The 288,358-nt window shown below is 41.6% G+C and overlaps 9 protein-coding genes across 19 annotated transcripts; 4 read left to right on the forward strand and 5 right to left on the reverse strand.

Moving 5' to 3' along the window:
- Positions 1-1,264: 1,264 nt before the first annotated feature.
- Positions 1,265-37,245, reverse strand: LOC140648061 (uncharacterized). Its single transcript, XM_072853462.1, has 9 exons — positions 37,091-37,245; positions 35,357-35,630; positions 31,102-31,218; positions 30,670-30,699; positions 29,842-29,977; positions 5,595-5,721; positions 3,824-4,051; positions 2,167-2,263; positions 1,265-1,763 (listed from the first exon to the last, which is right to left on the reverse strand). Exons 1-5 carry the CDS (start codon positions 37,243-37,245, stop codon positions 29,948-29,950), a joined length of 606 nt encoding a protein of 201 aa, XP_072709563.1. The 3' UTR covers positions 1,265-1,763; positions 2,167-2,263; positions 3,824-4,051; positions 5,595-5,721; positions 29,842-29,947.
- An 11,718-nt stretch (positions 37,246-48,963) lies between these two features.
- Positions 48,964-56,677, reverse strand: PSMG1 (proteasome assembly chaperone 1). Of its 2 annotated transcripts, XM_072846756.1 has the most exons (7): positions 56,286-56,674; positions 55,966-56,075; positions 54,419-54,570; positions 53,973-54,035; positions 51,263-51,461; positions 50,224-50,360; positions 48,964-49,152 (listed from the first exon to the last, which is right to left on the reverse strand). In XM_072846756.1, exons 1-7 carry the CDS (start codon positions 56,414-56,416, stop codon positions 49,078-49,080), a joined length of 867 nt encoding a protein of 288 aa, XP_072702857.1. In that variant the 5' UTR covers positions 56,417-56,674; the 3' UTR covers positions 48,964-49,077. The 2 variants fall into 2 exon arrangements, with proteins under 2 accessions (XP_072702857.1, XP_072702864.1); XM_072846763.1 differs by lacking the exon at positions 55,966-56,075 and having other exon boundaries at positions 56,286-56,677.
- Positions 56,678-57,828: 1,151 nt separating this feature from the next.
- BRWD1 (bromodomain and WD repeat domain containing 1) lies at positions 57,829-120,392 on the reverse strand. 2 transcript variants are annotated; one of them, XM_072846719.1, is made up of 41 exons: positions 120,183-120,392; positions 119,945-120,003; positions 119,707-119,736; positions 119,458-119,517; positions 116,104-116,254; positions 114,719-114,817; positions 113,995-114,155; positions 113,158-113,379; positions 111,078-111,178; positions 109,423-109,493; positions 108,154-108,254; positions 106,738-106,778; positions 105,039-105,137; positions 103,556-103,706; positions 102,831-102,965; positions 101,250-101,378; positions 99,716-99,941; positions 99,092-99,277; positions 98,172-98,355; positions 97,255-97,345; positions 96,189-96,329; positions 93,964-94,049; positions 92,857-93,052; positions 91,733-91,849; positions 91,527-91,634; positions 91,022-91,146; positions 90,832-90,914; positions 90,344-90,455; positions 84,808-84,869; positions 80,711-80,866; positions 80,302-80,422; positions 78,549-78,674; positions 77,806-77,881; positions 76,511-76,555; positions 75,750-75,896; positions 74,420-74,572; positions 73,969-74,138; positions 72,035-72,270; positions 70,665-70,856; positions 69,196-70,176; positions 57,829-61,002 (listed from the first exon to the last, which is right to left on the reverse strand). In XM_072846719.1, the coding sequence occupies exons 1-41, from the start codon at positions 120,244-120,246 to the stop codon at positions 59,858-59,860; spliced, it is 6,939 nt and encodes a 2,312-aa protein (XP_072702820.1). In that variant the 5' UTR covers positions 120,247-120,392; the 3' UTR covers positions 57,829-59,857. The 2 variants fall into 2 exon arrangements, with proteins under 2 accessions (XP_072702820.1, XP_072702824.1); XM_072846723.1 differs by lacking the exons at positions 113,158-113,379; positions 113,995-114,155; positions 114,719-114,817; ... (3 more) ...; positions 119,945-120,003; positions 120,183-120,392 and adding an exon at positions 112,289-113,098 and having other exon boundaries at positions 57,834-61,002.
- On the forward strand, positions 119,899-140,953 carry GET1 (guided entry of tail-anchored proteins factor 1). 5 transcript variants are annotated; one of them, XM_072846790.1, is made up of 6 exons: positions 132,438-132,715; positions 133,456-133,646; positions 134,985-135,150; positions 136,545-136,612; positions 137,475-137,589; positions 139,262-140,953. In XM_072846790.1, exons 2-6 carry the CDS (start codon positions 133,554-133,556, stop codon positions 139,333-139,335), a joined length of 516 nt encoding a protein of 171 aa, XP_072702891.1. In that variant the 5' UTR covers positions 132,438-132,715; positions 133,456-133,553; the 3' UTR covers positions 139,336-140,953. The 5 variants fall into 5 exon arrangements, with proteins under 5 accessions (XP_072702916.1, XP_072702891.1, XP_072702907.1 ...); XM_072846798.1 differs by lacking the exon at positions 132,438-132,715 and adding an exon at positions 132,832-133,117; XM_072846782.1 differs by lacking the exon at positions 132,438-132,715 and adding an exon at positions 133,124-133,329.
- On the reverse strand, positions 124,903-132,206 carry HMGN1 (high mobility group nucleosome binding domain 1). 2 transcript variants are annotated; one of them, XM_072846828.1, is made up of 6 exons: positions 132,049-132,206; positions 131,526-131,558; positions 131,414-131,443; positions 131,209-131,259; positions 127,944-128,075; positions 124,903-125,412 (listed from the first exon to the last, which is right to left on the reverse strand). In XM_072846828.1, exons 1-6 carry the CDS (start codon positions 132,061-132,063, stop codon positions 125,365-125,367), a joined length of 309 nt encoding a protein of 102 aa, XP_072702929.1. In that variant the 5' UTR covers positions 132,064-132,206; the 3' UTR covers positions 124,903-125,364. The 2 variants fall into 2 exon arrangements, with proteins under 2 accessions (XP_072702929.1, XP_072702938.1); XM_072846837.1 differs by lacking the exon at positions 131,526-131,558.
- Positions 140,954-141,093: 140 nt separating the features above from the next.
- LCA5L (lebercilin LCA5 like) lies at positions 141,094-190,365 on the reverse strand. 2 transcript variants are annotated; one of them, XM_072846745.1, is made up of 7 exons: positions 190,160-190,365; positions 189,521-189,641; positions 150,991-151,128; positions 148,937-149,030; positions 145,276-145,385; positions 144,843-144,975; positions 141,094-143,172 (listed from the first exon to the last, which is right to left on the reverse strand). In XM_072846745.1, exons 1-7 carry the CDS (start codon positions 190,270-190,272, stop codon positions 142,595-142,597), a joined length of 1,287 nt encoding a protein of 428 aa, XP_072702846.1. In that variant the 5' UTR covers positions 190,273-190,365; the 3' UTR covers positions 141,094-142,594. The 2 variants fall into 2 exon arrangements, with proteins under 2 accessions (XP_072702846.1, XP_072702837.1); XM_072846736.1 differs by lacking the exons at positions 189,521-189,641; positions 190,160-190,365 and adding an exon at positions 152,626-153,072.
- Positions 161,841-190,512, forward strand: SH3BGR (SH3 domain binding glutamate rich protein). Its single transcript, XM_072846771.1, has 7 exons — positions 161,841-162,153; positions 167,927-168,112; positions 174,623-174,703; positions 181,925-182,038; positions 186,623-186,652; positions 188,664-188,770; positions 190,030-190,512. Exons 1-6 carry the CDS (start codon positions 162,109-162,111, stop codon positions 188,727-188,729), a joined length of 522 nt encoding a protein of 173 aa, XP_072702872.1. The 5' UTR covers positions 161,841-162,108; the 3' UTR covers positions 188,730-188,770; positions 190,030-190,512.
- Positions 190,513-192,508: 1,996 nt separating this feature from the next.
- Positions 192,509-226,294, forward strand: B3GALT5 (beta-1,3-galactosyltransferase 5). 3 transcript variants are annotated; one of them, XM_072846848.1, is made up of 3 exons: positions 192,511-192,648; positions 220,446-220,635; positions 221,067-226,294. In XM_072846848.1, exons 2-3 carry the CDS (start codon positions 220,633-220,635, stop codon positions 222,018-222,020), a joined length of 957 nt encoding a protein of 318 aa, XP_072702949.1. In that variant the 5' UTR covers positions 192,511-192,648; positions 220,446-220,632; the 3' UTR covers positions 222,021-226,294. The 3 variants fall into 3 exon arrangements, with proteins under 3 accessions (XP_072702968.1, XP_072702949.1, XP_072702958.1); XM_072846867.1 differs by lacking the exon at positions 220,446-220,635 and having other exon boundaries at positions 192,509-192,648; XM_072846857.1 differs by lacking the exons at positions 192,511-192,648; positions 220,446-220,635 and adding an exon at positions 210,682-210,889.
- A 12,039-nt stretch (positions 226,295-238,333) lies between these two features.
- IGSF5 (immunoglobulin superfamily member 5) lies at positions 238,334-268,363 on the forward strand. Its single transcript, XM_072852137.1, has 8 exons — positions 238,334-238,456; positions 246,599-246,919; positions 247,951-248,259; positions 253,422-253,553; positions 254,080-254,104; positions 257,118-257,230; positions 259,251-259,327; positions 268,295-268,363. Exons 1-8 carry the CDS (start codon positions 238,399-238,401, stop codon positions 268,361-268,363), a joined length of 1,104 nt encoding a protein of 367 aa, XP_072708238.1. The 5' UTR covers positions 238,334-238,398.
- The last annotated feature ends 19,995 nt before the right edge of the window (positions 268,364-288,358 follow it).

The raw sequence follows: 288,358 nt of genomic DNA on the forward strand, positions 1-288,358 counted from the left end.
AAGTATCGCCAGCCGCTTCGCAGAGCTGTGCTGATAAGGAAGGTAGCCATCAAAGGGAAGCACAGCTTGAACAGCTGTAAAAGGGGTGCCTCTGACTTTCCCTAATGGCTCGCAGGTGGGGGAAAAAGCACAACTTTATTCTTTTTCTGTCGGGGTCAGCATTTCTACAAGCTGGCAAAAGACTAAGGCTTCTATTTCTGGCAAACCCCCTTGCCGTTGGTCTGGCAGAGGTGAGCAGAGCCCGGCTGGCGCAAGGTGTGCCATCCAGCAGCACCGTGGCTCCGATGGCAGCACCGCCAATGTTTTCGAGTCCTGTCAGGCTCTGAACTCCAGGCAGTTTACACGTGGAAAGTTTGAATAGGCCACACTTCCATGACTTGCTAGGGTTTTTTTTCTTTTCACGTGAATTTTGACTTAACATACTAACTTACACCACGTTCATTTTCAATTCAAAAGCTTGTTCTGGATCTATGTTCGAGGGACCTTTTTTTTTTTTAAGTGCTTAATGAGCAACAATCACACCCTTCCTCACATCACACCCCTGCAGCACCCACCCTTGGGTCAGACACAAGTTTTAGACGCGTTGCTGCAGCATTGCCACAGCCCTGTCCATTAAAGCAAAACAGAAGAAAGAGGGGGATGGACCCAAGTGCATTAGAAAGATTTCAGGAGCATTTCAGGCATTTTGGTGGTTCAGCAGAAATTTGGTAGCATATCCACACCAGCTACAAATTTACCTGCACTGGAGTTTAGTGTTTTAGATTCCAGGGCATATTACCTAGGCTAAGGCACTGTTTCAAGTTATTAGTTTTATAGCCTGGTTGTAACTACAGAGAGCAATTTAAATAATTACATCCTTGCCACAGAGAGCTTGAAAACCTAGCCGGCTGGGCAAAAGGCGAATGGGAAGGTGTGACAACACTGCTGGAAAAGAGATCAGCCAGGGAAGTGGGCCAGAAGCAGCTGGGAGACACCCTTGGTGGAGAGCTGCTCGGCGATCTTTGCTGAACGGGCACCTTGCTTCAGCTGCACTCCTAGCAGCCCCCCATGCAGAAACCCTTTTTGCACCTGGTTCCTCTCTAGGAAGTGTGCTCGGGGCTTGAAAAGGGGTGGTGAGTGCTTGGGCAGGGCTCTGCCCATCCTGGGGAGGCTGAAGAGAGGGGCTTCCCCCACCAAGGATGTGAATCCACAAGCATTAAGCTTGCTATGGAAAACCAGACAAAAAAGCAAAAGACAAAGATCTGGATGCGACAAAAATGGAAACTACGAGGTGGATGTTGAAAAAAACTGGGATAAATACCAAGGTGGCACAGGGGAGGGCATCAGCCTCCCTCAGCAGCGTGAGCTGTGCAGCGGCTGCTGCCCACAGGCTGTGCACCGCACGTCGGGGGAGCCCCAGCGAGCCCCCCCACCCCTTCACCTCCCTCTCGCCAGCCTCTCCGGCAGGGAGTCACTCTTGCTCCGCACCATTTGGTACCCAAAAAATGCATGGGGGCAGAGGGAGGAAGCCAGGCTGTACCCAACTCACACAAGCACTGTCCACCTGGAGAGCCCCTGAGCGGGGAGGGTACCAGTAAATAACCCATGGAGAAGAGTAGTTGGTGTTGTGGCTGCTCTCCTGCCTGCCTGGCCTGCCGTGCTGTCCCAGGACAGGAGAGCTTTCCTCCTCTGGCCATTTCTCCTGCAGTGGTAGGGATGGGTGTGAGCCACCTGCCCAGCCAAGGTCACCTGCATTACGCCTCCCGGTACCACCGGCACCACATCTGCCAAGAGAAAAGCACCAGATCCATTCAGTGGAAATGATGAGGGTTTATACTACAAATCTCTGTTTAGGGCAGTGTTAGTCATCTGCTGTGGGTGTGATTCAAGACCAAAGTTAGCTGACCAAATTCCCTATATAGTCAAGAAAGAGACCAAGAAAGACACGGGTGTGATCCAAAATGCCTACGTTACATGCCTGAAGTAAAACAGCGTCAATACTGCCATTGTATACAGAGCGGTATTTTAGTTTCTGGCTGTACAGAATTTTCTGTGGAATCTGTAAAACAATCTTTTAATACTTCATCAAAGTGGTTTCCTTTTTTCTGCCACCAGCAGGAGGTATCACACGTGTTTTGCTGGTATGCACTCACCGCCAATAAACAGCACCATTTTGGCTACACTTACCAGGTGTTCCTGAAGGTTTCGTGCAGAACCAATCCAAAAAACACCCCAGGAGCGGCATTTCTCTCCACCGCCTCCAAAGTAGGGCTGGCAAAGACTGCTGAAAGACAGATCACAAAGAGGAGTTTTTAAGAGGCCTCAGAAATCCAATGCAAATACATAGAAGTGAAAGAAATGAAGTGAGGACAGAGAAAAAAGCACAAGACCCCTGTAAGGGTTCAGGTCATGGTAAATTATGGGCATGAGGGAAACTCTGGGCGGTTACAGTCACTGCAGAGGTGAAGGGAGCAGGAGCCTGGGAGACAAATGCACCTCGGAGATAATAAGAGTTAGGATTAGTGAAACACAAATGACAGAATAACTGAACCAAAAATATATCTGCAGGGACATGGGTCATTTACTGCCAGCTGTCAAGGAACTGCGTAAGAGTTGCTATCTTTAGTTACCCATCGTCTGAGGAGGCAGAGAAAATGATGCAGTGATGCAGCAGAGCTGGAAAAGAGTAAACATCATAAAAAGTTCATCCATCAGGTTGGAAGGGGCAGGCCAGCTAGCCTAACACTAATATTGGTGAAATAACAAGCTATTTAATTTCTGAGCACTTCTAAGGTTATAAAGAGCACAGCCAAAACTCTGCTGCCAGTTTTCCTATCAGATTTCCGAATTCCCTTGTTTCCTCCCTCATCAATCATTTTGCCTTCACACCATGCTTCAGATGCTGGTTCTTCTTCCCTCCACATCATCATTAAGCCCACTTCCCCCTAACTGAAGATGCTTGCATGTTTATATCAAACAGCTTATCCAGAGGCACCATGATTTTCTATCTATCTTTGGAATAACCAACATGTCTATTTCCATACACGCTGTCGTGATCCAAAGTGATGCAATCTCCCAGTTAGCATCCATCAGTTGTTCTTAAACAGTTCCCTGGGACTATTTGTTATTGGCAATTAAGTTTTGTTGGTCACATAAAGTTGTGTGCCATTGTTTTCATTTCCTGACTGGAGGACAAGGCAAGTCATTTCAGTGCTAATATTAACACAGCGTGATTTTCCGTTTGCTTTTGCAAATACTTGTACCTGCAGCTTTGAAATAATCATTCTTTGAACCACCATGATATAGTATGGTTCAGTTGACCTAACAGTCATAACAGGCACATGCAAATGGATGGCAAGAACAGTTAAGCAAATTTCCTTAATTATATGCACAAATATGAGTTGATTTTTGTTCTAATACTGTTTACCCAGTTCTCCATTACAATTGTTGGCCTGTTTTCCTGTATTTGTGTTCTCTTTCTTCGGCTTCATTTCTTCATGGCCATCTCCTTTTCTTCCCATATTCATAAGATCTCTTTCTCTGTCCATTCCGCTACCTGGTGAGCTTTCTCCTTCCTGAAATGACTTACCCTTGGCAACCCTTTAATCAAATCTTCTCTATTATATACTCTGTTATTACTTGAAATCTAATCTCCTCTTTCGCAAAGTTTGTTTAGGATGGGTCTTGCTTTTCCCTTGGGATTCATTTTGCACACTTTTTAGCAAAACATTTTAACTAGTTGTGAAAGACCTCAGCCGAAAATTCTAAAACAGGACAGCTGCCACATTAATAAAACCAGAGATTGGTAAGGAAGAAAACTGTTATTAAAAGTAACACAGCAAACCTGTGACACTCTCCATTCTGCTTGTGCACGGTTTGGAAGCCGGGCAGAAGGGACGTCTGGTGTGTAACCAAATGATGTGTGCTGCCACCGGGTTAACCTCTGCACAGGCTGGCTGGCTCTTTTCAGTGGACTCGGCACCTGCCCTCAGTGTAGCAGCAGCAGTCATGCTGCTCTTTTGATGCCTAGTAGCTGCTCCTCTGATGTGTCCACGCTTATGATCATTCTGACCTTTTCACAGGGGACAATTGTAAAGCTAAGATGGTCAAATTTTCCTGGGTATTTTCAAGAAAAAATGCAGAGGGGAATATTAAGAGTTAAACATTACAATAGAGGAAAACTCTCTTTTTCTTAAGGGAAGAGGCATGACTTGCAGAATGAATGCCCTTCAGATAAACACCACTGTGATGAGCTATCAACATGCACTGCCATTTTTTCCGAGCATGCCCCACCCCAGCAGAATTACATTTTCTGCCCATACAACAAGTGAGAGCTTGTGGCATACCCTTCTTCATTAAAATGAGACACTCTTAAAATAAACTTTATGAGGCAAGCAAACCTCTGGTGTGGTGCTATCAAAAGAGAAAGATCTGCACACACACCAGTAAAAAATTGCATTGTGAAATACTCGCTGTTGACGTGCAGCTAAAGGAACACACATCCACCAAATGGAAGGAAATAAAAATTAAATTACCCAGCAGTATTTATCTCCCTGTTCATTCAGCCATGCTCCTAGCCAATTTTCTACCAATTCATTTACAGTGAAACTCAATGCATATATACACTGTAACCAGCTCTAGTTATAGCTCCTTTCTGGACTTTAGAACTTGGCAAGGTAGATGTATTAAAATAATAGTCCTGTTTAAGCATAGTTTTCATACCCTTACTGTCACAGTCACATTGAAATAGTGTCTGGGGAATACAACATTATCTCTTTATATCTTTTATTATCTTTTATTACGGCAAACTCAACACAGAGAAATATATAAGAGACCTAATAATAGAAATCAGGAACTTGAGAGAGCAATGCAAATCCCTGATCTCAGTAATACAACAGGCACTTAGAAGATGCAAATTTGCCTTTTACTCCTTCAGGCAGGCAGTTGGCCGATGACTAGGGAGCCAGGCCAGGGTTCACAGGCCTGCACCAAAATTTCCAGTTCACCCACAGCTTCCTGCCTGACCTTACTCTAGTCACTTAATGAATTCAGTAGATCTGTTTACAGTTGGTAGAAGGAGAATGCATGCTTTCACTATCAGAGGGTGCTTATGAAGGTAAAATCCCTTTACTGCTGGAAGGAATGAGAAGTTTTGAGGGCTCTGGCAACGTCTCACTGGATTTTAAACACTGATTTCGCTACTGCATCTGCAGGCACAGGTTAGACCAACAGGCTTGTGGTCAGGCAGAGCCTCCTGTTTCAGGGCACAGTCGGACACGCTGTTTCGGTTGGAGCTGCTGTGGATTTGGAGGTGACCTTGCTCCCCAGCCGCTTGCCACCATTTTCAAACCGGGGTGGTTGTGCCTCTGCAGACACTGAGTTTAAGGAGAGCAGCCTGTAGCGCTTCAAAGCCACAGCTTTAAAATTAACAGTTTAATGATTAGTTAAACTGTTGCGCCATCTATGTTTAGACATGTCCTGTGTTAATAGCGTGCTCAATCATCCCTGAAACGGCACAGCGGGATACCTCCCACCGAAGCTCAAGTTCTTGACCACAGGCATGCCTGGGCTGACCACATCCGTGCAGCAAGGGGGGTGACGCCCCTGTGTAGCACCTTCCTTGCACTCCAGTTGTGCCCACGGTGGGGTCGGCAAACTTGCAAGTCTCATCGACGCTGTGATTTCCATTCAGTTGCCAGGACCAACACCAGGAAAGGTCCATGAGGCTCCGTGTCTGGCCACCTGCAAGAGATAACCAACACAGCTCAGTCAGTGAAGGGAAAGCTCTTAATAAAAGACCAAGGGAGCTCTGGCTGTAGCTGGCAGGAGAATGAGTTCGTCATTCCTCAAAAACAAGAGACACCCAAATGCGTTTTTTTTCTCAAACCACTACCCTTCTCGCCACTTGCTTTTTAAAGTAGTGTGGTTTCATGTTCCCTTTTCTAAAGTGCTAGGCGTTGCATGGTCAGGTGTCCCTATTTTAGAAGTGCAGTTCTTTTCCTTACTGCCCCGTCTGCACTGTCCTCTTCACAGCTGAACTAATATCACCGCGATAAAGCCGTGCCGAAGATAAAGGAATCACTGCCGCAGCACTGCTGTCGGCAGAGGTACATGCTGTCCTTCCAACCAGACAACTGGGGAGGGGGGAAAGGGTTTCAGTAGAAGCATTCTGGATACTTCCTTCTTAGGAAAGCTTTCCACTGGGTTTTCACTCTAAAAAAGAGGTGATTCAGGCCATGCTACCTGTCAATGCCTCATTTTAAATGTGCGCAGTCTCTTACAGGCATATACCGCCCAAATGCCCATGTAACCACTTGCAAATACAGTTGCTGCATTTGCACTTGGCAGAGTAGCTCCTTGTCTGAGGCAAGCAAAGGGTTCTGCAAACACCCAGAAGTGCTTGCAAACACCGTGCACACAACTAGCTACCATTTTGCCTTCAAATTAGCAGGCTGAGTGTGAACCTGGCTCTGAATTCAGCGATTGTTTTGCTTTGCCTCTGAGGCTGTGACTTCAGCACTCCACCCTTTGCCTTGCACACAGACACACACACACACAGGCACACACAGACACACACACAGACACACACAGACACACACACACGTCCCTGCCCCGTGCAGTGACAGCACCTCTTGGGAGTGCACGCGGAGCTCTTGCTTATGACCATGGAAGTCCTGTCCCCCGATCACCCCACAGTGACACCAGAGCATTTTCAAGAGTAGTTACAAAAAGCAGAATAAAATGTAAAACAAATCAGCTTCAGCAGGCTTACTGTTACAATGCAGCCTATTCACCAGCTGGTGTCCAACATAGGCACCTCTTAGGAGAGCAGATAAGGGCCAGCTGAACCAGTCACCCTTCGCTCCCCTGCTCCAAGAAGAGCTCTCCAGTGCCCTGTCTCACTCTCCTGGCAAATCCTTGTCTTGCTTCCCAGCCACTTTTGGAACCAGCTTGATCCCACTGCTTCTGCTTCTTTCTCCATTAACCAATGGTTAGGACAGTCACATAGACAAAGGAAGAACTACTCCCAGATCTCAGCAGTGTCTCTGTTTTACATGCAACAGCCTCTGGATAAAATCCAGAGGAAACATTGGGGTCAGCACAGAGATCCCTGGACCACGTGTGAGCAGAAGCCACAGTGGCTCCCACGCAGGGCACTGCCCCACTCCTCGAGCCCCACGAATGGTGCACACCAGGTGCCTCCAGGCTGAGGCAGAAGCTGAACCGACGTTTTCAAGACCACAGCTTCAAACTTAGTCCTTACTTGGGTCTGGGCTTGTCCTCGTACTTACCTCTCAGCTTTACAGGCTGCTGCAGAAACAATGCCCCTGCATTTGAGAGCTCGAGTCGTAAACAAGGCAGATTTTCCAAGGGAGTTTCCCAGAGGTCCAAAAAGCCGTGAGATATCCAACCCTCGTGGCTTTCAGCTCTGCCCATTGTTCAAACATGGTGCATTTCAAAGCATATTTCAAAGAAGGCTATCATCCTGGAAAGGTACTAAGTTGTTAATTATTTGCCGTTGGTTGCAGGGGAGTTTGCAATCCATTAATGACTGCAGAATCACTCAGCAGCAACACATCGGAGGGAGCCTGGGAGATAAATGAGCTGTTTATGAAAACTATTTTATTGTGAAAAGTGTTAAAGGCATCCTTTAAACTGCTCCTCCTTGGCAGGTTTTATTAGCAATTCATTTGTGTCACACCTCAGGTCAAGCTACTGTAGATCTTGCAATGATTTTTTTTTTAAACATGTTTTTATTTAATTGGTGTCTCTAAGATTGTTTTAATCCTGTGCATGCCCTGTGAGTGGCTGTCTGGGTCCTCTTCCAAGCTGGCCTCCAGAGTGAAGCATGCAACTTAACTGTGTTTCGCTTTGTGTGACTGCCTTTACTAAAGGACCACTGCCACACACTGGCAAACTTTGAAATATATATTTTCCTGAAGTCCCACTGACCTTTTTTTCCATTAATCATCTCTGCTTCCCAAAGGATTTGTGTGGAAACAAAATTTCTCTCTTTTCTTACCCGGATTTAGCCCTCTGCCCGATTATATCAGAGATGCTGCACAATCTGCTCCGCAGGTGACATCAATTTTCATCATCACAAAAGCTGCTGGTAGGAGGAGAGGGCTGGCAATAGCACGACAAACTGAGCATTTACACACAAATACTCCAGTAATAAATCAGTAATGACCAGGAAGTCATAAGGGGAACACTGTGACTGTGGTGGGGCTCGGCTCTGACTTCCTGAAGGTCTCTGGGTGAGCAGGTGAGGGTCTTCCACGTCCTCTCAGCTTCTGAGAAAGTCCTGGTGCCGTACTACAAGGATGGTCCCAGTTCAAGGGTAGCTTGCTACAGAAATCTCCCCCAGGCTTTCAGTGCTGTCTCTGCACAACTGTTCCTGGGAACATGATTAAACTTGTCTTAAAGAAGGAGATGCTAACACAGGTTGGCAAGAAAAACATCACTCAGGCTTCAGGTTCAGCTTGTGCTGCCACTTCTCAGGCATTAGAAAAAGCCAAATCCTGCAGAGATTACTGGGCCAGATGGATGGGGCCATGGTTTCTCTTCGGCATCCCAGCTCCATCACTTTTTTCTTCCTCCAGCTGGGCATTATCAGGGACACTGTGGTCTAAAACACAGACCTAAAGGATAATTTGGTTCTCTCTTTTACTAGCTTTGGCAAATGGCTTACAGTCATGATTACAGAAGTTTTTAATCGCTTTTGATACCCTGGGGTGTCCTATTTACATGCGACTATTTTGCTTTATCAGTTTTCTAGCTGGACTTTTTTCTTCCCTGAAACCTGAAAGGTTCATGACCATGCTTGTAAGAGTTCCTCAAAGCTGCCTGCTGGGTGCCGTGGTCTGCAGTAAAAGCTTGGCCCATACCTAGTGGAAGTTAACAGGACTGAAATGGACTTCAGATCCATCTTGAAATATTGTCATTTTGACATCTACTTTAAAACATTTTCAGGTGTATTCTGTAGTAGCCCTGGAATTATTTTTCTTCTCCTCAGGTGACCTCTCTGAGGCTGGAGCCACTTCTTCACCCTGCTTGGGAGACACTTAACCTGATTTTTAAAATAATTTACAAGCTACAGTGCTTCTCCCCTTCTCTGCAAACACTGATCGAATAGTACTGCTTAGACCAGTGCCCCACGTCTGATTAAACTGCCTCTCAGGTAGAAAACATTTCTTCTTCTGTAGCAGTATGTCAACAACCGTTCGAGGCTGTTACTGATGAAGAGGAAAGCTGATGGGAAGAGCAGTTTCAGAAGTTGTTATTACGTCCCAACAGTTCCAGCCCAGCTGAGTCAGATGCGGAGAGACACCCCTCATGCCTGTGTGTCCTCCTGATTCAGTACAAGACATACCGAATTGCAAATGGAATGAGCTCCTAAAAAAAGCTAGGAGGTAAGGTTTCTATTAATCGCTCCTAAAGCCTTGCAATGGTGAAAATTTATTTCATTTGACTACAAAGCTGGTGCTACCAGCATTGTTCCAGCCTTTCTTCTTTTTCATATTTCTCATCTCAAACCCTTGAGATCTGCCGACTTGCAACTCACCTGCCACAACTCTTTCATAAACACATCCCAAAAACTGATGCTGAGGCTGAGAGACATGTTTTTTTAAGCTAAACGGTCACATAAAACTTTTGCCTAATAATTGTGGTCAGTTATAGCTGCTGTGATTTTGTTGTTGTTGTTGCTACAACATTTTTATGACAGCAAAAGCCTTAATATAGAATCAACCCTTCAAGCATACAGAAGATTTGCTTTTGTGTATCTTGTATTGCTATATATTTGCTCAATATATATTGGCAAAGCATTTTTGCCTGTCTGCACTGCCTGCAACCAGAGGGCTGGCCAGTGTAGTTACTCTGGCAGAACTTTTACATCTAAATGATGCCCAAACCCCTCAGCTCCCATAATCGCTTGGTGGCATCAACAGAGCTCATGTGCCTGAACTCTCTGGGTGGGTGCTTTGGAAAACAGGAGCAGATCGGAGGCTTCTTTTCCCCACTGAATTTAGTAATTTCAAGTGGATGATCAATATTTTTCTGCAGCATGTATAAGAGACAAACAGCACTCCTCTGCTGAAGACTGTAATTTTTTCTGCTTGGTTTTTTCCTTTTTTTTTGCAAAGGTGGAGGTGGAAAGTAGCAGGCTCATCTTTTCTGAAGTGTCTAGCCTTCAGGGTTTGTTGTACCAAGTGTCAGACACTCACTATAGCCCTTTCAATAGAGATGCTCCTGTGCACTTTTTTGCTACATCTTCTTTGTGCCATGATTTCTAGGAGTTCACTCTCCTTTTGTACTGAGGGGCTGTATTCCTTATTTGTTTTTAGAAGAATTTTAGCAGAAAGATTTTCTTTCATTTTTCACCAGTTTGTGAGAATAGGTGTTTGTGTAATAGATCGCTTAATAACTAGAGCTGCATAGTAATTTAAGTAGACAGTATAGGGAAAGTCCATTTATCTTGGAAATCCCTTTAACTTCAAAAGCCAACAGATCGGTGAGCAGTTTGTCATGGAGCATCAGCGTGATGGGACCCGCTTTTCTTCAGTAGCACAGACTGCATTCAGAGCAGTCAGGATGCCAGTGAAAGATGCGCACAAAGACCCAAAAGGCTGTGGGTGCCGAAACGCTCTTAGGCCAAGCCCAAGCAGCCTGACCCGTCGCACAGGTCCTGGTCACAGAAATGCCTTTTTTCACATGGCATCAGTACAGTTTTCTTGGCAGCATCACTTTTATGCTCAGCTTGATGAACTCCACCTGCCATGGCAATGTATAGCTGAACATCCTTTTCCCAGCTCTTCTTGCACAGTACCCTTGACGCATGGCAGGAGAGCGTGGGCACAGCTCTCTGAACAGACGTGGGTGTCAGCTTCCCTCAATAACCATGCCATGTGTCAGGAATAATCTCCCGTTTGTCTTCACATGTGAAGAGCCTATCTCCTTAGGTCCTTTGCAGTATGCACGTTACTGATACAGCCCAGCTTTCACTGGCTTGGGTTAACTGTGCAACCCTTGGTGCAAGAGCCCTCTGCCCCCGATGTCACCTACCCACCCAGCTGCACAGGGTGAGATGGGAGACAGTTGCATCCTACCCAGCACATGCAGTTTTCCCATGTCCTGTGTAGCAACCTGAAGCTGCTTACCCTGTTCCAGCTCTTCCTTAACACCCTCACCTCTCTCCCCAGTTCATTCCACTTTACTACGGGATTTCTCGCTCTGTCCTTGAAAGCATCTGAAATCACTTATCAGAGGAAGGTGCTGGAATAAGTGCTCTGACCTGGCACGTCCTATTGCAACATCATTATTGAAGTTAGCGGTCAGTAAATCCTGCCTCAGTTCTGCGCTCTGCCTCTGCTGTCCGCTTGCCTGCTGTGATAATGTGTAGTCCTTTTTGTAGTTTCATCCTTCTTACAGCATCCACTTTTCCTGCAAAGCTCAGAAATCCTCCTGTCTGTCTGTGCAGAAGACACTAAAATGCCACATAACAAATTGTTGTTGTTATGTGCTATGCTAGGACCATCCTTGGCATTTCCTGAGGCATTTTTATGTCTGACTTTTACTTTCTATACTGAAAGCTGCTTGAAGCAGAGAGCATGTTTGCCCTCATTTCTCACCCTGACACCCAATGCAGCACGAGCCCTCGTGTAACCATGAGGCGCCATGCGTGGTGGGAGCAGGATTTCTCACCTCGTTTTGCAGCGTGTGGCTCCCTGTACCCCGCTCTCCCCACAGGTACTACCCAGCAGGCAGATTGCGAGCCTCAAACTTCATTCAGAGAGACCCCCCCTTTCTACCCGAGGGAGATGGTATTTCCATAAAACTCTTCTTTGGAAGGGGCTTATTTCTGTAGTACCTTTTAAATTTTGATGTTTTGCAATGAGATGCAGTTTCCTGGAGGGCAACGTGACGGTGGGCCCACCTTTTATCTCAACATGCCATTGTGCAATGTTTGGAGGAGACTCCTGCTTTTCATAACTCATCTGCAAAAGAGAGCTCTGCACAGCCAAACTCAATAAAAAATATTCTCCTGGGGAAACAGAAGTATTCTCCAGGCTTTGTGTATATGTACAGCAGGATGAAATGCATAAATTAAAAGGATAGGTAGTGGCTCTGAAGAGTTTAAGCCAGCCAGGGTACTCACGCACTACATACATTTATTAAGGACAGGTTTTATTTCACAGGGAGTATTACTGTTTCACATCTGACTTTTGCAGTTGTGGTAAAATACACGGTGGCTTTTGAACGTGGTGGGACCACTGTGAAACCCCTTGCTTTAAGCGGTTCCCTGGTAGGAGACCTTGGCACTGGGAGATGGCAGAGAAGAAATTCTGGAACAGACCGAGAGCTGAAAGAAAGCACAACTACACGTCACAAGATTTAAGTGCTGTGAATAGGGAGTTTGTCTCCAAAAGAGTCACACAGGCCTTTAACCGAAGGAGATAGGGTTGGAGGTGGTGGGGTTGTTTGGGGTTTTCATCCTCGTTTGCCAGCACAAACCTACTTTCTGCCTGAAGGTGCCCCCGATGAGCACCCTGGGCTGCAGGCTGGTGGCCTATCAATAAATAAGTAATGCCTGCCAATACCGTCGCTTGCCCCTTGGTCGCTTGCCCCAAGCAGCTGAGGTCCCAGCGCCAGGAGCCAGCCATGCTTCCACACACGGCCTGCGGGCGAAATGGAAACCAGACGGGAACCTCTCCAGCCCCACCAGGCTCGCCTTCCACCCGGTCTGCAATTAATTAAGACTGAAGGGGAGGTTTTGAATAACCCCTTTGTGGAACAAAATACACGCAGTCAAAACCCAGCTGACAAACACAACAAAACTGACTTCATGGTTTCTTATGAGAAAACCATTAATAGCTAGAGAAATGAAGAAACACTTTGTTCAAGTCACTGGTGTAAATGCAGCATATTCAGATTACAAAGCAGTCCTGCCCTGCTATAATAAATATCATATAGCTTTATCCATGGGTAACCAGGTATGTAAAAGCCAGGAATAACACATTAGGTTTTAAGTTAGCGTACAGTACCCACTATTACATTTTCACGGAGTTCACTCACAAAGAGTCAGCGCTTCCACAGCAGCCGATGCCTCCAACACAGCAAGCACCAACAGGGCGGTCACCCGATACCCGCTGCCGTGGCTCTGGCTTGCTTTCAGCTCTTTGTCCATGCCCTCCTCTCATGTCAGCACCCAAGGGAGAGGGAGCTGCATGCTAAAACATTTAATAAAGAAAGATCTCCTTTACCTTGGCGGCATGTTGCCTTCTTTTCTACAGTGGCGTACATTAGAGCCTGCTGACAAACAGCGGCAGGTTGCTCAAACAGCTCGGCAGGAAGAAGTAGGGAAAAAAGATCGTATTTAGGGAAAACATTTACAGTCTCCAGACCTTAGTCAGGGTGAAGTTTAATGGCACATGTTATGTGGCAGGTCAGAGCAAAGGCTGTAACAGCCTCCTCTCCCAGTACAGGCTGTGAAAGCAGTACTCACGCCCTGTTTTACCACCAGTGCCCAAAAGCATCTCAGCAGTGTCCAAGCCTGGCTGTTTCCTACTTGTGGATATCTCTTGCAAAGGCTTTGTGGGAAGGCTGGTTAGCCACTCTCCGTGATGCTTGTGAACCCACCACCCAGGGCCAACCATGAGATGGGGAGTGTCAGTCCATGAAACACAGACCCAGCAGGTCCTGATCCGGTCTCATGTCATGTTCTCCCTTTGGGCATTAGCACCTGAAGCCCCCAAAGTCTGCAAGCATGTTCCTGTCTGCACCAACCCCTCAGCTCTGTCTGGAGGCTCCTATCCTAACCTGCAGGTGAGAGACCTGGAGACGAGACTGCAAAACTCATTGATCTTTGAGGCCTAATCCAACCTGGGAACCCAAGCCCCTTGCTGGAAAAGGCGGCCACCATGCCAAATCAGCATTTCAGGCAGAAATCTGGATAATTTTTGCTAATACCATTGTTAACAACCAGAAACACGGTAATTTTTAAGCTTATGTCATCTAAAATGAAATAAATTCAGATCGACAAACCGTATTTTCATTAGGTTCTCAGAAAATCAGGACAGCACCTTATTGTCTCCCTAGTTTGACAGCAGTTATAATTGACTGTCCACATTTGTATCCATCATTCTGAAGGCTTTCATGCATCAAGCATGCCAGGTGGGATAACAAATAATTGTTTTACTTCCAGAACACAAAAAGAATCCACTGCAAGACAAATGAGAAAATCCTGTTTCTACACCTTTGCCAGCCCTCAGAAACCTGAAAGATTCAACTTGCTGAGGTGGTAAGTAAGTGTGCAAATTCAACAACAGTTGCTATGGGCTGTATTCCAAAGTACTTAGCCACTCTGTAACAAGCTGTCTTTACAGACTTATGATCTGGAGTGATGGCTAACCTTTTACAGTTGTTACCCAATAATTTCAAACATGAAGTTGGTCCTGCCTCTTTACCTTGTCCTGTCATGTTACAAGACTAACTGTTCTCTTCAGGCCCATGAACAATGATATGATTGTACCATCCTCTGGGTAAGCAAGATGTGCTGAAAGCAACCACGACCATATCCCGTAAGGCTTCCAGTCACAAGAAATGGGCTCAACATCTCACACTTGACCCACTGAGATCAGGAGACCATGTCACAACTATCACTGGCCCTGCAGTTTGGTACTCACCTGCCCACAGGGCTTTGCTGCCTTTTCTAATGCATGCACAGAGCTCTTCCCTCCACACCTGGTAAGAGGTGTCTCCTTCCTCTCTCTCCCTCATTTCAAATGTGTGATCCTAAAGGTTATGGTTTATAAGCAGGCTCAGAGCAGGTCCTCTATCAGGTGTTGTAGGGACAAGGATCTTTGGGTGGACTCCCTGCTCTCAAACCGGCTGGGACTACTAATATCAGCCTTGCTTGATCAACCACCTTTGGATTTTCAATGCTAATCTCTCCTGGTCTCTCTGACTCTTCTCCTGAAAGACCATGTCAATTTGATCTAAAAAGGTGGCCTGGACAGAACAGATTGGGATCACTGTGAAGAACTGAAAGACCTGACTTTTCCCTCCCCAAAATCACTGCAAAATTAGCTGGTGCACAGGTGGCCTTAGAGAGATTTCTCACTACAAGCCCTTCATGACTTTAGATATACAGAAATGTTAGAGATGAAGTCAAGCTTTTTCTGAAGATGAGATCTTAACTTGAAAGGGACTGCTGAAAAGCTGGATGGGGTAATTACCCACACAGAAAAGCATATTTCCTAAAGAACACAGACACCCATGGGTTTCCACTTGTCTCTCCCTAACGCAGGCTTGGTCTTTAGGTCATTGAACGTGGATGGTTACAGCTGCCATTGTGGGCTAGGTGGGACTGTGGCAGGGCCATTACTCCTCCTCTACATATACAAAGATACTTTATTTCAGTGACTTGCCTCTTCAAGCACTTGCTCATAAGGCAATTAACTTAATGCACAAATTTCCTTCTACTAAGTTTTCTCTCATTTCTTCATAACTTGCCACACCTCCAGTCAGAGCTCTACTTCCTCCTGGTAGCTTTGGGTCTGAGTTTCATGCTGTGACTTTCTGCTTTCATCCATAGGATGAGCAATCCCTTCTTCCAGTTCAGCTACTTCTTTAGGCTCTTCAGGAAATACTAAGGAACAGGTTGTTTCTTTGCACCCCACTTTGACCAAACCACAAGCTTTTTCTTAAATATCCGCTCTGGCAACCACAACACCACAGGAGCTGCCTCCTCCCTGGCTCTGACCCCAGCTCCTTTGGGCAGATCATTGCATCATCCTCTATTATAACCCACCGAATGCAAGGACCTACTCAGCATTTTACCTCGTGCTGTAATTTCTTCTGTATAGTGTGAGTCAACAGGACACACGCAGCCCCGAGAAACAGCAAAGAACTTGCCACATTTACACACTCAAAACTTTTAAGTTTCTGAATAGATCTTCTTCCAGCTGGACCACACGTTTGATGATCTCCACAAGATAACCTGAGAGTGACATTTCTGCCTAAGGTTTCTAAGTGATACCCGCACATAAAATTTCTCATCAAGCCCTCTTCAACACAACAGAAAGGATAAGCTGTGTCTGCTCTGCTCAAACTTCGCAGAGCAGAATTTCCCTTTTGCCAAGAGAGACCAGCACTAAGCATTTTTCTCAAGAAAATAGATGGGCAGAGCTAGGAACAGATGGGGAAAGGGGGCTACAACTGGAAATTAAACCTCAAGCTTAATTATGTCCTCCAGTAACTATACTCACAATCATTTGGACTTTCCTCTATCATAGATTTGTTAAGAGATCAACCACTTCATTAAGATGACAATGAAAATGTGTGTCCAAAAAGTAAACCTCTGATTTTCCACTGAAGGGAGCATTTCTTTCTACAGCTCACTGTCCCCACAAACCAGGAGAATGAAACCAGGAAGGAAACAGAAGAATCGAATAAAAATGTGACAGGTAGAAAAAGAGGGGAGAAAAATAAAGAGCTCTTTAACTGATAAATCTATCATAAGACACGGTAAACTTTGCAAAAAATTAACAGTTTTATTCTGATCAACTATTAGGCATAGGCAGCTGTCGGACACTGACCCAGGATAAAAACAGGCTGTAACTTAATCACTTCATGGAGAAAAGTGGTGGATAAGGACTATTTTTTAAAGTCACTGGTTTTGAGGTGATCAGCATAAGATAGTTTAACAAAATCACTCTCAGAACGTAAAAAGGTGATTAGAAATTGCCAAAAATCAGGAGCTCTTCTGGAGTCTCAAACACACGTTCATTTAAAATTAGTATTAGTACATGGGTTTATTGAGGCCATTGCGACAGGCAAAGTTTTAGTCAACAGCTTGTTCTTTCTCTGTGTCATGTTCTTCATCCACTGTTACTTTTTTTTAAACACAAGCCCACACATTGATTTTGTCCAAAGTACAACCAATAGCACATAAATATTGTTTACATTTCTATAAATGGAACAGTTTATTACAGCAATTTCTGCGTGATTGTTGCTCTGCGCAAGAATGTTTTCAATGTCAAAGCAAGAAGGCTGCTGAAATCCTGCTTGAAAGCATTTTCTATTGTCCATGGAGTATAAAAAGAAAAAGCCCATGTTTCTTAGCATTTTAATGATTTGATAGAGTACTGAAGCTTAGGTCTGAATGCACAGCAAAGTACGATGACTCTGCCCATTTGAAGCCACAGGAAAGTGCTGGGTTGTTAAAGAAAGAGCTCCTGAAACCTCCACATTAAAAGAGATTAACAAGGTCATGAAAGGGCCCAGCTGCCCGTGCCAGGCCACTCCTTGGGCCTGGAGGCTCTGCATCGTACAAAGCACCCATCCAGGGACAGCATTCACTCACCTGACATTTCGTCTTGGATTCATTTTGGATGGCTGTAACAAACTCCTCTGCAACCTCCAGCAGTCTCCAAACTGCAGTGTCAAAACTCAACTGGACAAGCGCTCGAGCAATCTGGCTTTGCAGTTACCCATGCTGGGATGCGGGGACAGGGCTAGGGGCCTCCAGAGGTCCCTTCCAAGCCAAATTTTTCCACGATTCCATGAAAACATTGCATTTTTTCTATTGAATCAATTAACATTTGACCCCTATTCAAAGCGAGCTTCCGTTATGCTCAGATCTTCCCCCTCCCCACCCCCCCAAATCAACTCTAGAAAATTTTACAGGTAGGGCCCTCTCGGCCCTGCCTGTAAAAAAGAGGAATACAACATTTGACAATTATTTAGTTTAACTGAACACCTGCTGCCTTATTATAATGGAGAGAGAAGTACTGTGAATGCAACTCTAAAAATAGGAAGGGACTGAAGAACACCCGTAAGAAATCCTCTGTGTGCAATTTCTGAGAAATACACTCATTACCTGGCTAGAAACGTTAGCTGTCAACTAAACGCGACTCGGGTACATACAGGAAAAAACAACTCAGAACATATTCCTCCGAGTATCTAAAGATGAAATTTCCACACCTTTGAGAGCTGAATCATATTGTGCTTCCATTTACAAAGCTCCTATTCACTTCAGTAGTCAAGTATGCATGGGAAGTGCATATTTAAAAAGAAAGGAGCTTTTGCTTAGACCGGTAAACAGCAGGATAAAATGCTATCATTTTGCAACTTGCCAGCAGAGCAGAGTGAGGTGGACTAGAGACCATAATGAACATAGAATCAGAGAACTTGAATATTCTGCCACCATCTTCTGCTTTGGTGTTTTGGTTTGGGGTTTTTTTTAAGAGCCCCTGCAACAGAAATACATTCAGACATATGTTACTTTGACCATCCTTGGTAAATTAGCACACTATACTCATATTTCCACTTGGACATTACAGTAGACTATGGGCTGGTTTCCACCTGTCCATAATCTGCTCAATATTAAATCAAATTAATGTCATACATACAAAAGTAAAGAATTACATCTCTCCCACAAAGTGTTAAATGTGGGTAAGTTGTTTTTGTTTTTAGCACAACTAATCTCACTGCTTCCTCACTGTTAGCATTCAGATTCCCTCTGAAGTGCTGCTAAAAGCACCTCTTTCCAGCAGACACTGCCTCCCGCTTTGCCCTGGCCTGGGTGGGTGGCAGAACAGGAATCCTATTTCTGGGGTTTGTTTCATAACTACAGATATTGTAGCAACAGGCTTGCAAAAGGCTTCAGGCATAAATGCCACGGGACAGGTTAGGCACATGGTAGCATATAAGCAACGGGAAAGGATGTCATGCCTGGAAAGCCTCTGGGCTTTTCTCCTATTATCCCTCTTCCTAATGAAAGGTATTACTTCTCCTTACCAGGGTCCCTGTGCCATGCCTATGGCGCTGTTAGGATGACAAGTTTATTTGTCACGTTGATATTAAAGCAGGGGGTGCTGGCGCCAAGCAACTCACAGTGCAGGGCTCAGCACTGTGCCTGCTCTGAGGCTATGCCCTGAGGACACCCGGCCATACCCCTGCTTCCTCGCTGGAAAGAGGGAGCAGGGCATGGGTTTTGTCTGCAAAATGCTTGCAGGTCTCCAGACAGAGAATGCTTTCAGTCGCCCTGAGCAGCAGTTGCTTAGCAGTCAAGTTTGAAATACAGTATTTTCAAGATTCAAGCAAACCTGGTTTTATAACATGCTCAGGGAGCAGGAATGACATATACTGTGTCGCCTGCTGTAAAGACCTTCCTCAGCAGATTAAACCAACAGACCAGATAAATTTATATATTATTCAATGCAGTTATTCATCTACAACACCAGATGAGAAAATTAATTAATTTACTAAACAGCAGTTTACGTCCCTTACAGTTTTTTAAAGGGGGGGGGAGGGGGAGAAAATCTGCCTCTACTTATGAGACTCTCTTGTCACTGTGTTACTGCCATCTAGCATTAAAACAGAAAGAAAAATTCCTTTTTACTGAATGGCAGTATAGCAAACAGGAATCCCACAGCTTGCCATGGGTTCAAATGCAGTCAGCAAACTCTGCCAGCTCAAGGCTAGGAACCAAGTCGGATGACGGCCTGCATTTGCCTCCATCCGACCACCCACACCAGGAGCGGGCTCAGCAGAGAAGCAGCAGAGCAGGACACGGTGCCATGCCGCTGCGGGACAGCCGACCTTGTGCGACTGCCCTCTGCTGCTACTGTCACCCTGTGAGCAATGGGAGGACTGATGTCCCCAGGGCTGTCACCATGGCCAGACCGAAAGAGGATGGCCAAGGCTCCCTGATTTCCAGGCCAAGCCTGCTGCTCCATCACCCCTTAAATACCTGTCACATCTCAACTTTCGCTCACCCCACCATGAAGCAGCCAACCCTCTGACAGGATCCACACTGCGTTTCTGAAAGAAGACACAAAGACATCAGGGTTCTGCCATCTTTTACAGACAAATACTGTCTGGGTGCTGCGTGTTGCACTTACATGTGCTCTGTGCAAACCGAAACACTGAATTAAAGCAGGCTGTTTAAATCAGCCGGCCCGTACATAGAAAAGAGGAAGATCAGAGGGCACTGCAAGAAGACGACCTGGCTTACACAGTCCAGCTCTTCCCACTTTCTCCGAAAGAAATGCTGGGATCCCAGAGAACTGTGACATCTCAGGTATTTAAACTCTCAAACAACACTTATCAAGCACTTGGATCAATTTTCTTCCATGTTACAAAAGGAAGGAAAAGTGGAGATTTGCCTTTTTTTCTCTCAAATCACAAAGTAACCTTTTAAAAACAGGTAGAATTACTTTCATATTTCGCTTAATTTTTCAGCACTCTTTACCTCCCTAAAAAAAAGATCTACGTGAATTCTGCTAATTTGCAGAAAAAAGGAACCCATCCTTCCCAGGTTCTTGTAATGGACTCGTTGCCCATTTTAAACCCAAATGCACCCTTCTGGAGGTACCCGCTGTCTCTATTTTTAGGAATAATGATGAACAAAGCCAGTTATTAACATTTTGTTACTTATTCCACAAACACGGGACCAGATTCCCTCGAGGAGACAATAATCTTTCCATTGTATGTCCCACTGAGCAAATTACAGTCTTGACATAAAACAGGAAGACCTAAAACCGCCTCATAGAGGGAATGAGATCTTTCTGGTCCCACGTTTGTGGGATAAAGCAACCAATCTATCTCATCTCATCTCATGGAAGCTGGAGATCTTGACAGCAGAGCCTTCAATGGAGGGAGATTAAAAAATCGTAGCGGATGAACCACCCCATCCTGAAGTCAGTGTCTAAAATAGCTGGGATTAATCACTCTCTGGAAGTTCCTGGCTCTCTCCACTGACTAGAGAGGAGGTTTCATGTGAGGCATCATAGTAAACAACAGCCATTTGTTGCAACAGCACAGTCCCATTCAAGACACTACGAAAACACCCGTTTACTGCAGCAACTAGAGGGTTTCACCCAGTGTTGCCAGGGAAACCGTGGGTTTTTGTCACAGCCAGTCCTGAAGGAGGGCTGGATGGCCGCACTTATGCAGGAACTCCTGCAGGGCTCCAGCTGAGTCAAAGAGTTGCTCATCAAGTGGTTCCCCCGCAACTCGATGGCCAAAGAGGCACCTTCCTCATCCTTTTATGGGTATAATCTGCACTTCCCATCCCACTCTCCCCAGGTCTTCCTTTCTAGGCAGGCTGCGTGGTGCTTGCACCACCCACAAGCTCGGCAGTAGTGCTGGCTTTCAGTATGCAGGGAAGAGAGAGAAACGCCAACCAGAAGAGTTCCTCCACTGTTGGGTAGAGATGCTGATGGAAGAAAAGCAAGAGGACTACAAGCATAGCTTACTCCATTCACACAGCCTGCACTTGCTGCCTTTTTCAGGCACACAGGGATAGGGTTGCAGTTAATCAGAAGATCTGTGCAGGAATCCCTATTTCTTCTGGAGAGCAGACACCTCTCTCCAGTAAGGCAGTGGGAAAATTCCAGCAGTAGGGTCACAGGTGGGATATTCCAGGTGCCTGAGCTCAGATGGCTCTGTCAGCTGCTTTGCAGAAGCTTATGCTTTGTATTCAAGGAAAAAATGCAAAAAAAAAGGCATATTCAAACAGAAACACCTGTTTCCCGCAGGACCACAAAATCCCCAGGGCCGTTCTCCTCACAGAAGCGGTAGCTCATTAGCAGGGACAGCCAGCCTTGCAAAGAGCATTTGAAAACACATTAGCAGATGTAATAGCAGGCTGTTAAGATATTTAAAAAACACATCCAGAAAGGTGCTGGTTATTTGAGATTGTTCATAGAGAAAAAAACAACTCCACTCCTGAAGCCCGTGAGCTGCACCAAACATGCCAAACACCATCTTCTGCCTCCTCCAGGTGCACCACACCACACTCTGCAGGGAAACCAAAACATGCAGCACTCCGCAGTGTGCAGGGAAGCCCAGACCAGTGCCTTCAGTGGCAGAGTATGTATGCAGAGACAGGTAAAGAGGAGAGACAGAAAAAATATCTCCCAGTTCAACCAGAAAGCAACTGACAGCAGCACCTGTCCTGAACCTTCTCTTTTTTGTTTGTTTGTTTGCTTTGCTTTTTAATGGAAGGTGTCATGGGCATGTCAGCAGAGCTTGAACTGCACCACAACCAAAGCAGTGGCATCTTGGAGGGATTTCACCATGGCAGTCGTCAAACCTGGTGGGGAAGAGCCCCTCCCCAGCGCCAGCACTGGGGGACCCATTTCCCCAGCTTGCCTCTGGCAGTTTAGTCCCTCATGCCCTGCAATGTCCATGGGGCTTCTGCCAGGCTGGTGGGGAAGGTGACCCACCTGTCTCCTCTGGAAATCCTGCCCACGCTGACCTCTCCCCAGCCCATGGCACGCACCCCCAGTGCAGGGTCCCCATAGGCAGCCCTTATCCCTCCTCAGCCTAAACTCCCAAAGCTCCTCAACCCACATCATGGTGGGGTTTCCCACTGCCTTGCCCCCAAGATAACAGGGTTTCCCCCGGCACACCTCCAGCTGGCTCTGCTGCCCTCTCTCCACCACCCAGGTCCGCTCCCCGGTGACCCCGCACAGCCCATCCAGCCCCCTCGCTGTAACCCCTGGGGCTTCTGCAAAGCCTCGTTAAGGAAATCACAAAGTAGCACAGACCCTTTCCTGGGGTGCCTCAGCATCAGTCCCCCCTTGCTGGGACACAGTGCCTGCCTTGGACGCTGAAAACTCTTGTGGTTCAGTGGCCCGTGGAGGCACTGACCTGCAAACAAGCAGTGCCAGTCGCTCACCTTGTAGAGGAAAACCCTGAAAATGCCACCTCTTAGGGGGTAAACCTAGGCCAGTGAATGAAATATTCAGGGAAATTTTTTTTTAAAATACTATGATTTTTGAGGAATGACACTACTGTATAATCCTGATCCCACTTCCCTGCCAGGTATATTTTCATCTTGAAATCATATTATCCTTTGGGGGATCACTCACTCCCAGGGAGATTGTCCCTAAAGGAGAGAAACATGCAGTGAGAGAGACTAGACCCAGACCCACCCTTAGAGGAACAGCATACGCAGCACTTTATCAGCCTTTAAAAGCAACACATGTCTGAGAGAAACAAAAAATAAGATACTTTTTTTTTGTTTTTTAAGAGCTAGAAGAATTGAGCAACAATTAAATCAGCCTGGGTAATGCTTATGCAGAAAGTATCTGAAAACCAGAAACAGAAATAGACTCCTCTACCTCTAAACCTGCAAACACTTGCACATCAGTAACTTGATTTGGTACAAGTCTCACTCAAAGTTTCCAGCAAATGCAAAATATTATGTGTGTAAATTACCCAGTGTAAAACACGTATACTATTAGATATCAGACTCTGAAACACAACACTTGTAATGTGAAACACTACATCAGAGAGCATCCCAGCACCGTACCCACTGACAGATGAGCTTTCATGATGGCTGTATTCTCTGAGGCACACGGGAATTGTTTTCTGCTGCTCATTATTATGACAAATACCTTCTCTGTAGGGGAAAATTTATTACAGAAAGTTGCTAAGGCAAAGACAGGACATGGCAAACCAAATGGAGAAGCAGAAGAACGGAATAAATCCTCAGCTACACAATGAGCGACAGACACCAAAAGCAACACTGGCTTCAGGACATCCATGCAAACCCCGCTCCCATCACACCAGTAATTGATAGTGTCCGGGACAGACCCTCAAAGTGCTGGGCCACCAGATGAGCCACACACAGGGAGGTCTGCAGCCAGCATGGGACACGCTTGCACTCCCTTTGGCATATATACGGTACAGCACACGCAGGGCATCTCAGTCCCAGGCCATACGGTGAGCCCAGACCCAAGGAGAGCACGGGATTTGCCTAGTAAGAAGTTGAAAGAAGAAGAAGAAAAAAAAGACAACGAAAAATCAAACATGCATACAAGATAATGTGGGCTTTAAATAAAAAGGGATATAATTGAATAATAATTCTATTCTATTCTAATTCCCATTCAAATTATGGGAACGACATTAAATTTTTCTATTTGTGTAAACAGAGTGCTAGAAGAAATAGCTTCTCAAGAAAGGGAAGCATGGACTGATTTTGCAGAAGAAGATAAGAGTTTATCTTTCAGCTGCAGCTTGTTGATGAAGAAAGTAGATGTAGTGGAAAGAATAAGAGCCGAGTATCACACTGATCTGCGCCTCTCTCTTCGTACCTACTCGCTGGCAAATAAGGAAAATATTACAATTTAGCTCAACACAGGCACTTCAATTTAGACATACAGTGGTAATCTATTAAAAAAAGGGCAAGTGACGTGTGTGCTCATGAACTCCAGATGAAGGAGCCGTTCAGCAAGGAATGGGAGAAGCAGCCACGTTACACACCAGCATTGGATGCCGATTTGGTCACCAGACTGGGGAGCGAGGAGCAAGAAATTGCACCTGAGCCTTTACACTTCCACCAACAGCCAGAGGCTGTGCTCCTCCAGTTAGTGTTGTGTCCTGCACAATGCTCCATGCAAAAAAAAAAAAAAAAAGTTTTTTTTTCCCTAAAGTTTGTCCAGCTGTGTACAGCATAAAACTTTCCAGGAAGACATTTGGTACAGAGGAATACTGTAGCCTCATTCACTTCATTTAAGGCCTCTGTTGCTTTCCTGTCCAAATAATACGTGTACAACTTTTAAATTGGTTAAAAGGAGTTAAATGGAAAAAAATAAAGGAAGGAAAAAAACTCACCCCCAAAACCCTGGGTGAAACTTTAGCAACCCAGCTAAGACGAAGACGTGCACGTCTTTGTTTCAAGCCATTTAAACCCAGGCCCATTGGGTTCTCTGGATTACTGTAGCACCCAAATTTTTCCAAAAATGTCAGACAAGTTTACCACAGCAATTAAGCTGTCTGCCATCTGTAAAAGATTTGCCCAAGAGTTTTCCTAATGTTTTTTTCCCCCTGAAATACATTTAACTTAATTCTTTCAACATTTTGCCTATCATTCAAGTCCATATACATTAAGTATTGCAGAGCTGGCTAGATTTTTGAGGGCAACTTTTCCTTCTAAGGATTAGTTGTGCACTGGTGCACTGAAATTTTATATACAGAGTAACACTCTGAATATGAATTATTTCTTGAGGAACACTGCGCCTATTCTTGGAAATGAAGAAGTAAAAACTTTACTAGGAATTTCAGCCAAGGAGCTGAGATTAACACCCTTTATTCTCCTCCCAAATGGTGAGTTATTTTCAGAATACTAGACCAGGCTCAAGCTTAATGTCTCCATCACACTGCATTAAAAGTGCCCTACAAGTAAATATGTGCACTCAGCCAGTGACAATGAAAGACGTGGATCTGAATTCTTGAGCACGTTGGAGAAAGTTTTAAGTTTTCTCAGCAACATTTAGCGTACCTTGCGGTCCAAGTAAAACAGTGGTTAGGAAAGCTGAAGGGTATTCTTTATGTTTCTCCTCCTAGCTTGCATATAAACTGGTTGTTCCCAACTGCCTAACACTGGTGAGTGTTCTCACTTTTCGCTACGGAAACTGTATTTTTATGTAACTCCCTAAATACAGATTGCTTATGTGACAAATAATCAACCAGTCTACAACATGTTATTTTCGCTCCCTGAGCATTTATGCTTTTATTGAGACTTCTGTTCTTCCATCATATACCCAAATACTGAGTCTCCTAAAATAATCTCTGAAAAAGTAATCCATTAATGATTAAAAGGCAGAGGGTTGGGGGCACAACCTCGTTCTTGTCACATAGATGTGGTGTCCCCTTTGGAGCCTGATTTTGATAGAGTTGGGAACAATTTTATGCTGCTTCTGTGACTCTGCAGAAGTGTAAGATAAGGTCAGGCCTTAGAAAAATAGAGAATAAGGATCGGAGTTTTAACAATGCCCAATAAATGACTACATAAGTGAGAAGAGTGGCAATTATGAAAAGAAATAGCTCAATCCCTCACCTGGGTTCAGCCTAGGGCCTTTGAAATCCTTGAGTGACACGATCTATCTGTAAACTATAAAACGCTCCTTTGCTGTCAAAAGCACGTACTGAATTTTGGGACGGTGATTGTGTGCAGTTAAAAACCATCCATCAGCCTCAGTGATTTTATAGCTGATGCTTTATATTCATAAAACAATGTAACAACATAACGCCCCTGGTTTCTTCTTTCAGTTTCTTATCACATGTTTTTTCTGTTTCTGAATTTCATCTGAACACCAAAGCCCTTTGGACATGTCATCCATTTCCTAGGAAAGTACCTAAAAGCACAGAAAGGGCTGATCACAGATGAGTAGTGGTCCGCGTGACCGGTCCCACCACACTCGCTGGGAACACCAAGGCAGCAAAACACCACGCACAGTCCTCGAGCCAGGGCTAAAACCCCAAGCGCCATGCAGCAGCACTTGCAAACCTCCCAGCTGCAGGGTTTCTCACCGCTCCTTCCCTGTGTCCTCCCAGCCGGCCGCATGGCATCAGTCCACACCTCCTTGCAAAGCACATCCCGTCCTGCTCCTACCCCGGGGCTGCCACCTCCGCTGTTCTCTGTAGCTGCAAAGTGGAGACCCCCGCTATCCTCCTGTGCCAGCCTGAGGGACTTGGCTCCAGGCTGGCCGTGCTTGGCTGCCGCGGGCTGGCCCGGCCATGGCCCTGCTAGTCAAGCCCACTGGCTGCCAGGGTTGGGACAGCCAGATTGCTCTCCCCTCGGAGCCATCACTCATCAAGTCTCTGGCAGATTTACTGTCACTGACCCCTGTACCATGAGGTAGTGTCTCTGACTCACAGGTCGTGTGCCACAGCTGTACAGGATGGAAAGCATGAGGGCTGGGTTTTTGTTTTTGTTTTTTTTACAGGATGCTTTTAAACGCAGTGAAGAGAGAAGCACGACCGGTGTTTATTTTTGGTTGGGGTGTTGAAAGCCACCCAAACAATACATCGAGCGCTATTTGGCTAAGCTTCAGTATTTGCTGTGTCGAATACACATGCTTCATGCTATGCCTGTCCTCTGCCGCTGTATTTACTCCTAGTGTTGCAGTACAAATTCTGGTGGAAGAAGAGCTGACACAGATGCCAAAAAGCTGCACTGATTTAAACTGGTGAAGGGTTTTGCTGTTTGTTCTTCTCTCTATACAGAAATGCAAATTTACAGCACTAAAATGAGATGTCTCTCTGCCCCACTTTACACACACTTTCAAAAATATTACTCCTATACAAAATAGCATATGTTAGGCACTAAAAAATAATAATAAACAACAGTGTGGAACACATTCTTTCCATTAACATTTTTTTACAGCCCATGGGCCCAGTGCTGCTCACATCAACTAGGACACACACAAAAATATAGCAAAACCATCAGAGAAGCCATAAGCCCCCAGCAGCCCTGCAGGGGAGCCCAGGCTCAGGAGATGAGACAGGATAAGCACCCCCATTCCCCAGGCTGAGCAGCAGGGCTGAAAAAGACAAGACAGAAACGGAAGCTGTAAGGATCACGAATAGCACAGGGAACCAAGGAAGGGAATGGGGAAAAAGGTGGCCAGGACTGTCACCGAGAGGAGGCCTGTACCCCAGGGCAGGCAGGGCCACGCACCCTCCCGCCCACAGAGCCACCTCATTCCCACTGCCAGGTGTCTCTCTATCCTAGAAAGGTGCAAGGGGCACAAGTCGACTCCTGCACTGCTGGCCTCCCCCTTTCTGAGGTGAGGGTAGAGGGCTGACAATGCTGGCATAACCTTTTCTGGGGCTGGGAGTCCACACCCTCACTTGGATGCCTACCCCTCGCCCTGGCAGCATCCTCAAAGCTGCCGGCTGCTCACAAAGCTGCGGGGACAAAAGCACCCCTCTGCTGTGTGCGTCCTCTTGGCTCTGCCCTCTCCTCTCTAAACCACATGGGTGCAGACTACAAAAGCCCAAGCAATTCCTTAGCAAGCCTCTCTAACACCCAAAAACTTCAGGGATAGTATTTCTGAGATAGTTTGGCCATAGCCTTCCACCAGGTCACTGCTGAAGTATTCAGTCCAGGCAGCAAGAACTGGCTCAATTTTCACAGATCAGGCTCAGACTCCTGTGGCTGCAGCCCCTATGCACCTTCTTCTTTCATTCACTCATTTATTTGTTCATTCATTTGTTCGTTCAGTGAACATGGGGCTTCCTTTTCTTAGTCACTTTTCACAAGTTACTTCTTAAAATTATCCCACAGCTCCCCAGGGGCCCATCGACATCAGATGGCAACCACCAGCACACCACTGGCAGCCTCCCCAGCAAGCCCAGCCACACACCACCAGAGGTGGCCAGCTCTGCCGGTTACCAGAGCCGCATCCACAAGCCCCCAGCTGCCTCGTTCAGGGCCCCACGGTCACCCACTGCTCCCAGCATCCATCCTACCACAGCCCTGCACAGGCTTGGGAAAGCAGCCAGTCATCCCCCACTCGTTTTCAGTGGCGCCAGGGACACCCAGCCTCTGCTGCTCACTTGGCAGTGGCGTAAATGGCTGCACGGGAGACAGCACATAACGATATTTGGTGTGATACGAGTCTACTAGGACTCGTTGGTGCTGTTTGTCTGTCTATCCTAACAGCTGAAAATCCTTCAGAAAAAAAAAAAAGATCCTTAACAGCACTTTTATTAAAGCATCTCTGGCTCATACATCACTTTAACTTGTGTAAGGAGGTGCTGTGACCAGAAGCCACAGAAACACAACCAAGAACAAAACAAAAGTTGGAAAAAATAGGTTCAGAACCATTTTCTCCTTATGATTTCTCCTGTCCCTGTCTCACAGAGGCAAGGACAAGGAAGGTGCTGAACACTGAGCGCCGCCGAGTGAGTTCAGCTCTTCTTCCCCATCACTCCTGGTTTCTGAAAACAGTTTGTGTTCTTAAGGATCCCCTTCAAATGCTTCCACCAAGGAGGCACGATGAGTACACTTCTCCCAGGGGTGCCAATCCCCTTAGACGCTTTCTGCAGATGCCCAAAAGACAAGAGTGAGCCCTCCCCAGTTTTCCAAAACTTTTCACTCACTTGCAAATGTTAGAAGGAACAATACAACAACTGTGCGACTGACTCACCCATTTCTTACAGTTTGGGTTCACTAACAGTAAGTGCAACTGCTACATCCTTATATCCAAGGACAGATGACCCCTGAGTCACTTTCCTTCCCTTGCCCTTGATCATGCTCACATTATTTGTTGTTGGCTAGGCCCTCATCGGAAGGAGAGACACGACTTGTGCTTTACTCCAGTCTGCAGAATAAGGAAGGGCTACACAAATGCAGAGTGCCACCTGCCATACCTCAGATCAGACCCTTCCTTGCAAGAGTCACTCCTTCAGTTCTGTAGAGCCACCCCTCATCTCCACCACGGCAAAGTCCCAGCTCAGCAAAGCATTCGGACTGCACTTGTATGAAACAGCAGCCAGGGGAGACGGGGAGATGGAGAGACCCCAGGGGAGCAAGGAACCATGGGATTACCATGAAGACTGTGCTCTTAAAAACAGAGGGACACAATCAGGGGAAAATTAAGATAAGCCATCTTGTCTGAGGGTCTGTAAAGGAAAGGCGGTGCGTACAGCACAAGTGCCCGGTCAAAAAAGGCTGAAGCTCAGCTACTGATCCTGCCTGTCCCATTAGACCTTCATCTGGCTTGAAATGTCCCAGGCAGAAAATCTAACTGCTATGGCTGGCTCTCCCGCTCTCCTCCGCTCTGTCTGCACCCCATCATTTTAATGGACTTCTGATCTTTCTCTCTGTATCCTGTGTATAAATTTCCCGATTCCCCAGACAGCCACATTCTGCCACAGCCTTCAGTGGTCTCTGCTGACAGCCACTGGCTGCCAGGCTAGTCACTCCAAAGTCCTCACCACACCTGGAAAAGCAACAACCAGAAGTCGTGAAATCAGGCAACCTCTGGAGGTGCCAACACCCCCACCAAGCCCAGAAGGACAGTACCCGCGGGGGGAAAAGCTGGTGCTGAAAATTACCTTTTGCCACTTCAACTCAGAGTTCATTCTTCATGCTCACCACAAAATTCGCTCACCAGGTGCAGGACTGGTGTGCCTGTGTGGTGTGAGGGCAGCGGTTACATCCTCAAGCATCAAGACGCATCCTATCACAGGGCTGGACCCCAAGAAGGTTTACTTGTTAGTTTTCTGTTTCTACTCAGCATGCACCTTACAGACTTGGAGGCACTAAATAAGCTGTAAGCCTTTCCCAGGCTTTACTGTTATCCCATTTGCATGTGTATTTAGCTCTGCATCTAAATTTGTGGGACATTCGGGTTAAATATCAAATATACCACGGACCCATTTGAAAAAGGAAAATATAGCTAGAGTCAATGCGACCCTGAGTGCCCAACCCGAGCTCATTTGGTCAAACACAAAGTTCTTACTGATTTCACTGATACTGAAGGGAACTCAAGCAGGAAGACAGCAACAATAATTTCAAATATTGGTTTTCTCTTTCTCTACGATGTGAGTCATTGTAAAACTGACACTTTGCAGCAAGCAAAAAACAACAAAATAATTCTATAAATCAGCCTAATATGCCTTATCATAATAGGTATGCACAAGCGTGCTTAGGTATATGCTTGCGCACAGGCTGGAGGCCAGCTATTTGAATTAATTTATCATTTTTAGCGTGAGTTAAAATGCTGTCACTGAACAGCATTTTATCTTTTCCCCCCAAATGAAACCTCTGGCAAACACATATAAACGAAGTAGGTCCTATTTAATTTTTTTTCTGTTTTAAATGTATTTTCCGCAGGAACTCACACAATTAATTTTGGGCACAATTAGAAATAGTGCACTTACACTAACAGCAGTGTTGCTCAAAAACATTGTCTGTAAAACAAAAAATCCAATGTGAACAAAATTGTTGGTAAAAACATAATTCTGTACTATAGACAAAAACAAAATATGGCTCCATTTTCAAATGCTGCCAGAAAGAAAAACTTTGACTTGTGGATGTGCGTCATAAACCACGATTTCATTTCACAAAGAAAATGTCCCAGCAGGGACCCAAAGCTGAACTTACAGCAGAGGAACAGGGAGCAAATGCCAGGGCTTTGCTCGGCAGCCTGGTTTCCCTGACACGGGGCTCCATCGCATTAAATATCGCCACTTAGAGACATGTAGGCATTTAAAGTAAAGCAGCAAGTACCAGAGCACTTAAACTCGTACGATGTAGCAACACTGCCCTCCTGCTTCCTAGTGATTCCTACCCTTTTCTCATATTCAACATACCTTGGGCCAAGAGATGTCCTGGGCAGTTGCTCCCACCACAAAAGTGTTGAGGGACTTCTCCTGCTTTTCCTTCAGTCTATTCAAATCTCCTTGTGCAGGCAGCAAAGACACATCTCGCTAGGGAAAAGAGGATAATAAAAGCCCAAAACTTTAATTTCTTGGTTTTCTCAGGGGAAATACATGCAGCTATAAAAATAATCTCAAAATTCGCTGTTTGATTTCTGGGTTCAGCTTAAGGCTTTATAACTCGGCTTAATGCTTTATAACTGAATTAACAACAAATGATAAAATTATAATTAATTAATCTTAGAATTGAAAATTGTTTATACCTGTTCTTTTCACTAGGTTAAACACAATGGAAAAGGTTAAAAAAATGGGGAAAATAGATTGTTGGATTGTATTAGGCTAATCCTGCTCTTTCTGCATTCAGTGTTTGGGTGATGGCAGGGAGGGAAAGACGCAATCCTCTAACCCTGGCCAGATTAAAATAAAAAAAAATTAAATTAAAATGCAATTAAAAATATTAATCCCTATGACCTGTTCCTATCTGGTCCTATTGAAACAGCCATCCTCTATAGGCCAACAGAGCAAACATCCTACTGAGGAAAGCAAGAAAAAGAAGAGAGGACACATCCTGTTCCCCGCACGGCTCGAGGACAGGCCCTGCAGCCAGATGCAGCCACTAACGCTGCTCCAGGAAATGGGTGAAGCCTGAGCACACCTACAGGATGACTTGGAGGGTTCATTTAAGCGTATGGTGAAGAAGCTAACTACTGTAAAGGAAAACAATGATGGAAACCATACCTTTTATTTTGTGTAATACTTCATGTAAGCCTCTGCATTTTTTCCTTCCAGAAACAAAAACAAGCCGGGATGTGCAAATAAACCAAGAAAACTGGAGGGAAGGAAGGAACAGCTTGCAAGGCAATTGTGAAAAACAAATAACAGCGGTAATGAGGAAGGAAAAGAAAATGCTTCACAAAGAGAGGACGTGGGTCGGGATTTAGAAAAGACTGGAAAGACTCAAAAGGTGCAGGAAAAAAAAGCTTGAAAAGGCTTATTGAACCCAGGAGGTGAACAAGACTGTGTAACAAAATGAGAAAAAGGAGATTTGCAAAGAAAAAAACCCCCCTGTTTTATTTCTGAGTTCTTATAGAACTGGATATTGCTGCTGACAAATCTGAGCCCCTGGTGTTCATGTGTCCCAAACTCTCCTGGACTTCCATCCTCCTCAGAGAGTGCAAAGCCAGCTTTGCACTCCCCTCAGTTGTCACACAAACGTTCACACTTAAAAGGTAAATATTTACCTGGTAAAAATTGTCTGTGTGTCTATGCCTTAGGAAGGACGTTTCTGCTTCCAAAGGAAAAAAAAATTAGAAAAAGCAGATGTAGGCACTAGTCATGCCTACTTTGTCACCCCAAAGCCCTTATGGTTTTCTGATTTGAACCCAAAACATTAACAATCTATAGATACCCAAACCATCCGCTCGAGCACTCTTTCCCATGTCTCCTTTACCCTCCTTCGTCATTGACCTGAACAAAGCTTTTTTTGGTTGGGAGCACACTCAGGAATCAACACGGCCATGCTCTCCACTGGCGCAGCCTGCAGCCCCTGCCAAGCGCACGCCCTCCAGGAGCACCATACAGGCATCACTGACACCTCTCACCCCCACGTCGGTCTCCCTTCTCTTGATGGGAGAGCTGCATGCGCAGCACCGTGTTTTCCTTCCAGAGAGCCTGGGGAAGAGGAGGGGGTCTGGGACTTTCGCTTATGTGTTGCTTCCCCAATGTTCACTGGCATTTTGCATCGTCAAACACCACAGCCGAACGGACCGACAGCTATTTCACTCAAACGTTACTACTCACTTAATTAGCATTGATCTGCACATTTGCCTCATGCTGGCTATCACCTTCTAGGCTTTCCATCCGTGTCGGGTTTTCCTGACATGTGGCATTACTTTGATGCCTGGGAGCTTGACTTTGTTCTGCACTCGAAGGTCATGCAGAGTGCTTTTTCAATGCATCCTTCAAGCCAGCTCCCTGACAATGACAAATCTTGGTTTATTGCCTTTCCTAAGGCCTCACAGTGTTTCCTAACAGACATCCTAGTGGTATTCTCAAATCCATCACTCTTGAAGCCAGATGTAAAGTAACCACGGAAAGCTGTATACAGCCATCAAACCATATGAACGGTTTTATAACTACTGGCAACCCACTGAACATTAAATATTGGATTAACATTCAACAGCTCTGCTGGTGCTTCCTGCACTTCGGCAGCAAGCTCTCCCCACTCTGTTGTATGCTCACAGAACAGGCTACAACTTTCTTTCAGGAAAAATCTCAAAATGGAGGGCTTCACTTGCGCTACGACAGACTCGCAACACGCAGCCAGAGGGAAATGGAGCAATGCAACAGGACCACAGACTGGGAGATGAGAGTGCTGCTGCTTTTCAGCCTCCGTGGAATCAGTCTGCAACTCTTTACTCACATGGCTGGCCCAGGGAAAAACACGTGCTTGAGTTGCTACCAACCTGAACCTACCCTCTTGCTCTCCTCCTCGCATGCCCCTAAGTGAGAACTGTGATCCCTTTGCGATTGGGACTGGTTTTCCTGTGTGCAAGGTGAGTCTTCCTCATGTTTGCTTGACTTTTTCCCCCTATGCACCGTAACAGGAGCACTTCTCCGAGCAGGAACAATTTGTTCTGAGAGCTGGCTCCTGGTGTCTGCGCTCCAGAGGTGCAAGCCCAAGTCCCAACACCGCCTCATACCTCCTGCCTGCTTTTAAGCAAGATCCTTCCTCAGCTCCATGTCCCTCTGCTGCCTGCCACTGTGCCTGGCACCTTACATAGGTCCAAACCCGCCTCTGATGCAGGATGCTGCAAGACCGCAGGCACTAACCTGACTCTGTAACACCCAGCTTCCACCTCAATAAAGCACAGGCAGGTCAGCTGCCACAAACATGGGCGATCCTGCCAACACAGGTCAGGCACTGCAGTCGTCACCTGACAACTATTTTAGTACACATCAGGGCAAAATAAACAGACACTGCTCAAACTTGCGGTGAGAAGCCCGATCCCGGAGGGATGCCAGGCAACTACTGTTGCCTGTGCACAGGCATTCCTCCCGACATGCTATTCTACATCCAGACACAGGCTACACCGTTTTTAGAGGCAGAAGGAGACTGACTGAGGGACTCCAGCACACAACCCAATAGAACATGCCAACAGACCCCTGACAGGAGTAATCACTGCGTTTAAAACACCATTTAAAGAAAGGTAACCCGTCAAGTTTGCTTATGTTGTAAGGCTCAGCCCCAGAGGACTCCGGCATATTTCCAACACATCGAACTAATTGTAGTTTACATTCGTTTCACTCTCTATTAGAGGTGCTCCACTTTCCAGGAAAACTAATTTGATCTGCAGTACTTGGCCAGCCACAGCTTTCTGCATGAAACCTGAGCACCTCTCTTCACTGAATGGGGCTTTGGGTAATAGCGGAAAACGTGCAGCGCGATCTGTGGCATGTCACCCTAAACATTGCTACACGCCGAAAATAGTTTCAGCTTCCTCCGCCTCGCGTAGTCTGGAAATAAAACATATGGAGTTAGCACGGCCGCTGATTGGATTTTGATTGTTCTGAAACGCTGCCAAGTTTAAAGTGGAGAGTGCGGCCTGAAAGGAAATACAGTAGACACTAGACAATTTATTTGTTTCTGAGCGGGGACCTGGCTGACGGGCTGCTTCGAAGGTGGCTAACAAGAGCAGCATGTTCCCATATGGAAACCATATGGGGAAATCGGCCAGGATCTAAAAACATGGCACAATATATGTTATCACGGCAACAGAAAAAGCAGAGCGCTGTAAAATCGGTGCCAATCACAACAGCAAATTGCTGATGGATGGTGCTGATAAATAACTAAAATAGTTAACATACCAGCAGGTTTTACATAAAATACTGCCGGGGCTGGAGAGGGAAAACGCACACGAGGTGCACTTGGGAAAGCGGCAGGGTAACGGCCGGCGTTACTAGTCAGATGTATGTGCAGAGCTCTCCTGGTTCAGCGTTGCATTGGTCCTACAAAACCGAGGGCCCCTAAAACCCTGAAAAAGGGGAAAAAAGCCCACGCGGCTGCCACCTTACTAAAGAAACCTGCGATCGTTTCGTCTCCTGAGAGCAGCCACATAAAACCAACCGAAAGCGCCAATATTTACATGTGGGAAAAACAATTTCGAGCGCCGGAGCGCCCAGGCCTTACCCGGGGCTGAACCGCCGCCCCAGCGGCAGGGCCCGCTGAGGCGCAGCCACTGAGGCGCCGCGGCCGGGCACACCGTCCCGCGGGGAAACGGGGCGACCCGTTGCTGCGGGAGCACGCCCCGCGTTCGGCCGGGGCCTCAGGTGGTGCCGGCGAAGCCTCGCCGCCACCTCCCGCGGCGGTTTCCGCGCTCAGGCCCGGGGTCTGGGCCGGGGCCGGGGCCGGGGCCGGGGCCGGGGCCGGGGCCGCAGCCACCACAGGGCCGCTGCCCTCCCGGCTGCCCGGCAACAGCCTGCCGCTGGCACACAGCGCCCCCGCGCGGCCGCACCGCGCCCCGCCCGCCCCGCCCCCCCGCGCTCCGCCCCGCCCCCCAGCTCCGCCCCGCCCCCCGCGCTCCGCCCCGCCCCCCGCGCTCCGCCCCGCCCCCCGCGCTCCGCCCCGCCCCCGCGCTCCGCCCCGCCCCTCCGGAGCTCCGCCCCCTGGCGCCGCGGCGGGAGCTGCCCCCCGCCACCGGCGCCGGGGTCCCGCCCGGGAGCGAAACAGCCCGGGCGGGGACCAAATAATACCGGAATGAAATCAAAAGGATTCCCTGAATTTGGCATGAATTTAATCGTCATTTTGACAGAAGAACGAGGAGAAATTAACCCTCTCCCCCACATTTGGGATGTTTTAACCCGGACTGCTTTCATACCTTTACTTTTTCCTTTTTTTAAAAGAAAAAATAAGGCCAAATTCACCTGGATTTAAAGAACAAAACTAAAAAACCACTGAAATAAATACTTAATCGCTAAACAAATTAAACTTTTCAATCAAAAAAACCCCCAACTTCAAATTCCTTTTCTCTTTTCATTTTTTTTGAGAAAGCAGAATTTTTTCCTGCTTTTTACAGACCCCAAAACATTGCTTTTCCACGGTTATTTTGCTTGAGTCAGTAAAGCAGAAAAGAAGAAATATTCACAGTTTCAACTCTGAGGGCAAAAGGAGGAGGAAATCATTGAACACGCCAAAGCACGGCCCATCCGGCAACCTGACAGCCACCAAGGCCACGTTTCGTACTGCTAATGAGCTGCTGAAATGTTTCCAGGACAGAAGCATTTTGTGCAAAAGCAGGATCCAGAGAGCTAAAGCACAGGACTGTATATAGGTTACACTACCATGGTCTTTTAGGAATAAGATCCCTTGTTTTCTCATCTCACGAGCTACTAACTGATTTCTCATGTCTTAAATGTTATGATTTTAAAGATATAGGGAACCGATTTTTTTAAACCTTTGTCAGTGGAAGAGGCATTAGCTTTTCCACATTAACTCTACAAGATTTATAGCTTTCCTTTTTGCCGCCGACAGGTCAGGAACTGTTTCACTGCTTCTGCGTATTTCTACATATTCAGTTCATGTCTTCAGTAATATTAAGACCAAAGCAGTGATTTTGTGTTTATTAAATTTATATATGATTTACGCACAAGGAAGACTGTTCCAAAGCCCACAGAAATCAACGGTATTTACGCTGACTCTGAGAAAAACCCTCTTGGGAAAATAATATATTTCATTACAGCTTTGACTAGCCCCAAACACTCAGTTCACTCTTCCTGGAAGACCCTTGTAGGAAGACTCCTGTGTGCTCCTACCCTGCGTCCCTTCCTACTGCTAATAGCGGTGCTGGCGCTACTCGAAACACGAAGACCCTAACAACACCGTCTTAACCCACAGACGTGCTGTTGGTGAACTTCAGGCCCTGACCTTTTGGGTCCATGATTGTCTGGATACAGGTGCCTTTGCGTGTCCTGCTGGGAGGGTTTGAGCATGAGCACCAAATCCAAAAACGTTCCAGAAACATCAAAGGTAGAGAGGATGAGAGAGATGTCCAGAGAAACCCGGACACACCACGCATCCATCAGAGATCCAAGACTACGTTAGGGTAACTCCTGAATCCTGACTGAACCGGGCAGAAGCCAGGCAGTTCTTGGTCAGGACAGGAATTGATGCTTGCATCACCCAGCTTCCCTTTTTTGTCCTTTCATTTTAAATTAGTAACAGTCCCATGCATTTACTGGCCTTGTCTGTGTGCTATTTCCTTGGACCTTTGCTTTTTTTCTCTATAATTGCTATTTGGGTTGGTTAGCTGGTGCTCTGGAGCTGAGGGAAGTGGGTTATGCACGGTAGTGACCTGAAGCTCATCAGTTGCCATTACAGCTCCCATTTATCAAGCCCTAACAGGCATCTTTAATGCTAAACTATATAGCCAAAAAATCAAAACAGAGATCTTGGTCATCAGTTGCTTGTGATGTTCTACCTTGTGGCTTGTGATGTTGCTTGTGATGTGGTTAAACAACCCAGACTTCAAAAGAAAAATAACACTTATTTAAGTCAAAAGATCAGAAGCTATAAGTGTCCAAAGGCATCTCAATACAATCTCAGCAACTGTAAATTAACATTTACATGTCAAAAGTCCGTAAGTGAATGTGTAAGTCCATATATACATATGTATGTTCACATTCACTATACTTTAGAACCAAAAAAAGCCTTTGGGATGAGTTTTAGCTTATGTCAAGATAAAGCAGAGGTTAGCACATATTTCAACATCACCTCAGGCACCACAAAGCTACAGCACGATGCATTTTTATTCTAATAATGAAAAAAGTTTTGCACTGGTTTATGATAAAAGAGGAGGTTTGCCCTGTCCCTGTCTCCAGCTGCAAACATTTTTTGCGTGCATAACACCCATGCTCCCGTCTCCTCCAGAAACAGAAAAGTCACATCCAGGTTGACACAACACCCGCTGCAGGAAAAGCCAACCAGACGTATCTTTATGAGCCCCAGCAGCAGTGGCACTCATACTTTTCACTCCCTAAGCCAGATTTTCAATGGCAACCCCTAAAGCACACCAGTCAGCATAGTTCACTGACTGATGCTCCCATTTTCTTCATGAACTCAGAAAATGTAACAAAACTTGTAGTTTTAATTAGTCAACAGCCTCTAGAGTATTCCACTCTGCTCTTTAAGCAAAACACATCAACTCTGGCCCAAGACTGAGCACCTGCCTTTTCATTCCTCACCTTGGATTAGTTCCTTGAGGTTGAAGCAGGTAAGACAACCCAGTTAGACCTGTGCAGGCTCTGCTCTTCCAAAAGTTATGGCCAAATTGTCTTTGGACAAATATATGCAAAACCAGTGGTCTCTCTCTAAAATTTGGTTCTTTTTCCTAACCCTGTTAGGATCTCGAGCTGACAGCCACAACATCATTTCTGTGACTGTACCATGCTTTCCTACTGTGGGAAATACCAGTAACAGGCTGCAATAGGGCAGGGTCGGCACTGCTCGGCTCCCACCTCAGAGGTGGTGCCCACCACTTGCTCCTCTGGCTCCGCATCACTGGGAACATCAAAGGAGCTGAAGCTGGTCAAAGCAACGTCCCAGTCAGCACCTCATCTCACAGCAGCTGGTGGCAGATGATGAGGGAAAGAAAGAGCAGATGCTCAGAGAAAGCCTGCAGCAACACCTCCTGGGTCTGCCCTACCAGTTGCTGGTGATCTAGCATTTAATCTGTGCATTTAACAGCCCTCCATCAACTTTTTCTTTCCAGAATTTGCCCTTATTGCCATTGCTGCCAGCACAAACAAACTCGGCAGCACCAGGGGGAAGGCTGGGAGTCTTCCCACAGTACAACATAGTCTAGAGGTTGCCCCTACACCTCAGGCTGGAAAACATCTGAAATGCAAGGATGGGAGGGGAGGGAGGAGGATGCCAGCAAAGAGTGGGCAGGCTGGGAGGTGGACAAGAGACACAATTGGAGAAGGGAAAGTGGAAGAGTGGGGCAAGTGTATAAAGTGATATTTATCCCAAACTGAAGAAGCCAGAGGTGGTGTTTCCTACAGAGAAGGAGGCAGTAGTTGAGGGAGTGGGTAGGGGCTGGCCATCCTTTTATTGCTGGGTTAGACAAGTTTACTGATTTTCCAAAAGTCGTATCTCCTGGAAACACGCGACTTTGTGATGAAAGTTAAGGTTCTGGCAAAGGAAGAAAGGAAAAGAAAAAGTCTAGCCCTCATAGTTACAGGGTAAACTCAAAACCTCAGGAGGAAAATAAAAACAACCCAAAACGTACTCAGATTTTAAAAGCGGCATGGTTTCTGAAGCCGATTCAGAGTTTGCACACTTGGAGCTAGCTACGCCAACAGAGACTCTATATATGTGTTCACTTGTCAACAACATCTTTATCTTTAAAAGCAGCACTTCATTTTGCTACTAAAGAGACTTGTTACCCAGTCATGTCGGACTATAATGTTTGTGTCGTGGTTTAACCCCAGCTAACAACTAAGCCCCACACAGCCACCCGCTCACTCCCCCCTGGTGGGACGGAGGAAAGAATCGGAAGAGTAAAAGTGAGAAAACTCGTGGGTTGAGATAAAGACAGTTTAATAGGGAAAGCAAAAGCCCCATGTGCAAGCAAAGCAAAACAAGGGATTCATTCACTCCTTCCCACGGGCAGGCAGGTGTTCAGCCATCTCCAGGACAGCAGGGCTCCATCACGCCTAATGGTTACTTGGGAAGACAAACGCCATCACTCTGAATATCTCCCCCTTCCTTCTTCTTCCCCAGCTTTATAAGCTGAGCATGACACCATATGGTATGGAATAGCCCTTTGGTCAGCTGGGGTCAGCTGTCCCAGCTGTGTCCCCTCCCAGGTTCTTGTGCACCCCCAGCCTCCTCGCTGGTGGGGTGGGGTGAGAAGCAGAAAAGGCCTTGACTCTGTGTAAGCACTGCTCAGCAATAACTAAAACATCCCTGTGTTATCAACACTGTTTTCAGCACAAATCCAAAACACAGCCCCATGCTAGCTACTGTGAAGAAAATTAACTCTATCCCAGCTAAAACCAGCACAGTTTGCCTCTTGCCAGCAAGGTTTTCATTTCTGGCTCTCAAGTTCTAATCAAAAGGGTAATTTTTCAATCATCAGAGAATGGGTTTGACATGTAGGATTTAGTGCCCCATAATTATGTCTTTAAGGTCAGAGAGTTGAAGTGTACTAAAAAAAAAAATAAAAAAGAAAGCTGGGCTAGAAAAATAACAGCTGAGGAAGTTGCTGGAACAAAATATAAAAGGCTTTTTATCTTTTAAACACTCAAATAATTTTGTCCAACTGCAGTAACGACCGAAACTTTTTTTCATCTCATTTTGAGCACACCTTTAAAACAAACCACAACAATGGACGAAGCTTCCTGCATCCACTTCCTGGTATGAACCATTCTAATTCTTTGAAATAAATATGTTTTGGGTTATTTTTGTAAGGGTAATGTTTAATATCTGTCCTCCAGCGTGTAAATGTGTAGAATACATAGAAGATTTAACATCTGCTACAAATAATTTTACAGAGGATCTCAAGTTCTCTATTTTAAGATTATTAGGTTATTGTACAGGTGGCCAAATTATTAAAATATGGTTTAAATTCAACACATGCATTTTCATAACATGTATTGGATTTCAAAGTCTGGAAGCCACATGTCAACACTAGAAAACACAAGGCTGGCTTGCTGGAAGTTCAAACTTTAAAGGCCACTTTCAAAACATTACAGACTTGCTATGCAGCATCCCAGCTGTGGCAGCAGGCTGCTCTGCAGAAACACTTAGCAGCACCCTCTAGGTAGAGGTGATGTAAAAAGTTAAGGCAAGCTACTTTCCTTTCAGACAAGTGACAGTTTCTATGAGCATTACAGCATTACTTTCTCTACCCCATACTGATTTAAGTCCAGACCTTTACCAACTGGTCTTAATTTGAACGTCTAACTTGAAGTGCACGCTGCAAGTGTAATGCAGAGTGAAAACGGAGACGTACAAAGTCAAACAACTGCTTTTGATCCTGTGTCTTTGTTCGTAAAGTACTGTCAAAGCTAAATGAGGAAAAGCTAAATAAATGTGATATTAAAGAGCCCTACTTACTCTTACGGAGTAAGAATCAGTATTTATTCCTATTTTGAGCAAGTTGCTTCTTAATGAATGAACACGAATGTCTTGCCTGATGCACTGACATGGTGCAGAGCTCTGGAGACGTAGCTGGGGAATTTGAGTCCTGGCTGGAAGGAAGTACATGGTTCACACCAGCATGTGCAACATGGAAACCCACTTCTGCAGCCTGTGGTTTTACTGGGCTGCTCTGAAGACCACAGAAAGTGGTTTTTAGCACAGGAACTTTTGCACCTTCTTTGGGGGAAGCACTAGCTATACTGCTGCAACAGAAAAGAGTTGCCTTACTCAAGTACCTCTGTCCCATGGTGTAGAAGTGGATGCCGTTACCTCAAGAAGGACCCTACAGCACCACCTGAGCTCCTTGGGTGCGAGATCTCAGCTAGCGCATCTGCTGTTTTACTTCCTAGGAGCCGCGTGTGTCTTCGTGCTTTCAGGCCATCCCTGCGAAGGCACGATCCACAATCAGGAAAGGGAATAGCACATCTGCGAAGGGGAGCTGGGATGATACTTGGTGAAGGGGGAGCCTCATGCTGTGGGCCCACCTGCTGTGAGCCATCCCGTTCATAAATGTTTTATTTTCCAGCACACATAATTCTGAGCGCATTCAGGGTAACCACATCAAGTACAGGACTCTTACTGCTTTAAGTAGAATAATGTCAGACAAAGCTGAGCCTGAATCAGAACAGAGTCAAAAACCATGTCAGAACTGAGCCGATATGAAATTTGATCTCCAGCATTGAATTGTAGAAATATTTCCGTCCAGATTTTTTTTAAAGACAATTATTAAATTAATTTAAAAAGTTAGTTAAAACCTAAAATTTATACAAGCCTTAGAAAGCAGGATCGCCACAACTGAGCACCACAGAACAAACCAGCCTTTTGATTATCTGACCTCTCAGTTACCTCCATATTGGGATGCTCAGAAAAGCAAATAATAGGATCATTGTCCAGTAGGACACAAAGCAGAGCATTCGCAGTTAGAGACAACAAAATCTTCAATGAAAATTATGCCAGACAAACCTGCACCATCCAGAATTTCTTTACTTGCCAGACAGGGTGTCAGCTGGGAACTGTGGGGATTCATACTTGGTTTTTACTTATAAGCTCTCTGCAACAAGCCTTGTAGGAGATGAAGTAAGGATAGAAAACATGCTTACCACAACACCTGGGTGTAAGTCTATTCCTAAAAACCCCACGGATTGAATTATTTGTTAAAAAACCCTACTAAATTTCAATAGTTGTTAAAAGTAAATATTCCTTGCATACACTCTCATACAGCTCATAGAGAAGTTGAAGAACATAAAAAGTAAAAACTATAAGGGCAGGTGCTGAACTGCCTTTTCTGCTGAATCCACTATTGCAGAGCATCTCCTCACACATGGCACTACAAGGTTATCTCAAATGTGCTTGCTTCCTGCCACTTGGAAAAAAACCCCAACAACCTGATGGAGCTATGTTGGGGACTCTTAATTCTGGTTTCAGGTTGAAGAGTTTTGCATCAGCACTTTCTAAGTAATGAACAAAAGAACTGCTTGTTTCTGACAGCATCCACAGGGTTTCTTGCAAGTTTCCTCCAGGGTTTAAGGGTGGAAATAGCCAGGCACAGTATTTTGTACTTGCTTGCTGTGCTTATTCTGCACAAAAAATATCTTTTTCAATCCAATTTGGAAGCAAGTTAAGCGGAGCAGCACAAAGGCATTCTTTGTGACCTGAGAGAATGTTACTCAGGCCAGCAGGGAATAGCTAACCCACCTTACGACCTACTTTTATTTCACAACAACCATCTCAAAACCTAATTTTATAGGATGGTCAGTGCTCAGGTTTTCTCTACTGTGCTCTCACCTTTCCATACTGGCTGCCTCTGTTCCCATACAACCTTCCACCTACAACCTTTCTACCCACAGGTTGTTTTTTTGTTGTTTTTTTTTTTAAGCAAGGCTGTACGTTCACCATTCATCTGTTCAGTAATCAAATTGCTGCTTTTAGTGATCATGACTCTATTTTGTTCATTCCCCCTTTTATTAATTCCCTATGAAGCAGCAGATTGGCTTTAAAGTCTATAGAGCTGACGGAAAAAAGACGGCTTTCATTTCAGTAGACCATGAAAAGGGATCCAAGTCCAAATCAGACCTAACAGAAGAATTCAAATATCAATCCTGAACATAAGAAATACAGTGGTTTTACAGAATCACAGAATCGTATAGGTTGGAAAACACCTTTAAGATCATCGAGTCCAACCGTAAACCTAACACTACCAAGACCACCACTATACCATGTCCCTAAGCACCTCATCCAAACGTCTTTTAAATACTTCCAGGGATGGCGACTCAACCACTTCCCTGGGCAGCCTGTTCCAATGCTTGATAACCCTTTCAGTGAAGTAAAATTTCCTAATATCCAGTCTAAACCTCCCCTGGCGCAATTTGAGGCCATTTCCTCTCATCCTATTGAGAGGTTAGCCTATGCCTATGAAAGCCTATACTTTAGCCTATGAAAGCACACTGTAATCCTCTTATTAAAACACAGGGGAAGAACCCATGGTCTTTCCAGTAAACGCTTATGTTAAAAAACTGCCCTTTGAAGGTACCTCACCATTCTTACAAAACATTTTCTACTTTAAAGCAATTACCCAGGCAAGTACATAATTTCCAATACAAAGAACATTTAAACATTTGGTTATAAGGTTATTTGAAAGTAGAAAAATGAGACTATAGCCTGCCATTCAACCTTTAACTTTCTTCCACATACATACTGTTCGGGGTCTGTGGTGTTCTCCCCTCACTAAAGACATCTCAGGATACCTTGCTATCAAAGAGAAACAAGTGCTTTGCATTTTTATTCCCGCAAGTTAATGGTTTCCCACAGTATTTATTGTATGGAATTCTCAAGTACTTACCCTCCAATAGCTGATGAGCAAATCTATGAACAGCATCTCAGTGTGTTTCCTATAAAGAAAGTCTTACCTCAAAGGTCTGATCTCACTCGGCTAGACAGATGTGCCCATTAATGTTGGTTGCTGTTATGTGCAGCAGCTGTCAAAACTTTTAGTCTAAAATATTTAAAGGGAAAAAAATGGAGATCTGACTGCACTGAAAAAAATCATTAATCTCTCCTACTTTCATTTCATTCTTAGCTCATTTAGATTTTTCAATGTTTTAGACACAAACCAGAACATTTTAAAAAAATCAAAAAGAACATCTGAGGTTGAACAAAATGCTTGCCTTTTTTAAGAATCTTTTTCATTACATGCAACATTTCAAACATTTTCAAGTTTCACTATAATAATTCTATTTCTACTTTCAGCATCCTGATCCAGCTTTGTTCTTTCAACTCATCTTGCAAGCGCTCAGCAAGTAAGGTTCCAGGTACCTCAGCTTGTTCACCCACAAAATATACAGATACCAGCTGTATGTCAAATTGTCATTTACAGGGCTTGCCTAGCATTACTAAGGAAACTCTTGCCTGAAGTTGAGGCAGAAACAAATTCCTTCTTTATGGGCCATTAGAGCACTCACTTGCCTCAGTTATCACACTCTCCAACTCAGAGGAGAAATGAAACCAGCAATCTCATCCTGAGCTTCCTCCCCTCCACGTTGTCATAATTGCGCACTGCCCTTTAGCAGGGTAGCTTTATCTGGGAAAAAGCACCTAACATTGTAATTAAGGATGCAAATGTCTACAGGCATTGGGTGGGGACTGAATTAAAATTTGCAGGGCAAACTTCCAGGATTTTCCTAAATTTTGCCTACTTGACTGCCCAAATGTTTTAATACATTTTTTGGCATAGAAATTGTAAAATTACATGTCATAAGTGAGGCTCTTCCTCTGAGGCTTTGGCAACAAAGCAGCTTGCAGGGTGGAGCCTAAGATATTTGCTGCCTGTATAAGAAAGCTGAAGTCTAGGAAGACTTAAATTATTTGCTAGAGCCATGCAGTAAGATGAGGAGACCTTCAGATAGGGGGAAGAGACATGCATCGTGGGCTGGCCTCAATGATGGACTGACGAAAGAATAAAGCTCTTTTCTACCTTATCTCTGTTGTGCAGTGGGAACACAGAGGTACATGAACAAGGTTCAGGGAGCACATTACTGGCTAGGAGGCAGGCAGTCACTGAAAGCAACCTTTGGGACATGAGCTCCAACATCCCCTGCTTTACTGCCACAAAAGGCTTGGGCTGCAACAGGTACACTGGGACTCATGCTTTTGTGCGCAGTACCAGTGTTTCTGCTGATGGCACACAGGAAGGAGAAATTGTACAGGAATAACTGGTACATCATGTCAAATTCAGAAGGAACATAATGGGACAGAGAAGTGCTCAGGAAGCAGAGCAGGGAATAATGTCGTCATGCTGGATTTTCAAAAGACTGCAAGAATTTTATTACTGGAGAGTCATTGTTCTGTATGTGACCACAACAACCACAGGGAAAATGAAAGCAGAATAGCAGCAATATTGCTGGTTTGGGCATTCAAACGTGGAGGTTTTGTAACAAATTAAAATAAACCCCAGATTTCCTGGCTTGGACATTACCTTCTAACTTGTCTGCACAGTCCTGTACTCATACACCTGTGACCTGAACTGCACAGACACCAACATGTTACAAGCCAAAAGCTAAGGAGCCTCATTAAAGAGCATTGTGATTCCAGGACTTAAGAATTAGGTCAGGCACATCACCTTTGAGTCAGAGCCTTTGAGGACAGAAAGAACACATCTGCCTACCAAATATATTCTGCAGCATGATAAAGCAGATTAGACTTAAGAAGAGGCTGTGTCCTTGGTTTGGAAGACAACATTCTTTAGCGGAAGACAGCTTGGTGTTATCTGAGAAAAAAAAATGCATAGCAAGTAGCTTAGATGATTTGAAAACTGGAAGAAAACTCTTCCAGTCTAATAGTTTACTCTATCGGGTTTCATTATTTGCATTTAGCCCAATACCATAAGGAAACAAGTCTTATACAATCACATTTCAGACATGCAGGCAAGAATGCACTTCTTCCCCCAAAGCTTTTGAAGCCATCTGCCACATTTGACAAAAGTGTTTTAAGTTTACACGGTCCTACAAGTATTACAAAAACTAGCAGCTGTTAGAAACAAAGAAAACCTTATTGCAGGCTCTTACTAGATACTGGAGAGTACAGAAAAAAAACCCACGAACAACTTAGCAATGTTCAAATATGAAAAAATCTTCAGCCAATGCTCACATCCTATGAGATACTCGGGCATCATTAGTTCTGATGCTTCCAGAACTATTTGTTTTCAGGGGAGAATATGAGCTACTTTGTACATCAAATTATGGAAAAAGATAGAAGGAATTTTAAATTAAAGTATCTTCTTTCACTGCCCTATAGTACTCACTGCGTACTGGAAAAGGTTGACATTTCGAATTTATACAGCACCATCCAACTGACACTGATGAGGGAGAGCCTTATATATATGGTGTGCACATGCGCTGGCCTATATAGTTTCACACCAGAGAGAACTACTACTGCACAAGGCTTGACCTCATCTGTAATGTGGATCACAGAAATATACCTGGATACACAGGGTGAAACCACTAGCTCAATAGTATCCAACAGAAAAAGCACTGTATCCTACATAAACATTTCCAGCTATGGAGAGCTATCACACCCTTTGAGGCAAGAATAATTAGCCCTTGGAGCATTCTGCCAAGACACCCGTTTTCAGTCTTTCTAATTTCATCTTCCAAGTTGCTGGAGTGTTTTGTTTGCTGCTTTCATTCAAGGTGTTTAAGAGTATTCTCACACCTCAGGTAGTAAAAACTGAATTATACTTCAATGGAGAACTGTTTTGAAACACTGCAAACTGCATGGGTGATAAAACCAACACTAGAAGTATATTTGCAGTTCCTATAAGAGCCTGCATATTTATTATTAAAGATATTTCTTGTCATGTACTTTATTTATTATGAATCAAACATGTTCAGTACACAAGTAAGTACATGGTGCAGCCAACGTGCAACTCTTTCAGAGCAACAGAATGAATTCTCAGGTCAGATCTCGCATACAAACAGGTTTTAATTAAAATGCTGCACAGAAATGGAAAAAAAACCCAGAAGGAACCACGTCCTGCACTTCATGCTTCAGAGTTTGTTCTAAAATACAGCACCACTTAAAGCAACAGTTGCTTGCTTATCTGTAATTACATTAACAGAAATTTAAATCAATGTCTTAACTAATATGCAACTTGATATCCACATCAAGAATATTCTACTGCTGTTAAAACTGCGATACAGCATGCAGTTAAAAATTTCCAAAACCAGAAGTTGTAGTGGGCCTGCTGAAGACAGGGGTTACTTGCTTCAGTGGTTGTTGACTAAGCCGACCACTTTCAAACCTGAATGGATGATAGTTCTGTTAAAGGAATACATTGTTCAAAAACGTCCACTGGGCATCCAGTGTAAGACAAAGTTAAACTTAAACTTTAAAGTAACTTTTTGTAAAGTTACTTTACAAAAGTAAAACTTTTGTTCCAAAAGGATAAGCTACATGCAATTTAAACATCTCTGTGCAGTGACAAACCAGCGAATTACCTGGTAGCAACAGAAATACTATCTTTAACACCATTTTCTTAAACAAAATGTTAAATTAAACAGAGGATATATACAAGTCAGAACTGCATGCCAAACGCAATAAATATTTTAAATACACTGCTGAAATTGTTACCAACTTTCAGAGAATTTTTTGACACTTTAAAGCCTAAACTTTTACTTTCCTCTAAAAATCACATACTCTGCATAAGAGATCTTGTACTATTCCTACTGTTGCCAGCAATTTCGAGTTTAAAAGTGGATAGATTAAATCAGTTTGCCCTGTCAAATCCAGCTGAAGTAACTTGCGAGCCTACCACCCTGTTTCACTGGGAGAGGTTCTCACCATTCTGAGAGATCTGACAGCAGGGAACGCTCCTGTGCCTCTATGGCTCCTGGTCAAGGTCTGAAGCTGAAACTGCCAACAAAGGCGAGCTCTCAGCAAGGCACTGCAAATGGGAGCTGCAGTATCTGAATGTGGGCACATCTCTCTTCCTGCCAGATCTGCAGGCAGCAGCATCCTAAACACCTGGGACGATCTACTCGGTGAATCCAACTCACAGCCCTTCCATGTAGTTCAAACCAGCTCCACATTCCTGCCTCCTACTAATTTTTAAAGCAAGCTTAAGATTATTTTCCACTAGTAAGTCTTTTAAAGGTATTTACCATACTTTTCTTACTATATTTTCTATCAACACATATATAAAAAAATGTATGTGCACACATACATATATATGTATCATTCATACATACACACACACAAAATTATATATATTTATGTATGTAAAAAGATGCAGAGCATACTTCCTCCATCACGGACAAATCTTTAAAGAGTATTGAATATTAGGAAAACTTTTGTGTCTCAAAATAAAGTAAAAAATAGGTGTTCTCATTACATATAGACAGAATTCCTTAACTGCATTTCCTCTTTTACATATAAAAGGTATACATTTAGATAAGACAATCCCTTCAGGAGGAGAAAAAGAAGTTGCTTTTCATACTCGAGGTATCTTTCCTAAAATCGCTCCAGAAGAAAGTCTCCCAAGCCATGCAGAAGAAATGTGTTTGTAGTGATGAATTTGAAAGTAACAAAAATGAGTGCATAAGTAAAAATCTACTGGAATTTATTCCACTTTTAAGGAAACAACTACAATTCCAAAATGTCCTCTACAGAAGAAACTGGAGTTTACGAAAGTGCAGTCTGTGTCATAAATGTCCTCTTTAGATATAGATATTATTATGAGTTTCATTGGTTGTCAGTAACTTCTTCAAAATCTTTGTGCTTTCAGATACATCCTAGGAAAAGGAAGAGATGATCAGCATTAGCTACACTGCTGGTAACAAAACAACAAAAAAGCCTCACTGTCCTCTATTTCAATTTTTATTACTCTGAATATCAGTTTGATTAAAATGTTAACTGTGAGCAAAACTCAGGTCTTCCAAATGAAGGTATCCAGAGACCTGGTAAAGGCTCCAAATGAATGTGCAGCTCAACCATAGAACAGGATTTGTTAATTTGCATTCCTCCTTGCTTATATATGAGAGCAATATGCATATTTGCTGTTGCTTTCCTTCAGAGTTTAAACATTTACGTACTAGTCTGTTAGGCTAGCAGACCAGTATAAGCTGTAATGAAAACTAACTCGCAATTCCCACATTTAAAGCTGAAATAAATACTTCAGTACACACAACCCTCTTCTGTCATTTAAATGTAAGTTCAATTGGCAAAACTGAGGGAAGTGTTTTGAATCAACTATACTTCAAGTAAAACCATTTCAGAAGGAAGCAAAACATTCACTTTAGCAGCTATAATGCCATGATTTCAGAGCTGCTTGATCAGTGCAAAACTGTTAAGAATCATCTTTAGAAATTGTCTTTTAATTCCAGAAAGAAGTTATAGGTCAAAATAAATTTCTTAAGAAGCTTTCATGTATTGCACAAGACAGGTAGATTCAGAGCTAGAACAGAGCCATCTTGCATATGAATGTAGAATGTTAAAAAAATAAACATATTTAAAGGTTTTAACATAAGACACCTCCAAAGAAAAGCGCAGCTTAAACAATCACAAGAAATTACTCCCTGATATACTAATACCACTACAAAAGTTTGAAAAGTCAAAATGAATTGAGGGAAGCTGTAGATTCATTATTTCTAAGCAACTTATAAAGAGATGTAAATAGTTCCAGCAGGTACTATACCAGAAATCATTGTCCTCTGTCAATAAAGTCTGTACATGTCTATACATGACATACATCAGCCTTTTCAGGTGGAATCCTCATAGGGGCACATCAACAGCAGAATGCAAGAGATGAAAGACAGACCAAAATAGACCAAACCTCCCATTAATTTTTAAATATGAAATCTTACCTTGACTAAACTCTTTAGGATTTTAGAAGAAAGCAGAGGCTTGAACGCTTCAATTGTAACTGTGTCCAGTTTGATGACATCAGTGTAGCACTGATACAGCACTGCAGGAATCTGCCATACTTGACAATAACTCAAAACTAAATACAAGTCAAAAGAAAATGTGTGTTACATTCAGCAGAGAAGGAATCTCAGTTCTGTGTATAAAACCACATGTGTACTGGCCAGAACTTCAAAAGCATGAAAGTTTACAAATTAACTACTCAGGATCCTGACTGCTAGACCAGCCATCCCTCACTCCTCAGGTACACAAGAAAATAAACCACCAAAAATTAGTAAAATGCAGTTGGTATTTCTTCCTGGCAAATACCTTAACTGGAAACTGTATATTATTGGTAAACAAAAATACTATGAGCTTCTGTAAAACAAAACAAAACAAAAGCCCAAAAAACAACCAAACATAAAAACTCAAAACAAAGTGCAAAGAAGATAAACTTACTCTAGAAAAATCATCCACTTTTAGCTCCTGCCAGATAAGTTTTTCCTCATGATGCTACCACTAATTTGGTACTCTATAATGAAAAGCCTTGGGTTTTTATTAAATTACATAATAAAACTGAATCTAACTTTTACATGAGGTCGATCAGTAGCACTGTGAAACCTACTTTACCTGTAATATGCAGAAAGGACTTTATAAGCCTCAGTTTGGATGCTCAGATGAAAATAAAACACATTTAGTTCACAAGTAAAATGCCCAGAAACCCCAATATACAATACACTTTGTGAGGCTATACTGAAGAATTTGCTAGTACTTATGTTCCGCACATAAGGGGTAAAAGGATTTGTGGGTGGTTTTGAAATTTGTCCCTATTTTACAAGGCAACATGCAAGATGTCAAACTGTTAGGAATTAATTTTCAAAAAACTAACTTGTTAGCCAGTTTACACACTTAAGTAAAAATTCTAATTGCAATGGGATGCTCTTCAAAGTGAATTTTGTGTTGCCACCAGCAGTCTTGCAAATAACTGGAATTGCAAAATACCAGCAGCAGGAAGATCTCGCACAATGTTAGGTTGTTCCAGCAGTGGGCAGCAGACCTGCTCTTTGAATTCTTTTGTCTTCAAGGCTTTCAGAAATGGAGATGGAAGTGTTAAAGTGGATTCCTGAGTTTTATAATCAGCTACAGGACACGTCGAAAGAATGGTTACTTGCAAGCCCTCCTTTTGCATACAGCCAAAAACCTGAAATAAAAATGTTAATACATAAGCAAAATTTACCTTCTCACAATAATAGCGTAAAAACACAAAGATTCATTTCAATTTCAGTGCAGATGGCAAACGGCAGTTTTATTCAGGTTTGCAGGACTAACTAAAATCTGAATCACAACCTTCAGGTAGAAATTTCACATGCATTGTTCTTGGAATGGAGATAAAAAACCAAAAGAACAGCTAACGTATTTACCAAGTCTATTGATTTTCTTGAGAGGCTTTAGGTTTTCAGCACTTTCTATTCACCTGCAAATATATTAAGACTTACTATTTTTACTAATGGTGACTGTAGAAAGAAAAAGGACTCCAAATAAAACCACGCTGCTTATGACAGGAAGGCAGCTTGCTAAGCTGCAAGACCTTCGAAATTGAAATCATGCTCCCCAGATGTTCTGCAGTATTTAAAACGAGTCTTCATTTCAAATACTCAGATTTTATTTAATTACATTCAATTTGACTTGAGAATTGAGAAAGAGAACCTTAATTTTTCCACAGTTTCCCTCAAATTCAAAGAAACAAATTTCAAAAACATTGTACAAAACAAACTTTTGGATCCATTGCATGCTGTCACAAAACACCAACATGCTGCACAGCCTTCCATTGTTTTTAAAGAACGTACGTCAAAATGAGGAGAAGCATGATAAACCTTGCACCCTCCCTTTACACTGTCCTGTTAAGATTTATGATCAATAAGGAAATAGGGAATTTGGTAAACACTACAGAAACTCCACTGTTTCTGTACATGGTACCAATCACAGAAGGGAAGCTGACTGTTCCCTTGCATCAATGTGTTACCGCTGTAATATAAAACTGACATAACTTTTCAGAAGCACACATATTTTCAATTTACAGTATATTTACTTTGTTGGAAACACTGGCTGGTGTGCATTACTGTGAAACTTTAGTCTGTATGTTCTCATTTTGTCAGAGCTCACTTACTGAGAAAACATACAGAAGTAAAAATCTGACTGGTAGTGACTGTGAAGATGCCCAGTGAATCAGAATTTATGAAGCATACAGAACAGGTTCTGTAACTCACACTAAAAGCAGAAGATTACTAGCACAACGTTTCTGCTGTACATTTAAAAATACCAATAATCATGAAGTCTAAAAATATTCAAGAACATTGACGTGATAAAACTGCACACTCCTACTGTTCATGAACACCCACATTTGAATTAACACATATGCGCAAACAGCTGGAAAAACACAAATGGGGAAGACAACAAAACCACAGTCATCTTTCTTTTGTAATCCCAGTTTAAATGAAGTGCAAGAATGCGTGGAATACAGCAAAACCATCATGTTTTAGGTCTTGGGGTTTCTAAACTTCGAAGTGAACCATTACCCCCCAAGCAAAGCAAATTAAACTCTTCAACAAGCCAAGCAACCACAAAAGGCTAGTTTTCCACAAACTTGGGTCTGAAAACCCTGTAACATTCAGTGAAGTTGTCCTGGTTTTCCATCCTCTTTGCCTTCTCATAATCTCTCTGGCTCCCTCACACCGAGATGCTCGTATGGTTCTCCCTCACAACCAATTAATCCTTCTCACTCGCTGGGGCTAGGCCACCTGGCAGGCTAGACTGAGCAGGTATCACTCAGCTCAGGTTGAGGACTTGCTCTCAGCGGACACACCGCTTTTTATCTCACTCTTTGTATCTCTAGCCACAGCCTTACACAACTTCAGCGTAACGTAATAGCTTTAGAATCTCTGCTTGTTCATCAGATCAGCAGAGATTTAAAGGAAGGTAGGTTAGAAGACAGACAGCAAGACAAAATAAGCCATACTTCCTTGGGGCTAAGCAGTGACCCAAATCCATAAAGAAAATCAACAGCCAGAACATTCCCCCCTGGCTTTATCTTACTAAAATCAACACGGTATTTGGAGGGACCTGAATGACCCAGCAGCGTTCGTGTACCTGAATGATGCTGGGGTAAGGCACTTAGCATACTAAGGCTATGAACAAATAGGACACATACTGCTCTGGAGGCACCTTCCTTCAGTGTTCCTCCTTGTGAAAGGAACACAACACACCCATTAGTAAAGATACTATCCATCATAAGTTTCACAACAGGTTTGTCTGGTGATCATTTGATAGCTGTACAAATGCAGTAATGTTATTATTTTTTAAGGAAGGATCCTCCCAGAGCTGAAATAAGCCATAGAAAATTTAAGCCAAACAGGAAAAAGGCTTGGAAAGTAGTTAAGGGCAACAAAATTGAAACTGTCCAAAAGAAGTAATTGCTCAAAGTTGGTAAGTCACAGCAGATAAAACTGGAAGCATCTAGAAAGGAATTTCACAGAATCTGCAGATGGTAAATTTGTTCATTTGCTGAATATTTAAGAAAAGAAAGCCACAGGGAAAACAGTTATTCTAAACATGACAGCATTGTAAATATCAGAGAGAAAGAGGCACTTATACTAAGTTGAAGATCCCTACCCCTAAGATTTCATTGCTCAATTTGTTGTCTTGCCAGTTTTACCTTTTCAAGCCACTGGAACTGTTGATCCTCAGCAACGTAGCAACTACACTGGCACAACAAAACCTTAAAAAAAAAAAAGTTGCGTAAGCAAGCGGTTTAAAGAGCACAACAACAGCTCATAATCACATGTAAAGATGATGTGAATGCAGCCAACAACTTGTTCAGTTTTTCTTGGATTTCTTCAACCCTATTTCAACAAGAATTTTTCATTCACAACTGATGTGAATCAATCAGGCTGTAACACATCTTATTTGTACTGAACTTCACATGCCAGAACTTCAAAGAGTTTTAGTGAGCATAATGACCCTTCAGATTTTGGATGAGATTAATCCAGAATACTGCAGCCTTAATGCTTTGTTTGCCCTAGGCAGGGTAGGGGGTGGATGAAGGTTGCTCTCTTTTTCAGAAAGCTAAAATATAGAGGAATTCATGCATAAGTCACTTACTGTCGGATCTGATATCAATCGGTAGAACAAACAGAAAGAATCTGTCGGGAGGACCTTTGTTGTGTTGGATGTTCGACACCACTCATTCCACAGCTTCACAACTCCAACTACTTCCCAACATACAGAATCCAGAATAAAAGACGACAGGAAAGCTGCAAAAAACCAATAAATACTGTTAATTTATAAAGAATAAAGTCTCTGTTCCACAAATAAATACATGAACTGAATTACATTATTTCTTTACAATCTCAATTTAAAAAAAAAAGTAGTTAACTTATTTTTATCGACATACATTTATTGACCAAATCCAGCAAAGATCAAGAATGTGAGTAACCTCACCGTATCAAGACTTAAAAGATAAAGAGCAGTTCGACATATAGAGATCCCTAACATCAAAAACATGTATTCTTAGGAATTGTATCACTACAGTCAACTTTCATTCCTTTAGTATACACTAAGGATGTAAATATTAAGTCTCTAATACTTCTTGACATACCAGATATAACAGATTTCTCAAAAAAAAAAAAAAAAAAATCACTGAACCAGCAAGGCAGAACTATTACACTGGCTCTAGGAAGCAGACACATGCATGACTCTGCAAGAGTATGCATGACTTAGTGGCAAAAAGAGATGCCAAATCAAATGTTCATAAATCAAATTCCTGTCAAAAGTTATGTTCAACAGAAGACAGATCTAAAATATCTATAACTATTTTTCAAGGAAAAACCTGAACAAAGAAAAAACAAGTTAGTAAAGTTAACTTAGATATCTAAATGTGACCTAAATGTAAAGAAGACTTAAAACTTCTTTATATCCACAGGGAAGCAGCTATTAAAAAACTCAAGACCTTAGTAAGTGTGTGTGGGAAGGGGAGAGGGTGTTTCAAGACTCTAGGCCTGAGTAAATAACCACCCTAAAAGAGGGCATTTTGAACAAGTGAGGAATTAGAATGTGAAAAAGGGACTGACTAATCAAGAAAAAAAGAACACCTCACTGTTCATTAAAAATTTTAAAAATTACAGCTTATTGACCCATAATTTTACATCTCTGACAGATCCCTATTTCAAAACACTATAGACTGCACTGAGCAACTTGCTACTATCAGAAGGAAACTTTTGCCAATTAACAAACAGTCCAGGAGAGTCTACCAAAGTCAGATAAAGGAAAAGGGGGGTTGTCCCAACTAAAATCCAAAACCAAAACATACTCTGCTTCTGCCCTTTAACTGAAAATGTATCATTTTACCATGCTGTGACAGGAAGAATAAGCAGCTGTTACAAAAGCTGTGTTTTACATGTACAGACTAACCTTGGCGTCCTCTGGACAGCTCAGCTGCCTCAGTGTTAAAACTCCGCTCCCTAAATGAAGAGCTGGACACCCTTAAGGACCATTCTTACAGCAGAGACCAACGTTAAAATAGACTACGGCAAAGGGATTGTCCTGGCACACTTTCTTCCAACCTCCTGCCTTCTCAAATTTAGCCAACAGCAAAGGAACAGCAGCATTTTAGTCTCAGAGGGTTTGTTGTTGCGGCTTGCACCACCTACCTGCAGCGTTGTGTCCTATCGCCACTATAAATTTAGAGCACACAAACGGCTCGGCGGCAGAGCTTTCCGTAGACGCGCCCGACTTCAAGGTCCAGAGGACGTCGATCTCCCTGGCAAAAGAGGCCGAGGGAAGTGGTGCTGCGCTCCCCTTACCTTACCCTACCCTACCCTACCCTACCCTACCCTACCCGGCCCAGGCCCAGGCCCAGGCCCAGGCCGCCCCTGGCGGTCCGTCGCGGGAGAGGCCGCACCACAGCGGCGAGGAGAGCGGCCGGGGTGCCCCGTGGGGCTGTGCCCGCCGCCCCCCCCCGGACCGCTACCTTTTCTTCTCCAGCTCCCTGCGGATCTCCCGGTCCTCGGGCGTCTCCTCGCGGGCCTCCTCCGCCCACTCCTCATCGTCCACGCCGGCGCGGGACGGCGCCACCACCACCTCCCCAAAGAAGGTCGCCATCGCTGCCGCCCCGCCACGCAGCGCGCCTGCGCGCCGAGACACTCTGGTTCGTCGGCACCACCGAGTTCCGCTCCGCCTGGTGACGCTCTGGCCCCGCACACCAACGGAGCGGGCCCCGGAGGCTTTCCCGGCGGCTGCAACCGCGGCCGGGCCGCCCGAAACGGCCGCTTCTACCGCCGGGCCCCCAGAGAAGGCCCGCCCGGCGGCGGGGGGGCCTGCTAAGGCCTCCCTCCCTGCTGCAGCCCCCGTCCCGCTGCACGGCCTCTCCCGGCCTTGTACTGCCTACCCGCACCGGCCTCCGGCGCAGCCTGCGATGCCGCCGTGCCAGCCACCGGCGGCTCCGCTTTACGGGGCAGCGGCGCCGGCGAAGTCTCGGAAGAGGAGCGGGACGAAGGCGGGGGAGCCGCAGCAGGGAGGGCGCAGGCCCCGCCGGTTCGGCACAGCCTACCTCGGCTTGCCTCCCTTACTCAGAACGGAGCAGCCCAGAGCGGAACCCGGCCCGGCCCCCGCCTGCGGTGCGGGGCGGAGGGCTGGCGGGGCGGCCAGGGCGTTCCACACGGCCGGTACGGCATACCTAGGCAGAAACCCAAATACAGCGAGGCCGACCGTACCAGGCGTGTGCAAATAAAAGTACAGTGACGTTACCGTTTTACGTATAGCTTTACTGTTATCCACTTCCACACGTACATCATAGGAGTCTTTAATACTAAAGAATTTGATTCTCCTACACTTCTGTCTTGCACTTTTAGTATTTTCCTGTGTTCACAGTGCCTGCTCGCCTGCCTGCTATCCCAGACTCACGTCCTGCTTTTAAAAAAACAAACACACCTCCCCCCCCCGCCACCCCCAAATCCCACATCTTACAACTGCATCGCATTAAGCAGGTTTAAATAAAGATACAACTGTTACAGGTCTACTAGATCACTTCACTTCCCTGAGTACAGCTAGACCAAACAAAGAATGCTGAAGGATTAAAGTTACCAGGAAGATGAAAAAACTGCTTTCTGTAAGTCTTAGAAGAGCCAGTTCTGGTAAGAGTAAGCATGTTCATTTAAATAAATTTAAAAAAAATCAAACTGTTAGAGGGTGAAAGTCCCTTTCCAGTTTAATCCTTACTCCTCATACTGGCTCTTTGGAACCCCTCTGTATGTATAAAATTAGGAAATACAAAACAGCATTTGCTTTGCTCATAAAGTGTTATGGTCCCTAAGCCAGTAATTCCCTCTCGGATATATAAATATAGGGGCCAGAACCTTCTCCCAGCTTTCAGGGATCAGCATGAACATGCAGTGCATGAGTGCGGTATGACAGAGAATACAGCATCTGAAAAAGGGCGAGAAAGAAAAGCATCTTTTTAAAATCTAAGCCCGAATTAGAAATACAAACTACCAGTCCAATTTTAGCTGTTTAAACTTAAGATTAATAAAAAGTCTGACGTTCACTTAAGAGCTATTATACCAGTATTTATTCCTATACTGGAGGTTATACTCCATAGAACATTGATCAGCAGCAGCTGCTGAACAACGCATTCAGTTTATGGGTAATATAAAAATACCAGTTGACTTACTCTCTTTTAACAAAGCTGCCCCTAAAAGATAAACAAAGCCACCTCAAAGTTTCATCACTAAACACAACTGTGTTCATATTTCAGACACCAACTTAAAGAATTCAGATAAACATGTATCTTGAATTTACAAAATTCTACCGTATCATATTAAGGACTATGCTCTAAATAAAGAAAATTCCTGGGGCAAGAATGATATAAACTAGGTTATTTTTGGACTTCATCTAGAAGTTTTAAGAAAAAAAAAAAAGTATTTCTCTATACTGAGATAGCATTCTAGATACCAAAATGATGTCATGGTAAATATACCTTTTGGCACATAACATCAGTGACATTGTTGGAGAAATGGTTCTCACTGGCTGGTGGTAGGCAGCATGTCAGACTCCCTTCTCCATTACTTCACTTCCATTTCTACAAGCAGTTCTGGCATTAATGACTGTGATTATGCAGATGCACTAACTTCCTTTTTTCCCCAAAAAAAACCCCTTCCATATGCTACTACCAGACCAATCTGCTGGAAAACTAATTCACAAACTTGCTATTTCAGTTAAAATGAGCCAGGTTAGGATAAATCTAATATTCTAATGTTATCTACTATTGAACAACAAGATCAGGAATCACTAAGTCTTACTAAGTGTGAGAAAGGGAACCAGCAGAGCAGAGGGAGGAAACCTGTAGTGGAGAGTTAGGAAGGGGTGGAGATCACCAAGTGCCTGGTGTTGGACCGAAGGCAGCAACGGTGGGGCTGCCGCCAGCACACCTCTAGGGAAAAGCAAGGTAAGAGCTGAGAGGTGGTATGCGTTCTCGTAGTTGATACGCAGCCAACCAAGAATTTACACATTTTCGCTGGAGACATTTTCTCCTATCTTCTATGCAAGAATTATTTCTTGTCAACAACAGCCAAACATTTCAAAAACAGGAGATGTACTGCAATAATCAGAAACCGATAAGGTTTAATCAATGAGAAGTCTAACATTAAAGCACTTAAAAGTTTAAATATGGAAGAACAACAGAAATGTAGCAAAAAGGTCTGGAATGTAAGAATCCTGCACCTCAAGCTTTTTTACGCATAAAGAAAACAGAACAAGTGTTTTGTTTGTTTTTCTATTTTATAAAGAAAACACACAAAAACCCTTAGGCCCAAGAGTTCACCTGCATTTCATATTCTTAAGTTTACAGTATAGAAGTCACATTAATGATGATAGTACTACCTGTCAGCATAAAACCCTCTCTTCACCAGCACCAACATGCCTTTTTAATTGGCAAATATGCTTTTTCACTGGTAACTGGTTCCAGTTGCATGTTATCAATAATGGAAGTACAGAACACTTAACATCTGTACTAATACAAGTTGTAAAGTTATTAGCCTAGTGACCGTTCATTACTTTTTTGATGCAATGCTAGCCTCTGCCAGATTTTTATAGTGTACAGTATTATTTATAAGCCTGTTACTATTGTATATGATTTCATACAGCATTAGAGATGTTTGAAATCTGTTCTTGAATGTTGTATGACCTAGGTAGTATTCCATTGCAGCACCCATAACAATAATACTCAACATACTGCTATTAACCTGTTGCGCAGTGTTTTAACATTTTTTTACTCGTTATATGTAATAAAATACCAGTAAAGACAAAAAATTGCCCCTATAATGAGGCACATTTTGGCATCTGTGCTAAATGCTGCTACATGGGCAGGCAAGTGCAAGTCAAAATATGAAAAGGAGAAAGTCATCATCTAATCACATTCATAACTTTTTCATAGAAAAATATAAATATATTCCCTGAAATGTAGGACAAAGAAGAGCCAGCATCCATCATGAGTTCTAGTGCTATTACCATAAAAAAAAAAAAGTGGGCTGGCTTTTCCTTTTAAGGTTACGTTTCGCAATCTACATCATCTAAACCTCTGTCATCATCGTCGTCGTCACAATCGTCGTATCTCACAGTCCGCCTACCACCGTTCCGAGTTCTTATCTTAGAACGCCGATTAGCTCTTCTGTATTTGGTGTAATCCAAATCTTCAGAGTCATTTTCTTGGTTAGGTTTCCAACGTTTCCTTCGCTGGGGTCTTCTGGAAGGCTTAGGTGAGCAGGAATTAGTAATTTCTTTTCTAACAATTTCTGATTTCCTTTTCCTCTTTCTTGTTTCTGTGGCATCACTATAGATACTGTTATCAGTTCCAGAGTCTGAGTCAGAAGAACAATTGAAACTGGCTTTTGAACTTCCTGCAGTCCCAAGTGCTTCCACATTCTCTGATACTGAGCTTTTTTCATCTTTCTTCCCCCCTGTTTCAGATTCTGCTGTTTCTTTGAAGTCATCCAATTTTGATCTTTTGAAATAAGCTCTTCTCTCTTTATTGGATACTTCTCTGATATTTTTAGTTTTGTGTTTAGCTAAGTCAGAATCTACCTCCTCTTCAGAGTTGCTCGTATGATGGTTGTGAGCTGAAGTTGACTGACTACAACTTCCCCAGTTTCTCCCATTTTCCATCTTGTGGTTTGTGGAATTCTCCTCTGAAGAGTCGTACTTGAGATTTTTAAGAGCTGCAGCACAGACTGTTTTGTGTGTCTGCTTGTGGTTATCATTCTGCTTTTGAGTCACTTTTATCTCTGCTTCAGATTGTGTTTTTTCATTCTCAGACTCACTAATGTATTTTCTTTTAGGAGCAGATGATTCGGGGCAGGAAAGTTTTTTTCTGCTAGAAAGCTGTTCTTTCTCATTCTCAGACTTTAAGCAAGCATCTGTCTCCAAGTTGCCGATCAGTTTCTTCCTGGATGCTGCAGACACATTGCCATGAAGCTGCCTTCTGTTCTTTTTTACTGTGTAAACACTTTCTGAGCTTGATAATTCTTCTTTTGTATCGCTCATTATCTTAATCTTATTAGCTGCCAAAGTGGCACATCTGCGTGGATTTTTCTTCTCAGTCACATTAGACAGCTTTATGTGTTTCTTGTAGTTAATGATACATGTCCTGCTCCTGAGCACTTTTGCACTTTGTCCAGTCTCCTCAGATGCTGATTCTACAAAATAAAGATTTAAAAGTTTTTTAATAAAACTTAACATTCCTGAAATAATTAGTTTATTAAGCACAAACACTACCACCTTTAATAAAATACACAAAAGCATTCTCTTGTTTAATTTCAACTGTTACGTGGAATTTACCTTAAGCTTTTACTAAAAATACAGTCAGCCAGTCCCAGGCATACTTTTAACTCTCGGGATTACTCTTTTGCTTTGAGATAATGAAAGGGTTTGAAAGTAACATTCTTTAGCATCACTCTAGTAATTATCTTAGAAATTACAAATTACCTAAAACTTAGCAAACAAATGCTTTCATATTACTAATGCTTCTATCATTAGAAGCTATCATTTTCTTACTAGAATAACCTTTCAAAATTAATTATTACACATTTTAGATATTTTTTCCTAAAAAAGAGATGATAATACTTTGTGTAGACACAAGCCCCGGATGGATTTCACAATTTTAGAATTGTTTCACATACACAGGAAACATTTAAACAGTTCAGTTCCTTAGTGACTTAAACAGTAAGATTGCTTCTAACAGTGAATCTTCCATTCAGTATTTTTATTTTTAATATAGCACTTGCTTCTTACGTTGGGTTTTAAAACAAATATTCAGCCTGTAAATAATGTGAATGATGCTACGAAGCTCAATGGTTTAAACTTTTACCTTCTAAATAAAACACAATTACTCATAGGTATCAATAAAAATTAAGAGCAGAAGTTCTTGAAGTAAATTAATTTGCACAGACTTGATTAAGAAAATCCCAAATTTTGCTATTTTAGCAGAAATGTGTTTTGCAAAGTTAGTTTTCCCAAGATTTAGTTTTCCCAAGATTGTTATCCATCTCCATATTTCTTTGTAGCTGTTTCTGATTTTATGAGCAAAATGGATAAAAATGTGCTCCATTAAAGCCCCTACATTATATTAGCCTATTATTCCCTGATAACAGTCAATTTTATTCTATCTTAAACTCATTACTTTTGATGATTCTGTACTTGTACTCAGCAAACAGAGGGAAAAATCACGGCAGCTGATGTATATTTGCAGAACGCTAGGCAACTAAATATTTTTTCAAGTAGAAGTTTAGGAAAATGAGTTTATAGAGGGCATGCTCTCTCATCTTCCTTTACAGAGGGATGAAACAAGCTTGTCTTGCTAACTTTGTTCCAACTGTCTGAATGCTAATGGCCAAATACCTTCTGAGAATGACAGCCACACAGACATGGGAACACTAGCCTGAGACTTAAAACCAAGTAAGGGTTCAGTTCCTTGCTCCTTCTGTCTGGCTTAACCAGAAGTGTTAACACTGCAAGTCATTTGTAGTCTCTTGTTCCCCAATTCCTCACCTGTGAGGTAAGGACAGGGCAACATTTTCCCTAAATTCTGACAAGAATAAATGCAATGAAGATGTATTATAGAATGTAAAAAAAAGAAGTTATGGGACACAAATTCAAATGTCCAGCTTGAGTACCAATATTAAAAATCTCTTCAGATACCAAATCTGAAGATTCCCCTACATCTGCTTTGAGCTACACTCGCATTCTTGAAGGGCAGTTTGGAAATGTGGAAAAGACTGCCCAGCCTTAATGCTGAGTGCTAACTTAATCCCCTTTGGTCATCTGAAGAAATAAATGTTTAAAACTTAAAGACAGTTTTAAAGTTTCCAACTTTCCTGGAACTATTCCAAGAAAGGCAGCTAAAAAGAAGAAAAATAAATGCACACAGTGATTTTAGCCAATTTTTCACAGAGGTAGGTGCTTAGGTGTTTATAGATGCATGTTTTGAGAAAAATAGCCTTTATCATAATAAACAGATTCTATTTTCAAAGTTTCAGCAGCTAATTCATAAGATGGCATGCAAGACTAAAGGATAAAGGAGTCCAGCCAGATAAAGGAGTCTGCAACACACTGCCAGAATATTAAATCTATACTTTGCATACAAAATCTTAAATTGGGAGCAAATTTGTAAAAACCTCATCTTATTTTTTTAATTAAAGCTTTAATTAAAGCTTCATGAAACTACACAATGAACATCCTGAATTAAATGCTGCAAAGGGACAAACAGATTGCACAGGTGGGAAGAGAGAGGATTAAACAAACTCCACTACCCACAAAAACTGGGAGAGCATTTAAAAGAAAGGCACCAGGATATGAAGGCCTTTTCCACCAAGTTTACCATTGTGACGAGCTGTCCTGGAATTCATGCCATCAAACTCTAAACTTGGAAGTCCAGGCTGCAAGACTGGGTAGGAATATCCAGCCATACCTCCAGTCAGCTAATCTGCAGGGTGTACTACAGTCCGCAAAGTATTTCCCACCCCACTAGCTACACAATTTATGTGAAACCTTTGCTTTAGGGTTTGGGGTTTTTTTAATATAGACAAAAACATTCTATATACCTATAATACATATTACATAAAATATAATATACATTACACTACTATATATACTATGTTTCATATATTAAAATATACTATATTTTACATGTAGTATGTATACATATTATAAATATATTTTAAAAATAACCAAAGCAAAGTTTCCACATAAATTGCTTAGCTGGTTAATTGTGTAGTGTATATATAGTTTTTTATATATATATATATAAAAATATATATATTTATTTGAAAATAGATATTGTATGAATACATATGTGCCTATATGTATGTATTTATATAAAAGCATGCATATACTCCAGCAGTACCTAATGATAACTTTTAGAAGTACAAACAAGTTGAGCTTCTTATTTACAGTTAACTATCAGCCTCTTCAGAAAAGAGCAATACATGCATCACTTTGGCAAACCACAGTGAACTAGGCTGTACTAATAGCACATCTGTTGTTGCATCCATTGACTGTTGAGGAGAAAAAATGAGCTAGAAAGGGCATCTACTAATTTAAAAATAATTCTGTGACTACCTGCAGTAATATCCCAAATCAGATTAAAGATTAGATAAACTGAAATGGAAAATAAATATTGTGTTTTACAGTAACCATTGTCCAAAGCTAGCTATCGGTTCATATATAGGACAACTAATGTTTCAACAAAACAGGGGGAATAACTCACAACATAAAGAAAACTAAATGTCTGAAAGTTACCTGCCTACAAGGAACACTGTATAGGACAATGATATATTCCCCTTTTCATGTGAAAGAAGTCTCAGACTTGGCCCTATGTCTTTAACCATCCTGGTTCTGGACATACTGGAAACATAACATCAAGGTTTTTACTAAGTTAACAGTATACTGAGCCCTCTTGGCAGATGACTGTGCAATAAGACCCAAACAATGCAAGTATCCATTACTGTATTTTATCCTTACTGACTTTTAAAGAGTGTATTTCATGGCCTTGTAGAAATTTAGTGATACTCGCTCTTGCCCCTTACTTACCTTAAGAATTTCCTTTAGACGAGGTCTATTAATTTGATTTAAGAGTTTTAAGAGAGCATCAGCTTAAAAGTTTTGGTAACACAAAAAACTGACATTCTGCTCTGTGTGTGCCTCAACATTTGGGTAGTTATATAGGGCAGGGGATTTTAAACATTTGGTACAAAGTAAGACTGTTCCATAATAAATCAGCCCCCTTAAAGCAAAAAGGTGGATATCCAAGTAAAAAATACACTGGTTTTTTTCTTCCTGATTCTCATTAAAACTTTTGGTAATGTTACGATCATTAAGCAAATGCAGCCCTTGGCAACTAACTGATAATACATATTGCTACTTGCCAACGTCTAGCACCAACTGCACATGGAAAACAATGCTGAATTTGCTTTTATGATTGGCAGTTTTACCTAGCGGATGAACATTGATTACTAAAGAAGCTATGGCCAAAGTAAAAGGATGAGAATTAACAAAAAAAAAGAAAGCATCCAAGAAGTTTAAGAGACAACATGTGACTAAGGAGTTTTGTGCCAAGTTAAAGCTGGAAGACAAATTAACATTTCACACCCATGGGCATAAAAGGTACAATACAGCAGAAGCTACAGAGGAGAGAAACCAGATTTTCATCAAGCTTTAAATCACTACAATATAAACAGTTAAAACATCCACGTTACATTCAAAGGACAAGCTAAAGAGACCAAAAGCTCAATGTCGGCTACCCAGTGGGACAGCTTCTACATATTTCACAGGAAATGTTTACATGAGAACTGTAAGGAAAGTTTTAAGAATTAACCAGTCTTGTCTTCCCCCTTAAAAATGAGATGTTAGACAAGCTTGATAAGGGAAAGGTTACCAATTGTCTACTCCAAAAGCTACAAATTCCCACTAGATGAAGTATTTGTACAAATACCTTCCCTTTTTGCTATATTAAAAGTTTCTTCAAATCTTCTCAAAGTAATGGTACAAATCTCCAAAAAAAACCCCAGAAAGTTTTATATTTGACTCAGGAGTTTTGACATATGAAGCACATTCAAGTAAGATTTTCAATTCTATAAAGCTATTACAAGATTTTTTCCCCCCAATTTTCTTAAGTTTTAGAAAGCAACTATGGCAACATAGTTCTGACAAGTCTAGAGTTCAAGAGCCAATTACAGAACTCAGCAGCTCTTTATTGCTGCTCCTCAGGTCCATCTGGCATCCTTTCACATTGCTAATGTTAAAACATTAAGAAATGTTTTCAGTATGTTTAGCAGCTATAAATACTAAGATCTTTTTAGTACAAAAGTAAGTAAGTATTCCTTGTGGAAAACCATTTTAAGAGAATCATTTTCTTCTCAATATTCTTAAACCGCTGCATTACAAAGTGTGTATCAAAGCCACTACCTGAGAGCACAAAAATGTGAATCAAACTCACAAGGCTGTTAAAAATTTACTCAGTCTGGAAGAAAAAAAAAAAAACATGCTGTCAAAAATAATCCTTTCCCCCACCTTATTTTTTTGCAAGGCAGCACTGAATGCTGGAAAGGAAGCAGCCTGGATACAGAAAGATTTTACTCTTTTATAATGCAGTACTGATGATGGCTTTTTCTTCTCTCAATTGCCAAATTAAGTGATGTAGGAAGTAACTGAAAACACCGATAGGAATTTTTGCTCCAAAACATGACAGTCTTCAACTCTGACTGAATATTATGTGAACCAGAAAAGTTTAATTCTGTTTTGTATGCTTGATATGGAAAACAACCAGCCAGCCCCCTTGACCTTGAGTACCTTTTTTTCTTTAATTCCCCTAAAGCCTTTTGATAACTATTTGCAGGGCACTAAATTCCTGTAAACTCAGGTGTTGAGGCTAAACAATGCAGATGGCTTTGTTTGAGGCTGATGGGTGAAGAAGTGTGACGGATGTACTCGACCCCTTAACCAAACTAGCGGTAGTTGGTACAGGCTCCAAAGGAGGTAAAGGCCTGAGCTGTAGCCAGGCCAAGAACTCCTCTAGTTTCAACCTGTTCTCCGAAAACCCACAAAGGAACAGAGTGACAAAGTAAACATCAATACATATGAGTTTGGAACACCGATCATGCGATTAATGCATAAATAACAGGTGGCTTTTCCAAAACTCATTTATCAAAAACCAAAGAAAGTTGTGGGTATGAGGAGCCTCATGCCTACCTTTCCATCGTGTGTGATTTGACTATGAGCCAACCGCTTCATTCCATAGCTATGACAGCCTGTGTGAACCTTCTTTGAGCTCTCCCTGCTAGGCAGTGTGGCTGCATGGCGGTGATCTCCCCTTGAGCTGGGACACCTCTCAAGGTTGATCCTCAAGGCAGAGAGACCTTTTACCAACAGCAGATCGCTGGACGAGCCAGATTTGAGCTCCCCCTGAATTGCAGCTGGACTGCACACCAGGTGACTCTCCCCTTGAGCAGGGATGCCTCTCACAGTTTGAGACTCCTCACCTGAGACTCAGAGATCCTTCCTTGCCCAAGGCAGAGAGATCCCTTACTCCTCAACACTGAGGAATTCCTTGCCGCAACAGATCCTCGGTAAGTGACTAATAGCTTGTTAAACTTCGTAAGTTTTGCTAACTCAATTTTCCTTTGTATGTTTCTTCCATGCAGTAAATAATGAAGTGAACCTTGCCATCAAACTTATTGAACCTTAGTAAACCACTGTCAAACTTTGTTAAATTCCATCGAATCTATTGAACTCTTGTCAAATTTTTACCTCAATAAAACATACTGCCCCTTCTCTCTTTTGAGTGAGGTACATTCCACTCATCCATAACAAACTGGCGTAGTTGGCAGGATTCTACATCAGGATCCGCGACAAAGACAGCTGGGAAAGATTAGTCTTTGCACCATGATAATAAAACAAAAGCTATACAATGAAGTCTTGAAAATAAAAATAAATGCTACGTAAAAGTGTGTGCAACAGTTCACACAATACAATCCTGTACATTGAAGATACTAATTTTCCTTTTTAGGAAAACTGCAAGTCACGAGAGCTCTCAAAGCCTGAAAAAATTGCTTTAGTCACTGCGAAGCATACTGACAACTTGCACTTGAAGAAAGACATAGAAAAAGCTAATGATCCAACTGCATCTATTGCCACTTATGGGTATTCTCTCAAGTCAAGAGCACTTTTAAGAGCGCTTAAGATCTTTCACAATTTATTTTTTTTTTTTTTTGGGGGGGGGTGGGGGTGGTAAAAACCAAACAAACCCAAACCCCCCAACCACAGTTAAAATTCCTAAGGAGTTTTTAGAGGTTCATAATCTGGTGTCTGTGATTCAGTGACAGGTTTGGAAGGATTAGGCCAAACACCAACCTCTGAACAGTCTTTCAAATTGTAGAGTGACGACCGATCCCCTAGCAATTTGAAGACATATAATGTACAGACCCTGTTTTAATAAATCTTAGCATCATTCTGATAAGCTTAAAAAAACTCCAAAAAACCAATCTCCAAATCATGTGTCAGCCAGCACACAAAAGCATTTAAGTGACAGACAAAATTACAGAAAAAACAAAAAGCAAAGAACTAAACTTTTCGAAACAAGTGGAATGGTAAATCTTGCTTCTGCAACTATCTGGAATTTCTGCCCTTCATGGCTGTTGTTAACTGCTTTACAGAGATCTTCTCATGTAATGTCTTATCAGTATGATAATGTAGTTAGATCACTGACATGACGCTCAATTAGATACAACACTGCTTAGACATCCATGAACCTATGAAACTAAAGCAAGCAAGGAATAGAAGGGTCACCACTGTATCAGTAACAGCACCCCTCCCACACACAACCTACCACCCAAAACCACCCAAACCCCTGTATGTTAAATCTGGGAAAAGCCAGACATGCATCGGAACACTACTAATGCAGCATCAAAGTGCCTGTCTGTCTTAAGGACACTACACATCACTGATAGAATAAAATCCAAAAGTCAAATCAAGTTACAGGTTCCAGTGCACACCATGGAAGTAAGAATAATTATAACACCTTTCAATCAAATTCATTTTGAAAGACTATAAATGAAAATAAAGTTACTTCAACTGAAAATAACGGTTTAAGTCTGCTTTAGCACAGAAAATTTCAGCAGAAAATTAAGATAATCTGAAGTAAGAACTGTTACTTTACCCACAAACTCAAGGTAACAGGACTACAAACCAGAGGGTTTTCATTACTGAAATTCTCAAAACAAGAGGCCAAAGAAAGAGAATGTACTGCTTCTTTTGAGATTTTCTGCTACCTTAAGCTGCATACCATCGAACTTGTTCACAGCACCCTTTAGAACATCGCTTAGTTTTGTGCAAACAACCTGAAAGCCAGTGCTTCTCAAATTTAACTGTCACAACACGCACGCCCAGCAATATTACTTCAGAATAAGTATTTTAGTATTAGTTAGTGTACTGCTACATAAAGAAGCAAGTGAAAGTTAAATATGGAAAGAACAATCATGATTTAATGACAAGCTTTTCATAGAGAAAAGTATCACCTGAATTGCATAAGAACGGCCAGCGTTCAGTCTGAATTCTAAATACCACAGAACTACACCAAACTAATAGTTTTCTCTCAGTGCTGTGTTTGGTAACCTCCCAGTTCCAAAACTGTCTAGACTTCTAGACACTGTCGTCATCATCATCATATCTTACAGTTCTCCTTCCCCCATTTATAGTTATTTTAGAACAACAAGGAACACTATTACACTTTGTATAGTCCTCCAGATCCTCCCGGTCATTATCCGGTCATTAATCTTATGTTGTCTCCTTCATCTAGTCAGTATCAAGAGTTAATGCATTAACTTTAAAAATTTTACCTTTTCTAATGGTTTTTGTTTTTCCTTTTCTCTTCCTCTTTTTTGTTTTTGAAGAAGTTTCACAATAATTACTGTTATTGGAATCTGTCTCAGATTCTGTATCAGAAGAGTGATTGAAGCTGGCACCAGGTCCAGATTTTGAACTCCCTGCAATTCTAGTTGGCACCAAGCTCTCCAAGACAAAACTTCTCCCATCCTCTCTGTCTTCTGTTTCAGATTCTGCTGTGTCCTCTAAATCACTCAAGACTTTTGCTTTTTTTACAGGAGCGGCAAGCTGCAGACCAGTTGCTTTTCTGCCATTCCATCTATCCGATTCAGAATCCACCTCATCCTCAGAGTTGCTCACTACAGGCTTATTATGTGCAGATGTTGACTGGTCAGAAACTTTTTGACTGCTCCCATCCTCTGAGTTATGGCTTTTGGAGTCCTCCTCTGAAAAGCCTAGGGTGGGACTTTTCCTTTTGGGAGATACAGAATGGACTGTCCCACGTAACTGTTTATGACCATTGCTTTGCCAGTTTTTCTGCTTCATCTCTGTGTCTGTCTCAGAATCCGAAGTTCCATTCTCAGATTCACTAACAAATTTTCTTCGTGCAGCAGATGAACCAGGTTGAGAAAGAATTTTCCTCTTCGTAAGCTGCTCTTCTATTTCTTTTTCACTTTCAGACTTTAAGCCTACATCATCCTCAGACCCCTCCAGTAACATTCGCCTGGCTGCAGCTGAGGCATTTCGGTGAGGCAGTTTTCTATTCTTGCATCCAATGCCAATACTTTCTGAGCTTGAAACCTCTTCCTCCACATCACTCATTAGCCTTAACTTATTAGCAGCTACAGCAGCACTTCTGCGTGGAGTTTTTCTATGTCTACCAGTACTATTACTGAGCGACTCAGATGTCACCACCGAAGTATTTTCAGAGTCACTTCCATATAACTTTTTCCTGACAGTTTTTCTTGTATTCCCATTCTCCTGAAGAAGTGTTCCTGTAAAGGAAAGGAGAGATTAATATCTTAAATATAAAAATAGCAGCTTCTTAAGTCTTGTCAAATCTGAAACAGGTTCAACCCACAGACATGACAAATGAAATATACGCCTAGTAACAGTTATGTGCTTTTGTTGTCTGCCAAGAGAAATTATTTAGTTATGTCATAATTTCACATTCATTCTAGTTTTGTGAAAATTAGAACTTCTTTACGAATTATTGCTTTTACTTGCATTAAGATATAAAATGTTGCAAGACATTCCCTCTCATTAGGCTCTTGGTTTCTGCCCTCCTCCCCTACGTACTGAAAAAAAACCATCTTTTTAAAAGTTGAGTGTAGTATTTTGAGAGCTTCAGAACTACCACTAATCAAGAAGAATATGTTATCTTACATATACAACAGTTTAAAAAAATACCAATTACATTTAGTTATATACATACACACACTTGGGTTATTTGCCGTTCACAAGAAAACTACTCAAATCTTACCTATTTGTTTTCTCTGAGCAGCTCGATTTCTAGTTATCCTACAATTGCTGTTCTTTCTTCTACATACACCATTGTGTAGTGGAGGTGACACAAGAGCCACAGAGCTTTCTTTGCTGTCTTCTGAGCTACTTGTAGAGGATGAAGATGAAGAAGAAGTAGATGAAGAAACCAAAGAACCTTCTATTTCACTTTCTGTTAAAAAAAAAAAATTGTCAATTAGAATTCTAAACATACAGTTAGCTTCCAGTTAAGAGCTACATTCTGCTGATCCAGGAAATCTTCAAAATTTCTTCACAATATTATCTTACAATGCACTATCATGCCTTAATGTCTTAGAAGTATGAAACTGATAGCTCTACAAAAGATACCACTCCTTTTTTATACAGTGTTCAGTGAACACTGTATAAAAAAGTGAAGCTTCTTTAACCTGTATTTAAGTTTCAGGTAAAATAACACAGCTGTTTCCAAATAACGGAATTGGGAGAAAAGCATGTTAAAAACCAACACAAAACATATTCTGACAGATCTCCTTTAGCAGGACTTGCATTCTTATTCTTTGAAAGAAGCTGAATTTTTGTCAAGGTGAGGTGTAGGGGAAGAAGGAAAAGACAGAAAGGCTTTTATGTCTCGGGGAACTTCTGACATTTGCTAATTTTGGATGACAATTTTTATGTAACATATATGGGTGCATAACGGTATTTTATTTAGTACCACTTCTCAAATACACTACGTTTTCCTCTTAAATAAGAGACATCCATTCACTACAACCACTTTCCTAGAACAGCTGCTTCAAATGAAGAAATTCTATTTTTCTATTTGGTAAGACTTAAGAGCATCAAGTAACCATCAAGTAACCATGGAGTTAGGAGGTCAACTTTTTGTTATCATCAATCTTACTCAGTTCAGCTTTGTTGTGAATCCCCATATAAAAGCTAAAAAAAACCCCATCCACTTGACTGCAAAACAGATATACAACCAAGATAACTCTGCCTCTAAGAAGCTAACTATCCTATTGATAGATTTTTGCTTGGGTGCAAGCTTTTTCATTAATAAAAGTTAAGTAAACTTACTGCATTCTGTGAGATTTTAAAGCAGAAATTTCTACGTTTAGTACACAGATCTTTTTATAACATTCAATAATGTATTAAGTGTCCAAAATTCATTAAAAACCACAAAATTCTTTATTACACAAAAACCAAACTGCATAGAAATCTTGTCTAAAAAAATTCCACATGAAAAATGCAAACCTCGTTTAACAATTTAGAATGTAATTGCAAATTACAGCAATTATAAAGGAAAGGAAACATTAGTGGACAATTCAGTTAAGACCAAGATGAAAATCCTAATCTGAAACAGATTCAATTTCTGACCTGATGATAATGCAGAACAATTTGTTAGTGTTGTGGATCTAGCTTTTCCATTCCTTTCAAAGGATGCCAGGCATGCAGAATCAGAGGATTCACCAGAGGAACTATGGTTGTAATTGCTAGCATTCGTTTTATGGCTTGCAACACAGGCGGCTCTGCTTGAGGTAGGTTGAGTAAAAGAATCTTCCTGCTCAGATTCAATTTTTGCCTGAGACTTCAATGGTTTCTGCTTCAAATTTCTAGTGAAAGGGGAAAGAAGTAAAAGCAACACAGGTTGTAAAACTATGAGAAATAATGGCAATTATGTATTTTAACAATACTTCTCTCTGAAAGCTTAACTAACTGTGCGCCATATGATTTTAGATTTATGAAAGAGTATTTAGATTTGTGAGCTAACATGGTGTGGGACAATTTTAAACTTTCACAAGGATAAGCACTAAATACTTTCATTAAAATTATAGTCTACACTCCTAGTGAAGTTATACAAGAGGAGACATTCTTTCTCTGCTCTGAGAAACAAAGAATACTGAATGCCTTCTAGACAGCAATGTCCTCTTACTGTTTACCAGGAAATTGCAACAGCAGCCTCAATTTCTGTTGAATTCCCAGTCTCTCATTAATGGCGTATAAGACTCAAACTAAGTGCTATGCATACTAACATTATTCCACAATAAACTGAGTTCCAAAGACGCAAATAAAGTGTATCTTTAGAGAACATTTACTGTCTAAAATAAAATGCTTGTTTGTAGAGAAACTCACTGATTCAATTCTTTCTTAATATACATGCTAGAGTGCTACACATGGTCCTGATAAGTCACTTATTTTCACATTTAGAACTACTATTTTGTCAGTTGCTTCCTTACAGTCACAGGTTTTCAGATATTCATCTAGGCACAAAAGATGTATATGCTCTTTTTGCTATCCAAACACCCTCCCAAATAGTCCCAAACCTCAGTCCTGCTGAGCACCACTGACTTGTAAACAAGTCACATACAATTTTTCAGATACGAGCAGAAGCGTTGCTTCATAGGAAAATTTCTACCTATCCTGATGTGTGTGTGTTTATTTCTCTGGGAAGAAATGAGAACCCAAGTAATACTCCCAGTAAAGCTTAAAGCTCATTGCCAGGTATGCCTTTAGCGCAATCCAACACGTATGCATAATAGAATTTAAAAACGTAGAAGCAATCCACTGATATTTTAAGAGAAGAAAGCCAACCATGGCAAAGAAATGTAGTCTTAGGTTTTTTTTTTCCTTCTTAAAACTCTTATTCCTATCCTTTCACTGCCAGAGAAGAAAGGCTGGACAGTAGCAGGAAGATATAAGCTCAGTTTCAACGATTTACCATGTTTAGTCTCCCTTCATTTTGTCTCACTTCATTCCATACGCAAATTAAGAATACATGAGTTAATCATATCAACCAGCAGTTGCGTCAAAAGTTTGCTTTCCTTCAAAAGAGAAAAGCCGTATCTAGCTACCAACAGAATGCTACAGTAAGTGAAAATTTCTATAAATTCCATAGGACTGACTTTCTTCCGTATGTGATAAAACACATAATATATGCAGCTTTGTAATCTTTGTAATATATACAGCAAGTAAATATTTGTTTCATTTCTCATTATTTCAGTCAGGTTAAATATTGATTTCCTGACTGAAATATTGAAAAAAAACCAAAAACCAACACACAGGCAAAAACCCCAACCTTTTCTATTCTTCAGTCCCTTTGCTGTTTTCACAGCCAGCTTTATACTACCAAAAACCCGCTTTTTTTTTTTGCGTGTCTTTCCTACTGCAAGAGAAGTAATTATAAAAAGTCTCACTGGAGTTAGCTAACCATTTAATAAACCAATTGTTCTCCTCTTCATAGACTAAACATGACAGTCAGTATGAATATAAGTCAGCTGTGATATATCGCTACATATTCATAATTTGGTTACCTGAGCATTTTGGTAGGATGCTGCACTGAGCTTTGATTATGAAATCTTCTAGTATACCTCTGGTTTCTTCGTAGTTTTTCATTCTGTTTCTGACCATTTTTGAAATCTGAAACAATTCTTCTTATTTTCTCCTCAAACAGTGCTGACAATCTCAAGGTCATACTATAAATCTAGGTAAGGAAGTGGCTTATATTAAAAACAGAACCTTTCATCCAAGAACAACATTCCTAAAATTAAAAACTGTACAGAAAAGAAATAGAAAAAGCACAGCACACAATTCTATATAGCACTAGATAAACAAGAAATTAACATAGTAAGTATTTTTGTCATACTTCTTCCCACTATCTATCCAACCAGCAGCTTTAGCAAAAGTACTGATAAACAAACTAATTCCAAAATAATACCTCATTTAATTAAGACAAGCATAAACCCCCCCAATATTAACAGCTACCTTTGACTTTTTGTTTGGAGTGTAAGATTTTGCATTACTAAATATTAGTCTTATATCTTTGCACAGTTCCATCGGAGTGTCATAATTTCCAGCTTCCAGAGTTTCTTTCACTGTACCAAAGTCCATTGGAGTGTCTATAATGTGTCTGTAATCCTAGATAAAACATATGAAAAAAAGAATCAAGAAGGTACAAAGGAAAAACAACACTTTTAAAATTTATTTCTATGATTTAAGGGTAGCTAAGATGGCCACAGATTATCTTAACCATCAGCTGAAAGCAGAAGCACCTACCACAGCAGACAGCAACACTTTTGCTGAGACTAGTTGATTTAACGTCTCCGCTACATTACCCCATACAAACTCTTGCTCATTTTCAAGGCTGTCTTCAGAATTTCTGAAGGATCATGAGTTGATACAATGTCACATGCTTGCATGTGCAGATTGCCAGTTTTCAATTCTGAGTTTCCTCAATAAAAACTACCCAGTAACAATAACATGCAAGTCAACATTTTTATTGTTAATCAAAATGAGACTGCTATAAATCATCATGTAATCCTTTCCCTGATGCATTTTACTATGAGAAACAAACTTATCTGGTTTGAAAAAACAAACAAACAAAAAAAAACCCCACAAACCAACAACAACAAAAAAAATCCCCCAAAACGCCAAATCAAAATACCTCTATCTTTCTCTCCTGTTAATGAGTTTTAGAGAACCTCAAGATATTTTTAAAACCTGAAGTGAAACCCAAACTCAAGATGTGAAGTCCACAGGAAAATAGTTGCATGCTTGTTAAGAAGTTTTGCCCTTAAAAGTTTGTTGGGTTTTTAGACAAAAAGAGACCAAAAAGTTAGCAAGAATACCACTAACAGATAAGAGAAAGAGAAGGAACAAATAAAGTTCATAGCTCAGGCTCACTAAACAGGTTTTGTAGATTATCCCTCAAGAAACTAGTTTTAATTAAGAACATACAGATTTATCTAAAATTATTTCCCTATAAGGGACAGTAAGAAAGCAAGCAAAAAAGATTGCGAGTGGTTTCAAATCATATTTAAGGTATCAGGATATTTGTAGACACCACCACTGCTCTACAATTGTTTTGTGTTCCATGCCAGTATTTTGATGGATGTTATCTTGATGCCATAGAGCATACAGCTCATAGTTCTAAGCACAGGGCAAAGCAAATTTCTTTTAATGGTTTGGGACTAAAGCCATAAAGAGAACAAATAGCTCCAAGAGCAATGTGGAGATCTTATTATGGTACCAAATGCTAAGAGGAAAAAAAACAAATACTATTTACAACTTAACTAGGTTAATAAGAACAACTTACAGGATATTGATCCAAATCAACTGGCTGCCTGAAAGGTTCAGAATCTTCACACTGGAAAATTAAATTCACCAGTTCCATACACTGCTTCTTCCAACAGTTTTCATCATAGCCAGTTTTCACGCTTTTTCCTTTTTTTAAGCCCCATCCCTTGGAAAAAAAGTTAGAAAAAAGCATTACTGAAATATAACAAGAAAAACTAAACCTGATAATCTGTCTGGAATTATTTCTGTAGCAGAAAAATGCACTTCCAAACATATTGTTTTATAACAAAAAGGGTACTATACTAGCAGTAATTTTTTCCTAATCTGACAAATTATACAATCTTCTTATACTATCTTCCAAGGATTTTTTTATATTAAATAACTAAGGCACACAAAAATATACCTTCTGATACCAAATTATTCTCAAAAGATTTGAATAATATCCATCACTCAAAATATTTTTTTCCAAGCATCTCAGCTGAATAATGCTTTTATTTCAGTATCATTCAGATAACTGAAAACTGTTACACTGAACAGCACTGGTATCAAACTTTTAAGTAAGATTTTCCTAGACAGCTACACAGAACAAGTACAGAAGCATTAAAACAGCAAAGATCTATTTAAGCAAAGCTTTTACTTCCTTAATACCATCAGAAAAATTCTGTTCTATGATTGTTATAAAACCAAACATCACTCCCACAGAATTTCAACACAGTCTGTTAACCAATTTTTCCTGCCAGGCCTGATTTGGGTATATATGCTAAAGATTAGCCAACTCACTTTTCTTCTTCTATACGATGTTCTCGGAAGACATTTTTCATCATCCTGCACAAAATAAAAATCAATCATCTTAAAAATTATGATTGAAAAAAATACGTAATGAGTGCTCAAAGTGTCATTAGATTTGATACTGTGGTAAAAATAGATTTTTATTCTAAATTTCTCTCAATAAGACAGAAGATGAGCATATCAAAAAGTACAACACAGCATTTGAGAGACTTGGAAAGCAAGATCCTAGATACCACCACTAAAGATTCCTGACTCCAAATCTTGTCCGTAATACAAAGGAAAAACCACCACCAGAAATTGCAATGAGAAGATACCCATCAGCTTTGAACCTCAATGACCGACGATTATCAGTAATTCAATTCACCAATTATATATGCCATAAAACTTTCTGATTTTTTCTTGTCCTGACTTTAGGAAAACACATCTTGTGATCAAGTTACTTTTAGTAAAAAGAAAAACCTTACAACGTGGAAGTACTAAGATGATGCTGAAGTAGCGAAATAAAGAACTAAAATGACTCACTGTGATTTCTTCCCTACATATTAACCCACAAGGGGTAGCACCTACTCTGCAACTTTATGAAGTCTTGTTAGTAAATGCCAAATTAGAAATCAAAATGCGAAAAAGACATCAGTTTGGGGTACACCTTTAATAAATATACAGCCCTGCAGATAGCATTCACTGAATAACAAAAGTGCATATTTACCTCTATCAGATTTAAGATAAATGCACTTTATTAAATTCTCAATGAGGCATGCAAATCTGATGCATAATTCATATTGTGGTATAGAGAGAAATTGAGAGCCAAAGCATCATTGCAACAGTTACACAACTTGTCAGCTTTTAGAATTTATGACTATATGAATGACTATTTTGACCTCAGAAATAACCAGATGCATATAATTAAAAATACAATGAAATATAGCTATTCATGTACTCTTTAAATATTTATATTACATTACTGCACATTAACGTGCTTCAGAAATACAGTGCCACTCACAAAATGGGAGAATTGTTCTAGTTGATGGCACACAGACATAGGACAAAATGCATATTTGTTACACTTCTTGATGACTACTGACAGCTCAAAATTATTTTAATGAAGCATCTCCTCGCATCATTCCCCACATTCATAATATATTCCATGTTTATATTAGCTACGTAAATATATAAATACACACAAACATCTCTAAAAATAATTGAGCAATTTTACCAAAAATATTTCAAGACTGGTGGTAAGACAATACCACCACACATTATTGGAATTATCCACAAAAAAAGCTTACCAGATCAGCATCAAGACAATCTTGTTCATCATCTGTTGTGCTACATAGTTCAAAAATGTTTGTACAGTCCTGATCACTGTAATGCAATTAAATCTCTGTTACTGGAATAGTAAAAACATAGCTACCATTTCCTATATTAAACCCAGCCACAACCAAAAGCTACACATAAACTGGAAGACAGTAACTAAGAATTAAACGAAATACAAAAATCACAATATGTTGTGATGTTCAGATGTAACAAAAGTAATGTTACATCTGAAAAACTGCTATACTGTGCATTTCAGAAAAGTGAGGGGAGGAGGGTGAAATTAGAATTAGGGATTTGAAAGGGGCCTTCACACCTGATCTACCTGCAGGAAGACTGCCTACACTAACTTCTTTCAAAAATAAACCTCTCAACTGAACTAAGTCAGACAAGCTGCAACAGGAACTCCTACACATGTGTTAGATAGCACAGAACTTACTTTGAGCTACTTTACCATCAAGTGACATTTTGATACTATAAGTACCAGTGAATGCTACTAAGGGAAAAAGTTAAAATGTCTCTATGCTGAACATTTAAGTATCTCCCCAGTTAAGATAATACTCAAAAAGAATTATACAACTGTCCTGCAGTGTATTGAAAAACAGTAAGAAATCAAAAGAAGCAGGATTCACAACAAAGGTATATTAAGATGCTTATAGTCTCCCACTATTTAAAAGCACGAGTATTCAAGCGCTATTTAGATTCAAATGCCACTTACTTGATAAACTTTAAGAGCTGGGTAGTTATCTTTTTTGCAGCTCTAGCAATATGACTCCCAGGTTCATTGAAGGTCCTAGCATTGCTTTCAATATATCTTACTTCCCAAACCAATGCAGAGATTCTCCTTAAAAATTAAAAAACATTGCACCTTTAACGCTAAGCCAAAAAGCTTAAAAACTGCAAAAATTATATCTTAGTAATTTTCTGTCCATATTAGGTTCAGATAGATGTCCTTCGTTTTAAGTCTCATTAGACCAGTCTCAAACTTTTCATTCACATGGAAAACTGCAATATGTGTGTATGTATATGTATACACACACAGACGCACGCTCACTCAAGGAAGCAAAACCAACAATGCACATCTTTGCTCACTCATTTTCCAACTCATTATTGATAATTCATCTTCAGAAAGTCTGTGAAATTCTAGCACGCTTTGGTTTCATTCTTAGAATTCAGTTAATACAACTAGCCAAGTAAGCACCAGCATTTGTTACCACACACTGAAATAATACTGTGGGATTGTGGATTCCCTGGATTCTTTAAAAACGCATGCATTTTTAAAAAAGCTTACATTTTACCATATTCAAAAAGGAGGCAAAAAAAGTACTATTTAACCACCACCATGTAAATTATAACATTTATTCTGGAAACATCAGAAGTTGTTTGTCACAAAGCCCTGTGAAATGGAACACAAGTTGTGCCTTATGTTTATTAGTTAAGAATTACTAAGATACTGCACAAGCAATTAAAAAAAGAGTGACAAGAAACTTAGTCTAATTACATCATAGCTGAGAAGTCTTTAAAAATGTACTTTTCTGTCTTCCCTTAAATACCTTGCTTTGAGGCCAACTGACCAGTCAAATCAGTGCCCTCTATAAGATGACAGATTTGTAGAAACTGCTACAAATTAAAACTGTAACTTGATAGAAATGAGCTAGCACAACTATGTAATTTCATTTTTATAGTTCATTTTTCCAATTCCTTACAATTGTGAAGCAGAGATACCCCAAGTTTGCAGCTCTTCACCTAAAGAATTTCAAACTATTTCCCAAGACATTATTTCAGTCTTATGCATGAGGAAAACAACTATTAATGTCTCTTCACTGTATTTACAGATACACTGAATGCAAGTCCAGATGAAGAATACCCTTAAACTTATTTTAGAGCTGTGGATACCCAGCACATCCAGCTAATCAGAACTTTATCATCACTACACTTCAGCTTCTTCCCTCCTTCTCTACCATAAGTTCTCATAATTTAAAACACCGGTGGTAATATTTAACATTTCACCTCTGTGTTTAAGCCCATTTCTGAAAGTAGCAGGCGCTTAAGAGCTTAACCCTCTTTAAGCTCAAAGTAACTGAAGTACAGCACTTCAAAACCTGAATTACGTCTTCAGCACTGAAGTAACTTCAGGGGTTTTTTTAATATTTACTAATTTCAAATAGCAAATTTCTCAAAGAATGTCAGAAAGTGTGTTTATTGTAACTCTGAAAACACTACCAATATAGGCTGAAATCAATTTCCTTAAGAACTAGGAAACTTACTAAAAATGAAAATAATGTTGCAGTTATCAAGCATCAGAGCCCTGCTACAAAACACTAGTAATGCTGAATTCAGGTACTGGACTATTGGTTTTCAGAATGTTTGTATGAAGAGCAATTATTATTTTTACTAAAAAAAGTTTAGATCTTCTCACAATGGACAAACTCAAGGCCACATTCTCCCTTGTTTCTACTGCTAGTACTAACCTGTAAAATCGGTTAGCCAGTCTTGTCCTAATAGTGTTCAGGTCCGTTGGATAAGCAATCACGGTACAATACTTGGGATACGTACACAGGTCAACTGGACCAGCAAAAGCTGCTGAAATGTCTGTTAAGAAACAGCAAGATTAATTAAACTATTTCAAGGCTTGTATGCTTATGACCATTGAGCCAGGTGTTCAATTGCTATATATAATTATTCTTGATAAAACCAATGATGTCTAAAAATATAAAAATCTCAGTACAGACAAACAGAAAGAACTGCACATAAAAGTGTATGAACACTGACAGTACTTTATCATAGGGAATTTTTGAAGGATGTCATGGATATTCCAGGGACCTCTTTATAAATGTAATGTTAGGAGAAGACTACCTAGAGCTTAGATTACATGCTCACCAAGAGTCAGAAGCTGATCAATACCATTGATAATCCGTTCACATGCTTCATCACGAGATCTCATCCCCCACTCCCCTTCTTGGGGTTTGTACAGTAGCTTCTCCACCTCTTCAAAAGTCACGGAAACACTAGCTCCTAATTCTTCAGGCTGATCAACTGAAGAGTGATAGCAAATAGGAAAGCGTAAGAAGTGAGAACATAAAACAACAAGATAAATTGTTAAGTACTCACGCTTATTAAATACTCATATGCTCATAACTGACAAAAAGTTCTTGCCTTAAAGTGCATTTTTATGCTAAGACTATGGGAAAAAGTAGTACATAAAATGCATGCAACAGCAAAGATATCCTTTATTCGCCTTTTCTGCAGTTCTGATTTTCCAGAAGACTCTTTCCTCTCTTCATCTAAGCACTAGACTTAAAAGAGGACTTTTAAAAGAGGACTTAAACTCAGATGATTTGTTTATATCCTTTTGTTCTAAATGCATGCCCTAAACTTCACAGGATTGTAACTTAGCTTAATGAGTCAATTTGTGCCCCCAACCTTTAAACATGTGCAAGATAGGCAATATACTTTGTGACAACCTTCCTGGTATTAGCAACTGTGATCTTTTGGACGTTTTTAAAAATATTTGTTTTGAACATGGCAGAATGATCGTTTCAAAGCAATAAGAACTATTAGAAATGTAAAGCTGTGGAAAGAGTCATGCTTCCAAAGACTAATGCAATCTGACCAATGCAGAATGACTGAGTAAATGTATTATCCCTTGATATCTTTCCCCCTCAACTCCACAGATTGTTTTTAGTACACCTGCAGTTTCTGCACTTCCATTGTTTTTGAAAAGCTAAGTTCCTCATTTCATTTGAGCACTTGGAAAGGAACAAGCATGTGAAGGTTCCTGATCTGACACTGTGGGTAGGCAAGATCACTTCTTTGTACTGATTAGGACAACTGGAATTAGCAGATAAATTATTTTTTATTAGCAGATAAATTCAACACTATAAAGTGTGTAGGCTTATAGCTAGAAACTGACAGTAAGAACTTCCACTAGCATCCGAGAGTCTGTCCATTAAAAATGAAGGCAAGAAAGAGGATAGGGTCTTTGTCAGTGTTATGATGACTGTAATCCATGAATATGTTGCATACAAATTTTAAAATACATTTCAGCTACAACTACTGTAGAGAAAAAAAACCAAGCTTTAGTGGGGGATCTTCTAAGTTTACGAAAAGGACTGTTTTCCTTCAGCCAAACAGGGTTAGTCTTAATAACCCAAAGTAATTTCTAGTTCTCTGTTCACTATTGCATTGACGAAGCCCTAACAGTATTTGTTATCCACTGAAATAGTACTAAAGATGAAGCAGTTCTTCAAGAAACAAATGAATAAAATACAAAAAGGTGCTAGGAAAAGCTGAAGGGGCAGAGGTGACTCACTTAGATGAGCCTTTTGATTCATCTTCAAGCTGAAACAAATTCTGCAACCAACTTCCTGAAGACAACACTAAGAGAAAGCAGCAAGTAATGCTTCTACACTTGCATAGGGTTGTGTCAAGATGACCTCAACGTGGTATCTCATACTCCATTGCATAAGCACTCAAGAGGGATTTTCTCCTGCAGGAGTAACAACTAAAGTAGAATGACAGACTAAAACAAACAAAACTCTGTCCTTCTCAACAAGCATGCAAAGATCTCTGTTTTGTGATCTTTGCAGCACCCTGGTACATGTGACACAGAAGACTTGTCATAACTGCTGGCAAGTTTTTATATTTTTTTATATATACGTGTATACACACACACACACACACACACATTATGACCATATGGTCTAATCTTCAGGAGTTAATGGGTCACAGAAAGCTGAACCTCTGGAAGCAGGGTTGCAGTGCTTACAGTACAGGTACAGACAGTTAATATATACAACAGCCAGTCCACACCAATAGTGCTTTAGTAAGCAGGCTGCTGAAAACTGAACTTTCAGGTCCATATGCACCAGCTTTTCCTGGTGCTGACAGCATTGTCCCTGACAAGACAAGTTTGACATCTGATACTGTATCTTGATAATCATGAGACAAAACTTATGCTTGCAGGATATAAAAGGCAACAAATTAAAGTTGTGACCTGCTAGTTAGTCCAACTGCAGTGCTGTTCTTCTCCCATAAATCTTAGTAAACTGAATGAAGAAGAAATATTTTGAGAGAAGAGTGGCAAATGCAAGGTACAATTTCAACTTGATCTGCAAGTCATGCAATTGAAGAAAGGAAGAGAAAGCAGAAGAGAAGGGGTTTAACCCCTGTTTTGTACTATATTGTTAACATAATAACACTTTCTATAAATGCACAAAACCGTTCTGTAAGAGCTTTACTTCCCTACAGAATGCCATTTTCTGCCTGGAAAGAAAGGTAGAAAATAAGGAGTTATTGAGACAATTTTTGTTCTTCCTCTAGCCTAGTGGCTGCTGTGGTACTTATCCTTGACCTGTTCAGAGGACGTTCTTCTCAATTCTCTGACCTTGTCCACAAAAGACACACTAGCTTTTAGCTTTTTTTGTGCGTGTCCCTTCCCAGTTTTCCTGTGGTAAACTAGCTCCTCAGATCAATCAAAACTTAAGCTCTTAACATGGCAAAGTAACAACTTATTAGATCAAAGAAAGAAGTTACAATTTGTCTCTGATACAGCCAGCAAATGATGACTTACACATGTAATACTATCCAGATTTAAATTAGCATCTGTAAGATGTCTCTGTGATTACACTGCCAGTGTAGCAATTTCAAGAATTCTAGTTCCTTTATGCTATCAAACTTAAGCAGTTGGTAACACTACTCTTTATATTTCAGTTCATAGGAGGAAGAAGTGATAACTAATACACTGATATAAACAGCAACTTAAACCATAGCATACAGCATTCAGAAGAAATTGATACAATTTGTCCTGCTAACAAAATAAATCCTGACTTAAGTTCACATGTAAGGCTTGTGAGCCTCTAACAATAATATGACTGTCTGTCAGTGACATATATGGGAAGCATTAACCAGTTCACAATGAGTAAAAGCTTCTGTATGTTAGGAGACAGAGGTTGGTGATGAGAAAACGGAATGTTTCAATTAAATCTCTCTGTGTGTGTGTGTGTGTGTCTGTATAAAACCAAAATCCTGCTGATTACTTGTTTTCTATAAACTAAAATGTATAAGGATTTCAAATTCACATTTTAATTTCAGACTGTTTTGCAGAATTTGTCATTACAAGATACAACTGAAGCAGCCAGCTAACACTTTGAAGATTAGACAGTCAGGTGGCTACTGAGAACACCCACATGTGTACAATATACTGGTATTTCAGAAAAAAATACAGCGTAAGCCTTTCTGGTGTCTAGGAAACAAGCTAACTCCTAGCAAAGGTTATTAAGAAAATTAGTAAAGCTTATTCAGTAACTACTCTCTCAGCATTTCACAAACTTTCCTCCTTCCACCCAGCTGGTACTAACAAGCACTGGAAAACTGATCTGAGTAAGACAAACCAGGAATCCAACTGTTTCATTTACAGTTAATTTGGATTTGACCAGCAAACTTTATAAATTGCTGGTTTTAAAACTATACACAGTAAGGATTTGCTGACTGGAAATTATTTTATACATATTCTTCCCCTACCCCCTTATACTATATGTATTACAACAAACTAGTTTTTTGAAACTTGAGACAGTTTTGAAACTTGACATTTGGAAGTAGCAGGTTTTATTGCATAAGCCAGAGCTACACATTTAAAGTATTTCCTTCAAAATTGCTCTGGAAGATGCAAAGGGAAAAAATATAGGTATTTAAAGGTATTTCACAAAATCTGAAGCAGGACTGTCTTTAAGAACTTTCTTGCCTAAATGCACAAAGACACCCTGCTGACATTCTCTATCATTTAAAGGATAACTATTATCATATCAGTTCCCCCTGTTAAGCAGATATGCACAATGGATACTGTACTCGGATGACTTAGTGGCAGGAGTTGCAAGAAAGATAGGAATCATCTAAGGTCCAATACCTGCAAGAAATAAAGGAACTGGAAAGAGGAAGAAGCACATTAAACTGTTTTTTTTAAATGAGTTTCTACCTACCATTATCAGGAACTGGTTCCATGTCCCATGGGCTAAGTTTTTCAATTTCACCGTTGTCCCATCTGATTCACCAAGTTAAAAAAAAACAAAAACAAAAACAAAAACCAGTAATAATTTAAAGTTATCTTGACTCAGAAGTACTCCCTCCAGGCATATTTAAATCACAGCTGGTTTTAGGTATTAAGAAAATATACTGTATAAACATGCATATAAACAAACCATTAGCTAGCAATCAGCTGTCACAGTGCAAAAAAGAAACATTCTTCATAATTAATTTCAAATTAAAATTGTGCTCCTGATTTTGACTATATGCAACTTACCCAATATAAAAATCAATTTTATAAAGCCTGTATCAAGAAGTTGCAGAAGAAAAATAAGCCATGCGCTTGGAAAAATGAGATAACAACTTCAAGGGGAAGATACAAGAAAAAACACATAGGAGAGAGGATTTTTTTGCTAATCACAACAGTAGTCGTGCAAGTCCATGCAATGTTTCAGAGAAAGGAAGAACAAGAAGTGAGGTATTTTGTATATTAACATTTAATTTTATAAGGCATACCACATTAAGACAAAGAAAAGAACAAGTATAAAATGAAGAAACTAAAGTTAAGTAAGGACCAAGAGGAAGCAAAGGCAAACACAGTTGATATTGATAGTGTGTCCATATGTTCACTCTGATACTTAACTATTAGGTATGAATATAATTTTGAGATCTCTCCAAATCCTACCACATTTGGGCAGATTTTTTACATGTTTTAACAACACAAAAATACCAACAAATTTTGGTATTTCAAAGATAAGAAATGCCCGACTGGATCGGCTTAACACCCTTAACGGTCCAGCTAGACCAGTAATTTGTGTCTTTGAAACTTATTATTGGGAAATGCTGTTTACAGAGACTGTATAATCCTGGTACAAGTCCATTCTGCTTGTACTTCCAGCATTCATGATCATTGTATTCCTCTAGGCATGTTTGTGAATGCACTCCAACCTATTTGCTTTAGTATCTGTTTATTTTTGTCCAATACCTTTTTGAACCTGCTAATACTGTTTCCACAGCCTCCTGTGTAAATGTATTTCCGAAGTTCACTACGCCCAACATTAAAAAAACCCAAACCCAAACTCTTAAACAAATCCCCTACAGATTTCACCACACACCTCTAGTTCTGTCATTACAGAATTTGGTGAATAATAATTCTCTATTCACCTTGCTTATCACCTTTATGATTTTGTAAACTATGAATGCACCCCTTTCACCCTTCTCTTCCATCTGAAGTGTCACATTTTTTTATTCTTAACCCACAAAGCATCTGGTACATACTCTTAATCATTTTAGTTGCCCTTCTCTGTACCTTTCCCAAAGTCATTACATCTTCCTTTGGATGCTGAGACTCAAAATGCATCAAGACATCAGCATGCCACAGTGCTAGAAAGCAGTGAGCAATACTGTTTTGTCCTTGATATCCTTTCTGATGGTGGCCAACACTTTGTTGGTTTTTGTAGCTGCCACTGCACACACAGCTGACATTTTGAGAACTGTCAGTGACTACCTCAACATTTCTGTCTTCAGCTGAATCTCCTAATGAGCTCAATGACATATAAGCATAAATAAGACCGTTGTTCCCACAGATGTCCTACCTAACATACTTCTGCGCTGAAAATTATCTGGCATTTTTTTACCCAGTCAGTTTTCTGAGGTCTTTCTGGAAGTCCTCACCTTTAGGGTGATATGTGACTACTACCTGAAATGACTTGCGGTATTTACAGACCTTGGATATTCACTCTGTGTGCCCTCCAAGAGGCTTAGAAGGACACTGACTAAAGCTGGTCCCAGCACCAATTCCTGGGGGAGCCCACTATGCCAGCCTGAAATATGATTGTTAAGAACCACTCTTTTGGACCCTATCCTTTAACCAATTTTCAACACATACAAGTATTTGCTCCAATCCTATGTCATCTTAGTTTCTTTAACGTCTCTTGAAGAGAAATCCTGTCAAGGGCTTCTTAAAAAAATCCAAATACACGCTGTCCACTGTCCACTTTATTCATACGCTTACTAACAAAGTCACAGAACTTCAAAAGGGGTAGAGAGGCAAAACTTCCCTGTACAGATTCAGTGCTGGCTCTTTCCTACAGCTAGGTTTATCCTTATGCTCAATAGTATTATTCTTTATTATAGGCACGTACCAGAAACTGCAGTCAAACATATCAGTCTACAGTTCACCAATTTCCCTCTGGAGCCTTTTCTGTTGGCAGGAGTTACAATAGTAATCTGCCAGTCCTCTAGTACAGGGTCCAACTGTAGGACGGTTTGCAACCTTGCCAGGAGTTTCATATCAGAGTTCTTCAAATGCCTGGGTGAATGCCATCTACTTCTTACGACTTAATAAACTTAGATATTTGGTGTAATAACTCCTGTGTATTTATTTCAAACAAAATGAAAATTGAGATGATAATATTTTAGAACTAAAACTCTGCTCAGGCAAGAGCACCTCCCTATTATTTTTCCTAAGCTGATGGGTAATCCAAACTTTGATCCATCCACATTCAGCCTGTTTGATGTTTATGAACTAACAGAGTTCTGAAGGTTCATCTATCAAGTTTTCCTCCCCAGTTAATACTTCAGAAGTTGTTCGTATTCATAAATGTATATACTACTTCATAATATTGCATGAAAGACTTCATCAATACAGTTTAATACAGCTTAAGTCCCATTTCATTCTGCTTAAGCTCCATTCATCCAGGTAACACAATAATATATAAAGCTGCTTCTACACAAATATCTATTTTTGTCTGGCCAATAAATAAATAGAAGATGTATAAATTGAATGTTTTCTTATTTTATTATCTATACAACAGTGTTGGTGATAATTTGAGATGATTCCTAAGTGTGTGACAAGCTGGTTACCAATAAGACTTTTAACTAAGTTACGTGGCAATTACTTCCCTTCATCTCATTCAAATATGGTTTCCCGCATTCTCCATCACTGAGTGTTTTGAAGCCAATTTTCAAAGGTTGTTTCTGGTATAAAATAAAAAGCACTTCTATTCCAATAAAGCTCTTTGTCTCAGAAGTGGCGAAGAACAACTGCAGATGCTCAAACTCAGCTGGATTAGCAAAATTTTACCTTCTAAAAAAGCACCATAACCCAAATCCTGAGTGAAGGAGGGAGACAACATATTGCAGTTTTTCCAAGACAGAGTCACAACCATTTGTTTTTAGGTTGTTTTTTCCCATTTAAACAGATGCAAAATGAAATGTATTTAAAAATCTTTAAATCCTTCAGCGTTCACAGAAGAAAGGAATCTAGGAAATTGGCTATAGGCTCTTTTTCATAACTGGAAACATGATTTTGAACTGGCCAAGAAAACAGCCAAAAACCCCATCTAAATTTACTCTTAAGGAAAAACTGTGGTAACATAACAAAACATATGAAAGGTATAACATATGGAAGGTAACATATATTCCCCATGGTAACAAATCAAAAGGTTGAGCTATCTAACGATAAAGTTCAGTACTTTGAAATAAGATTTAGTTGTATTTTCATACTGGTATCTGCACTCAGTGGATTTTTACTCTGTACATCATTTTATAAAACAAGGGAAAATATACCAGCCAGTAACTTAAATATTTTTACCCCTACATCACCTGCAGGAGATATGCTCCAAGTGTAATGTCCCAGGCATGAGGGATAGGAGTAAGATGTCAGTAAGCATCCAGCACCATTTTAGTTTATCAAGATCCTCTCTTTAAGTAAGAGAAGAGTCCGAAGGAGAATGAAATGAGGGCAAGAAATCAATGTACAGAGAGTCTGGATTTCAGTTTTTTGTCTGTATGTACCTTCTCATTGTGAGTGATTAGCAACTATCAGAAAGAAAAAACAAGCATTCGCACATACTGACAGATCCTTTATATGTGGAACAGTCTTAGCTTTATCACTGTCAGAAACATGAAGAACTCCTTTATGGTCAGATGATCTGTGGTAGAGACTTATGTTGATGTCACTTATTTATGGCACATCAAGAGTGCCAATTTGCTAATTGTAGCTGTAGAAGAAAAAGTGAAAATTCACTTGCCAAAAGCATACAGGCAAGAACTTAAGGCTGGAAGTTACACCTTCCCACTAAGGAAAATCAACGGGATAGATGACAAGTGAAGTAGATGAGACAAGGAACCAAAATACATAACACAATCTTGGCAGTCTCACAGAACTGTCTATTAGCTACTAGTACTTCCTTTCTTTGGGATGAGTGACAGGTTCAAAAGCCTCTGAGTGAAAAAAAAAAAAAAAGCCCTCTAACAATGAAACTCTGAATATCAAATATAGTATAAAAGACATAGGAAGAATCTCTGGTCATAATAGAAATAGGAATAGTATGCATTCACTGATTATTCTCCTTACAGTCCTCCCTTGCTGGGGGAATCCAAAGCAAGCAAGATCCCAGAATCATTCCAGACAACTTGGACAGGGCAGGACGAGGACAATATCCTGATTCTGAACACTGAGGTCCAGAGTTATCTTTGTTCACCTTTCTTCTCCTTTGTGTGAAGGATCTCTTCATCGATATGAAAGAAAGTGCACAGGAACACCACTAACGTCAAACTGTCATGGGGGGGATAGTAGGGAGTCATTTTTCAGAACACGCCTTGGTAAAGAAGGTATGGGTCCAACTATCTTGTTACCAGTTTGACTCAGGTGTTCCTGGCCTTTCCTGTTTAAGCAGTTATTTTTTTCTCCTCTAACACCCTTGATTTGCTCAATTTGCCATGTTTTGAACAATGCGTTTGATATTATATGCCTTCATCTAGCACTATTATCTCCTGACAAGTAGACTGGTCAAAGGGATTTGTCTGTTACAGGTAACACAGGGTTACATTATCTGGTAGTTATATAGCTAAATATCACCCACAGAGGAAATCAAAAGATGAAATTGCAAGTGGGATCTACACAATAGGGAATATGTCAGAATACCACTAGGCAGTGAAGAGACTCAAGTTCTGTCTTCACACTCATGTGTCAAGCATGAAGAGAGCAACGTTTGGAAACATCCTCTATAGGAGTCTCAAGTGATAGCATGAGATCATCTTATACATATACTTGCTCCTGTAGACTATAACGTGAAAGACAGAAGTGTAAGAACTTGAAGCATAAGGATTATGTCAGCAACAACAGAAGAGATTCAGCATGCCCCATCCAAAACCAGTTATCAATGAAGAATAATAATAATTAACGTACACTGGAAATGGCATTGCTTGCCTTGTGGAAGAGATTCAGCACTAGTCATTACAGAAAATGATTCGCAAATGTGAAAGAGGTCAATAACTTCTTTTACCATATTACTATTCACTAAAAAGTTGCCACAAGTTATTACATATTCATGTTGTGCTAGATTAGCAACGTGAAACCATTAAGAAGTGATAATACAACCAGTAAAATCATTTGAACAATTAATACATTCTCATACCAATAAGCCAGCTATGTAAGAGGCAATCCACACTACTAACATTAGAAGTGTAAAATCCTTTTATACTTACTTAACACTGTAACACTGAAAGTGACTATCTGGATATTGAGGCTGATATGGTTCTTGACCCAACACTGTTCCAAACCACCATGCATCATCAATAATGGATCGGAATCTATCAGCTAGAACAAAAAAAGTCTGCTCAGATATTCTACTAAGAAATCCACTGACATTCAATAAAACATGAGACAACTTATTATGCCAAAAAAATACAAGTGCTAAAATCTAAGTTTGCTACTTAGCTATAAAATAAGAAAAAAGGGAACACTAGAGTCTCAATATATGTTTTGAAGACTGTATCTTAGATCTACAGTAATCCCTCCAAAATGCTTAGTAGAGCAGTTAGTAAGGTCAAATTTCTAATGGGCAAAGGGACCTTACCCACCAGAGAGCCCTCTGAAGTTACAAGCAAGTAGCACCTAGCATATTCAGCTGTTAGCCAAGGACAAATTTTTTATTTCAAAATCGTTTAGTCAAATACTTAGAAAACTCACTTACAAGCTTGCCAGTTCCTTTGCCGTGCTTCATCATAGAACTGACGTAATATAAGGAAGTCGATAACATCTGGCATATCATGGTATCTAGAGAAAAAAAAATCCCTTTCATGTGTGCACCTTAGGGCTTTAGGAAGAAGCTTAAAAAGAAACCTATTTTTAAATACTTTTCAGAAAAATAAAGACACACATACCTGATGGAAAATGATTTGTCTGTATGTTTTCCGGTGGCATGATCTATAAAGGCAAGCTTGAGGCAACACAACGTGGGAGGACCAACTTCATACCTAATTCCAACAATTTTTACCAATTCCTGATCCTACAGGTAAGAACAAACAGTTTCAGCAAGTATTACCTTCTGGACTATGCACAGAACTATTAATTTAACATTAGTTAACCAAGCACATGAATTGTACCCACATCCAAAAAGCCAAACATATTGAAGCTGTATGTGAGATTTCAGCGGAAGACAGTCTGTCAGACTTGGCAATTTTAACACAGCTATTTATATTTGGGCTTCCCATAGGTAACTCTGAGGATACTCTGGTAATTGAAGACGCTTTCCCCCATTGTTTCCACCGGGAAACATTATGGGAAATGGCATAACCTCACAAATCAATGTTTTGCAAACAGTGTAATACAACGCTTCATTCACAGACTACTAGTATTGAACGCACAGTATCTTCAATGCGGACCTACCCTAAGGGCTACTTTTCTCCATGGCTCCTTATGAGGATTCAGTTCATAAATGTTATTTCTTCTAACTGCTTCAATGTAAGCTTCATGTCCTTGTCGGAAATATATGACCTAAAAAAAACCCCAAACAGTAAATGTTATCCTGTATTTAGTAACTATAATAATGTTAGTTAACACAAGCATTTAAAGATTTTAATCAATATTCCTACCTCATCGCCCATCTGAGGAACAAAAGGGGATCTTCGAAGAGCTGTGTCAGTTATCCAAATGGGAGGATGCCAATCATAGGAGAATTCCAAGTTTACTGGTTGTGTTGGAGCATTAGCCTTAATGTTTAATAGAGAGCAAAGGTAGACATAATGGATATATTGCTGACATGACATCAAAACAACTCATTCCATTTTAATTTTGCAGACAAAAGCTTAACTTACAAAAGGCTAATGTACATTTCCAAAACCTATTAGCAAAACTCCTCCAAGGCTTTGCTCGAGTTGTAACTGTATTTGTAGTACTAATACTAAGAATTCCTTTTCTATATGAAGATATGAGTGAGCAAGATTACTATTCTGCAGGTCTTAAGAGAAACAAAGTTTTATCATTTAGACGGCAGTCTCAGTGCCCAGTTAAAACACTATCAAGCTGCAAGAAACTATTTGAAGATGAAAAATTATGAGAGATATCGAACAGTAAATATCCATACTAAAACAGTTCCAAAAATATCATTTTGAGAATACTTGGAAGAAAGTGAAAGGATGGAGAGAAAAACATACCAAAATCACCCCAAGCATTTAAAAAAAAAAAAAGTGTTTGCCCCTTTATGGTAGAAAACAGCAAATAATAGCTATCATGACATAAAAAAAGATAATTATTTAAATTAACTTTAAAATTTCGGTAACTTAAAGAAGAGTAATTATTGTAACTTGCAAAAAATTAAAAATTCAACCCAAGTATAAATGGCCACCATAAATACAGTGACTATATCCCCTAAGTTTTCAAAAAGATATGTTACTTAAAATCAGACAGTTTAACAGGGTTTTAGTTTAATATTCTGTACAGTTGTTTAATAATCACATTTCCCCTTTGATACCAGCAACCTTGAGAACCCTTTTTATTTGAGAAGTGAAAATTACTTCACTTGGAATGCAGATTCTTCCATACAAATCAGCAGATACCTTGCATTTGGAATGGTCTCAAATCAATTAAGGGTACACTGTACGTAGTGATACCAATATCCTTGTCCAATGGCAATAACAATTACTTTAACAGTTTCCAGTGTCCAAAAACCTAAGAGAGAAATTTACTAAAGTGTGAGTAGAAGAAGTTAACTGTATACCTCCTCCTGCTTTTTTGGTTTGGGCTTTTTTCTCCTTTTTCTTCTTCTTCTCTTTGGAGGAGATGATTTCTCTGCTGATACTTCATCTTCTGAAGTACTGCAATATCTGATAGCTTTCCGTCGAGAAGTCCGTACAGGAGGTTGTAGGTTAATCCCTGCATCAGCAATCCAGTCAGAGTATCTACTTGAAGAATCGCTGTCCATAGTGGATGGGGTCAGGCAAAATACAAACACAGAACCAAGTTGTCAATATTTCAGAATGCTAAATTCTCTTACACAAATATCTGCAGAAATAGATTGCTGTTGAAAGCACTATCAAAAGAACTAAAATTACTTTGACCTGTTGTAACAATTACTTCACTTGATGTTTAACATAATTTTTTGGGAACACAGTAATTCAAAGCACATTTTTTAAAAAAACTCAAGTCTGGCAAATTCTAGAATCAGTAATTTTATTCAAGAAAGTTGTGCAATGAAATCCTGGACTAGTTAAGAGCCCTCCCTAAACAACACACTAGCCAAACACTACTTAAATTCTTCAAAGACAGTTACACAAATCTCACAGGTACACATTTGCTTTTTTTATATCTATCTCTCTCAGTATTTTTTTAGTTCTACTACTATAGAGTTCTAGAAAGAACATCTAAAAAAGCCACAGTAGAGTGATTAAAAAGTTATAGATAACTTCCTTTCTAAATAAAATTATAACTTTATCAAAATTAAGATTTTTTTTCAACGAAACATTTTTGTAAGAGCAAGCAATTGACTGTTGCTGCATTATTAAAAAAACAAAACAACCCCAAAACCAAACAAACCCCCCCACCCCTCAAAAATGGAACAGAACAAAACACACTATAAAAAACGTTCCAGACTATCTTCTTTCTCCTTGCCATCTAGCAAAAAACCTAAAAGGATTTGAAACTACATTAAAAGACAGAAATGTTTTGGTGAAATGGAACACTAAGTAACAATGCAACTGTCACTACAGTACTCTACAAAATATTATTACATACAAAGCACAGCAGAACTTCCACACAACTTTTAACTTGCCAAAATTCAAGTAAAACTTATCCCAACTTTTACTGTAATTTGTTTGTTCGCTTTTACCTAGAACTATTACTGTTGCTTTTCTTGTCACTTCTCCACTCTTCCTCTTCATCAGACGAGCCAGAGCCCTCACTTTCTTCAGCTTCCTGAATTTAAAAATATGCAGAGTCAAGCCAAAACTTTCTCACAGCACATGTTTTAAGGGTTTGAAACATAAAATGCATTCTCCATCCATGTCTGCATATTATCAAGTTCGGAAGAAATTTGGTAGAGTTTTTAAAATGGAAATGAGTAGTTCTTTTTTGTAGCTGATTTCAAGAAGAATGTAAAGATTGCAAAAGGAACAAATCAAGGAAAACTATCACATTTCCCATCTGCACACAACATGGGTATATTCTGTTACAGGAGCACCACTTCTATGATTTTTTTTCCATTAGTTATGCAAGTTAGAATCAGGTGATTTTTGATTTTAGTATCAACTAATTGACCAAGTACTAATTGGGTGTATTCATGCATATATTTAAATGCAAAACTAAATAGTCAAGATACATCAAAATATATTACAACTTAAGTAATTTTCTGATTGTTGTTCAAGAATTTATTTGCATTAACTTCATGTTTTACATGTGTTTTCCATGACTGAAATGACTAAGTACAATGCATTGCTCATGTCTCAAGGTATATGTTGTCAAGAAAAAAAAAAAGACAGTAAGAAAACAAGATTTAACTTGCAACTTCAAGTTTGATACTGTTTGAATTAGTCCAACTGACTATTTGTTTGTCATTTTCAGAGTAACAAAGTTAACAGTCTTCCTCCTAAGACCTGTTCATACAGTGTACAGGATGGACAATACTCACTAAGTCAGTTCTTTATCCTACCATTTGTAGGAATAAAACAAAAAACCCACCATTTACATAAAAGCTCAGATTCTGATAGTATTATTAGTTTCAGTATTATTAGATCTAACATCACTTCTTCAGAAATATTTAAGTATATGTAGTATTTACAGGACAGTGTCTGTAACTCTCCTATTTGCACTTCATATGCTTTGAATTTGTCAGGTGCCAGAAGTCTCCTGTCAACTCCCTTTCCACCCTATTCTCAAAGTAAGGAAAACCTGAACTTTTCATTAAATTTAAGTTATTTACTGTTTTTTAAACACATAGGAATTCTTTATTAAGAGGCTAGGAGAAGAGAGTCCATTTCCAAATAATATAATTCTTCATCTTACTTACAGAATTATCTTATCTCCTGAACATCCCCCATTTTGTTCACCATTCTTCCTTAACAAAGGAAGTGACTAGCCCAACAAGTCTGACTGTCTCTACTTCTTCCACTTCTTCCCCCTTTCCCAGTTTGAGACTATTTCCTTGTGTGCAAGGCAAGACCACTTGTAGTCCAAGCAGTCCTGCCACTGATTTACAGCATCTGATAACACAACAGTCAAAAAGCTCCTGCTACCCACAGCAAAGTCCTGCTTCACCCCAAGTCAGGACTCAAGTCACGATAAACAAACTCTGTGGAAGAATCACGTTACCAGGTCGTAACAAAAGCTTTATCAAGAACCTTCAAAATTTCCAGTTTTAAGTGTGTGCACAAATTTGGAAGGTTTTCACAGAGAAACAGCAAATCACATCTAAAATGCAAACTTCACTTTAAGCCAACCTCAGCACTGTACATCAGTTTTTTGCCTTGGACTGTGGATTTGATTTAGAAGATTCTCAGCAAAAACAGTTCAGCCACTTATAAAATGCCAGGAAAGACTGCCATTATTAAAGCAAGAGATCACAGAATCGTATAGGTTTGAAAAGACCTTTAAGATCATCGAGTCCAACTGTAAACCTAACACTACTAAGACCACCACTACACCATGTCCCTAAGCACCTCATCCAAACGTCTTTTAAATACTTCCAGGGATGGCGACTCAACCACTTCCCTGGGCAGCCTGTTCCAATGCTTGACAACCCTTTCAGTGAAGTAAAATTTCCTAATATCCAGTCTAAACCTCCCCTGGTACAACTTGAGGCCATTTCCCCTCGTCCTACCATTTGTTAGAGGGGAGAAGAGACCAACCCCCACCTCTCTACAACCTCCTTTCAGGTAGTTTTGATAGCTAGGTTTGAGAAGTGCTAACAATAATGATGCTTACAGAAATACTTTCCATGGTAAAAGAGGGGGTTTTTTTGTTTGCTTGTTTGTTTTAAGAGAGAAAAGGCACATTTACATGAAACTTCACTTATTGAGGAACTCAAGTTCAAAATACAGAACTTGGAAGAGAACTTACCTGCTCTATCAAGCCAAAGCAGTTATCTCTTTCCTCATCAGAAGACTCCAGTTGTTCAATGTTATTCCGTGTTCGGTAATTGGGATATTTCCGTCTATGCAGTCTACGCTTAGATTGTATTAATGAAGACTCAGAGTCACTCTAATTTATATAGGAAGTGAAAAAAAGAAGTTACTAAAAGTATATATGTGGCAAACTTTTATGGTGGCTAAAAGCACTGCTGAATGTAAGAACTGAAACGGCCTCATCACATCACATCAAAACTCCTTTTCACAAGAAATAATTTTCCTGTAAGCCAATAGTTTTAAGGTTGCCGTTCCCAATTTAAGATTTAGTAGTTGTTCTAAGAAATTGCTCTTTATAAAATACCGTAAGTGGCAGGTCCATTCACATTACCCGATAAATATATTTACAGAATCAAGACATTAACTGCCTACAACGGGCAATTCTGAGAAATCCTCGACTCCTCCCAGTTAAGGGGATCACGCAGTAGAATTCTTGCGTCAAATTGTTTTGTACTGCAAGACACAGCGAATCAGGCCACTATCTTATAGAAACAGTACAATAACCAATTCTTCCTTCTTACCGATCTCTTCCACAAAATAGATAATGAGAAAGTCATTCAAAATGGTGCAAGTCTGAAAAAGTTGCCCCAAACACAAAACACCGTCATCTAAAGTAAAATGACAAGGGAATAGCAATATAGCCTATAAATCTTCAAATATAGGACTCTGAACATTCTCACTTGCACCTCAATGCTTTAGCATGGACCTGCAACAACTGTCTTTGAAACTTTAACTGCAGTAAGACCAGAATGGCCGGAAATCAAGCCTGCCTTTAAAAATTACTACCGAATACCTTAGGTGGAAGGAGGCAAGACTGAAAAAAAAAAAAAAAGAAATCTAGGTATTCATAAAAATAAATCAAACCTTGTCCTGCAATAACTGGAAGCTGAATCAGCTGGGATCTTTGAAGACCATACCTTCAGAAGTGTCCGTTTTCATTTTTTAAACCATGATTTGTCCCTGGGCACAGAATGCTCATTTTCCTAGAAGCTGCTGCATACCTTTTCCAATGACTCGAATGACTTTTTCTTCTCTGTTGCATAAAGATCTCTCTCTTCCTCCCCTTTTGCAATTCGATATTCTTCCTGCTTCCTACAAGAAAGTAATGAAAATCTAATTCTAAATCTGTTTTGACAATGCTAAAAAGTTAAATGATCCGTTCTCTTTAAAGGATCTAAAAAACCCTAACACTTAATTCCATTACATTATTAATTTCAGACGTTATCATTGCTCAAACACCTATAACATATGTCCTCTCATTTCCAGATAGAGTAAAGAAGATGGAGATTAAGAAAGTCTTCCTTGCAAATGTAATAAACTTCTTCAACCCCATTTTTAATCCACACTTTTCCCTTGGCAATCATTCTACCTCCGAACACTGGGAAAGCTTTTTAAAAATTTCAGAGATGTGGCAGCACATATGGCTGTACCATTAAAAAGAAATATTTAGCTATCGATATTAATTCTTCTTTTCACGGATGCATACTGATAGTATTTTTGAAAGCAGCTAACTGTTCTGGCATTTCAAGTACTCAGTGCTGCTTCCAGTCATAACACATCACCCTCACAAAGTCTCACAAAAGCACAATCTCTCCGAACTCTTTCATGTAAATGAATTTAACCTATATCCCTTTATTTTGGAAAAAGCAAGAATCTAGGTAATATAGCTGTCCTTTAAGATGACTTAAAATATTGATATATGGGAGAATCATTCTCTATTAAACTAGAGAAACTTCTATTTATTTTTGTTGAATGGACTTTACAATTAGAAGTTTTTAAGTACAGCTGATTATAACACTGAACTACTTCAATTTGTACCACGTATCTATTTTAGCTTAGGTCTAATAGCACTAGATTTAGAAAAAATATCATGTGTTCTCTCTAGTCCTATCTGCAGTCCAGTAAGCCATCTACAGACCTGAGTAAGCTTGGTGGTATTTCTGGTACAACAACTCTTCGTCTCCAAGCCTGAAGGTCTCGCTCAGTAGCCATCTGACTTCGTGGAGCATTCTGATGCATCTGACGCACACCTTCAACTTGCCCACTACGTCGCAGACCAATATTGGGAGGAGATTGGATGTCAAAACTTGGTCTTCTAAAAGCTAAAATATAAAAACAAAAACATTTTTTCCAGACTACACAAACTGGAACCTTGTTTCTTCTTACTACAAGAAAAAAAAAAAAACAAGTAACATTTTACATATTTTTATCTCCACAATCATAAGTATATGACTAGTTATCACCTTCAGGAAATTATCTGTCTTGTAGAAAATACAGTGAGATTGCACACATACTTTTAAAATAGTTATTTCTACTACTATTTTAATACAGTGAAAGGAAGTATAATGTGACAGAGGTGTTTTCGTGAACTATTTCAGGCAGCTCTGAGGCTAGTGAGGTTCTAAAAAGCACTTTTCCTGGAGCTGAGCTTACATAATTAGAACTACAAGGATACAGATCAGAAAAGTGCCTGGTTTAAATCTGTAAAGAAGGGAGAGGGGAACCCAGTTTGAAAAGTGGTAAAATACTTATTTTGCAAACTTTAGAGGAGAATAAATATGGCTCCTATAAATGTATTTGAGTAGTCTACAAATATATTAAATATGTAGCACTCTACAAGAAATACAATTAATGCTCTTTAGAAGGAAAAGCAAAAGGCTTTGTTTCGTAATTTAATCACAGGAGTAGCAGTGTTTTAATGAATAAAGAGATATCACTGTTAAGGGAATCTTAGTCCCCAAAACAACACTGAAGTTAAAACCTGTTTGAAATATTTCACACAGCGTAATAAAAATGGAGATAGAACAATGACCTAAGAATTTATCAGCAAGTACTAACCTCTTCTAGGTGTTCCTTCCCCATTTTGTGGACCACTTGAAGCAGATTCTTGATCAGCTCCAGTTCTTTGATCTTGTTGTAGCTGTAATTGTCTAATCATGCCGTCAAGAATGCTGGGCTCCAAGCCTTGTTCATCCTGATCAACTGTCTGTTGGCCTATAACTTGTTCAACTACTTCTCCATCACCTTGCAAGTGTAATACAAATAAAAGGGTTCAGTTAACTAACTGACTATAGCAAATGATTTAATCTCATTGTTCACATCACAGTGAGATATGTTCTACAACTAAACACAATGAAAACCATTCCTGAAATGATTCCAATTGCTTATTCCAGATGAGACATTTACAGAGTCTACAACTCACAGTTCGTGCATGTCAGTGCCCACAGAAAAGAATTAAGACATCCATTTGAACAATCAATTTTTTTTTTTTTTGCTTGTTTAAAATCGTATTCACTGTGGGACCTTTCAGCATCTTTAGTGAACATAAATACACAATAGTTAGCATGTGAGAAAACGAAGGTATTTTTAAATCACCTATGTCATTGTCTACTCTGTTCCCATTCAGAATTACTAGAGTAACTCTAACTTCTGGATGTAGGTCTTTAGCGATACTGTTCTTACTTGTTGCTACATATCCAAGTTGAGGAATCAAATGTTCATCTGCACAATTCTCTCTTCCTGGCACCAATCTTTGATATTTTGTTGGATGAGGGTTTCCATCCACATCTACTAAGAAGGGAGGGGGCATGAGATGAGGAGCTTGTTGAGTCTGCTCATCTAGGACGTAATTGTTAGAGTCTCGAATAAGTGGCCGATAGTCAGTGTGGAAGAACATCTGATCAGGAATCTAGAAAGAAATAAAGTTTTTATGTTATCAAGTTTAAAAAAATAATATGCTAAAGAACATAGAAGAACAAGTGACACTAAAATATCTAAAATCTCCTTAAAGGGAAAAGAAAGGGCAAGTTCCCAATAAGAAGAGTTATGCATAGTTACAATTATCCTGTACGGGTGTTGCAGTACTCTCCTTTTTGATAGTGCTTTTGGAGGCAACAAAATGCTTTTAGAAAACAATAAACTGAGGTAACTTAAAGCAGAAGCACTGCTTTACAGTTGAAATTAAAAACATTTTACATCTCATTCTGGTTTTTTTCCACAGAATTAGGAAAAGTTTCCTTGGTTTCCATGCAAGGAAATCATTGCCTAAAGTTCAACATAAGGTCTCAAAGTTCTTTCTTAATCATTTAATATCCACCAGAATTTTTTTCTGCAACTGAAACAGTCTGTTAAATCCATGCAGCTGAAGGAAAATGGTTACACATGTATTAGGTCACAGTCAGAATCTTTGCTCCTAGCAATGATGAGCAAGATGAAGTTTCAATTTCAGCTAAGAACGTAGAGCAAGAAAAAAATAATCCTTTAAAATTACAAACATGGAATTACCATTGCAACTTTAAAACAATTGTGGGGGAAGTGAAGATAAGCATAGGCCAGAACTGCACTTTTGAGAGCTATTTCAAAAAAACAGAAACACATATAATTGTCAAAACAAAAAGGAAACAGGCTGATAAGATTCAAAAAGGTAAAGCATTTATCCCATACATATTTTTCTAACATTTCAAAATCCACAGTGTTGGATGAATATTTACTTTTGCTTATTTTAGTCAAACTACTACAGTGAGTTTGGGTTTGAATAAGGAAAGGCCTAAAGAACTGCAAGTTCTAATAACTGAAATAAACCAGCAAGTTATTCTTAAGGTACGAACAGTCTGCTTTTTTCTTAATTAGGTAGTAGTGCAATGAACTTTGTGATACATTCCAGCCTTTAAACATTAAGCTACCTTCAGAAATTAGAAATAAAAGTAATTTCGAGGTTGAACAATTAACATGCAAATTAGCTGACTGGAAGATGAAAATGTATTCCAGAAAAGTTCTTGGGAGCCACTCCTAAGGGAATGTTAAGACACTGGTTGTTTCTGCTGTGCCAGGACCATACGTACAAGAGAACTCACAGACATCAAGGAACCCGTTATATTTAGATCCCGTACCCATACAAAACTCTTTTTTACATATGATATTTTAGAGGAACGAACGTAACTAATCTAATTTCAGTCAGAAGCTTGAATAAACAGTCCTAATAAAGAGCTGAACTTACCTTTTCATAAGGCCGGCTACAGCCAAAACCAAATATCAATAGATGCCCATGAGAATCTGTACATGCAAAATGCTGCCCATCTGGTGAAAATTTACAGTCAAAAACAGCACCGTGTCCTTGGCCTTCAATCTAGATTGAAGGAAAGAAACTCAAGACTATTTGACCAAACAATAATGCAGCATCAAAAATTAATTACTCTATCAAAAGCAGTCATGCACCTCATATATCTCCATTAAAGCACAAATAATCTCATTACTTCAGTTTCTTTTTTCCCCTTGACATGTGAATTTAAGTCCTGAATCATACAGTTTTAACAGATGCACTCAATTTTAAAATATGGATTTTAAAAGGGTATGGAAACTTACTTTAAGAAACTTGTTAAGAAAAAAAAGCTTTTTGACACTTTTTAGCTGTTAGTATACTGCTTAATAGTAAACTGCAGCTAACATATACTGATTTTGTTAAACCACTTTCAAGAAAAGCACACTTAAAGCTATAGAAAAACATTTTAAAAATCACTTGGCTATTGACTGTAACCAGAAAAAAAGATTAAAAAATTAATAGGAACGTTGGATCATAACTTAAGTCTCAGAGAAAATAACCTGTTTTAAAGTGTTAATCCTGAGCTGTCAAAAGGAGCAAATGTCATGGGAGCTCTTGAAAAGAACTGTGCCAATCTACTAATGCTTATGGTAATAATATTAGCATTTTTAAGACAGTTGAGAATACAAATATTTGTCCATAAGACTCTTGAAGTGATGCTCTAAAAACAGGATCTTTCAGTCTTTTAGATGGCACCTCATCTCAGAAGGAAAACTGTTACTATGAATGAGACGCAAGAAGATCTTTAGTAACAAAGATTGGAAAAGCCCTGGTGTCAACTACTCACAACACCTCACAGACTGAGAAGTCCTGATCAACAGGTGAAGTCCGATGAGCTCAGACACTGACTATGATGAAAGTAAAGTCCTGGTCTGCTCCCCCATACCTCACATTCCTCACACCCAACTGCAAATTCTCACAATTCATCTTCCTCACCTCAGAAGCTTATCAAGACCTCCCTTGACCGAATTCAACTCAAAAGCCCTATGGGAAAGTAGCAGTGGAAGGAAGTGGGGAATACTTCCAGAGAAGATCAGTGAACTGACTCAGCTTAGTAAAAGGTCCACTGAGAGGCACCTGATTCAAGGTAGAGAATGGAAGTGAGCAGCTGGGAGCAGACAAGGGAGGCAATCCCAGCCCCCCTTTTCTGCCACATTAAACTGTTAAAACCAGCTCCTGGTCACTTTGCACCTACAGTTACAATAACCAAGAAATTCAAAGGTAAAAGCTCTAGAGAAAAAACGAACTCATGAATTTTGCCAGTTTGGGGTTTTTGGTGGGCTTTGGTTGTTTGGGGGTTTTTTTGGTGGTTTTTTTTTGTTTTGGGGGGTTTTTTTGGTTTTTTTTTTGGTGTTCCCCCCCCCCCCCCCCCCCCCCCCAAAGGTGCAGGGGGTGTGTGTGTCGGTGACAATTCCTTAAACCAGTATGTGAACACATTGCTGTGTGTTGAGAAAAAACAGAGTTTAAAAAAGGTCTTACCATGTTAAAATAATGCTTTGTTTTTGTGCCTTTGGTAATGTCCCATATAAAGATGTTGCCATCATGACCCGCAGACAGCATTATCCTGGAATCAAAAGGATGGGTCTCCAAGACAAATACTTCATCCGCATGCCCCTAGAATTTAAAATTGCACATCATGTGCAAACAACAGGACATAAATCCACATCAACAGGATACTTCCAGTAGAGCCTAAAGCACTATACTACCCTCTCCTCACACTCAGACTTCTGGAAAATTATACCCCCATAAGCTGCCTCCAAAAATATATGGACTTTTACAAATTCCACAGCATATCTATCTGGACTGCTACCTGTGGCACATACATAGGGCAAAACACCAGGCAGCCAGAAAGACTTTATCATTCTAAATTTAATAGTTTTCTAGATTTAAGAAAGACCTCTAGAAATACGGAGCTCTTGCCAAAAGGACAGTGAACTATTCAATAGGCAAGTATGTTGCTGCACAAAAACTTTTATTTATTCCACAGGACAGGCAAGTTCAACACAGCAGCTAGGGAAAGGATTGTTCAAATGGAGGAGGAAGCAGCTAGTTTTGGTTAAAAAAAATCCAAGAAACACTACGTTTGCTTTATTATTCATATAGAGCTTTCAAGACAAATCAGATACAATTAGGAACTCAGCATGCACATGTCATTGCAATTCTAGGAAAACCATTTACTTAAAAAAGCAAGTAAAATTACATACCACCAAGTCATGAAGCAATTGCCCTGTACAGGAATTCCAAACTTTGAGCAGATGATTATTCACAGCCGTAACGACATAGTTATCATTTTGGTTCCAAGCTATCATGGTTACTTTAGGCTTCATAAATTTGTCTTCTTCTGAGCATGTGTCACTTTTAAAGAGTTGAACAGGCATGAGATATTTCTAATTAGCCCATTTCAATCTCAAAATACAGAAAAATAACCTGTTTTCCCATGTTAATAATCAGACAAGGGAAGGGAAGTTAAGAATTAAATTTGTTTTGAAACTTTTGTCCATAAACTTCATTCTTTTTGGAGCAATCAACTACAAAGCAAATCTGGATTTCTAGCATAGTTATTTCATTGGACACGATAACCTCTTTCCCATTTGAGATGCAAGGCAAAAGGGCTTTCCTTTTTCATGGAGTCTTTTCTCTTCTACAATTAGAGTCCTAACGTAATTCCTTTAAAAGTTTGGACTTTTTACAATCAGGAGCTTTCCAACTAACTCTGCTTCAGAAGCTAACCTCCACCTTAACTAAGCAATTTTTTCTGATTCCCAACATAAATGTATTCAAGATAGTATCTTGTATTAACCTCAATCTGTTTCATAGTTTCTCTCCGCAAAATACATCTATAGGATATTGCAACACTCCCTCTCAGCATCTTAGTCAACTGAAGGAACAAGGTTTCTTTGAAACATACCTTCACACAGTATTATCTATATTCCACGTCAACTAGTAGCCTCTCTTACAAAGACTCTCTCTCAGTTATACACAACTAGAATTGTACATATTAACCCAGAAAGATGTCACAGTCAAACCTCAAATATTAATACCTCCTTTCTCAGTAAAACCACTTTTTTTATGGCTGCATCACAAGAAGAACTTGCAATCACCCTCCAATCAACTTGTATACCCAATGTTTGTGTTTTATCCAGTGCCATGTAATATTCTGATCTTCAGCTGTAATGACACTATTCAAACTGTGTGCCATCAGCATATTTCATTAATACACTTTTAAAAAGTACAAAAGAATCAATGAAAACAGTCAGCAAGATCAGTCTTTGATGAAACCCACCTATTACTTGTCATGACCCCTCCTGGAAAGAGGTTATCATCTACTTTATTTTTACTAATCTAAAAATGTTTCTCCTGTGACATGTCAGGTGTCTGACTGAAATCCAGATAGAGAAGATCTATTGCACTTTCTGTTAACTTTTTTCCTTAACAAAGGAAATGTAATTAATTTGGCACAGTGTACATTTAAAAGCTATATAAATATTTATGCATTTATTCAAGCACAGACTAAAATTTAGCAAGTTATTACATCACCAGAACACTCATTTCACCCCCCCAAAGACCACACCGCTTGATCATAATATTGTTAAGGCTTGCTCTAGTTCGACCATAAGCGTGCTTGATGAGTTTTGCAAACTTTGACTTCACACAACAGATTAAAAAAAAAGACAACACTTCACCTACCCTGGTAATCGATCAGACATATCCAACAAAATACTCCTCCATTCTGCTTGCTCAAAACGCCAGATTCTAGCTGTTCCATCTCTACTGCCACTTATGAACCTTGAAGAAGTTTTAAAAGATAGTTAGTTCATCTTCAAAAGAATTTGCTTTAAAGTATATTCAGAGTCACAAACCACCACAATTTAAAACATTACAATGAAAGACTAACAGAAGTGAAATCTTCAATTTGCATGCAAAAGAATTCTTTACAGATACCTGTCCATTAACTTTCTTTCCAGAAGCCCAGGAAAGAGAGTTTTTCTGAACTGAAAAACTTAATAAAGTTGTCAAAACACACAGAACAGAGAAGCAAGTTCCAAAGTTAAATTCAGTTCACGTCATCCTCAAGTCCTTCTCCATTACAATACTTTAATGAAGTATTTTAAGTAATCCACTCTGAAATTGCAGAGTATCATATACTGAAGTAGAGGGAAGAACAGATCAGCACAGCAAAACCTAAGATGTTCCCACCCACAACTGTGCATAAAAGAGACCACCAGTGGTTTACTTTTAAGATACCAAGGTGTAAACCATGGCAGTTCAGGCTTCCATTTCATGAACTGCTGAACTATAAATGCAGCAGAAAGGAAGTTCCTGAACAGAGGAACCAAAACATTGTTAAGACATCCAAAGATAATCTCCATAGACCATGAATCACAACCCTGAGAAACACAGCTGACACACTTCCCACAGAAAAAGTTTGCATGCTAGGTATATCATGACTGTGCTCTAATTTGCTATGATTCATTTTAATAATAATTATAAATCTTAAACATCTTCCATAGAAAGTGTCACCAAGCAAAAGAGCAGAAGTTTTGCCTTTTTGGGTTTTTTTGGTACTGCCTTGAAAAGTAATCTATCCAGGCAACATGGATGGACCAGTGCAACACGATGGCCCCAAAGACAAGTATAATTGCAGAAAAACACATTTAAAAGGAAGATAACTACAACTTCCAAACTGAATGTAGATTATTAGCGTTCTTAGTCACAGTTATCTGGCTTTTCAGAAGAGGAAAAAACTCAATAAAAATAAAGCCACAACTTATGGTTGCAGATGTAAGTCTACCTTGAAGGCTAAAATCTGCATCTTCATTAGTGATAGGCCAATCAGAGATCAATTTTGACTCCATTATGTACTGGAAGTATGGGTGAAGTTTTACAAATGGAATTTACACAACACTTCCCCCACCCACTCCTCTCCCCCCCAAATCAGCTGTAAAATTCTATTAAATCCATTTCCTTAAAAAAAGAATAGTAGGCTTGGAAAAAAAAAAAAAAGAAAAGGATTAAAACTTAGTTTAGACCATTTGCATTGCATTTTCCCATTTCCTACTTTGATCCAATACTTCCTGAAACTTAAAGGAGGGGGAAGAGGAGGTTTATGAAGCCACTAATACATCAGGTATGTTAAAAAGTGGTAACATCCCTCCAGGTAAGTAAAAACCCAGACAGTCCACAGACATTGTCTAACAAAGATTAATAGAAAGCTGAGATAGACAGCTGAAACTTAACTATGCTATCCTGGATTAGTCCAGATTTCCCCTTTCAGTTCTAAATAAGTAGAATTTTCTTACTGGACACCTCCAGGTGAGAACAATAATACATTCTTAATTCCAAAATAATGTATTGTTTGTTCACATTTGAGCATCTTTCAACATACCTGTCACCACTGTTAGAAAACTGAATGCTGTCAACTTTGTCCTGTAAAAAAAGTACAGTTTGTTAGAAATTATATTTTTAAACAGGAAATACAATTTTGAGAAATCTGAGCTTAGTAAAATCTGAAATAATGAAAAAACTACATATTGTATGATTTCTAACAGTTTCAACTGCAAGGTGACAGTCCAACAAATACTTACCAGAATTCACTAGCCATTAATGCATTTAAAATGCAAGTTTTAAAAAAAAAGTCCTAATTAAATATGAAGGATTGACAGATGAAATAACTGTCCATTAATAACTTGTCAGCCAATTAACTAATATCTGAATATGATTTCCAATATCCTAAGCCAACAATTGAAAGGAATCTTTTGTTCCCACTCCTACTTACACATTCCTTAAAGAAATATACAATTAGTTACTCATTTTTATGACAATAAAAACTACAGGAAAAATAGATAGCACACTCAGATCAGTTTATCTTCAGAGCTGAAAGTCTTCTCTACATACAAAATACGTATTGATCAAGTGTTATCACTGTAACATAAATGGTTTAAGTCAGATTCAGTATTAGAGAAAACATATTAAGGCCAACAAAATGAAGAAGATTAGTATTTTAAGAGCTGCCCTTCAAAGAGCCTTAAGGTTCAGCTAAATCTAAATTCTCTACAGTAAAACTACAGATTCTTTGTGCATCAAGTGCTGAAAAAGAAGACTCAACCTTCAGCACATGAACGTAAGCCAAGTTTCTCTTAGATACCTTAGAAGACTGAGTCCACTAGACTAGGCTACACAAATAAAAAATGAGTGTATTTTATCTAAGAAGTTCTTTTCCTAACAGGTATCAGTTATATCAAGAAAGCAAGTAAAGACAGACGGCACACATTTACATAAAGCACATGAGGAAACAACGTTACACAAGCAAGCTGACTTATTACTTAGGAAGTATAAAGTAGCTTGCACAGACACTGAAGACATGAATAAATGTCAAGATGAACAGAAGCAAAATTCTGGAAACTCAATCCCATTTAAAGATTTAACACAAAAGGTGTCAAATGGTAAATAACTTGAGTAATGAAATCCACATTCTCAGCCTATCTACTTCCTGTATACAGCATATAATATGTGGGTGGCTAGGCACACTTGCATCAGAGGGAAGCAACTGAGCAAACCACACGCTTTAAAATTAGAGAAAAGTATGACATCCAGTTGAAAAGATAAAATTCTAAATATCATCTTCATACATGCCAGCCTTTAAAATGGTCAAGTCACATTGAGATGACTGGCTGAAATTCTGCATAGTTCTAAAAATATTCAGTAAAAGAACATTGCTACAAACCCACCAACAACATTAACTTGCAACTTCAATACTGCTTGAAGTGACTAATTATTAGACTTAACTAACAATCTTACTTACAGCATGACTTTCCAATTCAGCTATTTTCTCAGGTGTTTCAGAGCCAAAATAATACATCCTGATGACATGATCAGTGCTGCCAGTTGCTAAAAACATACCACCTGTAAAACCCAAGCAATAATTAAGCTACTATATAAGAAGTTAAAACAGATAACCAACATTTCTCAGATGCCTAGTTTAAAATAAATAACCTGAAGTGTCACATTTTTTATGCTCTTCCACTGTCATAAAGATGTGAAAGGAAATCCCCCTCTTGCCTCAGAAGGCTCTCTCAGCCATAGTAAAAATAAAGTCATACTCAGCATTACAAAGATTTTAAAATATATAACTAGGGGAATGCTGAAACATCTAACACTACTATTTGTGCACAGAAGCCTTCGATTATGGGGAATATGGCTAGTCATCATCAGAATTATCTAGATGACTCTTTCACTGTAGCATGCGTCTCATTTGTGGCATGTGCATTACTTCAAAACTGGGTAGAAGCATAAGTAAACCAGTATAGGCACACCAGTATTTAGCTGTGGTGGCCACAATACTAAGATCTGCCTCTTGGCACCTGTAAGTGCTGCCAAAAAAAACCCCCAAACAAACAAAACCTCAAAAAAACCCCAAACCCAAACCCAACCCAGGGCTATATCCTGACAACGTTAACAAGCTACACTTTGATTTGTATTTTATTTCTGAAACTCCCAAGTTTCTTCTAATGTTCACACTGTCTGGTACCAGTAAGCTTTCCCACAAGTCACCCACATCATTAGAATGAAAGAAGACTAGAAGCCAGGAGTGAAGCACATTTATAGATACATTTGTGGATTTTTAATAAAGAAGGGATCTTTATGACTATCCCTGCACACAACTGGCACAGAATCAGGAGCTCCTACTATTGGCAGTAACCACTTCCACTGCTGTTGACTGTGGGATCTTAGAGAACTAATTTTGCAAATCCCTGACATTATACTGAGGGATTAAACAAAAATCCAGTAAAGATGGATAAAAAGTAAACAAGCATCAGGTGACTTTTACTTCCGTAAAAATCACCAATGGCAAAAGGAAAATAGTATCGCTTAGTTCAACAGTCTTTCACCGTTAGCTACGGCAAGTCACATTATTTAATTATGTCATAGGCTAACAATACACATACATACAATTACTTACTACACAGCTGCTGGTTTTGCTTATTTTAAAGCTGTCACAGAGTATAACAACAACTACTTATGAGGGAAGAAGAGAAATCACAATGCTAAACTCAATCTGTACATGACTTACCTACACTGAATGAAGAGCAAAGCATCTGAACCCCTGGTCTAGGTTTCTCTGTGAATTTCACTGGACGATTGCTTAAAAAGAAAAGATGCTTGAAACAGGACATGCCACACAAAACTTGGCTTTTATCAACATTTCAAAACATAAAGGTATGTTTCTTCAAACATATACATAACAGTGACTTGTTAAAATACATACAGTAACGTCTGTAAGTCTTGTGCAGGAGGATGAGCAATAAGGTTTACTTTTCAAAATTACTGTACACATACACAAATGATATTTGAAGCCCACACAGCTTATAACTTTCTCTGCAAGATGCTATTACCTAGCAAGGATAACATGACATGCCAAAGAACGTTTATTCTCGCTCATCCTTCAGTAAGTATGATTTACGCCCTCCATAACATATGCACGAAGTACTGAATTCTTGCCCTCACATTACAAACCACCAACAGTACATGAAATAAGGCCTACCAAATACCATTACTGCAGAATGCTGTGCAAAATCATAACATTTTACAGAAGTAAATAAAAGTTTTGCAACACTGTGCACATGGTGATTTAAAAGACTGGTTTCCTGTTCTGCAAGTCATGTACACACTCTTCCAGTTGACACGGCCATAATCTCACAGTACGTAGTTCTTAGCTACTTTCTAAGAGCTATGTTAAGGAGAAATGCAGCAAACTGTGCCACTTTGAAGCACTATAGGTTTCTACTCATTATTCTATGGCTTTTCTGTTCAAGTGCTTTCTGTTTATCGAAGGAAATGTTGAGACCTTCAGTACAAGAATATTTCTCATGTTTGTATGATACACAGTACAGAGATTCAAATCCTAAGAATGCTGCTTTGAGACCTACCAACGCTTAAACCAATTTAAGTCCATGCTTAAACTAATTTAAACAATGTTTACATCTCATACAGTCCTCTAAAGTAATTTTAGGAGAATAATTAAGGATTCAGTTTAAACACCCTCCTCCTATAACTTACAGCCCTAAAAGATTATTCAGATGAAACTATGCCTTCGATAGATTTGCTGCTATCCTACTACCTTAAGATCACAAGTTTGAATTAAAAAGCAAAATAATCTTCTGCTTTCTGAAGTACTCTTTTTTTTTTTAAAAAAAAAGCTGCTCTAATGTAAAATGGATCATTTTATACCAACTACCATTATATGGCACAATACTAGATACAGACTGATCATCCCACATCTATTCTTTCCAGTAATAATCTCCCCCCCCCCCCCCCCAAATAAACAGCAATCACATATAAAACATTTAAAAACTATCCTGAACACACTCTGCATGCAAGTTCTGTAAGAGACATCCTAAAACTACAGGACTGTTGAAAACAGCACAAACAAAAAGCTTTATTATACTGTTCCAACATATTTATGTTTGCAGCAATTCTACTTGTCCTACACTTCTATTTTTAGCGTAGTAAGAAGTTAATATATTTCCCAACTAATCTCCCAGGACAACGGAATAACATAAACTTGTAAAGGATATAGTTAGTGATGGTGCTTTAAAACAATTATGTAATAGATTATTTCCACAACATTATCATCACAAAAAATGAAAAATTTTTAGCTAGTTAAAAGCACTCTACTTATTTTAATCAAAGTATGGCACAGAGTTAATCAGCAACCCTTTTACATACTTGAATTTCATGGAATCTGTATCCCATTGCCAAAAGCAAACAGTTCCATCTGCACCAGTAGAGACCATGTATCGCATGGAGCCTTTCACCATTGGACTAAACTAAAGAGAAGTAAAATCAGACACATACAAAGAGAGATATTTAAAAACTGTTTATGAACTTCTAAAAACATTAATGTAAAACCTTGATTTACTTTGGATTTTTCAACTAAAACTGCTAAAGCAGTTCTTGATAACTGTCATTTTTAGTGTTTACAAAATAACATCTATACTTTAAAATAAGTTTGTGGTCTATGTTTCAATTATTGCACTATATAAAACCAATTCATTCACTGCTTTGAAGTCTTAACTAACCACAATCATTCACTAAAAATTTTGTCAATGAATGAAGTAATGAGCAGTTTAAAAAAAACCTGAAAAAAACTGAAAAAAAATATGGAAGGAAGTTTCACTAGACAGGCTTACTTTTGAAATTCTATAATTAAGCAGAGCATCAGTTATGAGATAGCCTGAGTATGTGTAACCAAGCATCGCATATGAATTTATAGGAAGTCCTCACACATACTTCTTTAAGACATGGATTTACTGCTATGCACAGAGCTACCCTTCAGAAAACTTTACAGAACACAAGTTACAGAAGTTGACTAAATTGTTCATCAGTTACTACTACGATTGTTGGAAATGGCCACATAAATTGTACATATTGCAATTATAGTATTATTAAGAACGCTTAAACAAAAAAATCCACCATATTACAATAAAAGACAGACCACAAATAAGTGCTTTGCCATTAAAAAACAAAGAAAAAAAATGCAATGAATGCCACAGAAACTCTGCAAATATGAAGACTACTCTTGGAGGCAGCATTTTTGAGAAAACTACAGAATTATTTTTGTACTGAACTTCACAAGCTGGTAGGTAGCCACTCTTCACCGCTCAACATAAGCCTGTTTGTCTCACTGGAAAACACAGCAAATCTGGATAAGGAGCTACTAGTTTATCTGTTAAATAAGGAACTACAAAGGCCAAAACGAGACTGAATCCAAAGGACTACCAACAGCACATGAAGTATCACAACGCTTTCAAATTTAAATACACAACATATTACACTGAACATCTTTGCACTTTTGAAATAACTTATATTTTTGAGATTAAGACAAATACCCATATCACAGAAGTTGCAAGAATCACATACTGGATCAGAACACTCACCCACACAAACCAGCATATCACGTCTCCAGTAACAGACAATAGGAGGACACGATATTTCCCAGAAATTCTCTTTGGTTCCAACAGCTCAAATATTACAGGTAGTGATCTTTTTTAAGTGAAGAAGGATTCCTGTCATTATCTTCAGTTAAATACTCAGGAATTTCAGGGAGGCAAGGAACTTCCCCCTCCCCCCCCCCTTTTTTTGTTAAGTAGGTTTCTCCTGTGGTTTTGACATCAATATTTAAATGTTCAGATTTTAATATTCCCACAGGCAGTCACAGAGAAATAATTTCAGTCATGTGAAAACCAGTGACAGGCACAGTGAAAGTTATTTGCCATTTACATGCCAGCCTTCATGGGAAACAGAACATCAGTTCCTTGCACTTGGACATGAAAAAGTAAGATGTACGCTTGGCAAGTTACTTCTTAACCTAGTAACAGCAACCAAAGTACTTTTCTCCACAAACAGAAAATGAGGTACTACTCTTCCTTTTCAAGAACTTACAACACAAAGATAGAAGGCTCTACTGGTCTAGAGCATTCATGTAACTATACTTCTCAATTTCAATAAGCAACCAAGGAAACTGGTTATTTCCTACCAATATGATAGCTAGCTAATCTTAGGGTATCCCATCAATCCAAATCCTACTATTAAAGAAGACTCTTAACTTTTCAAATCAGGTGCAAAAGCATCTTTTTTTGCCCAAATTATTTCTAGTTTCCTACTATTTGATTAAAATAGAGTCAAACTTTCCATACTAAGCTGTCAAGTGAAACTTATCTTTGAGTTTCGTGGACTGGCTGCTGCTTACAATCTATCTACATTATTTGTGCTTCAATATGTAAACACTTAAAAAAAACCCCCATACCTGTAATGAGGTAATGGACCCTGTGTGTCCATGGAGGACTGCAACTGGTGCACAAGTTCTCAGACACCACACTCTGATCATTTTATCACAGCTTCCAGCTGCAATCATAGTGTTTTCATAATTGACAGCCATATCAGAAATCTCTGCTGAATGTCCTCGTAATGTTGCAAATAACCTGCCATTATGAGTTGACCAAATCTTTACCAAACAGTCATCTGAGCCCTAGAAAGAAATATTTATTACACTCAGCAAGGATTTTCAAAGACATTCAGGATAAAAGTTTCAGGTTTCCTTTAAAGAACCTATGTTTTTCCACAGCTTGGTAAATTATACTTATATTTAAAACTATGCATGCTACTTAAGAAATACAGTTCATATGACCAACAGTAAAAAAACCAAAACGTTCACTCATGGTTCAGGATTACACTGCAATCATCACAGATCTATATGATATAATGCAAAAAGTCTGGAATAAGTTTGAGGGGATTCCTTACAGTAATAGCAAAGACCAATGAAAGTAATAAAATAAATTTAAAAAAATAAAATATATGAATAAAAAATATGAAACTTGCTTAACATCTAACTACATCACTGAATAAAGCTCCTACATCAATGTCAACACCTGACCAGATATTAAGTACAACAATTTCTTACATGCTTCTGACCTTTAATTACATCAAATTGTTCTACTTAAGCACAGTGATGGAGCTAATCAGCTATATTTTAACACTACTGATATCCACCTCCAGAAGTGTTAGCATAACATGCATTTCAAAGTTCTTTTCCTTGAATCCATCTAGAACAATATTCAGATTCAGATCTATTTCATCAACTCACAGTAAATATTCTATGTCCAGTCCTATCGAATGCAACACAATATACAGAAGAAAGATGGCCAAGAATCCGTCTGTGCATCTTGACATGCTGATACATACTTCCTGGAAATGAAGTACTGAACTTTGCATATCCAGTTAATTGTTTTGCTCGATGTACTTCCACTAGAACACAAAGAAATCAAAGAATGAACATATTGATGTCCAGACCAGGTATATTCTAAAACATGACTTTATTTAACTCCCATTAATATATTACTTAATGACTTACAAGAAGCGGCTATCAGATTTCATGAAGTCAGGTTTTTTTGTATTTGCAATTTTTTGTATGTATAAAACCAGGACAGTATTTTAAAGCTGCTCCAACCAAAACTTCAGTGTCTACATAAGAAATGCTAAATGTTATCTTTATTTTCCTACAGCTTTCTATACCTTAAATCATACAAGAGTCCTTCTATCCAAAGGAGAAGGATTTGTATTTTCTGTATGTTTATCTACTTAATACAGGGGCTTTACAAAATAAGATGTCATCTAGAGGCTACTGTCTCACTAGTACTGTGAGCAGACCTTTGTACCCAATACATAACTCCAGTGAAGTCATATGAAGTTCTCCAGATAAGCCTCCAGATCCAGTTCTGAGGTGCAATTTTCAGTGTCGTAGCAAGGCCACTATCAAGATACACATCGTACGCTCACAGCAACAGTGATGAGTGTTGAAAAGAGCTTACCAAGATTTGGTGGTGTGCCATAGTTCACAGGAATTTCAGGAGGTCTTCCTCTATGAAGAGCAGCAAACGCAGAGCCCTTCCAAACAGTGTTCCTGCAATCTTTAAAAACAATTGGTTTAAGTTCGTCATAAGTACATGTGAAAAATGCTCAGAGAGCTGTAGTTCCAAAACATGGTAAAGAACCTATCTATAGGTGGTCTCAAAAACAGTATTGAAACAACTAAAAAAACAGGAACACCAAATGCCCCAAAACTTGTCATGAACAGTGTAGCGTCAGAGGAGAGAAAAATCCATTTAATATAGTAACAGAAGGAGGGAAAAAACCCAATCCAACCAACCACCAAACTTTGAAATTATTCCTAAATGGTGATGCCTTGCAGTTCATGTAACACAAAACTAACTTTTAAACTGAATTTTTCCTACTTGTTCTCAGTGCAAAGCATTTAAGATTTTTAACATTTTCATAAATATTTTCTCATGAATATTATAAATATTTATTGAATATTTATTACTATGAAATTATTAACTAGATGATCTCAAGAGGTCCCTTCCAACCTGACAATTCTGCGATTCTTAAAAAAATTCCCACACTGACAGTTGTTTTGACACACTCATGCTTAAATAATTGCAATCCTGATTTTCAGGATAGAACAGTCACTGCCATTCAGTGTGCATCCTTTAAAGCAGTTAGGACAGATAACTGAAAACACAATAGTATCCCATAAACCAGTCCCACACCATAGCATCTAGCTACCCAACAGAACTTCATACAAACACGTGAACATCCCCCTCCCAGAAACATTCAAAGAGATAAGTCTAAAGCTAAAACCGACCCTATCAAATAAAGAATGTGCTTATGCACTGCCAACCATTCCCTTTAAGTTACGGGCAAGGACTTTCTTCCTGCGTATGTATACAAGTCACAAGTGCTAATTTTGATGCCATTTGCATTAACCAAGAAAACGTTCAGAAAACTGGTGTTACTGTCTCACATTTGCACTGCACAGAGTACAACAGCTACAGCATTCAAAACCAACATGGGCCAATATACTACTGGGAGTGTCGGGAGACATTAGAGAAGTAGCACTTGTGTCCGGATGATTCATTATATTGCAGTAACACAGAAAACTGCCATGTTCAGCTGCCTCAGCACTCAGAGTAACAGTAATTCTTGTGATGCAACTTAAAACCTTCTCTTCACAACAATCAATATATATTTATACCATTAATACACAGATCACTGGTGTTTTGGTTGATTAAACACAGTACAGAAGAAGTGGGGGCCAATTTTGGTGAAAGCTCACCACTTTTAAGGATTCCAAAAGCCTTCAGCATGTAGTTATGAAAATGTATCATACCCATTTCAAATCATAAACAAACCATACCTTTTGCTGTACGTAACAACGACTGTCTCCCTGCACCAAGTAAGGAATTCACTCTCGAAATGCTGGGTGGAATCTCCTTATCCAGTATAGGGCCAATACGCTTGCAAATTTGTAATAAATGGTCTGGAGCCACATGTTTGTTGGACAGCACCTGACAGAAATGTAACTTTTAAAAAAATATATGGTACATCCAGAACAGATGAATCTAAAAGCATCGATATTCACAGGTATATTAAACATTTTTTAAATATTTTTAAGTTCAATTTACAAAACAAAATCATTCTGTTAAGCTCTTACCTAGTAAATTCAGTGAGTACTCTCCAAGAATGGAGAACTGTAGTAAAAATAACTGCAGTAAAATTACTTACTGCACATCAGTATTTTACTACTGAAAACCTGCAATATTCACACATATGGCACTCATTTGTGCAGCACCCTACAATGAGTGTCTTTGCCCAATTCACCCAATTATTTTTATTAAAAATAAAAAATAAAATTCAAACCCTCATAACTCAACATCATGGAGAATTTTGCAGTCACCAAGCACAAGAATTTATGCAACTAGTACTTCAGTCACACAGTACTTGTTCAGTAAACTGCAAACTAGTGGGTTTGAGTACAATCTCTCTGGAAATAGTTTCCTTGAAGAACCAGTACTACATCGCATAAGACTGCCCTACTTCCTTAAACCAAAAGGATCAAAACAGTCATCCATCCATGCAGGAAGGATCCCATACTGTCTACATCTAACAATCTAAAAAAATACACCCCCACACACACTCAGATGTCTCAGTCAAGAACAAATGTGTGTGGTTTTTGATTATTCCCCCCCCTCTTCTTTCTGGGGGTTCATTGAAAAAAATCCTTATCTAACTATAAAGTCAATCACAATAATGCAGAAGTTAAATAGGCAAACTAGAGTTTACACAAACTGGAGTAAACCAAACCATCAGAATCATAAATTTAAACTATTGGGAGGTCTGAATCAGCAGGCACAAACAGCCCCATGCTTACTCCACTCTCTGATCTGGTCATGTAAAAACCAGTTCAACCCAGAAGCCACACTGCTACTTCAGCAGCCAGACTATACCCAGCCAATACACCCAGGAGCAGCAAAGGGCCACACCAACACAGGTATGCAGCCTCTTGCCCACGTAGCTCAGAACGCAGGCAGAACTAGCTCATGCTTATGATGCTATATTCCCTTAGCCTACTGACTGAACTTAGATGAGGAAAGTCCTGACAAGGCTGATCTCATCATCAGAACAGTGGGAATAAAAATATCACATGCTGCCATATAAGATCTGTTCAACAAAAAGTTGCCCAAATGCACACTGGGTATTGAGAGCATACAATTTAAGCCATAACATAACACTTGCTTTAATAATAAAAATCCAATTAATGTATAAAGCCTGCAGGGGTACAGGTTGTATTCCTGGGGGGATGGGGAGGTGGTAATATCATTAAAATAGTTAACATTACCACACAGCCAAATATGTCCAAGTAAGTCAGCTCATCATATGCTTAAGGTTGATTATGAGAAATATATTTGGTAGTCCAAAGATTACAAAACACACTTTTTCATAATTTCTTTATAAATTTTGGTTCTTGAATTGGTATAGAGCAGTATCAGCCACAACATTCAGGACAGAAAGCTCAGCATACTTTATGCCAAGCATTATACACCATTTTGTTTGCATGCCATCATCAGGAAGTATATATTCCAAACACAATCCCTGAGAGAAGCATGCATACAAAACCTTGCAATTCATTTCCTTTTTAAGTAGTTTTACTCAGATTTTGGAAGGAACAGTTACTTTAAAGTCTTGCTCCACTTCCACAATGAACAAAGAGGAAAAGAAATAATTGCACCACATGATTGCATTTGTCTGTGGTCTCTGCAAATTCAGAGTGAGACCAGTGGGACAACAAGAGGTTCCCAAAGCCCCTCAAAAGCAGAAACTAAAACCTCCAGAAGATTAATTTGGATATTCTGAAATACTATTACCCTGTGTAGAGATTTCTTTTAAATTGTGTAGGAAAAAGAGGTAGAAGCAGCACATATTAAAGAATTAATCTGACAACTGTATATGCATAATAAACACAGTTAAAAAAAAAAAACCTGAAGTCAGAAGAATCCACACATGACATCTCCCAACACCATCACTTTTTGCCAGAAGAACTGGGGTCAAAAAAACAAGCACCATCAAAAAAAACCACCCAAACAATCCTTTTTAAACTTAATACTACTTTCACGTTTGCTAAATTCAAGTCAGAGCTTGAAAGTATTCCTGTTCAGCAAGACTAGGCTTTTTAGTGACTTAAAGCATTAATTTAAAACCTCATTTGCTCAACTGACCACACTGACAAGTAGAAGAAATGGAATCCAGTTTATCATTTTAAGCAGTATTTAAATAATTAAGAAAATGTTTTAAACAAAATTTCATTCCTTCTCTATGCAAATATGATGCTGAGACCTCCAAGTGTTACACAAGAGGGACAAGGGGATTTAACAACACACAAACTGATGGGTAAGGGAGAAGTCAGTCAGTTAACCTGGAATGTCTGAATCTTAGGGGGGAAAAAGGTGAGAATTAACATCTGTTTAAAGAAAACAAGATCGGCTACAATAAGGCAGGATAAAAACACACCGGGCAGGCACCACCAGGCCATCACTTCACAAGATTCAACTGCCAAATATACTTTGCCATTTAAGAAGCACTAAAATAAAACACCAAGAGAAAGACAGCTTTCCATTCTGAAATGGATGTAAGTTAAAACATTTAAAGCAAACAACATCAGCCATCAGCAGAAGGCATGAAGTACATGCTGTGGAGAGATCGCTCATATCTTTCTAATATTTAGAAACAAAGCTGTGACGAGTGAGTAGCCAGAGATAAAGAGCATACTCATAGGCACCAGAACTGTCAACCCTTGATTTCTGAACAGCGATTTCATTTCCTAATCTGTTGAAGGGGACTGATGAAGGAAGCCAACCAGAAAATAAATACCGTCAAATCAAAATGCGCTTAACAAACTTGCTCATGAAACTCTGAAATGAAACCTCGCTTCAGATTGGTTCTTCCTTATACGCAGGCAGTGGCATGTACCAATGCACAACGCCAAGCTCCACCTCTGCTATGTAAACAATATCCTCAATTTAAACCACCACTTGTGTTTTTGTTAGTCTAATGTAAAGAAATTAAAGGCCCTTTCCAAAATAACTCCAGTGTCTTAACAGAGCCGGAATGAAACTGGAAGGTAAAGCTTTGGGCCTACTTTTAAAGGTAAAGGGTCTAACATCAATATTATCATCCTAATTAAAAGTTTTTTTTAAAAAAAAAAAAGTCTCACCAATTCTTCGTAACTTCTATAATGCTCATTTCCTTGCCAATCCAACCTTTTAGGAAGCAACTAAATGGAGGGGAAAAAAAAAAAAAAGAAAACTGAGTGGTTAAAAGGGAAGGAGGGATAGATCACATCCAAAACAATGTGTGTTGAGGGGAAAAAGTTGAGACAGTAGAGTAGAAGAAACTTGAATGACTTGTAAAGTAAACTTTTGACTACAGCAAGAGAGACGATTTCATCAGAGCCCACACAGACCTGGTGCTGCTCCAGCTCCTGCACCAGCACCTGCAGAGAAAAGGGGAAAAATACAGACTTAGGGACGAGCAAGCCCCTGGCTTCTCAAGCGGCTGCTGCCGCAAAAGGGCTCGGGAGGGGGAGGGGGAACGGGGGGACCGGCTGTTCACACCTCCCCTTCAATCCTCTGTGCGGCAGCGAATGGCCAAGGGGTCTGAGCCTGTGCGCCCAGGTGAGTGTGCGGCGCCCCGGTACTCACCTTCAGCGCTCTCCTGCAGGGCCCGGTGGTCAGGAACCGAGCTATGAGGAAGTAGAGCTCTGCAAGAGACACGGGGAGAGACGGGGGATGAGTCCGGGGCTGGCTGGGGCTGGGGGGGGGGGGCCCGGGGTGACTGTAATTCATAATCACGGTCAGGAAGATGGCGGCAGGGAGCGGCGGCGGCACCGGCAGTAGCTCTCGCCCTGGCCCGCGGCCGCTCGCGCCCCGGCGATTTTACCTGATTCAATGAGCGGCAGGGACACGCCGCCGCCGGAGCTGGAAGAGGCCGGGGGCTCAGCCATGGCGGCCCCGGCCCGGCGGCTGCCGCTCGCTCGCTCGGCACAATCGCTGCTGGCGGCGGCCGTTGCTGCCCGGGCAGGGATTAGGGCTCAGGCAGCGCCTGGCGCGGGCAGGGCCCGGCTCGGCATAGCCCTGTCAGCGCCGCCCCTCCCCCACCGCCAACCGCCAGCCAACCGCCCCCCCTCCCTCCCCTCCTCTCTCCTCCCCTCCCCTCCGCGCGCGGGAGCGAGCCGCCCCCGCCCCCCGCCGGACGCCTCGCTCGCGCTCGCGCTCCGGCTCCCCTCCCCCTGCGCTGGCGCTAGCGCGGCCTCGACGCCGCCGCCATCGCCGCCGCGCGACCGGCCACGGTGCCGCCGCTGCCACCTGCGCCGGGCACGCCCGGGGGCGGGCGGAGGGAAAAAGTAGTCCCCGTCCCGGGCGCCCGGCGGCGGCGTGCGGCGGGGGGAGAGGGTGCGCGTGTGGCCGCGGAAAGTGTAGGGGGGGGGCGGCGGGACGGGGGGCGGCGGGCGGGGAGGCGAGAAGGCGCCCGGTGGGGGAACGAGAGGCCCGGGCGCGGAAGGATTGCGCGAGGAGGGCGGTTGGTGACGGAGCGTTGGTGGGCGGGGCCGCTCTGTGAGGTGGGGGAGGTGTCACGGGGCGCGTTCGGGAGCGCGCGGCGCGGCCGTTCGTTTGCCGTTGGGGGCCCGGGGCGCGCGGCCCCGTCGGGAAGGAGGCGCGAGCCCCGCAGCTGCCGCCGGCCGCCCCGGGGCCCGGCGGCGCGGTCCCCGGCCCGGCCGGGGCCCGGCGGGGCCAAGCTGCAGCCCACAGCAAGGCGCCGAGAGCAGGCGGCGGGGCCGGCGTTCCCCGGGGCGATGCGGGGCCGGGGGGGCGAAGCGGGCGCCGCGTGGTGCGGAGCCCAGACCTTCGCCTTAGAGCACGCTGCCTTGCACGTCCCCTGGCGTGCCCCGGGCCGGCGGAGGGCTGGGTACGGCGGTGCTCCTCCCGAGTTGGTGGAGCTCGGGCAGCAGCACAAGCGTGTTTGCAACCACCGCGTCACCAAATACAGTGGTTTTACCCGCGACCGATTGTCTTTGGCTCCCGTTTGCCACTTGGGGCGGATCTCCTAACTCCTCAGGCCGACAGGTCTCCTATGCCACCGAGGCTACGTGGGGTGTGATGCTCAGGGGCACCTCGGCTACCCTAAACCTCACTTCAGGGAGCCGTGTTTCCCCACCCCTCTCCAGGAAGGCATCACTTCACTGGCATCACCTTTCCAAAACCAGCAGCTTTGCCCCAGTGCCCCGCACTGCTGCGCTGCAAACAAGTGCCAGCACCGCCTCCACCCCACCCCGGCTTCCGGAGCCCCTTTATGGGGGATTTTTTTTCCTTCTTGCAGTTGTTTCTCACCTCTGCCCAGCATGAATCGTAATGTAAATGTAGCAATGGGCATACTTGTGCTGTACTTCAAATCTGAGCTGTTCCTTTCCCCACCTGTGATGGTTTGGTATGCACTTCTAGAACCTTTGAAGTAAAATATTTTTACATAGCAATGTAGAACTACGCATGTATTTTACTAATCTCACTACCTCAGACATGCTTTCAGCTTTTGACAAAGAGCTTCTGTACACCTGAGGTGCAGGCCCAGCAGCAGGCAGTTTCCTGGACACATCCTGGAAGGCAGACTGCTGCCTCTGCTTCCTGCTCTTCACCACCTCCTGCCTGGTTAGCGCTCCTGCATCACAGTTCAGGTACAAGAAAAAAAAAAAACCAACAGGTATCCTATCCATCAAAAATCTCTCTTTTTTAAAGAGCTGTGACCTAGCTGACACTAGAAAATGAATTCCAGAATGGTGCAGCATGAACATGTATGAAAGAGCACTCTCTTCACCAGAACAACTAGTAGCAGCATACAAATACAACCAAGAGACATGTTCAAAGAAACATGTTTTCTTCTCTTCATATTATATTTTGAAATGGATGGTTCCCCATTATGTATGTATTCTGTAGTGCCGTATGCAAATCTGCATTAGCTGTTCACTCCATTCCTTCATTGCACAGAGCGAATTGTGTCTGGTATTGTACAGGAAAGAATGCTTTTTCTGAAGCGTGCCCATGGAAATTCTTGTCAGACAAATTTAAATGCCTTCCACTCCAATTCTCCACAGGCAGAATTGACAGCTAGTGCCAATATATACAATTCCTCATTTTCCGGGTAGCCAAACTGGTGGGTTTTTATGGTTACATGTTGGTATTTCATGCTATGTGGAGAAGGGCAATATTATCTGTCTACTGCAGAATCAATCAAAATCCAGTTGATTCACCGATGTATTTACTAGGCATATTTTATGTAATTAGGAAAGCCTACTTCATTCTTTACCACATCAAGTGGGCTGTGCTGCTCACAACAGATCTAGGGCTCCTGTGCTCCTGATGCAACTACCTCTGTCCTTTCCTTCTTCCAGCATGGAAATTCCTCTATCCTGCGAGAGAGAATCTGTCACTGATTTACCCCTGCTGAGTCCTTTCACTTCCATAATAAAGTATGAAATAACTTTTTGTCCCCAAGAGTAAATATTAGAGAACAGTTACAATAAATTAAACAGTAGGTAATAGATGTTAGAGAGAAGATGTTGAAAGTCAACAGGATCTCAACATCAGAGACTCAAAACACATGAAAAGTATGCATTCAGTAAAAGGAGGTGAGAGAGGTTATTTCAGGGTATTTACCTGCATGTTTAATTATTAGTCATTTAACTGGTGGTTTTCACTTGCTAAAAACAGAAAGTAAAGAATGTCATGTAGCTATGTCATGCTACTACTAAACAAAACCAACAAATAAGGGAACTGGAGGGGGGCATTGGGGGGGAAAAGGGGGGGTTAGAAAAAGTGCCATAAATTCACAGTTTTGGAATATCCAAGAACTTGAAGCCAAAGCCACTGCCAAAGCCAGGTGCGCTCTGCTAGGAACACGGCTGTGGCGGAATTGGACCAGCAGCATATTGTGGTCCAGTGTTGGAAGACATCCTATATATAAGCTAAAGAACAGGTAAACATTGCTTAAATATTGAAGAGGTAAAAATGCTAAAATGCTTTCTCAAATGAAAGCATTGTTTAGAAAATAATGCTAGAGGTGAAACTGCAGTGGTTTTTAGGAGGTAACTATATCACCATTTGAAAAAGGCACCCAGAATGTACAGGAAGCAGATACTGTTTGCAGGTGTTACTTAAGAGCATAAACAAGTTCTCGGTCAAGGCGGGGGGGGGGGGGACGGACGGGGACGACAAAGAATGAACGTTACTTTTTGATCTTGACTCCTCCCAAGACAGGGTTGACAGTTGTCTGACTGGCATCAAATAGACTGGTAAGATAAAACCATGCTACTACCTGCTGCAATTCAGCAAAACAATGTGAAATGGGGAAAAAAAATAATCCCAAAACAGAACAACCCTGCACTCTGTGGGAGAACTGAAGTAATGCTGTGATCAAGTCTAGTGATTTGATTTTTTGTTTTATGGTTAAGTAATATATACTTAATATGCCCTCTTCTGATGAAAGGCTGTTAAATCTTCAACCAAGATTGATTTAATTTTCTCAAACCCAGCAAGGAAGAATCAGGACAGTTTTGTGCTACATGAATTAGCTCTCAGCACGGGTATGCTTTATTTGAAGTGACGCTCTGTCAACCTGCAACCTTGTATAGTGGGTACACTTGCTCAGAGCATGGTAAGCTCACCTAACAGCTCATCAGCACCAAAAGGGAAGTTTTCTTGTGCTTCCCTCCCTGCTCCTGCCTAGGCTGTTCCACAGCTCATCCTCTACAGGTTCCATTACATACACTCAGCTACCTGGGAAAGTTCACAGCCTAGGTTCATTTTTCCCCAGACATGTGAAGCTTTATTGATTTTCAGGTAGGATTTGGGGAAATTTCAATATGGTTCCAACACAACAGCAACACCATCTGATCAGTTAATATTCAAGAGGATTGCTCTGTGTATCTTCCTTAAAGCAGTTATTTACACAAGAGTGCATATGCAAACTCTTAGATGCTGAACAGATGAAAACATCTGATACTCATTAAGTACTGACTTTTTTTTTTTTAAGGTAACAGAAGCAGCACTAGCCTATCCGCTTTCAAACTGGTAGGCCAGATTAAGACTGCAATATGGTTTTCTACGTGCTCCTCGCTGCCTGCATTACCACCAATCTCTTGAAAAGTACATTTTTAACAATATCAGGAACAGTTAATCAAAACCTACACCACTTAGATTGTGAGTCGTTGTAGTCAATGGAGGAGCTACAGAAACATCCTTTCATAATCAAGATTTATTTGGCTTTTGTTTGGTGATCACAGACACTATGAACAATTGTTTTTATTCACATAGTTTTTAAAATCTAAAAACTATAATTCTGGGTTTTTTTCTAAGAGTATTTCAAATATTTTTCATTTGACCTTTGTAGACAAGCTGTCCTTTAAAACTGGATGTGACATTCCAGTATCTCAAATACTGACATAACAAGTTACGTCTGCCATGCAGGAACTTACTTAGTCAGTATTTAAAGATACAATAAAAGTTTCAAATATTTCGCATCACAGCTCCAAAGTTATTGGAAAAAATAAAGCTGCAACTACCAAAAATAACTTTGTCACAGATATACATCACTCAGCAAGAAACCCAACACTAGGGAGCAGTTTTATTAGATAAGCAATTATACTGATGGTACAACCATAGATAAAGATAAATAACTAAAATGTTAAGACATTCTCAACATATCATTAGGAATTCCAAAGTCTGATCTGTGTTATGCTTCATTTAATAGGATAGAAAAAACTGTCCCTCACAGTCTATGGAACGTGAAGCCTCATCAAGGCTTCAAAGCCCTCTCCTTAATGTAACATGCCATTAATTTCTGGTTTCATAGAAAACAGACAACCAGTACATGATTTTACCACTTAAAAAAAGCATTTACACTTATCTAAATATGTAAAAAAAAGGGTTGAGTTGGGATTCTCTCCTTTTTAAAAATGTTTTCTAGAACTACTAAAAAACTTGCATTTACAAAATAGTTGATAAAAATATTCCTCTGAATTGTACAAGAAGAAAGGTGTAAGGACCACCAGTTAAAGACTTAGTACCAGATGTTACTCAGATTTAGCTTCTTTCTCTACTGCTGCATCAGATGCTGGGGTCTGAAAAGAAGACAAAAAACAGAACACTTCAGTACAGAAAGTTTCTAAGTGACTCAGCCTCTTAGTTTGTCGTATTTTTAATGCGCAGGTTAGCTAACTTGACATACAGAACAACCATGACTTGTTTCTACATACCGTGCTTTACAGTTAATAAATTGGTGTCATGATCTGCTTATTTCTCTTGGAAAATGACCTACTAAAACCAAGCTGTCTTGAAAAGGCTTCTGTCTCCTCAGACGCATCAGTATGAATTTCAGAATGTTGCTATTGTTACTACTCAATACACACTGCAAAGGATTATTTTTTTTTAAAGAACAAAGCCCATTTCAATAATTACTGCCTTTATGACAGGAAGAAGGGGCTTTTTAATCTACTGAGCTAAAATCCCTGCGTATAGGGTGTTTAGAAAAGATACACTTCATGCATTTAAATTTCAGTGCAGCACTTAACATATTCTCAAATCTTACCGTGTTTTAAAGTAACTAAGACTTAGAAACACAGTAGTGCATTAAATTAAACATGATTTTGTAAAAATACATTCAGTGAAACTGAACTGTAGCAGCAGAGCTATACTGCTTTCAAATCAAGTCTCTATATGCCGTCCCTCAACTTCACAACAAGTTCATACAAACGCAATTGATTAAAATTACAACTCCATTTAGATTGGAAAACTCGCTGCATTTGCAATGTAGGTTAAAAAAAGGAATGTAACGTATGCATTAACATAAAAATTATACTGAATTATTCTAAAGCTTTGCAGCACCACAGCAGAATAGATTGTTCAATCACAGTAGTACCCGAACAGGAACCCTGACACCCGTTCAGTCTTTACTGCCACCTGGGGGAAGCTTTTGAAGGATGAAGTACGGAAGCCATTTCCACTCGCAGGGGTTGGCCTCTGCGAGCGTCGCCAGAAGTCGTCACTGGCCCTTCACCAGATAGTGGATTAACAATAGCATCACTGACACTATTGTCCTGGCTGAAAACAGTAACGTCCAACAGGACAGACTATACCTCTGCCTCTTCTAGACTTAGGTATTACATTAAACCTGCAATTTTGGCTGGTGTGACCAACATGAGACCAGCATGGAGACATGCCCCAGAAGTCATCACCTATTCCGTGTAAATTTACATCATCTCTGCACAAGTGTACTAAATAGACCCCAGTTGAGAAACATTTCCAAATTTAACTTTCGCTGGTATTGCTGAAATACTACATGCACAAATTAAAAGACCAAATTATGTGATAGTAATACAGAGCCAGAGCTATACAGAAAGTTAAGCCAACTAAAGAATTCCTAGTTATAGCACAACTTTTTCACCAAGATCACACTGTAAGCTTGCAAATGAAAACCTGTTACCCCAAAGTAAGTTGTCTTGTACACTCAAGTACCATCCTGTACCTTTCTCAACCACCAAAACACATCATCTACCTAAAAACCAAATACTCTTTTCCTCTACTTCAAGATTGATCTGCACACTGATAGATCAGTGTGATAGAATTCAGATAAACTTTTTTTCCTATCTGAAAAAAATTACTTTTCAATGCAACAACCAGACAAGAAGCATGAATCACACATTTAAATTAAAAAATCATCTGACTAGCTGGTCAGCAAACAGCAAATCAGAACTAATTAAAATGAGTGAGGCATTCACTATTGCAGAAACCTGAGACCAATTCTAGGTCTGTTACCACATGAAAACTTGTGTTCCATCCAGTTGTTAACAGCTGCCCTACTAAGAGGCACTGCTTCTCCCTACAGATCTTGTCCTAAATTGAAAAATAAATTATGTCCACATCCCAGAAAAAGAATACAGTATGGAGGATGTTTTAAGTTAGATGATCAGTGACTCGAAAAACTTTGGCAATACGGCCATTTTACCACAGTATTACAGCCAAGACTGATTTGGCATGTTCATTTCTTCGGCGACAACTATCAGTAGTTCTTGCACTTTCTGTTCCACCTCTGCACCAACTTGTCCCTTCTACCAGCACTGTCTGTATCTATGACTCCTATAAATGTTACCTCAACTTTGGTTAAGTAATTTCAACTTTGGGTTTTCAGTGAAAACTGTTTCCAGTCCCAAGGAAATGAATATTGCCTTTGTCAAAAAACTTTGTAGCAAGAAGGAACCTCTCTTCCAGTAACAGCAAAGGCAGACTAAAACCCAAACGAAACCCTCCAAAGACAGACCCCCCCCACCCCTGTACACCCTGCATATATTATTTTCGCAAGACCTACCCACAGGGAAGACAGCCCCTCTCTAAAGGACGTTATCCTGTATCGGAACTTTGGTAAAATTCTCACCTTCTTCCTTAATTTCAGGGACTGTTATCACATCACTGCAACTCTTTTCAGGGCAACTAGAATTTTCCAGGTATATCTACTAACGTTTCAATAGCCTACGTCTTTCTTTTGGCAGAAATAGATTCTATTATAAGAACCGCATATGTTTCTGATAGATGTTTGGATAAACCAGTACAGTAAATTACCCAGCTGCTTTATACCAAAGAATGCAGACAACTTTACCTCCTCACTTTTAGCTTCCCCATTTTCTGCAGGCAAGTTGTCCTTTGTCTGTTCTTGGTTTGTCTCTTCTGTCTGTTTTCCTTTAGGTGCCTTTTTCCCCTTTGATTGAGCTTTCTTGTCCTCAGATTTATCCTACAATGAAATAAATTTCCAGTAAGTAAATTCCTATGACCTACTAGGTAAACTTTGCAAATAATAAAAATTACACAAAACCAAGATGGACTTGCTAAAGAACAAGAGCTACTACCAACAACCAAGGAGCTAATACATAGTTCAGCTGCCAAAAAAGTTTTCCAAACTATATATAGACAAACAATCACAGTTTCAGATAGTCAGTAAAATGAGAGAATCAATCTGGGATGAGAAGATAACTAGATTCTAGTGGCTAGACAGAGGAATTTGTAATATATGATTTAACCTCGTGGCACAAAAAAAAATAGCAATGCAGTCCTTCCACTTTGTAAATACAAAGCACTTCAAACACTCTTTTTCCTCTTATATTGGTAGGCGGGAATTTCAGTAGCCTAACCTAAAGAAATGCATCACCTAGAAGTATCATTTTCAGTGCTCTTCTGTTAGTATCTGTTACATCCTCTGTACCTACATGACTGTTGTTAAATCGGTATGGAAGAAGTATTTGTTCAAGAGCTACTTTCATATAAATATGTAATACATCCTCCCAGACATTCCTTACAGCAACCAAATCCTACAAAGTTTGCCTGTCCTCCAGCTGATCCCCCTACTTACAAAATATTTGTTATCAGTTCAGAATTACATAAATGTACTGTTTTTGATACCATCTGTCAAACATTACTTTATGATACTAACAAAAGTATTTTATTAAATTACAAACTATAACACTTTTTCTGGCCAGGTACAATGTGAATAAGTGGCAAGAGAACGTAATGCATTTATACCTCTAAGCAGAAGACCACTACACTGATCTACCTTAAAATGTGTCTAATCTCATTTAAAAAATTGTGTTCATTTCATAAGTATGTTCTTCAAATTATGTCCTAATTTGTTATCTCTGACCCAAAATTCACTCATACAAAGTTCTCATTTTTGCATATTTTGAGTACTATAAAAATGTGTATCTCAGATTACTATTAGAAACCATTAGGTCAGAAGTATTCCATACTATCTTCACTCCAAGCATTCTTCCTTACAAAAAACATGCAACTTCCTTACTTCACACATGCAACTTTTAAATAGCTATCTGAATACATTTCCTATTTTACGTGAATGCTCATGTAAAATACTGTCTTCATAAAAACAGGCATTTTTTTTGCAATGCAATTGCAATTTGGTTGAATTGCAACATGCAATTCAACCAATTGCAACTACTGAGCAAAAGTTCTAAGTGTTTTACACCACTGGATACAAACATGCAGTAAGTTACATTACATTTACAAGAGACGGAAGGTGAAAAAAAAAACCAACAACAAATGCTGAAGCATCTTATGTCAGGTAACTAAATAATCAATGTCCACAAAACTTTGGAAATTCTTTACTCCTATTTTTAGAAAAGATAATTTTTTCAATCCTCAAGAGCACAGAGAAAACAACTGAAACATGCTAATGGAAAAAAAAATCCTTTAAAAAAGTTATAAAGGCTAAACTCAGTATTACAAATTGAGGTAACAGACAATTTCACAAGATGTAGATTTCTGGGTTTTGATTGTCAAAATATATTTTTCTTCATTAATATTTATTTTTTAAAAACCCACCAAGTAACTCCATAATGAGCAAACTTCTCCCAGCCAGAAAAAATACTGTCAGGAAAGTTTTAAAAAGTTACAAAGTTGATGCAAAGAAGCATCTTTTGATGGATCAAATACAGAAAAAAGATAATAATTTTTAAAAAATAATAATCATCATTTGACTGGTATTTAACAGTGAAATATTTCTGCAACCCATTTAAAGAAAGCTCAGAAATAGCTAAAATGAGAAAGTACTGAAGCTGGAGAAGTAAAACGCAATCAGAACAAAAGAGATTTTTACGTTAACAGTGAGAAAGTTTCCAAGTGACAAAAGATTTTAGTGACAGCATGAGATTTAGAAGAAAGAGGATCAAATGTAAAACAAGTTATACATTTATTTGAATTGCCAATGGTAATAGTGATTAAAAAAAAAAGATTGCTCACATATTCCCATTACAGCAGCATTCCATAGGGGCCTCGTGCAAGGTGTTCTACTTAATATTCTAAGATGACAATTGTTTGTGAGGTACTTGGTTTACATGAATATGTTCCCAGCTATGAACTGTGGAAATGTTTCTTTCTAGAAGTAAAGTAGTTACAGGCAGCAAGCCAGTATCATGCGTATCAGTCCACATCAACTAGCAGCATTAAGAATTAGATGCACCACACAAGGGCACTGGAAAAAAAGCAAATCAGAACTGAAGTAAAATTGGAAAGCTTCCCCAAATTCTTTAGGCTTACAACTTTGAGAATGGGAACGCACTGACATTCAAACCATTGGAATGCAGGTGCATTACTGATAAGTAACTGCTCAGTAGGATTAATAAATGAAAGCATCAAAAAGTCTGCAAAGCAGAGTTCTATATTAGTGTATTTGAAATGCTCTTAATCCATACATTAAAAAGAAAAGCTTGTAGTCACAAAGAAACACTTAAAAACACATATACCAACAAGCCAACAGATGCACAGCCTCTGTTATTTCTCCCAAGAAACAAAAGAATTTTACACCTCAATTATTGTCACTGCGAAGGCTATACCGAAAAACTGAAAGATCATACTAAACCACGCTTACTTACACATACACACACAAAGACCTGAAAGCTAGACTACATGAATGGAAACACAGATCTTTTTCAGTGGCTGCCTAAGTAATGCAAATATTTTTTTCGTGTCCTAACACACTGCTTTAAATTGCGAGTGTTTTATCCCCTTTCGTTACAGTGATGAAATACAATCCTATGTACAGTTGCTTCGACATTCCAGTACTTCTGCTCAGTACCAAACTGCCATCTAACACCCATGAATCAGCGCCCACACTTCTAAGCAATACTTTGAGCGCTTAACAAGGACCTACTCCAACAGTGGTGCAACGTACCTGTAGATACTGGCAAAAGCATCTGATAAAGATACTTCAGCTAAATGAGCGTTCCCACAAGGGGCACGCGAAGACAAGTGAGAACGTTCAGACACCGTGACCGACGACACGAAACGGGCCGCCACCAGGCACCTGCACAAGGAGCTCGACCACCTCCTCTCCCTCCCCTCCTCCCCGTGACTCTCACCTTTGCCGCTAACTTTTTTGGTTTCGGCTCTGCTTTGGCAGGAGCAGGTTTCTGAGAAGAAAGAACAAGTAAGGGAGAGGCTCAGCCCGCGGTAACCCCCTTTTCGGCAGAGGAAGGCACACGCAGACGCGCACCCCCGCCCAGCCCGGCTGGGGCACCCCCGCCCAGCCCGGCAGGGACACCCCCGTCCCGCTCCGGTACTTACAGCGGACAGCCGCGCCGACCGCCTCTTCGGCTGCAGAGAGGGAAAAGAGAGAGAAACGGCGTGAGCGGGCGGGCCGGGAGCGGCCGGGGCCCGCCCCGCCCCGGGCACCTACCTCCTCGGGGGCCTCCCCGTCCGCCACCGCCACCTGCCAAGACAAACAGCGCGCGTCAGGCGGCGCAGGCGCCCCGGGCCGGCGGCGGGGCGGGATGGCGGGCGGGCACGTGACGCCGCCGCTCGCCCGCCCCCCCGCCCGCCCCTTCCCGCCGCCGCTTTCGGATTTCGAGTCCCGGAGAGGCGAGGCGCCCGGCGAGCCCCCGCCGAACCTTCCAGACACCGGCTGCCCGCGCCCGTGCGCCGCCGCCCCAGCGGGGCCTCCCTCGGGGGGGGAGGGGGTACGGAGCCGGCTGGCAAGGGGAAGGCGCCGGCCCCAAACAGCTAGCGCTGGCGGCCGCCGCGCCGGTGCCCGCGGAGCGGCCGCCTCCCGCCGAGCCCCGTCCCCGTCCCCGCGCGGTCAGACCGCCCCCGCCCCTCCCCACACACGCACCCGCCCGCCCGTCCCTGCGGCGGTGGCGCGGGGCCGCCCCGGACAGCGCGGTTCCCCGCCGAGCGGCTCCGCTCGCTCCCGCCCGCTTCACCTTTCTCTTCGGCATGGCGACCCTGCGCGGCGGCGGCTCCCGGCCGCGACCCCCGGAGCTGCGGCGGCTCCCGCCCGGCTGCTGCGCGCGCTGGGTGCCTCACGGCGAGGCGCTGCGGCTGCCTGCGAGCCAGCCCCGCTGCGCAGGGAACCCGCCCCCCCCCATCCCAGCAGCGCCAGCGGCACCGCAACAGGATCCAGCCGGATTGGAGGGGGGGAGGGGGGGGAAGGGGCGACGGCGGGGGGACGCTCCCCGCTCTCCGGCGGCCGCCGGCACCGCCCCCCCGAGGGGCGCCTCCGCGGGGCGGGGCCGCCGGCCGCCCCCCTGCGCGCGCCCCCGTCCCGCGCGAGGCGGGATCTCGCACCTAAGCACCGCCGCCCCTTGCCGGCGGCAGGGGGAGCGGCCTCTTGATTGGCCAGCCCCCGTCACGTGGCCGCACCTGTCCCCGTTTCCCCTCACGCAGACACCCGCCCGCCGCCCCACGTGCGCGGGGAGCCGCCCCGCGATGCCGCCCGCCCGGGAGGCTCGGTAGTGCCGGGGGAGCGAGGGGGCGTGCCCGCCCGCGGAGGCGCGCGGCATGGCGGAGAGCGGCGCCTGGCTGCTGGTGCTGAGCGCCGTCTTCCTCTGCAACGCTCTCAAGATCCTCCTGCCCTCCTGCTCCTCCATCGTGAGTGACGTCACCGCGACCGCCCCGCCCCCGTGCCGGCCGGGGGAGGGGGGCGGCGGCCGTTCCTAAACCGGGGCCGCGGCCGAGCGCCCGCCGCCCGTCTCCCCTCCCCTCCCCTCCCCTCCCCTCCCCTCCCCTGCTGGCGCGGCTGCAGGCCGGCAGGCCCTCAGGCCGGCCGTCGTCTATGCCCGCGGGTTGCTGCGGGCCTCGGCCTCGCCCTCGCCCTGCCCGCCCGTGCTCTGCCGCCGCCCGCCGAGACAAAGCGGGGACGGGGGGGGCACCGGCCTCTCGGGTGGCCGAGGAGGGGGCGAGGCCGCGGGGCAGGGCGTTACGGAGGCCCTTGCGGAGCGCGCGGTGTTTTGCGGCGGTGGCGTCGCCCCCGCCTGACAGCCGAGAGATGAGGTGAAGTGGGGAGGTGGCGGGAGCGGTGCCGTGTCGGGAGGGCTCCCGGTGCCCGGCGGTGCCCGTCAGGCATGGCCGGCTGTGCCCAGCAGGGCCTAGTCCGGCTCCTGGCCTTAGAAGAGCTGAAGCTTGAGAGGCTGATGCTGGGGAGAACGAGATGGTGGAACCTAGCACCGTGGCAGTGGGTGGCTCCAGCAGCCTCGATTAAGCAGGTCTTTGAAGCAAAGTTCTGGGTCACGAGTTATCGGCGTCTTAAATGATGCTCCTGGGGCTCCAGCCCTTAGGACATTGCAGGGACACAAAGGACAGCTTTGCTCAGTCGTCCGTGTTTTCAACAGATGGACATCTCCGTGGCTCAGAAGGGAGATCAGTGGATACAGAGGTTAAGGAGTTAGGCATCATAGGAGAAAAGCTGAAGTCGCAATCACTAACCAGGATGCCCCCTGGTCTGATCTCAAGCGTTTCGGTGGAAGCGTGGATAACAGAATTATGGACCAATAAACTCTGTGACTGCCAAATAAACTTACATGTGAGCAAGCATGCTAAAATACCTGTCACTCTGCCCTTTTACGTAAATAACCTCTCTGTCGCACAGATCAGTGCATGCTGATAGATAACGGATAAAAATCCTTTAAAACATAAATTACCCTTAGCAATTTGGGAAGCTGAACTCGGTGTTACTGTAGATGACTAATGAAAATCTCTGCTCAACTTTCTGCTGTGGTTTGTGACAGAAAGTAGTGTAATGTTCTCATTGACTGAAGTACTGAGAACATCATTTGTGGGGAAAAAAATACATGTGTCTTGAGAAAGCTAGAGAGATTTGCTAAGGAACAGCAAGAAAAAGATTTTGTGTTCTTCCTGTCTTTAATTCTATGGTAAAGGGAGTTCATGAACCAACAAGCAGGTGGTACCTCATGAAAAGGAAGTAGGAAAGTAAAGGAAGGGGAGAAAATGTTTGCTAACACAAGGTGTGATTACCTTTTAACTTTTCTGTCAGTAGGAAATAATTTTAGCTGAGAAACCAATAAGATGTTATAAGAAAACCGCATTTAAACACATGGGTAAGGTGTAGGAAAAATAACTCACGCAAATTTGTGTTTCTGGTTTTGAGGTAAGTAGTAAGATACTGCACTAGATGGGTCGCAACTCTGAGCCAGTATGGCAATTCGTGTGTTTCTAACAGCCTGGACTAGGCAATCTGTAATCTAGAGGAGTGATTCCCGATTGGTGAGCCATGCATTATTGGTGAGGTCTAAAATTGAGCTTCAGTGAATAAAGTTTCCACATTAATTAGTTTTGACCCGTGCTGAGGCTGCTGGAGCTGGAAATGGGAATGATGAATGAGTAAGGGGCATTGCTGGAGCTGGAAAGAGTAGTGATGAAAAGGAATGCTTCCCCAGTCCTTCCTCTTCTGCACCTATCAGGTGCTTGTCATCCAAGCAGTACGTGATGAGAATTGCAAGGAGGGAGGACAGCAGTTCAGCTCAGGATGCAGCAGCAGGCAGGGCCTGGGAGGTTTGAAGGGTCTCAGAAGGCAGCATCATTGAGAGTGGGGAGATGAGGAGACGAAAGCAGAAATAGAGAAGGAAAAGGCAGCTAACCATAGTTAGAAAAGTTGAAAATCACTGCCCTACAGGGACAGTAAAACCCTTTTTGGTTTGTTTCAGTCAGAACAAGAGAGTAAAAATTCTTTGGCTTTTAGAACATTGCAGAAGTTAAGCCAAGGTTTTTCTGTGTCTTGATGGAAGGGCCTTTTTTTATGGGAGGCTTTTGAGTATGTAATCAGGAGATCATACTTTATACATATTAAAGAAAATCAATGGAATTCTGGATAAATAACTGATACTATTTCTTTACTTCTTAGATATCCAGATTGTTACAAAAGGATGCAGAGCAGGAGTCCCAAATGAGAGCTGAAATTCAGAACATGAAGCAAGAACTCTCAACCATTAGTATGATGGATGAGTTTGCTAGATATGCCCGTCTGGAAAGAAAGATTAACAAAATGACTGACAAGCTTAAAACTCATGGTAGAGTGCAATGTTTACTCCCTTTTCTACTTTCTGAAAAACATTTTGTCGAGTGCTTTCAATTTTAAGTATATTTCTCCTTCAACTTTTTCCTCCCCCTCTTACCTGTTTCCAGTGTTCTCTTCTTTTTTTCCCCCCCCCCCCCCCCCCCCCCCTTTAACCTTTTTGGAGAGCTTGCTTTTGTCTTCCAATTGTGTGTAGTTCTGCATACACTGGTAAGGGAGTGATTTAGCTATAAAATTATTCTTACAAGGAATTTCCTGGGCTTCACTGTGTAATTATTTACTCTTTCTCAGTGATGCTCATCACTGAATCATGTTTTGAATAAGCCAAGGAAGTCCTCTGCTGCGTATCTTCACTGGAAAAGGATGCATTGCTTGGTTGGGGCTATTTGGTTGGTGTACTACAAAATGCTAGAGAGAAAGTGTTGATCTAGAAGGTAACCAGATGAGATCTTTCCTGTCATTTTGCAATCGTGTTTGACCTTATGCAGCAGCTTTTGTGATAAAGCTGTAGTGCTTTGTCTCGATTAGGATTTTACAGTAGTATAATCCATCATCTCATGGTAGAAAGTACACATAAACCTGTGGCACCAGAGCTTTTGCTCTTGTCTACCCAAACTCACTAAGTGATGCTAACAGGATAGGAGACGACTTGCTTTGTCTGCCTCCTCTGTGCAGAATGGATGGATGTCTATAGGCTCCTTGCTTGGAGAAAGGACAGTATCTACAACTGGCAGTTTTGGATTGCTTTCAGTAGTATTATTCTTAACCCAGTAATTTCAATTAAACTAGACTTGAGTAGTTTACTTAGCAACCAACATCGTTTTAGAAAACTTTAGGCCACCATTATGTTTGAAGGTGTGCTGTCTTCACTGGGCTTCTTTATACTGGTCTGAGGTACTGTAACAGAAGAAAAATAGGCATGAGAAATGTTAATACTGAGCCTGACCAAGATTAATTCAATGAAGGAATAGTCTTAACTGTGTTCCTGAATTAAATAAGGCAAAAGTACATCTGCTAAAGCCATCATTCTCCCTTTTTAGGGAAGAGAAAAATTTACGTTATGCTCATCTGAAGCAGGTTCTTAAATTAGTAACCACAGTGACTGTTCTCATTTGGGAATAGAGTTCTTGATTACGTGTGACATTTCTCTGTCTACGATACCAGTGTTTTGCAACTTTTCATAGTAGCATTAATAAGAAACTACAGTGTGATATGGACCTAGCACTTTCTTGCAGAAGAGTACTTTCGATATAGCTATGAGTCATTTGAAAGGAGATTTTTAAACAGTGTAATGTCCTGATTTGAGGAGTGAAATATTAATATGTTAATAGTTTTATGTAAGTATAATGCACTATTATAAATAATGCAGAGTAATTTTTTTTTTAACAGTGAAAGCACGAACTGCCCAATTAGCCAAAATAAAATGGGTTATAAATATTGTGTTCTACATCTTACAAGTAAGTAAAATTTTATTACGAATACAAATTACTAAACCAAATCCTCAGTAGTCTTACAGTTCTCTCCTGCATTTATTGGCTGATGATTAGTCACACAGGTGTTTGACATTCCAGTGACACAGTGCATGCCAAACTGAAACAGTTTCTTGAAACAGAAGGGAGAGATGTTGCTGATAAGCGCTGGTAGTTGTGCATGGAAGGAGTTTCAAGTTTCATTTTAGCTCTGTGTTTCTGGTTTTGAGATGACAAGATAGGAGTTTGTCTTAGTTCTTTCGTCACTTTTTTTTTTTTTTCCATTTATATATGGCACTGGACCCAGGAAAGTTCTGATACGTGTAAATATATCTTGCTTATGTTTTTGAAAACAAAATGTGCTTTTGATGAGGATGCAAATCTCCACTTACAGCTGCCACACATTTTGCCACAGTGCCTCATCAGATTGTCTCTGTAGCTCAGACTTGATGCCAAAGAATTGGCTGCTAATAAGAATGACAGTGGTCAACCTGAAGATATCTTTAGGGTAATGTTAAAGCTAGTTGGATTCCTAGCAGGCAAGGATTATGGCTAAAAACAGTCATCAGAATTTAACAGTTACTGTTACTACGTTTGTCTATGCTAGACTTGAACCAGGGTCTCAAAAGAAAGCAGCATTTTCCAACGTCTCACTGCTACCTCTTAATATGGTGTATAAAGTTAAAGTCATACTAAGTTTAAAAATATTTTGGACTTGCTTAATAACAATGTAAAATAACAAATAAACTGTTCTCTTTAATTAGAATTTGTGATTTACTGATTCAAAATAGCAGTGGAAATGTACTTCGATGTGTATTATTATCCAAGCTAATAAAAATTTCAATTCTAGGCTGCCTTGATGATCTCTCTCATTTGGAAGTACTATTCTGAGCCAGTTACAGTGCTTCCAAGCAAATGGCTTGCTCCGCTGGAGCGCTTGGTAGCCTTTCCTACGGGGGTGGCAGGTAAGCACTGTAGAGTAGAAAAAATACATTTCCCAAGCCCATGCGGATGCTAACAATGTAGTGACGAAGAGCATACACAGATTAAAAGCAATGCTTCTGTACGTTTCTTCTAACGTGCTTAATGCAGGGAGGAGTTTCAAACATTTGGTTAGCTGTTTCCTACGTATTCAATGAAATGGCCTATTTGTCATTTTTATTTCTTCTCCAACAGCGCCGCTTTATCTTAATATGAAATAGACTCTGGAGAAGATTTCAAAGAAATATTTTTATATTAAGGAGTCCACTGAACTAGTAGAATTGGGTTTAAAAATGGGCAAATACTTCATAGGTCTGTGTCGCTTACATGTATTTCTTATAAACTGCTGGGGTTTCATGGCAGTGTAACTCCAGAACGATTTAGGTATGCTCTCTCTTGCCATTTTGTCTTGTCCATTCCCGCCCTTTTCCCCATCGCACTTCTCTTGAATTTTTACCTACTTAAATCCTTTTCTTTTTGTCAGTTTAACAAATTAATGATCAGAATGGTATCACAGGTTGTAGATACCTGTTTCTGAGTGAAAAGTGTGCTGGCTCTGTGCTAACGGGATAAGTAGACAGGCAGAATGACAAGACAATGTAGTGTGGAAATATACCATTGAGCTAAAATGCTACTGGTGAATCTTCATGTTAGGCTTGTAAGTCCCAACTGCCTTAGAAGGAATTCCAAATTATGTTGTTGGAATTGTATGTTGTTGTATCTTTAATAACTGTCTAGAGAATGATTCGTATCCAGCAAGCTTACTGGACAAGAGAAGAGTCTGCTTCTGTCCAGGGTTGGGGAATAGTCCTTGGAAGACATGTAGTTAAATAGCATTTGAAGGGATGTAAAAAGGTTCATATCCATGCCTGCCTTCAAATCTCCTTTTTTGTCTTGGCTGATAATCACATTAAAGAGATTGCTTTTGAATTCTAGGTGATAAACACAAAAATGTCTAAAAATCACTAAAGGTAGTTTCTTCATAGCACATGTGTGCTATGAATAGCTATGTATTCCATGATACTATGTAGCGTGATTCTATGTAGTCTGCAATAGGGATGCGCTGTGTATTACAGTCAGGGCACACCCTCTATTCCATCATACCAATACAAATTTCTGTGCTGCTAGCTTGAATGACAGGACCCTTTAAAACGGCGTGCAAGGTGTCTGGGTCAGCAGTGAAGGTCTCAGTAGCGTTTTTCTATATGGCTCTATGGGGAGCAAGGGGAAAGGAGAGAAGTACAGATTTAAAGACTGATTTAAATTTCAGAGGAAATTTACTTTTTACCTATCTCAAATCTTGAATTTAGGTTCTAGCAAAGTATTCTGTTACTTGCCATGCCTTAGACATTTTCTGTTAGGTACATGGCAAATGTTTTTAGAAGCTGTGGGTTGTATATACTGCACTTTGGCTCATATTAGTGTTATTTGGTACTCTTTTCCCCGGACAATCTTCAGGTTTTCTCGGGACCAGTAGGGAGTTAGCTGCCATCCCCTGAAGAGAAACATTTGTATATAAAAAGAAAGATGTTTTGTTCCTGTTCGCCTCATAACTCTTAAGTTTCATTTTTTACACTTGCAAAGTTGTTTTCAGAAGCTTGTGTGCCTCAGGGTTATTGATGCAATGACTTAAACCATGTTTTTTATCTCTTTCAGGTGGTGTTGGAATTACATGTTGGCTTGTGGTTTGTAATAAAGTTGTAGCTATCATGCTACACCCTTTCAGCTGAAGGAATCCCAGTAATCCATGGAGTCCTCAATTAAGTTTTCACTGTTACTGTCTTAAATTAATTTTTAAAAAAAGGAACAGTTGTCTTTCATGAGACTAGGTCTGAGATAATCTTTGTTACTTCATTTGGATATCAGTCAGTATTCCTTTCGATTTATTTTATCTTTCCTTAGTTTGTTTTTTTCAGTTTGGTGGTCAGTTTTCAAAGAGTAGCATGGCTGTTTATAGAACCTCATTTTGTGTCTATTTTGACAAGTATGAACACTGATTCATCGCAGAACTGTAAGACTTTGTCATGGCATATATTCTCCAAAATCTAAAAGTGTGGATTTGTGTTTTTAAGTTGGAAATGCACTGACATTAGGAATTAATTCGGGAGCTTTGCTGTTCCTTTGCTGTATAATATGGCATTTTCACCCAAAAGTGGGATTGTATTTGGTGACAAGTGGTACTAGAGGATAGAGGTAGGTGGTTCGGTTGGCTTAGTGTAAAACAGAATTAGTTTCCTCCTTGTTATTTTTTACGCTAGAATCGGTGTGTTCTTGGGCTGCCTTAGAAAACGTGTTATTGATACATACACAGAATCAACCCTTAAGAGACTCACTCAGTTGCCAAATACAGGATGGCTGGCTACTTTTTCCTCCCTGACTTTTAAAATTCATTGAACACTTGAATTTTTTTCCTACTTTTATTGATAACCGACCTTTCCTTCCTTGACATTTTTTCTGCTTCCCAAGTTGAGTGAGGATCACTGAAACGATTTCCTTCCATGTTTTGGGAGGAAAGGTCTGGCCAGCCTTCTCGAGTTCCATGTTAAGAAAGAGAAAGTAGAAAACAGTGCTGTTCCTTCAGAGGACTACATTTCTAAGGGCTTTAGCATATATTAATGGCAGTCCAGGATAGCCCGAAACAGCTATGTAAATGTAAAAAGGCAAGTTAGTGATTTAAATGTCTAAAGTAGTAACAGAATGGTAGCTAGCAGGAGGAGGAGGGAAAACAATTTTCTCTTTTGGAGTAAATCCTCTTGCTGTATTTAGGTACAGGAAACAGCCACAATATTTTGAATGTAAAGGTGGACAGAATTCTTCCTAGTACTGTGCCTGTAGAACAGCAACAAAGTTGTGTTATCTTCCATGCTACGGTGGTATCTGCAACCCCTGTCATTCCTGCCACATTAGACAAATGGATGGTTTATAGAGTTCTTCTTCCACACCTCCTTTTTTTGTTTGACATGAGCCTGAACAAAGCTCTAGGGGACACCTTTCCCTCTTCTGCTGGGCTGTGGTGATTCTGGTTCAGCTTCCCACTCTGTACAGTTGAATGCATCTGTTATTTCAGGTCCTTTGCCTTCCTGCAGGAAGTGGCTAGGGCCCCTCCATAATTAGCACTGCGTTTAGAAGTCAGTTCAAAAGGTCGTGATACATCATGTGTGTGTATGTACATATGCATGAAATGTTTTTTTTTTTAAAAATGTTAATTTAAATAAAAGATTGGTTTTATATTAGGGAGGATTACATTTAGCCAACATGAAAATAGATGCTTTAAATATCAGCAAGAAAAAAATGTTGTGATTGAATGTTATGTATAATTGTGTTTTTATTAACGAAATAAAGCTTTTCAACCCACCTCAAGTTTTCTGATCCATTTTGCAATGTTAACTACAGTTTTCCTAAAAAAAACAAACAAAAGAAAAACCCAAACCAACAACAACCCCTGCCCCATGTTCTTGCATAAGGAGATACTGTTGGAATCAACAGGCTTTATTTATTTATTTATTTTTTAAAAGTGTTCGGGACAGATTATTTAACTATGACTGACATATTTTTGAATCTAAAGATGTGGCTAATGATATTTCTACTTAGCTTGTTACAGAGTTTAACACAGTGAAGTCAAGAAAAGCAGTATCGTCTAAAATCTTCACGATGGCATTTGCTGTTTATCCACACTTAGCATGGGGTCATCAAATACGCAGTTTGTTGGCTGCTGTAGTCAAACATTTGGGTGAGTAAGGGCAAAAAGGCTTTTGGTCATCTAGTCAGTACAAATGAGTGCTGGATTATGTATGCTTGTTTGCTCTTAGCTTTGGGACAGCAGTAAAGGCATTGTAGAAGTATTAATAGTTCACAGAGGAGAAACGCCTACTCTTCTGACTACACAAAGTCATTCTTTGAAACCTGTCCACTGTACAGCTTAAGCACTACTTCAAGAAAAACGTTCGCAATTTTGAAAAGAAATATGCTGCAAGTAGGTTCAGATCTAAATGTCTTAATCACCTTTTGTGGTATAATTTTTTGAAGTTTTTTTTTTTAAGTGCTACTGTCTTTTAAAATTAATAGAATACACATAGTTTTCCCTAACTTCACATTTGAGCAAACGTTTCATGAATTACTATGAGGAACAAAACATAATCCTCCTACCCTCGCTTACATAACCTTAAACACAGGATTTTTAAAGGCTTTTGAGAACTGGATATGCCTGACTTCTCCAAAACAATAGTTTACTCTTGCACATTCATCTTTGGATGTCAGCTGTAGAAGTTACCAGGCAAACTGCTTTGATAAGTTCTAACAGTGGAAAAGAATGAAGCTTTAGAGCTTTATAATGCTAGTGAAAACAGTGTAATAGCAAATTATTTTTATTATGTGTGAATTCTGGAAGCTATTTCAGGAGTGAAGAAAATAAAAAATTATTTTCTTTTATTGCATTGTTGGTACTGACCCAATAATGAACCTTATGAAAGCAGATTGCTCACTTCAGCTAGCTAGCAAATAATCAGCTTCAAAATTCAGTCTGCAGAGAGAATGCAAAAAACTGGAAATTACAAAACAAGGACTAACTTGGACACCTGATAACAGGTAAAAATGTCGTAACTGTTAAGGCACTAAGATGCATATGCATGCACAAGGACCAAGAACAGAAGAGTGTTCTTCTGTGACAACTGATTTGACTGTCATTTTGGAAAAATCATTGGAAGAAAGTCTCAGTACTTGTAAGATTTAATGTGCATTAAATGAAGGTAAAACCATTGTTTTTTAAGAAAATGTTTTAAATTATCCATATTTCTAGAGTAAAGATAAGTTGATGTACTTAACTATCAAAATAATTAGTTTGTGTATTCTCATGATGAATTCATTAGTGTTAGAAGCTTTACATTATGAACTAGTCAGTAGTGGTGGTTTGAAATTTGGGTTGTGTAATCCTGCATCCCTTCACTTCTGTGTCTTCATTCCTCTCCTGTCAGAACTTGAATGGTTGTCTCTTCAAACACAGCCCGGTCCAAAGAGTTCTTTCATAAGACTGTTTTTCCTGTCAGCAAATGTCATATGAGTGCAGCCTTCCGCTTCAGTGGAACTGTCCTTCCGCCTTGTTTTGGTAACTTTACCAAAAGATGGTTCATATAGCCCAAGGGAATTTTTCACTTTTGATTCAGCTGTTCCACTGCAGTCCTGACCTGCATGTCTATGGTTGTGAAGACTACCTTTTTTGGATTTTGTACCTGATGTAGGAAGCCCGTGATACAAATTCTCAGTGGCTTTTGAGAATATGTATTTTTTTTCCAGCCTCAGGAGTGTTTTGTTTCTTGGACCTGGAGTTACACATTTACTCCCTGCCTTCTCACTGTTATTTAGCTGTTCGTCCGGCTTTTTTTCTTCTTTTTCATATTCTTCCACTGCATCTTCCTCTTTACTGTTCTCTTTCACAGTGTCACTTAGAGGAGTTTGTTCAGTTTTCATCAGTTTTTTCAGCTCCCATTTAAGCAAATCTATCTTTTCTTCTTCTTTCATAAATTCCAAGCAAGTGTATTCGTCCATCAGTAGTCTGCCCTCCCTTAAATACTCTAAAATGAAATATTGTGGGTTTTAGGAATGTTCTTAAATTGCCTAGCAACATAAAGAGTCATGAAGCATTAATGAGAGCAAGTTTGACTTCCTTATTTCATTGGTTAAGTTATTATTGATGGTATTTCAGTCTTGAGGGTTATGGCAATGCTATTTACTAATAAATATAACAGGATGGGGCAAGATTTAAACAAGATCATTGTGCCATTGAATCCAGGTTAATATCTTTATCTTTACCTTTTTCATTATGTTTAACTTTATTAAATGAATTAGCATGCAAATAGTAACAGCTAAATATAGGGCCAGAAAAGTAATGTACAATGCAACAGAGAAACCACGAGATCTAAACTCTAATTGTAATTTTCTTGCTTTTAAATGGAACTTAAATATATGTATGATTTTCTCTCCCTTAATTGACAACAGACTTGCTTGTTGTGTGGAGCAGAATATACTGCAACTCTCTAACCTCTAAATGAGTTGGCTCCACATTTTAGTAGAAAAAGGAATGCGTATGCTGAATGCCTACAGTAAATACATTTGTCTGCTGCAGGGGACAATTTATAATAGGTTCTGTGCTTTGGAGAGACTCAGAGTACCTCCAAAATGAGATAGGGTCCAAGCCTAAAGGAGAAGTATGAAGTTATGATAATTAAAATAGCTGAATAAGACTTCAATAAATAAGTCTAATATCAGCAGTGGGAGAAAGCCGAAAGAGAGTCTGGCAGTGAGGAGGGAGATTCACAGGCAGAATCAGAAGACTTGTGTTTTCTGTCAATTTTAAAAGGGGATTTCAAAGGCAAATGGCGACTTCAGTTATCTGGTGGAGTCTGGAAAGGCTGCGGCTGAAAAGGCAGAGTACAAAATACAGGAGTTAATGCATTCCAGATTACTAGCTCTGTTACTGATCTAGTAAGTGACCTCAGCAACCTGTTTCACCTCTGTAAATGCGTGACCTTTAGGTCACATAATGTCTCCTACCATTTGTGAAGTATTTAGCATGATGGCATTCAGATCGTGGTTCTTTCTACAAGCCTCACTATAATGAAAATAACATGAGTATTTTTAGAAAGAAAAGCTCAGATAAAGGTATAGATGCATTGGTTTCTGCTATTCTATAGAATCTCTTCAAAATAAAGGTGTTTATAGATAAGTCCCTTGCATATAACCATTATATGAGAACACAATCAATGGCTAAGATTTACATAAAATCTATTTACAGTGATCATTGTAATGAGGAGATACTCCCAGCCCTTGAAGAAGTCCTTTTCCTTTCTCAGCAACAGATCCTGAACCAGAAATATGTGTTGACATCAGCTATGATGAAGATTCACAATCTGAGATCAGTATTTGATTAGTGTGGAATTAACAAACTATTAACTGAAGTATACTTTTACAGCCAAAGCACTGACTTTTTAGCAACATGACCAGGAACTCCTTTTAGAAGTGCAGCAGTATGAAGATGCCTTATACTGTGGAGCTGCTCTGCTGTCAGTGCAGCACTGCCAGCAGCTAGATTTCAGTGACGCTTAATATATTACTTTTTTGAACTAGTTCCTGTCAGTCAGGTGCCAGCTAATGGCTGTCAGACCCATGTAAATTACCAATACCACCAGTTTATTCAACTTTCGAAAAGATCAAATGAGTTTCTGAGAAAAATGTTAAAATATACCTCTACGTGTTGTATTAAAAGTCTCTGGCTTTGGTATTTTCTTGGTTGGTTGCTTTTCTGTTCTACATTGGGCATCTGTGTACACTTCATTTGCTTTAGCTTTTTGATTCTTGTGTTCGGAAGACTTTTTCTCCTATAATTGGCAATTAAAGGTAAGAATAATGAGGGAATACTTGTTTAGTGACTTTTAAAGGTACACAGTCAGTGCAATACTTATAGAAGATTAGTAATTTCTATTACTATTATATTCTTATTTTGTATCACAACGTTTATCCTATATATTTTCTGTAATATAATTACATTCACACAATATCCACATCCGAGAAAGTTAAGATGACGGATCAGGCTGTTCAGGCATATTACTGAAACTTACGGAATAACATACAGCTTAGTTGAGAGTTTAAACACAGGATTGGATCCAGATTTTTCGTACCTTTGTTAGCTGAATTGGACTTTTTTCTGTTTCCTGAGTTTGGTACTGTGACAGCAGCAGTGATCTAAACCTCTGTTTATCTACTTGTACTGATCTGTTTATACTAAGACCTATTGAAAAAGGACAATCGTTAGTATTACAGTCGTTTCTGGAATTATATTGTTGGTAGAAACAAAAGATATCTTTTGATGACTTGTATGTGGCCTAGGATTTAAACACCTTTTTGCTGCATGTCTTAATGTCCTTTAATAAAGAAATTCTTTGTTCTGCCTGATCCATAAATACTGAAACTGGAACACAAACATAGCTACCTGGACTTCTGAGTGTCTTCATCTGTACCTCAGTACATCATAAATATACTTAAGTTTCAGACCTACAAAGTCCCGTTCAGATAGAACATGCAAAGTCAGACAAATGTGTCTATACCCTAGAGCCCGTGTGGGCTTAATTTGTGTGGTAACATTCTAATGTAAATTTAAGGGGTCTGGTATGAGGCCTCAGCTTTCACGTTCCTAAATTTGGATCTTACAGAGTATAATAAATGTGCTTGCTTTTATGCCTTCTGACTTGGTTACTCACCTTTCTCAAAGTTAAGGACTTATCTAAGGCTTTATGGAACCAAACTGTTCAGAGGAAATGCTTAACACTGTTTGAAATATCTATAGTCTTTGACAAGAGATTCCAAGGGAGTGATTGAATGAGACATTCAAAGAAATAGCTGAATGGAGATGGGATGCTGAAGGTGCGTATACTGTTCTTTTATTCTATTTTTAGAATAGTTTTGACATGACTACAGTGGCTGAGAAAGTTGCTAGCACAGCAGCAAAAATGTGATCTTACCTACAGCAACATTCGACCTTATTCCCAGTTTTGATCTCTGAAATCAGAGGCAGACTATCCATAAAAATGGTGATTTTCAAATATTTGCAGTTTGGTGGTAAAAAGGATGTTGATAACTATTTGAGGATTACTCTTGAAGGAATGGCCCTGATGATGTGGAGGGAATTAGTTTTCCCTTTCAAAAGGGAACCAGCCAGTAGTTACTTCAGCAGCTTTTCCAGCAGAAATCAGCGGAGCGTTCCTCAGATTCAGAACTAGGGGGAGCTGTACCTCTAGGTGAGCTGGTGTGACCTTCCCACAACGGAGCAAACAAGGAGAGCTTATGAAATTAATGGCTTCATTCAATAAATCAATTTTATTTATGTACATAGAGCTTTCTGATAACCTAAGCAAGCCTACCTTCAGCTATTTATCAGGAGTGTTAAAAAATGCAGCCCCACATTTCTTTTTTTTCTTTCCTGCTGGGTAAAAATTTTTGCAAACGCGGAATAGAAAATAACTACTTGAAGAAATAGGTCTTTCTAAGTCTGTTATAGGAAAATTCAAGTCAATAGTGAAAAGGAAAAACAGTTGTCAATAATTCCAGTTCTAGATTTCTAAATCATCTGTTTCCATTAACTGGCAGAAAATGAAACCTTTATTGGCCAAAAATACCAAAAGATCAGACAACTTTGCTTGGAACCTTTTCATTACAAAATATCAGGTCTCTCTCCAGCTAAGCTCCCTTATCTTGCTTAAAGAAAAGAAGAACTTAAATAGTAAACAGTGATTTAAGTACTGTAGTTTACATAACTATTGTACAAATCCATATGTGAGTAAAAATAAAAAACCCACAGCTGGTTACGTGATGTAACTAAAATTGGAATTCAGAGCTTCATAGAAAAAGTACCTGACTTGGAATGAGAAGGAGGAATTTGTGTTTCTTAATTTTACAACTTGAATTACCAACCTTTCCCCTGTAGTTCACTTGTAGTTAAGGCAGAGTAATGGATTTGCAAAGGCAACGAAGAGGAAAGAAATAAGCAACTGACTACGATAAGACTTTGTACTGATACCATAATTTGAAGAATTCTGTGGGCATGTGCAATATTTCCAGCAAATCTGTTTGCTACCATGTAAATTTTAAGTGCTCTTCTGTGCTCATATGAAGAAAGTTCAAATTCTGACCAGTATTTTAAAGAGGTACTTAGCCCAGGAAAGTCAAAGTTCAGATCATTATCCAAAATTAAGGGTGTAAGTTTGTTGTGCAGAAAGCTCTCCTTTAGAATATTGACAGAATGTTTATGATCCTGAGTAGGAGGCAAAATATTACTTTCAATGTGGAGAAAGTACTTGAAATCTGTTTATTATTTTCTGTATAAAAAAAATTTATTAGTAAATTCTAGATACTACATCTAAAGTGTATGACAATAAGAAATTTATAAGTGCTTCAAGAAAACTATCTTCTTCAACATTTTTGTCCCTGATGAATATTGTGGGCACATGGGCAACATAACAGTTCTTGGCTTGTATGATTTGTAATTGTTTTTAGCTGTTGCTCCCTCAGTTCAAGGGGTGGGATCCACTTGTCTGAACACAGGCGCCTAATGCTATTTGAGATGCCCTTGAGTATTCAAGGTATCCACATGAGGCTGGCCGATGTAATACAGGACCGATGGGACACCCATGTCCTTCTGGAACAACAACTACAGGGCCAGGCAGAATGTGCTAGGGCATCTCAAATGGCACTGGATGCCTATAATTAGGCAGCTGAATCCCACACAAGGTAGCTGCTCTTGGAATGGTTGATAGACAAGATTGCATATAATAGATATTTCTCTCCGATACCTGTCTGAGCATCCATGTGAAAAAAATACTCTTTACTAAAGAGCTCTTTCTTCCTTGATAGAATTAACTTTCTACTGTTCTTTTCTATCATTCTACTATATTATTCTAAATAACATCAATTCTGTGGATAGAATTCATAGAGAGGATATACAATAACTGGGTTATTACAATCTCTGGTTGCCCATTTAAATTTACTTACACTAAAAACCAAAGGACTACTAAGGATAAACATTCTCTTCTCTCAGATAAGCTGACAGTTTGATCATCAGATTGGCCTTTAAACTTCCTAAACCTTGTATCTGAAAACTCCTCCTCTCCTTTCACCCCAACAAAATGCAAGTTGCAGAAGCTTCAATAATGGACATTGAAGCATCCCTGCTATTTCTAAGTTACAGGGTCTAAGGATTTTAAAGATGAGAAAACAGTTTTTAAAGACCAAATTAAATTAATTATTTTTGCTCATATAAAAGCACTTTGAAAGTCTGGACTAAAACTAGGAACTTGCTACAGGAGGGTTGTTTGTGAGGTGCTTTGAGTTAGTGAGCCATATTGTGGGAATTCTAGATCTAGGGTGGCCACTTCTCCAGGCCAAGTCAAAGGGAACAGCCTGAACAAAAATTAGTCTGCAAAAGCTTTGTGGACCGATAGCTTCACCTTGTTAAAAACCAAATAGGCCAGCAGTTCTTGATGCAAATAGACACTTAAAGTAGCAGCACTACTTCAGTGTTGTTGTTAGCATACTAAAACTACGTATACTAAATGCTATTCATGATGAAATTTGGGTTAAATATTAAAAACAGGTCATGTGTTTGTATTCATAAAATAAGTGAACAAAACACCAAGCACTTCTCTTTATATTGTATATGCCAGAATATTTTACCCCATATAAAAGTACTATATTGGCTTTTATTTTGGAATATACATCCCAGTTATAAAACAATGTAAGTAAGTTTCACATAACTAAACAAAAAAAGGAAAATGAATATACACGTACTTTTTTCATGAGGTACTGAATCGCTTTTGTCTTTTGGGATTTTAGGCATCCGATTTGCGTAGATATTTTTTACATAAAGCTGCCGATCCTTTTCCTAAGAAGAAATAAACACTATTAAATTTCTAATATGCATTAAGAATTACTTTTTACCAACTTAATTTTCCCATGTTGGGAGAAAACTGTCAGCAATTTTGCTTTGTGCCAGGCCATGTGGTGACTTTGTCATTTACATAAATAGGAATCTGTCATTTTCTTTCAGGAGCCAAATCAAAATTCTACCTTTTTAAGGCTAAGAGCACAGCTACATGATTTTTTTCATAACACAATGGTCAAAAGATGAAGCCTTCACTAATGATTTTATCATTTGTTGTTCTTAGGGTTTTTTTCAGATTAATTTTTGGCTTTACTTCCTTTTTTGAATTTTTTTATTTGCTCAGTGCCCTTGGTTACAATGTGCTCAGTTCTGGTTCACAAGCTATTGCTTGGGAGAGGACATACAATTCAGAGGCACACTTTAAAAATTTATTTAGCAAGAGTCCTCTTTCCTTACTGAAATCTGTCTTAAACACAGAAGAGAGATTTCAGTAACACTCTTGCCATATCAATTTTTAGTGTGAAAAATAGGAGCTGCATTTAATTTGGAGATACAGGCTGACCTAAAAGGGAATTGTGTGTCTGAATACCTTGAATGGTCTGACTAAGCCAGGTGCCCAAAACTATGACTGTGTAAAAATAAACTCTGTTCTGGCACAGAAATAAGGTTAAGAAGCATGTCTGGTCTTCCTTGTGGTAAAACAATAGAAGGTTTTCCAAATCTAAATATAACATTAAGAGAACTGGACACACGTAGAAACCTGTGTGGAAAACACATGAAATAAGAGAAATATTTTTGAGAAGCATTAAGGTAAGAACTGTACTTTAGAATAATTTGCATTTTGGAACAGTTTTACGTTAGTGTTCCTGGGACTATAATTATTCTCGTCTCCCAGATCTGCACATACAGGAGGAGATCAGACTCTGGCAGGGAAATAGCACTGTAAGTGCTGCTCGGGGGACTGTGATACAGGGCCCGGGAAGAGCACAGTACTTTTCTCCTTACCCAACAGCTCACTGGGCTTTTGCAGCTGGGCAGCCTGGCTGCTGCCAAATATCAGGAGGAAAGCTTCTGCACCTGATACATGGGTAAGAGGGACAAACAGTGCCCAGTACAGAAATGCAGATCCCCACGAATCCTCAGTAGTTGCCTGTTCTGCCCTTCACAACGTCTGGGAAAACTCCCCATAACAATGTCTTTCACAGACATTTGATTCCATTTAGAAAGAGAAAGCTCCCTAGTGCAATCAACAGATGAACTGGTCACTTCATATAGAAATAAAAAAAAGTGTATTTTAACTGTGTTATAAACACAGTTTCAATTATTAAAAAGCCACAAGGATTTTCATGTTTTCTGGAATATGTTCTGTTCTTCTTGTTTACAACTCATGTGACATACCATTCATGGCAATTTTGTTTCTGTTTCTGTTTAGTGTCACTTTTAGGTTTTCCTGTATGTCTGGTTTACAAGCATTCAGTAAGTGTTGAACTGGACATATTTGTCCTGAAAATATCTGTCTAAAAACCAAGCTGGAATTTGAAACAAACTATTGAAACATTTACGTAAGTCTTTTTGTTAAACTCTAGTTTTGCAGATTGTAATATTTGGCTCATTTTGATTTGAAAGTGTTTCTATAAGGGAGCTCATTTAAAGTTAGTAGATGAATGTATTGACCTAGATCTATCAAAATGGTAACAAGTTGGTGGGGATTATTTGTTCAAATTGTGATGCATTAATCTCCATTTTGATTGATTAATTATTGAACTACTTTGAACTTTTGACAAATAGACCCCACAATAATTTCATAATTTTATATTTTGACTTTTTTTGGTAGACTGTAGACTCAACTAGGAAACAAAAGTTCCATTACTAAATAATATAAAAGAGGCAAAAGGAATGGATAACATTAAATATTTGAATCTTCCTGTAGGAACAGAAACCTTTTTAAAACCTTGAATACCTTAATTTTTTGGTGAAGGGAGTTAATTTCCATTTGCAAGTTCTTTGTAATTATCCCAGCTTCCACAGCTTTTTTGCTCTCATTTGCCAACTGACGACTAAAGGTGCTATTGTTCAACTTCAGCTGCTTTTCTAGGCTCTTAAAAAAATCACATATTTTACAATATGGATGTACTCAGTATGACTGTTGAAAATCTCAGTTCTTACCAGATCTAAAAAATAAGCAAGCTAATATAACAAAAAGTAAACTTCTAATAATTATATTCTATTTTAAACAATGCATGAAATTATGAAGAAGTATCTGAAAAATTACTTTAAAAATTAGCAAAACCTGGTATAGAACTTAATTTTACTAAACAAAAGTGTTTATTTGGCATTCAAACATGAAAAATAAGGCTGTACATTACCTTTCTGATGGATTAATGAATCCAATATTTGAGAAATGTTAAGACAACATTTCTGTTCACACTGAGCTCTATTAACTGCAGCAACATAAGGAGGCTTAGTGTAAATGAAAACTAGGTAATTTATTGAGTACTTTATCAAGTACTTTATCATCAGAACCCAGTGCCATGCACTGAAATTCTAGTTGCTAAAATTGTAAGGTGGACACACAATCCTGCAGGCTTTTTATAGCTTCTCACTAGGACTTCTGTAAATAGAGTTTTCAAAAGAGAGTCTGAATTCAGCTGTTTGTATTTTCATTTTCTTTCATGTAATAAATGTACTTCAGACCTAGCTGTTCAGATGGTGAAATGCCTCTAAGATTACCTGGCTCTTTAATTCTATGCATAATGTACCCCATAGAAAATAGAAATTAATTCCTGGAGGCCAAAGGACATTTTGCTCTTCCAGTTTTGTATTAAAAACTGTATTTCTGTCTTTTTGTGAAAGGTTCAATAAGAGTAAAGAAGCATGAGATACTAAAAGGAGCTGAATTACCTCCTCTTAAACTCCCACTGGGCTTTTACTATATTTGCACAATAAAACAAGAGTAGAACCAACCCTAAAATCTTGGACACCTGACTGCTGCTTAATTCAGCAGCCACCCTACAGCCGAGTACAGTGAGCGACAGTAATTAGTGAATAGGAGATGTACGTATGTCCATACTGCCCACCAGCACCACGTAAAAATAACAGTGCTAGTTCTAGATAAGCCAGCTTTGGTTGTTCAAGGTAGCAGATCAACAGCAGCCTGGTGGCCTCCATATATGACTAATCCTGTCCTTTGCCAGCGTAAATTAGGGTCTGTGCTATTGTGGCTAGACAGCCCTGGGTACCCCATGCTGCTGGCAGGGAGCAGAGTAGACACTCTGCTGAAGATTGCTCTCCAGCTGTATGCTACGCTTCTGACCCAAGAGGGTTAAGGCATATGACTTCATTCCTAAAAGATCTTTATTGCCAAACTCAATCCACTCATACATTTCTGACAGATTTTAAAATATTGGAAGGGGATACTACTGTCATTTTTACTACCTTACACTCAGGACAGCTCTGGATTAAAAAGAAAGTTCAATGTTACAGGATTGTATCAGAATCATTAATGTGACAAGAAGCAGCTATAAACTTTCCACTACTCTTGCACAGAAACCTCTCCTATTATTGTTCCACAAATACAATGATATGCACATATTACCTGTATTCTCCTATTATTCACTTCCATTTTTTCTGTAAGGACTGATAATCTGTGATCAAGCTCCTCTCTCTCTGCAAGAGCTTTGTCTTCTGAAAGCATATGCAAGGCCTGCAAAGCATCTTTAGTTTTTAGCAGCTCTGCTTCAACTTTTCTGAGCTTCCTGGATGTATTTCTCTCGTCCTCCTGAGACATCCTCAGGAGTTTCCTTAAAGATCTCACCTCATTACAATGACTTGCTAAAAGATCCGGCAAGTTACTTTCTGAATTTTCGTATCTACCTATTGCTTTCGAATGTCGACACTGAAGCAGTTTCAAGACGTGGTTTTCTAAGCTTGATGCTTCTAGTTTGTGTTGTAAATCAAATATTTCATTCTTCAGCTCTTTAATTTTGTGAAGTCTTGCTGATGATATTCGCTGAGCCACTGCATTTTTTTTCTGGGAAATCATACTACCCTGCAGGCTTAAAAATGAAGAATTCTGATGTTGTATCTTCTCAGCTGGCAATTTTTTTTCCTCCTGCATTCAGACCGAAGTAAACTGGCATTGATATACAGCAATCATTTGAGACAGCAAAATCACTGTATGTCTTCACTGCTCACATAAGCTCATACACTGCTCATCCAAGCTACTTAACTGTGGTATATTTGATAAAACGCCCAAGATCTATACTAAGACTCCAATGTTCAAGTATTTCACATGTAAAGCCATTAAAGATTCTATATCTCTGTGTGTGCATTTATGTGGCTGCACTGGGCCATAGCTAACTAGGTCTATAGGAGGTCAAGGTTCCCTCCTTTCATTCTCTGAAGCCATGTGCATTCGAAAGAGCCATCATGCTCACTTTCCATTAATCAGGGTAACTATGTAGGTGGTGTCTTCTGAGGCAAACAGCAAGAATACTCTGGGAATAACTTAGTAAAGTATGTTTATGTTAACACATTACTCCAGTATCAATGGAAACAAATTTTCTTTCTGTAAATCATGCAGTTCACTAATGTAGGCATGATCCGGGGACTGATGAACCAAATTCACCCCATCTTGAAAGATTCCCAAGAGGGAGGACCCACACCTTGAACAGGAGCGTGATAGAAAAAGAAACAACATAGTAATCTACAGGTCTGCAAGAACTCAAAAAACAAGGTGTTCACAATAGCACATGGTTATTTTTTTCTGCAGCTAGGATTTCTAACCAGCTTTCTAGAATTTTCAAGTCAGCTTGGAATTTAACTACATTATTAACCCTTATATGCTTATTAGAATAGAACAGTTACGCAGTTGTATACACTGCTCCTATACAGCAATTTAAAAAAATCTTTATGGGCTAGCATTCCAAGTGTATTACTGCCATTTGCCTTTCTTTATGGCCAGCATCCTAAGTGAATTACTCTCATTTTCCTTTCCTGAAACATAATTAGAATTTGAAAGTAGTCAAGACTGTAAATCTGAGCCTGTTCCCCTTTTTCAGGCATATATTCAATTTCACTATAGCTCTCAAGACATTCCAGGCAGTATTTTGCTAGAAGTTGATTATAATAATTTATACATCATATAACATTTTATGGATAAAATAGGCAAGGTCCTAACCTAAAAAACACCAGAGGAAAAGGACAGATCTTTTCAAGCACTTCTGTTGAATCCAATGGGTGTTCTGCACACAAACTCTTTACAGGAGCAGGCCCCAACCAGAACACCCCGTTGCAGACGTGAAGCAACATCAAATCAGCAGCAGGAAGAGTAAAGCAGGACACTGCCTAGGGCACCACCACGCCATGGCCTCGCTGCTTCCGTGACCTAAGCCAGAATAGTGCAAAGCCACGGAAAGAGTGTTACCTAGGAAGAGAGAGATGTGTTGGGCAGTGGCTTCAGTGGGGAATGGCTCTTCCCTGCCACAGCAGCACCTATTCCTCTCTCTCCCCTTTCCTGCTGGCAGCAGCCGCAACAACCTTCCTGTTCTCCGCAGCTTCAGCCCAGCTCTGCTCCTCCCCTTCCCATGGCAGGGCCTGGAGTCTAGCTTGGGCCCTGACACCCATGCCTGGTGTGCGAAGGCAGCAAGTTAGAGGAAAGTATGAAGGGGGTCAGTTATACAGCTGGGCACAATAGGGTAGACTGATGATAATGGAGTGAAGTTCAATGGCATGGAGAAGAACAACCACACTGTCTGTCCTTTGCTCTTACTCCTGAAATACCCGATGTACTCCACCGTTTCAGAATACAAACCAGATGGTCTTTGTTCTGATGGCCCTGCTGATAGAGGAGAGGAATGGGGGCAAGCTGGTAGGACCTCACTCATACAGAGCCACACAGGGAGAATAGACTACTAAATTCAGTGTGACAGCAAAAGGAAAGGATAGAAAGAATCTGAGATTAGGAATCAAAAGGAGGAGAGACTGTGATTTGGGCAGGGCATTTATTTATTTTACATATGTTTTAAATGGATTAAGAAGGACTGTAATGGAGGTTCAGGTAAACAGAGAAGAAATTATAGCAGTCAGTTGAGGTTAGACACATTCAAGACCTTCTGCAGTGAGCAAAATTAACAGGTGCTGTGAAAAAACTCACCAGAGGTAATAACCAAAGCAAATGGAAAGTACGCAAGCATCACACCTGTATGTTCTCTGTAATATGATTCCACTGCAGGAAGACCACTATGACCACAAATGTCATCACACAAGTATTTGCAAAATGAGAACAACCATTTCATTACTATTTTATTTTGCCAGAATGGAATGGGAGGATGGAAAAGAAATAGGAAAATACCTTCCTGCAAAAGTGGACAAAAATACTGTAAAATCTATACACATCTATATAGGGTGAAAATGTAGGTTATAATTGCGTTCCTGGGAAACTGATTGTTTCAAGTAGCCATGCACCAGCAAAAATAACCACTTAAAATATCCAACACAGCTAGTAGCCACTAATGATTCTTTTGCTAAGTAGATTTTTAAAATGTGGTTATTCTTTCTGGTCTGCTAGTTTCATGCCAGTATGACTTCTTGACAGCAGCATATAACTTATATAATAGAAGAGATAATCAGTGGTTCCTCTCTCTTTTTTTGGTTGACTTGCATCTTGTAGATTTGTTAGATCTATTTTAAATTTTGAAGCTTAGCAGGAAAAGGTTAATTGGTTTTACACTCATTTTTTGACATGGCATGGTGGGATTTAAGAAAGAATGGGTCTAGATAAGAAAACATGCAGACATGAAAAGATTCTTCACTGTTAACATTTTCATAAAGGGAATATATTTGTGCTATATGGTCATTCCATTGAAGCAGAAACTTAATTTTGCATGATACACCATGACTAAGCTGGCCAAAACATGCTTTTTTGTCAAAACTGACACTTTTGTGCAGACATACAATTTTTGAGTAACTTTCCTCAGGAAGGGCCTTTTCAGACTCATCACATGATGCACAGTCAAAAACAGAAATTGAAGTAGATGTGGGAGAGCTATTTTCAAGTCCTCAGATTAAAACTGAAGAATAAGGATTGCAAAGGTGCTCCCACGTCTCAGGTGATTATCCTGCCTCTTGGGTTGCCAAGTATTGTGGGATAACACAATAGGGAATCTCTATCTCTCTTCCCTCCCCTTCCTAGTGTTTGAAACATGATTTATTATTTTTCTTCACTGAAAAACTGTTTCCCCTGTCTTCCTAATTACTGAAAAAATGCCAAAGAAAGGGAACAGCTATATTTCTCAAGAGAGTCTCATTTTACTACTACCAGAAAACAAAGTACCCTTTTTATCATCTTTGAGGAAGATATGCTGTCCTTTTTTCTTCTTTTCCTTTTTCTTTCTTTTCTTTTCCTGTTCTCTTCAGTTCCTGATATTTCTAAACATTTCCTGCTTCTAGCTGTTTCAGAGCAAGTCACTGCCAAAGCCCTCAGAATAGTTAGCAAGAGAATTTTAATTTCTGTATTCTCTACTGTGTCGCCTACAGTCATTACCTCTGCTACAGCTGCTGCTTCTGATACTTCTGTGCTTTCAGGAATTTTTAGTATCCCTGCTTTTTGTGCCATGTTCTCACTTATTATCTTCTGTCACTAAAATATGGAGGAAACAATCATCTGAGTTCACCACTGTGTTATGATAGAAGACTTAAAAGTTGACCTCCATAAACTATCAAGAATCAGAATGTTATTGAGTTGTTTACAGTTAACATAAACAATGCTAAACAGTGTTCAACTATATTAAGTGACACTAAGAAATACTAAGTTACCTTTAAAAAAAGAAGTCATTACTCTTTAAGCCATTAAAATAATTGTGTGGTCTGTAGCAAGTGGATAAGTTTGTTTCCAGAATGAACTGCAATATGAAATATACTAGTTTTTATCTCAGAATTTACTATGATCCTGGCATGTATTTTCTAAAGATTTACAAGGTACTACCATTTAAACGTAAATAGATACCACAGTTTGTTTCCTGTAATGTATACATTTCCTCCATGATTAATGTAATTTAAAAGAAGTGTAATTGTATTTATGCTCAATACCTACAAAGTCCTTTACAATATTAAAAAAATAATTGTTCAAGTCTCTAGAAACTGGGTATTTCTGTGTTTTAATAGTATTTTTAGCTTACCATTCATGTCATAAAAATGTCATTTGGTCATATTTTTCAATAATTAGATCACAAATCAGATCACAAAATTAACTTATGCATTAAAATAGAAAAAAAAAATCTTAGCTGCCACATTAACATTATAGATAGAGGATATAGCAGCACCTAAAGCTGCACAACAGAGTATCTGACTTAGAGAATGAAATAAAGGTTTTCTATAACTTTGGGGATGTTTATTTTATTTATTTTCAAATCAGAATTGTTTGTAAAAACAAAAAAGCTTGCTAAATAAAACCTCACAATGTAATAAAAGTGTCTCTGCACAATTTCAGAAGAAACATTAGGGAAAATTTCAATTTTTTTTTAATGAAAACAATTTCTTCATAGCCTAACTGTACTTAACATATTTGTTTGCTTTTGAAAATGCTGCAAGACACTTATCTCCATGCTTATGCACCCATATAGCTTGGAAAATATCACCGGTAATGCACTGTTGTCAGACATGTGGTTCTCTCATGAGATGATGATCTCATTTTGTTTAACCACATTCTAAGTAACATTGCTGCTTCCTCTGGCATTGTCTTTTCTCAATAGTCCAATTTTCAGACAAAATGAACTCTCCTCATTGTTTGGCTTTTTAAAAAACATATATTTAGCATAACATGTAGAATGCTGACTAATTTTTAATGTCTTTGTGAATATCTGTTACACCTCAATTTTTTTCCCTACTGAGGCTACTGGAGAGTAGAAGAACAGATTACTTCATACTTGTGGCAGCATTATTTAAACGCTGTGGTTCTGGTAAAAATTATTTCTTGGGATATGGTTCAATCCATTTCATTTTCTTAATATCACATGAAGACTACTCAGACCATAGTTTTATAGATGCAGAATTCTACCCAGTAGTAGAATAAGTTGTATATTTGCGGGGGTCTAAAAGGGGCATAGCAATTATGCAAAAGAAATTTAAGGGGGGTTAAAATGATATTTTAGTTCAGATGGCTTTTAACAAGTAGCCTTCACTAAAAAAATGAGAAGATACAGTTAGAACATTCTAACTCCTTTGTTGGCATTTTTGCTTTGTGATGGCATTTTACTTTAAATTAAATTAAATTTCTTAAAGGGGGAGGAGAATCACATAACTCCCAAAGAAAATTAACAGGTGTAATTTAGGATTGCACAAAATGTTCGAGGTTGAATCAAAACAGTTTCATTACTCTTCATTCCCTTACATGAACAACTCTTCCTTGTGGAAGACTGAGGAATGCCCAGGGTCCTACGAAATTTGAGCCAGTGCAATAACACCTAAGAGATGAGAACTCGTATTTTAAGATGAGGATTAGGCAAATGCCAGCTTGGTACATAGATTTGTATTTCTGTTTAAATTTGATTTGGCACTGTCAACACTTTCTGGCCAGATTATCTTTAAATCAAATTAGCTTAAATTAAACTTAAAACTACTGCTTTAATTTGTTTTGACGAGAAGTGTGGGCTGAACCTCACCATCCAGCTTCAAGAGCAGATGTTGAGAAGTAAATAAAATGGAAAAGGAGAAGAAAAGACAGAAAAACAAAAGATGAAGGAGAAGAAACAGAGAAATGAAATGAAAGATACTACTACAGAATGAAAAAAAAGCAGTAGCTGAAGTGGGGCTGAAATGGACAAACACTAGGAGAATGTATGTTGAAGGAAGAGATGCATGAACAAAAATAATTAGGGCCAAATCTATCTGTCAAAGATGAAAATGCCATTTCAAGCATCCAGAAACTGCAAAACTGTCACGGGGAAGAATTAATTGTCATCTGTGTTGAAAAACAGAGTAAGTAAATGAAGGGGGAGTCCTGGTGGGAGAACGCTGTCTGACTTCCCAGACCAGCATGGTGCAGCAGTCCCTCGGCCTCACAGCCGAGCCCTGAGCCCCAGGGAACCAAGCCTCGTGCCAGGGCCCACCTGCTCACAAAGGAAGGGCGAGGGCATATCCAGGGCCCTCAGGGCTCCTCCAAGGTCCCCAAACAGCTCCCTGGTGTGGTCCACACAAGCCAGAGCTCCCCCACCACCCTCACGAGTGCAGGGTTCCCGCGGGTGCTGGTGGGTCCAACCGCCACCCCGCTCTCCCCAGCCACCTCAGAGGCCTCCGAAGCCCTGCAGCCCCCGCGACGCCCTGACAGTCAGCGCCCTGCCCCGACAGCCAACTCAGCACCTCAACACCCAGCCCCAGGCCCTGACAGACACCTCGAGGCCCTGCCACCCAGCCTGACACCGCCCTGCTCTGCTCTCCCTGTCCAGAGCGGGAGAGCAGCCCCTCGCCACTGGGCACCCACAGGCAGGGGATCCCACCTTCCCCTCTGCCCTCTCAAGAAATCTCCTCCATCCCTCCCCACCTCCTCCCTGCCACGGCCCCACTGCCCACCCCGGCGTGCCCCGTCCCCTCCCGGCCTCCCGAGAGTCTCCCCGCCGCCACCGGCCCCGCCGCCATTACCGGCCTCCTCGGCCGAGAGGCGCGTCTCCGTTGCCATGGGGACAGGTGGCGGCCGCGGGGCACCCTGGGAGCTGTAGTCGCAGCCGGCGCGGCGGCCTCGCCCGCCCCCGCCGCCCCCCTCGCCCCGCACCCTGCAGAGATGTCTGCGTATATATTTCCCCCCTCTGATTTCTGTACCCCACCGGGGTCTTAAAGGGAATTTGACAATGTGGTGTGCAAGCAGCGGGTCCCTCGGCGCCATGAGCTATAGGCCGCGGAGCCTCATGGTGGCCGTGAAGGCACTTCACGTTGTGCCGTGTCGTGTCGTGTCGTGTCATGTCGTGTGGTGTGGCATGGTGCGCGCCCTGAGAGCACACAGGCCAAACCCAACAGGCTCCAAACTCACGAGTCGGGTTTACAGAAAACATTTTTATGCTGAAAAAGGGGGAAAATCCCATAGGAATGAAAGCAGCCGGAGCAATATTTTTCTTCAAGGCCGGACACAATGGGAATCATGCCCTGCAGGCCTCCCCTGCCAAGCCCCAGGCGGGCAGAGGCTTTGGGCCGCATCCTGTTTTTTCCCTGTGTAGTTCAGTGGGCATTTCAGGTGTGAAGTAGAACAGGAGAGAGCGTTAATTGGCAACTTTGTCCCAGTCCTAACTGTGGATGTTTGATGGTACAAATATTTACTGCTTTGAGTATTAATTATTAGTATCGCTATGCTTGCAAGGCTTATCAGTATGCTTTGAAGCCAGTGACCACTGCATCCTTTGTTTGTACTTCTTCAGAGCAGTAGTAACCAAATACATTAATTCAAAACGTTATGTTCCAAATGGCCAGTCATTTCCCTTGAATTTACTAGGCTGTACTTACATACAAAATCTCCTGAGAAACAAGCATGTGTAATAACTTCTGGCAATAATTTATGTTTTTGCACTAAGGTGGGGTTCTTTTGTTTTACAGGAAAATACTCTGAAAATACCTGATTCTAACAGGCTTTTCTTTTTGCTGGACCTCCTATTGCCTCTCAAAAGAAGAAAGAAATGACAGATGGTGAGCCACAGTAAACAGTGCAAACTATCCATACTGTTATTTTTAGTTTTCAGTGAGGTTTTTCAGGATCCCTGTTCCATACATGGAATACTGCATTTCCAGCTTCACATAATAGTTTGGACAGACAAAAAACTGACTTTCAAGAGCATCTTTACTATTGTGCATTCGGTCCTACCTAATCAATCCTGGAAATAAAGTATTATATTCCATTTTAAGTATTTTCAGGATTGGACACCGCTATATTCAATCTTAACGTTTGAAATGTGTGGAAGCACTTTCTAAAACCTAGGCCAGTTTCACCTCTGACATTGGGTCAGCTTTACTGAGCTCAGTGGCATGTTGCTCACTTACTGCAGAAACAAACTTGGCCCTTAAAACCTGAGAGTAATCTGTTACCATTTAACATTCTTAAAATACCTCTCATGCTCAGAGACCTCCTTAAGCAAATATGTGCAGGCAGCCACTGAATTGTGTCCATCTCTGAGGCAGAAGGCGACAACCAGATAGAAAAAGAGCATCCTAGATAACAAAGTAGAATGGGATATTTTTTACCAAGTATTCTGGACCTCCTCTTATACCTTGTGCCCTGGCAGTTTTCACTGGTGATGCAAAAAGAAGGAAAAAATACAAGAGGTTCTCGATACATAGAAGCAGCCAAATTACCCTCCTCAGTATTAGGAAATGTACTGACACGTATTTATTTCAGAGAAGTCCCTGAGCCCTGCAGTGTGATGATGATCTGAATTCTTTAAAGCTGAGAGCGTTTGTAACTGAGGCTTATTTCAATATGATCTCTGCTATAATTACTACTGCATCTATGCTCCCTTTGCCCTCCCCGTCCTCCTTTTTATAACGTAAAATTTGCAGCTACAACTCCAAAGCGTCCTTCTTGTGGTCAGGGAGAGGGTACAAGCCCTTTTATGCAGGCAGTAGCTGTGACAGTGCCCATGCACCATTAAACATTACCCAACAGCTTTGTGATTGCCCCCAGCACTAAGTTGCCTGCTCCCTGTCCCTTCTCCCTTCTCACTTGTCCCTTCCCCCTCTCCCAAATATTTCTCCAGCCCTGTCTCATTGGTGCACTACTCTCCTTTGCCTTTTTTGGACTGCCACCCTGTCAATCTAATGCAATAAGGCCAGGGGCAGGTGCAAACCCCTTGCTATGGCTCCTCTTACTAACCAATCCTCTCCTGGCCCCTCGTCCCAAAATACCTAAGAGCCAACGGAGTGGGAAAACCCGGGACCCCGGAGAGAGGGAGAGGCCGAAGCTGCTGGATTGCTGGGCAGAGGAGGGCATCCATTTAGGACCTGGGTTAGCCCAGGAGCTGCCGAACGCTTGGATTCCTCTTGGGACTGTGGTGACTTGTGGATAGCAGGCGTGCTCTGCTGATTCATTTTCATCACTGTCAACATGGTGATCAAAGTCTTCGTAGCCACATCTTCGGGGTCTACAGCGGTAGGTGTCTCATTTAACATAGTCCTCTTTCTGCTGGGATTAGGTTGGTAAATTAGCCTAGAAGATCCCAGCACAACCTGAGTCTGCATGGAGAAAAAAACACTGGGTTTCTTCTAGTCTGCATTGCACACCTTATTCTTGAAAGCTACTCAAGATGTAGAGAATTCCTGTTAATGCAGGCTTGCTTGCATGCAAGGTTTTACTACAGGTATAACATTTACATCTAAATTATCTGTCATTTAATAGATTTACTTCTGTTTGAAAAAGTATATGCAATATATATTCACTGAAGAAGGAAAAAGTGGATATTGTATTTGCACAAAAGATAAGGTAGATTGTTTACAGTAGAAATGAATGTATTTGTTTTTAAAAGAGACTTTAGGATGCTGCTCCCACAAAAGGGGAACTCTGTCTAAGAAAGAGCGTGGAGCCAAAGTAAGCTGAATAAATTTATGCAGAAAAAAATTCTTCCCCACGCCCCTCCCTTTCCCTAGATTTTTGGTGGGGTTTTTTTTGTCTTTCCTTGGGGTTTTTGTTTATGGTGTGTGTGTCTCTTGAAACGCTATACTGATGATTTTTAGTATTGAGATCTACTGCGGTAGCTGTCAGCATAGTGTATCAGCTGAAGGGAAGGGCATGTGAATAGTAGGGAGATTGGAAGTCCGTGGGAGGTGGGAACCGGGAAAGGACTGTTTCCTTTTATATCCAGTTCCCAGATGAGCTCAGATTGCAGTTTTCCTTTGGCAGTCACTCACTCCCAGTGACATGGCTAAACAAACTGGCTGGTGCTTGCACATAGCTGTAACTACATCTCTGTCTCTCTGACACCAGTTCCGTGTCTTTAAGAAGCTTCCAGAGTTGAAAAGCTCCAAAGAACACCCCCTGTTCATGGGGCCATCATCTCTAGAAAATGAACCAGGGGTCATTCACTAAAATTCAAATTGGAATATGGCTGAGGACGTTTGCAGTTCTCTCATCAGCTTGTCTTGCCAGCCTATCACTAAGCCTGACACTCTAAATTTACTATTGACATTTTAGCATTCCTTTTTTTATAAGAAACCTCAGATGCAAGGGAAAAAAAGAAGAGGGGGTTGGAAACTGCAGGTTTGGTAATTTGTAACCTAGCAGTTACTGCTCAAGTAGCTTTATAAATTGCCATATGCTGTGCATTAGCAGTCTTTCACTCCTGTTGGGTCTCCTGTTTTGGTCCCCTTTGGTTGACCAAAGAGTTGTCCCTACCTCCTTTGCCACTCATCCATTTTCTGGGGAAAGTTGTGACTGTGACTGAAATCCCCATGCAGATATTCAGTATGTGCGTGTTGGGGCCATCATCATCTTATGTGTCCCAGGCACGAACTGTTGCCGCTCCAGCTATAGGATTGGGGCTGTAGTTCAGCAAGGCAGTTGCATGAGTGCTTTGATTAAACACTGACATTCAGAGATCACTTACGCAATTAAAACTAAGTGTATCATATATTTAGCACTAGCTGAACCAAGATCTTTCTTCTGCTATACACATTCTTTGTACCTCCTCCCAGCTAGCAGCTATAACTAACTCCTCTCCTCTTGGGCTGCAGTGAAGGGATGTGTATGCCACACTGAACACTGAGCAACATGCATGCTTTATCCAGCCATTTTGAGCTGTTAAGCATTGCTACTGTGTTTTATTACTGCTAAGAAAGATACTTAATGCCAGTGAACTGTAATAGGTTTTAAGCTTATTAATGCCAATCTCAACTGTATGTTAGCAGCCCACAAAAGCTGTCAGTGAGATACCAGGCATATACTGGAAGGAAGGGTATGGCATCTTTACACGGCAGTATGTCTCTGCATTTCCTCCTTTCTGGTGTGTTGGGTGTATGTATAGCTGTAGCAATCTCAGAAGGCAGCATGTGTTCAGATTACTGATACATAATTGCAATGCCAAGTAAACACAATGTTCAGCTGGAGTAGTTTTCCACATTTACTGATTAAAATGGATGGAAGGTATCCTTTCAATGAACCTTTAACCAGTTTTGGTATATAGAAAATAAAACTCACTCATGCAAGGAGCCAGCACAAACCCCAATATATCACTAAAATCCTATTAAAAACAAATTTTGTATCAGCCTTGTACAGCTTTTCCTGAGAAGAATGGATTTAATCCCTATCAGCTTAAATTGGAAGTCTAAATTCTCCTAGTAGCAGTGGTGCTTTCTTCAACGTGGCCGATCTCCATCAAATGCATGTTGTTCATTTTGAATTTCAAAATAAGATGGGCACAGCCTCCTCTGGTGTAAATCAGCAGAGGATCATTGGTAAAGAATGAAAAACGTTTCTATTCCATGTACTACACAGTCACACTACTAATTGCAACTGGTTATCATGTTAATAAATACTCTTTAAAAGTGAATGCAGTGACCCCAGTAATGTTCTGGTGCTCTGGATCAGATGCTTGAATGATACAATTCACTGTGGCTCTTGAGCAAATCTGCAGTCTGTATTTTTCCCCTCAGTGATTCAGAAATTTATTTTAAATAACTTCAGCTTTATTATCTTTCTGCTCCAAACTTAACTGATATTGAACTATTCATTAAGACAAGCAGAAGTGGAGACACTTATTTATAGTGCTAAAAAGTACTAAATGCTTGGCTTGAAGCAAGCAGTAAAAAAATAAAATAATTTTGTTACTAGCCACTGAGGTGATTAGAAATGGGTAACATCCTGCAAGGTTCTAAGGTACCGTGAATCACAGGAGAAAGGGGGTTCATGTCTTACACAGAGGAAGTCTTCCAAAGTCTTGCTTACTGCTGCTCATGGTTAGGGCACCTCTAAAATCCTTTTATTCCCAGCTTTTTTGGTGACATTTTATGAACTTGCCCACCTTCAGATCTGTAGGTCTCAGAAAGACTGAGGAAAATGTAGACTATTTGAATGATGTCCTCTAAAATATAGGGTAGGGGTTTGTCATCCGTGATTTGAATCTAGCCATATATAAACCTGAGCTCAAATTTCAAGTCAATTTCAAGTCAAATCAGGGGTTAGAGTGTGATAAATAGGAATAATTATCAGGAACGGGTTGTCCATGCTGTGTTAGAACCAGAAGCTGCAGCAACTCTACCTACCAACATTAATGTTCCTCTTGCTGTAAGTTGATGACTATGTACCGTTTGCTTCTGCCATAGGCAGCTGGTCAACATGAATGCTCTGGATTGTGAGGATATAGATGATAATATTTAATTATGCATCAGGTGAAACTAATATTACCTGTAGCTCTTACACTCTGGCTAGATAATATTTATATAAACCAGTTTTTTCTTATTTTAAGGGACTAGCAGTTAGGGATGGTGGAACTTAAGCTTTGTTGAAAGGGAACATGACATTGATGAAATAATATCCTGCTCACCACCACTTTCCAGGGAATCTATGCCCAAGTAATCTGAATTCTTCCCATGCCATCAGACACAAGCGAAGGGCACAAACAAGCTCCTGCAATCTCATCCATTCTGGGAAAACCTTTGCATGTCCTCTGTGTTGTTACATCCTGGAAGATTTCCCTCTCTGAGCACTGTTTTCTGGAGAGATTCTTTTGGTTGTGCAGCTACCTCGTGCCAGCAAATTTATGCTTGCTTTATGGTTTCATACTTAGCCTGTCCCAAGTCTTTTGCTCTGCCTAAACCGTAGTAATTGCAAGCCTTAAGACATAGTATATCTTCTGCACAGTTTATTGTTGTTATCATAATGAGAAACATCTTGCCTTTTCCTTATGCAGGTATAATTGCATGTAATTTTTTCTTTTTCCTCAGCATTCATTTTTCACACAACCCTCTCCTAATTTTTGTTTTCAGTCCTGGTGGTGTCTGAGCCCCCTGTGTATTATGAACCTCAAGCTGAAGAAAAATTGTTTATCCAGGTTTAATTCTAAAAGATATAGCTACAGCCATAAGCAAGGGAGCACAGAATCTATAGCTCAGTTTCCATTATCTCCTCAGAGGCACTATCCGTCTGGGGCACTAGCTATTCCAGGAGCCATATCTACTTCAGTGCCTGTGTCCAAAGAGACAAGCTGACGCTGAAATTGCAGCTGACAGCACTTGAGTACACTGACTTTCAGAGCATGCGGTGAAACTCTTAGTACTGGCTCATGCAGATTTTATTAACCATTTATACAAATATTATCCTGCCACGTCCTCCAGTGAAGTGTCCCTCAAGCAATCCTTTCTGCTGCCTGAATGTGTTCTGCAAATAACTGTGCAGCTAAATAGCCATTAAGAAAATGACCTCTGTTTAAAAACTGAAAATAAGAACATAAATAAGCACCTTTGAGATCTGACAACTGCGTGGCTTTTGAAAACTTGGGATTACTGTTTCCATTCAAAGTGATGTACTTTTTCTAGCTCACCATAAACCTCTGTTGTTGTCATTAAAATGTACAGCATTTTATGTTTGTTATTTTTTATAAGCAAGCATAGATGTATAGATAGATACTTCCTTCTTTAAACAAGAAAAAGAAATTTTATCCTTTATCATGAAAATTCATTCTTCCAATATAATAGGCTATCACTCTACTTCAGCTTTACAGGTTTATGAGATTATAGAAATACATAATCCATGAATTATTTCTTATCTCATTGTCTGTCTCAGACTGATTTACACTAGCTTCGTGTCACTTTAAATTCAGTTGTTCAGATGTCTGACTTGTGGGAGACATGGTTTCAAATCATATGATAGCTCGTATGTAAAAATTACCTTGATACATCATTCTAGCTACTGTATATTTAGGACACTAACTTGCTGCATGGAGTAGCATAACTGGGAGGAGAAGAGAGTCACGTCTGGAACATGATTGTGCTAGACAGTAATTTAGTTGTCTGTGACCGAAGAGCAGCGTGAGAGAATTTGTACAGATCAGTCCAAACAGTGCTTGCTTCAAACGCTGCAGTACTTGTAGGGCTAAAGTTTGGCCTCACAGCTCTTAGAAAAGTTAGACATATACAAAATGGGGAAGGTCTTTAAATGTTGCTTAGGAGTAGCGTTCCTTTAGTAGAGAAGTATAGTCAGTATTACTTCTTCAAAGTAAAGGGAGAAGTTTTAAGGTTGATGCCTGCATCCTAAGTGTATACACTACTAGCATCAAAGGAAATAAGGGCCATGACTGAATTTTCTGAATTCTGTGCCATTACCAGCACAGAAACTGTGTATAGCATACTTTATTTGTATGTAATATGTTCTTGGTCCAACTGGAACATCATTCTGTAATGTGGGAAATATTCAAGCACAGGAGTTAAGCTGTACTGGATCTTCATCAAGCTTTCATTCATAATTAATTATGCCTACCATTAAAGAACAGGGACAGAGAGAAACATATCGCTCATGGAAAGCTAAATGTTGTACGTAATGAGTAGGAAAAGGAAGACTGTTACGTGTTGGGGACAATATGTACATTCTCAGACCTGTGCAGACTTTAGGCAGGATTAGCTTAGGTATCTGTACACCACACTCACAGATCTGGGAACAGAGTAGGAGGCTTCCTGCTGAGCCTCGTTTCTTAGATGGAGGTATCACTGTTTCCAGGGAGGAAAGAAAGAAGCTGGGGGTGCGTGGGGGGAGATTATGGCAGCAGTCTGGGTGCTGAGAAGCAGCATTGAATCTCAGCTTCAAAAAGTTTGAGGGCTACTGGAGTAATGGATCCAACCTGACGTACTTGCATTAGTTCTGCTTGTAATAGCAATTGCTTCTAGAAAAGAATTTTCATTTTAAAGAAATAATTTTGTTTTTCCTCTTTTCTAACCAGATCAAAAAGAAACAGCAAGAAGTAGTGGGCTTTTTAGAGGCCAACAAAATTGACTTTCAGCAAATGGACATAGCAGGTGATGAAGACAACAGGAAATGGATGAGAGAGAATGTCCCAGGTGAAAAAAAGCCTCAAAATGGAATTCCCCTCCCTCCACAGATCTTCAACGAGGAGCGGTATTGTGGGGTAAGACCCTGTTTGGAAATTTAAATACCTTCAGAGAGTCTTCTTTCACAGAAAGTGACTCTTTTCCATTAGTAGGAAGTGTCCTCAAACAAACTCCTTAAAACAATTTGAGATTCACTTTGGAAGAACAATTCTTAGAAAGCATTTTTTAGGCATAGAAAGGCAATGAAACATCAGATTATTCCTCTTTAAGAGAAAAATACGCACGGAGGGAAAACTGACTAGAGAAACTCTGCTTAACAGGCTGTATGGATTATCCCCTGCAGATCCAGAGCCTATGCAGGACCCAGAGCTCACTGCAAGGTGTGGAGTTTGCTGCCTGTGAGGAGCTCTGTGTTTTCCTCTCATATTCTCCTACCTCCTGCTGTGTAGCTCACTCACAAGTTGTCCTGCTGTTGGCTCTCTGCCTGCACTCTCACTTCAGCTCCTGAAGACCAAAGGCAGTACTGTCTAGGTGATACAATGGCTTCTTCACACAATAGCTCAGGATGATAACCAAATGTAGACTATGAAGACAGCTCAGCTGCACTTGGAGTAGTAAATGCTCAATTATGTGGTTTGACAATACTGAGCTACTCAAGACTAGCGGGCTTCATAGCAAGGCTGATCTGCTATCTTTAGCTGTATTGCACTTTGCTTCTTGAACTTTCAGTTAATTTTGCATGGTGAGTGTTGATATTTTGTTTGTTTGACACAGACTCATCTGGGCTGCTAGGAAGTCAAGTAGATGTCTGAGGCACCAGGGGCCGTGAACAGGAATCTTTCTTTTCGTTACATTATAAAAATAAATAGGAATGATAATTGACTGGAATAGTTCTAGTATATGGTTTGAAATATTGAAATTATATTGCTTATTCAATAAATATTTTGACATAACAGCATAATTCAACATAACAGAAATTGTAACGCTTATCAGATGCTTTTATATTTTCATATAAGCTTGTAACAGATTATTTCTCTTGAGAGAGTTTGTTCAAATCGGTGATAGATAATATGGTACCAGCATGAATATTAGGATCGTGAATCAAAAGAGAGATCTGAGACAGTTTTTTTTCTCATAGTCTGGATGGAAATACATAGTCTGGAAAGTACTCTGATATGATCGCTGAAATGAACTTGCAAAGTACTCTGAAACGCAGATCACATAGTGAGCCTAGTTTTAAGTTACTCCACAAATCCAGTGTGAACTACTGCAAAGGTTGTTTTGAGAGAGAAGGGATTTACATGCCACTAAGTTTTCAGAATTATCTTCAGTGCTCTCAGAGCAAGAGTTCCTAGTATGAGTAATGGAGTGCAATTGTTTCCTCATTTTCTCATAGGAATCTTAAAAGAGAATTTGGTAGGTTAGAGTTCATGTGCATTTCAACATCCATTCTGCACCAATAAAAAGTGTAATTTGATATATCTTACTCTGGATTTTGTGGCAGCCAACGTTGTAATAAATATTTCTGATATTTCCTGGAGAGGTTATATAGTGAATTAAAGAGTAATTGCCTTACAAAGTGTTGAAGCTGGTCAGCCTTGCCAGTAAATGATAAATATACAGTTTTTACTCCATGTCTGAAGCTATTTCAGGAAGCCAAATAATCTACATCTTGAAATAAAATCAAGCTAAGAAAGAGTCCTTTGCAAAGACACCTCCATGTGGAAAGGAGTCCAGAAAGCAGTTGCAGTACTGATTTAAAAACTAAATCAAATTTACAATTAGCCTAAAAGTCTCCAAAATTCTAATGTACCTGGCTCTCAAAGCTCATAGCTAATGATCCCAGTGAGTGCATAGCAAAGATTAATTGATAGCATCATTATTTCCAAATAAATAAGGTAAGGAGATCCATATCAGTACATGAGCCTTATCCTTCTCCTCAGGGGAAGGTGCCTTAAGGGAGCTGCACAGTGAGTGTGAAGTGAGATTATGTGGGCTGGTTGAGAACATGGCCAGGGGCTGGCAGACTGGTGTAAAATTCCTCCAAGTGACATGATGTCTTCTGCAACATGTCTACAATATAAAGCTGAGGATGTGCATTCTACTTCCCTGCATAACCTGTGCAGGTCCAACAGAGCTATTGTTCTGAAATCCAGAACTGTTTTATGCTGTTTAAGCTTTACATGATATATCTTAACTCTTCCTCTGTGTCCCATTTCCTTTGTCCTCAGCCATTTCATTAAAAATAGGGCTGAGAGTGGCAGAGGTCTGTCTGAGTCATGTACTCATGGTCCAGTATCCTGAATTCATGAAAGTCTCTTTAAAATATGTTGCTCTTGTTAATACAGCTTTCAAGGGCCTCAGTCTCATGGCATCTAGAAACCTTTGCCTTTGAATTTGTAGCCTGGGTATATGCAGCCAGTTTATACCCCTTTCCTGGTATACCAAAATCACCCTTTAGCTTCAACAGCTCTAGTGCAATGTGTTTGTAAATGGGAATCATATCCTCTTTTAATCTTCATTTTTCTATGTTAAACAAATCAAGCCCTTTACACCTCTTTTTTTGTAAGACATTTTCTTTTTCCCTTTCTCCTTCCTACTAATTTTTTCTTTCCTCATTCCCAGGTAGTCCTTTGTCTTTAAGTCAAACTTGTTACATTTCATTTCTGCTCATTCTCCTTTCTGAGATCACTGTTTTCCCTCACTTCCCTTCCTATCGATTGTCCTGTATGTTTGGTTCCCATTCACACGTATGCATGTGTATACACATTAGCAGCATGCTGGCCTGGGAGCACTGGCCTTGGGGAGATGAAAATTCAAGATAAAAGATTTCCTTCCTCACCCTGAGAAAGAGGGATTTGGAGAGAGACATGGCAACCTTCAAATATTTTAAGGGCTGCAGCAAAGAGGAATTCATTATTGGTCTGAATTCAGTATTGACCCTGCTTTGAGCAGGAGGTTGGACTAGATGGTCTCCTGAGGTCTCTTCCCACCTGAACCAAAATCCTGTGGTTCTAGGATTTTGTAAAATATGTTCTGCTCCACATCCACTGGAGGGGTGACAAGATGTAATGAGCAAAAAATGCAGCAAAGGAAGTTTAAGTCAGACATCAGAAAAAAATACGTAGTGTTCAGGAGATTGTCTCATTATCTCATTAAAGGTCATCACCAATGGATTGGAGAAACACCTATCAGGAATAGTATAGTGGATCCTGCCTTGCAGAAATGGTCCTTTGATATCTTCTCCAATCCCCTCGTCCCCAGTTCAGTGAAATTTTTGGGGTGGGGGTAAGGAAAGAGGGGATACTGGGGACAGGTGAGGAGGCTTCCTTTTCATGCTGGAATAGGCTGACATAATGAGCAAGTAAATGCAGTCCTGTTGCTAATCTGCTTTTTTCCTGATTGATACATAAAAGTACCTGCATCTTCTGGCTGACCCTGAAGAGCTGCTTCACTTCCTAACTTGTACTGTAAAATGGAGGTTTCTTATGGATGCATTTATGAAAATACACCAACTGTGAGCAGCTTTTCCGTGAGGTCAGAGAAGCTTAAGGCTGTCTTATAAATAGCTTGAATCTTATTTTTCTTTCAGATTTTTGGTACCGCCACTTGAAGAAACAGATTAGAAGTGGATTCATTTTGTATGCCTGGCTATAGCACCAATTTCAAGTATCCATCCTAATCCATCAGTGTTGGCAATTATGTTCTTATTTGATCTTTTTCTTAAGCTGCTTTTTTGCTCATGTCTAGACAGACGTCTGCATCTGTGTCACTTTCTAAATATATTGAGCACTCTGTTGCTCTTGTCTTTGCTTTTGCTTAACAAAAAACCCTAGAAAACTAGGAAAGAAATGGAATGTAAATGTCTGGTTTTCTCTGTAAGCTGAAATCTATGCTTTTCTCTGTAAACTGAAATCCATAGAATAAAATACCCATGCACGTATTTTTTACTAAAGAATCTCTGAATTATTAGGTAAGACTTTTATTTGATGCTTCATATAACTGCTAAAGTCAAATATACAGAAATCATAGGGACCTCTGGAGGTCTGTAGTTCAGCCTGCTGCTCAAAGCAGGGATAGCTTTAAAGTTAGCTTATGTTGCTTGGGGCTTTGGCCATCTGAGTTTCAAAAGTCTCCAAGGATAGTGTTTCCATGCCCTCTCTGTGTGCTCTGACCTGGTGCCATACCACTCATGTGAGGAAGAACTTTCTGCTGATGTCCAATTGGAGTTTGCTGTTTTGCTGTCTGGCGTTTCCACAGTGGTCATACAAAGGATGGTAGTGTAGAGTGTATATGTGCACATGCACTCATATCATAAAGAAAAACTCATGGATTTTTTTTTTTTTTAAATGCGTTTCACTGTATTTTTCAAAGACTAGTTCCAAAGACAAATGACACCACTACCCTCCGCCTAGACCATTTATGTCTTCTCATACAGATACAATATTATTGGTTACCTGAAATAAATTGTTACTGCTCGTTTTTCTTTCTGCCTGCCTTGGGAACAGTTATCTTTGGTCATTCAGCGAATGGAGATGTGAACAAGTCACCATTAGGAAAGTAAGAGTGCAAATATACAATACAAAAACTATTCCGTGATCACTGTAGTCATGCTTTTAGCCCATGCTAAATACCTAATAGCTTACTCCTCAGTGTAAGCAAGGTAAGTGACCTTCCATTTACTGCGAGATACCACATTTACTGTGGGATGTCATTGTACACTACCAGTTGCCAAGGAGTACCTAATGTGATAGAAGATTGTATCCTCTTCTGTTAAGGCGTTCATCTGGTCATTCACACGTCTTGCTTGTGCCCTCAGGTCTGGTTACCTACAAGGCTATGTGTCTCTGGAGATTTTTAGTACACTTGCTGTCTGCTGCTTTTCCTCTGGGGAAGAACTAACAAGACGTATAAAATATAAAGTCCACTTCATGGCCCTTCCTTGTTATAGTCTTCTCTTTGTCTCCCAGTTATTGACATGTTGTGCCATAGTTTGCTTAGGCTGTTTTATGAGTATGTGCTATGCAGGAGGACACAAGTTTCCTGTGTTTGTATGGCCTGTCAAAGGCCCACGTCAAATTCCAGCCCTTTGAATTGCAGAAAACCCCCGTGTTTTTGTTCGCTGTATTGCTCCTAAGTTTATGGGTTAGACTTCAGACACTGGCTTTTGTAAATACTTAGGGCAGACCTGGGTTAGATAAGAAGGAGAACCCCACAGCAACGTGAAAACAGCAAAGAGATGGTTTGAGAAATGGGTGGCCGGGAGCAGCAGCAGGTATTCTGCCTGGTCAGGGCAAAATGTGCTCTGGGGCTTCTCCCAGACTGGGCAGTTCCCACTGCCTGTAGCTAGGTCTGTGTGAAAACCAATCTGTCCCTTAGATAAATCAGCAAAATGGGCTGTCATTTATCCTGTCTGTTAAGCTATGTTGCCTCTTCCAAACTGAACTGAAATGTCATAGATTCCAGTTTTGTTGACATTAAAATGACTTCTAAACCATGCACTCCAGCCTTTCCCTAGGATTACCCTTGGCCAATAATTTATTCTCTGGAAATATTAAAACAGCCCAATAAAACAACTCAGGTCCTAACCCAGCTTTACAAACAAGTCTCAAGGATGAGTCAGCACCTTATTATTTACAGGCCTCTATTTTTGGAGTTATTTGGGATGAGAGGGAGGATGATAATATGTTCAAGGCAGTAGTTTAGGACTCGGCAGACATGCGTTCAGTCCCCTGTCCTACACAGAGCTGCTGTGTGACTGTGGGCCAGTCACTTATGACCAGAGTTTCTGCTGAGATCTTAAATACATGTTGGTTTTTACCTGTGTAAGATGTGAGTCATGAGCTTCCCAGTAACAAACTAGTGATAGCAGAGCTTCTTAATTGGCAGGAAAGTTGTACAGGTGAATACAGTAAAGACCATGCAAGTTCTAGGTGGTAGGGTAGGAGCCATCCCTCGTGTCTTTTCAGTTATATTAGCACTGAAGAGAGAACGGGCATTTAACATAATGATTTATAACTTCACTTCACATGTGGACAAGACATTCTGGCTGGTACATATATTCCAGAGGCAACAACACAGTCTTTTGCTAAGTTTGTCTGAAAAGTAACTTCATTTTCTAACCAGAGTGCCTTTCTTTAAAATAAACAGTTTCCTCATTATCATTTCACTTGTGCTAATTACATTGACTGTTGCCTTTTATTTGCCATAAAGCTGTCCAGGGCTTTGAGGGCCTATTTTGTGTTCCTACTCACAGCAAGTTTTATTTTAACATTTGAATGGGAATAACTTTACTTTGGTGTGTACAGCTGAGGCACATTAAAATGAGATGTTTAATTTTATTCTGACATAGATGTGATATAATTAAAGTGTAAGTCTCTGGAGATATTTGCCCATTTGTTCATTTTGCCAGCCAGTGTGAAGCTCTATCTGCATTTTCTTCCTGGGGCTTAGATAATGCAGGCACTTGTACAAATGCATAGTCATTCTCATCAATATAAGAAAGATTTGCCTGAGCTAGTCTCTTCCTCTTGTACTTTTTGTTTGATTTTTGTTCTCAAATTCTCTGTTGTTTGTTCCTTTTTTAGGATTTTGAATCCTTTTTCTCTGCTAAAGAAGAAAATATTATTTATTCATTCCTGGGTCTTGCTCCTCCTCCAGGTACAAAGGTATGCACTGCTGTCCTTCCAGGGATAAATGGGGGCCATTTATTTGATTTTAATAGAAGATGAAGATAGGCAGTGGCTCAGCATGTCAAATAAGGGGCAGTGACAAGCATTACATTAGATGCTGGTGCAGCAAGGTGTTCTTAAGGGGAAAAAAAGGTGGCTGGTTCAGTAAATACTAGAAAATACTTCTCTCTCCCTTCTTTCACTGCAGGCTTGCTACCATGGCTCCAGCTGATTATTTTTGTCGTTGTTGTTGACACAAAGCAGTATTTTTTCATGTTTGACTTTTAAATGATGCAGAATTTCCTAATGCAATTTATAGGTTGTGTTAATTTCAAGAAACATTCAGTTCCCCCTGGCTGCTTGAAACCTTGAGAAAACAGGGCCACCAACAGAGGGGCTGGGGTACGGACCCCTTCCATCCTCTGTGTGTACAGGCAGAATGGCACTATGGGATTTGCTCCCTCCGCCTTGAGGAGATAACTTAAAGTCTCACCCAGGACGTCACAAAGTCCCTTTGGCAAGTCTACCCATTGTTCTCCATCCACTGTATTTTGACAGTGTTCTAATATATTTCTGGCAAAAGAAAAAGATGATTCTTTGTTTTTTTTTTCTTTTTTCTTTTTCTTCTTTTTACAGAAAGCAATGTGTTTTATCTTTAACACAATCTTCTTCTAATTAGAAGTTTTATAACTGAGAGCATTACAGCTCTCTTTTATCCTGAGATCATGTTAGATGATAATAAAATGTTGCCAACTTTAACGTGGATGATTAAATAAAAGAAATGAATCAAGAGAGTGATGAGCCAGAGTGAGAGCAGAGAACTCTGCTGCATTGTGGTGACCTGGCTGAAGAACTGCCCTGGAGCACGAGATCTGCCTTCTGGTCCAACTCTCCTGCCAGCTGTGTAGCAACTTCGAGTGAAACACTGTTGTAAATGTCTCTGTTTTTCCTCTTCTCCAAAAGCAGAAAGAAAAAGGAGCCTTCACTAAGTGCTTTGAGAGCTACAGATGAAGAGATAACCAGGGGAGAGCCACAGTTGCTATAAATGTCTTTGACACTGAGTCCCTGTGTGATAAGGAGCAAGTGATTTAAACTTTCTGCTTTAACTGTGTCATTTCCCACCAAGGGAAATAGAAATTACTTGCCTACCTCACAAGGGTCTTGTGAGAATTCATTTAATTAACATCCACAAAGCCATGAAAGGCTTAAAGGACTGCAGGTGTTACATATTATAATCATTATAAAAGATACGGGGAGAATCAATGAGATAAAGAAAATTGCACTTTTTCATCTTCCCACTTCATATATTATCTGCTCCTTCATGCAAGGTTCTGTTAGATAGCGTGTCTATGAAGCAAAGCAGCAATTTTTTAGAATTCCTTCATTCCCAGCTGTCAGAAGAGGCTATTACAGTTTCTATTTCGTGACAGCTTTGCAAATGTTGAAAATAATATGTTTGGTACAATTCTGCTGGGCAGATAAGCGTTAGTGCTATTGGTAGAAAGCAAATACAGTTTACACTGATTAACTGCTGCATTGGTGGTGGTGGTGATTGTTTCAGTCCAGCAAGTGTAAATAAGTGAGAGTGTTTTTAAAAAATCCATATAAAGAGTGGAAGTATATTTACATCGTCTCCCTTTTAGAATCTGTTTCTGAATTTGAGAGAGACATATACAAGTGTTTTAGCATTTATTGCAGAGGTGTTTCTCAGCATCTTCACTGCATGACAGTCTGACTGTGTTTTGTGGTACAAATAACCTTGCTGCACTGCTTCTGCTTTCCTTTCATTGGGCTGTCAATTCAACCTTAGCATGAAATACAATGGATGGCTTGTGCCATTGATTTCCAGCAGCATGAGTCTGGAATAAGTCGTCCGGTGTGGAAGAGATGGTGATGATGACACATATGACAGGGTTTCCTACTAATATCTTCTTAAATAATTGAATTTTTTTCTGGAATATGGTGATAATTTATAAAAGAAGCAAACTATAAAGCATGGAAACACCACAAAACAGTTAGTAAGCATTTGCTTTCTAGGGGTTTTTCCCTCACTGAGACATTACAAAGATTAATATGAAGCTGATACATGTTTTATACTCTTGCCTCAGAAGATTCTCTTTCCTTTTCCATCCATCTTTTGTCGCATATTGTACCAGCAGTAGAGAAGCTCTTTAATGACCATAATGCTGTTTCACAGCATAGTGCACTAGGATCCTGACCCAGGACTGTTTTGAGTCTATTTTCTAGAGCAAGCAGAAGAACTTTTTGCTACTCCCTCAACAAATTATAGCTTCCCAACAAAATACTTGTAGTTAAATTAATTGTCACATCAGCCTGATGAGTGCAAAATACATATTTCTGTTCTGCAGATTCTCATTTTTGTAGCCCTGACTTCACTCTGGGTTAGGTGGCTGCAACTTGTCACCAGACCTACTTGTCCAGCATTTATGTTGAACTGTTACTGCTAGGTATTGGAGCTCTGATGGTGCCAGAGCCTAATGTGCAAGCTGATCTACACTTACACGGTGAGTCTGATATGTCTAGGACACATCAGAGTTGTCACCAAGGTGCAGATTGACTCTAAGACACATGTAAAGAAGCTCTGAATACACACAGATATAAAGGAGATCTTTCTCAGATCTGCAGCACACATGCAAAGTAGTCTTTACACACTTATTTATTTAAGTATCCTCTTACTTACAAAAAAAGCTGTAATTGTTTCAGTAGGAAATAGCAAATCAACAACAAAGTTAACCAGGCTGGCTGGAAAACAGGCTGGGGGGCAGCGCCCCAAGCAGGCGCCTGCCCCTCCCTGCAGACAGCCATGTTTGGACCTCTGCTAAGGGATCTGGTCAGGTACCACTGTACAACTGGCCAGTTGCTGTGTCCATCGCTGTGTTCCCAGATCCAGTATAATCAAGTATTTAGATGCCTGGATGGCATATGGAAACTTCTGCAGATCTTGGTGGAAAGGCCAAAGCTCTAAATGCTAACTATTTGCTTAGATCACTGTGGGAGTCAGGCAAGGATCTTCACACTTTTTTTCCTATATAACAAGAACATTTTTATTCTTAAAGGGTGCTATGTGGCCTTAAAACTCAGTGACGTTACAGGAAATCAATACATATTTTTGGTACTTCAGAAAGGGTCAATTAGGTCACATCATCCTCTCTCTCCGGTTGCCTCCCCATCACACTGGTTACCATGTTTTCTAAAGCATCATTTAACAGGGATGAGTAGCATCCTGTTAATGCACAAATGTTAGCATTATGTGCCTAAGAGAAGAAGCAGGCATCGTGTTTGTGCTAATAAATTCTTTAGTCTATTAATATGAAATGCCTTCTCACTTGAAGGAATACCTGGTCTAGAATACTTGTTCTAACTTCTAAACATGTTTCATGGCAGGCTGGGATTTAGAGAATAGCTGTGCTTTATGCCTGACCCAAAGATCACTCAAGTTAGTGAAATTTCTGAATGATCCCATTTAATCTTGGATTAGTGACGTGAACAGTGATATGCCAATAGTATATGTGTACATTTGAGCTATATTCAATGTAGTTTGTACGTCTAGGGTCAGGTGTGTCAGTCTCAGCTGCCCCCAAAGTTGGGTACATTTCTTTTTAAAGCCCTCATCACCTTTATGCTTAGTTTGAGACTGTTCTCAATGTCCTTGAAAATGCTCTGAAATATTGGTAATGCGTGGACAGCCCATTAAAAGCTCCAGCTGCACCACTTGTTTTCTAAAATGGCACAGGTGAATTGTTTTGTCAATGAGATGCCTATTACTTACTTAAACTAAGATGACAAACAGTATGCTGTATTTACTACACCTTCTGAGTATCTTAGCAAGGTTTGAATGCAGGCAATTAATTGCTGTTTATTTTCAGGGACAATCAGGTTTTTGAGAACTTTTTTGACTGCTGTGGAATACTGCTTCCATTTCCCAGAAGTCCAGAGAGTCGGTAGCTTGTAGCAAGATTGTTTAGGTTTGCAATTGCTCTGTGAACTCAGGGAAGCTGATTTACTTGAGCTGAGGGTCTGTTTTCAAATCTTGTATATACTTAAGTCCTTAATCTTAGTATTCTTGGTCTTAATATCCATAATCTTGATATCCCAATATCTGTAGATACTTGAGCTTTAGTCTTTTAGTTGAAGAAGACTTCTACTAAAACTGCTTGGAATTACAAATTTACAGTATGTTCATTTTATTTAAAGAGAAAATGACCTGTCAGCCAATCTTTATAAATGGTATGTCATTTTAAATTAGTTAAAAATTAAATTTTGTGTTTCTATGGAAAGCTAGTATAATGATGATATTCCAAACATCACAGTTCTCCATATAATTAACAAGAACTCTGTATGTGTGCATGTGTGTTCTGGCTGATAACACACTGCTGCTAGAGTTTAGTTCTTTCAGCTACAACTTTTTTTTGCCTTATGCTCTGAGTAAGTATATGATTCATCTGAGATAGTTTTACCCAATAGGTTAATTTTAATTAGAATGCCACCTTCAGTCTTTATGTATTTTATGTATCTGCCAAAAAAAATATTGAGTACATAGATTTTAAAATGAAATGTTAATATACATGCTGAAAATAAATATCTAACCAATTTAGTTTTCATTAACACTATCCTTTTCATTTCAAGCACTGCTACAAAGAAAGTATCTGTAAGGAAGTTATCATTTGCTGAAGAAAACAATGTATTAACACAATGTTGCACAAGAGAATTTCAATATATGTCTGTGTTACTACATATTTTAATCTTAAAATATTTTGTTAGCTTGGGGAAAAGTGAAAGATAAATTAAGCCGAACAAATGTCTCTGTAGATCTGTTTTTAATAACCATGCCACCAGCATCAGAGTGCAGTGAGCCTACAGTTTTATGTGTACTTGAAATGAGACAATATTGTCAGAAAAAGAAGTAGTCTTTTCTCCTTCCTCTGGATCCTTCTGCTTCCTCCCAGCTGCTCATTCCTCTCCTCAAGCATCCCACACATGCTGGCAAAAACATTCATGCAGCTGTGTAACGGAGTGTGCAAATCATGTGAGATAAAAATGTTTTTCTTTTTAAAGCTTTAATCTTGATCAGCCTCCTGCTCCAGTTCACCATGCAACCCTGGAAAGGCTTTTGCTGCCAGGAAGACAGGGGCAGTGTAGTGCTGGGAAGGACCGCAGGGAGGGCGATGCTTGCTGCTTATACGTGTCTTTGCTGTTGTTTTTCTCTGTGGAGAGGAAGGGGAACTTATGAGCCTATATGCCTACTCTCTTTTCATTACAAGCTCCTTACATATAGAACATATTTTCCGTGATTCAGGAGAAAATTGCCAAAAGGGCACCAAATCTTACAGACAGTGAAGTTTCAGGAAAAAGATAAAACTGCAGAAGTATTTTGTCCATCTTCACTCTGTCATGATATCTGCTTCCAAACATTCCTGACTTCCATTCTGTCATTTTTGTCCCCATCCAGCAGAGCATCTCAGCAGGAGGGCATGTCTTATGTTGCATATCACATCATGGGATAAACATCCCTAAGTCAGCACTCACCCAAGTCTGCTCTGGGGCTAAAAGCCCGATAGCTATGCTAGTGTCACGCTTCTGCAGGCTAAATACACTGGCTGAAGAAATCATATGTGATGAGGTCACTGGAGGAGGACTTGTGAAGCTTAAAGGACAGGGGACCATAACTGGGGGCTTTTGTTTAACTGTAGAGAGAAATGAAATTATGGAAAAGCAGAAAAACCCAAATGGACCAGGTGGATGAGTTGTAAGGGCTTGGTCACAGGGATGAGAAAGGAGCTTGTCTTCTGATCAGGGATGTGCTGCTCTGCCCAAAGTGTGTAAGACCTAGGATGACACAGGACAGGACCTCCCCTGAGCCCTATTCTTTGTTGCTGGAGGCAACCACGCTAGATAACACTTCTCAGAAGTGGTCAAATTCCCTTTTAATGAATTAGGTCCTTTGCCTCCACTTCTCTACTAGAAAGCTCTTCCAGAATTTCAGACGGCTGGTGATTAGAATTTTTATTTACAGCCTGTTTGTACTCATTTTGCATCTGCCTTAGTGCTCTTCCTCATCGTATTCCTCCCTGATGTTTACTCTGATCTATTTTTAGAGAGCCATTAGAGAGCCTCACAGCATTACCTTCAATAGATTAAAGTAATGAAGCTTTTATTGTCACCCTTTCATAAGACAGGCTCTCCACTCCCTCAAATATTCCTGTAGCACCCTTCTGCACCTCTTCCAGTCTGAATTTCTCTTTCTTGAGCCTAAGTGACTGGATCGGTACAGAGCGATCCAGAGGAGGTTTTGCCTTGGCCTTACACAATTACATTAATATTCACTTTCAGCTCCACCAGCTATACCTCATACATCTGAGGATCACATTTATTACCTTTTTCATTGTTGCATCACATTTGTGGCTCAGTTATTCTGTGATTATTTAAATACATCCATCTTTTTCTTCTTTGATGATCGTCAACTAACAAGCTCCCAAAGTGCAGTAGAAACATCTGTTTCTAATCTCTGTCCCAGAACTATCTGTCCCAAATAAAGTGACTTTGCACTTCATGCTATTGCATTTCATCCTATTTCTGTTGTTCCACTCAAGGCCATATAGGTCTCCTTTTATCTGACATAGCGTGTGATCCAGTGTGACCTTTCACAGCTACCTAGCTGAAAGCACAACAGGACTTAAAATAAAGAGCCTTCTAGGAGGTGCTTGTTCATGGTGCTGGAATAGATCTGATAGATTTGTGTGTGAATTGAGGAACAGCTTCCTAATGATTTTAAACAAGAAAGTTAAGAGACTATATATGAAATTCTTTATTACTTCTGTTTTTCTGTAGCTTCTTGATGAAATTTAATTGGAATGCATGCTGGTGAAAAAGGCTTTCTGAAGCTAGAGTGTGCCATCAGGGTGAGCACTGGTTTCCATCAAACTTTCCATAGCAAAGTTAGAGAATCTACTATGCTCTGAAGAGGAAGAAGTGCTTGAATTCATGTTTTCCCTACACAAACCCCATGCCTTTACCAACAGGTCAACGTGCTAACAAGTGTTCCTTTCACAGGAAAATGTCCAAAAGGGTATATTTTAATTTGAGTGCTGAAGCAAAATTAGAAAAACACCTCCCAAAACTGTAAAGTCAAGAGTTTCATAGAAATGAATTGTTGGTTACGTTCCCTGAGGCTAACAATGACTTCTCCTTTGCTGCCAGGAGACTGAAAAGTCTAATGCCACAGACAAAACTGAGGCTCACACGGAGGACAAGGCAGATGAAGAGGCTCAAGAAGAGGCTCAGTCTGCTCAGTCACCATCAGAAGATCAACAGGTAATTTTTCCTTTTTCCCGTTGTGATATGAGGGGTTTACTTGTGCTAAGCGCATGAAACATAAACCCACAGGCCCTCCTAGTGTGCCTCAGGGTGGGAAGACTGATTGCAGAGTGGTCCTGCTTGTCTTCCGGATGCATTTTCTTTGACATCATGGTGATATGAAACCTAGATAAAACTCCAGGGATCTTTGCTCTGAATCTTGAACAACAACAGTTGTCTTTATTTAACAGTTTCCTTTTGCCACTTGTTACCATAAGCTTTTTTTTTTAATGCTCATTTGGAACCAGACTCTAGTTATGGAGAATAATTTAGGACTAGACATCTGAGTCCTCTCTGTGTGGAAAAATTTGCTGCTATCAATGGCCAGCATCTGCAGTGCTCGTAAATCTAGTTGTTAATGTTTGTTGTCATGTACCAGCATTGACTGCTGTTGCAGCAAGCCAGATCTGACAGTGTTGTATCCAGGCCACGCAGAAACCCCTGGGCAATGCAGAAAGGAAGACCGTTGTTATCTTTCCTGCCTGCATCATGGTCTGATATTACAGTCACATGGGCAGATCTCAAACTGCAGTGCTAAAGGTTCTTGGAAGAAACCATCTGAGTTCCTTCAATTTCCTAGTATAATATCCTGCAGTTAGCTAACATCAGTAAAGTACTTGTGGTTGAAAGGTAGATGGATCCCGCAAAAAGGGGCCATTCTTTTGTGTGCTGGTGTCTTCCTCAGTGGGGTGTTTAAGTTACTGGCCAGGTTCTAGAGCGAGTAGAGACTAAGCAGAAATGGATCCTGCGTCTGGAGATAGGGATCCAGCTGCTTTATTTCTCCTGCTGCTCTGACAGTTCAGCATTTAAGGACGGGTTTATTTTGATGTTTCAGTGTCAGATGACTCTCTTGCCAAAGAGGCAGGCCTACTGCTGGATCAAGCACTTACACTTGTTGGGTTTCTTTGTGGTTTGGAGATCAGACGGTCCCAGTGGAATATCTGTCGCAAATGTATCATCTCTTTCACTAAAGACCAAAACAAATGTGTTTGGGGTTTTTTCCATCTAGCTGCAATGTTTTTCCAGATGAAGCACCTCTCTGTAAGCCTTTCCCCATTACCCTTTTTAACAATGACTGAACTACTCATTGTTAGGCTGGAAAAGCACCCTTTTACACAGCCTCATGCAAGTCTCAGGCACTGGGAAACTCAGGCCCATTTAAAATTTCAAAATGGCGATGAAGAGAGCCAGTTCTCAGTGGGAACTGAAATTTCTCCTTAAATTATATCCAAGCACTTTTCCTGTCTTTCTGAATTTCTGCTGGCATGTGAGTGCCATCAAATACCTTTTTCCTTGGCTCTTAAGAGAAGCCCAGCGTAAAACTGCAGTGCATCCCCTGGCTGGATTAGGTTACTTGTCATTCTGGCTGGCAGTCTACTCTAATGTTTTTCAAATGAGAACAGAATGCTGGAACACGTCTGCAAATGTGTCAAGCAGCTGTGTATGAGAGGTTTTGTAATGACATAGTGCAACACCACTCCTATACAACAAACACCTTGCTCCATTTCTCACAGAATGGATTGGAGCTGTAAGTGGAAAACATATTCTTTAGTTTTACAGGGAGGGGAGTGGCAGAGGAGAAAGCACCAGGCAAGATAGTATGTTTGAACAGATCTTTCTGTGGTTACGGGGGCATAAAATATGGTTAGTCTCACAAACCCTCCCCTTTCACCCGCACAGTCTTGGCAGTGTCAAAATGTTCTTACATGGTCTTACATAAGAAGGAGGAAAAGTCTTCCTGAAATTGTCCAACTCTGATACCCACCTTCATCATGCCAGGTGTATATTAGCTCCTAGGGGAAGAAAAAAAGCCCTGTTTCTGTTCCTGTCTCGCTCGTTTTTAGAGAGGGTACTCACCACTGCAGGCAGCCAGGTGTCAGTGGCTCCTGCTGGGGATGCACAAACCCCATTTTTCACCCTGTTCTACCACCAACTTCCCATGTCACCTAGGACAAATCACTTCAGTGATGTGGCATCTGTCCGTCTTGCCACAGTTCATCCTAATTATCACTTCTGTTGGGATGGCCTGAATCATTCTGTAGAAATTCTGGTTTTCTCATTCACTACAGACAGCACACAGAGGATGAGTTTAGATGAGAAGAATAACTTTGAGGCAGCTACAGTGAGGTGAATTCCGCCTTTTGTCTCTGTATCTCATTTTACCCTTATAAAAGAAAGCTAGAATAACATTTCCTTACCTGGCCAGGGTTTTATGAAGTTAGATACATTTAAAGACTGTCAGATTGCCATTGGAGTATCTTCACTGGATGCTAGGTCTTAAAGGATACATGTAGTATCAACACAGTATTTTCAGGATGTCCCTCTCTTACTCTCATTCTGCAGCCCAGCACATCTTGTTTGACTGCTTGACCACACTGAATAGATGTTTTATGTGGGCTCTCCCCACCCATGTCTTGTTTTCTTCTGGCTTATTAAGAGCTGGTCTCTATATACTGAGTTCTGAAAGGGTGACCTTTTTATCAGCAGCCCACTGTGTTTTGCAGCCAAACAGTTGCATCTTTTGAACAGTAGTCAGGTCCCTTTTGGAGTGTCAACTTACGCTTTTGACGAACCCTCAAATCAAAATGCCGTAATTTAAACATCACAGTTTTATGTTCTGCTTCTGAATTAATATACCGGTGGGAATCTAGTATTGGCATTTTGGCCTTATTTAGCACTCTTTCAAACTAGCTTAAAAATGACTTTCTGATGAGGGGTGTAACCCAGCTGGCTTTTCTCCAGTGACTTTGCAGGAGAAATGCCAAAGCTATGGAGAAATTCTGGAAGAGTCTTGGCGAGGTAAAGATATCTCGGTCTTTGCCAATGAGCATAAGAGAGATAACAAAATAAACTGTGACTGTCTTAGTTGTGGAGCTGCATGGAGGGTCCCAGATTTCAGAAGGCTCCTCCAACGCCTCAGTAGCACGAATGGCAGCCGATGATCAATGTGGGTACATGTGGAGGCTGCAACCCTCCCCTACTGCTTCTGCTGCCCTTGCTGGGAGATGCAGGAGTTCAGAAGCTCCAGCTTTTTGTGTCACGCTGGTATGACCCCGAGGAAACCAGCGAGAGACTGCAACCCTCTGAAAAACAAATCTCTTAATTCAGCAGCTGCCTCCTGAAAGCGGCAGGGATAAGTGCACAGTGCAACAGGTTGTTCTTCACACACCTCACATGAGGCTGCCTAGGCTTCAGCAGCTCCAGCCTCTCATTCACACAAGCATCCAGGAAAGCCCAGAGCAGATGTCGAAATAGAAAGTCCCTTACACAGATCCAGTAGTAAGTAACAGGAACAGCTTTCAGCCTGGGTCACCAAGGGACAGCTGCACTAGGATTTCTTTAGATTATGAATTTTTTTTTCACCTTAAACCTGTTGCATACTTTCCTTCCCTAATCACTTCATCAAGCTTATCCTTGACTTCTTCCTAATCTTTTTTCATTCCTAATCCCCATCCTCTGATGGAGAAGGTTGAGGAACCGTTTTGTTTGGATATAGTGTCCCTTTTTCTTGCTTTGTCTGTCCCTTTGTTTTTGAGTTTTTTGATGAAAAGACTGTGACCTCCTATGCATGTGGCACAACAAGGGCTCTGCTGGTCACTAGATGTGACGGTAATAATTTTTCTTTATTTGTACTATCTGATTTTAACTTTAGATTTTAGCTTGGGGGCTAGAATATTTTTTAAGTGGTGTCCCAGTTAAATCAGTTTGCAGTACAGATTAGGCTCACTTCAGGGCAGAATTATTTTAGAAACATGTTCAAAAATCATATCATAATGCAAGTCTGTATCCTGTCTCAGCAGTTCCCCAGGCCATATATAAACCCTGGCACTGCACTCACTTCCTTATCTCAACTCATTCTATGCAAACTTATATCAACCGCTCATGCCTTCTGCATCATACTATGCCATTTGCCCTTTCTCTTTGGGATTTTGTGTTAGATTATACCTTCTCTCCAATAACCACCTTGGTATCTAACATTAAATTCTATTCACTGTACATTTATATTTTTTCTCTTTTATCTCTCTTCTCTTCATCACTTTTGCTCAATCTACAGTCTAAAACCAGCTTGTATGATTTCTTATTCCCCACTACTGTTGAGCCAAGGCATCTGTTAGCCTACAACAGTTAACAGAATCACAAGCCAGATTCTAAGTGAAGATATATAACATAGATAAGATTCTGTATAATTCTGATTTAACTTTCATTTGGTAGACCAGCTAATTACCCACCACCCCCACCTGAAAAAGCAAACCAAACCCCAGCTCTAATGCTTTGCTTGTCAATGAAGCAGATTTGATTTGAAGTAACTGAGAAAAAGGGAGCTGTATTTAATGATTTTATAGCCCTTTTTCAAAGTAAAAGCTTAGCTTAAATGTGCTTTGCACATTAATCTGGAGGATATTATCTCAAAATAAATCTACTGAATTCCACATAGTTTTCCTAAATTCAGTGTTTAATTTCTGCTGTGTTTTGCCTGTATGACCTCTGATGTTCTTTCTTTGATCTATCTTTTAAACATTTTCTTTTGTATCTCTTATGTAGGAAAGCAAGGAAGAACATGCAGCAACAGGGGTATAGTATATTTGGATATTTTGCTTTCATCTTTGTTTGTGTGCATTTAATTCCTTTTCAGTCTCATCACTTCACTCAAAAGATAGTAAATTCTTATTCATGAAACTAAATATACTAGTATTCTATCCTGCTAGAGAAAATGATTGGTCATATCATAGTCTTATTGTTTGGGAACAAAGATAGGCCTTTAATGATTAAAAACTGTAAATGGAAGAGAAACTGTCTTTCACAGATTCTTTAATAAAATTTGCCAAGGACTCCCAAGACAGCTATATCTTTGACAATAGCTAACTGACACCATGCTGATTATATTTTCAGTGTTGTGAGTGTGAAAGAGTCATTCTGACAATTTAGGCAGTTCTGCCTAGAAAGGAAATATTTTCCTTGCCAGAATTTTTAAGACCCAGGTGCAAATCCTTATACACTTTTCTGCTTTGCCCAGCATTGCAAGTTTATGCTTTGGATATTTCTTCAGTGTTCCCAGTAAAACTAATTATTACTTTAGGCTATTTTCCACTACAAACCTGCAATTAATAAGAGGACACATTCACATTTTCCCACTTCCAAACTGCAATACATGCATATATACGTGTGTATACATACACATGCCTGCTGTCAGAGTTAAGCATTGTGGACCTGGCAGCTGAAATGGAGCTCCTGGGCCCCTGGGCAAAGCATGGGGACTCCTGGTGAGGCTGGCGAGGGCCGTTAAGGCTGGTTAGTGCACCCTGGCACCACTAACTAATGCTTCAAGCAAGAAAAATACCCATTTTTTCTGTAAAAGGCAATTGACTTGAATTTAGAACTGAAGTTGTTAATATCTGAAAGGTGTTACTTGTCTGTGGGCTTGCCTGGCCCTGTTTCAAAGAGTGCTAATGAAAGGCACCTTTCCTGGGGGAAGATGCTGAAAGAGGCCATATTCCTTTAGCACGAGAACTTCTAATCCAGCTGACCTGTGCGGACATTCGTGTTACGTTTCTGCTTTGGCAGGGATGATCCCTTAGTGCAATGGTTTTCCCTGAAAAACAATGATTCAAACCAGGAATCTGATTACAACAGGTCCATTCCCAAGCACAGGTTTAAGCAGGTTTTTACTTCAGTGACTCAGATGTGACTCTCTTACAGACAGTATGTGTCTGAGAGGAAAACCTAAGGTCTGTGCTGCTCATATACTACCTGCAGTCCTGACTGAAAACTAATTATGTATTCTTTGATTGGTAGATTACACCAGGAAGAAATTCCCATAATTTTTGTAGTCTAGGTAATACATGAAGGTATGATATTTTGAGATAAAGCTTGTTTACACACACAGGTGGAGTGCCTTTGAACAAGAGCTTACTGGAAGAGAAGGAGCTGAGAAGCCTACAATGATATTTCCAGTTGTTTTCAGAGCAGGACTACACTTTAAAGCTTCATTTACTAGCTCTTAAAAGACAATAAACACAGATTGTTGTCTGTGTTACATAAATGCTAGCTTTCAGATAACTGTTCATTTGGTTAACTGAAGGAAAGGGCTATTGCCTTTAAATTGTGCCATTTCTCCTTTATAAAAGAGAGAAACAAGAACTTTTGAAACAGAAGCAAGGCTGTATTATCTGACTCCAAATGATTTTTAGATTATTCAGGAGTCTAGTTCCTGTGCCATGAATCTTGACTTGTTTACTGCTCCAAGAAAGCACATAATTAAAAATACAAAACTTTTTGTCATATTTACATATATTTCATATTCCCATTTTGACCTATTTACAGCTTAACCATGCACCATGTTGTAACCTCTCTAAGAAGAGGGTTCTTACATTCCAGGACTTGCCTATTGACTCCACAAAACTAGAGCACTGGCATGTTAAGATTAAAAGCTCTATACATTACTCCTCTTTTCTATTTTTTAAGCTCTAAAGATATTGCATTTACTAGAAACATAACAGTTGCAAAAGCAGAGCTCTGCATTTCAAGACAGTTTATTTTTCCTTCATTTCCTACATGATAACTACAACTATTTTCTATAAAAAAGGAAGAAGAAGAAAAGCAGGAAGAGGGAGAAGAAAAGGAAGAGGTGGAGGAGCAAGAAGAGTCTTAGTACACTTCCTATGACACATTCTTTCTTGAACAGGTTTTCAGGTAACTATTAAGATATCCAGCACAGTTTCCAAATGTTCTTAAAGTAACATAAACTTGAACATTTTGTACATATTGTTGTTATATGCAATGACAAGAATGGAAAGAGTGTACCAAAACCAAAAAAGGTATTATGCGTTTGACATATAACAGTTGGTCAGAACTATTGCCCTGAATGAGTCTGTTAGTTTTCCCCATTTCTGTGGCACCAATGAAGCTGACTTTCCTACACAGCTGTCTCCGTGGTCCCTAATATCCACCAAATACTGCAGGCCTATCGCTCTTACAACCTTCATCTCCCTGCCAGGCTTCTGACATCTACTTTGGGCTTATTCCTTAGCATCTTCCCACGGTATCCCCTAAGTCTCTGCTGTGACCCCTAAGTATGAGCAATGCAAAGTGCAGCATGCTAGGTGTGTACTGCGTGAGTGGTCAGTATATATGCACGAAGTTCCCGACTGATGGGCAAAAGTACACTTAACTGTTAGATTCATTGCAGCTTCTCTTTCATCTGGGATAAGAATTTGTCTCTCTCCTTTCTTACTCAGCTACTGATTTCACTGAAACTTTTAAGAGCTTCATGTCTCAAATGAAGCCCTCTCTCAAATTTAATTGAAATGTAAAAAAAAAAACAAACAGGGAAGGGAGAGAAGGGAGAGGAGCCTGACCAGAAATATGACACACTATAAAATTACTCTGATTGCCTTAGAAACTAGGCCAAATGTGACTTTAAAACCTCAAAACAGGAAGTACCTGGGAGGCAGAATTTGTGCCTGTATAGATGTATGAGCATCCAGCTTGCTTAAGTTTTGTCAGCATGTGGTTCCAAATGTAATTTTCAGGTTTTCTTTTTCCTCCTACTGTCTCTTCTCTTCTGCACAGAAATAAAGATCAAACAATCACTTACTAGGGAAAAACTGTTAACCTACAAGAAAGTTGGAATTTCCAGCAGATTTTTCCTTGGGTGGTGGGACTCTCTCTTGATTGCACACATAGAGTGTGATAAGCTCTTTCTAGAACTAGTGGGATTCCCAGCTAACTCTGCCTCTGAGGTAGCTGCCATAGGTTTTACCAACCGTACACTGATGTGGAGACCCAGTGCCTCAACAGGACAGAAAATCCATAATTTCTTTCATGCTACCTCTCCCAGTCTGGGTTCCTCTGTTGCATGGGAATTCATGCCAATGTTGTCCAGTGTTCAGACATGTAAAATCACAGAAGGAGTGCTAAGTTCTAATCTAATTTTCCTTATTTTTGTTCAGGAAGCACAAGCTGGAGCCGCCCCACCAAAGAAAATAAAATCATTCTCAAGCAAAACATCACTACCTTTCACACCTGTAGACATATGAACATATAAATACATAACAGAACAAAGACACCACTCTATCCTACCTTTGGCCTTTATATATATATTTGGTATTCCAATTGCTTGTTAAAATGGATCTTCTTATATCTGACTGATGATATTTCAGTTGATTGTTATATGTTGGAATAGTATTGTCCATGTCACATTTTAGATTATAAACTCCTCAGGGCAGGAACCATGTCTTTCTCCATGTTTATCTACTGCCAAACACAGTGCTGCCACTCAGCAGATAACTGCACTCACACAAGTGATGTATTCAGAGAAAAATTCAGCACTGAAAACCGCAAAGAGGCTTCCTGTATACAAGCTATGTGAGTCACTTCTCCCTCAGCTGGCTTTTGCAAATGATTGAGACTTCCATTGTACAGCAGTTTAAATAAATGCGTTTTCTGTCATATCTGTTCTTTGTCTGCAAAAGCATTAATTTAACCCTAGCAAGCTGTGCTAAGATCTGTAAAGTTAAGTTTTCTCCATCATTACAGTTGTAGGCTATACAAAGTCCTTCACCTTGCCTTACGCTCCTGCTGATGTTTCTGGTGTTGTGTATAAGACCCCAACCATGAGGATACACAATCTGCATTGAAGGAAAGAGATGTCCCAGTCCCTTCTACTGAAGCCTTGTCAGTCTTCATGGATACATCCATATTCACTGGGCCAGGGAAGCAGAGAAAATTAACCCATGTTCACGCTATAACTGTTGGTTAGAATTTCACTGAGGAAGATGGAGCTTGGATTTCAGTCCCTCGTCCAATTACTTTTAATGAGATTTATAAAAACTGCTTATAGAGGAAGGGAGGGGATGAGAAATGCTTATTGACAAAGTAGCCCATGGCTTCATAGCAAAACAATCTCCAAAGGAACCACAAGTTTATGTTTAACTCTGATCAAGAAGAGGCTGGCTTTGCAAGCTGAGATCTCCTATACCGTGAGTGCTTGAACAATAACTGAACAAATAAAGTGGAAGAAAAATTTGTGGAGGTTTTCTGAATGTCCTGAGTGGGTATATTTTGTTTGTTCAGGATACATGTAAAGTTGCAGTTGTTGGGAGGGGATGGATGGGGAAGCAGTGCTCTCTGTGCTGTTCTTACACTTGTAGGTGATGCTGAGCTCAGAGCTGGCAGGCCCAGCTGAGGGAAGGACCTTGGAGTCCTCACTTACAGCTCACCAAAATCGTCAGCTCAACATGCAGCAGCAGCCAAGACCCAGGAAAATGCTGGGCACCATCAGGAGGACGGCATGACTTTGCTGCCATATAAAAGCCTTGCTGAGTTGACATCTTGAGCACTTCGAGCAGTCTGGTCTCTGTGTCTCAGGGAAGACGTAGTGGCATAAGAAGAGGTACAGAGAAAACAACAATTAGAGAGGATGAAACAGCTGCCATGAGGAGACTGAAAAGACTTAAATTTGGAGAGGAAGCCAAAGCATTTGCAAAAATCATAAAGGCAATGAATAAGATGGATGCAGAACTGTTAGGCAAAAAATCCTGCAATACTATAATGAAAATTAGTATACACAGTTAGTATCCACAATGAAATTAGTAGGTCAGCTTAAAAGAGATAAAAGAGAGTACTTTTTATACGGTGGGTCGGGAACTTCTGGAATTTGTTGTCACAGGATGTTATGGAGACTGACAATGTCAACAGGCCCAAGAAGGTATTGGGTAATGTCAGGAACAGGAGGCTCGTAAGGGGATACTACAGCCTGGGATGTGTCCACCAATATCCCTCATCCAGTGAATCGTGGATGCTGGGACTGGGCGCAGAAGAAATTGATTACAGTGAACTTGGTCTCCCTAAATAGCATTGTCCATTTCCACTTCCAGAGACTCAGGACCGGGTTAGGCGAGCCACTGATCTGACCATTTCATGTGTTCCTGCAGGTGATTACCCTTCCTGGGGAAAATACTCCCCATTTTCCAGCAGCCAAATTGGGGTGCCAGTCATAGCTGCACTAGTTCTGAGCAAAAGGCTGGTCTTTTGGGAGTATGGTAGACAAAATGAAAACAGAACTGTTAATCACTTTGAAAATGGAGTAAATCCAACACAGTGAGCGTGTGTTGTGCAACAGCCGGCGTGTTCGTGGTAGCCTTCATGTATCCCTGGACTTTCTGAGCTTCGTAAAGCTGATGAACCACGGATGCCACTTTTCCTTCCACCGATGGACAGAAGAAAGAGCCTGAGCATACTTGATACATCAGGCTTTGGGCTTGAAACATAAACGCCACACCTTGCGTATTCGGGTATTACTTGTTAAGGCAGAAATATGGCAACCATCTTCTCGAGAGGGTATAATCTGGAAAGCCTGTCAGGGAATGTGAGGAATGCTAAGCCTCCCGTACAGGAGTGACGCACTCCCCTGGTCTTCAGCTGGTGACTGAGGTTATGCTCAGTGTGTAGTGAAAAAGCAGACGGGATAGCGGATGGTTGTACTTACAACACAGCTCTTTGGGGCGTTCCTTGGGATAATGCTCTTTAGCATGTGCTGATCATCTTTTCTGCCAGACAAAAAGGAGGTTGTGAGTATGCAAAGGATAAACTGAAAGCTAACTGCTGCTCGGTGATTTTAGCCATAACCCTAATTCTGCTTGCGTAAGCTTAATACTCTGCAGTAATATAATGCGACTAGGAAAAGAATTAAGTCTTTTCTAACTAACTACAGCACAGTGGCACAAATATGTGAACTATTGACTTAAATGCATTTGAAAACATACTGTCTGCATTTTTATATTGTTTATATTTTACTGGGAGAAAGCAACTGCAGTCGGTTAACAGGGCGCACCTGGTACCCAGCGTTTCACATGCTTCAGGAAACTGTGGATGCAAAATCGTCCCGGTGCACCACAGTTAAACACAAAACAGCATGCTGCTTTTTGTGACACTTTGGTATGTAAAGTATTTTCCTTGGATGATTGATGTTATAAACTTCTAGTATACTGAAACAAGCTAAAATCAGAAAGGCTTCAAGCTCTGCTTCTACACGTCCATATATGTCTTAGGATGGTGGCTGTTTGCACTTTAAAACGATTGATTATAAAGTTTAACAGACTGCTGAAGCGTAGAAGAAGCAACTCACACATATCATCACAAAGCAACTGAGTAGACAGGGCTAGTCAATGGCTTGTTTTCTAGGAAAATAAATATTAGGAGCTTCATTCTGTTGCTAGTAATAAAGGGTTTTGAATAACAGGTCCAGAAGGCAACCTGTGCCATGTTGTCTCTTGCACGAGAGCACTTCTGAGCCAACAAATTGTGTAACAGGTTTTCTCCTAAGAAAACTCTAAGGGAAATTCACTGGAGAGCAATTAAACTGTTTGGTAATTTTGCCAATAGAGCACTAGCCCCCAGTCAGTGTTTCTGGTCACCTTTCCAGCCACCTCATCTGTTCACCTGCCTTCCAAATAATACTTCCTAATAGTCTTCTGTTTACTGTGAGAATATCATCAGTGTTAAAGGAGATAAGACTATTTATCTGCATCTTTTGACAACTTCAGAAGGCTGGAAATATGCTTGACAAACAGTCTGGGAAGCTGAAAATTCAAGATAGTAATTTCTTCAGAAGGCAGATCAGAAGTTTGTGGTTTGATGTTAAATATCTTGAAGAATGCTTGCTGTTCCTCCAGTTGCAAAGCTGTTGCCATGCATACAGCAAACAGAGGAGACGGCGATTCTCAGCTGAGACTCTCATTCTTAATGAGTTACTGTCTCTATTTTGCTCATGGGGAGGTAAAGTGCAGAGGTAGGATGACATACTTAATACCACAGATCAAGGGCACTAGAGTCCAAAATAGATGTGGACTACCTGCTGTGCGTTCCCTTGCTTCAGAACATACCAACCATGGTTTTGCATGTGGTGATGACTTTCTGCTACTAAATATTTTGAATCATTTAGGTTGGAAAAGACCCTTAAGATCATTGAGTCCAACTGTAAACCTAACACTGCCAACTCCACCACTAAACCATGTCCCTAAGCACCTCATCTACACATCTGTTAAATACCTCCAGGGATAAAAGTAGGAGGGAACCGTGGAGTCCTTATCTCAGAAGGATGAAGGATGAATCTCTGAGAACACCTGGAAATGCTTTACAGTGACCACAGTTTCTTTGAGGAACAGTACCTTTCTCTTTCAGGATGTTTGATTTGTGAGGAATAAAGTTGTCACCAAGTTTAAAGAAGTTGAGTTTTGATACCAGCCTGTCCAAAACCATTTTTGACCGCAGACTATTCAGTTAACTTCCTTGCACCTTACTTTCCCTATGAAAGTGAGAAAATATTTGTAGAAAATTTATGGGAATAAAATCAAAGTATCAATGCACTGATTGAAAGATGAAAGTATAACTGCATCTTCTTTCTTCAATAAGGTTTTGCTTCTGAGTTGTCCATTCCACATTAAAAATGTTTATTTCTACTTTTTTTCCCATCATATTGATATCTGACAGCTATCAAAACCACCTTCTCCTTTACATTATATCTTCACTGCTTTCTTACCTAACTCTACTATTAAGCAGCCTACAGAAAAAATGGTCACCTTTCCCTCTTCATTGCTCACTGGCCTAGATCAGAATTGCACTTGCAAAACAGGTCTTTGAGGATTCCTCTTAAAAAACATCAACTATGTCAGTGTCTCCATTCTCTCAGAGTTTAACAAGGATGTATCTACACACAGCTATGTCACAAGCTGTCCGCCAAAATATGTTTACAGTCATTTGACAGAAGTCAGATTCATGTGGCTTACACATTTACTAAGCAATATATTTTGAAGCTGAACAGAGCTTATCTGGGTTTCCTATTTCACTGGAAAAGTTTAGAACATATTTCTGAAATTACAGAAGCTACTTCTTTATGTAACTAGAAAAGGATGTCACACAGAGTGCCTTCCTGTTAGCGAGCTGTGACTTTGCTGATAGGTGTGGAAAAAAGGTCTTAGCATCTCTACTTTTTCAGCGTAATCCTTCAGGAAAATGTAACCCCAGAAAAGGAAGCCTAGAGGCACAAAACAATGCAAGGACTTAGAAGAACTTTTTTTTTTCTTAACTGCTTAGCACCCGAGTGGGGCTCAGCAGGTCAAAGACCGAAGAGAAATCTTGCTTGGGACAGAACCTTGCAGAAGCCCCACAGCTGCGTGCTGCTGTGGGTGCCTTCCCCTCTCCCGAGTCACTAGCTCAGCACCCAGCTGATGCAAGTCCCCACGCACCCCCCAGAACTGCTGTCCCCACCTTGGGGACACCAGAAGGGGACCCCTGGGGAGGGTCAACCTCCTGGGTCCTGTCAGATGTCTGGGAGGTACCCACAGCTGGAGGGGAGCCCGGGGAAGCCTTCCTCCCATCGCGGACACTATGCACTGGCAGCTGGTGAAGCATACTGCTTTCAACATTAGAATAAAAACTATCCTGTCGCTCCTGCAAACAGCTCTGGTCAGCAACGCTCAGTAGTTTAAGCTGACTTGATGGTGGCCCAAGCTGGGCACTTGAGACCTGTTCTCTTTTTTGGGCCGGGAGGACTTTATCTCTCCTGCTGCAATCACGTGCTGCCTGTCCTGCAAAAGCAGCCTTGGAGGGGTTGTTGCGACAGAGGAGTCCCAGTGAGCACGGGAGATGACTTCAGAGGTAGATACTGGGATACAGCGGAGCCGGGAGTGCACAAAGGTAGGGGTGAGGGTAGCTGTCAAAGCCAGAGCACCCGGCCTCCAGCTGACTGCCCACGCGGAGCGATGGCCATGGAGCTGGTAGCAAAGCACGGTGGTTTCTGCTCTGCTGACTTTAAGGATGGGATGCTGGACGGATGCCATTTTTCTCTCAGTTCCAATTTCCAGCTTTCTGGGGAAATTTTTTATTTCTTTTTGACCTTCAAGCTTTACAATGTTTGAGCAGTAAGGCTAGAAGAGAGTTTATATAGTTTTTCTTAATAGTGGCTTACCGTGCCAGAGGAGCATTTGTGTGTGAGTGCGTGACAAAAATCTGTCCCCCAGCACCCACCAGCTCCCGGTGGGGCAGCGCAGAGGCTGCAGGTGAGCGCAGAGCCAGAGCAGCACGCTGAGCAATGGTGACGCCTGCTATCGCTGCCCTTAGCCTTCACAATCACATTACCCTGATAAAGTTAGCAGTCCCAGGGCTTGCCAGGCAGCACAAAGCACACGAGCTGCCTTCTTTCTTGCTCCCCAGCCTGGATTTCCCCTCCCCTCACCATGGGGATTTTTCTTCCTTTTTCTTAAATTTTTACTTTTAACAAAAATGAATCGCCTCCACAATAAGCTCCAAAGAAACAAGTAAAGCAGATGCATCCTCTTCCAGCATCCCTCTGGGCAGGGAGACAATAACCCCTGCAGCGGCAGCCCCGGCTCATGTGCTGGGCGCAGCAAGTCGCAGGCAGCAGGGCTCTGCGTGGGGCTGTGGGGTGGCAGCTGGAAAGGGCTGGGGTTCCGGTGGTCCTTCTCCTGGGCTCCCAAAAAAGGGGTGCTGTTCCAGCCCTTACAGCTAACTTAGCAGCAGCGTCTCGGGTGTGAAAGCTTGGCACTAACTCAGTGATGCTTCTTACCTGGTCTGGGGTGGAGGGAAGGAAAAGCAAGAAAAGTGAGAAAGAAAATGGGGGCAAAAATCCCCTTTGGGCTAAGAAGCATCTTCTGGTCATTGCACGTGAGTGATTCCCAGCAGCCAACAATGGAGCACGGTGTGGTAGAGGAGTTTTGGCTTTCTATGTGCTCCAGTACTTTTTCATAAGGGTTATAGCATTGCTGGATTTAATGATGTGGTGTGCTGCATTAATATTGGCTACATCCAATTTAAATGGGTCTGGGACTGGCATCCATATGCTCCTAATCAGATTTTGATGCAAGCTAGAGGCAGTAGAAGAAAATGATATTCAGCTTCTGGCCAGCCTCGGGCTGGTTTCAGGGCAGCTGCCGGTGTGGCCCATCGCAGGCAAACGCAGGAGCCGGAGGAAGCAGCTCTGGCAGGACCTTGGGGGACTGGGTGGCCAAAATCTGGATGGGGAGTCACCCAGCCACGACGACCGTGGCGGGGTGGGTGATGTAGTGCCCGGCTGTTGCTGGAGGTGGCGAGGACGCCTCGGCCTGACGCCCAGCCCTGGGAGAGGAGAAGGCGGTGTGGAAGGAGGGGCAGGGCAGCCACCCACGGAGCTGGCAGGGACGTGCCTAGGGTAGCGATGGCCTCCAAGGATGGGTCCTGGGGATCATGTTTAACCGGTGGCCCCAGCACAAGATGCATGTGCTGATGAAGTTGGCACTGGCGAGGAGTTGGGGAGCCTTGCTGGTGTGGAGAACAGGACAGTGGCCCAGAAAGAAGTGAAAGGCCCCAAAGGACAGAAGTGAGACAAAAGTTGGTGGTATGGAGTACCAGCATCATGAGCTTTGTGGGCAAATAAGAATTTCTGCTACAAGCTGGAAGCCCATCCTCCTGGGATTGGCACAGGAGGAGAAAGGCTTGTGTGCATGGGTTCATCTCCAAGCCACGAGGAACTGTAATGTGATGCAGCGGTGGCAAAGAGAAATGCGATGAGTAGATGTGCTAAGGAGCTATTTTCAGAAGTGAAGGGAATACTGAGTAACATTGCAAAGCGCTGCAGTGGCACCTCCTCCGGGGCAGGTACCGTGTCATGTTTGAACCCCTGGTCAAAAAGGATGAATTCACACTGAGAGATTGAGGAAAAGCTGTTCCAGGTATCAGGGGCTTGCATGGTCTAATTTACGAGAGGAGGTGACAGGACCTTGGTTGGTGTAGTCCACCAAAATTTCCAAATTTCCAGGTTTGGAATTCCAAAAAATGGTGGATATTGATAGTTGTCTTGTGCTTGGGAATAGAGGAAACATAGAGCTGGAGAAGGAACTTACTCTAGAGGAAGGGGAAGTAATTGCTCTTCAGCAGATGCACATTGCATATCGTACATGACGTCATGAGGAACTGCATGAAAAATAAAGCAAGGAAAGAGTATGGCTGATCGTACGACAGTGTATACTGAACATACAGGACAGGCTGCCCGGCATGCTGAGAAACAGGATCGCAGCAGGAATATTTCCAGGATCTGGAAACGTCTCTCACCTGAAGAGAGGAAGCAGCTGGTGAGGCAGGGAATGACAGGTCCCCTCCACACTGCTGCGCGGCTTTTCCCTGCGGTGACACCGCCGAGGCTTTGCAGGACTTTGCAAGGAAGCTGGGAACTTCCCTTGAGAAACTGGCTGCTCTTAGCAACCAGGGTTTCACTGGTGAAAATCTGCTACCTAGGGATATCTGTAGTACATTAGAGGTAGCCGAAGAGAGTGAATTCAACCAGTGCTATATGTCCTTAGCAAAGTGTTCTGCAGTCCTGCTCTTAGCAGTACATTTTTAACCTGTAGTGCTCTTTGCCTGACTGTTACTATTCCTAATGTCAGCATCAACATCTTCTCTCAAGTGACTCATGCTAAAAACAGAGGTATTTTGGTGCATGGTGTCTTAAGGGTGCATGTTGAAGTCTTGTCCGCTACTATTCAAACATCACGAGGGCCTGGCAGACACTTGATCCCCATCGGTGTCAGCACGTGGGACTCAGAAATGTGTGCTGAGATAATCCCCTGGGAGGTGACGAAGCCTCTTTGGGTTACAAACAGGCCCACCCGATAGTAACTCGCGGGGTGCAGCCGAGTCCCAAAAGCTGGCAGCAGGGCTTATTGACATGCTGCAGATGAAGGTCAGGGACTTCTAAAGGGTGGCCTGTAGGGCTGTATTTTTTAGATGCGAAGCTGACGGTAGAAACTCAGCAAGTGCGTCTTCCTCACTTGGTGCCGTCACCCAGTGGGGTGGCACCTGGGCAGCAGGTCCTGCCCCAGAACGGGGAGAAGCAGCTCCAGGGGCGATAGCTGCCAAGTCCCTTTTTCAGCCTCCTGCGCCGAAACAGCAAGTGCCTCTGTGAATGTAAAGCCGTCTTCTGCTCACTTGCAAGAGGTCAACGGTACCTCCTATAAACCAAGGTTTTATGCTTATTTTTCTATATTTTACCCACTGAGGGGTCATGGGGTGTAATGGGAAGCCAGCTCATTCGTCACCTGTTGAAATCAGGTGCTGTTGCAGATGCGTGCATGGAAGGAAGCAGCGTTGGAAATATTGGTGCAACGCCGCATTGAGATGACTTATCAGACAGATGGCTTCACTCTCGAACAGTGACTTGTCCCTTATGTTTGATCAAGCCTTTGCCAAGCAAATAGCTTTTGCAGGATGGATCTGGGGGCTCATGACCACTTGCTTTGGCACAACGCTGTCTGACCTCGAAGGCAGCAGGGGAGTGTTATGCTCACCAAGCGCTCATCAGATGCTGCCATTGAGGGTGGTCGGCTGCTAATACCTCAAATTGGGCTAATGGAAAATCACTCGTGAACTGTGTGTCTCCCAGTAAACTCTCCCTAACCTCAGCGAGACTAGTAAAGATAAAAGTTCAACAAGATGCTGTACTTGTGGACATATTCAAACACCCCACCCCACTGGCATGCCAGTTAGGTTGCGATAGAAGATGGCAGGGCACCGGAGGGCGAGAGCCTGGCAGAAGAAATTGTCTGCAAATGGTGTACCCAAGGGAGCAGGGGGCAGCTTTTGTCTCTCAGTGACATGGCTTGCTCACAGAAAAAAACCCAGCTGCCTTTTGGGCAAAAATAATTACTCCAGCAATTATTTTCCATGAGTCGGATGAATTTTTTCTCTGGAAAATGACTTTTCCAGGAGTCAGAAAATTATCTCTCCAGGGAACGAGTCATTTCCTCTAAAGAAATTTGATTAAAAAAAAAAGTTTCACAAAAGCAAAGCTCAATGACCTCCTCAAATTTTGCCTGAAATTTTGTTAAAAGGAGCCGTTTCTTCTCTCTCCTTTGTGTGCAGGGGTCTGGAGACACCCTCTGCAGCAGGAAGCTGCCAAAAAGGGAACTTCCGACCGCAAAAGAGGTGTGGGGTGGGTTTTGCCTTATGGGGTATTTCAGGTCCCCTGTGCAGCCAGACAGAGGGTGGAAGCAGAGCTGGGGCGCGAGAGCTGCCGAGCGCAGCCCCATGGAGCTTCTGCAGCTCAGCAGTGGAAGGAGACCATCCAACAGGGAATTCAGGATTCCCTGAGCCTGTCGGCTGCTCCCAGCTACCCGATCGGAGGAGCTGCCCTACCCTGCCCTGCCCGGCTGCCTGCCCGCTGCCTGCTGGCCACCCCCAGGTAAGTCTTCGAGCGCCGAGATGCAAAGTTTAGCCCAGCATTGGTGGATTACTGGATTTGCTGTCATTTCAGCCTGGATGATAGCGCTACTGATCTGTATTTGTCACGGTACCATTTTTTGGAGATAAATGGTCTCTGAAGCTGTTGGTCTGGTGCCTGTTGCTGTATCCTGAACCCGTAACTCGCTGGGGCTGCCCTGAGCCCTTGTTCTGTCTGTCTTCATTTTGTGGCTGACCATAACGCTGTGAAAGCTGGGACCTAATGTGTGAAATTTTGAGGGGGGGCAAGGGAAATAAGAAAGTAGATGGATAGTTGTTGTTTCATATAGGGTAGGCATAGATGGTGAAACAGCTGACTTGCAGAGTGGGGTGGAAAACGACAGATGGTCCTAAAAAGTCACTTCATATTAATGTGCTGTGTACCAAGTACATTGCAGAGGGCATGGGTTAACGTTCAAAATATAGCAGGAAAGTGCATTATGTACCTATTTAAAGCTACCGAGCTATCTAGTTTTGAAATGGGCAGTCATTAAAAATCTTCTTAGACATCTAAGAAAGTGCAGCAGCTGCCTTTTTTTCTTACCACAGGTGTCTTTTTCTATAGTAGTGAGTAGCAAGGCTTCATGATTACCTCCAGGACCACAAGAAATGCAATACTATGTACTTAGAAATTTGGGGGAGGATGAAAATGTAAACGTCCCAGTTTGATGCTTTAAGTGGAAACCTTATGCTAGCTGCGCTAGAGATAATGCAGTCTCCAATTGCTTAGAGACTTGATGGTTTAATATTTGAAGCCCAATACTGACGATTTGGATGTACACAATTCTCTCAGGCATTCATCATGCACTGCTATACCACCATATGTTTTTGTTGCATTTTATTCATTTTTAATTTCCCTGCAGTGACTGCACAGATCGCAGGGCGTGGAGGCAGCAAGGCTGCTGTGGGTACCCCACACGGAAGTGTGCTTTTCATCTGCCCAACCACAGCTTTTGTATGCTCGAGTGTGCGCCGGAAAGGAGGCTGGTGGTAGTCCTAGTGTTGCTACATTTTTGAGCCTGGGGATCAGAGTGGGAAAACATGAATTTGACGTACTTAATTATGCTGAGACTTAAATAACACCAGCAGAAGAGGTCTGTGTCCTTAGCGGCTGTGCGCAGGTGAATGCCCTCGATGGACAGAGCTGCGCTTTGTGGAGCTGCGGGCTGAACCAAACGGACAACATTCATTTGCTCAGTAAAATGCTATGGGATATGTTTTGCAGGGGTTAGCGCGAGGACTGCTTCCAGACAGAAAGATTTTTTTTCTTTCTTAATTACAATTCCATTTCCCGAATCCCAAAAAGCAGGGAATTGATTTAATGGGTAAGAGGATACAAGGACAGGTACATTTATTGCTCATCTATGTTTTGCTGTGCTGTATTAAAGATTAATAAGCTTCGAACTTGCGGGCAGCCAGTTCTCCTGGCCTGACGTGTGCAAACGAGGAGCTTGTGGGGGTGCTGACACCCCTGTGTCTGGGTGCGCACAACATGTCCTCATCTGGGGCAGATCACAGTTCCGTTCTCTTGGAAAAAGGAGGGCTGAGAGGGGGAATATAAACTAGAGATAAGATAAAATGCTTATAAGCAGAGCAAGTTGAAAATACCTGCCCCCTTTTTTTTTTAAATATCCTTTTCATGATTAAAAAATGCCATTCATAAAAAGTTGCCTGGCAAGCGAGCAATGAGAAATAAATATATAAATACTCAGCTGGACATGTGTACACTCCCATGATGTCTGCGTCTTCAAGCTCGTCTTTCATGGGGCAGAGTGGCAGAGGGCTAAAGCTAAACACGCAAGTCGTGACAATCCTGGCTGCGGAGAGACCCGAGCTCCGCGGCTGCCATCAGGCAGAGCCAAGCTGCGGCTGCCGAGGGGACAGAGGACGAGGAGCGGGGCTTTTCGGCTTGGCATTTGAGTGGGGTCTGCTCCCTGTCCCACTGGCTACTTATTTTATTTAGTGACTCTTAAATACACTCAGGGTGCCCCTTATCAAAGGCGAGTGCTGCGAGCGCCAGCCTAACGAACAAAACTAAGGGAGAATCCCACCCCAGCCAGGCATGCCTGAGAAAGGAGTGCTTCAGCAGCAGGTGAAGGACAGACCGAGGGACAGACCCGCTAGCACAGCGGACTTCAGCGCTGCAGCTCCCGGCGGCCCCGGGGGAGCTGCCTCCCACCGGCCGGGAGCAGGGAGTCGCACCCCCTGCTCTGCAGGCTGGGTTCCCATCCACGAGTTCCCCTCCTCATGTGCCCGACAGGCCCTCAAGCAACAAAGAAGAAGAGCTGGAAGCTGTCCATAGAGGAGACACAAAGTGTGAATTATCTAATTCACCTGGGAAATCACGGGGAAGGTGGACATCAGCTACCAGTATTCCGTCATTCACCTGAAAAAAACCCACCCAAAAACCCAACACGGAAAAAGACCTGTAGATTTTCTAAAGTAAAAATATTTAAGAGGCATTGATAAATATTTGTGGAGCCAGTGGTTTTGCTTATTTTACTAAGCAAATTTACTAAATTTACTAAATTACTGCTAGTAATTTAGTAAATTTACTAGTAATTTACTAAATTACTGCTAATAATACTCTTAGGTAACAGAAAGTACTGTAGTAGAGCAGGGTTGCAGGCAGGTGGATGGAGGACTGTGCTGATAAACAAGGTTTCCCTGCAAAAAGAAAAAGGCAAAATAGTCACCATTTTATTTCAGATGCTGACATGGCAAAGCATTATAGATCAGTTCCAGGTTTTTAAAGAAATAAATGTTCACTGAATGGCCTTTTTTTCTTTTGTGAAAAACATGTTTCACTTGGAATTAATCTTGAAACCAAGAGGAAACATTTCAAAGAGGAATGATGTAAAAAATTATCTCATTTCCATTGAGCTTTTTTGAATTTTCAATCTCTTTGAAGGTAATACTGCCTCAGATTTCCCTTTGCATCCCATTTATACCAACGCCATTAGCTTGTTGTGTTCAGCTGGATTCGGAGCCTTCCGCTCCAGGAAAAAAAGGGGTAGGAGCTGTTCCTGCTGGTGTTGTAGTGCCCCAAATGCTTCTTTAAAAATCATGGGCACGGGCAAGCGCCACAGCCTGTATCAACCATGATACACTGCTAATGATTCAGCTCTGTTGCCTTCAAAGCCAACTGAAAAACAGGTGAAAATCCTGAAGACTTAAGCTTGCTTTTCATTCCTGTTGCGTTAGTGCAATTCTGGTGGCAGGCACAGTCTCACGTGGGCTGGTGAAGTCAGGCCGGCCATTGTAACGGCAATTACAACCCCAGGCCCGAGTCAAAGGCGTGTGGTAAGGCGCACTTTACCCATCAGGAAACGCATTTAACAATGCACCTGGTGTATCAATGAACTTTAAACTTGTCTAACAAACAACATTATGTGCTTTTGCTGGCTCGGTACAGGGCTCAGCGGGACACATGCAGGGCAGCGTGGGCGATTGCCCACAAGGTAGGCTCATCTCGCCTCCCAGGCTGTCACCGAGGGCTCTGCGTTTGCAAGCTGGACCTCCCATTGCTTCCGACGGTGCGTCTGCCAGCCTGGCTCCCGCCGAGGTGGGGTGCAGCCCTGCTGCGGGCACGAGCTGCCACGCAGGGTGGTGCGGCACCAGCCCTTGCCCTGGTCCTCACTGGCCATGCAGAGGTGGCACCTAGGCTGAGCACTCACTGGCAAATTCAGGTTGGTGGCTCCGGATCTCTCCTTTGCTGATGCTTTGGGGAAAAGCATCCTGCAAGCTTTCTAGAAACGTGCTGGAAGTGTTTCGGGAACTATTTTCCCTCTGAGAAATACTGGTGTTTCTTTAATATGCAGAGAAGAGACAAAAAGAGGACAACACAGTACTTTGGTTTTTAAATTTGGTAGCTTTGGTGTACTTGGTTTTAACCCAATGACCTGAAACTTTCCTGTTGACAGCTCTTGTTTTCAGCCAGATCAAAAATATGCTATTTGGATACCTTCCCCTTGGCTTTTGCTCTCTCAGCAGCCCACAACAGGAACATGCTGGTAATAAATAAAAAAAACCACATTAAACTCAGCAGCTCATAGGGATCCATTTGTCAGAGCCATAACTGAGTGAACGGTTTTCTGGCACTGCAATCAAGCTCCATCAAAACCTGCATCTCAAGCTATGTACCAGATAACGGTGCTCAGATCAATCAGTGCTGAGAAAACATTTCCAGGCAGATAAGGCTGGAAGGGAAGGAGTGGGAGTTATAGTAAACCTGTTTTCAATCATTATTTCCCAGGGATCACATCCTTGTCTGGGTGGCACCATTCCTTCAGGAGGCAAGGAGACGTGAGCTCTGCCCTGGCTCGCCTCATCCGTAGCACATCCCCGCGGGGAGGCTGCAGATGCTCTCCATCCAACGAGGGGTCCCAGGCACCGGCTGCCCCGCGCTGAGCCTAAACCAGCATCCCAACGGCCGGGCTCCATCCCCCTGACCTGCACAGCTCCATGGTGACTCCTGCCCATCTCCTGGGCTTTTCATGACTGCCTCACTACTGACAGGTAGAAGATAACACGGTGCTATGCAGGGAGAAGAAGAAGAAGTGCCTTTCTGTGAGGCTCCGCATTTTCCTGCAGAGTGGATGTGCCCCGCAAGCTGTCGTTCAGTTTTTCCTGCAAGGGGGGGAATAACGAGCTGCTCAGGACGGGACCACTGAGGATGGGGCCAGAAGGCAAGTGGTGGCCGCACAGAAGGTCAGCTGGCTGAGCTATAACCCCTGGTGCAGGACGAAAGCAAACCCTTTGTGTCTGCCCCATCTGTTCCCTGCCCCCGGTCAGGCCGCCGGGTTGCGGGGCAGAAACCCCTTCCTGAAGGGACATCAGGGCATACGGGCAGGGCGCATGCTTTATGGCTTTGCAGCTGTTGCGGCCCAAGGTCCTGCACCCGACTGCGAGTGTTTTTTCTTTTTCTTTTATTTTTCCTTCAAAATGGGGACAAGGCAAAGAAACACAAACAAATGAAAAGCCTCTGTGTACTTCCAGTTAATTGTGCAGTGGGCAGGGGCCAAAAAAACCTGCTTTCCTTACTCCTGCAGGCTGAAGTCCTGGAGCATGTGATTTGATTATCACCATTGCTGCAAGGCAGTGCTCAGCACCTGCTTCGAGACAGGATATTTCTGGGGGTCACCCGGGGCAGACGTGGTGACCCCCGGTCATGTCCAGCCCCTGCCCCTCCAGACTCCTCCCCATGGCGATGTGCCGAAGGCTCCTTCCAGGGGAGATCCAAAACGCCACAGGCAGTGCGGGGGGGTGGCTGTGCCTTTCTGATGGCTCCAGCGCTTCATAACCTGCACTATTTATTTAAATAAGCCACATATCTCAGTTAAAGCCTAAACGGCTCAAAGCTCAACTTCCCGATGCTGTACCAGGAGGGATGTGGGAAGGTCCGGTGGCACTTGGGAGCACCAGTGGTATGCTTTTGTCCAGGGTACTCTGTTGGACGCTGGTCTCATGCTCAAGGAGGGACATGGAAGTGATGGGAAGAGTTAATGGGACCCAGACCCTGGAAAACAGCCTTGGCAAACAGGGGATGTAATCAGCTCAGATCGCTCAGCCTAGCAAAGGGGGGTGTGGAGCAAGCTGGCTGCTCTATGTAGGTCACCTTTGTAGGCCAAACCTTTGAGCCCTGGCCAGCCGTGAGGCCGGTGGGGATGCGGATGACCGGTGGCTGAAACCCGCAGTGCCACAGCCAGCAGCTCCAGGTCCATCCTCGGAGGGCAGGGAGGGCTGAGAGCCACGCAGAGCCAGGGTTCACTTCATGGTTGCGGCGGTGAGACGGCTTCAGTGTCTTCAGGAAGAAACCTGGGTCACTTGGAAAGAGCCCAGGAGAGAAATGCAGCACCGTGTTAATGGAGGTTACAGCTAACGAGTCCTCGTGGCAGTGGCAAGGAAAGCTCCAGTGCTCAAGGCTCCCGCACCATGGTCAGCATCAGGCAGCCTCGTGCGCTGCACTGATGCAGAAGACGTGAGGTCCTTGTCTTCACCTGCTCACAATTTAATATGACCGTGGGGAAATTTTGGGGCAGTTTATTCAGAAGAAACTGAAAAAGCAGCTCATTGGCAGTCTGTGTCTGCTGACAGAGGGACAAAGCAACTCCCCTGGGCAGGATGCAAACCCCAGCCAACAAAAGCATAGCAAGAAATAAGGCAAAACACCCCTACAGTTAGCATGGTTAGCTACTCAGGCAGCTTATCAGCAGAAGCAAAAGATTTTTGTGTTGCTCACAGGCCCTAAGCCAAGCTGGGGTTCCTTTCAGAAAGATAGTCTGTCGTTCAGCCAAACCCCACCGAGGGCCGGCGAGAGCTGTGGGGTGGTGCCTGCTGGCATGTGCTGGCCAGGGGACGGATGAAGGCTGGAGCTGGCAGCCTGTTGGCCCTGCCGGCTGCGGGTCTGCGTTCCCCCAACGAAACACGTGCTGCGGAGGGGTGCCCCCAACTCGGGCACGGCTGCGTTGCTTCCCGCAGGTCACGACTGGGGCCATGGGTTCATATCAGCTCTGCCCTCCACCGGGCACAGCCAGCATCCACCCAGCCCACAGTGTCAACTGTCTGAGGAAGAAGCAAACCAGGAGCCTGTTGCTATGAGCATGTCTCTGCTCCCACCCTTAGGAGACTGCGCCGTAAGGTGCAGCGTTGGCTCTTCTCAGCAGATGGATTGCTCCAGGCTCCACTAGTAATTAGCACTGGAAATAATAATGACTGGAATGACAAAAGGCTGAGGATAGATTGGAGGTTTTATACAGGATGAACAAGCATATCTAGATGAAAAAAAAGATAATACATTAATCTACACACAGCTTAAAACCCCACCTGCTGATTCGTTTAAGCACAATAGAGAAGTGGGTAGGGTAAGGTAAGGTAAGGAGGAAACACAGGACGCAGGGTGGGTGCAGGCCAGGAGGAGAAACCCTTCTGTGCTCCAGGGGATAAAAGTAGGGCGAGAAGCAGCCCCAGGAGCATTGCCCAGTACAGGAGTCAGCTGTGGGGAATAGTTCACAACACTGGCTACCCACTTATTTTGTTAGCTGCTGACGCTGAGAGGTATTTAAGCCTTGTTTGTACAAGTTATTGTAGAACTTTACATATTTTGATATAATTAAGCAAGCACTATTCCCACCTTCCCCCTAGCAGGGGTGCTGCTATATAGATAAAGCTTCATGCGTCGTGAGGTATCTGGTGTGCCTAGTTTACCAATAGAGCTTGCACTGTCTGCCAAAGATACGGTTTTGCATCAGTAGAATTATAATACTGTAAATCTGAGGGTAGAAACCATTTTGCTACTATCCGAGTAGGTTTTATTGGTAACGATTTTCCTTATATTAGATTACTCTGCACTGCTATTAAAGCCTTTATAGCATAAACTGCGCCCATTGAAGGGATGATGCTGTTATTTCAACAAAAGTCCTCCTCCTGACTGAAATAAATCTGTGTAGATTCACTGTAGAAAAATCTTGAAAACTTCTATATGAAAATTGGATTTAATTTTGCATTAAAGTGAATAGCCTTGAAACTTCCAATACAGTCAGGTAATAAAGCTGTTAAATCATCCTATACCTACACCAAGTATGCAGCCTGTAAATCACTTATCCTCTTCAGCCGCAAGTGCTTCTCTGCCTTCCCCCACAGCTGTCTTATCAGCACATGCATTCAAAAAAACCCAAGGACAGAGCTCCTATTCACATTTTTCATAGTGCTACAAAACAAAACACAGCAAACCTAAACCCAAACCAAACAATGGCATCTTTTGATGGGTGTTTGCAGTCCAACCTTATTTCTGCCTGCCTTATATTTGAACAAGCTCGTATATGGAAATATTAACTATCACTTAGCGAGGCCACATCCAACCAACGTTACTTGGCAGGGGAGATGACAACATAGAGCCACCAATGGAATAGGTGTTTCAAGCTGCCAATTTCCTGCTTGAAGGAGAAAGGAGCGACGTGGATGGGGGTACTGGGGGAGCTGAGTTTGGGGGTGACTCTGGTTTGGAAGGCAGAAATACCCTTTGGTTCAAGCCGAATATCCTGCTCCATGAGCCCCACTTCCTCCTCAGACAGCTAGGCAGCATCCACGCTCTCTTTTATTAATTTGATCTAGCCTCTTTTGGTGACTAAAGGAAGAGAAAGATTATAGTTTAAGTATGTAATTTTCCTTTGATGTGACAGGTTAAAGCTATGTGCATTTAGAGAAGGCTTAGATTATTTTAGTTTCGTTACAACACTGATTTAAGCCCTGACTCACTCTTTGAGGCCTGACTTCATGTAGACACATATGTTGACTTAAATTTACTGCTAATGAAATATAGGCATATGTTTACATTACTCTGCTTAAATGCTTTGCTGGTGTAGGGGTGGACTTAGACAGCAAGCGCAATCCTGAATCAGAGGTAGAAGTAGATCTTGCTTGTTGGGTTTTTTTTCCAGCACAAAGGCTAGATATTTCAGAGTTTAATTTTCTTCCTCTTCCTCTGTCCCTCCCAGACATTAGCCTGTGTAATCTCCGAGCGCAATGTGTGCTTTTCAGTGTGCAGTCCTGCCAGAGACCGAATGCCCTCAAGTCTCCCTGGCTTTAATGACAGCTGGGCAAGCTAAGACCTGCGGAGAAGCAAACTGCTAAAACTCACATAGCAAGCTGGGAGCAGTAACCTTTCAGTGGCATAGCTGAAGGAAGTGGAAACAGGTTTGATATGAAATGGCAACGCATTCCCATATCAGTACGCTCCTTGGCTAGGACTGCCCCGGGGGCAGCCGGTGAGTGATGTGATGTGCAGGAGCTGTGCGGGCGGAGGTGCGAGCCCCAGCCCTCTGTTGGTTTCCCATTTTCCATGGGAAAATGTTCCATGTCCAGGTAGAGGGCAAGAAATTTGCTTGCAGAAGCTTTTGTTTGTCCGGTATCTCTTGGACTTTGTAGGCCAGACTGTGACAAAGAAAGCAGGATCCCAAAACTAAAGGAAAGGTTTTTGAGGAACTTGGAGCACAAAAGAGATAGTCATGCATGCAGAGGGAGGCATAGGCATTCTAAGTGCTTTAGCTAATGCTTCCTCCTTAGAGGAAACTCAGGCTACCTGGGTTTGGCTTTATGCCTTAAAAAAAAAAAAAAGGCTACCCCCCCCCCCCCCCCAAACCTCCATGCTTTTTGGAGCAGTCCTCTCTGCAGCAAATCTGGAAGTGGATCTGAACCTCTCCTCTTACTTGTGTTTCTTCCACCAAGTAGAAGAAGCAAACAGCATTTTCTATGTCTCCTTCACTACATCTATCCATCTCTAGCCTTGGAGCAGAGGGGGAGGAGAAGGGAGCTGCCAGCAGCCCATAGTGATTGATTCGTCTCTTGTTTTTTTATGCTGCGCTAGAACAACCTGTTTCAAAAATGACAATGACAAATCAAAGCGAATGTTTCTTGCTAGAAATTCATACTCCCCGAATTGTTAGTGCGTATGTTGCTACTAAATGGGCTGCTTTATCCATAACATTTATTTGGAAGTATTCTTTTCTGCTTGAGCTTGCAGCCCGTAGGAGAGAAATGTATTTCCCCAAAGCCATTTGCTTCAATAATTGTTGTCATGTGAAACTTTCTGTCCCTGATTGCTGTCCCCGGGGGACAGTTTGCATATACACAAAGGCAAAAAGGCTGCACTTCTCCACTTGCACCAAGAAGTATCGAAAGCGGCCCTGGAAAGGGATCAGGCGTCTCGCCCGGACTTGGACCAGCCCTAAAGCAAAGGCTTGACTATGCCCGAGGCCGAGCACTGTGCTGAACAGCGAAGTGTCGGGGGTCAAGCAGACACGGGGATGTGAGGAGGGGGGCGACGCAGAGAGCTGAGGCCCGGGACACGGGTGCGGCCACGGCCGGCGCTGCTGCCCGGGGCACGCAGGGGCTGCCTGCTCCCCTTTGCCCCTTTCACCAGCCTGCCGTCCTCATGGGGGAAACCCTGGGACTCCGAGGGTGCCTCGGCGCTGCCTGCTTAGCAGAGGGAGATTTCTCCCTCGTTGTGCAAATCAAGGCAGTATCGCTCGCAACGGGGAGCGCGGAGCCGAACTTTCCCAGCGCTGGGAAGGGCTGGCTCTGCTCTCACACGGTTCCCAGCTCCCTGAGCACCGCTCCCGCGCCTGGGAGGCCATCGCCCCCCTCCTCCCATCCAAAATACCCCAAATGAAAACGTTGGCAGACAGTTCCTAACTTTCCCTTCCCTGCCGATGGAGCCGCAGCGGTACAGCCGGTCTGCTACCTTCGGGGGAGAGGGAGGGAGGCAGGGAGAGGGAGGGCGAGAGGGAGGGAGGAGGGAGAGAGGGAAGAGATAGGCAGGGAGCTCAGGTTACCGCTGCCGCATCGCTGCCGTCCCTCGCTTCTCCCTCCGGAGACGCGGGCGATCGTGCACCGCCTCGCCTGGGACGGCCGGGCTGCGGGCAGCCGGGGAGACTTCAGGGCCCGTAGCCGGCGGCTCCCGGCAGGAAGGGCAGCCCGCCCGCTCGCCGCCGCTCCCGCGCAACGCGGCCGGAGCCTCCGGAGGATGCATTGCGGGTGCCTGAGGTGAGGAGGTGCCCATTTCTTTCCGAAACTCCAACTGCCGGTATGGCCGCGGGCGGGGGAGCCCCTTCGCCCACGGACGCGCCCGTGGGCCCGCGTCGCTGACTTTCCAAGACCGGCTGCGCGCCGCGGCCCCGTTAGGAGAGTCGGGTAAGAGGGGTGGCAGGTGTGAGCCCGCTTCGAAGACGGGGATCGAGATCCAGACCTCTCCCCTGTCTGCAGAAGTCTCTCGCCCGAGCGGCATGCGGCCCCACGGCGGCCGGGGGTTCGGCTGGGGGCTCCGGACTGCAACGCCCATCCTCCCGGAAAACGGGCGACGAGGCGCATCTACCCCGATTGGCATGAGGGGTAGGCTGATTGCGGGGAGAGGGTAGCAATAAGTAATCGTGTTTGCCAGAGGATTTAGTGTGTGCTTCAACACGGGGAAACCTTTTGGCAGCCGGTGAACCTGTCCCCAGATAAAGACCGGGATCAGTTAGGACAAACACAGGGCAATGTTTTCCTCGCTGTCCTGCGCCTTTGCTGAGACCTGGGATAAAATGCTTAAAAAGAAGATGACCCATGAGGTACAGGTAAGTACTTACAAAAGCAGCTGCTGGGCCTGATCATGAAAACGTTACTGTGTATAATCAGCACTTTTAAAGCCAAGTAGTTATTTACAAAGGATTTGCCAGTGTGAGGGCCCCGCAGTGGGATTTCTGTTCCTCTGCTTTCTGCCTTAGCCCTGCTAACCAAAAGAGGAGCTGGACGCCATATCCCTCCCGGTTAGCATTTGGCACAGGGCTGGGGTGGTGAGGAGAGCCCCAGTGGCTGTCCCTGGGCTGTCTCTGCCCTGGGTGGAAACTAAAGGATGCCCAGGAACGTTATCCTTCAAAAGTACCAGACTGCCTCTTTAACAGACATGTAAATGCAAGGACTTAGTTCAGCTGTTGTATTGGTAGGGGAAGAGTAAAGCTCCAAATGCTAAAAAACGACTGCGCCAAGAGGCAGCACGAAACGAAAGGGCACAGAACGGCATGAGCACTGGGCTCACCTACTCTGTGCAAGTGCTGCCCCAGCCTAAAGCAGGGGAAAAAACCCGTCTGAAAGGTAGCATCCTGACAAGTCCTCGTCCTACAGTGATATTGGCGGGGCTGAGCAGCACGCTGTTTATGAAAGGTTTAAGAGTGACATTGGAATGTGTATTGGTAATTTTTCCTGCTTGAACATTTTTCGTACAAACTCTTTAGCTATCTCTTCTCTGCAGTGCTCTTTTCCTTCTTCCTTCATGTATGTTGAGATTGCTTCCAAGGGAGAGCAAGACCCTCATCCTGTCTGAAATACCATTTTCAGGTTTATTTTTCTTTTTAATTAAGATGAAAAATCCTACTTGTAGCACTCCTTGTAAATGAGGGTACAATAAATAATTTGTTTTGGGGGACACAAACACCATACGTACAATTTTTGAAGCACAATGCTGCTATAGCTCAGAGAGCCAGGCTTTTGGAGTCACAGCATTGGCAGCAAGAGCTTAAAGAATAATTTTTCTCATTGCTTTATTTGTTTATGAAGATAAGAGGGTGGCTGTGAGTTGGATTTTGTTCCTATCCAGCGAAATGAAGCGCATGGGTTTATACTGGTTAAGGCTGCTCTGATTCATCCCATTGTGGACAATTGCTTATCTTTGGTGAGATCAGGAGTTTGGAATATAGCAATTAAAATAGGAATTGTAGTAAAATTGCTGATTCATGAGACAATTCTTTAAAAAGTTAAATATGCTCATTAGCATCAGTGATAAATGGAAGATGGGGTTATTGTAGGAATAGAGGGAGCATGAGAAGAAGCAAGTCTATTAGCATTGAAGAGAAACCCGGAAAGGGACATTTGGTACACAGGGGATGAAGGGAAGACAGAGATAGAAGGAGAAGACTTTTAGGCTGCATGTTTGGAAAAAATTACTACCAAGACGAGAAAAGGTCCTTCTGGGAGAACAAGGAGGGAGTGCCCCAGAGGCACTGCTGTTTTCTCTGCCTATAAGAGAGGATGCCTCTTTGCTGGTTGCCTGCCAGCTGTGTTTGGATCCCTTGTGGAAGTGGATCAAGTCAAAGCTGTCCGAATATGCTCCTAAAAAGGACAAAAAGCATCTGCACTGGGAGCTGAACTGTAAGGGCTGTCCTGTACAGTTTCTCTGCGTTGATAGTCTGAACTTTGCAACATATTGCCTAACAGCCCATATTGCAACCTCCACTGCAACATCTTTTTCCTTCCTGGAAACGGGATCTGGCCTTACTAAGTATCCAAGCTGACATTTTGGTGGGCTTTTTAGGCCCAGGATTCATCAAGAGAATTTTGCAGGCAGCTTGGAAAAGCAAAATGGTATTTTAAAATAGAAGTAAGCTTTCTTGACTTGGCTAAAGTCCCTGGAAATACATTTCTTTTTGACTCTTCAGATGCAGCACTTCTTTCCTGTGCCATTACGGGAGCAGCTCCATATCCTACAAAACTTTTTGCTGGTTTTGAGAGCAAAACTGCATTTTGGTCTGAGGATGCTGTTTGGCTTTTCCAAACAAATGTCATGAGCAAGTGCTCATGGTTGGGTAGATAAGATCAAGGTGCATCAAGAGCTAATGGCTCTTGATTTTTTTTAAGAAGATGCAGCCTCTGATTCAGAAGATCGCTGTGCCACAAATGCCTTCGCTCTGTGAGAATACGCTCACCATGATCTTTATTCTCCTTTAGGCATCAGCCACCTGGGTAGTCTCAGAGGCAGAACCCAGAGGCCACGTGGACCTTTGGTCTGGGCCATTGCAACCATTTTAGTGAAGGAAATCTCCACACCCGAGGTGATGCTTCCGGATCTGAACTGAAAAGACTGTGTTTTCAAGTGGAAGAGACCTGCAAACGTTTGTTCTTTCCCTTGTAATAATAAAGACACACCTTTTTAATGGATGAATGTTTGCATGCAAAACTCCTCCGATGTCTGTGTGTTACCTCTGAGAGAGCTGCCATGGTAAGGTTATTTTTATACGCATATGCTGGTGCTGTAGTTAACCACCTCTGTATTACAGAAAATATGATTCAGAGGAGGAAATGGTGGAAATTTTTCTTTGAAGAGGTAAGGTTAAGGAGTTACAGTGGGTCAGGCGCCTCTTCTGAAGCCATCTGTGTCGCAGCACAATGGGAGGGGATCTGGGGCAAGGAGGTGAATCTTTCAGGAACTCTTACTCTGTTACTGGATTTTAACTAATTTTATATTTAAAGTCTCTTTTTTTTGTCATGGTTTTTCTTTGATTGCTGGGAAAAAAGTTTATTTGCTTATTATAACTATACCAGTGTTTAGGCTGTGTTGGTCATGCTGCTAAAAACAATACAGTTGTATGCATGTATCTGTATACATCTGTATTATGTATATATGGTTTTGAGAGCAAAACTGCATTTTGGTCTGAGGATGCTGTTTGGCTTTTCCAAACAAATGTCATGAGCAAGTGCTCATGGTTGGGTAGATAAGATCAAGGTGCATCAAGAGCTAATGGCTCTTGATGATTTTTTTTAATAAAGAGGAAGATGCAGCCTCTGATTCAGAAGATCGCATTTCATTGGGATTAATATTAATCTAGAATTTAACATATCACTCTAATATGTTTTTTTTTTCCCCTAGAACTATTAAATTCAAAACTTGACTTGTTTATACTCTTAATTGGTTTTATTTTTTTTTTTTCTTATTAAAACCCAAAGTGGTAAATAAAACCAGCCCAACCTTCTACAAAGAAGATTCAATCTGCTGTCAAAGTTATGGGGTCAATCAGCTAAATGGGTGTTAGTAACATAATGACAGAGCATAAGCCAGGCAACACAGTAGGATTTCAAATCAGTAACAATAATGCTCTTTTTCTATCTGTGGTCTAATAGCCTAGGGTTTGGAGATGGGGACTGCTGCCATGGGTCTGTGATGACGGGCAAATGGCTCGCCCACTCCCCAGAGTCAGCTCTCTGGCCAAAAAACATCATGGCCTTTCTGGAGAGCCAGAGGCTTATTTTAAGCATAAAAAGCATCCACCCCTCAGAGCCCCTCTCCCCATGCATACCCCATCATGGCAGGCTGGGGGTAGCACAGAGGTGCCTGGGGAGGAGCTGGGAAAGCTAACCCTCCCCAGCAGCACTGCAAAAAAAAAAGACAAAAAAGCCAGAGAGACAAAAAATGACCCCCCCCAAAAAAAGGAAAAAGAAAGAAAGGAAAAAAAAGGCAGACGATTTGGCTGTAAATAAAGTGCCTAGCAACTCAGTGCTTAAATGATAGAATCTGGCATGTGTGAAGCAGAGGAACAGTGTCTTGCTTTGACTCGCTGACAGACTGACAAAGAGAAGCAACCCTGATAGCAGAGGCTGGTGAGAGGTAGCAGAAGGAAAAAGGTTTTCTGTGGTCTGACAGTAAGGGCGGCAGAAAAAGTTTTTCCTTTGTCCTTGTCCTGGTTTTGGCTGGAAAAGAGTTAATTTTCTTCCTAATAGCTAATATAGTGCCATGTTTGGGATTTAGGATGAGAATAATGTTGATAACACACTGATGTTTGAGTTGTTGCTAAGCAGTGCTTACACTGGTCAAGGACTTTTCAGCTTCCCATGCTCTGCCAGGTGCACAAGAAGCTGGGAGGGGGCACAGCCAGGACAGCTGACCCCAACTGGCCAAAGGGCTATTCCATACCATATGGCGTCATGCTCAGTATAGAAACTGGGGGAGTTGGCCGGGGAGCTGCGATTGCTGTTCGGGGACGGGCTGGGCATCGGTCAGCGGGTGGTGAGCGGTTGTATCACTTTGGGGTTTTTTTCGTGGGTTTTGTTCCTCTCTCTCTTTTGTTGTTTTCCTTTTCATTACAATTCTCTTTTTTTTTTTTTTCTTTTTCCCAATTATTAAACTGTTCTTATCTCAACCCACAATTTTTATTACTTTTGCTCTTCCGATTCTCTCCCCCATCCCACCGGGGGCAGGGAGGGTGAGCGAGCAGCTGTGTGGGGGTTAGTTGCCGACTGAAGCTAAACCACGACAGTCCTGTATCCTTTTCAGGTTTCCATCCTTCTTGCCTGCCAGTCTTGACATTTGGTTTGGGTGAGGACATGTTAATACATGTTGCTGTAAAAACCTCCCCAAAAAGCGGCGTTTTAAAGTCCCGGACATTTAGCCTCATCACCTCAGTGGCTGTTCGCGTGCAGTTCTTTTGGTTGGAAACATCACTGCCAGCTCAGGAGGCTCTGTGGGATGATGCCACCGAGCGCACGGGGAAGGAGGAGCCAGCCAGTTCTCCCAGGGGACGAGGCAGGGCAGCCTGTCCCCGTGTGATCCTTTATTTCGAGTAGAGGTTCACCACCGCCATTTTCGGTAGTCCGGTGTGGTACCTGAGCAGGTGCTGCTGTTCCTGACAAGGTCTGGTAGGCACCGGGCAGCGTCGTGCTCCAGGGGTGGGGGGACAGCCGAAAGCTGCTGGGCCAGAGGCACCTGGTCATCTGCCCGTGACTTCTGAGCTTGGGCTAAGGGGGAAACCCGGCTACCTGCGTGTCCCCTTGTAAAAATGGTGGCCCAGCCACTGCTGAACCCACTGCCTCGCCAGAGACATAATCTTTGAGAGCTCCACGCTGGCCCCTGCTCCTCTGAAATGCTTGCATTTAGGAAAAAATAAATGTTTCCTGCTGTACTTGACATTTTCTTATTATCTATGCATGTTTAATCCCTCTTCGTGTCCTGCTGAGCTTCTGAGAAAGCAATTTAGAGGCTTTATTCTGAGGAGAAATAAAAGTTAGCAGGTATTATTAGTACTTATACCAGGGCATGTTACTTTTGATTATTAGGAAAGAAAAATGGGAATATTGCTGCTGACTTTAACTGTGCAGTATTTGAGGTCGTAACTCCTGTTTGCATACTTAAATCATGCCTCTGCTTTTGGGTCTGCCTTGCCGCAGCTGCCTGTGTCTCTGTTTACAAAGTGGTGACTCTTGCAGATGGACAAAGCACTTTGGTCGTTTGCACTTTGGGACATTCCCCAACTGATGTCTGCAACCTCCACGCAAAGCCAATGCCGATGGTCCGCTGAACTCGGTGGCATGACTGTAGCCTTAATGTTCACTTCATGTTAACATCTCCAGGACTGTTTCATGGAGATATGTGCACGCAGGCTGGAAATCTTGAATCACAGATCGTATTGTTTGTCAGATGCAGGCAAAATATAGTGACAGATAATTTAGAAACCACAGGCCTTGTCACACCTAACCTATGCTCATATCTCTGCTGTAGAGCAAGATACTTTAGGTTGGATGGTGATGGTTTTGCTAAATGCAGTCACAGCCATATTGACCTGTTGAAACATAACAGAAGCCATTGTTTTCCATACACTCTTCATATATAGCAGTTCTCCAGGCAGTGCGGGAGACAGAGCATTTGCTTCACTCAGGAAGCTAAAGCTGCTGTGTGCAGGTGGGGTGAGGGCTGGGACGGGGGCTCAGTGTCCCAGGGGGATGGAGCCAATACCAGGGTGATTTAATTCCCTGATATACCAACTTGAGCAGTCCAAGGAACCGACCTGCCTGTGCTAATATAAAGTGTTTTTTAACTTTCAAAATTTTCCATATTCACCTGGAAACAAGAAGGAAATTGAGGGTCTAGAGCACAAGTCTTATGAGGAGCGGCTGAGGGAACTGGGGTTGTTTAGCCTGGAGAAAAGGAGGCTGAGGGGAGACCTTATCGCTCTCTACAACTCCCTGAAAGGAGGTTGTAGCGAGGTAGGGGTTGGTCTCTTCTCCTGAGTAGCAAGCCACAGGACAAGAGGAAACAGCCTCAGGTTGCACCAGGGGAGGTTTAGATTGGATATTAGGAAATTTTACTTCACTGAAAGGGTTATCAAGCATTGGAACAGGCTGCCCAGGGAAGTGGTTGAGTCGTCATCCCTGGAGGTATTTAAAAGACGTTTGGATGAGGTGCTTAGGGACATGGTATAGTGGTGGTCTTGGCAGTGCTAGGTTTACGGTTGGACTCAATGATCTTAAAGGTCTTTTCCAACCTATACGATTCTGTGATTCTGTGATCTCTCTGTCACCCTTTCCCTTGGTGTTCTTTCAGTAAATGCCAACCCTGTAATGTATTGCCAAGCTTGGGTGCTTGGGACAGCCCCCCACTTGCACCATGGGCTCGCATTGGCCTCGGTGGCATCTGGGGCAACTCTTCCCTTCTTGAGCTCTGAAGGAGAAAAAAATGAAAGACAGGGCCATCACATGAGACACCTGTGTGCGCTCCCACGTGCTTGCCGAGTTTACCTGGAGAGGGGAGTTTGGGGAACTGGTGCTATATTGGGGAAAGACTACTGTGCGAGTGAAACAGGGAAGAAGTGGGATTGCGACAGAAGATGGGGCACAGTCCTGTATGGACAGGGAGGCTGAGACCCCTCCGCTGCACCTGGTCTGGGGGCTTGCATGGCTCTGCAGGGCTGAGGATTGCAGTGAGCAGCTGCAGCTGGGGCAAGTCCCCGGAGTGGGGTGCAGCATGTTATCTGGATGGCTCCCTCCTACACGCGGCTGGGGAGGCAGAGAGAGCTGAGACACCAAACTAGGAACGCCCAAGGTGCTACTGGTGTGATCTGGGTCCTTGCAAGTCCTCCCCCCAGTCCCCTCCACAAATACCTCTGTGGGTAACTGCAAATGTTTAATTTGAGAAAAGAACACCATTCCTACCAGTTCCAGATAAGCCCATATTTGCTTTTGGTGATTAAACTGATGACAAAAGCTAGTATTTACCAGCTTTCACACAGTCAGAACCAAATGAGACTTTGCTCCGGGAAGTGTGTGTTCTTATCAAGGCCACCACCTACCCGTTGGTGGCAGGCAGGGACCTGCTGTGAAATGATACATGTACATATGTGTGATTTGCAAAATTTATAAAATACGTTTTACAATTTACATAAATCTACAAATGCTTGCATTGCCTCTGTGTGTGTGTGTGTTTATATATGTGTATAAGGTATGCTGCTTCATACATGGACTGAAGAAGGAAAGCAGTCTGGCTCTGGATAGGCGGTATGGTAAATACATGCCAGAACATACGCTGGGAGGCTGCTCTCCCAGCCATCCAGAACAGGGACCTTTTAATTTTTATTTTTAGATCTGTTACCAGTGCCCAAACCCAGAAACAAGTAAGAAGTAAATATGGTCAAGTCACATTAGTCTGATTCTACTGAGATCTGGTGAAATGAGTATGCTATGTTATAGTTTCTTGCTCTTGAGTATTTCTGAAAAGGTTTTAACAGGTTTATTAAACCTTGCTCTCAATTACCTTCCTAGTTCAGCATTGGAAGGACTATTGTTTGTACATGTTCTGGAATTCCTGTGACAGAGAAATGTCAGACCCTTGAACAGTCTTGTAAGAGCCAGTAACAGGGGTGAACCTCTTCTGCAACTCTGTTGCCAACCTCAGAACATCATCCTTTCCTGAAAACGCTATTTTCAGGTTATTCATGTGCTTCCTCCCAGGCCACTGAAGAACATGAGAACAGATGCAGAACAGATTTTCGTATAATCTTTTGTGTGTGTGTGTATATATGTATGCATATGTATATTCTCACACGATTTTACATATGTATTTAATTAAAGCAATTTTTAAGTTAATTGCTGTTAAGACTACTGTGAGCTATACATACAAGCAAAAACAGATCTGAGGAATATTCTATTTCAAGATAAAGTTAATTGAAATATAAGTGGCAGAAGAAATGTGAACTCTTGAAATATTTTCAAAATTCATTAGTGAATCGTTGCAAAAATGCATTTCACTGTGGGAGGAATTTCAGTAAACCAGGACTCCAGTTCTACTTGTTTCATGCTTTTGAGAAAACCAACTGAAGTTAATGGGACTATTCTTATGGGTAAAATGAGCTGGATTCCTCTCAGGAACACCTGGCTGGACTTTAAAATTAACTTAAGCCTGCAATGCAAGACATTTTCATTGCTTGGAAAGGGGAATTTGAGCAAAAGGAGGGCACTAACGTGGTTTTGGGGAGCCTAGGCAGAACATTCCTGGTTGGAAGGCAGAGATCAAATTTCCATGAAATCTACAGCTCTGGGGATTGTAAACTTGGTTTGCTGTATTTTTAGATGGGAAGCCAGATCCAATTCTTCATTAAGAAGTGGGGGAGTAGAAGGGAATGCCCTTCCCCCTGGTAAAAATTCCCCCATCCTAGTGCTCTAAAATAGTAGTTGGTGGGCCTGTGGGTTAATGGAATGAGTAACTGAAGCATTACACTCTTCTCACCAGGTTAATTTGTGGAGATGTATAATTTTTTGGAACTGTGGCCTTTTGGGTTTGCTTTGATAATTTTTCTCTCTCTCAAAATTTATACTACATTTGTAATCAGATACACAGCACATTAATGTTACAAGGATGAATGAATGAACATTGTTGTTATTGTTTGGATCTCTTTCACCTAGAAAGGAGAGGGGGGGTACGGACAAGCCCCTCCTCACCTCAGCATGCCCTAGTGAGTCACCTAAACTCTGCAAAAGGTGAAATGTCCAAATAATCTGACCCGCTGTTGATTTTTTTTCTAAGCAGCTGATGCAACATCAAATATGTAACTCATGGCCCCTCCAGCAAAAAGTTCGGGAGCAGTTCCTGGGTCGGTGCAAGTGCCCCACAGGACGCAAAGAAGATGAAGATGGGAGGAACCTGTCTAGGTCTGCCAGTTGGACAGTACTTGCTGGCTCTGGGACACAGGCACTTTTCAAACAAATAGAGAAACATGGTATTTTAAAAAAAACTATTGCTGTTATTCTCTCTCATCTGGCATGGGCACATATCTGCTGCTTCTCCACTCTCTGGCTTGTGAGAGCCCTGCTGGGTCTAAGTCATAGTTAGTAAGATGCTGAAAATGGGGAGGAGGTCTGAAGCATGAGCCAGGGTAGTCTGGTATCAGTGGACATGCTTGTGTGGATTTCTGAGGATATGCTGACTTGGGGGGGCAGATTCAAGTAAGCAGGAGTGTGAATTTGATTGCCAGCAGAACATCTTTTGTGAATGATACTAAGAGAAATGCATGTGGGTGAGTGCCCTGAAATAGGTAGCTTTCAATTAGAGATGACCTGGCTTTAAATCCCTATGCAGGGACTTTGGCATACAGCACTGAAAGGAACTATATATTTTTTTTAATGTTCTGTTCCTTCTTGTTTCTTTCAGATGGATTTCAGAAAATTCAAGCTGTTTGTTTGCCTTGTTTGCCTCAGCTGTGCTAGCTTCTGGGCTTTTTACGAAAATTTGACCGAATTCTGTATATTCTGTGAAAACCACCAAGATTACATATTCCCCATAGAGACTTTTAGGAGAATCAGAGGAAACTTCTCACAGCTCCCGGATATAGACTGCCATAAGAACCCACCTTTCCTCGTCCTGCTTGTGACATCCTCGTGCCACCATGTCGACACCAGGATGGCCATCCGACAAACCTGGGGGAAGGAGAGAACAGTCGCTGGCAAGCGCCTGGTGACATATTTCCTCCTGGGAAGCACTGGGAATCTCAGCCAGCAGGCTGATATTGCTGCTGAAAGCCAAAAATACAAAGACATTATTCAAAAGAATTTTACAGACACGTATTACAATTTGACTTTGAAGACCATGATGGGAATTGAATGGATTCACAGGTTTTGTTACCAGTCCAGCTTTGTGATGAAAACCGACACAGACGTGTTTGTCAATGTTTTTTACCTCACTGAGCTTCTTCTAAGGAAAAACAGGACCAGTAGATTCTTCACAGGCTTTTTAAAACTGCACGAGTACCCCATACGGAGAAGAGGCAGTAAGTGGTACGTGAGCAAAGAAGAGTATCCGGGAAAGACCTATCCGCCGTTTTGTTCTGGGACTGGCTATGTTTTATCCACTGACGTTGCTAGTCAGATCTATAATGTTTCAGAGAGCGTTTTGTTCATTAAACTGGAGGATGTATTCATAGGACTGTGCCTTGCCAAATTAAAAATTCAGCTGGAGGAGCTTCATTCAGAGCAGACGTTTTTTCCAGAAAGGATTATGTTCTCTGTTTCTCGCTTTAAGAAAATCGTGATGTGCCATGGCGTAGAACCATCTCAGCAGCTGAGCTACTGGAATCACTTAGTGACAGAAAATCACGGAGTGCTCTAGCACCTTCCCTGCTCAAATTAACAAACTGAAATGCTACGCATTTACAGGGCTGCTCTTGACTCCAGCAGAACTCCCAATTAACTCTAGATCCATCACATTAAAGATGTTTTTAATAGTTATTTTAATCTCCATTTCTTTCCAAGAACATGCAAACCTCTTTCTCTCCCATTCGCTCCCACCTCTTTGCATCCCTTCTCTACACAAGTTACAATTATTATTTTTTTCTGAAAGATTCAGGCCTGCAAACCTGCCCTCCAAATCTTGCTGCTACAGGACTGGGAACATTTCTGCAGTGCCAAACTAAAAGCCAAAGTACTTTTGTTCAGAGAATAAAATTTGCACACTCTTCCAAGTCCCCCTTGATAGATTACTGTGTTTGCACCCATCCGTACAGGCATTTAAGAAAAGGTGTTTGTAGCTGTCAGGACGTTCCCCTCCTGGGACAGGGAACTGCAGCCCTGGCCTTGCAGCCAGCTCTGTGTGGGCAGAACTGCATGCTGGCACAGATCCCTCCTTCAGTCTACACAAATTTTTTGCAGAGATGGAAGAATTTGCTCACACAGCGCTCTTGGGACAACCTTAGGCACGGCAGGTCACCTGGTGAATGTGTAAGGCTACTGCATCTGTTTCCCTATAAGTGCCTCCTGCTGAGAATGATATGTGGTAGAGCCGGATCCATGCTCAGTGGAGAGTGTCCTGGTCTTTCAATTAAAATAGACCCCGGAGACATCTTTTACATTTGTGTCTCACTTTGCTTGAAAGCTGCTGTAAATGGTTTGCCAAGGCTGAACTAGAGTCACTTACAGTGAGCTAAACAGTACATCTGATTTAGACATTTTTCCTTATGAGGAACTGGGTGTGTAAGGGAGAAGACAGGAGGATTTTTCTCTTTTAAACAAGACCTAGAGTGAAAATGTTCCCAAGTAATCATTCAGGCTGGGAGCCTCATTTCTTATTTCATTACCAAGCAAAGACTCATGAAATCACTACGATGTTTGCAGGTTTCAGAGATAAGGAATTGAGTCTTTACAGTAGATGCTGTGAAAAATACATTTGGGCTATGGGGAGGGAGAAGGGATTTCATAAAATCATGCCTTATGCAATACTCCTATTTGATTTACTTTCACGCAAAGAAAAGGTCAGTTTTACCAGCAAAGAAGTATCAAACACCTATACTATGTGTGAAATGTTTTTTTCAGAGAGCAGTAGAAGTGGGGCTGCTCCCTAGAGGAAGATGAGCCGAGAGCTGAGGGGATCCAACAGCCAGCAGGGCTCCGCTGCACATGCCCATGCAAGGGAGCAAGCCAGGCCCACAGGTGGTGGCCAGGTCCAACCAAGAGTCCCAATCATAAGGAAGTATCATGGTGACGAGGTAGGTCTGAGGTCAAGCCAGCGATGGCCGGGCCCCGGTGATGACAGGTGGGGGTCAGGATCAGGACCAGGGCCAGACACTGCCCCGGGATGGCAGGGCAAGGCCTTGGGGATAGGGACAATATACGGAATGTGGTAAAAAGCATGGAGGAAAGACAGGGAAAGATATTTCATTACTTTGGGTTTATTCATTTTTATTGTTTCTTCTCTTTTTATTGAAGTTTTGACGACTGTCCAAGTGTCTCTTCTTACTTGCCTGTGTCTGAAGAGCAGGACAAATACTTTCAGCAGGAATATGCCCCATCCTGAAAAGTGTTTAATAATGGTAATAATATATTATTTTCTTCTGATGTAGAGTAACCTGAGCTCAGGCACTTATTTTTGACAACTGATGATGAAAGAAATAACATTTGTTTCTTTGGTAGAAGAATAATCTTATTTATTTTAAGTTTCCCATTCAGAAAAGAGCTGCGTATATGGTGCTTGCAGGGATATGGCTGTCCAGGTGGTTGGGTGGGTGACCAAGGAGGTGTTTGCCTTTGCATGTACCCTGTGCCAGGGGGTGGGCAGCCCAGCTCTAGGTTGAACAGCATCTCTCCGCCTCCCGTCCCAATTTTGCAGGTGTATCTGCCCTTGGACTCAAGGCCCTGCTGCAGCACATCTACTTTTGCTGTTGCCTTCAGTAGGTGCGATGGGTCGGACTGATAAAGCCTAGCAACAGCCTTTTAATCACTATTCTTTCCATGTAACCTGTAGAAATGTCTTTTTGCCATTCATTGCTATTCTACCCAAGGTGCAAGCTGGCTATTGCTTTAATTTATGGAAAAATGTTGAGCATAAAGGAATGCTTCCCGGCCTCTCCTAGCTCCCTCTCTTGTAGGGTAGAGGGCCTGTGTGCTGGGACAGTATAGTGCAGCCTAATGTTCATCCTGGCCTCTTCTTGTTCTCAGAGAAATAACCCTGCAGTCCCCTGTGGGTCTCACTTCCACCTCTGTGCCTGGTGCCAACCTTATACCAGCTGGCAGGACCAGTCCAACCGTGCAGTCCCAGGGAGCCTGTATCTCAGCAGAACAGCTATTCATTTACATATGGATGTGCTGACTTGTTCACCTCCCCTAGGTGTTGAGATCCAAGAAGTATGGTGGCACCCAGCTCCTGGGATGGTGCAGCTGCTGGTCTTCTGTCAGGCTGAGTTTGTAGGCAAAGGGTAAAGTCTTCCATTAGGACATGGTATTTTAGGTTGCTTCCCTGAACAATGGCTGCTTGTGAGTGGCATTAAAATATGTCTTACCTGACCAGTTTGTGGCTTTGTATCATCACAAAAAAAGTTACGCTTGAGGGCCAACCTCTGCTAGACTTCTTGACTGTGGCTTTTATTTTAGTTCAGGAGTATTCCTAATTACTTGAATATAGCTACTAACTGGAAAGATAGTGCTAGTCTCTGTTAATCACTTTTGCAGATGCTACCACTACATTTTGAGGAGCTAAATTCATAGGTACCATGCCATTGGGAATAAAGTCCTCAGGCATGTTTTAAGAAAGCATCCCATTCTGGATACTGTTTCCAGGGAGTCTATTTGTAATTTCAAGTGACCCATGCAAGATGCCTCTCTTTATCACTGCATTTGAAATATTTTGTCCCCACTGAATGTATGTTGTTAAGCATCTAATGGCCTGCCTATCTGAAGCATTTGGCTTATCACTGCTAAATTTCTGATGAGGAACAAATGAGTACAGGTTGAAATGTTATGGATTCAGATAGCCTGTTCCTCTCCTTTTCGCAAATTAGCTTCCCAAGTGAATGCTTTAGGTTGCTGCACATTATTTTCCTTAACATATGATTTTCTTTGTGCTTGCATAAATCAGAAATTGATTTCATAATTCTCTCAATTCAGTAGGCTGTTTCGAATAAGAACATAGTAAATGAATCCTTAATTACTTAAAATATAAGGTTATCCTGCTGGAAGAGATGATTTAAGAAAAGAAGATGATTGCATGTAAGGCAAATTCCTTTTTTTAAACAAAGCCACTGCGTTAGTTAGTTTATATGTATCAGCTAAATGAAATTAGCTTCTGCAGCTTAGGCCTCAGATCATGACTTTTAACACAATCAAAAGAGTATTAATGGCCTTTTGCCAAACTATATGTATTTTCCTATGAAAGACCATCACAAAAAGATTGGAAACATAACTAGAACTGTAAACACAATACTACAGTGTACATATACTTATTTTTACAGTTTTGTATAGGTTAATAAAAGAATTTAGGCAATTTTGGGGCAGTTTATCTGTAAAAGCAGTGCACTATCCTAACATTTTTGTGCTTTCTGGGTCAGATGATCATTCAATCAGTTTTTTATGAATAGCTTTGGAAAGTTACTTTGAAAAGTTATTTCAGTGCTTCTCATCTAGTAGGAAGGAGTGTACAACTCAGCAGAGCTGATAGTGTGTTAGAGTTGGTTAGAGCTGTGCATTTCAGCATACTCTATTTCTTCCAACACAAGATCAGGTTTTGAATACAGAAAAATGAATACATTTTTCACAATTCTAACTCATCAACTAACATATTCTTAGTTTAGGTTAGGATTTTCAAAAATGTCCATGAACGATTTGGTCACACATCTCATCTGATTCAGTATTACTGAGGAGGTATAACCCTTCCAGGGACTTTTGAGAATACAGAGTAGATTTTTGTAATGAAACATTTGCCTTACGTAAAAGCTGAACAGAACACAAGGGCTAATTGTCTGTAATGGAACTGACAGGAATGCTGCTCTTCTTGGATTTGTGCTGAATACTATATAAAGTTAATATAAAATGCGTGGCAATGTTTGTATTATTTGCATAGAACATAAGAATGTCCAGCTAACTATTCAATGTACGATATTTTAGTAAAGTATTTTGTTACCACAGTTTTGTGTGTTCGCTTATCTTTTTGGTTGTGAATGTATTAACATTTTGGGATGTAGTCAAGTTAGGAGGCTTGCTCTTTTTCCATTTAAAATGAATAGAATCATAGAATCATTTAGGTTGGAAAAGACCTTTAAGATCATCAAGTCCAACCATTAACCTCGCACCGCCAAGTCCACCACTAAACCATGTCCCTAAGCGCCACATCTACACATCTTTTAAATACCTCCAGGGATGGTGACTCCACCACTTCCCTGGGCAGCCTGTTCCAATGCTTGACCACCCTTTCAGTGAAGAAATTTTTCCTAATATCCAATCTAAACCTCCCCTGGTGGCCATTTCCTCTTGTCCTATTGCTTGTTACTTGGGAAAAGAGACCGACCCCCACCTCACTACAACCTCCTTTCGGTTAGTTGTAGAGAGCGATAAGGTCTCCCCTCAGCCTCCTTTTCTCCAGGCTAAACAACCCCAGTTCCCTCAGCCGCTCCTCACAAGACTTGCTCTCTAGACCCTTCACCAGCTTCGTTGCCCTTCTCTGGACACACTCCAGCACCTCCATGTCTTTCTTGTAGCGAGGGGCCCAAAACTGAACACAGTATTCGAGGTGCGGCCTCACCAGTGCCGAGTACAGGGGGACGATCACTTCCCTAGTCCTGCTGGCCACACTATTTTTGATACAAGCCAGGATGCCATTGGCCTTCTTGGCCACCTGGGCACACTGCTGGAGTGGAATTGGTAAAAGGTAATTTTAACCACAGTTAATACCTTTTGGAAGATCAAGATCCAATCTGAAATGGTTTTGCCTGTGTCACCATAGCCAGCAGTGTTTGACTGTGGCTGACTGGCATGCTCCTTGGGACCTGGAAGCACAGCGCTGTTCCCCTATCACTTAAAAGGGAAATCTCAAATAACTGAAGGCAGTCTGATTGTTTGCCAAACACAAGCAGTTATGAACTCAAAACCGTAACTAGAAGAGTTCTGCTGTACTACCTTTATCTTTTATCTTTTTTCCTCACTTACTTTTCTGGTGCATTTTGCTTGCTTGTTTGCAGCTGGACTTAAATTCATTAGTTCATTACACCGATTTCCAAAAGTATCTGCAAATATTATCAGACTGGATAGAGGAAAGCATCTGAGTGACAGGACTTAGATATATGCAGTACATAGAAGATCCAGCCTGGAAAAACAGACTTGAATTTGCACATGTTCTGGCTGAGCAAAGAGAGATTTTTTTCAAAGCCTAGTAATACAGTGGTTTTAAGGCTATCCTTCTAAAATGTTCATTTTCACTGAAAAATGTAATTGAACAATTTCAATGGTTGGGAAATAACCTTGTTGTTGCCTTACGTTTCACAAATTCAAAAATACGTTATTTTTGTTGCAAAAAAAAATCCAAGTCCCTTCTTAGAATCTCTCCAACTGAACCATGTACACAATATCCTTTGCATTCAGCTACTGACCTAAGCTGACCTCATTTAATTTATGACTTTGGGTGCAGGGATAGAGGCCTGTGTAATCAGCGTCCTATTCTTTTGTCACCAAAAGCACTTAGAAATCACAGCCGCCCTTACACTTACAAACCATCAGCATACAGCTGTAGGCGCAGAATGTCATAAATTAGTTATGTGGTGTGATTTACACCTCCAGCTTGTAGATCTTCCAGGCAGCAATATTCCCTTCATGTTTAATTTAATTGTTATTGCTGGAACAGCAGTTGTAAGTAAATGTTTGACTCCAGCACATAAAGGGACCTGCAGCTTTTACATGTGCTTCTCCTAGTAAAGGTTCAACGGGGGAATTAAAAAGAAGAGTGAGCTGAGCCAGGAGGCAGGAGTAGGAGTGAGTCGCAGTGTGCGTGCGTAATGCAGCTTGCTCCTGCTGGGGGTGAGGAGGCGGCAGAATAGCAGTGCTTGTTGCTGGCAGGGAGAGCTCGGTGCTGAGGGCGAGGGTGTGAGATGCACCTCTGTGCTCACCTGCTCCCCCAGCCCATTTTGGGGATCCCATCCCCTTATGCCGACGCCAAACCCTGCATGCCTTGAAGGTATAAGTCAAGTGGCAGGAGGTTTGCTGCTGGAGGCCACAGTAACTGAGCGATATCACCTTCTCCAACTTTACTGAAGAAAGGGCTGCACGGGATAGGGGAGAAGAGGAGACTGGAAACTTTAGCTTACAAAGGTATCAGTCTTCACTGTATTCTTGAGATCTTTCAGTACTCACCAGTTCCCTAAACTTTTAGGGAATCTTATTTTATATGAGTGTGGCAAAGGAAATAGCTGAATATAAAAATAAATTTTATTGCTCCTCTGTAAAAGAAAGCCAAAATAAAGCAGTGATCACGAACACTTCCATTACTCTGCCATGTAAAGAGAAGTTGAATATCTGAAACCATCTCTGCCAGGGATTTATGTTCTTTTACTGCAAAAGGGCAGCTTTCAGTCACAGACTCCGTATCACAGATACAGTGCATAGGAGGTATTTATTTCTAACAAAAAAATCCTGTTATTTCTACTTGTGATCTTAACTGAATGCCCAAAAGGAGGAGTAAGACGTCAGTCACAAGGATGTATTTCATGAAAATGCAAAAAAGACACAGCTCTTCCAATACAATGCCTACTTTTATGGTGATAATCTGCTCTGCCATCATTGCACTGTCAGTTTGGATCACGCCTGCAGGTCACTTAGGGAATATTCATTAATATTCTATTTTCAGAGGTGTAAGTATTAACGTTTCCCATAACTAGCAACCTTGCAAAATCATCAGGAAAGAAAGAAAAGGGGCATAATTTCATACTCCCATGGTAGTTTTCCTGGCATTATTCGGGAAGTCCTGTGGGATTTGGAGCCCTGGGCACAGTGCTCGTATGTGCATATCACTGACAAGGCTTGTGCACTGTTCATCTGACATGTCCAGAGCTGGACTTACCATGTACTGGGTGATAGGTGTTGAACGCACCAGTTTTAAAGGAACTCTGGATAGATTTGCACTTTGCCTGAACTCCTTGAAGAATCTGGCTGCGCATATAAAGCTCAGGAGGGAGTCTAAAATCATGACCCTAAGCAATAATGAAAAATGTAATAGTGATTATAACGATTGTAGAGGATGATGTTTACATTTTCTTGGCATGCTATCATACACTGAAAAGTTCCTTAGAATAAACTGAATGATAACCAGAGCAATTAAGCTAACTGTTTGGACCAGAGACAAAACATTTCTAAAGCTAAAGAAAATGTTGCCAGGGGAACTGATGTATCAGAAAGCACTAAAAATTTCCTTCTTAGATTTACACTCCTCCTAACAGCACCAAAGCTGCATCTTCTTCCATTCTGTGATAAACTTTCTTACTTACTTATTGTTGCCTGGACTCCATGATGAATGTCTTCATCTACATTCCCTGAATTATGACATTTTCATTTTACCAGCTACAAGTCATCACCAATTTCAGTGCTGGAGAGGAGGAATGCACCTGCCAAAGGGGAAACATGGAATGCGGTTCAGAAGGAGTTATGGGCAGGAAAGTACTGGAGAACTACATGCCAGCTGTGCAGATTTATTAATGCCAAATAAAAACTGCCAGGATATTTGTGCAAACAAAGTGTTTAATCCTGTGGCCTCCTATGTGTGAAAGTCTAGAAGAAGATTATATCCAAAGCTTTCCTCATTAAGGGCCCACAGCAATTCTTCACAGAGTTATGGCTTTATAATAACCAGCAAGAGAACACTGAAGAAAAAACTGAACAAAAAAATCAGATGAGCTATATTGGTGTTATAAGATTTTTGAGGATTTACCCAGGCCTTGATTCATGGTAGTATCACTTTGTGAATCTTTAGGTCAAGACAAAGATGACCTGCCTTCCTAGGAAGGAGATAAAACAGGATTCCTCAGATCAATATGAAAGATCTTCTGCTGGTGTGGTTGGTCTCAGCCAGCTTTTGCAGCCTAAAACAGCACGTCCAGCCTAACCCAGTCTTTCAGACTACACTGTAGTCAAAATAATGAGGCAGGCCTAACCAAAGGGTGGCAAATCTTGGCTGCCTTAGACCCTCATATCAGGATTGGTAAAGCATCATCTGTTAGTGCTTTTATATCTTTAATGACTACAGAAAAAATCCTTGATAAATAGTTCAGGATAGATGCCTGTGTCTTAGCTGGCTAAGCAGTATCTGAGGAGGGGGTTCTGCATGCTGCGTGTGGTCACTGCTATTCATAAGGATTGCAGCTCCTCTGGAACTGCCCCCACAGCCCCACTTTGTGTCATGTCAGCTATTCAATGGGGATGTCACAGGATACCATCAGTATCTTTCAGATAATTAATATATCTGTCCAGTAATTCTTTTTTGTTCACTCAGCAAACCATTTTTTACAAACTGAGTCTTTTTTAAAATATGGGGACAAACATTACACTATTGTTTGTGCAACAGAGGGACATTTGGGGTATCCTAATTTTTCACATAAATATATATATATATATAGTAGGCAGCAAGGACCCCAGCTTGCACTGACTCTTCACTGTGCTTGATGCTGAAAGCAGAAATGGGTCTCCGGAGTACTCATACCCTACCAAGTGGAAACAAGGTGGGGAAAAATGTATCTCAAGAGTCACAAAAATAATAGAAAGAGGAAATGGCACGGCCCTGTTACTTCTAGAGCTTTTCCTCTAGTGCATTTCAGACCTGATTAAGGAGAAATGTGAATTGAAGTTTAAAACTGTGATGAGTCTTCAATATATTAACAGATTAATTAAAAGATTTTAAAAACTAAAGCTTGTGAGAGAAGGAGAGGGATCTGTGTATCTCACTGTGTATCTCACTCTATAGCTAACACTAATAAAATATGTTTTGAATGAGAAACATGCCTTTCAGAGCACCAAATATTTTGGCAAACAGTAGAGGAAAGGTGTAAGAGCATAGAAAGAGGAAAAAAAAGGGAAGCAGAGTCGGAAAAGTTACAGCTTAGCATCTCCTTGGCCTGATGAGCAACTAGAGAGAAGCGTCCTGCAGGTGTCAAGACAGAATCATAGAATCATAGAATCATTTAGATTGGAAAAGACCTTTAAGATCATTGAGTCCAACTGTAAACCTAACACTGCCAAGTCCACCACTAAACCATGTCCCTAAGTGCCACATCTACACATCATTTATTTATTAATAACATTTATTTTCTAATAGGGAGCCACTTCTCAAAGTCTTTGTATTGTTCAAACCCCTTTTCAAGCCAGTTTCCATGGGGAAATGAAGAATTTTATTCCTATTTCTAGCACTGACCTCAAATCAGCTTTAATGTTGTAAGAAGTGCTTCTCTGCTATTTTAATGCTTGCATCCTCTGTTCATATTTTCTTTGACTCAGCTAAGTAAACTAACGTACAGCATGGAAGTGTAGGGACTGGTGATTTCCCATGCTGCATTCTCACTCATTAGAAGTAATTTACAAATGAAGGTGTCTAAATGCTCTTCATTTTCCATCATGACAATTTGTCCAATTCTCCTGTGAGAAAAAAAAACAAATTACACTTACAGCCACAATGACAATGACAGAAGGCTTCACTAAGTGACTCTCAGAAAGTCCATTTCACTTGGAGGTTCTTGTGTGGGTTTGCACAGCAAACTGTATAGACATATGTTTCAGACTAACACAGCCTAGAACAAAAAATGTTGAGGGTTGCTCCAGCAGTTTACATGGTCTACACACCATACAGAATAAATTATATGGTGCACAAAAAAGAGTTTGGAAGGGTTGGGGGGAAAAAGAAAAGGGCAAAAATCCTCCTACTCACAGGCAGAAGAAAAAGGAAGAATTGGAGAGAAGTGTCTAGAGAAACTGGAGTAGGAGGTAGGAATCTGCCTGGTATGCAGGCTGATGATTCACAAAATGATTTTCCATTTGCATCAGGCTGGCAAACTTAGGACCTGATCTTTTGAACAGTCATGAGCATGGGTAGTCTTGTATGTGCACGATGTTCTCAGCAGTTGGGGATTCGGACACTTTACCGTGCTGTGTCATGTCTTATTCCACGCACATCTTAACCAATACCAATGTTATATTCACCACAATATCACAGCTCATTAGGAAAGTCAAAGTACGGAAGGAACTAAGAAGGGCAGTGAGAAATAATTAATAAAATATTAATACATGTGTTGGTTGCCTAAGCAGCCCCAGGAAAAACAAAGGACATTTGAATCCAGTCACTGTGCATGACATTCACCCCGGAGGATTTCAGCTGATGAAGTCAAGACAGCGAGTGTGTGGGTGGAGGTGACAGGTGCTCTCCTGATGACTCCCACTGAGGTCAGATCCAGAGCAGGATGTAAACACAGTGGATGCTCTAGGCCACAATGCACCCAATTCCCGCTGTGGGCTTCAACCTGTCCTCTCTACATTGAGGGGATGGGAATGAAATCCCTGCAACTGGAGCCAGCAGAGTGGTGTATGCATCTTTATGTACGTACACATTTAAGGATATGGCTAATCCACAGACTACGACAGACTGCAGTGTGGTAAAGTGACAGCTGATCAGCCTGTGATTAGCTAGTGTTATAACAACAGCTGTAGCAACATGACATCCAAAGGGGCATTGATAAGCTTGAGGATTAGGCCAACAGAAACATCTTGAAATCCAGCATGAAGAAGCACAGTTCTGCACATCAGATGCAACAACCTTGAGGTACAGGCTGCAGTGGTACCACCTAAGTGACAGTGGGTAGAAATCTTGATTTCTTGAGAAAATTTATTGAGACCTGGGTGAAATGAACACCAGGGTAAATACAAGACAACAATGCCTTCTCATCGCAAATAGGGCAAACCATGTACTAGGTCACATTCAGAGAAGTGTTGCCAGCAAATTCAGAGAAACTATTATTCTCCTCTACTAGACAGATCTGGAAATCTGTGTGCGGTTTTGTGCCCCTCAGTTCAAGTTGGATGCAGAGAAGCTAGAGAGGGTCCAGTGGCAGGACATCAAGTGGAAAAAGGTCTAGAGCACAGCACTGGCGAGGAGATGCTGAGGGAGCAAGGCTTTAGTCAGGCAGAGAAGAGGTTAAGGGGTGATCTAATAGCAGCTTAAATCTACCTGAAGAGCAATTACAAAGATGACAGAGCCAATCTCTTCTCAGTAGTGCCAAATTATAGTTTTGTAAAAGTTTTTAAAGCAGTTATTATCCTTTCCAAAGCATTTTTACAAAGAGTTATGTTTATTAAATCAAGCTGAAAATCCAGTCAATCCATTTTAACTTTCTGCACTTTTCCTACTTCGACAACCAGAAATGGAATCTGCTTATTAGATGTTTTCCCTTTTCTTCCTCTAGCTTTATTTGGATGGAAATCAAACTATACATAGAAGGTATTTCAAGAATACTGTTATGAAAGTAGGGCTGTTGGTTGAACAAGAGTGTGAGATTTTAGACTTAAAAAAAAAAAAAGAGATGTTTGGAAAAGCAAGGAAGCAAAAAGAAAAAATTACAACTGGTCAAAAAACTTCCTGCAGGCTTCATAGCTTTTTTTTTTTTTTAATCAAGTCAGGGTGATATTTTTTCTAATAAAGCAAAGTTTTTGAAATTTAATTTTGGAAATTGATCAGAATTCCCCAAACAGACTGTTTCATTTCCCTTTGCTGAACTGAACCTTTTCATTTTGAGTCAGTGTGGCATTAATTTCTACTTGTTAGAACTGTTACCTTGCTCAGTAGGAAATATAGTTCAGGAAAGTTATATGTCCCTTCTTTACAATTTAAGCTTCCCGGCAGATGGACTCATCATAAAAATCTCCTGATGTGTCACATCAGTTCAACTCACTGACCAACAACGGCGTAACGCGAAAGATGCTGTTCAGGTCTCAGAGGAAAACAAAGGCTGCAGCCATTGAAAGAGCATCTCTCATGAGGCATATGACAGCTTTGGTGAACACACACAATTGTCAAAGTGGCAGGAAAAGGTGTGATTTAACTGAGCAAACAAACACAAAATATTTCAGAATTAAATGAAATGATTTAACAAACATTTTCCTGAAGTAACATAAAAAATTCCCCAAAATAAAAACTGAAAGGGGGAAAGGAATATGAAAATAAAAAAGGAAAAAAAACACTTGAGGACTGTATTTTCCATTAAAGATGGAAAACCAATTCAGTTTTCTCACCAGTTGCACTTCACAGTAAGGGCCCATTTTGCCAGGGCTCTGAGGGCACCAGCAGGCCTGACCCTCCCTCAGCAGCCCCCCAGTGCTCCCTCACCCTGCCCCAGGCCCACATCAGCCCCCCCGGGGCTCCATCACCCTGCCCGAGGCCCAGAACCCCATGTCAGCAACCCGGGGCCATTGGCGCCTGCCCCAGCGACGCCTCAGCCTGTCCTGTCCCTGCCTCTGGCCCTGTCCCCTGGATGGGCCCCTTGGCGCCATGTTGTGGCCTTGTCTCCAGCCCTGTCCTCGGCCCCATCTCCTTCATCTCCTGACTGGACCCCCTGGATGGACCCTGGCCTTGGCTCAGTCTTTCACCTTGTCAGGGGCTGCCGATGGACCCCGAAGCTCCCGGCTGTGGGTGACAGCACCCGTTGGGGAGGGCACAGCCAGCGCAGGGCCCATGGGTGGGCACTTCTGCTCTCTGCCATGTTGCCTGCAGCACTGTAACAGCGGGACGAGCTCCACCCTTGGTGCGGGGCACCGACACACTCACCTGTGCAGTTATAAACCGTGACAAATAAATCCTGCGCGTCCTGTCGCATCCCGGCAAGGCGATGCGGCTGCCCTCTGCCAAGACGTCAGGCGGCGGCACCCATCCAGCTTTGCAGGTCGGGATGGCGTGAAGTTTGCTCCCGCCTGTGTGTCATCAGCTGTGCCTTACTTCCTCCTGCAGGACCGGTTAAATATTAACACAGCGATAGACGTATTTGGGCGGGGGGAAGGGGAGAGGCAATCCTTACCTCACCATATCGTGGGGACAATGTCAGGGCGGGCTCCTGCCCCGGGGCCTGGCAGCTGAGAGGCGGCAGAGGTCAGTGCTCCTTCCCCCAGCACCTCAGGCAGCCGCCCCGCCACCTGAGAGAGGTTTCCCTGGGTGAATAGGTGAGGGCTGGCCCGGGGCTCCTCGCTTTGAACGCTGCCGGCCTCCTCCTGCGTCCCCCGGGCAGAGGGTGCGAGCGGGCCTGTCATCAAAGGGAAAGCGGTGGGAGACACCCTCTCGGCGCCGGGGAAGTGATCCAGGTAACTCCTTCAGAGCCATTATTCGCTTCCCAGCAGAAGGAGATGGCGGCTGAAAGATAATTTAACCCTCTCCCCTGCTCCTGCCTCAGCAGGGAAGCCTGCCCTGGGCCGGCGGCAGTGGGGTGAGCAGGGGCGTTTTGCAACCCCCATCTCCTGCTGTGCTCCCCGGCCTTTGGGGCAGGTGTCCCCTGCATCGCAGGGTGTCCAAAGCGTCCGAGCCCCTCTCTGTGCCCGGCCAGATCCAGCTGCCACTCCTTTAGGGTGATATTATCGGTACTATCCCCTTGCCTCTGGTGCGGATGTGGGAGGGAGTAGGCTCAGAGCCATGCATGGCAACGCTGGCGATGCGAGTCACCCTGCGCACCTGTGGAGAAGGTGAAAAGCAGCTCAGGCCAAACCCCAGGTATTTAATTCATCATTGGCCAAAATATCCTGTTTCATCTGGGGATTGGGTAATAATTCCTGGCCCTTTGAAAGTCCATTTTGAAACAAAGTAAAACAAAATGTTATAGATCACTTCCTTTCCCATCTTATTTTACTTCACCCCAAGGTATTTACTGATTTTGGCCTGAATTTGGGGGTAAGATTGTAGCAAGTTTATTCTTCTCCATAAAACTTCGCTCAGCTCAGCTTGTGTTGGTGCAGCTGAGTTTGTAAGTGAAGATATGAAGGCTGCTGCCCTGGCTGGTGGGGTCCTCTCCAGACCTGTAGATCCTGCCTGGGATCACAGCTTCCTGAAAAAGGACACGGCCCTGACTTTTGGATTTGTTTCCTGGTGGTTTACTTGGGCTGTTTCACTTCATACGACAGATAATACTAACTCTTGAAAATTACTGACTGATTTGTGTACATGCTGAGAGCTATCACAGTGACAGAGCAAGGGAAAATCCCTCCAAGCTGTCCATGGCGATCCTCCTGCCCCACCTGCCCGCTGGGGACTCCTCTACACATGAAACATGGAAGTGAGAAAAAACCAAAACCTTTCAAAATGCACTGGGCAAACCCAAACCAGCCTACAAACTAGCCCCCCTCCCAACACGCAGTTGAAGAAATCAGCCCACAGGTTCTGCTTAAAATGGTGATTAGTTGACAGGGCTGTCCCTTAAGTTCACAAGGTAAACTGAAAACTTGTAAAATGGGAAAACGTGGAGCAAATTGCCAGCTGAGCCAGTCAGGTCGCAACTGCTGCAGTAAACTCAGCGAGACCCCCTGCTTAAAGCACTGAGCAGTGAACAGAGCTCTGGTATAGCTTGATGCTGCAGCTGAACATGTTTGGAAAGACAGCAACAATGATTTTTGTTGGTTGCAGTGGTGCAGCGGGCAGGGAAGGTCTGGGTGTGGGGCATTCCTGCCACACAGGCACACCGTGAGAGGCACTGCCACCCACCCCTGTGCCATCCCACAACTGCTGCTTTCACAAAAGCCCTGCTGGGAATTAATGCAGGGTCTTCACACAAAACTGCGAAATGAAGTGCTCGCTTAAGGGCAGCAAAATAGCTGGGCCAGGGCTTTTGTGTTTCGTGCCTCGTGTGGTTTCGGTTTTAGCAAAAGGGTGGTTAAAAAAGTATGCTTGTTACAGGAAACTCAGTATGTCTCTGTGGTGATACTAATATTTATGCATTGCACAGAGCTGCTATAAAGAACACCCCTGAAATAAAAAACACTTTCCTGACAAGACATTTGGGCTGGCCATAAAACGACATCATCTGGCCTGTGTCTCTTTCATGAAGGCAAGTTTCAATTTCCCAGCTGAGAAGTTTGTAAACCAAGCAGCGCAGTCAAACTCTCTCCCACATATTTTGAGGGGGAAGAGAATAATATCACACAAGTGAATCACAAATGCTGGAAAAGCAGAAAATGCAGAAGTAAGGTGCTGGCTCCCACCCAAGCTCTGTATCTTATCTCTGACCATGGTGGAGAGCTGGTGGTGTTTTATTTTGGAGTGTGAGAGGCACTGTCAGGTTCAGAGAAATAATTCTGGGGACCCTCTTTGCAGTAGCAGCCTTTCGAGCGCTCAGTCTGGGGAGCTAGGAGGAGATTTGGTGTTTCTCATCCTTGCCCCAGGGCAGGTGGGGCAGAGAGGCCAGAGTGGCAGGAGCCGTTCCTCCTGGCCACAGTGGCCCCTGTACGGCGAGGTCCTGATGGGACTGCTGCAGCAATGATGGTACCAGGCTCTGCCTGGAAATGTATGAATAGGAATCCTAGTTTTGGAGTAAAGCACACAGAAAAACATCAAAACAAACTTTTTGAGTGTAGCGGCGCATTGGGATATATTCCCACTTCCTCTCCCAAAGGCTGCCTGGCGCAGGAGGCAACGGTTTCCCGAGGGGGAGTAACAACCCCTTCATACAGAGGTCTGCTCCCCTCCAACCCCAGGGGAGCAGCTGGCGCCCTGCACAGTTGCCCTGCATGACAGTAAGTGATGGAGCACAGCGTTCATTAGTCTGCCAGGACGCCACCAGCAGCACGGACAGCACATCCACAATACACATGCAATTGCAAGCAGCTTAGAGCATAATTTTTTCCCAGCTGCTCATGATTAACTTTAATGATGCAGATGGAGTTCCCCTGACACAGTCAATCCTGAAGCAGTAGGGCTGTAATAGCCAGGAGGGACTAAGGGCGTGAGAGATGCAAGGTCCGTAGGGGAGGTTTCTCTGCTGAAGAAAGTTCCTCTACTTCTTTTGAAACAGATGTTTTGAGAAAAGATACTGCTCTCCTTCCAAACCCTCCCTCATTTAATCTTCTCCCCTTGTTGCTAATACAGGTCACATAAAGTCACATTTTATCACAGGACGCAAAGCAGCAGCTCATTACCGAGTTTCTCGATAAGTTCTGTCCTTCAGCTTCTTCTCAAGTATGCAGTGACCGCTGGTGGCTTTCTGCCTTAGGGACCAGGAGAGAATGCTCCAATGGAGAGGTTCCTGAAACTCATTTTACTTCCTCTCATCTTAACTGCATTGCTACCAGGTAAGGCACATTCATAATCCGTGAAATGAGCCACCGTGGACAAAATGTGTGAACTAATTTTAAAGCCGTGTAAATGGCAGTTACTGGCGATACCAGATTGAACAGTCAATCCCAGAGCAGCATTATTTAAATTGTTTGAAATGGTTCAGTTTGCATTTCAAGCCTGAATGATCTGATGGCTTAGAGTGGGCTTCAGTATGCAGGAGTGAGCAGTGGATGGGGCGAGGAGGAGATGGGGAGGCTGCCCTCTCTCACTTCCAGTGAGCGTGGATGTCCCACTTATTTCTCTTTCTACTTGTGCTCATCTTCCTCCTGTCTGTTTGGGACTGCTTTTGAGGGGGCATCTGTAGAGAACTTGATATCAGCAGCTGATTTTGCTTCCAGAAATATATGCAAATTAACGTTTTGCTAGTTTGCCAATTTACATTTCACATGCCTGAGTTTCAAAGTGAATACAGATAAAAGGTATCTTGGTGGCAGAGCTTTAAAGAAAATGTGAATATAAAGTGACTAGTTGGGTAACGGAGACAAGGCTGATTTTTTTTTTTTATTATAGTCTAGCTGGGGTTTTAACAGGCTCTGAAAGGAGGGAGCTGCAGTGGGATGAGAGGGAAAGTATTGTCATGGCTTAATAATTGGGGAAAGGAAACACAATGCAGGAATAAATGTTGAGTTTTCTGAGCAGAGTGGTGTTCCCAGGGAGTTGCACAGGGATGTGTGGTATTCAACAAGCTCTTAAACAACCTAGTGAAGAGGAGTGAACTGTGAGGTGGCAGACTTTGCAGGTGGTGCAGAATTACTTAGGGAAGCCAAATCCAAAAAGAGACTAGGAAGATTTGCTAGAAAATGTCATGATGCCAAGTAAGTAATAAAGGAGCAGAAAACATTTGATGCAAAGCATCACTTAATTTAAGATGTCTAGTAGGGAAAAAGAACGGATATCTTGGAAAGAGAGTAAATTGCTGAAAAGGAGAGAAAATTTCACCGCTTAGTGTCTTCAGCAAGGGAAATACAATGAAACCTGGCATTATATAAATCCACAGAAAGCTTATATCTTGAATACTGGATGTTTTGTTAGCCCTTCCATTTCAAAAGGACATATTAGGTCTGAGAAAGGTATAAAGTGTGACAGAGGTGATCAAAGGTATGCGGAGGCTTTCATTAGACTGGGATATTTTTCTGCTTGTGAAAAGAAGAAATAGTAAAGGTTTATTAAAAGAATTAATTATATGGAGGTGAATAGTGAAATTGTTATTCACAATTTCTCATAACAAAAAGAACTAGTGGCAACCAGTAAAACTATCAGAATGAATGTTTAAGGCAAACCAAAGAATGTACTTTTCCTCACAGTATGCAATAAATAGTAAAGTTCATGGCCACCCGATATAGGGGATACCAAATTATAAACAGGCTGAAAAAAGCTAGAAACAGATATCATGGAGGGTACATCCATAGGTGCAGATGCAATCATTGGCTCAGGAATTCCCTAGATCTCTTATTTTTGGACACTGAGAAGTTATAACAAGGAAGCCTTGATTTTTATTTTTTCTGTTTCTTGCACTGTCTTCCTAAGCATCCAGAGCAGAGTACTACGTGTTTTAGAGGATTTCTATTACCCTTCACTAATGTTTTTATCAAGCACCCCTGTAATGGGTGTTTTATTGCCCCACCTGCAAGCTGTACTGGAGCAGCATGTGTTGCCCACACTGTGCGGGGCAGCCATGGGAACACACCCCAAAGCAGAGAGAAAAAGTGTGTTGTGGAGAGTCAAGTGTTGCTCTTGAAAGAAGTATTACTGCTCTCAGGACATCAGGAGTCACAAGGCTGGGTGGTGTGGCTAGGCTGCTGAGATGACTGCATGGCACAGCCAGTTTGAGCACCCCTGTGGATGGGCACAGCATGCCCTTTGGCAGCAATAATATTGCAGACCACAGGGCCGACATGCAGTGCAGGGTCCCAGCCTGCTGCCAGGTTATTCGTGGTGGTGCTGCTGCGGTGCTCCCAGCCTGGGGACCATCACCACTAGAGGCAAGTGACAGTGCAGGAGGAGAGGAGGAGTAGTCCAGCAGCAGAGCCAGGAGAGCCTGCAAGCAACAGCTGTCAAACAGTGAGTAAGAGAAGAGATGGGAAGACACACTTGGGGGCTGTGGAGAGGTTTGTAGGCAGGTGGGTAGAAACTCTGGTTTTCAAAAAGCTCAGCTTCAGAGTTGTTGGTTTTTGAAATAAACTTGAGATGTGCTGAAGAAAAATCTTACCAAATCCAAAACAATTTATTGCAGAGCTGTTGCTGGAGCAGTGGGCCAGCAATGAAGCAGGGAAGGCAGAAGACAAGGTGGGGTGAGCAAGAGGCTAAAGAAATGATGAAAATAAAAAGGAATTTAAAACAGACTGGGAGGAAAAAAATGTAGAAATCCAAACAGAAATAGCAGAGAAGGAAGGGAAGAAGACAGAGACTAGACACAAAAACTGAAGTATAAAAGGCAGGGTTTATGGAAGAGGGATACGGGTATAGCGGGGGAGATAATTTTGAAAAACAATAATGAGGCTGAAAAAAAAGGAATCATTATGGCAAAAGGATAAGTCCATCCTGTCCTTCACTGTGCTGCATCCAATAGGTCACTTATAAAAGAGGAAAGGCAGAGTAGAGGAGGGAAGGAAAAGAAGGTAGCCATGCCTTGATGCCCTTGTTGCTGAAACCTTCAGCATGAAAAGGTGGTCCTTTAGAGTTAGTTCAAGCGGAGAAGAAAAAATATCGGTGACGAAGGGCAAGGGCAGTTCTTTGGCAAATGAGGTTCCCTCAGTACAGGCGTCGTCCAGGGAATGAGATGCGTTTTTGTTTCTTCAAAACTCCCAGTGATGTGGCAGTGAATTTGTGTGACAGAGGAAGGAATAAACAGCTCATAAAAGAGTTAGTATATACTCTGCATGCTGTTGGGAGGGACTGAGCAACTGAAATACCATAAATACCAGTTTAAGCGAACTTTCACCACTGGTGACTGCTTTATAAACAATTAGTGATGTGCCTCAAAGAAGGTGTCCTAACTCAGCTTTGTTCTTCAAAAATCAGGGGGTAATGCAATATCATGAAGACAGCCTAACGTTTCCTTATTGCAAAGATGATATTTGCCTGGGTGAGATTTCTCACTGGTTGTATGTGGGGAAGCAGAAGTTAAACCAGCTGTTAAGAGCCAAACACGTAATTCCTGTAAAGTGCAATGACAATCTAGCCTGAGGCCTTAATTTGTCTAAAAGCAACCATCTGTAAAGTATTTTTTAAGCAGTATGCAAATGAAACTAGCACTAAAATTTTCTCCTTAGTGCAAAAAGCAAGGCCCAGCAAAAGGACTTACAGCATTGGCTTAAAGCACTGGTAACTGGGTTTAGATCCCATTTCTGTCATGAATGTCCTCTTTGACCTTACACAAGTTACTTTATCAGTGTTTGTACGTGGGCTGGACAATGGAACGCACTGTTGGTTCAGGTCCCCATGTGCTATTGCAGGATAAAAAATAGAAGCAAAAAGATAAAGAGGCAAAGTTAAAACCACCAAAAATGTTTTGGCAGCAGGTGGAGAGGCTCATGAAGCTCATTTTTTTGTTGTGCTGGGGCTTTACTGAGATCTAAATGGAGGCGAGGTTGAGCTATGTCCCATTCCTCAGTTCTCCTGCCACCGACAGGATCCCCATACAGGGCTTATGGACCTGTTCCCTAGCTCACAGAAGTCAGTGAAAGACCATCTATTGCTCCAGCAGATATGGTTGGTGGAAGAAGATGTAGATCCTACCATACCTATGGACTGATAAAAAATTATTATATTAGATACATGAATGAATAACTCATACCTACCTGCCTATACTGTCCTGACTGTCTGAAGAAAACAAAAGCAATATTAGCCATGTATTTTTAGAGCCAATGATCACTGATTATTCATGTTTAGGGATAAATTTCAAGACAATAACAGAACTCACAGACATGATCTCATAGCAAATGATTAATTAACAGCTAGCAGTGTACTGAAAGTCGCATCATTTATTTAGAGCCATGGCAAATCACGGCTCCTTAAGAAAGTAAAGTGTTTGCACAGGCATAGAAATAAATTACAAATGCACAGAGATCAGTTTGCATTAAGAGGAGCAGTGTGGATAAGTACCACAGCTCCTGTTTCATGAGCAACTAAATGCATTTTGGTGTTAACTCTAAGGAAGTTTGTTCATGGCTGTGTCTGTCATCATAGTAGCTGTTTATGTCCTCTTCAACCAATCAGGAAGAATTCAAACAAAGTGTAAAAATCAAAAACTCAGCACATGAACATGTTATAGACACCACAGATGTACAGGGAGTAGTGTTGTAAAGGCTGGCTACAATATGAGTCAAGCAAAAATAGACAATTCAAAGACACGTTTGAGCTTAGGACAGTGTCTCAACTCTGGTAATATAAGTTATGAAGAGAAATCATGACAAGTGGATGTTGAGTATCAGGGAAGAGGGCCATATTACATGACAAATGGTCTCACTAGAATGCACTTCATCAGTACACGTTCATTAGAAAACCCATAGCTCTGTAAATGCCATTACAGACATGTGGCCAATCCCTAACATTCAGAAAGTGACAAATAGAAAAGAGAGAAAATGGCTTTTAAGCATTTTGTTGGGTTAACTTTATAAAGCAACGTATTAAGGTGTGCACATAGGTTTGATAGCTGAGTTCGTCTTCAAGCTGTTTCATGTTTTAAAGCATTTCAGTTCACCTTTACAAGTCTGAGGAGAGCTTTCAATAAAAGCTGCTGGGAAAAAATGAGCCATTTAAGTTGGACAGAAATATGCTTTACTGTATCTTATCTGACTTTATTAACTATCAGTGGAAGTGAAGTTTGCTTTTCATTTAATGTTTTATTGCTCACACAGAGATATACTTTGGAGAATGAGGTGCATGGCAGAGGTAACATAACCCAGGAAGGTGGAAAATTTTTGTAAAGGTTTTTGTAAACAGGAGAGAACTCAGAGTCAATCATACAAAGAACCAGGGAGAGCTAGGTTTGTATAATCCTGCAAAACAAAGAATGAAAAGGCTCTTGTCTGTAAATACATGTGGCGGGTGGGAGGAAAGAGAGGAGTTATTTATATTAAAGAACAATTCTTGGCACAAACCTGGTTAGCTATACACTGCCTAGGATTAAATGTGAGCTGGGAATTAGAAAATGATGTTGACAATGGAGCAATGACATTACAGACCTTATGCCCTGGTTGCATTCACCGAGGCTCTGGTTGCAATGTTGTAACTGAGATTGGGCTCTGTTTCCATTTATACAACTATCAAACATCTCTTTTGTGTGAAACAATGAAGCATATTCTCTGCTACTCAGGTCACCTATTGACTGAATGAAAAATGAATTTTTCAATAATTTATAATTAATCCATTAATGAATAAACTACCTAAAATGTACAAAACCTAGGTTGAATGAAACCTTTAAAAGTCACTTCATTGTCCTGAATACTCTTAGCAAGGGAGTAATGGCCATTTCAGACTTTCTTTCTCCTGGAAAATAATTGAACACTTATGCTCAGGCCAAATTTGCAGACACAGGGTTTTAATTAGACTGCTATGGACTGTAGTATCTAATTGCTGTAATTACGCAGACTACAGCTTGAATCATGAGGGGTAGCACTGGCAGTCCTGGTGCTTCCTCGGCATGAATGTTTCCCAGTAAGTGACGAAAAAGTCACTGGTGAGGTAGATCTCACTGGCAGGACTGCTTGGTCTGCAGAGAGCTTGTGAAATCTCCATCCTTGGAGATATTAAAAGTTTGACTTGACAAGGCCCTGTGCAAATGTCCTAACTATGAAGTTAGCTCTGCTTGGAGCAGAGAGTTGGGCTAGCGGTTTCCTGAGGTCCCTTGCCACTGGAACCTTTCAATGCCCCCATCAAAGAGCAACTCTGTCACAGTGAGCTGCAGGTAAGCACTAGGCCAAAAGGGAGCAGACCTGAGCTTAGAGATAGGTGAAAGCAGCTGTGTGGGATGAGAAAGAGCTGTGCCCGGTGGGATGTGTGCAGAGCACCAGCAGTCCTCTGAGATGAACCTCGGTGACAGCAGAGTCTGCAATGGCAGTCCTCTCCCTCTCCCTCCACTCCACCTGCAACCAGCAGGGCTGTGGGTGGCACTGACTTAGTCAAGCGACTGGTTTATGAGAGCGTACCATTTTGGGCTCCCCAATACAGGAAAGACATTGATAAACTGGAGCAAGTTCAGTAGAGGGCCACCAAGATAGTAATGGGCTGGAGCACTTGCCCTGTGAGGAGCAGCTGATGGAGCAGGGCTTGTTCAGCCTGAAGAAGAGATGGTGGCGGGGTCTCTAATGTGGCAGCCTGTCAGTACCTCCAAGGAGGTTGTCAAGAAAATGGAGCTAGGCTCTTCACATCAGTGAATGGCAAGAGAACAAGAGACAACAGGCATATGTTGAAACAAAAGGGGTTCAGAGTGGACAAAAAGAAAAGCTTTTTCCCCATGAGGACAGTCAGGCAGTGGAGCAGGTTGCCCAGAGAAGCTGTACAGTCTCCATCCTTGGAGGTTTTCAAGCCCCGACTGGATAAAGCTGTGAGCAACCAGGTCCAACCTCAGAACTGATTCTGCTTTATCAGGGGGGCTGGATTGGAGACCTCCCAAGGTCACTTCCAACCTGAATTACTCTATGGCCATTTGGTCAGCTACTCCTCCTTGAAAGGCATCGATAGTACCTCTGCCTTTGCTCTACTGCACATGGACATAGCATGCTCTGGGGAACTGAGCCAAAATCCAAAGGGATTCACAAAGAACAAAGATCCAGAGAAGCAGGTTCCTAATTTAACAGAACACTGCTTTCTCAAGTCCTGTTCCCTAAGACATCAGCCAAATAATCTGGGTTGTTTTTACAGTTTGAAGTTTTGTCCCTCATGAAGACTAGGATATATGATGTTCTGTCTCTGAGAAATACTTCAGGATTTGCCCACCTTCAAAATAGCACCCATTTCCCCTAGCTATTTCAGGGAATCAAGTCACAGCTGCTGCTTTGAAAAAAAGGTCTCTGCCTTCATCCTTCCTTCACTTTCTGCGTGGTAGAAGCAAGTGCTTCTGCCTTCCCACGTGCAGGGGATCCACCATCTGCCTGGGCAACAGCTGCACATTCATTCCTCTGAGGGCAATGGGAGGCCCTGGATCTGTTGAGGAGGAAAGGAAAATAGAATACCTTCATTAGAAATGAGCTTCCGGTTCTGAAAAATAGTAGCCAAAATTCATACTACATTTTAAGGAGAAAAACTCATGAATTACAGCAGCTCTGGCTAACAGAAAGCCTGAGAAGGTGGGGAAGGATGTATGTGATGCATGCATGAGAAATAAAGGAAGAGGGAGATGAATAGGGGAAAGTGCATGGAAGGATATATGCTGGGGCTGCAAAAAATCAGTGGCAATCTGAGGTATGGAAAAGGGACCAGTTACGTACTCCTTTATTTATTTAAAGTATAGAGAACTCATGTATTTTCCTATTTATAAGTGGAACTTTTTTCTTTCAGGAAAATGGTAAGTCAGCTTTTTAGTGAATCACTGAAAAGAGAAAGGTGATTTTGGAGTGGGGGGAGGAGAGACCAAAAATCAAATGCATCTTTAAAGAAAACTATTTAATCTAAGCTGGAGCTGAAATATTAGATTGTACATATCCATCTCTGAACTGGTTAAGATCTTTTAATCTATATAAACCTGTACTTCTTGGGTTTGTAATGATTGGCTTGGGGCTCCATTATAGCCATGTAGCATTTGACCACTATTTAGTGCTGTGGGATTAACATTACTCAGTTGCAATTTCAATTCAGCATACATATCTTTTAACTACTTACTGACAGGCATTATAGCAAATGAGACAATAATCTTTTCCTGAAAGTATCAGATACTGACAACTGTCAGAGATGAAGTGCCAGCTCAGCTGAATCAACTGCCTTTCCTGATACATGACTAAGTGCTTAATACCCCAGTGTGCCTAGTGAATAATACTATTTGAACCAGGGCACCTAGCTTTTTAGCCTTAAATTGCTGGCAGTAAAAATTAAGTCAAAGGCCTTTGGTGGTGGTGTTGTATATGTATTTACAGACTGTGGTTTTTCCTTCCTTCCAGGTCTTGGCTTTTGTTACTCTATTATAAATGGCCCTACTAATGCAACAGTCCTTGCTGGTTCAGAAGCCCGCTTTAATTGCACTGTGTCAGTAGGATGGGTAATTCTCATTTGGCTGTCCAATGGAAATCCTGTCCTCACTGTCATCAATCCTCAAGGAGCTGTTGAAACATCAGACCGCTTCACATCTCAAAATTATACCAGTGGCAATGGGTTTACCTCAGAGCTGATCATCCACAACACACAGCTTAGTGACTCTGGAAAAATTGAATGCAGCACCCAGCAACCTAGTGAGAGCAGCTTTGCATTTCTTTCTGTTCAAGGTACGTATAGCCATCAATACAAAGCTATTTTATTATACTGCACTTAAAGGAATCCTCTGATGGATTGCCCAAATTATCCCTGCAAAGGAGTACATGCTCTCATTTACCATCCTTTGCCTCCTGTCCTCCTTGTCTTAATTTTCCTGTCAAAGCAGGTTTCAGAGTCACATTCAGAGTGCCATGAACAAAGGTTTGAACTGCCCTTCTTTTTTTCTGTTACATCTCTTATTCTTTATTGGATTGTATAATATGCCTGAAGGCTATATCAGGCCCACTAGCAGTCAGTCAAAAATGATCTTTTGGCTAGAAACAGTATGGATTACCCCATATGCACATCTTTGTACATGAACCTTCTGCTGTCTTTAGGGCAGATCTCCCTCCTGATTTCTGACTCAGTCTGTATCCAGCTTCTTTGAGTTTGATTTAATGGCATGTAGAAGTAAAGCTCTTGAGACACAAAGCAATACCCTTCATATGATTGCTGCTGCAAGCTACCGTTTCCAAGGAACAAAAAGTTCCTGTGTATCAAGTCCCTGTGTATGAGACCTCTTCCTCCTCTCTGAAGCAGCAATAGTGACAGAGTGCAGCCAGTAAAGCAAGATCTAATCACCAGATACTATGCATTTGTCAAAGAGATGCTTCACACAATGAGAACATCTCATCTACCCGTAAACCTTTCCTGATAAAACCCAAGCATACTTAAAATTTAGAGAGAAACTCTGTTATTTCATTATGTTGTCCTTCAGCTGGAAATACATCAGGATGGCTAAAAAGTATAATTTCCTGCTTTTTATTGGAAAGGTACTGAAAGTGGAGACTTGTGCTTTAGACACACTGGACAATGTGTCCGTGAAGAATATATGCGTGTTTATATCATGCATATGGTATATCTGTGCTAATAATGATTGTTTTTAAATTCATATCTCAAGGCATAGCTAATTCTTGGTAGCTAGATAAGATTTAAAACTATCAGCAGGAAAGCAATGCAGCCAAATATTCTGAAGGAACAAAATATGTTTTCCCTCCTACAGTTAATGGATCTTTATTCATCAAAAATAGCACCTTAACAGTAAAAGAGAACAAAACGGTTGAAATTGTTTGTGAAGCCTTAGGATGGGCTCCAGCTCCAGACATTACCTGGATGACAAATGACTCTTTCATTGATAAGTCGAGGTATGTTACCCAGCAAAGTCAAGGATCTAATGACCTCCACAATGCCCTGAGCATCCTAACTTTGACTCCGACGGCCACTGAGATTTTGACTTGTTTAGCTGACATAGAAGCACTCCCTAACCCTCAGAATGCAACTGTAACTGTTATTTTTGTCAACTCTACTATAGGTGAGTGAATGTTTGTTGTACTTTGCCTGTACTATTTTCTCAGAACTGTGCTTTTAGTTTTGTTTTGCTTTGTTTTATTTTGAAAAGTCTTATTTGCAAATGAAATACTATGAGATGTGCAAAGGGGGTAGAATTAAGACCCAATCGTCACAACCTGATACATAGGTAGGGTTAAATTCACATCTGTGAGAGGACTGGTACAAGTCTAATGAACCACAAAGTGCAGCTTAGGACTGAGCAAGACAAATGAAGCAGTACACCTGCCACTGACTCCTACTATGGATTCATTGATAAGAAAACTGGCCTTTGCTCCTTGACCAAGTAAACATCTAATGAATTTAGATGTTAAATATCTTTGATTAGGCCATGCCTGCCATATGAACATAATTTGTTAGACCTCATTTATTCAAAGCCAAACCCTCAGGTGAAATTGTTCTCCATAATATTCAATACCAACTTTACCACTGACTTGGAAAAAACTCCTGGATTTTACTCCCAGTTTCCACACACAACCTAGAATAGATTCTGTACTAGCACTTCAGATGCGAATAGAAAGTTCTCTGTATGAGCTGTTATCAGATGTAATGGAGCTGTTGTAGTATGGTGGTAACATCCCCAGGGCTGCACTGAGGCTGGCACCTAATTGCAGATGGTAGCATTTACATGTATGAACTTCTATACCATATACCTATCATCAATCTACTATAAGAACGTCTTTGTACATGGTGTATTCACCCATTACAGAGCAAGAATCAAGTCATCAAGAGAAGCTGTGTATCATGGAATTTTTCCCAAAGTCTACTTAGATCAAAGGGCCATTGGGCCTCCTTTCCTCTTCCTGGTATGGTCCCTTTTGCGTCTTAGAGGAAGGTAAAATTTGTCCTGCAGCAACATATGTGGGATTCTTTGGATAGTGCATTTGGTTGCTTTTTATTGCTTTTTATTTAAGGAAATTCAAGGTCACTTTAAACTAAGCATGGATGTTGAGCAAATCTCTCAAGAACAGTTAGACCTTTGATAACCCTAAATATTTTCGCTAACATTGTCAACATTTTTGTAATGCTGCTAATCTTTGGCCTCACTGACATCCTATGAAAATAAATTCCATAATTTAACACATTCACAGTATTAGGAGGTTTATAAGGAAAAGTGTGATTTTATCTGATCTGTGCTTCCAGCGTGGAACAAAGCAAGTGGGACTATCACTACAGATATGCCTCATAATCTAACAGAATCCTATGAAAACCTTTTTTCTTTTCTAAACCGTAACACAATAAGAGCAAGTAAGAGGAAATATCTCCCTGTGGGTTAGCAGTGTTTAATGCAGATAAGGGTGACGATACCAGACAATTTCTCTGTTAGGACTAGCCAAGTGTCTCAACTGTAAGGTAGAGGAGTCTCAAGACAAACTAAACTTGAAGCACTAATTGCATGGCAGGGAGCTGAAGTTGCTGGATATAGGTACACTGCCACCTATGGTGACATAGTCCACCCTACAGTGACATCCCTTTTATTAGCCTTATCCTGTGGTATGGGAAATGCATAGGTTATATGGAGGTTTTTTTGCAGTGGGTCTATGCATCCCCACTGTCTTCTGTACAGAGTAGGGCCTCGAATCTACGTTTCTTTTCATGATGTGGTGCGCATTGTGAACTTCTATAATCATGATGACAGCTTCTCTTGATGCACTGATTCTTCTTCTGTAATGGGTGAACACGGCACGTACAAAGACATTCTTATACTGGATTGATGAGGGGTTTGGTGTAGAAGTTTTGACATATAAACAAAAGAGGAGGTTTAATAACTGTGCCTTTTATTTTAAGTATGAGTCATTATTAGCAAGCCTTTTTCAGAAGTACTTGCTTCGTAATGCAGTTGAAAAAGGTCATTTCACCATTCTTAATATGGCTTTTTTGTAGTCAGATTGCTCCTAATTACTGACTAAGCAAAATAGAAGTATCCTGAGGAAATTAATAAATTCCCCTGCCTACTCATTTGTGAAGTACTGCGGTATCCACCCTCAGTTTCCATAGCTACTCATTGTAAATCAGAAGAGGAGAAAAACAGATGTCATGAAGCAAAATTATTGTATAATTAGTGATTGTATAGGACCATCATTCATTTCTCTTTGTAAAAATCATTGTGCAGCAGCAGACACTTGAAATTTGTCAGGATATGAGAATATGAAGTCTTTAAATTATTAGAATGAAATAAAGACATGGCATTTACGACAGAGGAAGATATATAATGTATATATCACACTTGAAATCTCAGAGCTTGTCTGACTTTCCATGTACAGACTCAGCCTTAGCTAGCTGTTGTCAGGAAAGAATACAACTAGCTTCAAACATCTAAGGAATTCTTCCCAAAACTACTGTAATATCAATTTCAACCTTCACTTAAAAGCTTGAGGAATTTAATTCCTCTGTGTCTCTCACAAGCAATACCTGTCCATTCACAAGAATTGCAACCAAAAATCTGAGCCCTCTTCAGCCAGCCATCTCCTGGTCAGTGAATGTCCTACCTTCCTGCACCTCTAGATCAGTGTTAATCTCAGACCTTTCCATACAAGGTGGTGCCTTTTTATGTCAGTCACTCCTGCTCCAGAGGTACCTCACTCACAGTGGTGTTTGGCTGAGCCCCAGATTTGGGAACTCCTATGGAGTGATCCCAGCAGGTGCATTTACAGAGCTGTTATTGGGAAATGGGGTCCCTGGCAGAGTCCCTGAGCTGGGCCCAAGCTCTCTGTGGCCTCAGTGTTGACTTCATGTGGCCTTTGACCTGCAGAAATGAAGATAGGGAACATGCCACGAGCCTGATCTTCCTTTGCTTTTTAAGTTAGCCAGAAAGCTCCAAAGTGTCCAAGAAGCGATGTGCAGCTTTTTCCAGTCTCTCGTTTCTCCTTGGTCACCAGCATGTGCTAGGGAAAATCCCCTTTCCTGCAGATACTTTGCCCAAGTAAATTTTTGGGCATTTTTGGAGGAGCCAGAGGTCGGGACAGCAGCAGAGGATGGGCCCCATAGAATGACGAAGTGGCTTTGTCTACACTAAGCACCTCATGTAACTTGGTGTGGATTTACTAATGGGGTTAAAAGGAGTTTAATGCCCTCATGCTTTAGTGCCCCTTTCTTGCACCCCTACTTGCGTGTTGAGCTGGCAGCTCCTGCATTCATACCTGCTGGTCCCAGCTCCATTTTCTTGCTGGATCCTCCAAAACTGGGGAGAAACTACAATGTTGAAGTGCTGGGAGTGTTTGTGTTGTATCATGTCCTTTTCGCTTCAGCTCTATAGATACTCTTTCGGCATGTAACCTGAACCTGACAGGGAGCAAAATACCTCGGTGTGGCAGCCAGCCTGCAGCTATGAGCCAGTGCAGGTGTGTTTAGCTCCTGCCTTCACACTAACGTTAGGCTTTCCCCTATAGCTAAATAGCTGTCTTTCATATTTCAGGCAACTTGAAATCCCTGTGTGGCATGCTTTATGGAACAAAATATGATAAAATTTTTGTTAGATATTTGTTGCAGTACTTCTAGATAAAAATATTATGAACAAGTTTATCATAAATTGTGATCACAACTGATTACAGCCTACAGAATTAACTACTAGTTTGCAGGTTACTGAGTGCTTGTTTTCTCTAATGGTCAGAAGAAATTAAAAACATGCTGACTGAGCATTAGGATTAGAGAAGACTGAAACAAATTGCTTAATCATAATGACCTGAGCTTTGGAGAATACAGACTCCTAACAGAGGTTCAAGCCTTGTAGGAGGCTCTGGTCCTGTATCTTTGCAGTCTGAAACCTCCAAACCCCAAACATATGCCCAGGCAAATTGGTAGATAGAAAGGATTTACTTCTTTATTCTCTGCCCTAGGTAAACCAGCAGATACTCTGGTTCACACATCAGGGGCATAGCCCCGACACTGCGCAGCCACCAGTTGCTTACATTGCTGCGGTACCTTTTCCAGAGGCTGTCAGCTAAATGTGGCCATGCAGTCATTAACTGGGACCTCTAACGAGGAAATGACAATCAATCATAAACTCAGTGCAACAGAATGAGTTTTGTGAAGTTTGGATGTGTCTCACACCTGTAATTTGCATTGGAAGTTTGTTTCTAAACTCTGCCAAAATGACTTTGGGGCTGCTTTTCAAAGGGTAGCCAAATTAGAGATGCTTCTGAAATATTTGGTCGACACCAAAGGGCAGGATGATGTGACAATCAGAACCGACACCTTCCTTGTGCATCCAGCTGTGTGAGAAACACAGAGTATTTTTAAAATTCTGTGCACGTGGGAGCTCTGTAGGAAAACTGTTTGGTCATAGCAACCGATTTCAGCAAGATACTGAATTATCTTGAAGTCACCTCATTTAACTCTGTAGATTACCGCAAAGACAAAGGAATAAGTTAATGTTGTGAGAATGCCAGTAGTGAAGATGGGTTAGTAGCTGCATATTCCCAAGTGGTGCTACTCTTTACAGGTTTTGCTATTCGCTGCTCTTTTAAATGGGTAACAGATGCCCTACCAAGTATGTCCCAAAACCACACACCTGCTGAAATCAGTGAGAGAAATCCCAAGATGAGATTCATCAGAAAATCATATCTACAGGCTAGATATGTACTGTCCATCTGTACTAGTCACCTAAGACTATCGCTGTGGTCTGTGGGGAGAAATGTATGCTTCTTCAAAGCTTCTCATCTTATCCAAAGGGACACACATGCACATTTGGCCAAATGAGTTGTAACCCAAAATACTTATTTTCTCTCCACTGACAAGAGCAGCTAGGCAAGACATTTAATATCTGCAGTATAGACATCTAAATTGAATCTTAACTCCTCTCCCCAACCCCCGATGTCTCCAAAGCATGTTGGGAGGCCCAGCATTATCTGCAAAATAAAGTTTAGGTTGGAAGATTGCACCCCTGTGTTTTTCAGAAGAGAAGTAGCTGTGGGAAAAGTTACAATTGCAATAAAGAATTTGCATTTGGAAACATTTTAAGTTCTTGGGCACCATCCACAAATACAGAGTCTGTCATTCGGAAAACACAGACTCCCTGTTAAATAATCAACAAGCAGTTAATAGCTTCTCACAGAAAAGGTAAATATTCTGAAAAGGATGTTCTGAGGCTCTGATGATAATACAATATTTCTCCATTTAATTTAACAGAGAATGATTACAGTGAAGACAGCAGAAGCACGTGGGTTATTGTACTTGCAGTCGTGCTTTCACTTGTTGGTATTATTCTTCTGATCATTCTTATTGCAGTTGTTGTACGCTGCTGCTGCCTAAAAAAGAAAGGTAAGTGGACCTCCACAATTAGTCTGTATATTAAAAAGCATCTTAAGTTAGATATAAATCTCCTGGTTATGTTACTTCTGGTGTAGTGCAAAGACCTGTAAAGAGAAGTGTGAGCAGACAGATCCTGCTCTTAACCATGACCTGGTTAAGATGCTCCTTACTTTCATCTTGCTGTTTCTCCTCTAAATTGGTTCCAGAGTAATTAGTGGCCCATTAGTTTTGCCATTCACATTAACTACAAGGGGGTCGTGTTTTTCAGGAGTAAGTTAACTTTCAATGATGTTTAGTTCCTATGCCGGGGCTCTTTGTTGAAGCATACCTTCAGTGCTGTGTGCTTAATTTCCAGTTTCTGTGTAAGCAATTCTACAGGGACGTTGCACAATTTTGTAAACAGGGAGGAGAGATGCCCTGTGGTAGCTGGAACACAGTGCACACTCTAAGAGGAGCTCTACAGTAGGTCACATTTTAGTTTCCTGCATTTTAAACATATTCTTTCTTTCTCTCTCTTCCCCCCCCCCCCCTTCAGGATCTACATATCAAAATGAAATAAGGTAAGCTGGATGAGGTGGGAGAATTTTCGTTTTAACCGAACGCTTTCAGGCTGCTGCAGGATGGTGAGAGGGATGTGCCGGTTTCCACCGCCCAGCGCTTCCAGGATGTGTGGGTGCTGCCCCGCTGTGTGACCTTGCCCATGCCTGTATGCACAGCACAGGAAGGGAACTGACCTTAGGGGCGACAGGCAAGGGCCACAGCTCGCAGCAGGTTGTGAACTCTGTTCCCACGATAAACTGGGTGAAAAGAATCAAAATCCTGCAAACGCTACCTCGCTGATCCAGCACGCACAGAAATTACAGACGCAAAATACACTCCTACGGAAGCTGACGGGCAAAGCAAACCCTTAAAAATCGGCCGTAGCCCCAGGCGCCCCGGGGAAGGCAGGGGAGGCAGGCAGCCCTGCCTGCCCCGGGCTGGTTGCCCGCAGCGTGCCGGGCGTTTGCCCGCGCCGCCACAGGAGGTCACTGCGAGCCCAGCAGCTCTGCTGGGGCTGCCTGGGGGGGGGGAGACCCGGACCTTCCGGCGAGAAGCCTTGCCGCCAGCTAGTTGGGATAGATTGGCAGGCAAATTAGACGGTCTCCCCGCCTCTTTTAAGGTTCGTTAGCGTTAGACTGATAAAAACCAAAGAACGAAATAAAGCTGCCCCGATGATGAGTGTCAACACTTGATCGAGTGATGATTAGACGCGCTGGAGTGCAAAGCTGTTGGTACGTTATTGCATTGAGTTGGAAAACCCTAGAAATCATGAGCTGATGGTTATCAGCATTAAGATCCTATTTATTGGCGCCAGCATGGCTGTGACAGCAACATCAGTGGGGTTATTTGGAGTTATTTTTTCTAAGCTTCTAGGGAGCATTGTAAATTCATACTCTGCCTGTGCTTGTGGGGCTTTTAACTCCCCGGCTCTTAATGAGTTTACAAAACGTTACACCACGTTGCCTCGCACTTCAGTAATACCTAGCTTCATTAATGGCCTCTTGTGGGGAAATTTGGTGAAGGTCTGTTGATAGATTTCCATTTATAGAGCACTTTATTGATACCAAACAAAATAAGGAAATTAGGGAAACACAATTTTCTCCTGAGGAAATGATGCTAATTATGCCATGCCATACCAGTAAATTTCCACGTGATTTCTTAGTTTGTGATGCTAAATTGATCATTTTACCAAGTGCAGCTATATAAATAGGGCAGGACTAAATCAGTAGGGAATGGGAGGCCAAAAGCACGTACAACTTGCATATCGGTTTTGCTATGAATAAAGTCCTACAAAGCCTTTTTGCTTGGATTCTGACTTGGTTCTGCCAAAAGCCTTCTGCAAGGGTCAACTCTGCTAACACAAAATCAGTTGAACATGCAGGGAAGCATCTGCCCAGCAGTGGGGACTGGTATGGTCGGGTCTGTGTCCTTCCCAGGACCCTAACTCGCTGATGCGGGTCTGCACAGTGCTTTCTTTCAGACAACCTGAACAGGTCCAGAATAGGGCATAACATTACTTTCCCCCAATGTCTTTGAATCTGGTCTAGGCAAATACAATTCTATCTTCATGACAGGATGTGTGTTTTTAGATGTCAGTACAGTAAAGTTCCTATTTTCCCATTAACTTTAAACATGAGTTGTTGTACTGACTTCACAAACGTTGCTTACACTTTGGAAGTTAAGCAAACACTTAAGTGCATACTTAAGCACTGGGATGAGTCCAGGCTCTATGGCTCAGCTTGGACTTAGAAACTCAGTGTTGACAGTTATGCAAAGTTTTAGCATGTGTAAACAATGACACTGAAATCACAGGAATTATTTACAATCGCTTACAGATTTTGTAGGTTCGGTGGTTTTTTTCTTGGGGGGAACCTTCCTGCAGTAAAAAGAATGATGATTGTCCAGATTTTGGAAGCTGCATTGTAGTAGTAGCAAAGAATTGGTGAGACCAAAGATATATTGTTTTACCTCCCACATTTATTTCTAACTTGGCTGGCTATCTTTCTGTACCTCCCACGCTTTTTTGTAGCTGCTTTCGATTTGGCTACTACACTGAGTTTGTTGAGATCCGAGGATCAGACAAAATAGACAGTACAGTATCATGTAACATGTGGAGGTGGTATTCCTAAACAATCGCTCTTGTCTTCTGGCAACCATGACAGGTTTCTTAGTGGTATCTAACATGTTTATCTCCTAAAAAGGCCACGTAGTCATAGCTGGCTTGTCGGGTTTACGTGTGCATCAGTAATGCTCATCTGAAGCTCTATGGGCCTGCAAAGTAATTCCTACTAAACATAAAAAAGTAAATGCAGCAGTTTCCACAAATATTGCTAACCGAGAATATTTTCCCCTTCCCCTACAAATCCCTGGGTTGTCGTAGTCCTGCCATCAATTTGTGCTTGCCACACCAGAAACCTAGGCAAAGATGGACCTGGGACTATCCTGGAGAGGAGTCCATGGTAGGAACAGATGAATAGTGGCATCTCTTCTAGCATAAGAGTTTTGGGTAAAAAGGCACTCTTTTCTCGCTGTGCAGCCATGCAGGTCACTGTGAGACAGTGGGAGCTTGCTGACCAGCTATGCAGGTCACTGGGAGACAACTGTGGTGATGGGGGATAACATGCTTTTGTTTTGCAGTCGGGGAGGGCTCAAATCACAAAAATGATGAGCTGTCATAAGTGACCTAGCTGGTGTTCCATTATTGGGCCACTAAATATCCTGTAATTCGGAATTAGAGATCAAAATTAATTTCCTACAAAACCTATGATCTGGAACAGAGTCTTCACACTTTGAAGATTGCTCACTTTATTTTCCTGCTTTCTGATAATGCAGCTGATGGAAACTTCCTAAACAGAATTTCACAGGTAATACTTATTTGGGACAAGATCTGTACTAGCTAATTACTTGGAAGGCCCAGATATGTTTTGCACCTATTTTTTCAGAAGTAAGACATCTCATTTTTTCTCTGTAACCTACTACCCAAGAGTTCTCATATCATAATGAAGTTCTAATGACAGGCCTTTTTGTTTCTAGAAAAGTTTCAGCTGAGAAGAGAAAAGATGGCAATTTGGAAAACAGGCAAAGGCATGGTAGCGAAAATCAGGGATACATTCCAGAGGAACTGTGGAACACAGAACAAATCCCAGGTGAGTCTAAGCTGGTGAATCACATATTGTCAAACTGCTTCTCAACATAGGCATTTTGGACAAGCAATTGGTCAAGCAATCACATTACAAGACTTCACAATACTTTGTGAAGGACGTGTGCTTGGCCTGAACCTTTTCAGAATACTGTGGATTTTCTAGAGTATGGTCCTTCAAAAGTATTGAGAAAACATTAAAGTTCTTTGCAGCTGAATTTAGTTTTAGTCCTGGGTTTGTTTTTTTAAGTGCTTTTGTTCTTCCAAATATCTTCTGGGGCCAGAGGTGGGAGTACTGGATTCCCATACGATAGTCAATTTAGGAAATATTTTACAGTTGGTCTGTAAAAACAAAAAAATCCACCACCACCAACAAAAAAGAACAGAAAAAAAAGAGAAAGAAGGAAAGAAAAAAAGGCAGTTAGTGAACTATGATTTTACTGATAAATGACTAAGGCATTATAAATTCTAGTCCTTAAGCACAAAGACTCTTCAAAAGCAAATGTAAATCTCCACCAAATCGTTACCCACCACTTGCATTTATAACCACATTATTATCAAAACGTTTAATCAAACACTTAATGACATAAAATTATTGTGCAGAGTCTATAATCCAGGCATACATCCTTTTCTCTCTAACAAATAAATTGTGAAGAAATAAGTGCAGTGGAAAGATTTCAAGAGCATGTGGTATTGTAAAATGTAGGAGTTATAAAAAATAAAAGGAAAACTAAGTAGACCTGGACAAATTGATTCTACTGGGTCCTAGATGGGCTCCTTTCATATCGTTAGTGTGCTGGGTTGACCTTGGCTGGCCACCAAGTGCTCACCAAGTCGTTCTATCACTCCCCCTTCTCAACAGGACAGGGGAAGAAAATAAGATGGAAAAGCTTGTGGGTCAAGATAAGGAGGGGGAGATCACCCACCAATTACTGTCATGGGCAAAGCAGACTCCACTTGGGGAAGATTAATTTAATTTATTGCCAATTAATAACAGAGTAGGATAGTGAGAAAGAAAAACAAAACTAAAACCACCTCCCCCATCCCCACTTCTTCCAAGGCTCAACTTCCCTCCTAGCTCATCTACCTCCTCCCCACAAGCAGCACAGGGGGACGGGGAATGGGGGCTGTGGTCAGTCCATAACACATTGTCTCTGCTGCTTGTTCCTCCTAACACTCTTCCCCTGCTCCAGCATGGTTCTTCCCACAGGATGCAGTCCTTCACAAACTTCTCCAATGTGGGTCCTTCCCACAGGCTGCAGTTCTTCAAGAACTCCTCTGGCATGGGTCCTTTCCGTGGTACAGTCCTTCAGGAATGGACTGCTCCTGTGTGGGTCCCCTACGGGGTCATAGTTCCTGCCAGAAAACCTGCTCCTGCATGGGCTCCTCTCCATGGGGCCACAGCTCCTGCCAGGAGCCTGCTCCAGTGTGGGCTCTCCACAGGCTGTAGCTTCACTCAGGGTACTTCCACCTGCTGTGGCATGGGGTCCTCCACAGGCTGCAGAGTGGATATCTGCTCCACCATGGTCCTCCATGGGCTGCAGGGTGACAACCTGCATCACTGTGGTCTTCTCCACAGGCTGCGGGGGAATCTCTGCTCTGGCACGTGGAGCACGTCCTCACCTCTCTTCTTCACTGATCTTGGTGTCTGCAGGGCTGTTTCTCTCACATTTTCTCACTCCTCTTTCCCAGCTCCTGTTGTACAGCCTTTTTTACCTCTTCTTAAATACGTTATCGCAAAAGTGCCACCAGTGTTGCTGATGGGCTCAGCTTTGGCCAGCAGCAGGACCGTCTTGAAGCTGGCTGGAACTGGCTCTGTCTGACGTGGGGGCAGCTCCTGGTGTCTTCTCACAGAAGTCACCCCTGCAAGCTCCCCCACACTACAAAAACCTTGCCATGTTAGCCCAACAAGTTAGCTAGAGTTTGGCTCACAATATTAAATCATATTTAGCTGTATTCCTGACCGGCTTGTGGTTCATGCCATGGCGGACACCAAATAACAGTGATCTTGTATGTTCTTGTTACAGGAATTGCTTCTCTTCCCCCAGTGTCTTCAAAGCTCACTGTTCCTGCTGCAGATTTACATACCAGTTCTGTACCAAAGGTAATAGTAATGCTGATATCTTGACCTTTTTTTTCACACAGTGCGTATCGTACTATATCCAAACATAGATTTTGGGTGGAGATAGACATTTATAAGTCAATTACAGCTGTAATTGGGTAAGTGGAATGTCCCTTCAGCATTCCTGAATGTTTGATTTATAAGGGTAAGTGCCCTGGGTGTTAGTCTCGGATTTAGATTGATTTGCGGAGGGGGGATGGGAGGTGAGGGAGAAACAACCACCCCTGATATTTGGAAGAAATGTCTAATAAAGCTTTTGTTACATCTGTTCCCCTCAGCACCCTGCTACATCTTCTTCCCCACCTCCCAGGCTAAAGTTACGAAGTCACAGACTTCCCCTCATAGAATAATAGAATATCTCAAGTTGGAAGGGACCCATAAGGATCTCCGAATCCAACTCCCTGCTCCTCACAGGACTACCTAAAAATAAACCATATGACTAAGAGCATCATCCAGACACTTCTTGAACTCTGACAGGTGTTCAGTCAGTGTCTGCTCTTTCCTTTCCATTGCTTTTCATACCTTTCCTCCTCCAAATGTCAGCTAGGCCTTTCTGCTGGCCAGCATGATGGGTAGCCCTGGCTGGGACAGACATTCCATAGGTAAAGCCAATTGTCTTTTCATCATTCCTGTGATTAAAAAGTCTCCTTCTCTCTCTCCACAAGCCCACTTAGTACCATTAATTAATTCTTTCATCCTTGCCAGCTGGAGTAACTCTGGCTTGGCTTTTGAGAATTCACCTCTGTGTATATTATACATTAAACCATTATAATGTGGAGGTTTGCTTTAATAATGGAGGGCATGTAATAATGCTGGACAGCTGTTATATAGGTGCCTTTGCCAACGTGGAGGTCTGCAATGTTCTTGTTGTTCTCCCCAGTTGCCAGACTGGAGGAGATGTGGATATAAGATGGAGGCCCTGTTGAAGGTGAGGTTTCAGGTCCCTTTGCAAACAAAATGCAGTGCAGATAGAGTAAATAAATGTACATTTTCTCTGGATCATTTCTTGATTGTAATTTCCAATTACTCTTCCACATTGCAGAAGTTGCTTTGGTCAGGAACTTTACACTCATCTTAGAGACCTTTAGTATCTCAGCAGTAAATGATGGAAGGGAAAGCACACAGCTAACACCCAGTCCACCCTAGAGCTTTGCCCCCTTTCCACATGGCTAACATGTAAAGAAATAGAGCTCAGTGTTTATTCCTCTACTTGTTCCATTCTCAGCTACCTCTGTTCTGAAGGGTGGTGCTGGGCTCTCTTAGCTTCTAGCACAACAGCAATGTGGACCTTAATTTATGCCATATATTTGTAAAATACATTTAGCACCTCCATGATGGTTTTTGCCAATATTCTCTTGGGAAAGTGGCAGTGATGTGGTACCGAGTTCACTCCTCAACACAGTGATAACTCATTTGTTTTTGAAGAGCTGTTTCAACATGTACAATGCAGAAATCTGTGTTGGGATGACATTGCATATAAATCATAGCAGAGTGTGTCTAGTTCTTTTGGCACAGAATGAAATTTAGGAAGTACTCAATCAATGATTTAAAACAATGATTAAAATAATAACAGTAAAAATAATAATGATACTGATGTATTGTGGCTGGTAGTTATTATGTTTGCCATTAATTACTTGTCAAACAAAATACTGTTAAAGCAAAACTGAAAAGCATGTACAAAACATCTGAGGGTTCAGTGTGGATCTATAACCCTGAGCAAAAGTTTCAGACAGTGTTTGATACACTTATGAACAGGATTATAAAGCACTGGCTATGTTTACATGCACATTACAGTCTGCTCTGAGAAGCAAAAGAGCTTGTGCTGAGGACCCTGTATCCGCCCTATACACATTTCAGGGGGAGGCGATAACTTCAGTTAGCTGTAGCCATTTCCCAGTGACTGGGTGCTCATTGATGGTTGATGTGCACTGGTTGTGCACTGGGGTGGGGGGGTGGGGGGCATTAAGCCATTTGGTGTCATCTGAAAGGTATCCAGTTTGGGTGCTCTCAGACAGCTCCTCAGAAAGAGCAATAGTGTTGTGAGAGGGGACCATCAACAGACTGGGTTCACAAGCATTGGGTTCATGCGCCTGATTCAAACTGAAACACAAATGTAGGTGCAGCGCTCCATGTCAAACGCTAGATTAGATGGCCTAGGAGGTACCTTTCAGCCCAGTGGCCAAGGAAACATTGAAATCCATCACAGGCACACAGGATAAAGTTGAACCGTTTCTGTTAAACCAGTTGTCCCTGGACAATATTTGGTACAAGTCTGTTACGGTGGCTTCTAGCTGCATCAGTAATTGCACACGCAATTTTGAAAAATATCAAGAGATAAGCTAGCGGTGAAAATTATTTATAACTGTTTTCCATATGTTGGAGGAATATTTAGCAATCTAAGAATGGCTTGTGAAGACAAACTATTTCTCAATTTGAACAGGGCTTCTCAGTATATTGTGATGACCCCATCTTGTATATTCAGGAGCTGATAAAGGCTGATGAAGGTTTACCTTAAATTGTGGATTTGCAGTCCATGATTTAAATTTATGGCATTATATACAAACATAGTAAAACATTTCCCAGACAAAAACGTGTTTTTCTTTTACATTCCTAACCTTCCCTGTTAACTGCATAATAGAGGTTTTCTGACAAAAAGTGTTACTGGATACATTCTAGTAGAGTTCAATCACTGCTGTTGACAATATATTGCATAATAACCACTGTGGTGCTCTTTCGTTATAATATATTTCTTGTCAAGTAGGAGAAATCAGATGGCAAGCCATTTAACTGTTTGCTGATTAGTGCTGAATCAAACAATTTCTTCAGAAACCACCTGCCTTCCTGCCATTGCATTTTCTAAGCACAGAAAGTTGTGTTTCTCAGTTGGCTTTCCCTGCCTGCATACTGGAAACATTCCCAAAGGTTTTTCATCTTTATTCTTCTGGACTTTTTAATGAGAAATAGGGGGTAAAAAAACAAGAGGAAGAGAAGTTATCCAGATAATTTTTTCCATAGTGAAGGAGGTCATAAAGGGGTGGACTCCAGCAAATTGCCTCTCTCTCCCTGGATAATCAAGAAAAATGAGCAAACATTCTTGCAGTGCTTCTGTGGAGGTCAAGAAGGAGTGAAGAAACCAAGTCATCCCTCAGGAGCAGGGTGGGGAAGGAACAAGGAGTCCATCTACTGATGGAAAGAGTCACAGAGACTGAAGACCTAAAGCCTTGTCTCTCCACTTCTGCAAGGTGAAAGAAGTTAAGATTTCTGTGGTTGGCTTCCTTGTCACCTTATGGGATCAGGATTAACCACAGCAACAAGGCCAGAAAATAGGTCCATATGGGCAAAGTTTGAACGGAGATTTTTAAAACTAAAAGAAGCTCATGGATGTGGGGACGAGATGAAAAGCAGGGCAATCACAGTGAATGAAGATTTTTCAAGTTAACATTTTGACTGGACAGAGGCAATTGTACCTGCTGCACAGCCCATTCCTCCCACTCCCAGGAGAAAACTGGATGGAAAGTTTCAGCACAGGTCAGAGGCATTAGGCAGTCTCCCTGTGTCTCTGAGGGTATCAGCTTCGAATTTGTTCCCTTCTGTTCCATATGTAAAAAGTTACAATTTTAAATGATTTGAGAGATTAAGGGAGACTTTGTATCACAGGTTTTGTTTCCTCAGATGTCCTTGCCCATGGACCAAAGCCTGAAATACCTGGTGGGTCTCATTGTAAAAGGTGACAACAGAAAATCACTTAGGTCAGCTATTGGCCATTCAAACTCTTTGAATCAGAAACTAATGCAAAACGTTCACAGAAGATAAATGTTGCCCAGCAGTTGCACTGATCAATTCACAACACGAACAAAAGATTTGGCAAATCATCTTAGGGAAAAGTAATACCTCAGCAAAGAAGGAGGGGGGAAAAAGGGTGCGTGAGACATTTAAAAAATGATGAATATCGAACTAAATTATTGAGCTGAGGAGAAAATTACCAGCCACTGGAAGAGGAGGCCAGGAGCATCAGTCAGGGGTGCTGGAAGGTCTTAATCCTGATTACATTAGCCAAGAAAAGGTCAAATGGAGAGTAGAGTTACAGGATTCTGTTTAATTGCATATTTTGTTACTGCCAGCGATGGGAGGAGAGTGATCCTTGCTCCTAGTCCCAGGGTTGAGCTGCAGGCCAAACGGGTGTTAGGGACCAAGGTCCCATCTGAGGGGCTGTTTTTCATGCCCTGACCATTGCGCAGAGCTCCTTCCAAAACCCACGTGCAATGAGGGGGATCCCTTACCTTGGCTCTAGCAGATTTTGGGGCAGTCCCACAGACAGTGTAACCTGAACAAGGGCCGTAGGGCCAGTTCTGCCAGGTCCCTAGTGCCACCTCCAAGGAACTGCATTTTTTCAAGTCCCACTGGTACAAAAGGAGCTCTAAGGACTCAGCATCTTGCAGGACTGGACAGTCTCCTACACAAGCTTCATAATTAGTCCATTTAATATGCCTTAAATGTCTGTATGATAAATCAGAAGACCATTTCATAAGAGGGAGTGAGTGCTCATTTATAGTGGGCCAGATTAATCCTTGGTGTAATTCAGCTGGCTTCAGCACAGCTATAGGAGGCTTGCACTTGCCACCACAGCCACACTCCTCCTCTCCAATCCAGAGTGAGTCATGGCTCCATTAATGGGGAAGGATCTATTTTTCTTCTTAACTACTCCAAATGGCACTCTATAAACTGGAAATATTATTTAGTTGTGGTTGTGGTTTTATACTGGGAAGGAAATGAATGATGAATTATAGCTCCATTTATTGCACTGTATATAACTGCTCTGACTCTGAGGATTGTTTGAAAAGAAAAATTAAGCTATCAAAATCAAATTAAAAGGTCAATAAAATAGAAATATAAACCAATGACAGCAAATAATTTTACCCCTACTGATGAAATGTACTATAGAGTATGTCATGTTATGATATTCATTGGTCAGCATATCTTGATTAAGAGACCAATAAATATTGATGATACAGATATAGAGAAGGCAGGTGCAGTTTATAGTATAATTTTTCCAAGTGTCTGTGGAAGAAGGGAAGGAGTGACGTTATGTGGGTGGGATTAACCCACAAAGAAATGCGAAGGAATTTCCAGGCTGTATGTCTATTGATGGACAGGGAAATGTGCTGAGTGTATGAAAAGTTGACAGGATGAAATTGGTTTGCTATTTGAAGCAATAGTGTATCCAAATTATTTTGAGGGTGTCCAGAACTTTTGGGTGGATGTTTTCCTCTAAATGAAGTGAATTTGGAATGAGAATTAAAAACTGAGGGCAGGGGGAAAAATAACCTTCAGAAACAGAAAGTCGTGCCTCCCTGATTTTTTGTTCTAACAGTTAGCCAAATGTGTGATGCATGCAGACACATTTGGAAGTACTCCTACCACATTAATTTCAGCAATTTGTTCTAATGCAGTCAGACTTGGATTTTTTTGGCTGGCTAATAGCAGGCAAAGCCTTCAGTTTATCACACATTTCCACAGCATCAGTGTCTGAGGAGCTGCCATCTGTCAAATCAGTTTAAAGATCAGAGCCCTGTTTCATAATGACAGATGTGTGTTCATCATTCATATCACTGATGTCATATGGGTTGCAGAAATGACTACAACACGCTTGTAACAGCAGAAGTCCTTCTTTCATTGACTGAAGATCGGTATTCAAAACATCACTGAAGGATTCAACCCTGAAATCAGCTGATACACACACTCATTTTACCTTCTGATTCATCCATGTATTGCTAGCTCTCTTTTGTCTGGCTGAAGAATTGGAAGAGATGGAAAGATTTGGGCCTCTATTTCCCCAACCAAACCAACAAACTATGCAAAGCTTTTCCCAGTATAATAGTGCCTTTATAGTAATCCCTATAAAAGGCATCCAGGGCAGATGATAAGTCAACAGGCAGGCTTTGAAACATGGGACTGTCAAATATCCATGGTTAAGTAGATGCCAAGTAGACAGTACAAAGAGATTTAAAACTATGCAAAAGAAATGCTGATGGTATTGCATCCTTACTAATAGAGGGAACCACCTTAGAAACTCACTCCTGTAATGTCGGGCTGTGCAGCGAACCACTAGAGCTGTCTTTTGTCCCTTCAATGTGTAGGATGTAATGAATAATGAAACCATTTTTTCTCAGACTAGGACTGGCAGGACTAGAAGAGCACTGAATTAATCTGAAGAAGGAAAAACTTTGAAATCAAAACCAAGCAGAGGCTCTAGCAGCTGTAGCGTATCAGGGTCTAAATATGAAATGGTTGTTGCGGTCCTACTCCTCTGCATTTTGTATTTGTAATTTGTTGTATGAGATCTTCTATAGCATCAGAAAATGAGTTTTAGGGCACTGACCAGCAGACAGCAGCCTCCATTTCAGTTAAGTTATAACCAGTGAACTGCAACCTCAGTGAGGCTATGCTACTTCAGAGAAAGCTCCACAGAAAATGGGGCCAGTACACAGCATGAGTTGATGGAGATTCGTGACATTATTCATTAATTGATATCAGAGCACAGTGAGAATAAAATATAAGTAACCCAGGGCATTTTCTCTAAAGCAAATAACTATGAAAGATGCAGCAGGGCAGAGGCGAACCATTGTGGGCACAGTCCCCACCCCAGGAGCAAACTTGCTGCTCGATTCCTCCTTTGATGGTGAGGAGAATTGGCATGACAAGGCGGGGGCTGGATGGCTCATCCCTGCAGATGAGATTTTTAAAGCAAAAGAAGCATGCTTGGGTTACATTTTCCCCAGTGCTGTCAGGGAAGAATAGGGCAGTCTAGATCCAGCTGGTGCAAGTCCTCTGGCTCCCTCCTATTCAAAATCACAGGCAAACCAAAATCTTCTGTAGTATTGCCTACTAATGGCCATTCAACATTACTTGGTGAGCTTTCTGATTAAGGTCTTTTTTCCTTTAGTAAATCTGGGTGCAATACAGCATTTTTGTGCAACAAGTTCTGGGAAATATTCCCGCCCCAGTGTTTTGCTAAACATGGGATTCAAATAATGACCTATGTCAGACATTTCAGAGGCAGTGTTCAATGAGGTGCTCTTGGACCCCCTCTGAAACTTTCTGGTTACTCAGTATGCTAACTAGTTCAGTATACTTTATACTCAAAGGACAGTCCACAGTATCTGGGAATACTTGCTTTCCACAAACATCATGCTTGCCTTCAGCTTTTTTCAGATTTTTTTTTCCATTCTGCTTGTAAATTTGTTATTTTTGGGGGCAGCAGTAGTAGAGAGCTTCTTAAAGCCTCTGTCCTAGTGAGAAAGCCTGCCGTAACAGACCTGTAACTGAATGATCAGGAAATGCCAAATAACTGTTCTGCCATAAATGGAGTAAATCTCATCATATATTAATCTCCAGGGTAACACAGACCAGAGGAAACTTCTGATGTACTCTGGAAATGAATGAGTGATGTCTCTGTTGAGCACCAGTAAGGTCTTTGGGCTGAACTACAAGAAATTAAGTGCAGCAGAGAGATCTTGGAAAAGGTGTCTTGAGCAGAGACAGGCAATCCTGTTACTTCCCAGAGCACCTCTCCTCTCCGCAGAAATAAACAGTAAAGAAGGGTAAATTTAGAAAACAGCAGTATGTTCTAGCAACAAAAAGGGATGGGGGGGGAGAAAGAGGGTTGTGTTTAAAACAGAAGGCAGCTGTCTTACGAAATGTTTCTAGGATAGTTATATTTATCCCATGGTTTTCCTTGAGCTGCTGGGACTCATTAAATACCAGAGACATGTTGTCCACATTTGTTATCTAACATTTTCCTCTATGGCTTATTCAATAATGTATATGTACCAAATGCATTATTTAAGGTATTTAATACTGGAAGAATACCAAGGCAATACAGATTGTACATGATTAATGCTCCAGAAACAAACCACAAGAAGATTGGTCAATAGTTAGGAATCAGCTTGGGCTTGCTAAAAAATTCCGTTGGGAGGAACGGTGAAATTCCCATTAATTTCCAAGGGCTTGAAACTAGATGGGGAAGTTGCAAGGAACAGTAGCCAGCAGATAACATCTACTTGGAGGTAGATAAAACCAACACTGGAGCTAGCCGTAGCAAAGCATTCAACTGTAGTGTTTCATTTAGGAAGCTATGTGAAGACACATGTTTATAACTTTGGAAGACATTTTCATTTCTTTGTAATTTGCTACTTTGTAATTATCTATGTGAGGTCTCACTACTACATTTAAATATCCAAAATGTATGTTTCTTGGGTGCATTTGAGAATTAATTTTTCTTTGTCTTTTCCTCTGCAATGATATTTTGTAAAAGCGCATAAGTAATTAGGACTGGAAATCCACTGCACTGATTTCAAATGAGGATAGGGTTTTCAAAACTGTGGAGCACTTGCCCTGCACTGATCCCACTGGGGTCAGTTTGAAAACAGGCTGCTGTCAGTGGAAGTGGAATCATGCCAGTCATGGGAACTTTAAAAAAAGCCTGCCTTGAATAAACACTGAGATGTTGAGAGCGGTCTTTCAGATACATGAAATACTGGCGTGCTTGTTGTTGCAATTTCTAATGTATTTGGAAAGCAATGTCAGATGTTAAGTTTTTCTTACAGCTTAGCGGGTAGTTTCTTTAAGAGAACCAGAGGAGAAACACCCAACATCATGTTTTGCTTAAAAGAATACAGACTGCAGAGTCCACAAGATGTTCTCAGATAGCGTAAGACCAGTTAATGAATTCCCAGAACTGCCATCAGTGTGTTGCATGTGAAGCTATTGTTTTGTTCTGCTGTTCATCCTTTCCTTTGTATTTAGATTTTGAGTGGGTTCCTGATGATAGATTTCGTTTTGGTATAATGCTTTGGGGTGAGGGTTTGGCAGGTAACCTCCTGAAGACCCTTGCGGGACTGTTTTCCTAGGATTTCTTTTAGTTCTATAACTGCTTTTACTCTCCCATAGGTGCAACCTCAAAGACGTACCGATTACCTGATCAGCCCAAAGAAAACTAGAAACGTAACACTTGTTTAGGATGTACTTCTCCAGGAAATTTCTCTATCGGTTGCATTTTACACATTTGGATGGCTTCCTGCAACAAAGGAAGGTTAACACCAGTTCTCTCAGTTTAAGCTATAAGTTATTTTTCTTTTTTTCCTCATGTAATGAAATAAAATTGCAACCTTTATAATGTAGCATATGATATCTCAGCAAAATAATGGACATAAAATACAGCCTTAACTTCAGAGACAATGAATTTGATGGGACTCTACAAGAACAAGAATCCATGCTTTGGGTCCCAAGGAAATCAGCAAAACTCCTATCAGACAGAAATGTTAGGTTATCCACAGCAAGATCAAGGACTGGAACTGCAAGAGATTTATTAGTTCAGAAGAACTGGTTAATAATAATACTGGTTAATACAATATCTACTGCTTTTTTAATGTACTTTATGTACAGCTGATCATCTTGAGCTTATAGATCAACAACATTTTTCAATTTCTGTTCTGTAATAAAATCAAGGGAAGTTTTCATGAAGGCTGTTTCAAAATTTCTAACAAAACTATCTTTGGATCAGAAATTAATTCGTTTCATTTCAATACATTCTTTTGTTAAAGGTATTTGTCTTAAACCTGAAGTTCCAGTTTTAAATAAAAAACAATCATCACCCACGTGCCAAAAAAATCGTATTTTGATTGAAATGCAAAAATATTAAGTGGAAAAATGTGGATTTGAAACTCCTGACTTTTAAGAGTTGTTGCTTGAATGCTTTATGTCTCTGTTCTACTTGTGGGCCGAATTTGGCAGCCAAATGACTTGGGTCACAGCAAATGGTGGCTGCTGGTATTCATGCTGGATCCTGTTGTTTCATCAGGGATAGAGTTGATAATGACCATGGGAAATGCACTTTAGCTAGGCAACCTTGTTAGCAGAGCAGATCTGGCACATGGACCCTATATGTGCCTTCCCAATCTAAAAATAATGATTTCTAGCTGAAATGTTTTTCGGAAATTTTGTATTTCATAATAAAAAGTTCAAGCTTATTAGTTTTTTACAAAAAGACAAACTTCTTCTAGAAAAACAAGTTATTTTCAGTGTACTTGTCTTTCTACCCACTGAAAGCATTCTGAATTATTCAGTGTTTTGCATGTTAATCTTTTGTATGAACCAATGCAGGTGCTCTTTGAGTGCTGAAAGAAGCTGCTACATAGAATTACTTTCAGTGATAATCTGTGCAAGAGAAATAAGAAATTTGAAACCTGAACTCAGAAAAAAGAAGTTGTTTTGCATGTTTAACATTTGGCATCTCGTTAAATTGTGACAGATTTTGCACTGCTAGTCGCATTTTCAGTCAGTCTGTCAGAACAAGCGCTGAGACCAATTCACTGTCTGCCGTGCAATTGTATACAAAGCTGTTTTAAATTCTGACCGTCTACTCTCTTTCTGTCTTGATTGGTTAAGGAGGAGCTTTGAAATGCATTCCCATTGAATGCAATTGTACCAACAGCATGGTATGTAAATATCTACAGTATTATACAGAGATAATATAAGCAATTTACATTGTGGAATATCTGTGGTTTTTTCCTGAAATAACCATGCACTGAGAGAAACACCTACCTTATTCTGATACAAGTACTGCTATTGCTGACATCTCCTAGTTACTAGTGTAGCTTAATGCAATCTAAACACAAACAAAAATCCACTTTATTAGAGAAATGTCCATTGCGTGAGAGAGATAGGCCCAGGGTAACACCAGCCTATGACTTGGGGATAAAAACCATGGACCTTTGGCTTTCTGTGCACGTGCATGGTTAGCAAGCCTTCTGGTTGTCAGAAAAGTAACCCTGCAGTACAAAAATGAAAACTGCATGGAGGCCGTAGTTTCCCAGCAGAAAATGTTGATCGGTTAGAATGTATTTTGAAAAGGAATCAAACTATACTGTGTTGTTTGTGTCAAAGCCCTTGCTTTCAAGCTTAGCTTCGGTATTATTTGGCATAATATTAAAGCAGCCAACCTAGAACTGAAGAAAACCTTTTCTCCAATTAATCTGTATCATTCCACATTAATAAAAAACATTGTTGTATTGAGGCCACGGGCAGGAGGACACATGCTCTGAGCCAAAAGGCAGAGTCCTGTGTCAGCAATACGGTGCCTTCCATGCTGGGGAGTCCGCACTGAGATTTCCATACTGTGCTACCTGGTGCTTGAGGCTCTTCAGAGGACACCAGCCATGCTTCTCAAATTGGTTTTCAGGCTGTGGTTGGGCAAAAGCACCTCCCGGCACTGCTGTTGAATGAATGAGCTGATGTGAGACCCCTGATCTGGGAACCGTGTAGGAGCCCCCTTCCCTGCTGACATCTCCAAGCTGCAGGGGCAGACATCAGGGGCGTGCAGCCAGGTCACCCTCCAGCTGTGCATCTTGCCTGGGAGCTGGAGACTGCTCCAGCGTGCCACACTTATCTCGGGGACCACTTGCCAGCAGATGATTGCCACCGGACAACACACAGCAGCAACAGGAATTACACCCCACTGACTGCACATCTCAGTGGCTCGAGCAAACAAAGGCTTTTCGCACAAATAGGTACCACAACCATGGAAACGTGCACATTAACCAGAGTCTGGAGCTATTTTCCTTCCTGCCAGCTACAAGAATGCATCCCACACAGCTCTAGTATACTCTTAACAGCATTAGCATGGGGTTAAAAAAATTCTTATGGTGTTCTTGAAATTTATAGTTGGGGGTATTTGTATGCTTCCAGATTTGTTTTCTTCAGGCATGTTATACAGCCTGTATATCATCTCCAGTACTAGCTGTTACTTATGTTTGCAAATAGAGCTCCACAAACAACAATACATAAAATACAGAGACAATTTTTAGCACGCAGGGAATATAAAATATTCAAGCACTTTCAGAAGACACAGTAGACTAAAAATATTGAATTTCAGGCACTTTATGGAGACACCAATCTTTTGTACACATGCATATTGATTTATAATTATGACTTGAGGGACATTTTAGTAATCTAGAAGTATCTAGTTTTTTACTGCTCACAGACTGTGCACAGTTGGATAATATAAAACCCTTCCACGTTTCCTTACAAAATGTTCCGATTTACATTCCATACATGTATATGCGGGGAAAAAAATGCATTGGAGATAAACAGTATTTCATTCTACAATAAGGTTTCCTAAAGTTGTCTCACCAGTTTTATATTTCACAGAAAATTCGGGCTACCTTTAATACAAAGCCCCTTAAAGATAACACTGGCTTCATGTGGAGGTTTCTTTTTACAATAAAAAAGCACCTCAGGTTTGTGTGGGCTGAGCAGAATCAACAGATTAACTCTTACTGAAGGGTACTCACAATATTGACTAAACATTTGGTTTCTTACTGATCTGATTGAACAGAGCTTCTATTTTCAATATTTATTTGGTAGAATATATAATACGTGGTGCTGCCAACCTAAAACACACCATTCTCAAGTATTTGGGCCTCCCAGCGACAGAGGTGGAAACTCTTTGGTTACTGGCCTCACTATCTCTTTCCTCAAAAGGATCCTGCATGAGGCAGGAAGGACACAGCTTCCTACAAGCTTCCCTAGCAGAAGCTCCTGTAAAACCAGAGGATGGTCCCCTCAAAGTGTTGCAGATAACTCGTTACCCTTTCCTCTCCACCCAAATAGATCTTACCGATGTAAAAGAGGGCCCACCTCCAACTCTCCCTCCCTAAATTTCTCTAAATCCCACACCCACATTCCCAGAAATACAATAAAATTAATCCAGTGGCCTCACGGTAACTGTGTAATTAAAATGAAGCAATTGGTATGCACCAAAATGGTCTCACATGGTCAAGCTATAATGAAAAAGCTCTAGCTGCCAGCAGGGCATTTCTCCCAAAACACCTTTGGCATCTTAGTACTCTGTTTCAGAACAGCCTCCAAAAACCCCTTCTAAAGATGAGGTTGAGAATTGAAATTCATAAAGCCACTTGATATGGAGGAGCACGCTCTCAGTAGATGTGACTTTTATGATTAGACTCTCCTCCTACTCACCACGATCGACTCTTGTTCCCCAGGCTATAAACTACCTGTCTCTTCTTCCCCCTAGGTGACAAGCAGCTTCATTTGACTTTAACTTTCTCTGTCTCTCACTTTCCTCCCTCTTTACCATCCTTTCTTCTACCAAAGATCTTTTCTTTAAACAAAGGCCTAATTGATACATACCTAATTAACATCTGAGCATTTGTTCTCAGCTTGTATTTAGCTCTGAAAATTGCTGCTTCTATTTCAGACCTGAATAAGGGCTTGCATACCTGAAAGTTTGCCTAATATTTCCAGCAATACCAGCTGATCCAATAAAACATACTGCCTCTACCTGCAAACTTTCTCTGGCCCGTGCACACACACTGCTGGCTGTGTATTGCCATCATCCCACGCACTGGGACTTCAGGAGGACGCTATGCAAATCTCAGCTGACCTTCCTGAACTGCTATTGGGAAAAATTGGAGAAAGAAAGAAAAGCCAGGCCGGGTCCACATTAACATGTCTGCACCAAACCTCCTCAGGCAGTGGAGAAGCGAGCCGTGTTGTTGTGAAGGTGGGGTTTGATAGGAGCGCTCTGCATTGCTGCAGTCTGTAGCTCTGAATGAGGTTCCTGCCCTTCTGCCCTGGGGAATTCAGTCTTCTCTTAGCCCTTCCTCACCCTGCTCTCTGTTCTTTGGGAGGTGCAGGTTGGTAACAACTCCTTTACATTATCCTAAAAATCATGGATTATTTATGCTAGATTAGCACAGATAGTTATTTAAATGAATATGGATATTTGCTGGCTGAGAGGAATATTGCAATAGGCTATTCCTTTTCAGCTCAGAGAATTAATGTCTGAGAGCTTCCAGTGTCATTCAGCGTTAGCTCTCATAGCAGAAGTCATGTCACACAGATGTTATTTATATTGTTTATTTTCTACTGTGGTATGATCACTCCCTCAAATGAGGCTTACACTAAATCCTTTTTTTTTAAATCATGTTCCAGCAAAACACTCTGTTTTTGTTTTGGGGAAAGAATGCCAAAATCCAAGGAAAACAATACGGAGATGTTTTTACTAAAGAAGCCAACCGGATCCATCTCAGCTCTGCCTCCAACTCGTTAGCTTCCCATCACAAAAAGCCCAGGGGCTGCTGTGACCTTGGATAGGTTCATCTGTGCTATTGATCCCCCCAGTCCCAATGACTTTCCAGTCAGACACTGATGCTGTGGTCTCAGCTCCGCTCGCTTGGACCGTGCAAGCAATCGTTCGTGCCCCCTGGGTGTCTCTGCTGCAACCACCAGTGTTGCTACCACCCATTTTAGACCTACTGTGAAAGGACGAAGGGAGACTTGTGGGCCAGACCTACTGCCCCACAGCTGACAGTCTTTCAGGTGCCAGACTGAATTTTTCTTTCCCAGCAGAGTAAGAATTCACAAGGTGCTACGAGCTGCAAGATGCCGGGACTGTTCCATGCCACTCTTTGGAGACCAGAGTTTCATTTAGATGTTACCCTACTGTCCTTCCAAAGGACAGGCAATGAATCCCCCTTGATGAGGCAATACATTTATTTGGTTTTACTACAAAGCCATACAATTTGTTAAAATGAACACTGTGCTCTTTATGTTTGTCTCAGCACTTCTCTTGCATGTTGCAGCACCTATGCAGAAGTCAGCAATCTTCATGATGATTTCTGGTCCACACCAAAAGAGTGGTAGGGCAGCAGTTCCTGCTTGAAAATTAGTCTTAGGTAAACTGGATTGCGTTATTTTTTGGTATAGAGCAGTCAGTCACACTCAAACCATGCAAAATAGAGGCTGTTCTGCTAAAATACAAGCAAATTTAGCAGCCATTTTGTGGACATCTGCGTCTTGGAAATTTGCAGGGCTGCTCCCTGATCCCCTAAAGACATCCTCATTAAGATCTACATTATCAGCCAAGCCCTTCGATGCTGCCTGTGAGGAGGCGGTACCTCAGCCTGAGCTCAGAAAATACATTAAATTTGATCACTGCTTCATAGTCTCCATTTGCGAAATGAACAACTCAAAGATGACAAAAAGAGATGCAGTGTCTATGCCGAGCCATCAAAATTCATTGGGGAGACACCCGAGCTGGCAGAGGAACAGTTACTTTCCCCTACTCCTTTTATCCATTGCCAGAGCAGGTAACAAACACAGAGGAGTGGCAAGGATGGGACTGCTGATCAGCAGGAGTCCTCACGCCCGGTGGTAGGGCAGTGTGCCACTCCCCGAGTAGAACAGAGCAACATACTTTGAAGAATAGCTGTAACTGCAAAACAGGTTAAAATAAAATTAAACCTTTTTTCCCTAAAATTATATATGATGGTTACATCATGGATCCTGTCATACTGGGGCTATTGCTGAATTGTGCAATGCTTAAAAGCATGAGGCAAGGTTTTACTATGGTACTGTGCTCCTGTGGCACAGTGTCATAGTGTTTTGGTGAAGAAGCATCCCTTGAGTATAATCTACCGAAATATCAGCAATATGATCATAAGACCTAATTATTTATTACCTTTCACCTTAAGATCCTGAAAAGAATTGTGACATTCTATATTGTATCAGGCACCCAAATTTGAGGAAATTTTATAACTTCATATTAAATCACAAGTCAAGATTCTGTTCCCTTTGTTCATGCAAAATCTTTTCTGATCTCAGTGGGGTAAGTCTATTTTAAAATTAAAAGATCTTTCTTATTGGGTAATATACAAATAAACACACTCCTTCCAAGGCTTCCATATTTTACAATTTTTTTCCAATGTATAAAGATTAGCTGTGTATATTAAATGTGTTTACAAGATGCGTGTACTAAAGACGATGGAACATTGGGAGGTGCAAGGGCTGGAAAGTACAAGGTAAAGGAGGAGGAGGCTGTGGTAGCACACATATGTTTCCACTGCTCTGAGCTGATACCTAATAGCTGAGCTCTTGGGAGATCCAATGAAATAACTTAGCTTTCATATGCAATTGTGATAGCATTCATACAAAGCTTGTCAGGGCCCTGAGTATGTCAACAGACTCTGTAGCCGTCTTTCTCTGCAATCCTCCTCTGCAGCCCCTTCCACCCCACACATCTAAGGGTTTAGCTGCTTGTGATTGTGGTCTGCTTTAATATGGTGATGCTGTGTAGCTGTCAATCACACTTCTGCGAAAACAGCTGAGTTGTGAGAAAGAGCCGCGAGAAGCCTCATCCGGGGCCTCTGCTCGTGCACCCCATGCTCCCTGGCTTGGGAGCTGCAGTAGCTGCCCTGCAGGCTGCCCAGCCCTTGCACCTTGCTGGCCCTGCCCTGGCTTCACTTGCCGGCTGGACCTTGAACCAGCCTGCCACTACGGACCTGTGCAGTCATCTGGGCTTTTGGGTGACCTGGTGACAGTTGCTGGAGCTGCTCTGCTCTTCTTCCTTGGGTCCCACGGCACTGTGCCCCTCGTAGTGAGGACCTGGCCCCTGCCTGCCCCGCTGTCCCCGGCAGCTCGCCGCGTGCCTGCCAGGTGGAGCAGCCCCATGCTGCTGCTCCTGACACCGTGTGCTGCTGCAGGGCCCTTTCTGAGCTGCGTAGAAGTCTTCAGTTTCCTGGCAAACAGCTGTAGGGATTCCTCAGGTTGTAAGAAAGATTATTTTGAGGGCAGATTTAAAAATTGTTTTTACAGACGCCACAAACTAAGTGGCTAGGATGCCTTCTGTAGATTCCCATAGGTTGCACATTACAACAAGGAATCTCTGTCCACCCACCTAGGAACAGAGTTACTTCCAGATTTAAGCGCAGCCCCACCACAAGGCAGCAAGGCACAGCATCGCCCTGGGGTGGTCCTGCCACAGGGGCTCTTTCTGCAATGACCACAGCACTGCCGCAGCCCTACATCACTCCCAGGACACAGGTGGGAGCATTTACGCAAAGGGGGAAGCCAGGCAGCCACTCACTTTGTCACATAACATGGGAGCACAAACAGTCTACCAAGTGGTTGTACAGGGAAGAGGGAGACAAGCCGTTTGTCTTTATTAATCTGTGTGCATCAGTATAGGAAGGCCAGAGCTGCTCACTCCTGTCGCACCATGGTACTTCCCCTAAGCAGATGCCTAAAGAAAACTTGCTCTGTGTCCAGAAATCTTTTCAGTGCAAGTGCTTTCCTGCCGAGCATCTGCAACAGTCATGTCTGAACTATGCATACCTAAGCTGCACTACTGCAAATAATGTTTTATTTCCCTCCAGAAATGTTTTCTTTTTCCCCTTCTTTGCAGATGCTTCTTTTCTCCCCCTCTGTCCTCAGTTTGTTGTCACCTCTCATAGCTTTTCTTGTTTAATCGGGAACCCAAATGCCTCAGAGCAGGTGCCTTGACTCCTCAGCTGGCTGTGAAGCTCCGTGAGCAGCCACATGGCACCGCAGAAATAATAAGGAAGGAATTCTATATCCCTTTACCCTCGGTGGCCAGACTGCTGACAAATTTTGCCCTGCATTGCAGATGCGATTCAATTATTGCAATGAACCCAATCAGAAATAATTAATGAAGACTTTCTAATGCGTATTGGGAAGATCATCCACCAAACCAGGGAGCTTTTCTTTCTTCTCTTGCTATATTGCTACACTCAGCAGCTTCATAGCTAATAAGTTACAAAGCCTTAGTTTCCTTAATTTCAATGGCTAATCCCTTTTGATAGGTCAGAGGTAGATACAATTAATGTCAGATGATTATGAAGTCATTGACAGTACTCTGAAATGGAAACTGTAAGAAGAGCTACGAGCTATGGTTACCAATGTTACATTACTTAAGTCACTCCTTTGCTTGTATTTGCTGGTTTTGCTGCTGCGTAAGATTTGCTTAGCAGGCACCTATGTCCTTTGTACCTTTTGTAGCTGCTTAATGATAAAAGTTCACAGTCGGCAAGTGAGTGACAGTGCACGCCATCTCTCATTTTCTGTGTGTTTATCTTCCAGGGAACCACTGCCTTCAGACACACTCGTGGGTCATTAACCAAGTTAATTCAAAACATCAACTAAATAGCCTGTAATTGCAACGATTTACGTGTAAGTGCCAGGCTGTAACTATACTGTTTTTCCTGCCACAGGTGCACAGTGCAGGGTATTCTGCACTCACGCAGCCTGAGTTGATGTTATGCTGGAGACCTCAGAGGTAAGAGTTCGTTGAACTCAGTTCGCTCCTTTTGCTGTGTTTTCTGCTTCGCAAACACAGTTGTCAAATGCATATAATTGCTAGCGCAGGGCTGTTGTTTTTTTCCTGTCAAGGAGCAAGAGGACTTTATGAAGGCGTAAAGATCTAACTAAAAGGTCAATTGGCATAATCAACAATTTAAGTAATAAATCTATTATCACGCTTTCAATTTCATTAACCAATTAATGATTCCTTCCCCTGGGTTAGAACTGGCATTTCAGTGTGCAGAGCATGGCGATTCTCAATAGCCAGGTACATTTTTAAATGTACTTTATGGCCAAGGTAATTTATAACACAAAAACTCCAAAGGACATAATGGTTACTTTGTTCTCTAGGCATCGGTCATGTTCACCCTTAAATTAGAACAGTGTATAATGTAACAAGGGGAATAAACATCTAATAAGGAAATGGACTTGAGTTGGGATGCTAATGTGCTTGCACATGTTTTTGCATGATCTTAACTGAAAGTAGCAAGAAACATATTCTGGCAATGCTCTTGGTCACAGTCCAAAATAGTTCCCCCTCTTTTGCAGCAGTGAGGGAGGAAAGAGAACAGGGACAGGAAGGGAAAGGCCCATTTCAGCAGCAGAAAGAAGCTGACTCTCATGTCTTCTCTGCTGTTGTAAACCAAACCTCATTCATTTGAAACTATTTTGTTTAAAGACACTACACTGAAGATCCTCTGGAGTGACTGAGACAAGATACTGGCCTATTCTGCTAACAGCTCTCCCAAGAGTCAAATCATGCATTACTTGTTTTCCAGTTTTATACTAATCATAATTTCCTTTTGCAACTGAACCCCATATATTGCTGATATATGATGTATAGGTTAGCAATAGTATTTTGTCACTGTTTTTTAATGCCGAATTTAAGCTGGGTCTAAGCAGGTAAGTAGCAAACTGTTTACAGGTGCAGAACAGAGAGTGTAATTAACCATCCTGCTTAACAAGGTATTAGTGGGTATGACCCAAGAGCTTGAGGATATGTATAAAATATGCTTTCACCTACTTCTCAGTCCTTGCCCTCATCAGTGCCTCATCAAATTGAGCTCTCAAGAGCAAACAACAACAGCAAATCCCATTAGGAAGTAAAGCTTCAGAATTCATTAAAGATCCTGAGTCACCCATACAGGCTGGTCCGGGACTGGCAGGGTTTTCCTCCCGCACCAGGGTAAGAGAGGTCCAACATTAGGCAGCCCTTGCCCTCAGGCCCTGGATTTGAAAGTTTTCTGCCTCCCAGAAAATTTGGGCATACTTCAAAGTCCAAGAAGTGCTGTGGCCTCTAGAGATGCACCACTAAGAGGCACATCCAGGAGGAGATTGGCACAGCCGTGTTCTGATAGAACTCCACAACCAAGTAACTACACAGGCTACTTCTCCACCCAAGGAACAACTTGTGACCAAATGGCAGCAGGGACCCTGGTAATGTGCATTAGGACTGCTGAGATATTCCTGCAAAGACAGAAAATGTGCTAGATATAGGAACTGCAGTGACTTTATTGTATACAGGGAAGCCCTATTTACTTGTCTGAAATTTGTATAAAAATATTTTTATATATCTCATTGCACGCCACCTGGCAACATAACAATGCATTATTGACAAAGATAATACACACACACACACAAATCTCCAGGCTTTAGATCAGAATCCCTTGCACATGGTGTCCAGAAATTTATGTTAAATGGTTGCACTATGTTTCCTTATGTGGGCTGTATTTCATAGCTGTTCCTGGGGCTACATAAGGATCTCACCGATACTGGCCCTGCACTGAGCTGGGGAACCTGACGACCTCCAGAAATCCCTTTTGACCTAAATTATTCTTTGATTCTATGAATCTGTTTGAAACATAAAACAAAGTAGATAAATGCTCACCAAAATGGCAATGTCCTCTGTAAAAGAAGCTAGCAAGTTTTTGGCCTTACGTGGAGGAGAGTTTTGTTATTTAATACCCCTCCCTTCTCAATATCAGGTGAAGTCATCTGTTTACAGTTGCATAACATCATTAAAGTTTCAGCTTCTGAAACTTTAAATACAAAGAGATGATAAACTAAATATTTTAGACAACCTGGGATTAGATTCCATTGACCTTCACAAACTCCTTGGAGTAATTTATATAAATGAACCTACTTATTATTCATAAAAACAAAATGCCTGAAAAAAATGTAAATACAGGACTATTGCTGAGTTTTGCAGCTGAGATCAGAGCTAGTCCATTAGGGCCATAGCCAGTAGTTCGTCATGCTGCCAAGTCCACTGTAGTGCCTGAACTATTTCTAATTGTCTCAAAATGATTTTCTTTCTGATCATTTGAGGGAGTACTGGACTTTTGTTTTAGTCAAATCACAGTGTACCAGGGTAAATGTTAGCCCCCTCCACGCTTCATTGCACTAGAGCTGCACAGGGACAAACCAGCTGCACAAGAATGCATTAAATCTAACTGTGCTTTTTTTCTAGTCCCAAGTAACACAATGCAGCTATTTTTAATTTCTCTGCAGCAGCAAGTGTTAAACAAGCTACATGTGACCTAGCTTGCATTTTAAAGAGGGAGGATAAGAAGAAAAATTTGTAAAAGCTGCACAGTGCCAGACTCACGGACTGTAAGGCTGGAACTGGGGGATCCCACGGCTTGGCCTTGTTCTCACCCTCCCCCATTGACATCCACAGAAGATTGTCATGTTTTAGGGGAAGGGTTTCTGCGTCAGTCCCTAGGGGTATAACCACAAAGGCTAAAAAATAGCTTAGGGTGCCTTCCTTTTCCTCATCTAACTAGAAAATTAAAGGCAGGGTGGGGTGGGAGAAAGAGAGAGAGAGATGCTCTGCCAGGACACAACTCAGGGTGGTCACTGATGTCCTGAAATTCCCTCAAGGAAAACTTGTCCTTTCATGGTCCGCAGAGAGATCCCCAAGAGCCCAGCCCCTCCAAGCTCACTTTCTGACAGTGCTTTGGAAATAATACCAAGGAAAACTCTGTGCTGAATAAAATGGCACTGCAGTGAGTCAGGACAGTGAACTACGTCTCTTTTGTGTTCATGAAACTATTTTAGAGTTATGTTGACCTTTACAAGAACCTTTACTTAATAACACCTCAATTAAAAATACTGGGTCAGAGAGAGAGCACTTTCTAGCAAGGACAGAAGGTGGACAGGGCCCTCGGAAAAGACATTGACAATTAAAATGAAATGTCACCATTAGCCTATAGGAAATGGCTAAACGAGGTGTTATTATTGGTAACACAGACATTGTAGAAGAAAGACGAAGCAAACAGAACTAAGCATTTCTTCTCTGTTAAAAGTGAGATGTTTTTAGTGAGGAGTCACCCATTCCCATCAGTCAGCTAGGAGTTGCTTTTATTTCCATCTCCGTTTTATAATTTCTTAACAGAAAAAATGCAAATAATTTCATTAAAAAATATTCAGCCAAATTAGCTATGCCTGTTCATCAGCTGAGGTCTTTAGATGCTGAACATGCATAGCTGTTTTTTTCTTGCACACTTTACGTCTCCTTTTCTTTCCATGCCTCATACACCTCTCAGCAAACTAACCATTGCTAAAAGGAGAGATTTAACTCAGTGGCACAGAACAGGCTGTGTTGAAGTGCCTGTTTTTGGGTCTCTGAGCATGCCCATTACTAAATGGGTTTTTCTAGAAGCCAGCACAACCTGTCTCAGTCTGTTGTTGCGCTTCATGGCTCAGAAATTAAAAAGTGCTGATCTTGCGTTTTCTTTGACTAGCTCAATTTCTGAATGTTAAGTAAATATCCTTACCTTGATAAGTGGAACAGATCCCATTTTGTGAATAAACTAAATGAAGGAAATAGGCCTAGAAGGGACCTCTTGAAGTATCAAGTCCATATCGTGCTTCCTACCCCCAGCCAACATTATATACAACGTTGATGCCACCCAGCTCCATTTAAAAACCAGGTATGTAGGGGTCAAAAGGCCCCAGAAGCTGAGGCTGAGAACCCCAAAGCTTCACATATCGATCCACAAATATATTTTAAAAAGATGTTTAGCAATAGAGACAAATCCTTCTTCTTTTTATTGACCTTCCTATATGTGAGTCCTAGCATTGGTAAGGTTTTCCCTCTCCAGCTAACTGCTCGGTCTTGATCCATGCCCTAACCTGGTCCACCCTGCGCAGCAGAGGCAGGCTCCTGCCCTCTGAGAAAGTGAAGAACCCCAACATGTATTTACATGGGGGAAGAGCAGAGATGAAGTACGTTCGCATTGGTACCCTCATTTTGGCAGCTGCTAATTATGGATCACTTGACCTGGCGACTTTAACTTCCTTTTACTGGAATATGTTACGTGTAATTACTATCAATACAGCACTAAAAAGGTTTCTAGGGCAAGTGGAAAGAAAGGGTTTGAATGTCTTGACTCTTTATTTTTTCCTGTAAAATGTCTGGCAAAATATGGGAGTGCTATGACACAAAGATCAGAGGTTGTTTTGAAGCCTCTGTTCTGTCTAAAGATGAAAAGCAAAGACAACAGAAATCCTTCTGAACTTCAGCTTTATGCTCTTATAGAGACCAAGAAAAAAAAAAAAAGTCCAGCAGCTCCAGCAGTCACAGCAGCAGTGCTGGGTGGTGCACAGTGGAAGGGGTCTTGTAACTCTACCCTTCACTGTTGGTCAAACCAGCTTTCTGCAGCTGGAGTAGGAGAGACCATGATCCATGAGCTTCATGCAGAAGTTAATACTGGCAGAAATGTTACCTTTGCAATATACTTTGGCCCTTTTGAACCTGGGAGCCTTCTAGATCCATTTTCTGAGCTGAATAAGGATTTAGGGAGTACACAAAGGGGAAAAGGGTCCCTGAACCCTGACCACTGTGCAAAGGTCAAGAGCCAATGAGACTCTCCTAGAAGTCTTATTTCACCCTGACATACGCAGCATGCATGCATACATACATATATATATATATATGCAGCACCTAATGCTCTCAGCTTGTACTGGAAATAAATTCTTTATTGCTGTAAGGTGCCACTGAGAATTTTGTGGGAAAGAGTTTGATTTTTCCTTTGTTTGTTTAATCCAAAGAGCACAGAAAGAGATGCTGAGCATGGAGAATTTGCCCTTAACCTTAATTTCCCCAAAGTCACTGAATTAAAGTAAGGGAAGGAGTATACTTTAAACTTCCTTATCTCTCCATCCTGCAAGTTATAATTGTTGTGGATCTTTTTAATCACATTAATTCCTTTGTCTGTACAGAGATTGAAAATCGTTAACTGATAATTATTATGTCTTTTTGCCTTTTAATTAAAAAGTTAACTGCCATGGGTAAGTGCCAAGTAACAACTGAATGCTATACATTTTCATATCCTCTGGCTTCTGCAAAACAGAGCCAATCAAAGAGTCAAAACCCACAGCACTCTTCAGGCTTGGAAATGTTTGGGGAATTTGACTTAAAATGAAAATGGCTTTCTTTACACCAAAGTTAAGGACGCATCTGTGAATTACATCCTTCAAAATTCTTTGGCCAGACTGAAGAATCAACAGTGATATTTGGGTGGGGTTTTTTTTTTTAGGATAGAAGATGACTCACACTGTACAGTAAGTCATGTCATGCAACTCTCCCAAGAAAAGACTCAATTTTTCCAAATTATATTTGATATTTTCATGACACCAACAGTGATAAGATTTTGTTGGAACCATTGACTCATTCCTCTTGCAAGGGAACAAAGGTTAGATGTAACAAAGGCACTAAGGCCCAGATCTTCAAAGGTATTTTGTTGCTTAACTACCCACAGCCATTAGCTTCTTGATTAAAAGGTAAAAAGACATACTAATGGGAGTTAAGCCTGTGGAAACTGCCTTTTTTCTACAATTTTAATTTTTTACTTAGGCAAATTAGCTGATATGTATAAATGACCAGTCACATATCATACAGCGTCTAGGGCTATGTTTGTTAAATCTATTACTACCAAGGAGCAAACCAAAGCCTATAATTACAGCATGTTCTCTGTAATTAAGGTCATGTTCCAGATCCCCTTCTATTTCCAGTATTCAAAGGCACACATCTTTCTGAAACAAAAGCTTCCCGTTTGAAATCAACATCCTTGATTTCAGCTGCAACATGGACTTTTTTTCAGAAAGTTTGTGTGAAATTGTTCCTTCTCTTTAAAAATTCATACAGTATAAAACCAGAAAGAGGCATAGGTTTCACTTCAATGTACTGATCTCAAGTGCTGGGAAAATTCAGTTTTTGCAGTCACAGTCAAAATTCAAATATATTCCTCCAAAGTGGCTCTGCTCTGATGGACTATGGAACACCTTTCAAGGCACAGTCATACTTTCATTTTGATTTTTTTGGGTTTGATTTTATTTGAATCAAATTTTGACTGAAAAGTATAGGAGCCTAAGCTGTCACCTTCCCCTACACTCTCTGTTGCTGTCTATTCTGGAGCGATTCTGCAGCTAACTGGACTTCTAATAAAACCACTTCACTTAGTAGATGCCTTCAATGGCGGGATTTAAAGTGAAGCAAGACTGTGTAGTTGTGTGTCATTGCCAGAGTGAGCATACAATTAACTCTTTTGTTACACATATGCAACACATGGTTCTCCAATAACGCATTGCTCAGTGTTGCACAGAAGAGCTGTCTTCAATCCCCTTGCACAGATGAAACTACTTGGAAGTCCATGATGCTTTCTGCTTCAGGATCCAGCTTAGATGCTCTCCTCCCTGCTGAGTCTTTCAGGTAAGTGGGAGTAAAAGGCAGTAAAATTGCAGTCATATGCCAGCAGACAAGATTGAACACATACAGAGTGTAGACATGATGAATAAAAAGGTGGTATTTTAATAGTCAATTTTCAGAATATAACAGCTCTTGAAAATAGATTAGCTTAGAACGTTTTCTCTATTTAGAAGCGTCACTACTTAGCTGTGCACTTAAGTACAAGCTGAGCTTTGGGAAATCTTTAAATTAAAGGATTGCCATAGGTTAGAAAGGCTGCCAGCAAAGCGGTACCTCAAAACGAAAACCTGGTGCCATCAGAGAACATAAATGACAGAATATAAATAAAACAATTATTATGGTTATCTTTATTCTAAGTTGCTTCTGATAAATTCAAGTTGCTGCTGTATTTCCAGAACTCAAGATATGTCAAACTAAGCTGGCTCATAAATTAGAATGTCGGAGCTCAGGATGTACCCAAAAGTAGATGTATCTGTGTGTGTGTATGTTCAAGAGCTATTAAGTTCAGTAGGTCCACTCTAAGGAGAGGCACATAGGCATTTCAGCTCCTGGTTTATATCTAGATTGCTTTGGTTGGCTGTGGAAGTTTTTTCCAGTGTATGATATGCAAACCTGGGAGGCAGGGAACGAGACTTGTTCAGAGGGAGAGGGAGAGAGAGAACAGATGTATTTCTGCGAGTCAAGGGCTTTCACTGGGGAGAGGGGAGTCCTGTGCTCACTCTGGAACCTGTCTGAGGGCGGCTTATGCATTTTATATTGCGACTGCACACTGCAATATATGCAAGGTGTCCTCAGAGTAGAGAGTTACTGCATGGAGGGCATTGCCATCACGATCAGCATCATTGCTCTAGGAGAAGAGACCATGCCTGGTGCTGTATTTGAAAAGAACAAACTTGGCACCTGGCTATGAACTCAAATTTAACACTGGGCCCTGAGAAGGGAGGGGTTTCCACTCTCCTCCACTTCTCCCACTAGCTAATCTGGGCAGCTCATTCCTCAAAATGCCAGCTCACATCCATCCCGCTCTCAGGTACTGAACTGGGACCGCAGGGATGTCCTGCAGTGGGTGGGTGCTGCAGTGAGGGCATGGGGCTGAGTGCTGTGGGACCTCTGGGCTTCCCCAGATGCAGCTCAGAGTGCTCTCCAGTGTGCCTCTTTTGGAAGCTGTGAAGTCCTCAAAACAGGTCAGAAAATAAAACGTCATGTGATCCCCTGCTGAATCTAGTGCAAAGAGCCTTCTCTGCTAACGTGCTTCTCTGTGCACAGTGGAGTACAGCCTGAATTATCACCATGGGATTTTCTGCTTGAATTTGACACATTTATTTTGATGATGAAAAGCGAGAACAATAGGACTTCTATCAGTCTCAATGGGAACTGAAAAGATTTTTCTCTCAGCGGTCTGTATCACCGTGATTGTGAGCCTGTTGGTCAGAAGTACCCCTTTAATAATTTGTGTTAGCGTTGTGCCTTGTACCCATAAGCTGACAGACCAATGGCACTCCTGTCAGAATACGGATACTAATGCAATGTACCCACAATTGCTTTTCACTGGAAAATGTTGTCACATAATAAAAAAGCTTCTTCAGGGGCTGAATTTTATCATATTTACTTTGGGTCCTTACACCATACTGACATGCCTGAAGCTGCAGAACAAACTGCTAATCATGCAATGAACTCTTACCATGCTTATTGCCCACTTGGTCCACTCACAACAAGATCTGGGGCAATTAATGTAAATTTTGAAAAATGCCAGATGCCGGTGGAGGTCCTGGGAATATTAGCATAATAAAAGAGGATCAAAGATGATATTTTAAATGGGGTCTTCCTCCTCTTTTGTTATCACTAGTAACCCAGAGAAGCCTCAAAAAAAAGGCGGGGGGGACGACACATCCTGTTCAGGCTTCAAATTCATAAAAAGTAGAGTTCCTGCAGTGTTGTATCCCCGGCTATGAATGGTAGGATTCATACTTAACCTAAAAATCATATATCCGTGCACTTGGTGAGGTGATTCTTCTCCAACCACCTTGTGCTATGAATTGTTTTTTAAAGAAACTATGCATCTCCGCAAACACAGCATCCTGGCTCAGGTTAAAGAAGATCAAATACCAGTCGAAAAATGACACAAACTACAAATATGCCACTGTGTTTAACAGGGCAAAAGAAAGTCCTCCTCCTGCTGCTGGATCAATGCTGCATGGGTTCACATAATGCTGCCACCCCTGTAGTTCCTTGCAAGACTGGGATCCCAGATATCCACACTCAAAATCAAGACTGTGAAAGTCCCAGTGGCTGGCTTAGACCAGTAATAGCATCAGTGACTGAGAAGAACTGCACTGGCTCTTACCGTGTCAGGAACCAGCAAGTTTCTCCGGAACAAGGATAAATCACAATTTAGCATTTTATTCCTGAGCAGAAGTCAGGGCAGCAAGTTTCTGAGCTTATACAATTACAATGTTTATCACTCCAAGTAAACGGATATGAATGGATTTACAAAGGTAGGCAGGTTGGGTCTTGCCAACCTGGGAGCCTAAGCGAAATAAAAGGCAGCACTCTTCCTTATTCTTCAGAGAAAATGCACCTCCTTCTGCGGCTGAGGTCTCCAGTGCCCATTTTCAACTCGTGCCCTCAGCTTCCTCTGCTTTTCTAGCACACTGAAGGAAGCAGGAGGCAAACCATGCATCTTCCACCCTCCTGCTATCAACCCCCACCCCAGCCTGTCCCCCTCCACATTTATCCCCCTTCTGCCTCACACGCCATGCCCACAGCCCTGTGCAGACCCTGGTAGAAAGTCTCTCTACATCTTATAATCCCCTTTTATATACTAAAAGGCCGCAATAAGGTCTCCCTGGAGCCTTCTTTTCTCCAGGCTGAACAGCCCCAACATTCTCAGCCTGTCTTTGCAGAAGAGGTGTTCCAGTCCTCTGATCATTTTCATGGCCCTCCTCTAACAGGTCCATATCTTTCTTGTACTGGGGACTCCAGAGCTGGATGTAGTACTTCAGGTGGGGTCTCAAAAGAGTGGAGTAGAGGGAGAGAATCACCTCCCTCGACCTACTGGCCATGCTTCTTTTGATGCAGCCCAGGATATGGTTGGCTTTCTGGGCTGCAAGTGCACATTGCCAGCTCATGTCCAATTTTTCATCCACCAGTATCTCAAAGTCCTTCTCCACAGGGCTGCTCTCAATCCCTTCATCCCCCAGTCTGTATTGATACTGGGGATTGCCCTGACCCAGGTGCAGGACCTTGCACTTGGCCTTGGACCTCATGAAGTTCACATGGGCCCAACTCCTCAAGCCTGTCAAGGTCCCTCTGGAGGGCAACCCTTCCCTCTAGTGAATCAACTGCACCACTCAGCTTGGTATCATCTGCAAACTTGCTGAAGGTGCACTCAGTCCCCCTGTCTATGTTAATGAAGATATTAAATAGTATTGGTCCCAGTACAGACCCCTGAGGGACACCACTTGTTACTGGTTTCCACCTGGACATTGAGCCATTGACTGTAACTCTTTAGAGGTAGCCATCCAGCCAATTCCTGATCCACCTAACAGTCCATCCGTCAAACCCATGTTTCTCTAATTTAGCAGCAAGAATATTGTGGGGGACCGTATCAAAGGCCTTCCATAAGTCCAGGTAGATGACATCTGTAGATCTTACCTTGTCCACTGATGCAGCCACTCCATTGTAGAAGGCCACTAGATTAGTCAGGCATGATTTGCTCTTGGTGAAGCCACGTTGGCTGTCTCTAATCACCTCGCTGTCTTCCCTATGTTTCGACATGTCTTCCAGGAGGATCTGCTCCGTGATCTTACTGGGCACAGAGGTGAGGCTGACTGGTCGGTGGTTCCCAGGGTCCTTCTTTTTACCCTTTTAAAAAATGGTGTGATGTTTCTCTTTCTCCAGTCACCGGGGAACTTCACCTGACTCTCATGACTTTTCAAATATGATGGAGAGAGGCTTGGCAACTACATCAGACAATTCCCTCAGGACCCTGGGATGCATCTTGTCAGGTCCCATGGACTTGTGTGTGTTCTGGTTCCTCAGGTGGTCTCAAACCTGATCTTCACTTTCGATGGGAGGGACTTCATTCCCCCAGTCCCTGCGTTGAGGTTCAAAGGCTTGAGAGA

The sequence above is a fragment of the Ciconia boyciana genome, chromosome 1 (assembly GCF_034638445.1).
Source record: "Ciconia boyciana chromosome 1, ASM3463844v1, whole genome shotgun sequence".
Classification (NCBI taxonomy): Eukaryota; Metazoa; Chordata; class Aves; order Ciconiiformes; family Ciconiidae; genus Ciconia; species Ciconia boyciana.

Coding starts and splice junctions, on each gene's coding strand:
- PSMG1 (XM_072846756.1), bottom strand. CDS start 56,416: ATGGCGACCTTCTTTGGGGAGGTGGTGGTGGCGCCGTCCCGCGCCGGC. Junction 54,571..55,965: donor GATAGGACACAACGCTGCAG/GTAGGTGGTGCA, acceptor GGTTTTTTGCAG/CTTTCCTGTCGTCTTTTATT. Junction 54,036..54,418: donor GATTGATATCAGATCCGACA/GTAAGTGACTTA, acceptor TTTTTTTTTAAG/GTTTTGTTGTGCCAGTGTAG.
- GET1 (XM_072846790.1), top strand. CDS start 133,554: ATGCCCCCTGGTCTGATCTCAAGCGTTTCGGTGGAAGCGTGGATAACA. Junction 135,151..136,544: donor TGACAAGCTTAAAACTCATG/GTAGAGTGCAAT, acceptor TTTTTTTAACAG/TGAAAGCACGAACTGCCCAA. Junction 136,613..137,474: donor TTGTGTTCTACATCTTACAA/GTAAGTAAAATT, acceptor TTTCAATTCTAG/GCTGCCTTGATGATCTCTCT.
- LCA5L (XM_072846736.1), bottom strand. CDS start 153,072: ATGATTTCCCAGAAAAAAAATGCAGTGGCTCAGCGAATATCATCAGCA. Junction 151,129..152,625: donor TGAATAATAGGAGAATACAG/GTAATATGTGCA, acceptor GATTTTTTTAAG/AGCCTAGAAAAGCAGCTGAA. Junction 145,386..148,936: donor TTCAGTACCTCATGAAAAAA/GTACGTGTATAT, acceptor CTTTTTCAATAG/GTCTTAGTATAAACAGATCA.
- LOC140648061 (XM_072853462.1), bottom strand. CDS start 37,245: ATGGATGCGTGGTGTGTCCGGGTTTCTCTGGACATCTCTCTCATCCTC. Junction 35,631..37,090: donor GACAATCATGGACCCAAAAG/GTCAGGGCCTGA, acceptor GTTGCCGGGCAG/CCGGGAGGGCAGCGGCCCTG. Junction 29,978..30,669: donor TGAGCAACACTGCTGTTAGT/GTAAGTGCACTA, acceptor CTTGGGGTCCAG/CCCTGTGATAGGATGCGTCT.
- SH3BGR (XM_072846771.1), top strand. CDS start 162,109: ATGGTGATCAAAGTCTTCGTAGCCACATCTTCGGGGTCTACAGCG. Junction 162,154..167,926: donor CATCTTCGGGGTCTACAGCG/GTAGGTGTCTCA, acceptor TTTTCTAACCAG/ATCAAAAAGAAACAGCAAGA. Junction 168,113..174,622: donor ACGAGGAGCGGTATTGTGGG/GTAAGACCCTGT, acceptor TTCCTTTTTTAG/GATTTTGAATCCTTTTTCTC.
- BRWD1 (XM_072846719.1), bottom strand. CDS start 120,246: ATGGCTGAGCCCCCGGCCTCTTCCAGCTCCGGCGGCGGCGTGTCCCTG. Junction 91,147..91,526: donor GGAGAAAAGTAGCCCTTAGG/GTAGGTCCGCAT, acceptor TCTTACCTGTAG/GATCAGGAATTGGTAAAAAT. Junction 90,456..90,831: donor GCAAAGGAACTGGCAAGCTT/GTAAGTGAGTTT, acceptor TTTTTGTTCTAG/CTGATAGATTCCGATCCATT.
- HMGN1 (XM_072846828.1), bottom strand. Junction 131,444..131,525: donor ACGGGGAGGCCCCCGAGGAG/GTAGGTGCCCGG, acceptor CCCTCTCTGCAG/CCGAAGAGGCGGTCGGCGCG. Junction 125,413..127,943: donor GGGAAGCTAAAAGTGAGGAG/GTAAAGTTGTCT, acceptor TCTTCTTTTCAG/ACCCCAGCATCTGATGCAGC.
- IGSF5 (XM_072852137.1), top strand. CDS start 238,399: ATGGAGAGGTTCCTGAAACTCATTTTACTTCCTCTCATCTTAACTGCA. Junction 248,260..253,421: donor TTTTGTCAACTCTACTATAG/GTGAGTGAATGT, acceptor TTAATTTAACAG/AGAATGATTACAGTGAAGAC. Junction 253,554..254,079: donor CTGCTGCCTAAAAAAGAAAG/GTAAGTGGACCT, acceptor CCCCCCCTTCAG/GATCTACATATCAAAATGAA.